Genomic DNA, 268,214 nt, shown 5'->3' on the forward strand with positions numbered 1-268,214 from the left:
GGCTGAAACAAGGACATTCACTGCTACAAGTCTGAGCATGTCTTGAGCTTTTGCTATCTTCGAAACAGCATGAGCAGAAGCACTCAAGGTCTCCAGCTCAGCAATGATTAATAAAAACGAGACAGCAAGACAGTTCAGTCAATGTGCACAACGTACCACACAAATGACCATTCACACTTGCAGTACGAGAGAAAGTTAGACAAAAAGAAGCACAGCAATGATCACATGCATCAGCTCGCTAAACACCTCGACACAGAGACAATAAACTGCAGAAATCGGTTGGCGTTCACAACATAAACGATCTTTGCACCGCCCTTGGCCACACTTGCACACATCCATGACCTTAAGCCTGCCGCGTGCAAGACAAGCTCCTCAAATAGCATAGCTGCTGCATTGCAAGCAAGCAGTGCCAGACAATCCCGCTTCAGCCCCATTCAAGAACATCCTGCCAAAGCAGTGCATGGAAAGACATAAGCCAAGACACCTGTGATGAAGCTGCGATGCCATCAACAGATCTACGGCTCCCTTGCACCCGCAAGTACAGTGCAGTCTGATCGAAGACAGCCCGCGGAAAGCATTTGTACAGACACATACTTATATTATCCTAAGCTACCGATGCGAATCTAAAAAGCAGTTCAGCAAGCATTACAGGGTGCCGGGAAAGTGACTACGGTAAATTTCTGGTGACAAACAGTGGCACCAGAATGGAACAAGTGCCATGCACTGGAACACTGTCAGTAGCAGTTTGCCGTTTAGTTCGTTGAACAGTTTTGCACCAGTAACGCTAACGCAGCGACCTACTAGTGCGCAACCTCTACAAAATGGCGAGCAAAGACGTAGTGCTTGTTGCGAAGCAGATTCCGTGGGCAAGAAGGAAAGCAGGGAGAGAAAAGGGGCAAAAAATCACAGCACGGGGTACTGCCACAAACACTACGGTCGCTGTTGGTTCCCGGAAGCTTTGAGCTCTCAGGAAACGAGGGTTTTGCAAAACAAAGAAGAGCTCTGCCCGTGCACCCGCAGCACTCCTGTGGTATACACCGCCTCACAAGCAGTCAGGTCGAGGGGCACATTGAGAAAAAAAAAAAGAGAGGGCGCCATGCAGAATGCCCAAGGTTTTACACAATCGAGACGAACAAAATAATATACATATCATAGGCAGCCATCAAGTCGAGGTGAAAAACAAATTCACGGTGATTACGAGTCGGTTCCTCGCAATGGAAACGAAGTACTTCCCCTTTTTTTTCACCCTCCAGAAAAGAGCTTACACACATGCACACAGCACAACACCACTGCCCACAGGTGCACTAGTCTATCGCTTTGGAGATGAAGTCGAGAAAGCGCTTGGCGTACTGCTCCGGATGCACCGTCGAGATTTCTGCCCCTGCGCCGTGCTTCATTGTCTTTGCTGCTTGCGCAGTGCGTTTCTTCACACCGTAATGTGTGAGCACGTCCACTAGAGCCATGAAGTACACTTCTTTCTTTCCAGCACCTGAAGACAAACATGCAATGGAAGACAAAGAAAAAAAATTATTATTTCAGTACTATTTCGTACCAGAGCATTCGCTGTGAAGTGCAATGCATGAGCAGCTGTTGCAAGCATGGCTAGAGGAAGTTTCTAGCCAGAGGCATCAGTGCTTTCTAGTCAATGCCATAGTACGCTGCCCCGCAAACCGTAAAACAGCGCGGACTTTGGCAACTCGAAGCATGGTGTGCTTTATCATGGTGTACTGCTGCCTCAGTTTCATTCAATTTCCCCCTTTTTTATGGCTATGGGCTGCTTGCTGGGAATGCGCAATGAACACATGATAGACCGCACAGGTATGAACCATCGCTATGTAGCAGAATTGTGAGAAACGCGTGATATCTTACTAGACAGTGCCATTCTGCCACAGCCTGTGCTTTCCAACACATATTTGTAGTAAGATGTCCGAGTGTACTGCACAATCTAGGATATGTTTGAAATATGTCCTGCATGAAATTACAATGAAATTTCTAAAGTCTTCGAAAATTCCGACACTTATGAATATGCGTGAGGAAATATTGGTCGCAAGTCTATGAGCCCAAGATTTATTAAGCAAAATCAAAGGTTCTGTAGCATAACCATATTTCTTTTTGATGCGTACTGTTTTAAAACACACAACTAATATAGCTTTAAAGTGGTTTTTGCTATTGTATGCACAAACATATAAATTACATGTCAAAACACTAGCACAGTGGAAGACCGTGCATGATTACCTTCTCTTACCACAGCAAAATGCAAGCGTATCCAAATAGTACATAATTTCTCTTGAAAAAGTATGATAAGGCACAGCTGATCAGAAGTTACATTTTCTCCTGCTGCCCAAAACTACAGGCTTTTCCGCTCACTTTAATCCAAGTTCCAGCTTAAATAATCCGCACGCCATTGAAATAATCTGAGCGCCAAGCTATTTAATCCATGTACGACAAAGTTAATCCACACGCTAACATATTTAATCCAAGCACCAACTTAATCAGGCCACGTGCCAGTGAGCTTAGTCCAAGTGCCAACATGTTTAATCCAATTGCATTTGGCTTTAATTCAAGTGCCAGTCAGTTTAATCCATTCACAAAAAGCCGAACACGGGGTGTAAAAACGGCAGTACAATTTAAATGCTGTTCTTACAATATAAAACACAATAGCCAGAAGGTAGAAGAAATTATTATTATTAGGATTCGCCGCTAGTATATGTGAAAAAAAATATTTGGGCCGCAGTTCGCTTGAGTCGTGCTTGGAGCGCTTATACTTTGCTATGTACAAGTTTGTAGATGAGTGCTTGGCCTGGGTGAAGTCATTTTAATGGCAATGAAAGAAAAAGCAGGAACATGTTAATGAATATTTTGTGTTCCTCAATAAAGCACATAATTGGATTTCTATAGCATTACTTGACTCTGCCAGGTCATGTAATGCAAAGGACAGAATATGATTATTGGAGTGCCAGAATGCATACCAAGATATGGAAAACCTGGGCGTGGGCAGCGATGGGTCAAAAGCAGGTACATGCTCAAAAAATTAGGAGGGCCTCACAGGGCAGAGCGAATCAGAGATAATTCGAAGAGGTTTTCATCCTGCACTGCGTATAAGATGTAAACTTGTGATCCTGATATGGACAACGGAAGTCATATTTTCCATTCACATTAGCTGTTATCTTTTTATTCAAACAATTATGTGTATGCAATGAAATATGCATGTTTTAAGCAAACATGCTTCAGCAACATTAGTATCATCTGTTACATAAAAACAAGAGTATCTCCTTTCATGCTTTTATAGAAAACTTAATTCCACACGAACTTAAACAAATGCAAGTTCAGTTTTTTAAATGGTTATTTATGATGTCAAGAACAGATGAACATCATCTGTCGGTTATCATTGTTCTCACCGAGCTGAGCAGACGACTGTGAACACCTCAGCGAATAAGCAGCCAAATGCCATCTGCTGAGCAGATGACATAAGTCTCTGCATATGTGATGATGCAGATGATTAGCCGGAATAATTCAGTAGCGATGAAGCATAGACTAACATGAACTTTATGAGCAAATACATTGAATACGCATAAATGCAATTAATATGAACTGTTTTTTTTTTTACTTGAAGCTATGACACCAAAATGTTGGGGATAAATAGCACTGCACCTCATTTCATAAGCACGTATAGGCGAGCGAAAAGTTCTTCCTGTTGCTCCATGTTTACATGATTCCGACATTTAGACTGTATAAAGTGGCAAATCATGTATTCCTGGTGCATAGGTTAAAGTGACTGGCACCTGAATCAAAGCCGTTGGCAATTGGATTAAATATGTTGGCACCTCGGCTAAATGTTTGGCACATGAATTAAATAGCTTGGCACTCAGATATTTCAGCGGCGTGTGGATTATTTAGGCTGGAACTTGAATTAAATGAGCGAAAAAACCTGTACTTTTCCTATATCTAGCACGAAATTCCTTCAGTTTGACTGCATGTCATGTAAATGTATTGAAGCCACTTTTGCACATGTAACTGAGCCACACGGTCGAAAGGTCAAAAATGTGGTCATTGCTGACGACATAGCAGTGAGAACAGAGTGCTCGGTCATCCTTCTTCAGGTATGACCTATGTAGAACATCACTCCACTTTTTGCCATAAAGTTCAGCTAAAAGAATGCACTTGTGTAGGCAGATTCTAGTCCTTGTTTTCCTAGGTTGTGTACAAACAGCTTTTATCATGTGTTCTTTCCAACTCTTCCGCACCATTAAAATACTCGAAAATTCGTACTCGAGGGATCTTCAGAACTTTGCTTGAATCATTAAAAGTTTCCATAAATATGACTCGGGGCAACATACCACCTGGCATTATGATGGGTACTGTTTTTCAGAACTGCAGCAACGTCATAAGCAGCTCTGCATTATTGTCAGTATTGTTTTTTTGACATCGGGGATTAGTCCGAAACTCATTATACAGTGTTTTCAAACGCGTAATTAAGGGACAAAAATGTGTCGAGTCCTGCAACAACTAGTAGCCCCTTCTGAATATTGAGATGCTTTCCTGCATGGCACAAGCATTGTGACCTTCAAAGCATATTGAACACAATAGATTATGACCAGACCGTCTTCTTTTTTTCCCCTTCCGCATTCAGCATCCGATTGTTAACCCTTTTGTTACTGTGGGAAAATGGTTGTTTTTTATGTGTCTCGGGAAGAGAGCTTTTGCCAGTTTGAAAAATACACCAGCACGCATTGCCGTATGCCAAACTATGCATAATGAAATGCTCTGTCCAAAAACATAAGTTGTAAATGCAACATAACTATTGTGCAATGTATAAAAATGTGAAAAGTGTGTAATTTTTTTAGGTTGCCAGTTGATAACTAGAGCAAAAAAAATACTGTATGTGCAGAAAGATTTAAAACAAAGAAAATTCAGAATATACATTTTAAAGATAACGGACCCAGAAATAGTATCAAAAATAATTGTTCCACACAATGTTTCTATTGGCATAAAAAAAAAGTCTATATCAAGGTACTCCTTCACTGCTTGTACCATGCGGAGAAGCATTTCCTAGTTATTAATGAAACACGGGTGCACTCGTGCAGTTTTCACAGAAAGCTTTTGTCTGTTTTTTTTACGATAAGAGCCTGCTGGTGTTCCAATATAGATAGGTGCCCGCGATGCGGACAATGCCTACATAAATCAGATGTCCAATGAACTTCACCAGTTCGTCTGGCATCATCTCTTGCCATGAGCCAGCTTTATCTGCATAGATTGCGTTCCAAAATATGCATCTGAGCATATTGTCGCGGTTCAACGTAAGCAGTTCACCGAGACGTTGAGTCCGAGAACCGACGGCGTGTGTTTTTATACAGGAGCCAAGAGCACGAGAGCTAAACAAAAGCACGTCGTCTTCTTCAGTGTCCCTTTTCACGAGGCCGTTGGTGCGCACATCGTCTTCGTTCGTTGTTATGGGCGCGGCATTTGTCTCCCCTTCAAGGAGCATCGCCCCGATGCTATAGCTGAGCCAGTGACTTGCGCATAAAGTCAGTTTGTAGAAGCGACGGTGCCTCGCAGAGTCACTCGCTGACGTATGGCTTAATGCGCACTACGTGCACAAGTTCAGGTCGGTGCTGGCGACGCCTTGTACAGTTTGGGCTATCCGGGACGACTTCATAGGTAACGTCAATTAGTCGTCGCAGCACTCGATAAGGTCCGAAGTACCTTCTGAGCAACTTTTCGGATAATCCCCATCTTTGTACAGGCGTCCACACACATACCCTGTCCCCAGTTTCGTATGTTACAGGTGTATGACGTACGTTATAGCGGCCTGCGTCGTACTCTTGCTGTTGGTATATTTGCAGACGTGCGAGCTGCCTGGCTTCCTCTGCACATTGAGTAAACGCGTCAGCACTCGTTTCGTTGTCATCGCATTCATGTGGCAGCATCGCGTCCAACATCGTTCGTACTTCTCGTCCGTGAATAAGGCTGAATGGGGTCATCCGTGTGGTTTCTTGTTTCGCAGTATTGTACGCGAACGTTATGTAAGGGAGAATCTCGTCCCAGTTTTTGTGTTCGATGTCCACATACATTGAAAGAATGTCTTCCGAAAGAATTCATTGAAAGAATGTCTTGTTCAGTCGCTCGGTCAACCCGTTGGTTTGTGGATGGTAAGCTGTCGACTTGCGATGAATAGTACCGCGGAGCACCAACACATGATCTAAAAGCGCGGTGGTGAATGCGGTTCCGGGATCTGTTATAACGATCGATGGGGCACCGTGCCTGAGCACAATGTTCTCTATGAAGAACCGGGCCACCTCCTCTGCTGTGCCTTTCTGGATGAATTTTGTCTCGGCGTAGCGAGTAAGGTAGTCTGTCGCCACTATAACCCAGCGGTTACCAACACTAGAGGTAAGAAGTGGGCCCAAAAGGTCCATTCCAATCTGGTCAAATGGCGTTGCCGGGATCTGGACAGGGCAAACTGGCTCGTTTCGTTGGAGGTGACTTGCGCCGCTGGCAATCGAGGCAGGTCCGAATATGATGCTTCACGGCAGTGGCGAGTCTAGGCCAGTAATACCTCCCTCAAACTCTGCTCAGTGTGCGCGTGTAGCCTAAATGTCCAGATGTTACCTCGTTGTGGCACGCTTGTAATACCGTATTTACTCGATTCTACCGCGCCCTCGATTGTAACGCGCACCCGATTTCCACCGCGAAAAAAAAAAAAACGTAAGACATCGATTGCAACGCGCACCCATTTTTTCTCGCTGGCCCGCATGATCACACCACTCGAAAAAACGACTCCTTTCGGGAGCGTCTTCCATTTAAATATGAGATACGGGCGAAGCTTGTGCCCATCTGACGTGTAACAGAGCATTGCCGTCACTGTAGTTTTACCGTGGACCGATGTCAGCACGCGAACTTGCTTCGCCCCCTTCTTCTCGACGGTTGTGGTGCCAGGCATGTCGAAGTAAAGAGGCGTCTGATCGGCATTCCCGATTTGCCCAAGCAGGTAGTCGTTGTTGCGCCGCAAGTTTAGGACGAACCTCTGAAAACTGTGAAGCTTTTCATCGTACTCCTCCGCAAAACTTTTCGCATATGCATGTTCCCCTGCGGAGGGAAAAGCCTTTCCTCTTCATAAAGTTAGTTAGCCAGCACCTGCTCGCTTTAAACTGGCTCCGCATTAGACCTTTTTCTAAGACTAATTGCATAGCCCGCACTTGGAGCAGTTCTGCCGTCACGGGCCGCTGTGCTGCTCGCTGCTAAAGCACATACTCGCCGAGCAGCTCTTTAATTTGCGGAAACCGACCCTGCTGTGGTCCACTGAAGCCTTTGCGTAAAGCTTTGCTGTCGAAAATCTTCTGCTTTTGTTTCCGCCGGTCCCGCACGCACGTTTCGGGAACTCCGAACGACCGCGATGCGGCCCGATTTCCGTCCGTTTCTGCACACGCGATGACTTTTCTTTTAAAAGCGGCATCGTGGTGCACTCGAGTTTTTGGAGTCGGCCCTTCCACGCCGTCGATACTAATGCACTACTAGATGACGAACTCCTCAGCACACGTACGAAGTGCCGCACATGAGAAACACATAGGCAGAAATGGACGACGCGCCATGCCGACGCACGTAGGGGGCGGCCATTTTAGATTTGCCGATGGCAATAGATGGGCCGTAATTTTTTTGTTCGTACTCGATTCTAACGCGCATGCGATTTATGAACTCGCTTAACCGGAAAAAAGGTGCGCGTTAGATTCGAGTAATTACGGTACCTCAGAACGAAGAGTGGTAGGGACGACAAGCAGGTAGGTGGACCCGTCTGACGAGAAGTTCATTTTGTAAAGGACATTGTTTCGCAGAAAGAACGACGATAGTCCTCTTGCAAAGGCTTTGGGCGCATTCTGGCTTCGTCCTTCTAAATAATTAATCAAGCCAAGTAGCTCAGGATCCTCATGCCGGTGATCTGCGATGGTTGACGTTTCGAGGATTCCGAGGAACGCTGTCTCTTCATTAAAAGAAGCAGCCGACTCTATTGGTGATCGAGATAGGCAGTCGGCGTCCGTGTGTCGCTTTCCCGACTTATACACCATCGTTATATCAAACTCAATCACCCGGAAAGATCTTTCAGACTTGTTAACCAACACAACGAGTAATGGTCGCTGATAATCTTGAATGGGCGGCCGTACAAGTATGGGCGAAATTTCATAACTGCCCACACCACGGCGAGGCATTCCTTTTCAGTGGTTGAGTGATTTGCTTCTGTGCGTGACAGAGTTCTGCTTGCGTAAGCAATCACTCTTTCCTCGTCGTCCTGGCGCTGCACAAGCACAGCTCCGAGGCCAACATTGCTGGCGTCAGTATGGAGCACTGTAGGGGCTGTCTCATCAAAATGGGCAAGCACGGGGGTCGTGTGTAGACGTTGCCGCAAGTCATTGAAAGCAGCTTCCTGTTCGTCGCCCCAAACAAATGCAATGTCATCCCTCGTGAGATGAGTTAAAGGTGACGCAATGCGTGCAAAATCTGGAATAAACCACCGATAATATGCACAGAGACCTAGAAAACGCCTCACTGGCTTTTTATCTGATGGTGTTGGAAACTGTGTGACGGTGGCAACTTTCTCGTGATCTGGACGAACTCCTGCGTAACTGACGACATAGCCACGAAACTGCAGTTCCTCAAAGCAGAAGTGACATTCCTCTGTATGGCCTGCAAGACCATTTGCAATGATTCAAAGTGTTCGTCAAACGTTGTAGAATACACAATGACGTCGTCAAGGTAGACTAGGCAGGTTCCCCATTTAAGCCCAGAGAGAACGGTATCCATGAGACGTTGGAAAGTAGCAGGCACGGAGCACAAGCCAAATTGTAAAACCTTAAATTCATACAGTCTGTCAGGCGTCATGAAGGCGTTTTTTCCACGATCCCTGGTGTCTACTTCAATTCGCCAATATCCGCTCTTTAAGTCCATGGAAGAGAAGTAACGTACGTTTCGAAGCCTGTCGATGGAATCATCTATGCGGGGAAGTGGGTACACGTCTTTTTTTGTAACCTGATTTAGCTTTCGATAGTCCACACAGAAACACAGGCTGCCGTCCTTCTTCTTCACTAGCACAATAGGTGATGCCCAAGGGCTTTTCGACGGTTGAATGACGTCGTCTTCAAGCATTTTTGTTACCTGCTGTTCTATCGCTTCTCATTCTTTCGAAGCCACACGGTATGGATTTTTGATGGATTGGTCTAGCCGTGTCCTCTGTGATGATTCGGTGCTTGGTCAAGGACGTCCGGCCAACTTTCAAGGTTGACGCAAAACAGTCGTGGTACCCGGCTAGCAGCACAAGCAGGCGTTCCCGCTGTTGCTGAGTTAAAGTAGGGGTGACGTCAAGGTTAGGTGCTAGGTCATGTGGGTTTTATGCAGGTGTTGCTTCGAGTGCTGAAAAGCAGTCACAAACATCTGCGATCTCGTCGAAACGTGCCAAAGTTGTGCCTTTTGGAAGGTGCCGTCGCTCGGAGGTGAAATTGGTGAACAGCAAGTTCGTTCGGCTGTCGGTGACATTGACTATTCCTCGTGCTACGGAAATCCCGTGAGTGAAAAGCAGCGAGGTTAGTTGGTCGGCGACTCCTTCACCGTCGAACGGAACGTCACATGCTACTGAAACGAGGATACATGATTGAGGCGGCACGACTATATTGTGGTCTTTAAGACGAAAGGATTTGTGCTCTGGTGATGTAGGATCAGTCAGACGAGCACTCTCGTGAAATGAAACCACATGGTCCGGGATGTTGATTATTGCGCCATGCTCCCCGAGAAAGTCCATTCCTATAATTAAATCTTTGCAGCACTCTGGGAGAACGATGAAAGTCGCGACGAAAAAAGAATCTCCTATGCTGATTCTTGCTGTGCATCTTTCAGTAGGGAGCAGCAATTGATCACCTGCTGTTCTTATATGTGGTCCTGTCCATGGCATTTTTACTTTTTTAAGATGATCAGCCAGCTTGTGACTTATTATGGAAAAATCAGCACTTGTATCGACTAAGGCTGTCACTTGCTCTCCATTAATAATTACATTGAGGTCGACGCTCACCAGTTCGTCGTTGTTAATATTCGTCGGCGTCGAGTCGTTCTGTAGTGGCAGTACTGGAGACTTTTAATAGTCTTGTGGTCGGGCTGCGACTTTACCCTGAGAGGTCGCCGCCTTTAGTTTCCCCAGTAAGGGCTGGGTGACCTTGTTCCCCGAAGGTCAGCAAAAGTATGTCGATTCAGTGACGATGTCTGAGCAGGGGATGGAGAGCGTGACCTGTGGGCGGAATTGGGCTGGCGATTAGGAAGTGACTCGTGATAGGTAGACCACGTTGTTGAAGGTCCTCGAAAACCAGGGTCATCATGGCGAACAATGTAGTCGGCGTTAGCACGGTGACCGTCGTACCCTGGCCGAGACGGGGGATGCGATGTGTCGCGGTACCAACAATAGCAGGCTATATGGCCGGCACCACCACAGTTGAAGCAAAGAGGGTGCCGATCGACAGTGCGCCAAGCATCCATTCTGCGAAATTGTGGGCGTCCCATGTCCTCTCGTGGTGGTGAGTAAGGCGTGGCAAGTGGTGGCTGGTGGCACGGAGACATCGGAGACATGGGCCGACGTCTGAAAGCCTCCTGCAATGGTTGTGACGAAGGTGCGGCTGTAGGTGGCTGGTAGTATGATGTAATAGGCGGGACGGGTGGTGGACGGCGGACAGCGTCGGCGTAACTCAGTTGACGCTGCTCGCGACCGAGATCAGCTGCTGAAAAAGTGTGCCCAAGTTTGTCAAGAATGACTGCGGCAACGGCGGTCACTGATGTATCCACTGGAGGAGTCCAAAGCTTCTGAATTTCTTCTCGGACAATATCTCTGATCAGGTCATGTAGGGAGCCCTGATTGTCCAGAATCACTCAAGCGGCGTTGATTGGGGTGGTAGTGGACGAGCGATCATAGTGCCCCGATCTTTGGTGCAGAGCACGTTCAATAGCAGTGGCTTCTCTTATAAAATCGGCCACGGTAGTTGGGGCATTGCGCACAAGTCCAGCGAACAGTTGTTCTTTCACGCCGCGCATAAGGTAGTGCAACTTCTTTTTCTCGGACATATTGGGATCAGCCTGACGACATCGCCACGTCACGTCTTCAGCAAACATTGCCACAGTTTCGTTAGGTTTTGGAAGTCTTAACTCGAGCAACTGCTGAGCCCGCTCTCGACGGTCGACGCTAGCAAAGGTGTCAATCAGCTGCTGACGAAACTCATCCCATGTCGATATACGGCCTTCTCGATTCTTATGCCACGTGTGAGCGCTGTCATCGAGAGTGAAGTACTTGTGGGCGAGCTTCTGTTGAGCATTCCACTGGTTGATGTCAGCAACACGTTCAAAATGCTCAAGCCAATCTTCAACATCTTCATGTGGGGCACCACTGAAGCGATCACGTACAAGTGGCTGAAGAAGTGTTACCTGGGCTGGATTGGAAACGGGGCTGTCTTGTATCCTTTGGACCAACTGTGGCTGGCTGGCGGAGGCCATTGGCAGAGGTACGTAATGCCTGGTAGAAAGTTTGTCGAAGGAGGTCAGCTCAGGAGAGAGGCCTAGCAACCGCCGACTGAAGCGGTGCACTGGTGTTGTAACAGGTGGCTGCGTGTCAGGACTTGATGAACGACTCCCAGATGGGGTGTCGAGCATTGGCAGGCTTGCAATCCAGCGCCTCCACCAGTGTCGCGGTTCAAGGTAAGCAGTTCACCGAGACGTTGAGTTCGAGAACCGACGGCGTGTTTTATGCAGGAGCCGAGAGCAGGAGAGCTAAACAAAAGCACGTCGTCTTCTTCAGTGTCCCTTTTCACGAGGCTATTAGCGCGCACATCGTCTTCGTTCTTTGTTTCGGGCAGGCAATATTTATCTATGTTTTGAAAATATTATAGAGGAAAAAAAATGAAACCACGTGCAGACCTAAAATTCCTCATGCCGCTCTGTAGTGCGGGCCCGACATGTGCTCCAGCGGCCTCCCTGTCGTGAGGTGAAGCTCTGCAGCCACCACAAGCATATCCCCAGTGACGTGCGGACCTCACACGTCACCAGAGTAGATCCGAGATTTTGCACAAAGGTTCGCAGCTACACACATGAGGCGGAGGAGCTTACTTGAGGCCGTAAACGAAACCATTTCCAGAACGGCCGCGGATGTCCCAGGCTGATTCAAAACATCATTTCCATCAGTGCTTGAAGTTGAAGTGCTGTCATCTTAGGACTCAAAGCTCGTCGTCACTCAATTTAGGTGTGGTTGCAAGATAGTCTCTTGCAGTGCACACTGCTTGTGGCGCAGGTGTGTACCCATGTGCGTGTGACGACGACGCCATAGCAGCAACTAGCGACACTTAATGCACCTCTTTCTGATGCAACAATAGAAGCGAGATCGAAGTTGCTGGAAACACAGCTGCACATCACGCCGCAGACACCAGGGGCGTACGAAGGCATTACCTCGCTGATCTGTGCGAGCTGGTCGCCGTCTGGCCGATCCATGTCTGATTCCTCCTTGACGCAGGCTGCCTCCTGGTGATCCGCACGGCATTCAGATGGTCTCGAAGTCATATTGCATTGCCCGTGATCCCAAGTAGGGCTGTACGCCGGGAGGCCGGAGGTGCTGATGCTGACTTCAGCTGCTTGCGGCGCATGGCTACCGTCGGCCAAGGCGTGGTGGGCAGATACGGATAAAACAGGTGTATAGTCCATTAATCTGTCTTCAGCAGACACGGATTGATTCGAGTGAAGCACTCGCACACTCGGTCAATGACTGCCGTGTAGCAGGCAAATCCCCCACCAGCTGATCACTGAGTGTGCTCTCCTCGCCGGTATCACTGGAAACTGCTGGTATCGTAGACCCGTAGGGTGTGTCATGTCGTGACCCATCCGGCAGGACAGGGGTGGACGACTCCACATGCCCAGGAGGCGTCGGCTTTGAAGGCCGCAATGCCAATTGCTGAGGCTCGAGGGTGGTCTTGTTGGCTGTTGTCGGGCTGGAGGACTGCGATGAGACATCGTGCTGCCTCACCACTTGAGCTCGGTATATGGTACTGGGCACGTTGGCAAAGGGTCGAGCTACCCTGTGCCCCTCTGTATCTCGCCCCACGAGAGAGGATGGAGTGGCCGATTGCTGACATGAATTTGGGTCTGGTACCAGCGACGAGTCTGGAAGCTCATGTAGAGAACCGGAGCGCTCAGCTTAAGCCTCGAGATGAAACACTTCTTGAACTCCATCCTCGATACCGGTGAGATTGGTCTCGGTGCTGGCAAAGAGGTGGGACGGAGTCCGGCCAAAAGCAGCAATCAGCTTGCAGCTCCATTCCACCTACGATTGCTGCTGCACGCCTTCATACCTGTGCCACGCCGTGGCAGGATTTTGAAGGCGGTCTATGGCTACGCACCACTTCCGATTTTCGCTCCATCCCTTGCGAGCTCCGAGAGCGCTGATGATAGCCACTCAATCGACGACGCCGTCCTGGGACCCGTCGAATTCCGGTGGTTCCCTGACGGCTGGTGATGGTGGGTCCGCACGTGAAAATGCAGAGATTACCGAGTCGAAGCAACTGATCTGGTTTGAGAGCTGCAGGAGGGCGCACCTCAGCTCTCCTCATTGCTCAGATGAGCAGGCCCCAAGGTCATGTGAGGCGACTGCATCCAACATGCGTTCGCTTGCACTCAGAACTGGTAAGATGGCAGGGAACAGCACAAAGCTCATCGCTGTAACAGCGTTGACCGTGACGTGAAGTCGCGCGATGGTACACCGCAGCTCCATGGCACTGTTGCATGAGGCCTCTGAGCCGCTTTGGTTCGCGTCCGCGGAGTACATGGTTCTAGCAGAATTCACGGTGGCGACATGCACTTCCAAGAAAGCCTGATCAGCGTCCCTTGGATGTTCACCCGTTGTAAGAGGACCAGGCACGAGATGCAGGCCACGGAAAGCGTGCGCGACGTTCTCAGATGAGAGCAGCTCATGCGCATTCTGAGACGTAGATGGTAGCCTGTCGTCTGTCAAGTGGTACCTTGGAACCACCGAGGAGGCATGGACGCCGTCCGCGGTTAATTCCGCGGGTAGGTGCAGCAGCGGTCGGGTCGTGAACCCTATGTATGAGAAAGTGTGAACCGCATTTATATGATGAGAGAACCATGCTGCCGATGATGCACGAGGGTATCGACAGGTGGCTTGAGCTGCAGGGAATTCGTGGCCAAGGACGTGTGGACAACAGCCCTTTTCGTGAAATCGTACCGGTAAAGTATACTGGAGCAGCCGATGAGGCCTTGACGCCATCCCCGAACAGTGGTGGCAATGGCGGCCGGTGAACAGCTGCCGAGGTGGCATAGAAGCCGTCCTCAAGAGACGCTTACCGTGGCTGAATATTCACGGCTGTCCTGAATGACGAAATGGGGACGCAAGACTTCTTCTTCGACTGCGCCATTGTAAAAGACGAGACAGAGATAACGCCAGTTCGCAGGGCCGGTGTTCTTTATCTGAACTCGTTCTCTTTTTTCTCTAGTCGGGTATGCCCCCGTGCCTGAGCACTGCTTTTGTCATCATTACAATACTAAAATCGACGATTCAAAGCATCGATCACCAGTGATCGATTTAAATAGATGTGGTAACGAAAGAGTTGATGCGCGCTGTTCATCAAGCCTGGCCATTTCACAGACAGGCAATGAGCTTTATTAGTGACATTTAGTGACATAAGAACGCAAATGTTCAGCTACAAGCAGCAAAGGCAGCAGATGTTTCCAGGTATGGACAGGCAGAAAGTTTGAATTAACCGAACTTGTTTAATGAGGCAGTTTGAATTAAGCAGTTTTAAAATGCCCTAAGACATTGCAGGAAAAGTTAAAATTCACAATTTCTTTGAATAAGCCAAAAGTTTGAATTATCGGAGTTGGAATCGTTGAGAGCCTAATCTCCTGCATGATGACTTGGCAGTTATAAAACAACAAGTCTTCTGCTGACCCTGAAGAGCATTATAATAGAGGTGCTGGTCACATTCACTGCGTACCGTCAAGACTGCAAATGGCATAGATGTCCCTCGCCGAGTTGAAAAGCCCATTCGAAATGCCCAGCTCATTGCGAAAGCGTCCTCCTGGCGAGTCAGGTGGAGTAGGTACAGCGTCGGCCAGCCCCGATCCTGCGGAGTCCTCGTCCTCCTCGGACTGGGGCAGGGCATCGCTGCCACCTGTGCCATTGTCAGCTTCCTCCATGAGCGCTTCGACCCGCTCCCGTTCGAGGGCTTCCTGCTCCGCCCGCTCCACGTCATGGATGCCAAGGCAGAGCGAGTAGTCCATCACGTTCATCTGGGCCAGGAACTGAGAAAACAGAACATTTAGGTTCTCCCATCAAATTTCATCATCATGTATTCTGCTATAACCAGACAAAAAAATGCCAGCTCCACCAAAAGCCACCACAGTTCCTCGCACTGCACTAATTGCTCAGAGGCTCCTTCAATAGCACTGAGTTATTTTCTTTACATCAAAAGCTTCTCGATCATTCCAGGTCTTTGACTTTCCCACAGAGATGCACGTTTGTTCCGATGGTCTCAGGTCAGAAACTTGAACGTCCTCACAAATTTTATCAAGGAGTTGGATGCTGTTGCTCGTCAAAACTTGATGTTATGGGTTGTAACAACAAACTGTTAGATCTTACACCAGTGAATGACAGTCAAGCTTGCTGGTTTTTGCTAGAACCACAAGTACTTTTTCTCAGGTAATGCAATTATTATGCAAATTAAGTTGCTGTACCTACAAAGATAGACGGTCGAAATTTCCAGAGCCCTCCTTTACTATGTTTTTCATAATCATATAGTGGTTTGGGATGTTAAACCACACATATCAATCAACCTACAAAGATATGTCTGCCCCCTAAAATGAGCAGCACTAAACAAGATGATGCTTAAAGTCGGTACTTATGAAATGAAACTTAAATCAAGTTGAATTTAGAGTGCAAATAAACAATGTGGGGCCAAGAAAAAAAACATGCACCACAAGTGCTCTGGTGTGCGTTTTTCTTCTTCAACCCATGTCGTTTATTTGCGCTCAATGTTCTACTTAATCATGACATACCAACTAGCCCACCTAGCTATCCTGTCAAATTAAGTGTTAAAACTGCATGGATACCTTTTCTTCAACCATCCCAAGTTGTTTTCTTATATTTTTTTACACTTATAAATGGGTCACGGCGGCTGCCACGTTTTATCAATGACATGTGTACCAATGTGACATCGCATGCACTACTAATTTCACTTATTCAATGTTTCACTTTATTATTAATTTCTCTGTTCGTTACAGCAATGCTACCGAGAATGAACACTTCATTGCAGCAACATGTCACAAAGCTTTTCCACCGGCCGGCCTCTGAGTGACATGAACACTAATGTACACACACAAAGTGTGACAATAAACCTGTACGTGTTGATGGGTATAAATGTATTCAAAACGTAACGTTGCGATCTGAAGGTGCTGCGCTAAAGCACAAAGTGTGTTCCAATGAATGCCCACATTTTCAAGATATCTTGGTGTAATTTTTGGTGACATACACAAACACGTGCTTCCGAACCAGTCAGCACTAAAATTCAGGAAACTACCTTGGCAAAGCAGTTCTTATAAAAGAAAGGTTGGAGGGAGGAGCCTTTACATTTTATCTTACTTTATGTCTCCTGGAAATGCAAAATTTTGTGTGAAGCCAACTAGAAATCTAGGGACCAAAAAAAAACAGCAGCAGTTTAGATTACAGTGCACTTCTCATGTAAGAAACACTGCTTCCATTATTTTAACTTGCTAAGACAGCCCCACTGGTCCAGTATTTCTTTTACAAAGCCATTGACTCATTGTAGTTTGAGTATACTCATGCGAATGTGTCACAGAAATAAGATTTTGAAGAACAGCAAAGCAAAAGTAATCAATTATATTTATGTAATTGCTCAATTACTTTTTGTGGCAGTACTTCGACTAATCTAATCAATTACACTTGAAAAAAAAGTAATGGTAATTGTTATCAATTACTTATCTTTTGTAATGTGTATACAAGTGCAGCGTCAACACAGTCTGATTCCGGTTAAAGTCATGTAAGACAGTAACACGTGACATACTAGCAGCAGCTCTCTCACCAGCAGTCAGTTGCATAAATGCACGTAAAATACGACTGAATGGCCATCTACTGACTCTGACAGATATTTCGGCAGAATAGAGGGCAAAAAATTCCCAACCCAGTGATTTGCATTCACCCCGCATGATCATGTCCATTTTGGCAGGGCTGGCTTGCAGACTCAGAGTAAAAAAATAATTTAAATCGGGCCGAGATATTTTATATCCCTTTTCTCACACTTGTCAGCTAAGAGCCTTAATAGTGCATGCCAAGGAAAAAAAAGACGTCCACTTTGCGATGCCTCAAACTCCTTCTACATATCAGCAGCACTAGGCTATCAACCTACAGAGGCAGCAGCAGGTGGCAATCACAATGAGCTAAAACGTCAAAATCATCCCCATTGCACAAATTTTCCCCACCTAGTTACTTATATACCCAGGGAATTACTCCAGGGGAATTAACTTTCACAAAATATGTAAGTTTTCCCTAAATTACTAATCTGCTAAAAGTTGAAAAGCTGGCCAAAAATATTTTAGACTCATTTAAAGCAGATCACTTTGTAAAAAAAACGTCAGTGTTAACAACATGCATGGAGCACAATGGTGATGCCATGCTGTTTGCCTGTGCAATATAAAAAAAAGTGTTTCATGCATGGGACTTACATTGACGTCAGCTGTAAGAAGCTCCAAGAACCGTTCCTTGGCGTCGACACCAATATGTACTTTGGTGCCATCTTTGACGAGGTCATTGTCTTTCAATGTGGGAATGTCCTTTTCCTAGAATATAGAGAACAAATAAAGTATGAAAATGTTAAAACATGAGTTGTGTCTATTAACACTGGCTACAAGCAGCAGACACTGGTATATTTTGTGCCCTAGACATTGGTTGTATAATTTGCTTCTCATTTCGACGGCCGTTACAGCAAGCCAACAGCAAAAGCAACAGTAATTATCTGCGTTATGAAGCTCTACCGCGATACTCAAGCCATAGGTGCACTCACCAGGATAGGGGGAGTGCAGCCCGATTCAGTATTTTGGGAGTAGAACATAGAAGCCCACGAATGTCAGATGAAATGAGAATGAAAATGAATGACAATGATCATAAGAACTCACCCTTAGTTAATAGTGTTTCTAGCTGCAGTGGTTAATCCGAAATCCTGCAGTAGTTAATCCCAAAGCATGCAGCTATATTTTAAAAGCAGTATTTTTCCACCTGAAAGACTCTACATAAAGATGTACCTTTCATCCAGCAATGCTGAGAATAAACAGCAAAGCTACCAGGCCTTCTTGCATTTTGTGAAAGCTGCCACCACTCTGCTTTTACAGGAGTTCCTGTGACTATGCTTAATCACCTTTATTTCGAGCTTTCGATCTATTTTTGAAAATAGCAAGCTGTCACAATGAGATGGTGTGGCATTTCTATATTTGTACCCTGTCGTGTGCGCCTGCACCCAAGGTTGCCTGCACATGTGTCAAGGGTGGCTCGTACCGAAGTCATTACTTTCTCGATAAACAAGCCAAGCCAAATCATTTAAAAGGTCACTACGCATATGCACGGCAACGCCGAGTAGCACTGCGCGTCATTTCTGAGATGAAGTGTACGTAGCAAAACTGCGGCGCTCCAAAATTTTAGCGGCCTAGAAACTGTGCGCATGGCTGCATGAGCATGCTGAAAAGTTGCTCAAAAGACTCTGATGAGCATAGCATCATTACATCATGCCAAGGTAGTGCCACTTTGATGCATACTACAGACGCAAGCCTACATGTACATTTTTGTGGAGTAATATCTTTTCATAGAAAGAAATTAACAACATTTCAATACTAATATCAGACTGCACACAGCAACCGACGGTCACATGGCCGGGTGCATCAGATCGTTCATGTTGCGAACTGAACTCTCCCACATCTACGTCCCCCCTTTCCCCCTGTTGCGAACTGAACTCTCCCACTTCTACGTCCCCCTTTCCCCCTTCGTGTTTCTGTCGATGGCTGAAGCGCTAGCCGTTCCCGCTCCCCTTTTCCCCCTTTCCTGCGCTTCGTAGGTGAAGCTACAAAAGAAGCTAGCGCGAGACAATAAACGGTCATCTCGTTGCCCTAGTCTGCGGTTGTCTGCGTATGCTTGTTGTGGCTGAGCGGCTAGCTATGTAACAGTTCATGTTTTTGCCACCAGAGGTGCCACATAAAATGTTTCACGACTTTCCGTGACAAACAAAAATACAGATTTATCTCTAACAAAAAAAACGGGGGGGGGGGGGGTTTGTTTGAATCAATGCGATGGACAATCTTTCCTTTAGTGGGTTCATCTCATTTCGTGTCCTGGGCAGTTTTTCTTCCCTTCATTGATTGTTTATAAATGAAAAAATCAATAACAATATATAGACTAACTGTCCCTCTGTGTTCTTTGTTATCATCTCCAGTTCTCTTCAGCTAGGAATTTCATGTTTACTTCACTTGGCACCATTAAAATGCAGTGATTAACAGTGAGAAACTCAAACAGGCGGTGGGTTCTGGAGCTGACGTTTCAACGAGTGGAATCGTCTTTTTTCTTTTTCGAGGCTGCAATTTCTTCATTCTTCAAAGTGCCACCAAAATGAAGCCCAGTTGTCAAAACTTTGGCTCCAGCACCCACCCCATTTTCGAATTTCTCATCACAAGCTTCCACCTTCCCCTTCTTTCCGTTTTTTTTTTTTTTTTTGTGTAACTAGCAGTATAACACAACTCCGAAATCTCTTAAAATGATTTCAACGTGGCCTCGCAATGCTTTCCAGTTATGCATTGCCAGAATGTGTGGGAATTGCGTGCATCGCCACTCGATAACTACGCGTTCTGTGCGGTAGGAGAGCACGTGTTTCCCAGATGCCCTATAAAAGCGCCAGCCGACACCATGCGCAGGGACTTGGTAACAAACTGGCAGGGCGTGTGCACGTGTGTGTTGGAAAGCTGGTGTGGCGAGAGCTGAAAGATTTGTGGCATATGAAGTGTCCATGAGGACTTTGAGTTGAAAGTTGAAGTGCTAATCATTCTTTGTACTAACAAATATTTGGCAAATTTTAAGTGAATGCAGAATTCCATCATTGTGCCAGATGATGAGAACCCCAGAAGTGGTGCCCAATGTGCAAGTGGCTACGTTGACCAACAAAAGGAATGCAGTGTTGAATGGGCTCCTTGAGATAATGGAGTGGCTCGACATAGCCACTACAGCGTACAGTGTGGTGAGAGAACACGCCAAATCCACAGCCTATTGTGCGGTGAGGGGCGTTGTGTCCCAACAATGGCCTATGGACGATGGTCACCGCCCATGGTTGGGCGGGAATACAGAATGGCGCAAAAGGATGAGACCGCTCATGCAAGTAATGTCGACACAAGTGCTCCAGTTGGGGATCTGCCCCTGGATCAGGCCCCGTGGTGGCTGCAGACGAGTACAACAAGAACTCCGCGGTAACTTAAATTAGCAGGATGGACAAGGAAGACGCCTAGCATGCGCTTTTGCGACTTCATGACACACAGGATGCACGAATTTGATAGAACTCTGCGAAAATCCAATGGGGGCCCTGGAGCTCCCGTAGCAATTGCTACGGTACAACGGCTAGTAAGACGGTCAAGACCACACCGACAGCAGCAAGTGTGTTGCCATCTTCAAGGGCAACATCCCCACAGAGGCCAGTGATGAAGGCCGAGAATGACACCCCGGATGGAGGTGCAGATAACCACGGACCACAAATTTTTTTGATCGGGTAGGCGGCGAGTGTGTGGAAATCACGTGCATCGCCACCCAATAACTACATGTGCTGCATGTGCACGCTTCCCCCAGATCCCCTACAAAAGTGGCAGCCAACACGATGTGCATGGAGTTGGCAACAGACTGGCGGGGCGTGTGTGCACGTGTTGGATGGCTGGCATGGCGAGGCTGAACGGTGAATGGCATGTTCGGTGGCCGTGAGGACTTCGAGTAATCGTTCTTTGTACTAATAAATGTTTTCAAAATTGTGAGGCCACGCAGCCTTCCATCATTGAACCAGATGGCGGGAACCCCACACACGAAAAGCACTAGTTCTGCCACGTGAACACAAACCCAACGACATCCATGTTGGTTTGCTCTAGACAAATTACTTTACTCTGTGTGCTGGTGCGGCATGTACCAGTTTTTTTTTAAATATACGCACATTCGTCAGCTTGACTATAGTTGATGTGTATAGCCCTGTAACTGCAATAAAATATGCAAGTTGAAATCTCTAGTTTCTGTGAAAACAAATCTCACAGCTTGCACAAGTAAGCCTTTTGTTATCTTATTTTGCAACTGTCACCAAAGATTGAGTGGGAGAGAGCATGAGGAGTAGGGGATTTTCTTGTCATGGTGCTCCCCGTAATGCAGGACACTCATCAGAGGTAATATGATAGCAGGCTTTTATAAAAGTCAAATTGCACACCCCGTGAAAGAGAGACTATGATGAACAATACATATTGCATTTTTCAGTAATTCGCAATGCACTTTCAAACAGAAAATATTATACCAGTAAGATACAGAGAAGCGGCATCCACAGGTGCATCTATTATCAAATGAGAAGACAGGCGTGCAGACAAACTTTCATCGTAGAGGCAGCAGTACTTTTTCTCGTATACAGTTGCAACATCCTTCAAATAAAAGGTCAAAACAACGGTAAATCATGCACTCACAGGTGTGCTCATCGACCTCAACTTAGCGTAAAAAAAAAACGAAGATGTGTTCTGCCGAAAGTAAGGCCATCCAGTGCAGTCGGGAAGAATTAGTTGACCAGGTTGCGTATTCTAGCTCTCACATCAAGTAAAAGAAGGTTATGATTAAACATGCAGTCTATGCTTCAAATGCAGACTCAAGCCAAATGCAACCAACTCCTTCAGCCATTTATTGGAACAGCCATTTCTTGGAACAAAATAAACTCACCCTTTCTTTTTCACTTGCTTCCCTGTCCACTGTAGAACCCTGTGAACATTGCAGAAAGAAGTATTAGCCCAGTAGTTATGTGGGCACGTGCTCTAACAACGAACATCACACATGTCATGACAGACAGGGTGTTGCGGATGAGTGATGCACAACGGAATGACTGCTGACAATGCGTATGCAACTTATAATCATTCGAGCAACTCAAGTGAAATGAGACTACACTCCTAAAATGGCACCCTGGAGTGAAAATAACTAAAAGGGCTCTTTCAGTTCTAAGAAACTATTTGCACATGCTTCTTTTTCCCTGTAATTGAAAGTACAACTGAAAAAATAAATACAAAAGAAAAAAATCAAGAAAAAGAAAGGACATGCCACCAGCGGGGAACGGAGCTTACTACATATGTCTAATGCCACGTGCAGTGTGCTCATTTGCCCTGTTTATCTAATAATGAGAGCATATATAAAGCTATGCATCCGTGCAGTATCAATAAAGTTGTTTCCTTCCATCCGTACAATGGTAGTGTCACCTACAGATATTTTTGGGAACGTAAAAAAATTAAACGAAGATTCAACCACAGAGTGCTTATTCATTTTTAATCTTATGAAGGGGAATCACATGCAGAAGGTGCAAGTACGTTCTTCATCTGAATGCCAAAAAGTTATCTCAATGACACCAAACATTGCATCCTACCAAGATAATAGACAACAGAAAAATAAAGAGCTCATGCATCTGCACAGACATGTGTCTAACTTCCAAGAAGCTAAATACAGGACAATATCACACGCACACATGCACTTACGCATTTATTTATTTCAAGTATTTCAAGTTGCATCTTAGTTCTCTGTACACAAAGTCACAAGCAAGAACAAAAAATAAAATAAAGCTTCCTACTACAACAAACTTGAACAGAAACATCAGCCATAAAGCCTTTAACTGTGACATCTTCCACTAAACGCGCAAAGTGCGGTAAAGTATTTTCAAGGCTCTATTCTGATCTTCAAATACACTCTTACAGTACTTCGTAGTTCATATTTAGAGCATAAAGCCATGCATCTTTTCCACATCTCGGGAAACGATTTCAGCGTGGCCAAAAACTAGGTAGGAATTCGTGTAAGTAGGACAGAACGAGCACTCAACACAACATGCAGGGAGTATACTTTAAGGCAGAAAAAAAATTCAGTGTAGTCCAAATGGAATGAATAACGCATTCTAAACAAGCAGTGACGTTGCGTGATAATGGTGCTCACACAGACAATACGTTCACAATAGCACAGGTGCAGATATTTCATAGCAGCTAGGATAAAAAGAAGCACGTAATGATCTATCTACCTGATACCATGATGTGACGTTTGTCCCCATGGCTTATGTTTACTGTGACGTTTAAAAGCTTCACGGTAAATATAAGCCATAGGGACATTTTTTTATGCCATTTTCAATGCAGGTGGTGCCACACGAAGTAGCTGTAACACTAGCTACACGTAGCAGCAGCAAAAAACCACCAATAATTCAGTTAAAGAAGATATTTAAAGAGTCAGAATTGTTCTCACAATGTTGGCGTATGGTCACGGTGTCAGTGTGTACACCAGCTTACTCAATAATCTACTTTTGTAATTAACAATGCAGTCAAAATGCTGAATGGTTTTGTGTGCTTGGCAATGTCCATGCATGTCCATAAGTAGATTCAGATGGCATCGCAGTAGAGAATGGGTTAAAATAAGTTATATCGGTAATACACCAGAGAACATACCTAGGAGCATAATTAACACACCTTGTGAAACACTATTAGCTTGATAAAACTGGTAAACACAAAAATTTTTCTGGGAGCACTGAAATATTTAACTGTCAGTGCACATTCAATGCAAGCTAGAAACAACGATTGCCGCTGCATCTACATATCTGATCAAACCCCTATTCCTCAAGTTCTAGCATGTCCAGCAGGCTGTTCATACGCACTTAAGCCTACAGCGTGCTGCTGTGAATGCATGCAACTCAATCTAGTACATCCTAGGGGTGCCACTATACTACAGCAATGAAGCCACTCAGTAAAGCCAGCTACGTTAGTGAAATTTCTCCGATATCATCATGGCAGTAACCAAAAAGCTCATTCCAAAAGTCACACCTGAAGCAATGAGTATTCCAACACTGTGCAGGGTTATGAACATCTAAGTTAATGATGAAAGCAGTACAGGACTGAAAGCTGATGATGTGGCGATGAGCCTCCACACGTACTGTGCAAGAAATATGCGTAATGCCTCACGTACCTGGATAAGGCCAGATGACGACCTGTGCTTTAACAACGGGCGAGGCTTAGCACTCAGGTATCCCTTCATATTGAAAACGTTTCCTAATCAAAAAACTACTAGAAAAGCACCATGACCTCTGCTCACTAATGCTGTACAAATAAAAAAAAAAGCCTGATGCTCACATTGCAAAGGCCTAGACTTAAAAGCAAAGCACACAGATAAAAAGCGAGTGCTGTCTCACATGCAATGCTGCCTGTCAAAGCAACGACAGTAGCACTGCACCTTACAGGGGTACTAAAGGCAAATATTACGTAACGCATATTTTGTAATTAGAACTGATAAAGTCACTATCCCAGCAAATACATAGGAATAAAGCACGAGCTCCCATAGGTGCAAGATGTAGTGCTTGTAAGTGGCAAACTGTAATAAACTCTTTAAAATTAAAGTTAGTATATCATTTGCTGTTGCATCTAAATTTGAGGAAAATGTCAGCCCTGCAGATTTCACTGGCATTTATAAAAAAAAAACTTTACTGGTGCTGCTTGGCAAGAGCTCACTTAACCACGATCACAGCAGTATGGTGCTCTATCATAAGCAGACTGATTTGATTTGATTGATATGTGGGTTTAAAGTCCCAAAACCACCATATGATTATGAGAGACGCCGTAGTGGAGAGCTCCGGAAATTTCGACCACCTGGGATTCTTTAACGTGCACCCAAATCTGAGCACACGCGCCTACAACATTTCCGCCTCCCTGCTGGTCAGCAGGCGAGTACCTTAGCCACTAGACCACCGCGGCAGGGCGCTCTATCATAAGCAGTTGGTCACTACCAAAAGAGCATGGCTGTTTGTAGCACCAGCAAAACACTACCCTCCCGGCTACTTATACACAGAAGCATTTTCCCCTTTAGGTTGATTCTTTTTTTTTTTTTCAGCTATGTCACCTATTGGTGCAAAAAAACAATAGCAGGGTTTGTAAAAAAGTAATCCCTTTTGTAAAATGATACAATGCTTGTCTTTGGTGCCCCTTTGACTGATGCAAATGTTGATAGAAAAAACATCTGCCCCATTTTTCTTCTTTCTTCAACAGTAAAATTTAATCTGCCTGCTGCTAAATAATAAATAGTGAGCCTTTTTCTATTCACCTGTTTTACTCCTTACTCATTTACAAGAGAATGCTTGTTTCTATAATAAATTAAAAGTGATATGCTTGACATTACATTCAACCTTTTCACAAGCTAGGACTGCCTGCAAAACATTATTACATAAATCATTCCTCAAAACCTCAACATTCGCCCCAAGCTGATAATAATGATACACCACTAAAACCTCATTCCTTCGGCACATGTAGTATGAATACTTTTTACTTTTCTTGTACATAAATGAATACACAAAGAACTCTTAACTTTCCTCTTTTCTGCTTTTTGATGACAGCTAGCTGTTACATTCGTCATATGAGGCCTCGCTTCATTCGGCGAGCCAAGAAACTTTTCTCCCTCCAATTCATTATTTAAAAAAGACCGGGCTTCGTGTCATAGGACATCAAGGTAATGTGATTTGTTGCACGATAAAACAATTGAAATAGCATGAATTAGTTTCGTCCAACATGTAGAGGCGAGAGTATTACCACTACAACTAAAGGTAAATGCTGTTAATAATGAAATACGAAGGGTAATTGTAAATGGATAAACAGAACAGGGGTGTCCAATGTAGCCACAAAAAGAGAGATCAGAACTTAGGAGTTTTTGCTGGAACTGACACTTTTGAATTGGCTGGTATTAAGGATTAGACCTCGTTTTTTGTTCCGAATAAACATAGGCCACATACCATAATGACTATGTTAAAAAAAGTAAAACAAGAAAAAAATGTTGAAAAAAAAAAGTTTATTATTCCTTCATAGATGCGACTACTATGCTTAAACCTGATAGCCCGGGCATATGTACAAATCTGTCGGCAAAACTCCAAAGGCTAAGATAAAATTTACCATTGAGGACAAGAAATTATAAAATCAAAATACTAGGTTCCCATCAGCAGGTATAAGGTTTTAGTCCCAAGATTACAAGGTATTAAGGAGAACTAACAGACAACACTGCAGAGGAAAGCGTAGGTGATATTATTAGTTAATGTACTGTAAATGTAAAGAAATATAAGTGAAAGAAAATGCTCGGACACGCTGTTCAAAGATCGCAGGTTTGGTCTCTTCCCATGGCACGCTATATTCTCGTCCACTTTTGTTTCTTAACATTTACATAAAATTTACTACTAATAACATCCCCTATACTGTCCTTGGCCGGCAGTGTTGTCTGTTAGTTTTCATTATTATTGTGTCTGACAAAGTAAAACAAGCCCTTAGAAAATAGCCACTTCTTTCCATCAAGATTTTAAGGTGGTTAGCCATCTACACTGTCCTAGATAAAGCAGCACACGTACACAACTACAGTCATAATGTATTTACGTTGAGCCTAATTACTATAACAAAAAAAAACACTTGACATATCGAGCTACAACAATAAATGTTTTAGCACTTTGTCCATGTTAATGGCCAATAAAAATATAAGCGAGATTACTGATGCAGTCATCAGCTAAATTTAATCTTTTCATGACACCAACTATTACGTGGCACTAACCTTACAACCTAATCACAGCTCTATTCCCTGCATCGTATGGAGACCCTACTTTAGCACTGAAGATCCATCGTGCTTTTGACCACAGTGAGTGAAGACAAATTAACAAGCTAAAGATTTGTGAACTTAATAAATAATGGACACTATGCCATACACACACACACAAATAAAAAGCTCAGTGGGAAGACAACACAGCGACATTAAATCATAAGCATGGGAACTATAGCTGATACAGGAACAAATATACAATACGCAAGTACAAGCTTTTTGCTTGCAACAGGCAAGATCACAAACAGATGTTATAAACACCTAAACACACACATACACACGTAAACACATATTGTGCCATTCATGTGAGCACCTTCCAAGAAAAGGCAATCTACAGCTAACAGGCACAATCAGACAGATAACTAGGTCGACACACAGTGCAAATAAATTTTTTAATATATATAGAACACTAACATCTACAAGCAGTGGACATGGAACATCAACCATCAGCAACTTACAAAGCCTCGTCATATTTAAATTAGCAGGATTTTCCCTTGGCAGATAAAGGTCTTAAATTGTAGCCTTTTAGCCGTTTTATCAGTAAACACGGCTCTTCTGTGCCAACCAAATGCCTTCTGCAGGCAACTGAGGAACAGGAGGCTCCCTATCTTCATTTCTTGTTTCAATTCAAAACTTCTCAAATTAATAAAGAATACACTTAGTTTCCCAAATAGCCACTGCCTTTCTCAGCAGATTACACAAAGTAAAGTCTGTTTCCGAGGCACTACAAGTCAACAGACAAAAGGTGTTGCAATGTAACCATCATGAGCGCTGCTTTCGGTCATCATACTTTTAAAATGGAAAAGAACTAGAAGTGGATCATTTCGATTGTCGTATACTCTGTCACAATACATGGATGTATTCTGTCCTAAAGTTATGAGTCAGGTTACATATGCATCACTGCTGCCACAAATTTACAAATACGATCTGGTGTCACCTCAGAGATACGAAAATATTCGCAGACAGCTGGCTCAAATATGGTGATCTTTGTTGCCATGTCCACCGACTTTTTTTTTTAAGAGTTTAACCAACCAGCTGAGAGGATGAAGTGAGGAAGTTACAGGAAAGCCACACACCTTAAGGTCATACTTGACGTGGACGTTCAAGTGGCTGCTGAAGATGTTGCGAATTACAACGAGGTAGGTCTCCGCTCCTTCAACAGTGAGCCGGTACATTCCCAGATACTGCGGTAGCAGCGTCTTCCCGTGCCTCTCCACCACATACTGAAAGTATAAAAACAGGGGTGATGATATGTCGGTCACAATCCTCACCACTTATGTTCAAGATTGTTTCAATCCATTGATCCAACTGAAAAGCAGTACCATCCCTTCTACATTTTATTTCCACTCTCTCAACTCTTCATGTAATGAATGGCTGCTTGGGAATTTCTGGAATAGCCAGAGGAAAGATATAGGAGTCGGGAGGGGATGGGTTCAAACTCCACCTGAAACTTTTACATGTTGTAGATATATACACAGGCACACATACAAACACATGTATTAACAAAGCTAAGGCTATGCCAAGAGAACTTGATTAGCACTTAGTAAAAGTGCTCCTTGAATTGATTATGTCGCATTAAAAAATAAGCAAATCCATAAACTTGCAACTCTTTGATACTATCTACATGCACAGCTTACATAATGCAAACATGAAAGCCGTAATATTGACATCACATAGAAGTATGCCATTGGTATAGCAATCTGGGCATACAATTCAGAACATTTATTTGCAATTTCTCTGCCAATAACAAATGTTCAGTATTTTGTCAAATAAGACAAGCAGAGTTTTAAAAGAATAGTATAGTCAAGCAGTGTAAGTGCTTCATAATTTATTCCCACTCAAAACTGAGAAAACCTTTCAACACACACCATCGGTATAGCAATCTGGGCATATAATTCAGAACATTTATTTGCAATTTTTCTGCCAATAAGAAATGTTCAGTATTTTGTCAAATAAGACAAACAGAGTTTTCAAAGAATAGTATAGTCAAGCAGTCTAAGTACTTCATGATTTATTCCCACTCAAAACTGAGAAAACCTTTGAGCACACAAGATAATTATTAATATAAAAAAAAAAGAACGACAAAGAAAGACATGGTCCCCCTGCTAAATGTTTGCACTATAGCCCCTAATTGTCGCTAAATCTTGAATGGCAGAATTGCCAGCTCGTAATAAGAATGCCCGCTCGTAATAAGATAACGCGCTACGTGATGCCAACAGGCAAAAAAGGAGTGTCCCACACTCGCAGCAATGGCAGCAGGCGGTGCTGACTGATGCTCCCATATTTAAATGCACATAACCCCATAAAGTGGATGGAGGGATAGCCGCCGTGGTAGCTCAGTTGGTAGAACATCGACCGTGTTATTCGAAGGTCGCAGGTTCGGTCCCTACCCAAGGCAAGTTATCTTTTCGTTCACTTTCTCTTTCCTCCCAATTACATTGCAATATTTTCTAATACCATCCTCTATACTTTCCTTGGCATATTTATCAGTCAGGTCTTATTATTTTGTATCTAACAAAAAAAAAAAAAACTAGCCCTTAAGTTTACCCTTCTTTCCTTCATTCATAGTGAGGGTCTCATTCTCGAAGACTTAAAAAGGCCGTGCAACACGTTTTGAGCATGGTCAGAAAACATTGCCGATCCGTAGTAGAGGCTCCCGACAACACACGAGCCAAATATTATAGCTAAACACGTGGCCTGGAATTCACAATAAATGATCAAAGTGAGCTAAAAATTGCTTTCTCTTCTTTCGACAAATCACGGAAGACGTTCAAAAAACACCCACAAAAAGCCCATCTATCAGCCATTGGCAGGTTTGAACATGGCGCGCTCGGCCGTTACAGAGATCACCGCGGGAGAACGCGACTTGTGCACACGTGCGGACACCATCACATTGAAGAAGGCCCCGCATTCGAAGAAAAAAAAAAGTGCCCAAAGTCACGAAGCGCGCGTGACGTTTTTCTTTTACCCTGCCATCCCTCCCTGCTTGGCTTTCAGCGCTTTTGTTGGGACTAGAGATCAGAGAATGCAGTTGCAGCATGCGACAAATCTTTGTAACTCCACTCGCACTGGATGGATTCTCATAATTTTTGCGGCATTGAATTCCTGAGGCAATAAGCTCTTCCAGCGAATTCATTCCATAGTTACTTGAAAAAGTGTTTCAGGGCCCCTTTAGTGCGCTCAGGTAGTATACGAGGATATTATTGGTCAGCTGCCAGCTCGTTATAAGATCACGTGCTACGTAACGCCACAGGCAAAAAATGAGTGTACCACAGTCGTCGCAACGGCAACAGGCGGCGCTAACCGAGACTACCACGTTTAAATGCACACACATACCCCATAAAGTGGCCAAAGGGATAGCCACCGTGGTAGCTCAGTTCGTAGAGCATTGGACGCGTTATTCAAAGGTCGCAGGTTCAATCCCTGCCCATGGAAAGTTGTCTTTTCGTCCATTTTTATTTTTTTCCCAATTACATTACAATAACTTTTATTACCATCTTCTATACATTCCTTGGCATAATTGTCTGTCAGTTGTCATTAATATTGTGTCCAACAACAACAAAAAATGCACCCTTACTTAAGTTTACCCTTCTTTCCCAAAATATTGCTATGTTGCACTAATAAAAAACTGAGATTAGGTGCAGCACATCAGCTAACTTTACAATTGGCTAGTAGCACTGTGCTATATCACAAGTAACCTAATAGGTTTTCTAGGTGAAGGCCTTGTTTGTAAACAAATATTTTTTTATATATAGTAAAATGCCTATAAAATATCGCCAATCAATTCAGAAATGGCCTACATCACCGCCACGTGAGATCCATGGTCTTCAAATGCTTTCTTATTGTCATTCCTAAATGCTACATAAGAACTAACTATAATATGAAAACATAAGTTTTGTTCTTAAAAACACAGCATCTTAACTGTTATTGTGCATGTAGCCTTTTTTATTTGTCTCTTCAAAAATATTTCCATTACTATTTGAGATTGCTAAATCCTGTTTTTCTATTGTATTGCTTTGTTTATTTTTTTTCAATGTTGCTACAAGTGCATACGCATCAGGCATTCTTGCCATGCTTTTTGTGTTTCACAGGGACATGGGACTAATTATACGGTCATTATGCATCCTTTATCCAAACATTCTCTTTGTTTATATATGTTGTGTAATAGTGGTAATAGTAAATTGAATCGAATTATTCACTCTCAAATACCTGTCTGAACAAAATCTAATGAGAAAGTTACTCATCATATAATCTCAGTTGAGCAGAATTTAACATTCAATTATTTTAAAACTATGACATTGTAACCTGAATAATCCTAAAATTTCAGAGTTCCACGGCATCCCCATATTCACTATAACATGCTAATTTAAGCACAGATTAAATTGAGAGAATGAAGTTTTCCCAAACCAAACCAATTGAACTGACAGCACCTAAAGCAAACTATGCTAAAAAAATTTGTATATCTTTATCTGCTACTTTAAAAACATCATTTTATAAAAGAAACCACGGCACTAATTCAGGTGCTACTGAGTAAACTAATGAAAACAAGAAGCGAGCTCTACAATATGCAGTCTTCCAAGCTCACCGGGTGGTATTCCTTGAGAAGGACGTGCATCTGTTCCACTTCCTCACTGAGCAGGGTCTTGATGATGAAAAGGCGATCGTACGACTGATAGAACTTGGAGCCACTGCGTCCAGTCGACTCCACTGCTATTGGCTGTGACTTGGTAATGGAGTTCTGAGAGAAAATGATGACAGCAGCGCTGAACAAAGCAGCAGAACTGGAAGTTGGGCGAGTTTGGCAGCTATTCAATTCATACAGAAATCATAATGTGGATGAATGACACTGTGAAGCTAACACAAGGATGCGTTTCTATTTTTAAACCTTACTTTGCCCCTCTCCTTTTCCATCCCAGAAGTGTGTTTCATTGGGATAGTTGGTCACGCATTGTAACATGTAAAAACAGGGCAAAACTTACAAAATGAAGGAAGAAACACACAGGACGAGAACTCATGTTGTGTGTTTCTTTTGCTCTACCCATAAACATAGCTTCAATGAGCTAGATGCTAAAAAAGTTTATAGATAGGCAAAGCAAACGAAATGACAGAGAGAGAAGTAATAGAGGCGTATTAAACAAGACACTGAGAAGACCCCCTGTGTGAGCATGGCTTTCCGGTCACTTCAAGATAGAGATTAGTTTTCTCAACAACACGTCGCAGTTCTTTGGTTATTAAGGAAAAACTGAGATGCAAACGCATATCAGCATATGGTTTGGCTGTGCTATAAGGTCTTCTTTCCATTATGTAATAAAAAAAAAGTCTGAACTTGGTGCCAGTCTTAGTCCTTTGAGTTATGTATCCTTGAATGTGTGCCAAAAGGTTTCGTAAGTATCAGCCAGTACTAACTAGCTCCAACCAGGGTTTTGCTAGAGCAAATGAGTGGTATGTGGCCAGTACACAAGAATTTGGCACAGAAAAATAAACGAGAAGCTTACCATGAAAACAGAATCATCGATGCCAAACCTTTCTCTTAAGTTTCGGAAGACCAATGGGCAGTACTCCTTAACCTTGAAATGGCTTGGCATGTTCTCCCTGGGTCAAGGACAAGCATGTAAGCATGTGAAATGGTGCATTCGCAGCACCATACGACAGAATGAAGGTAACATGGCTCAAGATGCACTTCGCACCAGGCACACTTACTTGTTGAAGTGGTGGTTGTCCACCTTAATTTTGGTGAAGGCCTTGAAGTCGTCAGGCATAAGCATGACTGGAACGTTGACATGCGTGAGGCCATTAATCTGTGATGCAAAGAAGAAGCCAACATCAAGAAAGGTGTGAGGTTTATCTAAAGTACACATTAGAAGCCGGTTCCTCCTTAGGTGGTGAGTACTCCACAGCAATAAATTTGGCTGCACATGGCAAACCCTCTGCCAATTTTTGAAAATTAATATGCATTAATTGACTACCATAGATGCCCATATTGAGCCATATATCCCAATGAATTGCATTCACTACATATTTTGAAGTAAACTATGTTCAACTGACAGCATGTCAATTAACATTTCTAAGCAACACTATTCATTTACTTCAATATTAAAAACATTATAGAGTCATGTGACTGCAGAGAATGACGCCCACACTGTGATGTAATATGAGGTTAAAGCTTGAAGACCTCTGGCCAATACAGGCAGCCCTTTTTTTTATTTCTATAGCAATTATATGGACACTCTCGGCTGGATTTTGCCGCCGGCGTGGACGTCGGCGTGTCGCCATCACTCACCGTGCATATTATGAAGTCTATATATATGTGTGTGTATGTGTGTGTGTGAAAATGCAAGAAATAAAAAACACACAAAAACACTCCAGCGCGCGGAATCTAACATGGGACCTCTGCATCGTGCAAGCGAGGTGTTAACTACTGAGCCAGCCCGGAACACGTCCTTCACCCTTTCAACGGCATGGTATTTATATCTACCACTTACCGCTCCTCAGGAGCATCTCGGAGAGGAATTGTGTTTTCAGCAATACCAGCAAGATTGCACAATGAGCGCGCGCGTTACCTGATAATGTTCTGTAAGGGGCTTGATGGAGCAGAGTTTTTCAGAGCACTGGGGTTAGGGGACAGCGAGTGCAAAATAGACTTTTAAGCAGGTAGAATTAACTAGAAGGAGTTTTCTGATTGGTGGCTAAAATCAAGGTACGAGTGAAAATTAAATCCTTCACTGCAAAGTACCAGTCCTCAACTTCACTATTTAAAAAAAAGATAAATCTAGTTGTTGGTTCACTAAGTATTACGGCTAGGTGGCGTTAGCCGCCGCCCTGTCTCAAGGGTAGAGCTATGGTGGCTAGAAGGAGCCACCATAGTACAACAATATCAATCCATTCATTCATTCATCCATGCATCCATCTATCCAGCCACATCGCGCGGCGGCGGCCGCTCTGATCTCGTACACAATAAAAAAATTTCGAGTAAAAAGGGTGTCTTTTTGTCCCACAACAATAATCGTCATCAGGCTTGCGTGCGCTTGCTTTCTTGAAAACTCGGCGCTGGCCACTTTCCTATCGAGAATGCAATGTAACCCTGATAATGGGCATGTCGATCGTCACCGGAATGTACCGGGTGCGGGGCAATAGCGCAAGGATGGAACGCAATATAAATGACGATTATTGTTGTGGGACAAAAAGACACCCTTTTTACTCGCTCTTTTTTTAGAGTGTACACGTACTTTGCCCGTCTTAGAGAAGGGGAGCGACGCTCCCTCGCGCGCCCTTATCTCGCGGTGGCGGGGAGGGGAGGATCGTACGTCTTGGCTGCCCTCGGGCTTTACCTGGAACGATTCTGCTGTAGTTACCAGGCGCACAAAGGTCACTACATTCATTGCAGTCTCCGTTTGCGAAAAACGCGCGCTTTTCAGACACAGCGAAGTAACAAATGAGACGATTATTCGCGTGCATCAGCACCTGTGAGTACGTGTCGTGCGTCATTTGTGCATGAAAAACGCGGAGCACATTTCGATCTGCTTTTCAGTCTTTGCGTGACCTTTCAATTTGTTGCTATCGCGTTCATTGCTTCGCCATTGTGGCAAAGCTGTGACTTTTTCATGTAAAACAACCTGGAGCGCATGCTTGTTCTCATTTTTATCAGGTATTAAATCTAGTCTGGACAACCTTAAAAAGCGATAGTAATTAACACTGGTTTGTAGTAAAATGTAGCTAAGTGAGCATTCTTTAGCACTATGAAAAAAGCAAAAGAGCAAGACTAAGAAGTCTGCGTTACAAGTGAAATACAGAGCCGCTTTCTGACAAGTCAGGTAGACGATACAGGCAAAATGCTCTAAGTAAAGAGAAAGAAAACTCAAGCAGAGGTTCTCAGAGACTGGTTACATAGGGACTGCATCACACTTTCGTGCCCTCTTTATATGTCCAGGTGCAATCATGTGCAATTTTGTTCAATCATGCGTAATCTTTTGTTTTTAGACTTGTGAAGCAGCGTCAACAAACAGATTTCGTAGCACTGGCATAATCTGCGATGAAAGATGATGCAGGAGACGTCAACTAGCAATGAAATAAACTTCAAGAATTCTACACTTGGAACATATCTAATAGTTTATAATTTGCACCATACCATGTGATTCAGACGTGAAGACGAAACGCTGTGAAGTCTGGTTTTTCTGCACAATACTTGAAATGTGAAGTCTGGTTTTTCTGCACAAGACTTGGAATGCAGTGACCTGCTTTCTCATTTGCGTCAGTGGATGAATTTTCTGATACTTTTATCTTTAGCAGTATCCCTTGAGCCCCTACATAACTGCGCCCATCGTAGTGTTAGCTGGCAGTTACCATACAGGCCCTCCAACCCCTTCCTCATTTTTAATCATTTTTTTTCTCTTTGTGACATCTTCCACCAGCAGAATACCCCCCAAGAAACGATGGCTAAATTAAATACGACTACTTCCCGCGATAGAACCCCCCGTCAGACATCAGACACGTAATAGGGCGAATGAAAGAAATGCAAGCAGTGTGGCAACTACACTCTCTGCTGTTTCGCATTTCTCTTCAAGTGGTTGCAGCCTGGACGGTAATAAAAAGCCACTAAGTCTCCCACTGTACAATCAAGAACTACTCTAGTATCATTTTATTGCCACCAAAGTCATAGCACGACGAAAACGGCGCGCCGTGCTATTTGCGTTTCTTTAGATCTCCCCTGTACATTATGAACAATGTTGGTTGGCTTAGTATAGGCGACTCGAAACCATCCTGCCATAACTTATATTGTTAGCCTCTCGTAACCCACTTCCTCATGCAACGTCTCAACAAGATACCTTTAGGGCAATAAAATGAATGAATGAATGGGTGCCCGATGTAAACTTCAGGAGTGCGTAATTTCACTGTACAGTGTCCCCACTAAGGACGCTGCTACGTCGACGCATAAGAACCAACACGAGTTAATTCTCGGAAAGATCACACGCCGGATCCGCCCGCGCTGCTCGCTGTGCTCTTCGTCGTCGGCGCAGCCGTGCCACCACACATCCGTCTTCAACGTCGAAAGATGGGGAGGGCAGTCAACGCTCACCTATACACGCATCACGCTCCACCTAGAATAATCAGCGCACGCGTGAGCACAATCCACCACCGCAGCCCTCCGCTGGAGTATATACGCGCCTATACAGGGGGCACCGCCGTTGTACGTCATCCACACGGCATCGTACAGAAATGGAGGCGTGAGTTTACCGGTCCGCGTCGACAATGTGCGTGACACGCGATCGCACGTGCAGCGACCGGAGCGGTCTCTGCCGGCAAGTAATGCGCCTCACGCGCGCGCGTATTACGCACATTGGTAAACACGCCGCGGCGAATCTCGGGGACGAGTTGATCCACCTTTCCTCTCCACCAGGCTCGCCGAGGAGACGACGTTCTTTTTATGGAAGCTGCGCGTCAGCAACCTGTTCGCTCCTGCGTCAAAACGACGCAATCGGGTACGAGGTAAGAATATAAACGAAAGGGCAACGCCGAGGAAGAACCCACCGCGGCAGGAAGAAGGAGGAAAGCAAAGAGAGAAAAAAAACTGACTCGAATGACTTTTCCGTGTAACGGCCACTCGACGACGACGCTTCGTGCATAAGCGCAGAAGAGCTCGGAAAACATTCCCTCGCACGGGTCTTCGTTTGATGCACTCAATAAGGTTTATCCGGGCTCATTCTATCACTCACTTTTCCTTTTGCGGATCATCGAAGGACGGCACCAGAGACAACGGGAGGAAAGATGTTCGCGATGACGTCGCGCCAAACGGCGAGGCCGCAAGGCAAACACTCGGCGCAGCTCGCGTCAACGTTTACACAAATATGCAAGTGGCAACGGACGGTTATTGCGGGACAGTCGTCATCCACACACCCGGCCGCCTCGCCTTCACCATCACCGTCAGTCGCACTGAGGAGCGATCGCACAATACCGAATGTATGCGCACTCACGACACCGACAAGACGGAAACCGAAACGAAAGTGCACACCGACTTTTTCGTCACTCTTGGTCAGCGAGAGTAGCGAATCCGAGACAGCCACGCATGAGTGGTGCGCAGGATATTATCGCTAGTTTCACACGAAAAGCCAGCTATGAAACAGCGAACGCAAACTAAAGAAAAAAAGAGGGGGCGAAACGAAAAAAAAAAAAAAAAAGCTCGGCAAGCTCGGCAATGTTCACTTACTTAGTAAAATTGGGGTAACGAAAAAAGCTCCGACAGCTTTACCGCGGAAAGTAATTTAAACAAAATATCAAGGCCTCGAGAACTACAGTTTTCCCACTAGAGACATAGTGGCAACAAAACAGAGCAGTTGGACGGCTCTAACAACCCGTCGAAAGAGTGGTTTACAATGCGGCAGTAATATACCTGGCAGTCAACACATGGTCTTTCTTTCTTTCATTCTTTCTTTCTTTCTTTCTTTCTTTCTTTCTTTCTTTCTTTCTTTCTTTCTTTCTTTCTTTCTTTTTTTCTTTCTTTCTTTCTTTCTTTCTTTCTCGCACAAGTACTCAGACATTCGTTCCACGTCTCATTTGCAGCACCGTACAGCGCAGAGGCCCTGCGTGTACGTCAAACGATGCATACGCTTAACTTGATAACGGAGGCACGCTGATGCAAACCTTTTAAAAGCTACACTGCTTCGCGCTTACGGGTTAAACGGCGCAGAAGAGTAAAGGGACAGCGAATTCATTCCTACATGCCTGCAACACCTACAGCGTAGTTGTTACTGCACAGCTGTGTGGGATTCCCCTCTCTTCCTCCCCTCACGTTGCACCGAAAAGTGGCGAAAACAAGGCGGAAAGCAAAGCACTGGCGGCTAGCCCACCCGTCGCCGACCTGAAACCCATTACAGTTGCTCTTTACAGCCGGCCCATGTAAAGTATTTTCCATTCCAGTACACTGTACATTCCAGGCAACTACTTGGTCGTTGCGCCAACCGGCGTTAATTTATTGACTGCGCGGCAAACCGCAATCCCCGCGAGAAAAGTGACGCAGCTGAAAACCACACAGGCGCAAAGCCGGAGTATACGGCACAAATTCTTGTTTTCCTTATACTTATATTAAAAGCCTATGCGGGGTGCATGTTAATTTTCGAAGTATACGCGGTAATTAATGTCTTAGGCGTGTTAAATCCTTTCTTTTCGTCATTTTTTTTTCTTTTCGTGTGCATAAATCACGAAAAAAAAAGAAACTACGGAATAATACTGCTTGTCTTTTTTTTTTTTCCGCGGAAAAAAGGGCCCCGCTGAGCTAGACCTAACGTCTTCAGAGGTGGCAGTGCGACAGTCGAGATATATAAGAGAGGGGGAAAAGAGGGAAAGGCTCTATTGGCCGAAAGATCGAGCAGAGTCGCCGGCTGGTGGCAACTGGCTGAAGCGCGCAAGTGTAGACCACGACCAGGCTAGCTGCACCTTCCGTGCGTCGTCTGCTAGCCACGTCGTATTTCTATGGGCGCGTACGCCATGCATGCACGTTCTCAAAGGGTGGTTTGTACGGTTATCTCAGCGCCAGTGCAGCTGCTGGTATACGTATGTCTGAAACGACGTACGAAAGCATTTGTTCTTGCAGGGCTGATAACACACTGCAATAAGATCGGCGAGGGCAATATAGCAGAGTGCTGCTTATTGCCGTCGTGCCCTCCATTCACCAGAATAATTTGAGCGGGTAGCGCTTTCTGCTTCAAGCACATCGTAAAATGTTCTTGGCATCCAGCCAATCATGAGGACTATATTATGACGTGTGAATACAACGTTGTAGCGACTCGGTTGTAAAAAAAAAAAAAAAAAAGAGCTCTAGGCCACGTATACTTGCGCGCTGTTGGTACGGCACCGTAGTTTATCTATTATGCGAGGAGTCTTAGTTCTGTTTATCTGGCCGTGGTACCACTACATAGAAGTATTACAATCGCATTAACTGACACTGCGGTACTTAAACTGCACTTAAAATAAAGTTGCCGTGCACAACCATGTGCTTAAAATTAAGAATGCTTTGAAGAGCCCAGACATTCAAAATTAATTCAGAAGACTTACCTTACAATTAATGTCGTATAATTTCACTGAAAATTATCTTTTTAACATTGTCTTGAGCGTTTGTGTGGTATTATTATTGAGCGACGGAAGGCAGCGGTCATTTACACACACAGACAAAAAAAAGGAAAACATGCTTGTTTCATAAAATAACTAGACCACTGTTTCAGCACAGCCATGCACGTAATCCATCGACGAAATCTTTCTGCTGAACTCTTTCAAGGTTTTTACATGAGCATGTACGTGCTAAACGCAATGTAGCGCAAAGCGCTGTAAGCCACTAAGCTTTCCTGACTAGACGTATCGACTGTCCCACATTTCGTGACGAACAGAATGATAAAAAAGAAATACATATGTGTATACGTTCTAACTATAGTACTGAACTCATCGCACACATATGCAGGCTTTCTACGACTTTTCTTGCTCTTTTTTGTTGTATGCAGATGAGAGAAAAGTAAATAAGACTTACTTCACTGTATTGTGATTGAACCACTCAGTCGCACTACAGCAGTGCCTACGCACTGCTGTAGTGCGACGCACTAGTAGGCGGAACACAAGCTAAACACGTACAAACAACACAACGAAAGCGTGATTTAGTGCGAAAGCGCGCCGACAGTCACCCAGGGACCTTTGACAGGCAGAATTCGCTTTAGTCGCTGGTAACGAAGGTTAGGTGGGCAGATGAGATTAAGAAGTTTGCGGGTATAAATTGGCAGCAGCAAGCACAGGACCGGGTTAACTGGCGGAACATGGGAGAGGCCTTTGTCCTGCAGTGGACGTAGTCAGGCTGGTGATGATGATGATGAACGTTGCATAGGCTTCGTGCACCAATTCAGTATAGGAAGGAGCGTAGATATTACTACTAGTAAAGCGCAGTCGATGCGTTTTATTCTCCCGCAATCGGCTCAGACCACACGCAAAGGAGCGCCGCTGCATGTATACTTGTGTACGCGCTGCCAACCGCCTATCCACACTTCCGCGGAGACGGTGTCGCCACCAATAGGCCAATCTCGCCGCGAATAGCTGAATTCGACAGCGGGAAACGAAAACCGCCAGACACTTTTCAACGCCCCTCTGCTAGGATCCGCTTACCTTTGCCTGTCATCGTGGGCACAGCGCAACGATTCTACGTACACGGTAGACCGCACCGTTCGTAGAACTTTCTCAGACGCCGAGCGGGACCTCCGAACAATACAGTCGGGTCGATCAGTAGTCCATTTATAACGTGCCATTCCGTTCTTCAACGCAGTGTACAAAAAGACAAAAAGTGTTCGAACTACACGCCCAAGGAAAGTGAGCACCATGAGGGCAAGCCTAAGATTCCTACGCCCCATCCCGTCCTGGGAAGCACAGCCACACTGTGTGTGTGTGTGTGTGTGTGTGTGTGTGTGTGTGTGTGTGTGTGTGTGTGTGTGTGTGTGTGTGTGTGTGTGTGTGTGTGTGTGTGTGTGTGTGTGTGTGTGTGTGTGTGTGTGTGTGTGTGTGTGTGTGTGTGTGTGTGTGTGTGTGTGTGTGTGTGTGTGTGTGTGTGTGTGTGTGTGTGTGTGTGTGTGTGTGTGTGTGTGTGTGTGTGTGTGTGTGTGTGTGTGTGTGTGTGTGTGTGTGTGTGTGTGTGTGTGTGTGTGTGTGTGTGTGTGTGTGTGTGTGTGTGTGTGTGTGTGTGTGTGTGTGTGTGTGTGTGTGTGTGTGTGTGTGTGTGTGTGTGTGTGTGTGTGTGTGCACTTGTGTGTGCGTGTTAATACAGACATCAGAGCATAAGGAAAGGGGGAACCTGACAGGCTGCATTTTTTGTTGTTATATCCAACCAGATGAAGCCGACATAACGAAGTCGTAAGTATCACATGCAGGGTGTAAATTCCGAGAGCTCGATTTATTTGAAATGTAGATACGCTGCGGTGAAGGTACAAACGGCGATTGATTGATATCAACGTTGCAAGCTTCTAAATGATCCTACGGGTACACTGTACACGTCACACCGTGCGGTTGGAAGGATGCCCCACATGGCTGCCAGCGGCACAGACCAGCACTCTGCGGTTAACTACCGAGGACGCTGTATGAAATTACTCGGCTTTTAATAAGAAAACGCACGCACATACAAAGCGAGAGCGTGGAAACTCCGAGAAGTGTATGGGAGGCCAGCCGTCAGAAGGCGCCGAGGTGCTCTTTCACATGCGCTCCCGTGGTCCGCAAAATTTTGACCACCACTGTACACAAGAACAAATGTAGAATTGAAAATGGCGCTCTTTTCCTGTTTCTGCATTCCTTCCTATACATTCGTTGCGTTGCACCTGCGACATTTTGACCGCATAGCGACGCAATCTATCGGCACGCCACATGCGTCATGCGCACACATGTTTTATTTTACAGGGCACGCCGTTTTGGCCTGTCTCACGAGAACGAAACAAAAATATACATATCATTGTAGCGCATGTACTTGAACGACAAGAGATGTGTAGGTGAAGCGCAGTGGCTTAGGGAGGCGCAACCTTGGCATGCGTCCAGGAGGAACGACTGCTACCACGTATACGTTTCGGCGAGATATTAAGAAGGACGGTAAACGAAAAGAAAAGAAAGAAAAACTCTTTTACCACCACTTAAATGGCGCAGTACAAGGCTCCCGACATTTGGAGCAGTATTCCATAACACACGACCAAGAGTAGTGAACATATGAGACAAACTAACACAGAAAACTGAGAAGTGGAGGACGAGATACCTTAATTTCACGTACCGATCGAGGATATTGTGGAAACGTGAAAACATGTGCTGCTAAAGATTCTAATAAGTTTAATTACGATGTGCTCAAGGACAACACAACGATATTAAAAAAAAAACATTGGCCGGATATCTGAGAGATTCGCTGCAAATGTCGTCGAAAGACGAAAATCTTCTGCCGGCCATCTTTTTCGTGCATAGCGTCGCATTTTCAGCTCAGTGTAAGAAACACTTGGGTCTTTAGAATTATGTATCTACGTATATTCTAGTAAAGGAACACAGCCACCTAATGCGTAAGTATTGATGCTGCGCCTCAGATATGCGTAATATTTGCGTTTTGATCGAGCAGTGTTCACAAGTATACGAACGCAGCCACCAGTTAAAAATGGCTGGGCGTTCATCAAGTGCTTACACTTGAGCCAAGTGGGTTAGTCGTTTGACGGATAGACACAGACAGAAATTACCGCGTTCAAATATCCCAAGAAAGACTATCGTTTTTGAAAAATAAATTTAACAGCATAGGTGCCACACATTATTAATTAAAAGCGAAAAGAAACATAGGGGGTATTATACCCTTGATTTATATAAAAAAAACTATATAATTGTTGGGGTCCTAGGGGCCACAATGAAGAGCTCAAGCAATTTCCACAGCTGCGCCTCCTTCGCATGCTTACCCGAATTTAAGTACACGGGCCTATGGCATTTCCCATGCACCGAAATGCGGCCACCGCGGCTGGAACTCGGTCCCGCATTATCCGTGTCAACAGTCGAGCTTCATAACCACTAGTGTATACATACCACCCCGGCTACCCTTTGTTAAATGTTCTGCGGAGAAGAAGAATGCGCAGTCACGCAATGACGTATGATTTGATTGATTGGCTAACGGGGTGACTATAGATGATCGATTATTGGTTCATCTCAACACCATAACGGATGTCGAAGGAAAAAAAGAAAAGAAAGAAGGACGGCTTTAGGAACTCGCTGGCTCAAGTACTAACAAAGGCAACCGCGCCAGAAGCAGAATATTTTTTTTTGTTTCACGTTGCCACGCGTGGGCTTTGACGGAAACAACAAATCAAACACAGCATCAAACACTTAATCAAACATTTAAAGGGATACTTCGAAGAAGTTTTCCGCCGCCTTTAGACGGCTTTCGATTCCGCAGATCTCATGCCAGGTGTGGCGAGTTCAGGCAGCGCCGCAGCCGCAGCATTTTTTTTTTTTTCGTTTTCCGTTTTTTTTTTCGTTTCCTTCTTTATTTAATCAAGCACACGCATGTTATACACAATACTTATTCGCCGGCCTCAATAGCTGCTAACCCCTTTTAATGTGAGGGACCAACTGCCACTAGGCGACAAACTTAGCTAATGATATCCACAAGACGGGGGACGGTCGTATGTTTAGATGACATGAAACGCGCCTACTATTAGGGTGTGTATTGAAAAAGAAAGCAAAAGCTGGCGCGCTCGCGAGTCCACCCCTCGTCTCAGCTGTCCACACGCCAAAGGATAACGCGGTCCAGAGAGTTGGCTAGCGCGCGCTATAAAAGCTGCGCCCTTATCGCGTTGTTTCGCGCGAAGAATGAAGCGCCATTCATTCATTTCAGCGGGCGTCCGACGGCAGTCGTGAGGTCACGCGACAGAGAGCCCGAGGGAGGACAGCGGCGCATAGCCAAACAAAAAAGGGACATCGCAGCAGGCCAATGTCCAGCTGACCGCCATAACGCGGAGAACAGCGTTCGCCACTAACTGATCTCGCAATATGATACTCCCGACCGACATTTTTTTCACTCGCTTATATACGCACGCCGCAAGCCGCAGCCCGGAACACAAAGTGTCCCATAGCGCGCCGCCCGGACAGCGACGAGAGAGAGCTCCACGTCGTTTTTGACTATAAAAAAAGGAAGAAAAAAGCGCGCCGTTCGCTGGCGGGACGCCAGCGACAGTCGCTGCTTGAGCGCCGGCTCATCTCCGATATATCATCCCCTGTCGGGCGCAAACGTTGGCTCAGCTGAGCCGCTGGGCGTTTTAGAAAACTCCGCAGTTGTCCCATGAAAGGAAGGAAAGACGGGCAGCGGAAGAATGTGCGTGTCTCGGAGGAGCTGCCGCTGCACGTGTACAGGCGCGAGCAACAAAATGGAACATGACGAAATCGGAAGACAGCCGGTCTGTTAAGTATAGAACAAAAGGCTCGGAGGAAGCAGTGCGGAAGAAAACAAAACAAGGCCCGGACGAAACGAGCCGAGACGAGCCAATAGTGGGCGGGGCCGAAAGAAAGATCGGCTGCCCCCCCCCCCCACCCCTGCTCTCTCTCCAGATGTGCTTCTATGAGTTCACTTTTCTTGTTTCTTTTCTCCGTGCAGGCCTGTATAACACACGGTCAAGGTTTCAACGTTCCCTCTACGCCACCCATCACGGACTCCGGCGTGTCACGGCATGTGTCACGCCAGGATAACGGATGCGGAGAATATATATGCGATGAGACGCAGCTACATAAGTTGCTGACATAGAAAGTATAGCGGTATAACATCGGTCTTAATAGCGGTGCGTGCGGTGGGGCGTTGTTCAGTCGGTGCACGGGCTTCAGCGTTTACCTCGCAAGGTCCTACCGCGGTCGCGCACGCCATCAGACCGCGAGAGACAGTCCCCTCTTAAACACAGGCCAGATATTGGCGGCGATATATAGATGATTATGACGAATGGGCCACGTAAAGGAGGCGGGCTGTCTCCAATGTGCCGAAAGCAACGCAAAGACAACACCCTCTAAACGACGACGTCGTGAAGAACGCCCGCCCGGACCATTTCTTTTCGAAGATCAATGTCAAGAGGCAATGGTATACGCAGTCTCGAAGGTGAGAGGCACAGGAAACACAAAGAGAGAAGTCGAAATGGAGGAGCATATACGTTCCGTTTCCATAAACTACCTACTAGTTAAACTTCCGTTTCCATAAACTATCTACTTGTTAAACTCACGGCGAGAACAACTTGGTAACAAACGTGCGTACGTGCGAACCGAAACTGCACGAACGCAATCTAAGCACCGACATGCACACCGTGCAGCGATATATGTACGCAAAACTGTCGAACGACCACGCAAGAGATCAATTGCGAAAGGAGATACGCCAACACTACAAACCGAGTTGAATTGGCCAATCGGAAGAGAGCTGGAAGCAGAACTTATCTCCGCTGTCGGCTGTCGGAGGCAGCGCATATACGAGAGCTACACAAATAGCGAGGAATTCGGCAAGCCGGAATGATTTGCCACATTCGATAACTACTTGCCTATTCATTCGCCCTCGCGCTGTCAATATCTAGAATCCTGGCTAGCTCATTTGAGTCATTTGTTAGAGTGGCACCCATGGACGTATAAGGGCAGATGGTTTCGAACTACGGATCAAAACGAGTTTTTAGACAATCGAGAAGATTTTCTTTCTGCGAAATCCTTGCAGAAGTACTCGTAACCTTGACCTACAAACGGGTTAACGGAAAATTTGCCTCGGTAGCGGATTTATAAGATTTTTTTAATCTTCAGTGATATACGCCACCGACTGTCACTGGTGATTGGCCAAAAGCTTTCGCCGCACATCCCGAAAATGGTCAGACACATTAATAACTATATAACGGGAAAACATTAAAAGATCAAAACAAAAAAAAATTGCCCGCAGCTTCCCTCGGGGGAACACTGAGGAGGATGCGGAGCATATAATTGGTTAACGGGGTGTTAAAGTGCGACTTACTTGGGTCGATGGCTAAATTGGTTAACGTGGTTGTGAAATGGGGTGTTAAATTGCGACTTACTTGGGTCGATGGCTAAATTGGTTAACGTGGTTGTAGGAGGGGGTGTTAAATGAGTGAACACGTACACACGTATGCGAAAGGACGGCGCTGGTCGAAGGGACGTCAATCATTGTCTTTGTGGATTCGTTGGAATTTATTTCACCGCGACCTTGGACGTCGACGCGCCGTACAAACCAACCGACGAGCGGCAACTGAGCGAGCGAGCGCCGACCTTGAGTATATATACAGCGCGACGGCGCATGCACTGTCAGCTGTTGAATGTTCCCGAAGGAGAAGCGCGCGCGCGGCACAGATGGCGACGGAGCATGCGCTGTCAGCTGTCGAATGTTCTCGAAGGAGAAGCGCGCGCGGCACAGATGGTGGGCGACGGCGCGACGGCGCATGCGCGCGCGTCAGCTGTCGAATGTTCGAGAAGCGGTGCGGACGGCGCGGACGGCGCACTACAAGGCGCGAGTATAACCCCTTCAGGCGCAACGTCCACATTTGTGGACGCCAAGTTCACACCTAGGTGTTTCGAAAATCGGTCTTGAATCTCGCGCGCAAACAATGCTCCCGCAACCTCTGCATCTTGCTGCAAGGACGCGTGGCGCCATCTCTTGCATTTTGTTCAAAATAACATCGTAAACAAAATTCAAACTGGACGCCTCCACTTTCTATGGCGGGACGCGTAAGTGGCTCTGATGTTTTTATCGTTTACTTCGTACCTTTTTAGCTGGCGTGAAATTTTGCATTTGTCAGTAATAACTAAGATATCCCACATGCCTTTTAACAATATTTTGGCAATAGGAAATCATTTGTAATGACAGAAAGGTTCAGCTAAATTTCGCGTCCACGAACGTGGACACTGCGCTTCAGTGCCTCCTTTGTTGAAGGGCTGCTATTTCTCTGTGTTTCACTTCCGGCAGCATCAAATGATGTTTACGTTAATATTTTTTGTCACCAGGAATTCAGGATCATGCATCGAGACGACAAAAAGTCGACGGTGAAACAGTGGAAGACGTCCTTAAAAAATAGCCAATGGAGATGTTTCCGATGGAGACATTTCGGACGACGAAAAGGAGGAAGAGAACGAAGAGAACACAAAATTACGTTTTGTTTGAAAAACCATTAGCCTTTTAGTTAAGATCCTGCCGCCCGGTTCTTGGCCGATCCCTCTTTGTGGGTGTGCGCCAGACTATCAAGGATCATCATCATCATCATCATCATCATCATCATCATCATCATCAGCTGAGCGTCAACAAGCCCCAGAAAAAGCGTGGGCGACCAAGCAGTGAGAACCCCCAGGTGATGAAAAGGAAGGCACCCAATGCGTCACCCCTGCCAGTGAGCACTCTTCGCTATGACGGCATACAGCACTGGCCACAGCAAATGAACATACCCAACGCACAACGCTGCAGGAGGGATGGATGCTCATCCAAGAGCCGCGTCCGCTGCAGGAAGTGTGACATTTTTCTTTGCCTGACATCGCAGAATGACTGCTTCGACCTCTTTCACACTGAATAGACTTTTTCTGGTAACTTCTCTCAACATTACTTTGAAAGAAGTTATTTTGAATTTAAATGGAAAGCGTGTTTTCTTCTTTGTCGCTTTTCACTAATATTACTGCTTTGAGGCGCAATGTCCACAAATGTGGACGCTGAGCAAAAATTGAACCAATAAGCATATTTTGCATTTGTTTCGAGTTTCTTACTTTAAAAGGCTTAAATATTGAAATTATGAACAAAAAAACATTTTCACGTTGCCAGATTTAATTCGCGCCTGAAGGGGATAAGATGCTTCCGCATCTAAAAGAGTACTGTCAGTTTTGACAAAACGCGCACGGAAAGCACGCAGCCACGCGCGCGAGCTCCTTCCTATATCCTCCCCGTCTGGCGGCACTGCTTTCTCGTCTCAACATCGTCCATATATACACACGGACACACTGATGTCAGAGCCAATCTTCGCAGTACACACAATTCGGCGACTATGGCCGACAATTCGGGCCCCGAAGACCGTGGGCGGTGCAGGCACGGTCCGACAACCAGAAAGAAAGAACCACAAGAGTGGGTGTAAAAGATGATTTATCGTCATTTGTTAATACTCCTCGCGAGCGACTTCGAGCTTAATGGAGCAATCACGGAACGCTTAGCCTCGCGCAGTGGACAAAGTCCACGCAGGCGGAATCCGATTCCCCACTGGCTGAGCTGCGTCGTTTATACACTAATCTTGTGTGGCGACGATGTATGCAGTAAAATCTTGAGCAAGCCGGCGGTCCTTACGTTTTTTTGTGGGGATCACAACAGTGATTTTAAGTTTTCGGCCTCTTTTACCCTCCCACCATTTTCACTGTTTTAATTCGCCCAACAAGCACAAATGAAAGCACAAACGCATGCGTACTCAATAAAGCGTTCTATTAAAAGCACGGGTGTGCATTATTTATTCTTAGCGGATATTGCGCCTCATCGAGCCATCTGATCGAGCCAATGTTGCGAAAGTACAAAAAAAAAAAAAAAACGTGACGCCGCACGCGGAGATTTCAGCGAAAAACTTGACAATGAAACTGTAACCTTGATTTCATCCTCTAATAATTAACTTACGACAACGAAACATATTTCATAAGAGTTCTCAAGAGTGGAGGTTGCCACTCTAGCCCAAGTCATTGTTTAACTTTATTGTGCTTTTAAGGAGAGTCACATAGCAGTCATATACGCTGGAACTCGGGACTCACAAAAGAAGTCAAATGACCTTTCCTTTTCCTTTAGAGTGCATACATAACTCAAACGCAATGCCGGTGCAACGGGAGAAAGTTTCGGCGTTAGCTGCTTTTAGGATTTTCTTCACTTCGCGACTTCCACTACCGCTCTTTTTCTTTTTTTTTCCGCCACCATCCTAAGCCTCAGAGTAAGCTGCTTTGTTCCTTCAGCACTTCGCAACCATCGTCCATTTTCCATTCTTTTCTATCTTTCGTTTTTTTTTTTTTTTTTTTTGTGGAAATGTCCAGTGAGGTGTCCCATTTCCTGAACAACCGCCCCGCAATTCCAGCCTGAAAGCAGACAGCCTTTATAAGCCGCCGTGGCTTGGCGCAGCCATCGGACAGTATTGCCAAGTTCATACACTCAACTGCTTCCCGGCAACGTCTAACGGTACTTTCAATAAAGTTCGAAATTCTAAAAGAGCACTCAATACATTTTTTTTTTTGAAGGTCGTTTATCGTCCGCAACGATGATGACATTGACGAGTATTGTGTTTAAGAAAACTCGAGTCTATAAATACATTTACGTATGTATAGGTTAGGACGTTCACTGGGTGTCGAGGTAAGAAGCGTTCAAGTCAGAAATACCACGCGAGCCAGTCCCCGTACAACTAGGTATAAGAGCGTCTAGAGCTTCCTTATGTAACTGGCTGATGGGTTTCACATACGGGTCCTCTTCCGCATGGCCCTATACAGCATTCGGAACGACCACGCGCAGTGAAACTAATATATCGGCCTACAACACTGTTTGTTATTATTATTATTATTATTATTATTATTATTATTATTATTATTATTATTATTATTATTATTATTATTATTATTAGAAAGACGCCAAAAAAACACGACAACTGATCACCAGCGCAGTGCTTCTAGATATATCTGCACGAAAGTGTAAACCTATCGATTTTCCCACGGTTGAAACGGCTTCCCCCCTCTCCATTTATAGTTTTCTTTGTTGCTATAGTTAAAAGTATACGCCACAGCCCCCAAAAAGTGCCTTTTGATTCACCGGACGCGCTGACAGCCGGCGGCGCGTGACGCGACCGCGCGCGACTCACCAGAGCGGCTCGCGTTTCGCGCCCATTTATTCTTTTATTCTTCTTAAATATATCTTTCTTCTTGGCCTTGGAGAAAGCGTGCGGCAGAAGCGAGCACGCAAAGAAGACGACGACGCTTCGCACTTGGCGAGCATCCCGCGCTTGGCTCCGACGAGGAGGAGGAGGCGCGGACGGCTGGCTGGTGCCGCATGCATGGTCGACGAAATGCCCGCCCGGCCGTGTGAATCACGGCGCAAGCAGCAGGCCCCGTGCAGCGGGCACGTATTTCCGATGCCGTAAACCCGTTGCGCATGCACCCAGAAATATATGCGGCACGCAGAGAGCAGCTATATACCGCACTTCCAACTTGGATGGCGAAACGATGCGCAACGAGAAAGCGTTACAATACATTCATGGGCGGCGCCAAAAAAATATATATATAGGATGCCCCGCGCGTGGGGGGGAGGGGAGTGAGGGCTGCACCACAAGTGGATCATCCCCTGAGAGGTGAAAGTGGGTGGAGAAGGTAGTGCAGGGAGGCAAGTAACTTGCGTCTTGTATTTTGACTATGTTATTTTCTTTCTCTTTTTTTTCGAGGGGATAGGAAGGGAGGAGAGACATGTGATGATATGGAGAGAAAAGGGAGGGGAGATAGCCCCCCCCATGGCCAGCACAGGCGCCGTCCCTCATTAAACTTCTATTCGCGTCGTTCGTGATCAGCTGTTCCCATATTTCTCGGCTATCCACTACTTCGTCCCCGTCCTGCCCCTTTGCCCGACCCTCTCCCATGCGCACACTATGTTGTTTGTTAGTGGTTCATGAGGAAAAGGAAGAAGGCACCTAATTTCTGTCTGCCTACAGGCGACACGGCGCAGTGCCTACGCACACTATGGGAGTGTGCACAGAAGCACACATGCAGAGGGCGAGAGACGTTCGCGTGTGACGAGCGAAAATGTGGCATTTTCCCGATAGAGCAGAGAGAGTTGGTATGCGGAGACGTGGACAGCTTTCATTGCCTGTCTCGGCAGCGTTGTGAAGTCTTGAACTCAACCACGCCAACAAAGAAAGGAATTAAAGCAAGAAAAAAAGATTGGATAGAAAAATGGGTGGGGGGGGGGGCTGAAACAATCTTGTTCCAAAATTGAAGCGGAAACAGCAGCAGTAGCAACTGAAACACTGCGAACACTTTTTTTTTTCCTGTCTCGCTTTTTTTTTTTTTTTTGAAGCCACACTTTTTTTTACCGATCGCAGTACCAGAAGCTCGTCACCTGCGAATAATTAAGATGTACCACATTCTTCGAATCACGGGGTCTTCCTCAAACAAACACGACAGACTGACACTTTTAAGCGTAGAGAACATTTCGAATTAAAAGACGCATGGCGGTGATAAATTTTTTCACAGTGCTGGACCTCGAAGTATGCATAGTGTGGGTTGCGATTCAAGGTCGCAACGTAGAACCTGCACACTCTTCAACATCTTACGTTCGCTCAAACGCAGATGCACGAAGAACTCCATTACAAAGGTTTATTAGCAGCACCGTTGAGTTCAGGATATATGCATGGACGAAAGACTCGGAGAAAGAGACCGGTGTCAGCGACAATGGTGCGACAAGTGAGCATCGTGGGGCAATATCTCACCCATGGCTACTGCATAGGCACGAGTGCTGCATCGCGCTCAGGCCGGCGAGAACGCCCACGTCCCGCGTGTTGCCAAAATAAGCGTTGTTCGCCCGAGAAAGCAAGGATGTAATTTCCTCCGACTCCGCCAGCCTTCACAGAAATGAGATATTGCGTCACACTGAGATGACGACAGCGCCACAGTGCTCATACACGACGATCCCATGAGAACAACGTCCGCGTTCATGTGAAGTCCACTTGATATGTGTTCGAAACGTCCACACCAATGGTGACGGTGCTTATATAGGCTGCTGACCCGAAGGTCGCAGGTTCGATTCCAGTGGAGGCAGACGCATTTCGTATAGGAGGCCAAATGCTACAGAAACGCGTCCTGTGCGGTGTCGGTGCACGTTAAAGAACACTGACGGTGATAATATCCGGACTACGCCGTGGCGCATAATCATATAGTGGTTTTGGCAGGTAATGTCCTGGATATCATTATTACGTGCGACGCGCATGCATCGTTCTATACTTGTGCACACTCGGTCACGTTACCGGCGATTATTATTTTTTTCCGACCATCATACACCCGATACTGCGCGTTTCACTCGTAGGCAACGGCGCATTTTTAACACGGTACATATGCACTGCATTCCAATCAGTTAGCAGATTCTTTTTAAGGCTTATTACTTAGATCGTTACACGAAGTTGCTATAACAAGAACTCATACATAAGAACCCATATAGGGCGAATTTCCATCAGATACTGCAAACGCCAGACGCACGAGGCGAGAGGCGGCGTCAGGTGCTACCGCAATATATACAAAACGAGCCCTTTCGAAACCGAACAACTTCCATCAATGCTGTAGTGTCGTTAGGCCATAAATATCCGTAAATGAGAGTATATATGCTCACCGAAGCAGCGCAAACTCAAACGTCTCAGTAAGACCGAGTTGATTTATAGATATGTGGGGTTTAACGTCCCGAAAACCACCATATGATTACGAGAGATGCCGTAGTGGAAGGCTCCGGAAATTTCGACCACCAGCGGTTCTTTAACGTGCACCCGTGTTTAACAACTCGCACTATCCAGAGGTTGCGTGAAGTTAGAGGCATAGGTGAGCGGAAACTGACAGGCGTGTATGTGTTGTTACGACCGGCCCTGGGGAGCCAAGCAGGGAGAGTTTGGGGGAGAACCGGTTCTTGACCTGACGGTGTCGTCCACCCCCACCTCCCCATTCGGGTTCCTCCTCGCCGGGAGAGCTACGGGGTCTGCTGTGCGTTCGTGACCATATTTGGTAACATTTTGGGGCGCCGGTACCATATATGGTGTTGGGTTGTGCCACTCCTTGTGTTGTGAGAGGTGTTTTCCCCTCCCTCGTGGCCGAGGTTCCGGCGACACCGTATTGGCTGACGGTGCGGACAAGGCGCCCAGTGTCAACAACGTGGCGCTATAAAATGCCGAAGACGTTTTGTATCACACGCACTCTTCTCTCTTTGGGTCAGTTGACCACTTCTCCACATGTAAATAAATCTCTGTTGTTCGTTCGGGCGCTTCTTCTCGCTGAATTGTTGGACGATGGATCCTGCGACGGGGCCAGCTACCGAAAACGAGACCGGCAGGACCCGGAGTCACAACAACTGGATGGCAGCGGCGGGATGCTGATAACCCCGAAAGCGACCACTGGACGGAGTGAGCCCGAAGTTCAACAACGGGACGACAGGAGAAGGATTACAAGAGCTCATCGACTTCCAGAGGGAATCGAACGGCACTTCTGAGAGAAGCACGACGCCGGAGACATGACTGCGAACTGGGTGAGTGCCGGCTTTCTCTGTTAAATTTTACCAGGCATTTACTCTATGTGTTAAGTAAAAGCTGGTAGAGAGGGGCTGTCTTGGTCATTGGGTTAACAGGTAACTTGCGTCAGGCAGAAATTGTGTGATAGCTTGGTTAAGCTCTTTCTGTCAGTGGCGTCAAGGTTAACAGTGACAGGGCAGGATTCCGTGTAAGAGCTTTGGAAGCTTTATTTGTAGACTAAGTTAACGGAAAACTTGAGGCAAGGCAGGTATCTAGAGCTGTCGTTGCCGTCAAGGTTAATTAGTTGCAGGACAGGAATCTTTGTGGAACAGAGACAGCGGTACTGGAGGCAGCCATGAATCTGAAATCCCTGCGAAAGTCCATGTTGTTGCTTCTTGCAAGGGAGTTGAATCTGGAGGTGTCGGACTCTCAAAGAAAGCCAGAGCTGATAGAGGCGATTCTCGCATTGGGGGCGGAGGATGACGAGCTGTCAGAATGTGTCGAGGAGATTCAGGAGAGGCAAGCGGCAGAGGCCGAAAGAAAGGCGGCCGCGGCCGAGGCCGAAAGAAAGGCGACCGCGGCCGAGGCCGAAAGGAAAGCGGCAGAAGCCGAGGCAGATAAGATGCGAAAGCACGAGCTTGAAATGAAGCGCCTCGAGCTAGAGATTAGCCATAATAGTAGAACAGGAGGCAGCGAGGCATCCGGTACCGCAGAGCGGGTCAGGTTCAAAATGACGGACCTAATGAGATCGTACAAGCTAGGGGAGGACATTGGGCTGTTTCTCGTCAACTTTGAGAGAACTTGTGAAAGGCAAGGTTTCAGCCAGGATACGTGGCCTCAACGCTTGTTGTCCCTACTTCCGGGGGAGGCCTCAGAAGTAATCGCGCGCCTCACGAAAGAAGAGGCTGACGAGTACAGTGAGGTAAAGTCGAGCCTTCTCAAGAAATACAGGTTGTCAGCGGAAGGTTTCAGACAAAAATTTCGCAACGCCGTAAAAGAGAACAATGATTCATACCCGGAGTTTGCTTACAAGTTAATGGCCAACATGGGGGAGTGGCTCAAAGAGGCAAAGGCGTATAGGAATCATGACAAGGTGCTCGAGTGTATCGGTCTGGAACAATTCTATCAAAGGTTACCAGAAAAGGTGAGGTTCTGGGTGCAGGATAGACCGGACGTGAACACAGTAACGAAAGCCGCAGAGCTCGCTGAAGAATTCGTTACGCGCCGCGCCCTCGGGGCAAACAGCGAGCCTAAAAGGGAAAAATTCCTACTACCGAATAAGGCGCCGTTTAGAAAACAACCGACAAGTCTCGCACAAAAGGGTGAGGAAAACAATTCATCTAACCATGGGGCGTCGGCAGAGGCAAGCAAAAGGAAATTTGAGGCGAGAAAACCGGCTGCTTGTTTCAATTGTCACGAAACAGGGCACTTCGCGAAAGACTGCCCGAAAGAAAAGGTGGCCTTTTTATCTATAAATGAAGCCGACGAGAACATGAAGTTGTTAGAGCCCTATATGTACGACCTTACCGTGAACGGCAAGCAGTGTCGGGTTCTTAGAGACTCCGCAGCCACTATGGACGTAGTTCATCCGTCTTTTGTTCAGTCCGGACAGTATTCAGGAGACTGTGCCTGGATTAGACAAGCCGTAGAAGCAAACAGTCAGTGCCTTCCCGTAGCTAAAGTTGTCCTTAAAGGCGCATTTGGAACATTGGAAACAGAAGCCGCGGTATCGCCATATCTACCCCCTCAGTATCCTTACTTATTTTCAAATAAGTCAGATCAAATGCTGAAGGAGAAAGGTCTAACGTTGGGAGAAGGCATAGTGCAGGCACTGACTAGATCAAAGGCACGTGCGCTGGCTGCGAGAGCAACATTCACTGAGGCAAACAAGCCTCAAATCGACAACGGGCCTGGTTGCGAGTTGGACACCACGGAAACAAATCGACTTGTGCGAGAACAGGCTGCAGAAGCCGTAGTCGCGGAGGCAACCATTCCTAAAGGCGACGTTGAACCTCCTCCCGAATTGGAAGGGGTCAATTACGCCTCGTTGACCGAGCAAATAGAAAATGCCGTTGCTCCCAAGCCGATTCCTGGTAGTACAGAGGATAGCACAGAGGGTGACACATTCCAGGTACTAGGAAATACAAAAGAGTTGTGTGTCATGCCAACTTCGGATAATTTCAGTCGGCTGCTGCAGGTGAGTCCCGCTTCATTAATAACCGAACAAAAGGGGGACCCGACGCTTAAGAAATTCCAGGACAGTTCGAAAGAGGGAATCGCCAAACGAAATGTGAGATTCCAAGAGACGAGCGGCATACTCTATCGAAAATATCTAGATAGGCGAGGAGTAGAATTTGACCAGGTAGTCGTACCTCAGGCGTATCGTCAGGATTTGCTTAGTTTGGTGCATGGATAATTATGGTCAGGCCACTTAGGCGTAAAGAAGACGAAAAATCGTCTTTTACAGGAATACTACTGGCCTGGATGCTTTAAAGATGTAGAGAGGTTTGTAAAATCTTGCGAGGTGTGTCAGCGAGTGGGTAAGCCGGGAGATAAGGCGAAATTTCCAATGAAGCTGGTACCCGTAATCACTGAGCCCTTTCGTCGGTTGGTAAATGACACAGTAGGTCCTTTGCCCAAGACAACTTCAGGCTACCGTCACATCCTGACCTTAATCTGCCCAGCTACTAAATTTCCAGAGGCGGTCCCGCTAAAAGAGCTAAGTTCCGTCGAAGTAGTGAACGCACTTCTGTCTGTGTTTGTCCGGGTAGGCTTTCCTGCCGAGATACAATCAGACCAGGGCACCATTTTCACGAGTGCCTTAACGACAACCTTTCTAGAGCGGTGTGGCGTGAAATTATCGCATAGTTCCGTCTACCATCCGCAGTCTAACTCGATAGAAAAGCTTCACTCCGTGATGGAGCGAGTGTTAAGAGCCAACCTGTGCTTAGTTCACCGGACTACTCGAGGCCTTTCATAGTCCAATGCGACGCTAGTGATAGAGGCATGGGGGCAGTTCTTAGTCAAAGGGATGAGGGGGATCAAGAGCATCCCGTCCTCTATGTTGGCCGGAAACTCACCCTTCGCGAGCAGGTTTACAGCGCTAGCGAAAAGGAATGTGCGTGCTTGGTTTGGGCAGTCCAGAAACTGGCTTGTTATAATGCCGGAAGCAAGTTCATTGTGGAAGTGGACCACTGTCCTCTCACCTGGCTACAGACCATGTCCTCTAAGAACGGCCGCCTGCTGCGTTGGAGCCTCGTTTTGCAACAATATACGTTTGAAATACGCTACAAAAAGGGTGTACTCCATGGCAACGCTGATGGCTTAAGTCGATGCCCCTGACGCGAGAGGATGTCTCGAGAACTCTGGCATTTTTTTTTCCTGACCTAGACAAGAGCTAGTGATTGTTTTTTTTACTCTTTTAGGTGTACTTGTTTGAAAACGTTGAAGACACGGCTATCCAGGGTTTCGGGTTCGGTGTGCTTCCAGTGTTGTTGTTTTGTGTCACCTTAAAGTGTGAGTAACATTTTGAATAAATTGTGTATTTCCTTTAATATCAGTTAAAGGGGAAAATTGCCTGGTGGAGTTTGGCGGAATTGTCCGGCGCTCACCGGCTGAGTAGTTGTGTTTTCATGTGCGTATGTGACGTCTGTTGAGCCCTCAATGAAGCAGGTGTTGCCCTCTACTTCATCAAAGACGGTCGTCACCAAACCGACTGCCGGCGCTGATCTCTCCGGACAGTGGCTGCAAACCTCAGCCCATCGAGATCTTCACCCCCCCGCGCGAGAGACTGTTACGACCGGCCCTGGGGAGCCAAGCAGGGAGAGTTTGGGGGAGAACCGGTTCTTGACCTAACGGTGTCGTCCACCCCCACCTCCCCATTCGGGTTCCTCCTCGCCGGGAGAGCTACGGGGTCTGCTGTGCGTTCGTGACCATATTTGGTAACATTTTGGGGCGCCGGGACCATATATGGACCTCGTGTTGGGTTGTGCCACTCCTTGTGTTGTGAGAGGTGTTTTCCCCTCCCTCGTGGCCGAGGTTCCGGCGACACCGTATTGGCTGACGGTGCGGACAAGGCGCCCAGTGTCAACAACGTGGCGCTATAAAATGCCGAAGACGTTTTGTATCTCTCTCTCTTCTCTCTTTGGATCAGTTGATCACTTCTCCACATGTAAATAAATCTCTGTCGTTTGTTCGGGCGCTTCTTTCTCGCTGAATTGTTGGACGATGGATCCTGCGACGGGGCCAGCTACCGAAAACGAGACCGGCAGGACCCGGAGTCACAACAGTGTACAGCCGCGAGTATAGCTGACGTTACAATGTCGAAGTTACAAAAAGATGCAAGTTTAGTCGGGATACAGAGAACCTTATAACCGGTGCATTTTCCCAGCGGGTATAGTTTCGACACGCACAGAGGGGAAAAAAAAAAAAACTGCACCACGACAGCTAGATTTCACAGCAAGGCAGTGCATGGTCTATTACATCATTATCGTTAATAATAGTAATGGTTCGAGGTTTGATGTCCCAAACACACGATACGATTATGGCGGACGCTGTATAGTGAAGGACTACGAAACATTCGCCTATATCTCGCGTTTAAACGTGCACCTAAATCAAGGATGCACTCGGGCCTCAAGCATATTCGTCTCCATCGAAAATTCGGGCGCATCACGGTTGGGATTTTATTCCGCGACATTGAGTGAGCAGTGGAGCACAACAAGCACAAGACTGCCGTGGCGTGTGAACACGATTAGTAGATTTACACAAGGGTGTGTTATTGCGTATGTGGAGGGGGCCTAGTTAGTGAGTGATTGAGTGAGTGTGCGTGCGTGCTTGTGTGTGTGCGTGTTAAGTTGACGCAGCAGATGGGCATGCGAAAATCGCCAAGAAATGGCGAGTTCCACGTCCTTTCCAGGCGATTTTGAGTTTATCAGCCGACAAAGAACGACGAAGGACGACTATAGTATCCCGAACACGCGCACACACGCACGGACAACGGCCTTTCAGTCAGCAAGGCGCAGGTACAGACTGGAGATGAAAGAGAAAGACGAGGTCGGGAAGAACACGAAAAAGTAAGGATGACGAAAAGAAAAGAAGTTCTATCAGAAGAATCGAGGATCGGGAGGAATGGATATGAAGTTTTCCCTTTCTCGAAAGCCCGCAGCGAAGATGGAGCTACATAACGGCACACCAAAATCGGACGAACCTCGAGACTGGAATGACCGGTGTCGATGAGAAGGCGAGGCACGACGAAGGGCGAAATGCACAGAAACGGCAGGACAGATTCAAATAAAAAAGAATGGGCGCCGCGGGAGAAAAAACGCAGGACAAAAAACCGCAAAATATTTCTTTGCTCGATTCCTCCACGGTCGTTGCGATGGCGCCATTACGAAGACTGATGGTCCGGTCTGAGCCACCGTGCAATAGGTAATAGAGGCGAAGTGCCGCGCCAGCACTGCACAAGTAAACGTGTGCTATACGAGCCACGATCACTGTACACAGTGGTGGCCGTGTGTCGTTACGCAGTAGTAGCACAGACCTACAATGGAAGCGCAGCGCTGTTCCAAAGCTTTCCCGTGCGATAGCCAGCGAATATAGTAATGCACAAATGAGAAAAGAAGCGCAGAACAATTTAATAGCGCAGCGAGCTAGATTATTGCACCTCCGTTACAGAAATGGTGGAAGTATTTCATTTAAGCCAACAGAGAATCAATCCATGCAAGGCATAGAGAACATTATCGTTGTTGTTTAATTGTGTAGTGAATAATGATTGTGGATTAAAAGGGAACTCAAACTCAAGGTCCTCACTCTAATATATTTCACTGTAGTGTAATAATTATGATGTACTTATATGCCACTATGCTGCGCATATACAAGTCCCATTATAGCGAAGCTGATGTCGAGGTCACGCTGTGAGAACGGGTAACCATAATTTTTTATTTGTTTGAAAAACGCACCATCCACTATTTCCATCGAAAACGGTAAATTTAATCTCACAAATGTGCCACATGGCAGCCAGGCATACTCTTACATTAATGAACAGTACAGCCTGCAAGCTAATTAATAGTGGTCGGGATCATTAATAAGCCGCGTCAATAGCAAGAAACGTCCCAGAGAACAGGGTGTATCGGACTTGTGCACACACGGGCAATTAATTACACTAAAGCGACCGTGGGTCACATCAAGGTAACGGCAAAATCTTCGCAGGACCAACGCACATTATATGTATCAGGGAAAACATTCCTGAAGCAGTTAAGTAACTGAAAACTCACTTGCGCACCGAACTTCGCGCGTATATATGCCTGCTTGGAAAGGCACGGAACACGCGTATATATGCCTGCTTGGAAAGGCGCGGAACACGGTGTTACCCTATACATACGCACCTTGTCATGTGCGAACACATCTGTGTGTCGCGTGTTGCGAGAGTGATGCAGTGTTATGCGACAGTGTTGAGAACTTCACCTGTAGTCATCGTAAAACCACCATGGCGCAAAGGTTGATTGATATGTGGGGTTTAACGTCCCAAAACCACCATATGATTATGAGAGACGCCGTAGTGGAGGCGGACTCCAGAAATTTCGACCACCTGGGGTTCTTTAACGTGCACCCAAATCTGAGCACACGGGCCTACAACATTTCCGCCTCCATCGGAAATGCAGCCGCAGCAGCCGGGATTCGAACCCGTGACCTGCGGGTCAGCAGCCTAGTACCTTAGCCACTTGACCACCGCGACGGGGCCATGGCGCAAAGGTTGACACTCGAGAAAAGATATCAGGCGCCACACCATGTGGAAGAATTGAGGGTATACAGAACGCTTCAAGCAGAAACATATGGCCTTGACTATTTCATATGCCGTGAATATACCAAGGTGTCGTTAATTGTTCAGAAAAATGAGACTGGCGCACACTGGTTATAGATATAGCAAGCAGATTCGTTATACCGAATGATGTCCAGTACGTGAGCTATATATAAGGTGGACAAAGTATCTACACAGCCATCACGATTAGCGAGGGTTTACCATGAAAAAAAATAAAGAAAAGAATAAAGCAATCACTTATGAATATGTCAAAAAAAATGTCACCACTCACCCCCCCCCCCCCCAATCCGTGGACTCAAGTTACAATATTCCAGAATGCCTTCTGTCAGTTACCATTAGAAATGCGGTATATAGACTACGTTATAATTGTATTATTAAACAAAAATTGCCTATTTTCGTTTGCTTCGTCTTTTTGAAAGCTTGTATACGTATGCTTTCTTTTACGTTAAGGTGTTACCGGATACCGGTTTGCGTTTACCGTCTTACCGGAACGCCCGTCTTTTACATGCGTTCCGGCAACAACGGCTGCCGTTCCACAGAACTACTCACGAAAGGATTAGTATGCAGCTATGGAAAAGGCATGACGCTCAAGGTGCTGCAGGTATGAAAACGCAGAAGAAAAAAAAAACAAAGAAATTAGTAACTTACGTAAGCGCTAAAGGCATTTACGTAAAACGAGCGAAGGACACAGGACAAGCAGTTGTCCTGTGTCTTTCGCTCCTCTTACGTGTCTTTAGCGCTTAGAAAAGTTATGGATCAGTATATCAAGTATAGCCCGAACCCAGTGCCTTCAGAGAAATCAGCGCGAATAGCAACAGCTCCGGGAGACCCAAGAGTTTAAATTGATTGCGATCAGTGTTTCAGCAGCTATATACACAGCCACGCTCGTCTCGTCTCGACGCGCGCAAACAGCAAACTCTCGAGCCGTGCAAGGGGGCGCCACACTACGCCTTCATCCCTAGTGCCGCGTGTACGTGCCCGCAATTTAATCTATCGGGCGAAGCTAAAACAAAGCTCTGAATGCGATAAAGTCATCCGCAGCACGCCGATAAACAGATAAGAAATGCAAGCTTTACACTTTCGCGACGAGAGACGTGGTTCGTGTGTGCAACGCGCAAACACGAGGAGGTCCGCTCCGACGCGTACGTAATTACACAGGATCAACGCGAATGATTGAAATTCGAGATCCTCGTCAGGCAGCGCGCGGCTTATAATCGGAAACCCGCTGCTAACGATCACGTCAAAGCGACGCAAGCGCGGGACAGCCGCCGGGCGATTCAGCGAAGGTTAGCACTATATATTCGCATTCAGCTATCAACAATGAGCCCGAGTACAGATAAGATATATGTGCACCTTGCGCTGGTTCTTTCCAAGATTAGGCTCCCTACACCCGCTGTTCCAGTGTTGACGGCAGCACCAAAACACACGCCTAACGAGAGGGAGGTGCGAGCAATTAGGAAGGGGCACGATAAGCGTTCGCCGTGGTACTTCTGATCCGGCTTATCGCGAGCTAAGAGTGCCCTAGATCCGAAAGCTTTTTTTTTTTTTCATATATATATGTACCAGTAGCTTGTGCGCTTTTGCGTGTGTCAGGATGTGTTCGCGTCTGAGATGAAAAGCACGAGCACTTGTGAGCTTAATTCATCATCAGTCACGTCCGCGCAAAGCTCGGTGGGTATATCACTCACACGTGATTGATGAAGCACAGGTCGTGCTCGGCTGAAGTGGCGTTCGCATCTTTCCATGCGGCCTCGCGGTGTCGCTGCTGTTAGTGTGATAGGCGAAGGCGGTTCGTGCAAAGTAGCCATGTATCGCGTGCTGCACGCAACTAAACACGACGCGTCAGGAGTGGGGAGCCCGGGCTTTCTCGCTGGACGTGAGAGCCGCGGCGAGACCACAGCTGTAGGCGTATAGCCACCTATAGAGTCGAGCACGGCGGCACCCACGCAACACACGATCCGATGGACGCGGAAGAGAATGAGAGAGCGAGGAAATAACGGACGTGCCGAGGCAGCAAGATGACCGAGCTGGCGATACGTGCACACGGCCAGTACTTAAGACTGCTGCGTGCGCATAACACGGCCACTCGACGTATAGCTATAGAGTGGTCGTGTTCGCTGCAGGGAACTACTTGTGATAAGTCACAAGTAGTTCCTCGCAGAGCGTTCTGTGGAGCACGCTATTTGCGCGTAAGAGGCCTGCTACGTAACAGTCATTTGCACCGTTCAACCCGGCGAGATATTCACGAATATTACAAAACACTGGCGATGCGACACTACCGGCACACACGGGAACGAGGGCCGATAAACAAGGGTTGGTAAGCGCGGCTTCAAACGCTCTTGCAACTTTCTTCACTGAGGCTTACTCCGGGGTTGCGTTCATTACACCGAGCAATTTCACGTATACAGCCACGTTCAGTGTGACTCAGGAGCGCGCGACCCCACGAGTTCAAACATTGCGCACGGCTCCCAATAGCTCTTATTTCCGCAAACATTAACGCTGTTCCACCTGTTGGACGTAATTCGAAATATGAAAATAATATCTTGAAACGGAAACGAGGGTGAGTCGAAGCCGTGCGCAATCTTTGAACTCGCGAGTCCGCGCGTTTTCGGGGTGCAAGTCATGCTGAGCATGACTGCACATCTAATCGCGCAAAGATGAAAGCAAGAATGACCGAACCCACAAGACTCAATCGCTGCAGCGTCCAACGCAGTCATGTCTCAGTTAGAAACGAACGAGTGGACAAGTCAAAAAGCCGTTTGAAACCATCATACTATATGCGAGGAAGCTTTAACAGAAATACATGAACCAATTCATTACCACACAGGCTCAACCACCCGGCCTGCAGGTCGGACTGTTTCGTCGGGGGACCCTCTATAGTAATTTTAGAGTATATAGGAAACTGACAGAACCGGACCCGATTCCATACATCCCTCGTTAAGTATGACACGAATAATTTAAAAGTATCACGTATTTCGCAATGAGAGATAACGTTGTGGCAGTCTGGTGTGTATAGCCCACCGTATATGCTACATCCGGCGTCCATGGAGAGCTCAACGGAAACCGTTGTCACGGCAACGCCGACGTCTGAATCGGGAGTCACATGGGTGCATGCGAACGGCGAGTACGGTTACGTAATCGCACAAACAATCGGTCAGTCAAAAACAAGCAAAAAAGAAGCCGTCGGCAAAGATTGCAGCACCGATCGTTAGTGTTTCGCAGCGCCGGCTTAATTATCAGCGGACGATATGAAAAAAAAAAAGCAACAGGTCCGTCGAAATCAATTTATTTTTTCGATGGCAAAAGCGCACACAAGACCCGGTACGGAAAAAAGTTTATCGTGTGTGATAGCCGCGGCAAGCGCGTCAGCCGACCCGAGCGTGTGGAATGTTCTTCTCATCGCGGCGGCGCATGCTCGCTGTGTGCATTCACCTTTCCTGTGCACTCCGCCCTTTCCCAATGTGTGGCATAAAACTGTCCGCCGAATAAACCGAGGGGTTCTTCTCGTCAGGGCTTCGCTTCACTATCAGCGGCGGTCGCGCAAACACGAAACAATCAGCATACTATTTTAAAAAAAAGCCACTTCTAAAAATAAAGAATAATGAAAACAAGACGTGCTAAGGAAAGCGCAGTTAAAATAAAGCGTTGAGTTAATCTTGCACATTACGCTACATTTTATTCTACAGTACGATGCGTGCGTGTTGAATGCACGTGTGACTAAATATAACAGTACGCCATTAGAGAGAGAGGGAGAATACACACACACACACACACACACACACACACACACACACACACACACACACACACACACACACACACACACACACACACACACACACACACACACACACACACACACACACAAGCTGCTATAGATTGGCGTAATAACGCTTTTCTTGTCAAGACCGGACTTCATGACCTTCCCCGCGTTTCTAGACGCGAGTCAAGAGCACTCTACCACTCCCACTCTACCATGTCAGCCATGTGATCACCATCGCACACGAGTATTCATGCGTGTATTCCGTTAAGACAAATTGATCACTATAAAGGTCAGCGTGACATCTTTCGTATACAACGTTACTCACTTCGCAATGATCACCGCCACACTAGCCATAAAAAACATACATCCTTCCCGCCCTACGCATGCATCAATGTCAGCAGCCACCTTAATATTGAACCAAAACTTCATTTGCGGTTTAGTGCTTCCCATCAGTGTTCCATTTACTATAGCAGCGGCACAAAAGATGCACACAAGGAAAAAAACGGACGAATTCACAACAGCACCTCGCTGCACTTTTGACGCGTATAACTGTGCAGCTGAGTAGTTCACCCACAGGTCGCGGGTTCAACCCCGACCGCGACTGTCACATTTTGGTGGAAGCGAAATAGTAGAGGTCCGTGTACTGTGTGGTGGCAGTGCAGGTTAAAAGGGCCCTGCAACACTTTCCAACGTAACCATCGAATGGCTTCAATAAAAGAGCTTATTGACTCGCGAATCGACCGCAGCAAAAATATATTTAGCATCTGTCCAGTATACGAGCGGAGTCAATAAATTTGTCGCTAGTTGCAACTGCTTTCTCTCTTCAGTCGCCCCTAAAACGCGTTGGTAGCTTGATTCATTGATATGTGGGGTTTAACGTGCCCAAACACCGTATGACGATTATGAGATGCGCCGTAGGACTCGCTCACTGGATTCCGTGCCGACCGGTTGTGCCTCGCGATCTCCGACGTCAGCGTAGCTCTGGCCGACTGGGCTGGCCCTACCCCACCTCCTGACGCCGACAAGAACTCTCGCAAGCGGTGCCCCGTCCTCGGACTCCTGTGACCGTGTTTCCATCTTTCCTATCTCTCCTATCCCCTCGATATGTCCTCGCTCGCTGGCTTAGCGCATCTCTCTTTCTCTCTCTCTACACCTTTATTTCTATCCTTTTAATCTCTCCTCACCCCCATTCCTTGTGAGCTACTGTTGAGGTGTCACACCTTGATGCAGACAGTTACGGGGCTCACTTTTCTCTTCTTTTCCCTCTCTTAGAACCACTTCAGTGGAGGGCTCCAGAAATTTCAACCACGTTGTGAACTTTAACGTGCACCCAAATCTGAGCACACGGGCCTACAGCATTTCCTCCTCCATCGAAAATGCAGCCGCCTCCGGGATTCGATTCCATGACCTGCGGGTCAGCAGCCGAATACCTTAGTCACTAGACCACCGCGGCGGGGCGCGCTGGAAGCTGTAGGCAGGGAGCAATGGCACGGAGGAAAGAAGTTACGTCATGCACGCGACGTGACCTTGAGTTCACACTTCAAACGAGCGAGCGGGTGGACACGTGGCGGCCTCTCGCGGCGGCCGCAGTGACTATGAAGCTCACAATGCTCATAAGCCAATGGCCGTGAATTTGGGTGAATGGCACGGCCGATCAGGTGTATGACATCATTAGAAGAAGGAAAAAGGAACGATTCATGGTGACTTTAAGAATTAATTGCTGATTCCAGGACGCGTGCTGCGAGTTCCTTGAAGCCTTGACTGCCAATCGGCACCGTTTTTTAACGAAAAAGTGTTGCGGTCCCTTTAAATTAAAGAACACCAAACGGTCAAAATTTCTAAAGATCTCCACTACAGTATGGCTCATAATCATATCGGTGTTTTAGCAAATAAGATCAAATATTAATAACGCAACTGAACACAGGAATGAGAAGAAGCATATCAACGGTGGCCTTTTCATATTCTTGCACTATGATCATATTAAAGGTTGTATACACAACAAAGCCATTCTATATATACAGCTGATTTTTTGTTTGTTTGAAACCCGCACATTTTTGTAGCCGTGATGGGCGAAGTTTTTCTCCCGAACCTGTCATTTTTATCTATCACTCCTCGCCCACCCCTCCCGTAGCACACACGCAGCACAAACTCATACGGAGCACCCATAACGAGCTTAAAAGCGCACCGCTTAACAGCATGACCCTGAACGTTCCCCACGGATGAGCGACCGAGAAAGAAAGAAAGAAAAAAAAAGGATGAGAGCTCGAGGGTGGTATTACTACATCCTGCGTCGGCGCCAGCTATACGACGCGACGCGAATCCTCCAACCTCATCCTCCGCACCAGAGCGACACGGGCTGTCCAATCAAGCATTTACGCTGCCTCGATGCTTAGCACCCATCGAGCATCGTGCCGCGGGCTCGTCAGCGAGTGTACCGCTGTTCGCCACTCGGGATGATCACATCAGCGTTATGTCAGGTCGTATATATGGGCGGACGCTCCACGAACGACCGACCACGTCCGGAGGGCCGCAATAAAGGACAGACCGGAAAAGACGCACCAGGTGTCGCGTCAGCGGGAAGAGAGAGAGAGAGAGACCGGGCAGGACTGACGTCACAGTGGCACATATGTAAACAACCGAAGAATCCTTTCTTACACAAAGAAGGGGGACGATAAAGCTTCTTTATGAAAGTTGAGGGTGCAGCTATGTCTGTGTCCGCGTATCACAATCACGTATTATTAAAACTGTCCAGAACGGAGAGAAAAGAAAGCACTTCTTTAATACATTCCTTAAAGAGACACTAAAGAGTGAACAAAAAAAAAGACAATTTTTCGAGTATTAGTAAAGTACATTCTCACAGTCCCGAAAACAACACTTGGTAGGCGAGAAAACGCACGAAACTAAAATGCGGGTGGAAATGCCAGTCTTGAGATTCGCGCAGCGAACAACGTGACGTCATAGATTTTGAAGGCTGGATCCTATGCAGCTTCTAATCGGTAAAAATGCCATAGACCTAACATACTTCAGTTTCCGAAAATTTCATCAAGCCCTCGTCGCAAAAATAACGAAACAAAACGGAGTTAAGGACACCTTAGTCGAAATCAGGAAATGGACATGGGCATTACATGTAGCGAAAAGGCAATAATAACAACTGTTCATTAAGTGACTGCATTTCAAGAGAAGGCGAACGCGCAAGGGGGAGCACAGGACAGGGTTAATTGGCAAAACACGGGACAGGCATATGCTCTGCGGTGAGTTTAGTCAGATTGATGATAGCGATGATGACGGTGGTGCTATAGAGCGCATGCATCAACGCCGTCGTCTACATCTTTCGCTATATATACTAGACCAATAAGCCCGCAAATGAGAGCTCGGAACAAAGTTGTATGACTGTATAAAAGGCACCCCCCCCCCCCAAAAAAAAAAATATACATCACATAGCTTGTTTACCTCCCCACAGGGACGACCCGTGAGTTTCGTCAATGCACGACCCTCTTAAGTTTGCTTGTAGGTCGCAATAGATATATCTACAAGGTGGAACGTTCTGTTGAAGACCAGGTATGCCCTCAATACGGTGCAATAGAGGATGTCCTCGCACTTTCGCACGTGTCGAACTGCACGCAGCTGGTGGAAAGCATATTGAATAAACAGAAGCGAACAAACGATGGGCATACAGAGCGAAGCGCAGCAAACTATCAACACGCGAATAACGGCTTCTCCGCATTCTCAATTACTTAGATATATCTCATGAACCTGCAGCTATATACACTTTGTAAAAGTGGGGTTTCGACTGCGCATCGGTTATCAAGGAGGCACGGAGGAGAAGCTTACAAGCATGGAGGGTATGGAAAAGAGCGAGCTATCAGTGGAATGAAATAACTCGCAACACGCCGCTTCTCCGAAGTGACCTTTCAATCTACGTCGTCCCAGACACGGCGATTTATTCCAAGCAGTACACAAAGACACCCGTCAGTGCGGGAACCAAAGGATACATAGGGCACGTGACAACGGTAGAAGAAGATACGAAACCAAAAGGGATGCAACGCGCTTTTATTGCGAACAATAACTCGTGGCCTCCTACGGCTTTGGCGCCGAGAAGAGGCGACGCGTGCTCCGATCCTCCGACGTGACGCGAGCGAAAAAAGACGAAGCGCGCGGCTTCATTCAGCCGGCTGGCGGAAGAGCACCACTCGTTTCCCCATCACTACCCTCTCCCGTCTTCTCCGCTTCACCAAGACGTTTCACGCGCGCACGTCTGTCCTTTGAAGGCAATGGAGGTCACGGAAAAATAAGAAAAGAAACTCTAAGAAGAAGGAGAAGTATATAGAGAGCAACAGACGCAACGCTGCAACGGTCAGCCGACAAGCACATTCGTTTTTCCTACATCGACGAAGAACGAACCCTTACGTACGTGCGTCAGTAGTATTACATGAAGTCAGCGCGAAAACAAAAAAGAACAAAGTAAAAACAGAAGGGCCCCGTATGAAAAGGGCAATGCGAAAAAAAAGCTGGGCCACGAATTCTCTTCGAGGCCACGATTCGGAACAATGGTAGCGCTGCTCGAGTGCGCCACACGGGGAAGATGACAGAAGGTGAGTGCCTCTTCGCGGGACAAGCGTTCGTCAGAAAAAGAACAGCGCAGACATCCGGGCGGCAGATTCACGTACACATGGCAGTCGCCCCGACACACGCCCGACGTCGATGCTTTTCGCGAAAGGGTCCGGAGCTGCCCGGACTCATTTCCGCGGCTGACGGGCAAAGTATAATAAAGAAACAGTGTCCTTTCTCTGCCTGTCTGCTTTCCTGGCTGCAGCGGCGCGTCTGCACACACGACCACCGGTTCGCTAAAACCGTTCAGTGTTGTGAAACGCTCATGTCTGGCGCGCTGGGGCGGCGACGAGAGAATCGCGCCCGAAAACAACAACGCAAGGAGAGAGAGGAGAAAAAAAAAAGCACGGCGCGCCGCACGCCAGTCTGTGCGTGCGCGCGTTCGAAGAGCGTAGCAGCGGGGTGCAAGGTCACCTGCAGGGAAACCAACACAGAACGGAGCCACAATTTGCACAACCGATGTACGGTTTTTAGCGAGACGGCGTACTGTGCATGTGTGTGTACGCGACACGGCGTACTCTCTCTCTCTCTCTCTCTCGCAGTGCACCCCAGCGCACGGCACTTTATACCTCTATAACGCATGTCCTGGAAGCAAAGGACCAAAGGATGCATCAGCGGAAGTGGAGCATGAAACGTCGAAGGAAAAAAAAAAGAAGAAACGCACAGGTATAGTACATAGGCAATCTCGCTCATCTGCCGCGATCACGCGCGCGCAAAATTGCGGGCACAAAGCGTTCCGCAATCGGCAGTCTTCGTATTATTGTTCGGGCCCACGAGCCCAATCAGCCTCGACTCTGCCATTGCAATCGAATTGCAGGAGTTATATATAAAGAAGGTATCTGCGTGCTGGCTTGCGGCGTTGCCTTTGCTGTGGCAGAAGGCGTCTTCAGATGCGTACAAACAATAATTATGGCAGTAATTATAGAAATTAACTCAACTCTTTAACCAGTGCTGCTAGCCGGCCGAGTCAAATGGGCGTATTTAAGCCCTTCCTACGAATAGTCCATAGCCACTTTTAAATCTCCGAAAAGCGGCCACTGGTCATCACCGCGGAGCGATGTAATCTCGCCGATTCAGCGGGCGAAACCGAAACCGGCGCACCGAAGAGCGCATCTACCATTTACTTCAACAAAACGCCCTCAGTGACGACACTGTTTACCTCGCCGTTATCAACCGTCAATTTCGGTACTTCGCTTCCAGGCCGCTTATCGACGCTCGCTTATTGTTCTCCCCCGACGCGAGGGGAACAGTGTCGTCGTTGAGGGTGTTGTCGACGTGAATGGTAGATGCGCTGTTTGGTGCGTCGGTTTCGGTTTCGCCAGCTGAATTGATTGATTCATATGTGGTGTTTAACGTCCCAAAACCACCATATGATTATGAGAGACGCCGTAGTGGAGGGCTCCGGAAATTTCGACCACCTGGGGTTCTCTAACGTGCACCTCGCCAGCTAAATTGGCCAGATTACATCGCTCCGTGGTGACTACCAATGGAGGACCACAAGAAAAAAAGAAAAAAAATGTTTTCATTGTGAACCTCATTACACGAGAAGATGCCACCTTCCGTGCATGGTATAGCTTCGGAGGTTATAAGGTCGAGGAAGTGGGTTCGACTCCAGGACATGGCGGCCTCATTTCTATGTATGGTGGGTAATGGAAAGAAGAGCCACCTATTTAGATACGTTAGGGAAACCCCACGTGGTCGAAATAAGTCAAACCCCCCTCCCCTCTCTCCTCCGGCATTGCCTATAATCGTATGGTTGTTTCGAAACGCACAACCCCAGAAATTAATTCAGTAGATGCCTATACTGTAATCGGGATGTGTCCTGCTGACGTCTGTGAATTGATGAGCAGGAAGCGATATTGCGCGGCACGAAACATTCCGCGGCTATTCGCCGGTGTTACCTATAGCCTTCATTCCAAAACGTTTACGTTCCACTTTTACGCGCACCTCCACATATTTCCGCAGTCGACCATATCGCCCTTGGTAAAGGCGCACATGTGAACGCGAAAGGTATGCCGTACGTAACGCACATTTATACAAAAACAAGGGCATCGCACGCGCGTCACAAAAGGGGAGGCTGCAGAAATGACATTCGCCGCGCAATCGTCTAAAAATTTTCCGTGATGCGCGTTCACACACACATGTACGCTCGTTCTGGAGGCCACTGCGCGCCACGCTTTGATGCGCCCGCGGCGTGCACGCTCAACAACGAACGCATGATCGATCATCCCTTTCTCCTCCGAAGCCTCGCCTACGAGCAGTCTAACAAGAGACAAAGAAAAAAAAACAATGGAGACGTCGTGACGCAATCAAACTTTGTCCTGTGGCGGTGCGATGCCTTTAAATGTGGCACGCATGCGACAATCTTTTCGCCAGCGAGCCACGTATTAAAAAAGAAAGAAAAGAAAACTGCAGCTACACTTTGTCGCGGCTCAATCAAACTTCCTATCAAAATCAGACTAATGGGTATTCCGCAAGTACAATGCACTGCTCTATAGAACAGCTGCACGTTACACTGTGACACGTCAGGTTACACAACAGTCGTTGCTTACACAGACGAACATATAACGTTTATAGTCCCGCCTAATACTGCCCATGATTGTACGCATGAACTTCCCGAATAACCATGCTAGTGATGTAAATGCAGGTTAAATCAATTTTCCACGATGTCTCAAGACATATAGTAAGTCCGGCCTAGATCCTCGTATAGCCACGCTTTCGACCCTCGAGCAGCACTCCGTCGGTCCCGTCGACTAAAGAAAAGCGCCGCCTCCTGCGGAGCAATGCAGCGCCCTGCGCAGCTTCACTATCGGTGTTCCGGAATGGAAGGCCTGACCACACACCTAGGCGTTGCAGCACGACAGCGCGTGGCTTTTTGGCGCGGCGCCGCGCCCTCTCCCTATGGAGGTGCGCAGCTTCACCATAGCCGCGTCACCTCTCTCTCAAAGGAAGAGGGCACCGCGTCAGAAAGTCATGCACTGACGCACTGCAACGCGTACTTGTGGTCAGGCCTTAATGTTTTCGCTCAGGAATCCGGGAGAAGCGCAGCGACAACTTGACATGCGTGACGGGCTCAGTGCAATAAATCTAAGCGAAGCACCGAGTGGAGGAACATTCCACTATAACTACGCGCGGCAATAAAAAAAAAGAACATATTGAAAAAAATGTACCGGACGTTGTATATGCTAAGGCACTACGCCACCTCGGCACTGGACGAATCACAAATCGATGCAAAGTGGTCTCTAGCTTCTCCATCTCTTCCACATTATTTTTGATGTGTTCCTAACACACTAAACCACCTACAATGCACTACATATGCACTGAGCATAAAAGTAGTCAACTGGGCAAGCTGATGTGCTTCCATTTTTGTTTTCCTTGTTCTTTTCAGATGTTATTTGTTCTGCTTCATTTCAAAATAAAATTTTAGTTACGAGTCGGCACTGTTGTCGGTCGATTTTCTTCTCGTCCTCGTTTCTGTCTCGCTGTTTATTCGTTTCATATGCAATGAGTCGTGGTAGACCACCCTGCTCAGTTCCGAACCGAATATCCAAATCTATGTCGTCGCATTAGCCCAGCAGGCAGCCACTGTACACCGAGACTGATGGCCACAAGCCAACCGCAACAAAACTTATACCAATAAATGTTGCTCCTCCTACGCAGAATATCTATTTGCCAGATGAGCAAGGGACTTAACTCCAAGAAAGGTAGAGGTATTAAGCTCTACGGATAAAAAGAAGGAGAGGAGGGGGGGCAGTCACTGACGGGGAAATTACCCTGAATGCCAATCTAGCAATCGAAGAAAGCAAGCGGCAAGCCCCATCAGTACCATATGGTGGGGTATCAGGAAAACCCGCCACATATCATATCGTGGGCGCTTTTAATTGCATCCTCAAAGGAATAACTGTCGTTAGCCAGCATACCCTCATTCATCGCATCCTTTGACACGCGTGTTCTTAATTACCCTTAATTTTACTTCCTAACCCAGGGCCCGTGAAACCCTAATTTATTGGCCCCCAGTTGAAGCACCTTATGCACAAACCACGCGAACACGTCAAGGCCTGACCAGACGTACGCGTTGCAGACCGTCAGCGCATGGCTAAATGACACGGCGTCGCACCCTCTCTCTATAGAGAGCGAGGGCGCACCGCTACGTGAAGCTGCACATCCTCTCTCTCCGTAGGGAGAGGGCGCAGCGCCGCGTCAAAAAGCCACGCACTGAAACGCTGCAACGCGTGCGTGTGGTCAGCCCTTTACAACGCGCCTACGAGTAAACTCGGCGCCGCACCCTCTCACCTCCATAGGAATAGGGTGCGCAAAGAGAGAGGGCATGCCACGCGCTGACACGCTCTAACGCGTGTGTGTGGTTAGGGCTTCGTACCTGCAGCTATCAGGTATACATAGTTTACACGAGGGCGCAATCGTACTCTCGTTGGTTCCAGAACGACGACACACCCCTCCACGCTGGTCTTTCCTGCCGACCAACGTTTTTGTGCCGACGCACTCTTTCACGTCGCCTTTAATCCTCGTTCCGGGAGCAAAGGGGCCGACCAGCCACCGCCCCATTCTTCTCGATGTGTCCGCGGCACGAGAGCGCAGCCACCAGTTATCCCCTATTCAATCGATGAGCGCGAACCTTTTCGGGGGTGATCCGCCATTCGCGACAGACCAGTCGGCGCGCATCCGCGGGCCCTGTCGAGCTTGCACACCGTTTCAAGACCACCTTTCTCCCTAGTATATGGCCGCCTTAGTGATCGAGAAGGAGAGAGCCAATGAGAGAGGGAGGGGGTCACGAATGGTCGAAGGACACCGTGCCCTGTCGCGGCTGTCGAAGTCGTCCACGCGTTCGTCGCTTGAACGCCACCGATACGCCAAGGAAAGCGTCGCAACGCTCATTTCGCTCTGGGAAGGTCAGAGCCAGAAACGAAGATATACAGTTAAAAATATACAAGAGCGCCACGGCGAGGAAAACGGAACTAAACAAAGCTTCACTGAGTCTGCACTCTGCAGACTCCGGAATGACTTGGCAAGTGTCCAAGATGCGCAAGAAAATAGACATACCGTCACGGGAACGATAAAAAAGGACAACACAAAAGCGCTACACCTATGGCGTTTGTTTGCGTTGGTCATGAAAAAATTTTCTTTTTGTTTGCATCCGAGCTATTCGTTACCCTTCTCTTTACAATACAGCGTTTCAAATGGCAAAGATACGGGAATGCGAATAGGAACGTGAATAATATGTTACGTTTGTCAGCTGCAATGGAACAGCTGCATGGGCACGGTAGGCGACCTTTTCGCAGCGCACCACAGGCTCGTTATAGGTGGCTTTGCGCTACCTCGTCGCGGAGTACATACCTGTATAATGAAAACGTTCATTTTAAAATCGCCAGAGGAAACTATGGCACTGGGATCCCTCAACCAACGTGTCAAAGGCTCGTGGTACTCTAACTAGCTCTATGGCTAACCTTTGACGTTTTTTTTTTACATGTTATCTTAATTCTTCGTGGAAACGCGACTTCCTGTGAGGAGTAATGTGAAAAAAAAAACTATGAGTATGTGGGAGATTCATCTTCTAAAGCAGAACGCGACAGCGTAATCGGGTCCCTTACGCGAGCGCACTGCAGCTCTGCCTTTTATATATTTCCCTGTGCCGACCACGGCATTTTTGGAAAAGGAGCTTCGACTCTCGGTGCATTCCTCAATAATATCCATTATTAATTCTTGCATCAATTTTGTCGATATGGCAAAGAAGGAGATTCGTTTACGTGAAGCAGAAAGAGAGACAACAACCAACGTAGCCTCATGCAACTGCAGAACACACTCGACGCCTACAACTACAACTACAGGGATCACCACTTACGTCAATTACCCAAGCAGCGCTGCCCGCTTCTCTTAAACAATAAGTCACAATACAAAGTCACAAAGTACCTCAAAAAAAATGATCGAATCCGCGATGCCAGAGTTTTCTCGATGCATTCGAAGATATACGCCAGAGCACGTGCCAGGCGTCCTCACGACCACTCGCATAAGGATTCAGTTCACGCGCGTCTATATATATATATATATATATATATATATATATATATATATATATATATATATATATATATATATATATATATATATATATATATATATATATATATAGTTGACGAGATGCCGAGCGCCTTTGTTATTACCTGAACATTCTGTTCCGGTTTCTTGCGGCGGATGACAACACTTTCCTTTGTTTTTTTTTATTTAAATACAAGGTACTTTTCTACTCGCCAAGCACGCAATGCACTTGCACAAATGCAAGCCGAATTTCACATCGCGCTCTGGCCCTCGTTGCCGCACTATTTCAATCCGGCTCACGTCTGTCGAGCAGGAACTCCTACTTGTTCACACGGACTGCTATAGTGTGTTTTGAATTCCATTCACACGTTCTTCGTTTGTCTAATTCTTTTTGTTGTTGTTCCTTTGCATTGATTTCGCATTCACCCTCGTCTTTACGCGTGCACAGTTCGTTCTTCACGGATTGAATCAATCTCCTGCCGCCTGTATTTTCGTTTCTTCTCCATGCGACTTCGCGCGATGCGCAGCGTGGTGCAAGACATCGCCAACGCCGCCCAAGAGTCTCCCCCAGCATGCATCGCATGCAAGCACATCGGCCGCGTGCACGTCGAAACGCGTGTCTTGCATATGCCACAGCTCTGTTCCTTTTTTTTTTTATTATTCCTTCGTAAGTGGATTTGGCGATATGCGCTGTTTACTGCCGCCCATGGGAGGCCTGGTGCGGATTGACTCAGAGCTTCGGACTGATTTGCATTTTTACGCGGTTCAAAATAAAGCGGATTAAAATTAAAAAAAAAAACTCCCTAGCATTTCCCCGAGGGTGAACATGGTTAAGTGCGAATACACGGGGTGATGCTATGAGGGGTATTTATTAATTCGCACTATTATATTTATTAATCACACTATGGTGCCTTTATGGTGTAATGGTTCCTGGGAATCGCAATTTGATCACACGGGGGAGTTTACGTTAACTCGCTAGCGAATGCCAACGGATTTTAACTTTACTCTCCCTCACGACCCGCTCTCGACGGGAGACTGAGAGAGAAGGCGGGCGCGCGAGAGAGAGGGGTGCGCGCGCAGCTGCAGCGAGCGAGGAGAGCGAAGAGCGAGCGAAGGGGGAGGGGGTATAAGGCGCGTTACTGACACCGATATCAGCGTCGCGTCCGTGGCTTATTCGGTAGAGCGTCGCGCTGCGGCCCGCCAAGTCCTCTTTCTTTTAAAGATAGAGAGAAGACTGCGGACGCCGCCGACGGCGGTGGATGGTTTGGGGTCGCTTATAAAGTGTATTCACACTTAAAAAAACAGATTGTTCAGGTCATTTTTTATACTGCACCATTGGACTTTGAAGCTGGAATGTTGTATACCCTAGTGTCGGGTGTCTTGCCCTGCCGGACTTTTCACCTATCTCTTTGCATCTGGACACAATCTTTTGGAATTCTTTGATACGCTGTCCTATGGTGAGACTGTGCTTTAGCACTTGCAAATGCTCCGAGCTTGGCTTTAGTTTGGAAACAGCCATATTTTACTACTGTTCAAATCTTGGAAGCTACCTTTACAGCTTGCACTCTATACCAATGGCCTTCTTAAATATTTTGGACTGAAGTATAGCGTATGGCACTGATTGGTACTGTGTGTACTCAAGAAGGAATGCAATGGTAGTAGCTGAGCCTACTTCCTTTACAGTGGACATCTAGCCATACGGCAAAACCTGACCCTGAAATGGTACATGCCCAGTTTTTGCTGATGGCTTCCTTTAAGCCTGTTTGCTTGGTCCCCATCCAGAATGCTCACTCATGAGTTAGTGACTTGTCTGAATGTTGCTGATTCAATTTGTGAATGGGAACTCCTGAATCTGAGGTTTCAAAGACTTTGCAACAAGTAAGTGCACCATAACCATCATGAGGTAGGTTTTCGGATTCAACGTGATCTTCATGTTTGTTGGTCTTTTTATTTATATGAAACATGCAGTAGGTTACAAATGTGGGATTCTGAGTATTCTGAGTGAGCTCTGAAGTATGTCCGAAAATAAATTTAAAAAATGTTTATATACAGTATTTACATGGTAGCGTGGTACAACATGAAAAGAGAATCACACACGAGCGCCTCTGCGCTAGCGTTTTTATACATCGTCCGCCTTCCCAAGATCCCTTGCAAAGAAAATTTATGCGCAGGATACTCCAATGAGATCGTCGTCTTCCTCTCCGTCCCCGAAGAGGGAAAGCCAAACACCGCCTCCCTCTGAACCTAGGAAAGGGGCAAGACATGCCCAGTTCGCTGTTTGGTGAGGGAGACCCCACGCGCCAGCGTGGCACCACAGTGAGATGACGTGGAATCCCATGCGCAAAGTCGCTCCCTGATGCAGCCAGGTTGACTCAAGCAAGGCAGAATACCCCGTACAGCTGCTGGGTCGACGCTGCTTCGGAGTGTTGCTCTCGGCGGCTGACAAAAGCTTGGCCAACGACTTTTGTGTCAAGAGGAGCCGGCGACGTGGTTTTTCCAGATTGTCCGCGTCCGTCGCCGTCCCGGTGCAGGGTTGACTCATCAACAGCTGCCAGGTGCCAGCAGGCCGCGAAGACCACGTGGAACTTGGGCGAGGCACAACAGCACCCCCGCCGCCAGATGATACATCGGGAGGTCGAGTTGTTCCATGCAGCTCGGCCGGGTCGATGTCGGCGACGTTCCGGCAAGGCTCTTGCTTTCTCGAAGGGCCTGGTCAAACTGGAATGCTCCAAGAGCTGGCCTCTGCGCCCCGCTTCGGTGAAAAGTGGGTGACAAGCTCCAAGAAACGACCTTTGTCAGCCACACACAATGCGACAAGCACCGCGTGCACGCCACTCTCATCGCCAGGCCTCCGATTTTACAAAGCAAACATCTTATCTTAATAACTTAAGCTCAAGGAAACAATGTGCATACCAATCGGGACAAGTGTCCAGTAACTCTTTCATACGTAACTCCATTTGGAATCGAGATAACATTATAATCAAGCTAAACAAGCAAACTGTAGAGCTCGGGACAACGAGGGAGTCAGTGAAAAATTTCTCTACGCCCTCACTGTAACACATTGAAAAAAAAAGTACACATAAACTAGGTAAAGGTAAACAAAAAAAATCAAACAAACCTTCCGCGTCTTTTGACGAGTCAAAACGCTCGACTTAGGGCGTCTGCATTTGTATGAAGGCCACCTCTCTTGTAGCGCACCTCGAAATTGTGCTGCTGCAGTGCTATGCTCCATCTGAGCAAACGACCATTCTTAGGTGACATTTGGTGTAACCAGGTTAGTGGAGAGTGATCAGTTTCTATAATAAACTTAGAGCCAGCAACATAGCAGCCTAGTTTTCGTACGGCCCAAACAATGCAAGCACATTCTTTTTCCGAAGTGCTATAAGCCTCTTCCCTGCTGCTCAATTTGCGACTCAAATACAAAACCGGCCGCTCCTCTCCACTCTGGTCCGTCTGACATAGCACTGCTCCTAAACCGCGTTCGCTTGCATCACACTGAATAGTGAAAGGTTTTGCAAAATCCGGTGCCCTCAAGACGGGTTTCTCACTCAATGCGTGCTTCAGCTTCTGAAAAGCGTCTTCCTTTTTAGAGTCCCATTGAATGTTCACAGGTTCGGTCTTGCGTAAACTATCTGTCAAAGGGCTGGCAATCTCGGAGTAATTCGGGACGTAATGCTGATAGTAACCTGTGAGGCCGAGGAATGCTCTCATCTCGGTCTTAGTGCTGGGACGACGATAACCGACCACCGCGGCTACCTTGAGTTCGGACGGTCGACGACGCCCATTTCCTACAATGTGCCCTAAATAGCTTACTTCAGCACAGCCCAAATGACATTTCTCTCTCTTTACCGTAAGACCTGCATTTTTGACCCGTTCCAAAACCATCCGAAGGTGTTCAACATGGTCTTCCCATTTGTCCGAAAATATCGCCACATCGTCTAGGTAAGGCAGCGCAAATTTCTCGAGCCCGTGGAGAACCTTATCCATCAGGCGGCTGAAACAATACGGCGCGTTCTTGAGCCCAAAGCTCATCATCAAAGGACGAAAAGTGCCCAGGGGTGAGATAAAAGCAGCGTATCGACTCGCGCGCTCTGTCAAAGGGACCTGCCAATACCCCCTAACAAGGTCTAACGTAGAAATGTATTTCGCCTTAGACACTGTCTCTACCCTCTCTTCAATGTTAGGAATAGGGTAAGTCTGGTCGACTGTTACAGAGTTCAGGCGGCGATAGTCCACGCATGGCCTTGGATCACGGCCCGGAATCTCAACCAAAATCAAAGGCGAGGTGAAATCACTGTCTGCTTCGATGATAACACCTAGGTCGATCATGCGGCGAATTTCGGCCTCTAGTATCTCTCTCTGTCTAGGTGACACCCGATACGGCTTACAGCTGATCGGCTTGTTAACCGTCAGCTCAATGTCGTGCTTAATCACATCCGTTTTGCCTGGCTTCTCGGAGAAAACGGTAGCGAATTCCTGTACTAAAAGCTCTAAATCTTCCTCTTGAGCCTTACTTAGGGTGTTCCCTGTGTCTACCCTATCGGACAATGTGCTGCTGACCGTGCCATCGGAAAGACAAAGGATTTCCGCGCCCTCATCCTCAGGAACATTGAGTGCAAGGTTTACTACTGCTTTTCGTCGCATGTAGGGTTTCATTAGGTTACTGTGATACACTTTGGGGCATTTCCGGCCCCACTTTACCTCGTAGTTGGTGTCTGAAAGCACTGACAACACTGTCGCTGGTCCCTCCCATTGTACGTCCAGCTTGTTTTTTCTTGAAGGGCACAACAGCATCACCTCATCGCCCACTCTAAAGACTCGCTTTCGAGCTGACTTATCGTAACGGGCCTTGGAAAGCGCCTGTGCTGCGCGCATGTTGCTCTCCACCACTTCGCGTGTAGTCCCCAGTCGCCCCAATAAATCCAGTACATAGGAAACTACATTAGGGTCCTCCCCATATCCAGTCCATGACTCTCGTATTAAGTGCAGCGGACCTCTCAAGTTCCTGCCGTAGACAAGTTCAGCCGGACTAAAACCCGTACTCTCGTGTGGGGCCGACCTCAGAGAAAACATCGCAGCTGGTATACACCCCTCCCAGTCACTTTTATGCTCAAAGCACAAAGCTCGCAAAACGCGTTTCATGACCGAGTGCATGCGTTCCACAGGGTTCGACTGTGGATGGTGAATAGAGCTATGCGCGATTTTTATCCCGCAGCGTTCTAGGAATGTAGTCGTAAGGCAGCTTGTGAACACACTTCCGTTGTCACACTGTATCTCCGAGGGAAAACCCACCCGAGAAAAAATAGACAACAATGCGTCCACCACGCATACTGAACTCAACTCTTTCAGTGCGATTGCCTCCGGGAACTTGGTGGCAACGCACAGCGCGGTCAGGACGTACCGATATCCTGATTTAGATGGAGGCAGAGGCCCCACGATGTCAATCACGAGCCGACGGAAGGGTTCTGTGACTATTGGCACTAGTTTCATTGGTGCCTTCCATTTGTCTGTTGATTTTCCTATCCGCTGACAAGTGTCGCATCCACGGACAAACATCTCTACATCCTTCCAGCACCCGGGCCAGTAGAACTCCTGAGCCAGCTTAGCTTTCGTTTTCTTTATACCTAAGTGGCCCGCCCAGGCGTTGCTGTGGGCCAGGTCGAGAATGTTCCGCCGGTATTTTAGTGGAACTACCACTTGGTTGTAGACCCGCCCTTTAGCGTTCTCATACCTGCGATGCAACACCTCGTTTTGGGTGTAGAACGAAACGTTCTTCCTAGAGTTACCTTCCTTAGGTATGGCATCTAGCAGCATAGAGAGTGCGAGATCCGCCTTTTGATCGACCACTAGCGTTGCACGGTCGGTTCTGGCTAGCTGACACCAACTGGTGGACGCGGGTGTTAACACCGAGCCTGTCACCAAGTCCTCGTTTTCGGGCGTTAGAGATATTTCCTCGCTGTTGTCGACCATAGCCCCAGTTTCCGTCTCGACAACTCGCATGGCAGACTCATTTTCCGTCGCAACTACCTCAGGTTTTCCTACACTGCCCTCGGACGTCTGTTCCCCAGAGGGTGAGCTGCTCAGCTGTTGCGTCAGCTCGCGCGCCTTCGAACGGGTAAGGGCCATGCAAGCTATTTCGGTGGCAAATGATTCTCCACGTGTTTTTAACATTTCCTCAGACTTATTTGAAAATAGGTAAGGGAAGTGCTCCGGGAGGTTGGCTGAAATTGCTGCTTCCGTACACAATTGGCCGAAAGGGCCCTCGATTACAACCCTCGCTATCGGTAGGCAGACGCTTTGCTTTTCTGCCACTTGCCGAATCCAGGCACACTCTCCTATATAGTCTTCGGAAGATACGCAACTTGGATGCGCTACATCCATTGTGGCCGCCGAGTCCCTCAATACCCTACACATTCGGCCGTTCACTGAGAGTGTCCTCATGTAAGGCTTCAACAGCTTTAAGCTATCCTCTGACTCCTGAATTGTGGCAAATGCCATGTGCCTCTTACAGCTCCTGGCCATGTGGCCCTTTTCTCCGCAGCTGTAGCAAACAACTGGCTTCCGCGCTTCTAACGCATGCGCTATGTCACCAGGCGCCTTTGAACCTGATGAAGGTGCCGCCTTAGTCCCCTCACTGTCCTTTCCCTGCTGATTGTCTAATAACTTGGAATTTTCGGGTTTCCAGTTATTTCTTGCAAACCTCTTGCGTCCCTGGTTTCCCGACCAGCTTTCTACCTTTTCATTTTTTTCCGAAGTTCGTGGTGTATTGCGGAGACTACGGCGTGAGCAGTAATCTTCGGCGAGTTCTGCTGCCCTGTTCATGTCTACGTCTTTCATCCTATCCTGCACCCAAAGCCTTACCTCCTCGGGAATTCCCCGGTAAAACTGCTCAAGTACCATCAACTCAATGACCTTGTCATGGTTGCCATAGACTTGCGCGCTTTTGAGCCACTCTTCAAAGTTGGCTCTAATTTGGTAGGCATAGTCTGAATGAGATTCGTTGCCCCTCTTAGAGTGCCTGAACCGCAGGCGGAAAGCCTCTGTCGATAGGCGACATTTTCGTAGCAATGCAGCCTTTACCCTGTCATACACCTCGGAGTCCTCTTTATTCATTCTTGCGATAACATCGGACACTTCGCCTGGTAGTACGCATATCAGTTTTTGTGGCCAAGTCTCCCTACTAAACCCTGCATTTTCGCATGCTCGCTCAAAATGCACGAGGTATAATGCAATGTCGTCACCCGCCTTGAAGGTGTGGATTAGATCCTTTATCTTTGATTCTCCACCCCCTGAATTTTGATTTCCCACGGACATACGAAGCTCCAGTTCTTTCAGACGGATTTCATGTTCTTTATCCTCGCGATCCCTCCTTATTTCCTCCTCTCTTTGTTCACGGGCTAAGCGCTCACGCTCCTCTTTCTTTGCCAAAATGGTTTCTCTGGCCTCAATGGCCTCTTCTAAACTCACTTCCTCTTTTCCCAAGTGCTCCAAAATTTGTTGTTTTCTTTTAACCGAGCCGACCGAAATATTCAGCTCCTGACAAATTTCGAGGAGTTCTTGGACCTTAAACTTCTCCATCTTAGATATGCACACCGTTTCTCTTCTAAGGTAATTTTGCCCACGAGCCACCCAATTCTTGGTCTGCGAATCAAAATTTACCAAAATCACCCTACCACGTTACCGACCATCTGCGCTAACGAGTCTGGCGAAAAGAAGAGCAAACACGCGGCACTCACCACTTCGATGCAGCCGACGCAGGCGAATCCCATAAGCTGCCAGCCACTGTTGCGCCTTTGGGTAGCGTGGTGCGGACTCGGGCCATCCGAGTCCCCGGAGAGGACGAGTAGAGAAGCCGGAGAAGGAGAAAAAAATGTTTATATACAGTATTTACATGGTAGCGTGGTACAACATGAAAAGAGAATCACACACGAGCGCCTCTGCGCTAGCGTTTTTATACATCGTCCGCCTTCCCAAGATCCCTTGCAAAGAAAATTTATGCGCAGGATACTCCAATGAGATCGTCGTCTTCCTCTCCGTCCCCGAAGAGGGAAAGCCAAACACCGCCTCCCTCTGAACCTAGGAAAGGGGCAAGACATGCCCAGTTCGCTGTTTGGTGAGGGAGACCCCACGCGCCAGCGTGGCACCACAGTGAGATGACGTGGAATCCCATGCGCAAAGTCGCTCCCTGATGCAGCCAGGTTGACTCAAGCAAGGCAGAATACCCCGTACAGCTGCTGGGTCGACGCTGCTTCGGAGTGTTGCTCTCGGCGGCTGACAAAAGCTTGGCCAACGACTTTTGTGTCAAGAGGAGCCGGCGACGTGGTTTTTCCAGATTGTCCGCGTCCGTCGCCGTCCCGGTGCAGGGTTGACTCATCAACAGCTGCCAGGTGCCAGCAGGCCGCGAAGACCACGTGGAACTTGGGCGAGGCACAACACCGGCAGCAATAGTTTCCAGCCCGCGAAATCTTCGACCAATGAATATTCAAACTTTTTTTGGGGACACAATCTTTAAAAAAAAAAGCTATCCGGTTTTTAGTATTGCACCCTATAGAGCAGGATTGCCACTAACTTTCGAGTGAAATTCGCCAAACGGCGACCGAAAATTCGGCAATAGTCGCCATTTTTCTTCAAACGTCGCCAAAAATGTCGCAATCGTACACAAAGTGTAGCATGCCTAGTAATAAAAATCACTTAGTATGTATAGCCCCGTAGAGTAGAGTACCATCCGTAACCCCTAACTTACATTAAAAGTTTCTCAATGCTAGTCGAGTCACCCGCTACACCACGCGGGAGCATTGAGAAGGGACATGCATGCACCAGCAGCATCCCTGAATGCTCATAACACAAGTTTGGGATGGTTCCAGCTGCACTGTACAGGGCGAACAAGTTGTTACAATAATAGTGGGACCGCGTGCGCAGCTTTCCTGCAAACTTAAACAAGTCGTGACACGTTTTCCAAGAATTTTCAACTACGTCTGTATTGAGAACCCTGGCCGTCCATTCAATACTATACCTATAGACATATGGGATTAGATTTTTCCGTGCGCAGTTTGTCAATCCATACCCGAGTCATTGCTGCTCTTTCTTTTAAGCAATGATAACAGTAAATCATGCCTCGCACTACAAGGACCGACGCCGACCGAAAGCACGCGTGCGTCATTCGGCTCATTCACGCATGGCATGCAAAGTACGAGACCGCTGCGTAGACGCGCGCCATTGATGATTGCACGCGGAATGATGCGTAGTCGTGTCATCCAGGTGATACGTGCGCCAAAGGTGGGCATGCTATTCATCGAGCAACACATACGACATAGCGACGGAGCAGAACGAATCTATTTACACACTATGTGTTGCCTTGGCGAGACTAAAGTGAAACGTGAATATGGAAAAAAAATGGCTATACCGCGGCTCCCATAACCTCAATAAAAAGACATCGTGAGCGCACGAGCACATATTTTGCAGCAGAATGCACTATATACGAGACATGCGCATTCGTTTTTAAGACACATTCGGTGCTTCGTTTGTTGCAATAAGATGGAGCACCGTGTAGACAATAGTGCTAGATGGTAGCGCCACTCAACGACGACTTCACCTTAAACGGACAAATAAGTCACAGCAAACGACGGGCTATATATACAGTACACGACTAAGCTATGGGCGCACAGATATGTCTGTATCGGCGTATAATTATGACACTATAACGGCCGCCCTATAGTATGCCTTGGTCGGCAAAGCCTGAAACACAATGTTTGTATCTAAGGTTTAGCGCCCCCCCCCCCCAAAAAAAAAATGTGATTATGAGAGACGCCATGTTGCGGAGGGCTCCGGAAATTTCAGCCAGAAGGGGTTCTTCGACATGCAATTGAATCAAAGTACAAGGGCATCAAACATTTTCGCTTCCATCGAAAGGCAGCCGCCGCGGCCGGGATTCGATCCCGCGACCTTCACGTTAGCAATCGAGCGTCGTACCGTGGCAGAGCCGCAGACCACAATCGAATGAGCTCATATTGTATTTGTGTGTGTGGCGTCCTTGTGTGTCCACTTGCCATACCTCCACACGTCCCTGTGTCGTTTCGCACTACGTCAAAGTTGTCCCGATAATTAGAGAACAAGCCTCCATTGCAACCCTTTTTAACAGCCCGAGCAAGCGCCGAAGCTGTCGCGGGCATGCAGTACAACATGCTGGCGCGTCTTTGTCGTTGTCACGCTCCGTCGTAAGTGGGTATATGCGCCACAGAAATTGTGGTAAATCCCACAACTCGCAAACCGGTCCATAATATGCATATTATAAGTTAAAAAGCCCCGCCGCAGTGGTCTAGTGGCTAAGGTACTCGGCTGCTGACCCGCAGGTCGCCGGATCGAATCCCGGCTGCGGCGGCTGCATTTCCGATGGAGGCGGAAGTGTTGTAGGCCCGTGTGCTCAGATTTGGGGTGCACGTTAAAGAACCCCAGGTGGTCGAAATTCCCGGAGCCCTCCACTACGGCGTCTCTCATAATTATATGGTGGTTTCGGGACATTAAACCCCACATATCAACCAATTATAAGTTAAAAGGTTCATCGTTACTGCCCAACACATGTTCGGCTTTGCAGCGGTGTCAAAATCCCCGACGAAATTTTACCGAGACGCCCGAGTTTATTACCTAAAACCGGGGACACAGACGCAGATCTCTGCGGTAAAGTAATGTATTTGAAACACCATGAACTTCCTGAAACATATCTGCAAAATGATGGTGCTTACGTGGATCGGTGGCGAGTAAAGCAGTAATGAAAGATTTTAACGTGCGAAGCACCGGCGCACGCTTCATTTTTCCCTCCCTCCTCGGGCTTTGCGTTATCGTGGAAGTGAAACAACCTTCCCTAATTGCTCCGTCGCCGCATTTTTTATTTTTTGTAAATTTCACACCCACATACGAATCTACGCAAAAGACGTTAGAAAGAAGAAAAAAAATGGCACGAAAAACAAGGAAAAGAAGAAAGATGGCTGCGCCCGTTATCAAGAGTAGCAGTGAGTCTTCGAGCTTCGACGTCTCTTTCAAAGCTGTGGGAGGAATGCGATAAACACACGATCTATCAAGTAAATGGGTAAGGATGCCGAGCCGTGCGCCTATACACGCATGCATGCATGCACCCGACCACAACGGAAAGAGAAAACAGAGCGAGAAGAACAAAACGTATCATTCAAGGCAGAGCACGATAAAAACGAGAAATGACGGAAATGTGCAGATAGAAGCCGCGGCGGGCGAGGGAAGCCGTCAAACTGCATCGAACTTGCGAGGCGTGGGCGCGCCAGTGTTGGCTCACGTTGGATAACAGCCTACATACACTTCGACTATTTCGCGATTGTTTTTTACTTTCTCCCTCTCAGTTCCTTTCGTTCCTCATACGCGGCGGTATTCACGGGATCGACACGGTAATGATCGGTGGAGCTTTTTCATGAAAAAAAAAAGAAAAATAAACTCAGGCATCCCAGGCAGCGCAAGAGGTTTGTTTACGAGAAGCGCGCCTTCGCAAATCGAGTCATATATACAGAAGCCCGGGCTATATCCTTCGCAAACGCGGTTCCCGCAGCCCTTCTCAAACCATTGGTTCTGACCCGAAGAGTTCGCCGAGTTCCGAAGAACCGATCGAAGCGAAGAAGACGGCGATGGCCGCCACTCACTCAGCGGCGGAACATCGAAAAAAAAAAACATAAGAGAAACTACGAGAAAAACCAACAAGCGCTCACGAGGAGGATAGGATGAAGTCGGGATGGCAAGAGGAAGGAGACGAACCGAGACGAAAAGGCGCGTTTCATAAACGGCGCCCGCGGGACGGCACGAAAATAGAAGGCAACACCGCAGCAGATACAGGACGGTAGGCGCCAAATCCCCGACGAAAAAAAAAAAAAAACAGAGTGGCTCTAGTTTGAGGGAGGAAACAATGCGAACACACAGCTGCCAAAGAACACAAGATTACGTTGCCATTTTCGCTACGGTCCGGTCCCCTAGTGCATCACTCAGGTTAGGAAATCCGCAGCGGTCAGGAGAGAGAAACAAAAACAAAGGAAATAATCTATAGCTTCGAAGCAATGGCTCCACTTTTCCTAACCTCTATAGGCAACACTTCTCTCTTGGTTTTCTTCACGGTCAATACCATGCGCAACAAGCAAATAACATGCACCGAAAGACGGAGACAGGAACGCGACAAGCTCGTGCGCTCCATTTGTTTTAGTACGCTGCGGGGTTGCTGCAACCTGCAAGTGCGTCGATGAAGCGCCGAGAAATGGCGGCTGTGTGTGTGTGTGTGTGTGTGTGTGTGTGTGTGTGTGTGTGTGTGTGTGTGTGTGTGTGTGTGTGTGTGTGTGTGTGTGTGTGTGTGTGTGTGTGTGTGTGTGTGTGTGTGTGTGTGTGTGTGTGTGTGTGTGTGTGTGTGTGTGTGTGTGTGTGTGTGTGTGTGTGTGTGTGTGTGTGTGTGTGTGTGTGTGTGTGTGTGTGTGTGTGTGTGTGTGTGTGTGTGTGTGTGTGTGTGTGTGTGTGTGTGTGTGTGTGTGTGTGTGTGTGTGTGTGTGTGTGTGTGTGTGTGTGTGTGTGTGTGTGTGTGTGTGTGTGTGTGTGTGTGTGTGTGTGTGTGTGTGTGTGTGTGTGTGTGTGTGTGTGTGTGTGTGTGTGTGTGTGTGTGTGTGTGTGTGTGTGTGTGTGTGTGTGTGGCGCAGTTTCTTCCATGCATGTCTCAAGAACGCTCCGAGATCGTCGAAGAAGACGTACCGTACAGCACTACGGCGCCGTTTCGCCGCGGTGGCGTCTGCAATGTTTGGAAAGTTTGAAGGTATAATCGTGTGTGTATACACTCACGCCGTTCCGTTTCTTATCTCTCTCTCTCTCGACTTTACGTAAGTGCAGTAGTGCCTAGAATATAGCATAGCGCTGGCCACGCCGGCGGCCTATGTATGTGATTGATTTGATTGATATGTGGAGCTTAACGTCCCAAAACCACCATAGGATTATGAGAGACGCCGTAGTGGAAGACTGCGGAAATTTCGACCACCTGGGGTTCATTAGCGTGCACCCAAATTTGAGCACACGGGCCTACAACATTTCCGCCTCCATCGAAAATGCAGCCGGGATTTGATCCCGCGAACTGCGGGTCAGCAGCCGAGTACCTTAGCCATTAGACCACCGCGGCGGGGCGCGAAATCAGCCCTCGGGCGCACACGCACACTGGATCAGAAAATGCGAGAACAATGGTTATAATAAGAACAACCGGCCTAGCGAACAGGCGTTGTCCCCTCTCCATTGCAATGGCGCAGCCGACGAAGTCTCCCGTCATGGCTTCCTCGTCCGCGAGATCCGCCAACGTGCAGCCATGGTAAGCGTAGCTGGAGGAATACTCAGCGGCCACTGTGCCCGTACCTCTTTACGACAACGGACGCTTCCGCGCATCCTCAGCCATGAATCCCTTTAGCCATCAATTCCGGGACCGCCGCGTACTCTGCGAACCATATACACCAATGGTTCACAACGGCGGGGAAGTGTTACGTGTCCTAACGGCGCTATAGTTGTCACGTCGACCAGCTGTCGCCAAGGAACTCCGGACTTTCGCATACCGCTTGACAACCGTCGCCTGTTTGGGCAGTGCCGTTGTTCCACGGCTTTCAGGACAACGTATTCGAGTGTATTTCGACCATCAACTCGCTCGGCACCTGCCACGCCGGGCCGGAAAATCACAAATGGCTGGTGGCCATCGACCTCCTTCGAGATGCTGCCAAGGCGTGGCATGCTTACGAAGGGGTTACGCAAGGATCCTGCAAAGAGTGGTGTGCGAGACTCCCCGAGTATTTTTCGACCACTTTTCTATGCTTGTGACACTTTTCCTCCAGACCAAGACCCTCGAGTAAGTTGCGAGGAACAAAACATTGATGTTGCAACTCGGGTGTCTACGACTCTGCCCTCCGTTGGAGATCAAGCTCTCGCGGCGCACCCTCTAGATAGCCCGTCGGTGTCCTCGAGCCCCACAACGGAAAGCTTCTGTAGCTGCGCTGCAGAAGACGTCGAAAGCATGCGCTGAGCTCCACTGCTCCTCTCCGTGTTTGCACCTTTAGGTGACGCTATAACATCGCTAGGAGAGGCCGAGACAACTCCTCATGTAGCGCTGTTGGAGGAGCCGGCCCCCGATCCCCCATCGCTAGAGCACAGATACCAGCTATTGCTTGATGTACCAGCAGTGAAGGCACCAGGAGAGCCCAGGACCTTCGTCGTTGAGCTCGGCGATGAACTTCATGAAAGAGACAACATCGCCGCTGAGCATACTTGTAGCAGCCACCACAACGAGACCAACGCAGGAGGTCGCGGGACAGACAGTGACCCCGGCCGCGAGCAAGGTACTCCGCCAAAGATGTCGAATTCGGCGATGTTTCCAGAGAACCCCACCGCTCTCGCGCAGGTGCCAGCACCCCTCCTGCCCAGCCTACCTTTCGAGAAGGTACCGGAGGAGTCCATGGCACACACCACTGTACTCGCAAACCTATCTGAGCCGCTTCGATCTGCTAATCCGAGGGCATGACTTGACGAAATGCGCACCCGATAACCGGTCGATCGGCAAGTTCCTCAGGCATCAGGGTATACGAAGTTACCCTGCCCCTCATTCAGAAGTCTGCTGGCGGGACAGCTACTATCCCCAAGAAGCCAGAGCTAGAACGCTCACCCTAGGCACCCGGCGTGACTTCCCGTAGGCCGTTAGTTACGTCAACCTTCTTCAAGCGTGCTATGTCCACCGCTGACTCTGCACCACCGCCAAAGCCCACAAAAGCTGCCCACGAAAGCTCCCCGTCTTTCCGATACCGACAATAGCGCTGCAGCCAGACTCGACCTTCAGATCTACTGAAAGATTCTCGACTACAGCGATGCAGCCAGTGTCGCCCCACTAGACTTTTCCGCAACTCGGCGAGAGAAGTAGCGGCTTACAGAAGACCGACCAGGGCGGCAAAGTTAATGCCGACCGCAAGAGACAATTTCACGAATCGCTAGCGATGTCGCTTCAGGGTGCCAGGGCCTGTGGGCCTGCGACAACCAACGCTAAGCAGCCGGTGTCGTCCACCCCAGAACATTTCGGCAGATCCCCTAGCAACGTCGCAGCCTGGCCGAGTGTAAGGACGAAAAGCAAAACCAGCTCTCGGACGCACGCGCGCGCCCGATCGCAGAAGACGAGGAGAACGAAGTTAGAACGACCGGTCTATCGAACGGGCGTTGTCTCTTCTTGTCTTCATTACAACACATCCAGGCAAAGCAGTGCGCAGATCCATCGTCGGATACACCTTCAAAACGTAAAAATCGCGCTTCTATTGCGATTTTAGTGAAACAAATTATGAATGAAGTAACTACATCCACGTTCACATGTACCCAGATTCGCACAACATATCACATCGGAGCCACTACAGGTAAAGAACGGCGCATTTTGAACTGATCGCCATATACACAGCCACCTCAATCTTCGCCCGCCTAACTTTCCCAGTGACGTAACTGGAAGTGCTGCGGTCACCCTGACCGATCAACGATATACATACAAGGTGAAGCGACAGGTCTACCTTGGGAACGCCAGTGGCATGCAGTCAAGGGCTCTTTGCGCAACATCTTGTTATTTATAAACTCGTTCATATCAACTGATCAGCCAGAGGAAGGACATAAAACGGCGCTCAAGGTTAGTTCAGCGCTTACTATAAGCCTTGTATAGAGTTTCCTAAAAATAACTAGAGGAGTTTATTAAAGCGCTGCGACCTTTCAAACATCATGGGAATGACGAGTTGCATATAGTATTCGTGTTATATAGTATTCGTGTTTCCGGGCTTCGAACGGCTTTGTTTACTGTTGTGTTTTGATTTTGTTGCAAATAAAAGAATGAACCGTTGTGAACTATACACAAAACCCGATTTGAATTGAAGAGCCTAAAAGGTTAAGGTGGTGAAGTGCAACTGCCGAACATTTGGTGATTGTCGTCTCGTCACAAAGCAGCTCCAAGCCACGCGAAACTAACGGAGCCCAAATAACGAAGTCTAATGTCTAGACAAATCTGTAAATCCGCGTAATATATATATATATATATATATATATATATATATATATATATATATATATATATATATATATAAGGGAAAGAAGTGCATACCTAAGGGCTCGTTTTTCCGTGTTTTGACGCAATATTAATGAGATCTAAACAGACAACAATGCCAAGGAAAGTATAGGGGCAGTTATTCGGCCAATTGTAATGTAAATGTGAAGAAAGAAACGTGGGTGAAAAGATAAACTTGCCATGGGCAGGAACAGAACCTGCGACCTCCGAATAACGCGTTCGATGCTCTATACCACTCAGCTACCATGGCGGTAGCATATATATTCTTCCCATGCAGATGCTGGCTGAAGCGCCGTGCGTTGCAGCTCCCATAGACACTAGCGCCAGAGTTCCCTATAGTAAATATTGTATAGAAAACTCTATGGTTGTACGTGTCCTAACCGGCGCCCTAACACGGTCAGCATTTTCGTCTCTTCTGTGTCCTTCGGTAGCCACGGTGCATGATATACGGTGCTCGATCGGCTGCTGCAGGCCCCGATAGTCGCGTGTTCAAACGCGGCCGCGTCATTTCGATGCAGGCGAAATGCTGCAGGCCCGCGAGATTAAATTCAGGTGCAAGCTAAAGAACTGCAGGTATAGTGACCAAATTTCCCGATTCCCAAACTACGACGTGCGATAACGCATATTGAGATAATGCGTAAAGTGTGGTTTAGATACAGTAAAGCACCGAGGTTAGCGTAATAACAGAGCGGAGACGACAGGGCACCGCCTTATACAGTCTCACCGGCAACAAGGCAGAGCCCCATCAATTGAAGCAAAGGAGCGACGATTCCGACGCGAACATTCTGCTCTATCAAATCGAAAACGACCTAATGATCAGCGATGGCGCAAGGTCTTTGCCGCAGCTCATTATACTATGCTCCCGAAAGTGGTTTATACTCCCAGTTTTATGGCAGCGAAACGCTTGCCCGTTAGCCTTCGGGGACATGCATAAGCGATCCTTATCGGCGGAGCAGCCGCGAACGACGACTGCGTATACTTGGAGTATAGCAGCCACAACCGGTCTTAGCTGGCCGAGACCACGCGATCTACAGAGAGCCGGTGCTATTAATTAGATCGTTGATAACGGCAAATGTTTGCTCTATACGGTGCGAGAGACGTATGATGACATCCTCTGTTTTCATTTGTATCTATATATGCGGCAGCGGAGAAGGACGTCAGACGGTTGCACCTCGCAAGCAGCTATACGCACGACACGGAATTAACAGAAGTCAACGATATGTCTCAGCCCGAATAATAGGGTTATCGACAGCGATTACAGAACACGATAATAACCTGTACAGGCTGACTCCGTGTAGGCCCGTGCGCTCAGATTTGGGTGCACGTTAAAGAACCCCAGTTTGTCGAAATTCCCGGAGCCCTCCACTATACGGCGTCTCTCATAATCATACGGTGCTTTTGGGACGTTGAATCCCACATATCAATCAATTACATGCCGATTCCGTCCACTTTCGTCGACTTGATGCAACGAACGCGATAAAGTGTTCTGCACCGACAAACGGAACAACCGGCACATCGGGTACCCTATAACGCCCGCCCCGTCGATCCATAGCCAGCGACGAAATCGCGCGCAGGTTTCGCGCGCTCTGCCAGACGTGCAAGCCGACGTCGTCCAACTTGGCGAGCTCTGCAAGTGCCGCGGTGTTTTTTTGTTAGGAGAGATGAAAGACTGCGGTACAGGGCGCCAACGCAACAACGCACGACGGCACAGCGTCTTGTGGGGCGCAGGTGCGTCGGCCGAGCTTCAGTGGCGTGACCAAAAGCGTTGAATCGAGCACTGCCGAAAGGGGGGCATAACCGTCGGCGCCTCGAGACAGCTGCTACCGCGAAGGCATAGCCAGGCGTGAGCTCGCCACGGCGCGGGGGTCAAGCACCTGCGCCTGGACCGTTCAACGCGCCAGACAGCTCCGCCGCCGAGCGTCGGACGGACGGGTTCCTCAAGCACGCCGCACACTATAGCGGCACCGCGCGGGCTCTCGTCTGACGAGCACGCCCGCTCTCTTTGCAACAATGGGAACTTCACACAGAACGACCAAGTTGGGCGCTGCGTGTATACGACTGGAGGCACCTTATACGGCACACTTAATGACGCTCCATAGAGATCCCTCGGAGCGCATACTGCAGAGATGTTCTCACTCCGTCTGTGGAGAGCCCGTCGAAGCATTTGCACTGCACGCGGGAGAGACCAGCAGGCTGTTGAGCGATCCCCGCAGTACTTCCTCGTTAGTTCTAAGGTGCTAATCAACATGCGAACCATGAGATAACGCAAGCAATTGCGAACGTATGTAGTTATGTGAACTGGTAAGGCAAACATCACTTCCTGACTAATCTTGTTAGTTCGATGTATTTGCGGCTCTGAAGCCACGCATTACGGGCGCCGCACCCCTTGAAAGGGACTTGTCGATGCCATTTGTATACACTTCGCGGAAGAGAGAGAGAGAGAGAAAACATTTATTGAAAGAAGCTTGTGAGTGAAGGTGGGAGGGCCCCTGAGTGAAGGTGGGAGGGTCCCTCCTGTGAGTGAAGCGTGGGAGGCTGCGATCTCCCAGCCGGACCGCAGCCTCCCACGCTTCACTGAGGAGGTCTTGGTCCGCATCTGGTGCTGCTGCTCGTAGTCTTGGGACGCTTAGTTTGCACTGCAGTAGGAGGTGCGCCAGAGTGTCTGCCACATTGCAGTGAGGGCAGATGTAGCTGTGCAACGTTGGCCTCATATGGTGCAATAGTACGCCTTGTGTGAACGTGTTGCTTTGAATACGCCTATAGTCAGTCCCTTCGTCTCTTGAGAGTTTTGGATGTGGCGGGGGGTATAACCTGCGCTCGAGCCGATAATGTTGCAGTAATGCATGGTACGTTAGTTGTATGGCTTCTCTTGTCTCTGATTCTGTTGTTGAGTGGGAGGTGCCTCGGATCTTGTATGGGAATGCCCGGTTGACGCATTCGCGGGCTGCGGTGTGTGCCGCTTCATTTCCCTCGAGACCTTCATGACCCGGAATCCACACGATGCATGTGTAGGGAGGATTGTCCATGCGCTTTAGTAGCCTAATCGCCACCGTGGAGACCCTGCCTTTCAGGTAGTTCCGCGCCGCTGTTTGTGAGTCGGTAAAGACCACGATGGGATCCTCACTCGTCTGGGTGGCGAGTGCTATAGCAGCCTCTTCAGCTGTTTCCGCACGTTTGGCGAGGATAGTCGCCGATGCCAGTACCGCGCCCTTGTAATCTGCGACGGTAATCGCGAAGGCATTACGTCTCGGATATTTGGCTGCGTCCACGTATCGCGCCTGCGGGTCATTGCCATGTTTTTTCCGGATCATGTTAACCCTGGCGAGCCGCCTTTCTCGGTGATGTTGAGGATGCATGTTCCGAGGGATCTGCTGAATTTCAAGGCTTTCTCGCAGCTGTGACGGTATTTTGCCTTTGCGTTCTTCGTTGGGTTCTAGAGTGGTCTGGTATCCTGTGCGTCGAAGGACGGCTTGCCCTGTGAGTGACAGCTTGAGTCTCTCGACCTGGTTGATGAGGTGTGCTTCGGTGAGTTCTTCCCACGTATTATGAACTCCCATGCGAAGCAGTCGGTCAGTGGAGGCGGCTGGCGGCAGTCCTAGGGCAAGCTTTGTAGCCTTTCGTATCAGCAGATTAAGTTTTTGTTTCTCCGCTGTCTTCAGGTTGACGTAGGGAGTTCCGTACGTTATGCGGCTGTAAAGGAGAGCTTGTATCATTTTTAGGGTGTCGTGCTCTTTGAAGCCACTGCCGCGATTAGCCACCCTTCGGATTAGGTGGGTGAGCTGTGTCACAGTGTTCTGCAGCCGGGTAGGCCAGCGGAGCCAGACCCATCTTTATGTATGTGTAGTCCAAGGACTCGAAGCGTGTCAATTTGTGGTATTTGGACTCCCTGTAGAAAGACTTGTGGGTCAGGAGTGTCGTAGCTTGGTGGTCTACCCCGGGTGCGTGCCGCAAGTACTAACAGTTCCGACTTTTCCGGAGCACATTGGAGGCCGCAGGTCTTGAGATATCCTTCAGTGATGTTAACCGCCTCTTGAAGTCGGTCCTCCTGTTCACCCGTGCTTAAACCTCTTGTCCACATAGCGATATCATCGGCGTATAACACGTGATGTAACCCAGGGACAGCGGCCAAGAGACGTGGGAGCTTAAGGAGGGCCAAGTTGAAAAGCACTGGTATCACTGAGCCCTGCGGCGTGCCTTTGTTAGGGAGTTGAAAAAAGCTCGCTCCTGATATTGGCAATCCCTACAGTGGCAGTGCGGTTGGTGAGGAAAGCCAGCATATAGGCGTATGTCTTGGCACCGCAGCCGACATCTTCGAGGCCACGCAGAATGGCTTCGTGGCTCACATTGTCAAATGCGCTCTTTACGTCCAAAGCTAGAACAGATGACTTACTGTGCTTGCTCAAGCGGAGAAGAATATCTTCCTTTATCTGCAAGAGGACGTCTTGTGTGCTGAGCATTTGGCGGAAGCCGAACATGGTGTTCGGATAGTGACCATTGTGTTCGAGATGCGTGGTGAGCCGCTCGTTTACCCGGTGCTCAAAGAGTTTCCCAGCGCGAGATGTAAGGGAAATGGGACGAAGATTCGCAATGGAGATTGCCTTGTTTGGCTTGGGTACCATGATCACCTCTGAGTGCTTCCAGGCTTGTGGTAGCTCGCCCTTCCTCCAGCAGTCGTTATAGTGCCGAAGGAGCGCCGTCAACGCCCGGGGCGGTAGCTGTCGTAGGTGCTTATTGGTCACTCCGTCTTTTCCCGGGCTCGTGTTGCGCGTAAGCTTAGCAAGGACCGCGTGTAGCTCTGCCAGCGTGAAAGGCTGGTCTAGTGCTTCGTTTGGTGCTCCTCGGTACTCCCTGGGCGTGGAATTGTTGATGGAGGTAGCTTGCTGGTTAACCGAGCCACAAAGTTTTGCTTGAAGTTCTTGGAGTAACTGGTGCTCTGTGCCCTCATAGTAGTGTATGAGCCGCTGAATTGTATTTCTTTGATTAGTTTTGGTGTGGGTGTCGTCAATCAGGGCTCGAAGAATGCGCCAAGTCTTCTTTGTGCTCAATGTCCCTTGAAGTTTGTCGCAGAAGGACCGCCAGTTCTGGCTCGCAAGGTTTTCGGCGTACTCCTGTGCCTGTCTAGTGAGTACGGCGATGCGGCGCTTCAGCTTGCGGTTGAGCTTTTGTTGTTGCCATCATTTAATAAGCGATCTTCGAGCTTCCCATAGGTGAAGGAGATGATTATCGACCGCCGGATTGTCCTCGTTCAAGTGTATCGTTTTGGTATGTCCGTCAGCAACACTTACAATACTGTTTAACCAGGCTTCAATGTCTTCGATAGTCGAATCATCATCAAGCTCATTCCTGTAGGCGGTCCAGTCCGTGAGCCGAGCTTTTCCTGTCTTGAGCGAGCGGTGAGCCTGTTCAACCTGGGATGTAAAAAATGTGGCTTACAAAACGTATGTTTTTCGCGTCAATGTCAGGTGGAAGCGAGCGATGCGGTAGTTGGACCACGCTAACAGGCGCGACTCCTTGCCACGCTTTTCGAAGCCACGTAAATGAGGACAATCCGAATAAGCGCCTCGTCAGGACTCTATATAGATATCCCTTTGTATCCTCTTTCTGGCATAGATAGAGAGAGAGAGAGAGAGAGAGAGAGAGAGAGAGACGACTTCCTACGCTCCACCAGTCAGTCAGTCTCATAACACTCATTCACACGCTCTACAGCATTGCCTACGTTCTTGATTACAGTATACAATTATATTTATATATATATATGAGACGCGACTAAGGCGTCGTCCAAAGCACGCAACTGCGTGGGAGCGCACATTTAGGTGAGCGCTCTTCCGCCGCTGCGCGAGCTTTAGCCGAGCACGGGGCGAGGCGCACAGTCGGGAGGAGCCGCCGGCGCCAAGACGGAACAACAAACAGCCACTCAGCCGGGCGTGTATCCTGCCCCGCAGAGAGCGCTAGAGCGCGGCTCCTCCGCCGCCCGGCATGACCAACGCCGCCGCCACACCGCCGCACGATGACAGGCTTCGCCGCCCGGAACGAAGATGCACGCATCACGGCTACGTAACGCTCACCTCATCGCCACGTTCAGACCAAATTAGCCATTCAGACGTCGCGGCCTTTCTCTTAACGTTCGGCGTTCGAAGAGGCCGCTCACGCGCGCGAGTGCGTAATGAACGAATGAGCATAAAGCGTTGAATGAATGGTTCCTCGATCTGGAGAGAGGAGGAATAAGGGCGGGCGGGTGAAAACAGCAGCGGCCTTGAGGTCGGGCTTCCTTCATCAGCGCGTAGGAAGCCCGGGTGCTCTTCGCGCTAGCAGTGACATCAACGTGCGCCGAACGGACGGAATGCGCGCTGCGCTCCCTTTAAGTGCAAGCATTACATCTACAACACACTCGCTCGCGCTTTCGGAACTTGAAGGTAGAGAGTTAAGAGAGCGAGAAGAAAGGTGCAGAAAATCTACAAGACACGCGTCGGGTTTGAGTCCCTATACGGGCGCAGATCAATGAGACAGGAATAAATGAACAATAAAAAGCTGAGATGCCTATATATATCACGCACTAAATGGGAGAGAATGTTCGACAAACTAACGCATTAGCACTCGGAACGTTAGCTGCTTTTGTGGTGAGGGAAGGTATGGAGTAAATATATGTGCATACGAAAACACGGGCAATGAGAGAGCTATAGCCCAATGTGGCTGCCTTAAAGCGACAATAAATACGGGTGTTATTGCACTCGTTCGGCTTTATATAACAAAAAACAATGTCATGGAATCAATGTGTTAACAGTTAGGCTGACCCGCAGGTCGCGTGATTGAATCCCGGCTGCGGCGGCTGCATTTCCGATGGAGGCGGAAATGTTGTAGGCCCGTGTGCTCAGATTTGGGTGCACGTTAACGAACCCCAGGTGGTCAAAATTTCCGAAGCCCTCCACAACAGCGTCTCTCATAATCATAAGGTGGTTTTGAGACGTTAAACACCACATATCAATCAATGTGTTAACAATTAGGATTAATAATAATTGTTGGGGATTAAGGTCCGAACAACCACCATATGATTACGAGAGACGCCGTATAGTGGAGGGTTCCGGAAATTTCGACGACCTGTGGTTCTTTAAAGTGCACTTAAATGTATACGCATACGGGCCTCCATTGAAAATGCAGCCGCCGCGGTCTTAATGACAGCTAAGATTAACATTGGCGCAGCCACGGTTGAGAGGCCGACCCCCCTTTCCTTACAAACATAAATTTTATATGTATATAAAATATCATATTGAGGCCAGACAGACGCACGAACACTCAAAAAGGTAGAGCACCCTTTGCCAAGGTATAGCTTCTGACTAGACCCATGTGAATCAATACCTTATACTCACTCGTGAAAAAGCCTACAAAAAGTCGGCGTTTACCAGAGGTTATTTGGTATATGCGGGACAGATGTTTACCGCAATTTGTAGAATAGTATACATTATACGCACGCGTAGCGATGTCCCGCCATACTGTTGCCTCTCCACGGTGGGCCACAACACCAATGTGTGCGTAAGCGATTCACTGTTCGTCATAGGAAAACGGTGCCGGCAAATCGGGGCACGCGAATACCGCGACAATTGTAACCGTCTTTTAGCATCCCACCGTTGCCACCTCCACATGTTTGGTCAAGCTTCTTAAATTCATTGTCAGCAGCGTAGTGTCGGAAGCAGCGGCGGCAGATGTTCAGGCCGTTTTGTGGTGATTGGCAAAAACCCGCCAGTAGCGGGAGCCAGGTCCACACTTCCTGGGCTGGGAATAGCAGACGTCTTCGTGACCCATAGTCGAACAGCGCCTACACAAGCAGTAAAACTCAACCTTCTGCCCACTGTTCCCTTGAGCAGAGCTCTCTCAGCTGAGTAGCGGCTGTTGCTACAGAAGGGAGTGGAAGGTTGGTTGCTTCTCGGTGTCTGACTTGTGTTGTCGTAGCTGCTTGATTGATTGATTGATTGATTGATTGATTTGTGGGGTTTAACGTCCCAAAACCACCATATGATTATGAGAGACGCCGTAGTGGAGGGCTCCGGATATTTTGACCACCTGGGGTTCTTTAACGTGCACCCAAATCTGAGTACACGGGCCTACAACATTTCCGCCTCCATCGGAAATGCTGCCGCCACAGCCGGGATTCGAACCCGCGACCTGCGGGTCAGCAGCCGAGTACCTTAGCCACTGGACCACCATGGCGGGGCAGCTGTCGTAGCTGCTGTCGTAGCTGCTGCTGCAGACCACCTGTCGTAGCTGCTGCTGCTTGTGAAAGATGGAGACCTGCGCCTTTCGATACATTGCAACAACTCGAATTCATGTACAGGAACTTATGCACAAATTGACAAGACTCTTCACCGTTGGGACCGTCGCATGTTGCCTCGGCAGAGCCGATAGTGCAGAGCACTCTTTGCTGCGACCAGAACGTCCGTGAGCAATCGGGAGCCCGATTTTAACCCCTCGGTCGCCCCTCCCAATTCTCCTCACGGCCAACCAAAACAATTCAGTCAGTTTATTGGACAGGCTAAACACATTTGTTGCCGTCCTCTCCTCTCGCTCTCTTATTCAAGCACTGGACCTCTCGGTCGGAGAGAGACGAAAGGACGTACCGGCCTGCACACTGCATTCCACGAACTGTGCGAACGCACACAATGGTGGCGCCGTTCGGCTGCGGGTCTCCTGCCATTACTGCGAGATGACTACGCTGTCCAGCGTGACAGCCATCCCGCGGACTCTTATCCAGATGGATGGGTGCCGATACACCAGATGTCCTCACGTCGCCCGCCGGCACTCCGATGGTCGGGGACCACCTAGCTGGTTGTCAAAAGCGGCGACCTACCACGATCTTCTTACCAGAACGGACGTCCTTACACCGGGATTATCGTCTCCCGAGAATCGGCTCTTTGGGAAGCGCACCCTTCTGCGACAAAGAAGACTCACCCCCCTGGCCTGCGACGCCAGACCTTACACAAGCTCGCTTGCTATTATAGCTATAGGACGCTGAAGAGATTGATGAATTGTACTCTCAGAATTCCAGTTTCGTTATACTTGCACAAATAACAGGTTGATTAATGCAGGAGAAAATGAATTTCAAGGATTCGTTCTTGAATATTGCGTCGCAAACATACAGACACGCTCGAAATCACCAATTTCGAAGTGTATTGTGCGCGTCATTCACTCAGCGAAATGTCCTGAAACTTGGTGTGTGTGTTAAGTCTATATGGTCCCCTCGGCCTACTATCTTTTTTTACAAATTAGGCACTACGAGGGCCCTAGCAGGCACCGTCAAAACATGTGACATCACGGCGATTGGCGCGGAAACTTTAAGGTGGTTGTCGGCATCACTTTGTTTTTTCTCAAGCGTATTCTATAGCCGCGAGCGTGGTGTTTCGTAAACCCCGAAAGGGTATTTTACTACTACGAGAAATCTCGTCTTGCTCTTTAGTGTCCCTTTCATGACGTAAGCAGCGGTTGTGGGCACCGACAGTGCCGCGCAACCACCGCCGCGAGCTGTTTGTTGCCCTTGTCCCTCTGCTGAATTGCTCCCGCTTTTTCTCGAGCTCCTACATAACAAGTCAGCCTCGGGGCCCGTTCGCATCGACTGCAGCCAAACACACTTCTCTACCCCACCGCTTTCGATACAGCCGCGGCGACCGCTAGTCAACTCCCCCCCTCCCCTTATTCGTCCACCTCGCATCAGAACGATCGGCCGCACCTGTTTCTTCCTGCTTCACCAGGCAGCGTGTTTGCTTAGTGACGCCGGTCAATTAACGCACGCTGGTGCGGCCGCTAAACTCCTTACACCACTGCAGCAAAGCGGCTGATTGCTTTTAACATCTTAAAACGGTTATGATGAGAGGCGCCGTAATAGAGGGCTCCGGAAATTTTGACCACCTGGGGTTCCTTACAATGCATCCAAATCTGATCACACAGGCCTACAGCATTGCCACCTCCATCGAAAATGCAGCCGCCGCAGCCGGGATCTGATCCCGCGACCTGCGGTTCAGCAGCCAAGTATCTTAGACCATAGACCACCGCGGCGGAGCCTGCAGAAGGGAGCCAGACATGGTTGAGACATATGATCCAGATCAGACTCGATGGCGATCAGCAGTACGACGTGTGACTGGTATTGAATCAACTTCATTTCGCTTTTTTTTTTTGCGAAAATTAGCTGCAGTATGCTTCAGGCACCTCCATACACACACGGTTCAATATAGGGTACGATTGTATTCCCGCAGCTCCTGCATACAGTATATTTCATGCGACGAAACCAGGAAGCTCCGTGCACTGCAAATGCACGCGCAATGGTATCCAGACGAATTACGCGCGATGTATGCGGTCAAAAAAACGAGAAACAACACTACAAAAAGAAAGGGGGGGGGGGGGCGACGAACTGAAGTGAAAGCTCACGAGAGTAGGCGGGTAAACGCACGAACGGCCTTGCGCACACCTTCCTTTCTATTTTCCTCGGGCCACGCAAACGGAGCGACGCACTTTGCCCTCGCTTGCGTATAGCCGACGGGTTTTGCTTGCCTCCGAGCGCGTTGGCGTCCAGGCGATGCCGCCGTACATACATACACGCGTCGCGATCGCGGAAGTACACGACTCTCGGCGGAATGTGGAGGGAAGAAAGCGAAGCTGAAGACGAAACGAAGCGTCGTCGCGGGCTTCGCGAAACGCCAACGCTTGTTGAGCCACGGCGAAACGCTGGCTTACGGCCCTCTCGTGCTCGTAGAGTAGCGATTTTTTTTTAGATGCGGAGCATCTAATACTCGAGGCTTGTAGTGCGGCGCCGTCCGCAAGCTTCCTCCTCCTTCTTCCACCATCTGTGCATCCCTTCCTCCTCTACACACCGCGCGCGCTTCACTCCTCCACCATCTGTGCACCACTCCTCCTCTACACACCGCGTGCGCTTCTCCTCTTCACGAACATTCGCTAGCTGTATAATGTAGCGCGCATGCGCCGTCACGCTTCGAGAACATCGGCAGCTGACGCGCGCGCATGCGCCGTCGCGCTTCGAGAACATCAGCAGCTGACGCGCGCGCATGCGCCGTTGCGCTTCTCCCCCTTCTCGAACATTCGACAGCTGACAGTGCATGCGCCGTCGCGCTGTATATATACTCAAGGTCGGCGCTCGCTCGCTCAGTTGCCGCTCGTCGGTTGGTTTGTACGGCGCGTCGACGTCCAAGGTCGCGGTGAAATGAATTCCAACGAATCCACAAACACAATGATCGACGTCCCTTAGACCAGCGCCGCCCTTTCGCATACGTGTGTACGTGTTCACTCATTTAACACCCCCTCCTACAACCACGTTAACCAATTTAGCCATCGACCCAAGTAAGTCGCAATTTAACACCCCGTTAACCAATTATATGCTCCGCATCCTCCTCAGTGTTCCCCCGAGGGAAGCTGCGGGCAATTTTTTTAGGGGTGAAGCTCTTTATAGGGCGTGGGTCATTCCATTCTCTGTAGTAGTAGTAGTAGTAGTAGTAGTAGTAGTAGTAGTAGTAGTAGTAGTAGTAGTAGTAGTAGTAGTAGTTGTTGTTGTTGTTGTTGTTGTAGCCACTTCTAGCTAGTTTTAAGAATAGCTCACTAGATGGCGCTTGTGCTTTTCGCATGGTTGCCGGACAGAATATATATATATATATATATATATATATATATATATATATATATATATATGAGATCTAACAGACAATAATGCCAAGGAAAGTATAGGGGAAGATATTAGACCAAATTGTAATGTAAATATGAAGAGAAGTGGGTGAAAAGATAGCTTGCCGTGGGCAGGATCCGAACCTGCGACCTTCGAATGACGCGTTCGATGCTCTACCACTGAGCTACCACGACAGCTATCCCCCCAGCCACTTTTTAGGATTTATATGTGAAATAAACGTGGGAGTGTCAGTCAGCGCCACCAGTAGCCATGGCGGCGAGTGTGGCACACTCTTTTTGAGCCTGTTTGGCGTCACGTAACACGTGAACTTGTTACGAGTGGGCAGCTGACCAATAGTCCCTCGGCAAGTTATCTTTTCACCCACTTCTCTTCATATTTACATTACAATTTGGTCTAATATCTTCCCCTATACTTTTCTTGGCATTATTGTCGGTTAGATCTCATTAATATTGTGTAAAAACACTGAAAAACGAGCTATTAGGTATACACTTCTTTCCCTTATATATATATATATATATATATATATATATATATATATATATATATATATAGAGAGAGAGAGAGAGAGAGAGAGAGAGAGAGAAAAACCAGAACGCCGAGGATCTGGAAAGCGGCGGAAAGTGGATCTGGAAAGCGGCGGGTTGTTGTCGGCATCTCTATCATCTGATACGCTACGCTAAGGCTGCAGCTCTACCTGCAGCGACAGCTGGCGAAGTTGCACTCATCATTCACCGCTTCATTCTGCGCCATGGTGTTCCGTGGGAACTATACTCAGTGATAGGGGACACGTGTTCCTGTCGGAAGTAATCAAAGCCCTCCTCATGAATGCAACATCGTTCACCCATCATCCACAGCCCGTCATCCACAGAAATGGTCTAACCGAGCGGTCCAACGGCGCACTCGGCGACATGTTGAGGACGCATGCCTTGTTATGATCGGCCTCCCTGGCTTGGCACCGCTATGACGCGCGAGGCATTGCGTCTGAGCCTACCCCGATTTCTTGCGAGTCAGCACTCCCAGGGATGCGCCAAATGCGGCGACGACAACAGTACATAAAATTATCCAGCACAGTCGGCTCCCTCGTCAAAAACACTTCGAACACGCCCGACCGACTGAGGTCCTAGGAAGAGCTGTTGGCAGTCGAGGCTGCCTTGCCTTGTTCGACGCCCTACGAGACGCACCGAACAATTAGCCGAGAGCATCAGACCCGTCGTCGTCGGGTACCTTTCTCGCGCCCTCGGGGGTGCCTTCACGGCGACCGTTTTTCACAAGCCGTGGCCCGCCCGGCGCCGCAGGCTCTATCGATGAGTCACCACTGCACCTATGCACACAGCTTATCTGCACGTATGACGTCTTTACGCTTTGCTGTGTCACGCGTACTGTTTCTCCCTCGCCATGGGATGAACTGGGCACGCCTCTTCACTCTTCCCTGGATCGAAAAGAACACGGTGTTTCACCTTCCCCTTTTGGGGACGGAGGTGAAAGTGACAATTTCATTGGACTGTCCTGGCCTCCATTGTTTTGCCTGCAGGTAATCCTGGGAAGATCATGGCATAGAACGCAGCACCGAGACGTTCAGAACAATCTACCATAAGCTCCCATCAAGATTTCATTGATAGATTTATTTATTTATTTATTTATTTATTTATATGTGGGGTTTAACATCCCAAAACCACCATATGTATATAAGAGACGCCGTAGCAGAGGGCTTCGGAAAGTCCGACCACCTGGGGTTCTTTAACGTGCACCCAAAGAGCTTCCACCGAGAGCTTCCATGATGTTACTATCAGTCATGTAATCACGCTACCTAGAACTTGTAAATATTGTAAATAAACGTTCTGAATATCAGCTACTGCTACTCTCCTTGACAACTCCTCGCGATTTTGGCTGGCTGCGGTCCTATGGGCAGACCCCCCGACTACATCAACCTGCTCCGACCACACACACTAACTTGGACACTGTACTACTCTTTGTTACGCTCGCTTACAACACCGCGACGCAAGCGACTACCGACTTTTCTCCATTCTTTCTTTTGTACGGTCGCGAACCTTCCCACCCACTGGACACCATGCTCCCGTATAGCCCTGATGCTTCCGAGTGCACTCCACTCTTTGAAGTCGCCAGATACGCCGTCAGTTGCCAGTTGGCTCGTTTCCCGACAGGTGAAGCCCAAGGTCGACAAAAGACGCGACATGACGACGTTCATCAACCAGTTCCTACGTTTACTGCCGGCTCCCTTGTCTGGCATCAATGGGTACCCCACCCTCTCCATGTTCCTGGCCTTCCCTCAAACTTCTGGCGTGGTACCATGGTCCGTACCGTGTCATTGATCCACCTCACCGGTGACCCACATCGTAGAGCTCCTCACAGAATCGCCACTTTTGCGCCGTCGAGGACGTGAGACGTCGACCGTCTGAAGCCCTACTGCGGCCCCCTGACTTTGCCTACTCCCCAAGTCACCAGGATGGCTACGCTTCCGACCCGGGGCATTGTAGTGGAGCAGATGCACAAACGTGTATGCGCCTTTGAAATGGGACGAAAATCCCCGCGTTCTGATTGCGCGAGAGCCTGTTCCGCCTTTGCCAGCCTTGCCGTACAGTCCTTTTCCATTGCGACTTCGCCACTTGAATAAATGTTAGCTACATACACAGCGCTGATTGAGGCACCAACGGCTTCTAGGACAACGTATTTAATGCTGCAATTTTAGGCGCCAACTGGGACACTTCCCTAATTCTGAAAAATACCAGGCATCACTTATACCCAAAACACGCGGAAAGGGTAAATTAAAGAGTTCGCTGCATGTGTGCGCGTCGCCATTCGCTCGTTTCCGGCGCTGTAAACCGCCTGCTGAAAGCAGCCATCAGTGCGACCACGAGAGCGCAGGCAAAAGAGACACGTGCACAAGCAGGCGTCATTGAAAAAAAAAAAAAAAAGAACCGCACGTACAAACGGCCAGGTTTTTCCCGAACACGCACCTCGCACGCGCTACACACAACACACCTCCCCCTTCTTCCATCCGAAATAAACACATCGCAACGACTAGAGCAACTAAAACAAAGATAAGAGAGCTAGAATAGAGGTGCACTCAGCGCTAACACGCTGCACCATCGTGAGTGCGCCACGCTTATCGCCTCGAGAGCGAATTCCCCAGCGAAGAAGAATCTCGCCCACCTGCTCGGCAGGTCCGCGCGGCGGGCCTCTCCGAACTGCGGCACACTGGTTTGTCAACGCCTCCGCGTCACGTGACCGCGCGCGCTCGGTTACGCACAGATGAAAAAAGTTCGTGAGCACGGTGTGCCAACGGAGCCGACACTTCCACACGTCGGGTGTAGTGAAAAGCGATACGCGCTTGAAGGACACGAGGAACATGCATAGTGCAGGAGGCCTCATATATACGCGCATCTTTCATTTTTGTTAGCGTAGGACACCGACAGCGAATCCCCCCGGTGGAAAGAGTAACTGACCACGCATATCGTCGTGACCACCATCGACAAGCGAATGGCTCTTCAAGGCTGCAACTGTTGCGCCAGTGGTGTTGCATTGTGTAGACGACTTGCTTTCCAAGTTCGCCCTCCGAAAGCCCTGGACCCAAAAGCATTCTGTCGAAAGAAACACGCCATCGTTCGTCGCATCATTTTCATTCATGCATCCGTTGCGATCCTCGATCTGCCCAGCCACGGTGGTCTAGCAGCACTCGGCCGCTGACCCGCAGGTCGCGGGATCAAACCCCGGCTGCGGCGGCTGCATTTTCGATGGAGGCGAAAATGCTGTAGACCCGTGTGCTCAGATTTGGGGGCGCGGTAAGAAACCGCAGGTGAACGAAATTTCCAGAGCCCTCCAGTACGGCGCCTCTCACAATCATATGGCAGTTTTAGGACGTTAAACCCCACATATGCGATCCTCGATTTCTTTCGCACCAGACCAATTAATGTTTCAAGTCCGCCTCCGTGCAACAGTGACTACGGTGCCTTGCTGGTGACCCAAAGGTCACGGTTTCGATCCCTGCCGCGGAACACGCATTCCGATAGAGGCTAAATAGTAGGGGCCCGTGTGTACTGTCCGTTGTAAGAGTACGATAAACGAGCAGCAGATTGTCTAAATTTCCGCAGCCCTTCACTACGGCATTTTTCAAAACCATATCGTAGTTTTGGGACGTAAATCCCGATTTGCTACTATAATTATCATTAATCATTGTTTCAACCCCCCTCCCAAATATTTGGGTGGGTGGAGAGACGGAGCGGCATTAAATTTTCGCCTCCACCACTCCCGCCCCCCTTACAGGGGAGCGACACTGCAAACGCTAATGTCTGTCCACCTTTATTATTCGCATGAAACATTTCTCAACAACTCAAAACAAGACAAATCACGCGTTACCGAAAAAAAACGCACACACAGTGCGCTCTCCTTCAGCGCACTGAGGGACAAACAACACTTTCCTTTCGCCAAACTAGCACCTCACGAGTCGAGATGGCTGCTGCGGGTGCACAAGCAACCCCGCCGTTGCAGTTTCCGGGGCGTGCAGGTACACAACGGCGTTGACCGGTGCGACCCCCCACCCCTCTTCCTGCAATCCGCGACATGCACGTGCCCTAAACCTATATCTCTAGCAAGTGCGCATACATGGCTATACCAACATTGGGCTACATAGCGTAGATGTATCGTCGAGGCGAGCATCGTGCGAGCCAGCTGCTAGCCAGCACGTTCAAAGTTGGGGGAGCAAAACAAGCACAGCGGAATCTCGTTGACACGTACTCCGCGGCAACACGAAAAAAATAAAAGAATAATAACCAAGCGTACCACAAAACAAAAAACGTACTATACGAAGCAAGCTCCGAAAAAATGGGCAAATAGGCATACTCGACGAATATCTCAATTGTAAAAAGCTCCGTTGCGGCGTGCTGATACATCTCCGCATAGCACATGAAACGAAGTGTATCATACCACACAGCCAATACATTTCCCAATGAGAAGCATTGAACTGCATCTTCGAGTCAATATGCGCCGTTTTTTTCCCTTTCTTTCTTTGTCGGTAGAGCGTCCGCAAAAAACAAAAAAAAAGACCGTGAAAAAAAAAACGTTTTTCACAACACCGGGCATTTCGAATGAGGTCCAGAAAAGTGTCCATCTTTGAGAGTCCGACGACAGCTCCTTCTGGTGCATCTGTCTAGCTCGTATCCGATTTTATCCGATCGCGAGTGAAAAACAAGCACGCATAAACCGAATGAAATGTGTCGCTCCTTCACGACCTTACCCACAAAGAGCAAACATAAACCTATCATATACTATAACCACCCTTCCACCCCCACCCTACCCCCCTGAAAACTGCGTATTAAGTAGAATCGTATAAACAAGATTCGCGTACTGAGGGAACTTCTAAACGTGTAAAAACCCCACAAGGTTTTTTACACGCCTAGAAGTTTCCTTGATATGACGAACCAACTGGCCCAGCAACAAGTACTTCTAAGATTCGCGTACACGAAGAATCGAGATAGCAATACCAGCAACATTCCCCGATAATGTACCCTGCCAGCAGGTATAACAAATGTTCAGGAGGTATAACACCAACTGCGATGATAAGGCCGGCACCCTGTGTACATAATATAGCATATATGCTATAGATACACGCACAACTTCCGTCTGCGTACCGCAGCGTGACGCCCCACTGCATGGTGCCCCACGGAGAGAGGAAAGGCTGAGGACAATGGCGGCGACGCCCCGGGGGCTTATCATCTGCGACTGTACCGGCGGAAGCTCACCATGTGAACCCGCTAGAGTAATACAAATAGGCGAGAAAGCGCAACAAATAATAAAAATAGGCAGGCACGTCTTCTTCGTATCTTGTTATACCAGGATCCCCCCGACGCAGTTACCCTCCACAAACACACGACGACTCCGAGCGATGAGCAAGTGCCGCGAAGAACAGTAGGCGATATAATAGAGCCGAAAGAAGCATTTTTTATCTATAGTAAGCGACAGCGAAATGTCTTCTTTTTGCGATGATACATTTGTGTGTGCATTATATATATATATATATATATATATATATATATATATATATATATATATATATATATATATATATATATATATATATATATATATGCTCACAGCAGGTTATTTTTTCACCCACTTTTCTTTCTTCTTATTTACATTACATTTGTTCTAATAACTTCCCCTATACATTCCTTGGCATTATTGTCTGTTAAATCTCATTAATATTGTGTCAGAACACGGAAAAACGAGCCCTTAGGTATACACTTCTTACCTTAATATATATATATATATATATATATATATATATATATATATATATATGTGTGTGTGTGTGTGTGTGTTTATTATATTTATATATTTAACATATTTTGTTGTGTATTTTCCTACACGTAAATGCTAATTACGTGTCACCCTTGCATGATTAATTATGTAGCTTCATTTCTTTTATGTACTTTACAGTGTTAATGTGTTGTCACCATTCTGTATTTCCCTTCGTTTTGTTTATTGTTCCAAAATGTTTTCTATATGTATCATATTATATTACTTTTTTTTTCTATATGTATTATACATGTTATCTTCCCCCCCCCCCTAATGCCCCACGTGGGCGCAGTATATACAATAAATAAATAAATAAATAAATAAATAAATAAATAAACCTGAAGTGAAATCGGCTGCAAGCTGCCGGACTATAGTAAAGCAAATGTGCGGAAGCCCCGTCTCCGTAGCCTTGGCTCAAATGCCAAGAAAAGCGCCGCTAAACCAACCCGCGCGTCGACGAGCCCCGCGCCCGAAATAAGAGTCAGCGAATCAATCGCGCATGCAATTCTCCCAACTCTTTTTTTTTTTTCCTTCTTTTTGTTCTTTTTTCCTCGATCAGTCTCGTTCACTTTACAATCTTTTCCTCGGCAACAAATATACGGCGGCAGCGAGATTCCGGTATACAGCCCTAAAGAAGATTGTGCCGACGTTTCTCCATTACACGCGGCCAGTTACGATGATGAGCTTTGGACGAATTGGAGAAGGCAACCCTTCAAGAAGAAAAGAAAGAAGAGTCTTGATTTGAATGAGGAAAGGAAAGTGGTCGCAATCAGGGACGCGTTCATGTTGAAATTATACCAACGAAAGAGTGGCAGTACTCACTGCAGAGGCACATATAGATAAATATGTGGAAAGAGAGATAAATTCTGCTCTCTCTATTATCCGTCGTAGTAAGCTATAGACCGATTGAGGAGGCAGGCTCAAGCTATATAGAGGCTCATAAAGATGATCCTCCCCATCTGCCGTCGCCAGCCCTGTTGCACGTCTCCCATCTCCCCCCCCCCCCCCCCCGCTTTTGGCGATCAGCGCTATATATCTATGCATCTACGATATATGTGACTAGCTCGAGCAGGCAACGCAGGGGAAGCCCGGGGTTAAACGGGTATATCGAAACCAGTGATCTGCCCACCTGAAGCGACACACGGGCTTGAAGAAAGAGGAAATAACTATACACGGGACGAACGAGGCGCGTTTCGCAAGTTACGGAGGCACCTCCACTTATACGTTGCGTCACGCTTATGAATGAGAAGAGACAGGCCAAGTCGATCTCTTTCACGAACGGAAACGACAATGTCGTGACGCGACGGAGGCCGCTGAGCCTCAGCACGCGAGCCTACACGAAAGATCAAGCGGAATGACGCAAGAGCGCGTAGTTTCTAAGACTACACTAAGGCGCAATTTTGAGGGCGAGCTTCTGAAAAAAAAAAAAAAAAGGCGTTCCTGGGCAGCCTTTTGCACACCTCTTCTGCAAGTCAGGCCGATCACCACCACAAGTTTGTAGACCGCGTGATAACGCTCCCTAATTACGGCTTTGCTACGTGTGGTATGGCGTGTTGTGCCGAATGCTTTGTACACCATGCTTTCGATATTTAGTACGCTTGATTACCATGCACGGCGCAGTTTGCTGGTTTTGCTTTAGAGGTTTGGAGTTTTTGACAGGCTAAGATTTCAAACGTTTTGTCACATGCCAGTACATTTCCCGTTAACTTTACTTGAGCGAAAACACTATGCACCATAGGTCACAAAAGGGCTCCGAAAGTACTTCATTGGACGAATAAATAATTTAGTTTATATCACGCGGTTGTACGTGTCGCAACCACGATACAATTATGGGGCGTTGCCATAGTGAGGGACTGATCATTAATTAATCTAAGACGCCCATCTAGCCTAAGTACACGGGTATTTTCGCTTCTCTCCTTCAATGCAATGAAGCCGCCATGGAAGCGAATAGAACGCGTGTCCTCGTGCTGAGACCATGGTGCGTTATGAATTAATTCATCAATTGATTAATAATTAAGTGAGTGAGTCAAAGTGATTGATTGATTGATTTGTGGGGCTTAACGTCCCAAAAGAACGATATGATTATGAGAGACGCCGTATATAATGGAGGGCTCCGGAAATTTCGACCACCTGGGGTTGTTTAACGTGCACTCGAATTCGAGGGCCTACAACATTTCCACCTCCAAGTGAGTCAAAGTGAGTGAGTGAGTGAGTGAGCGAGCGAGCGAGCGAGCGAGCGAGTGAGTAAGTGAGCGAGCGAGTGAGTAAGTGAGTGAGTGAGCGAGTGAGTAAGTGAGCAAGCGAGCGAGCGAGCGAGCGATGAACGCGACGCAAGCGCCCACCGTACCTGCGCTGCTTGTTGAGACACAAACTACATACCATAGAGTTTCCCACAATACTTGCTAGAGGGAACTCTGGCGCTAGTGTCTATGGGAGCTGCGACGCACGGCGCTTCAGCGAGCATGGGAATGATGGGTAGTATACACACATTTGTCTAATATTCGTACTTCTGGCCTGCCTTTGGCTCCGTGTGTGTTCGTGTGGCTTGGAGCTGTTTTCTTACGAAACAAGTATTAGCAAATGTTCAGCGGTTGCACTTCCCCATTTTATTATTTTTTTTTACTTTACAAATTGGCTCACGAAGTTCAAAAGCATTCAATCTTTATTTCAAAACAAAACCGAAACACAGCAATAAACGAAGCCGCAAGTACAATTCGCCGCCCGCAAGTACGAAGACAAGGCAAATGTGTGTACTACCCATCATTCCCATGGTCGCTGAACGATCGCAGCGCCAGAGTGCCCTCTAGTTAATTTTGAGAAACTCTATGCTACATACCACCAGGACTGGCTGCTCGCTCGGATGCGCAAGCCAGAGTGCACATGGCCGTAAGCGATAGGATTCGCCTCCCACGCAGGTTTATATTACACCGTATAACGTTGGCGGCTGACGTGAACCGCGGGCCGAAAAGGGCAACACTGTGGCGTTGGGCAACACGCGATCATGGCTGCACGCCTTCTTTTATCGGCGTGCCACCGGAGCTATACGCAGATTGCAACGGCGAAGCGCGTGTTTTAACAACGCAAGGGTGGGATCAAGCACCTCGCAGAACGTTTAGAGACGCAGAAGAGCGTTACTTAAGCATCGCCCGCAGCCTTTCAGGACTCTTTTGTAGAGCTCGCTTCGTCATACAGTATATCCTTTAACACGTATACCTGGATATGACCACACTGCCATTTTCCACCTCACCGGCGGTTTACGGTGTACGATACTTACATAACAATGGCAAAAAAAGAACAATAAAGTGGGGCGTAGGGAAAATTGAGCACGACACATGCACCTCTCGACCTAACTTATTGGCGCACGCAACAGCTAAAGTTGACGGGGCGTTGGTTTCACTCCAGCTACATGGTGACTACAGGTCGCAATACTTACTGGCTGGAACATTTATTTAGACGTCACGTTCTAAAACAATGAGAAAATATTGATTTTCCAAAGATGTTACGTCCCGCAAACTTTTGTTGTTGGATGTACACACTATATAGATCTCCGTCGACTATGGTGAAAGTGTAGCGTGAGTCTACAAGCGTTTACAAGTGAACAAGCTTTCTTCCTTTTGTCAGAAAGCGACATAACCCCAATAAAAAAAGGTAAGGCAGGGATCGAGAAACAATCTCTCCAATGCTATTCACCGCGTGTTTACACAAGGTTTTCGGGGTTCTAGATTGGCAAAAGTGAGGGATAATAGATAATGAAGTGTATATCTTAGCAACCTGCGATTCACTGATGACATTACCTTTATGAGTAACTCAGGGGACGAATGATAGCTCATGATTACTGAACGAAACACGGAAAGTAGAAGAGTAGGTCTGAAAATTAATATGCATAAAACTAAAGTAATATGCCACAGTCTTGGCAGAAAACAACGCTTTGCGATAGGTGGAGAGACGCTGGAAGTTGCGAAGGAATATGTCTACTTCGGACAGGTAGTAACCGCGGAGCCGAACCATGAGAGTGAAATAACTAAAAGAACAAGGATGGGGTGGATTACATTCAGCAAGCATTCTGAAATGATGAATGGTAATCTGCCACTAACCCTCAACAGGAAGGTATATAACAGCTGCATCTTGCCAGTACTTACCCATACGGAGCAGAAGTATGGAGGCTTACAAAGAGGGTTCAGCTTAAATTGAGGACGACGCAACGAGCGATAGAAAGTAAAATAATATATAGGTGTAATTTTAAAAGGTGAAAAGAGAGCAGAGTGGGTCAGCGAACAAACCGGGGTTAAGGATATCACAGTTGAAATCGAGAAGAAAAAGCGAACATGGAGCCGGGCACGTAGCACGCAAGTAGGCAAGATAACCACTGGTCCATTGAGGGGAACTGACTGGATTCCCAGAGAACGCAAACGTACGAAGGGGAGACCGAAAGTTAGGTGGGCCGATGAGATTTAAAAAAGGTTTGCTGGTATAACGTGGCAGCAGAAAGCACAACACCGGGTTGATTGGCGAATCATGGGAGAGACTTTTTTTTTCCTGCAGTGGGCGTGTACTCAGGCTGATGATGATGATTATCGACCAAAGTATAAACGCGGTTGTTGGCTGTTGTGTACAGTAAAACTTGAAAAAGCGACACCCCGTTATATAAGCAGAGTAACCAACCACTCGTGCGCTGACACTACCTACAAGTTCACGGTGCTACACACCAGGCGATCGATCATACGTCTATCGGCAATCACGGAGAACGAGCAAAAGCGCACGCACGACCTCTCCTGGAAAGAAAATGAATCCGCGTTATCTTATATGCTGCGTAGGAGACTTAAAACATCGACGATGAAGCAAAGTGCACCAGAAAAGCGTCACTCCCGTCCTGTCTTCCCAATCGCGTTCCTTGTCTAGAGCTATACTTTCGAAACGTCTCAAAGTTTGACGCATCAAGCACGTGCCAAACCGTAAGCGCCGTCAAACTCAGCCGGCGGTGAAAATACATTTACGTTGGCGTTTAGGCTCACCACAGACTCGGCACAACAGCGCCAGATAATTGCACGTGCACTGAAGGCCGCAGCAACCACATACCAGAGTTCTCTGCCGACCTCTCCTATAGGCAGCGCCATCGTCCTCAGAATCGCTTCCCCTGTTCTGGACGTAACAAACTTTTAATCAAATACACTCCACTGTTGTTGATGCCAATGACTTTCTACGCGAACTGGAAAACTTGTATTGTGTGCCGTTATTGTAATCGATGTTTTTTTTGCGTTTCCTTTTTCTTATTGCCCTTATTTTTGCTTGTTCGCTGTGTTTGCGATGTTTTTTTTAATTATTTTGTAATCATTGTATAACGCCTCCTGCATGGACCACACGGTGGTCTGCAGTATTGCTAAATAAATAAATACATAAATAAATAAATAAATAAATAAATCGGTCACCACGAGAGCCTTGCTGACAATGAATATTCATTGTTCATAATGAATAAATGAAATGAAGATTCATTGCGGACAAGGATCCTGAGGCGAAGCCGAGACACCAAAGTAAACATATAGTTTCACCAGGGTCTGCACCTTCCAAAGTTCTCACCAATGTTTCATGCCAGCCGGATCGGATTTCGTAAGAGTGTACACTGCACGCAGTAACAGACGTACAGAGCCTATGCACCACTGCATATACCCTTTCTGCCGTTGACATCCTCTGCGGGAGGGAGCTGGTCAAACTCAACGCATGCAGGTTGAACTATATGCCGTGGTGTATACGGAGGGGTAGGGGTGGGGGTAAGGGCGGTCACCTCCCCCTCCTTTCCTCGAGACTATGTCAGCACCCTCACACCCCTACCATCAGTGTCTGCCGTACACCTACACTCACCATTTAGGACCAATAAGTGGGACCATGGCGAACACAAATTAACAGTACTTATGCTGCAACGTGGTTCCTAGGATGATGGTAACTACTACAAAAACAAAAAAAAAACCAGGACCCCCCCCCCCCCCGTAAAATGAGTGGCTGGATCCGCCCGTGACTAAATGCATATCGGAGACAAACAATCCAGAACCGTCGATTTTTCGTTTGCCCGGCCAACTCTCTTACGAGAAAATCAACAAGCTCGCACACGACAATAGGCGAACTAATTAGGGAAGAAGTCGTCTCTACGCCGCTGCGGATGGGCCAATTACGATGCTTACTATATACACACCAAGACAGTACGCAGCAACGAATCCCCTGGCTTGCTTTTTACCGCTTTCGTTTCCGCCTCCCACTTCGCTCGTGTTCCTACAGCACATCTACACGATCGCGTGTCCCCTCTCCCGGAGTGAATCGCAGTCGAGAGCACATCATCAAAGAGAGTGCCGGCGCTCGCCGGCAAACTGCGCGTATATGCACGGACACACAAAGCCGCCGCAATGCAAACGGCAGTGAGCACCAATAAAAAGCGCGCTTCGCGAGCTTCGGTCGCTTTTTGTCGCGAGGAGCCTGCGAATGCCTGCCCCGCTCAGGACGACACACGCTAATTACGCCTGTACCAACCACCCACTCTATACGCTCTCGACAAGGGTGCAAACAAAGAAAGAAGCCAAAGAGCCACGCGGAGAAGCTAATTTGTCGAAGTCGCTTTCGATCGCGTGCCCAAAATGGGGATCCCATCTATACCCTTCTTCTGCGGCTCGTTCTGCCGGGACCGACATTCGTGCAGAGTTATACGAAGCGACCTGCTCACGTATGCGGGAAATTTACGACGCGCTTCCGTTCGTTTTCACCTTGCCATTAATTGTTAAGCTCACGCGACAATTGTAACAACGCGGCAACACGGTCGACAGATGCCGCGTATTCGCTGGCACGAGAGGTTTCTGCCATCAATTATACAGAGAACGGGAAAGCGCACACAAAACGGCCTCGCTTCTAACGCTGCACAAATGCTCAATAGCCGTAATATACGGGGTTTCGTGCGCCGGAACGACGATAAAATTATGAGACATGCCGCAGTGGAGGAGGAAATCTCGACCATTCGGTGCGGCCGGAATCGAACCCGCGACCGTTTCTATAGTCCGCGGCCGATCATTTGATTAATGCTCATGTGTTCACATTTCATACGAGTCGGTTCGAAAGGTTCTAGCCCATTGCTGACGACGACTTCCCTACAGGCTTCAACACAGTTCTTCCGCATTGGACTTCGGAAGTCAGTTGGCGACCCGGCGAGCCGCCATATTCAGTGGGACCCGGACGAGAAGTTCTGCCCACAGGAATCACGAATCCTATTGTTATTTAAGTTCCTTTAAGATATTTAAGCTATTTAGGATAGAGAAGCAACTTAAATAACAATAGGATTCATGATTACTGTGGGCAGAACTTCTCGTCCGGGTCCCACAGAATATGGCGGCTTGCCGGGTCGTCAACTGACTTCCGATGTCCGATACGGAAGAACTGTATTGAAGCCTCTCTTCACAGCGAGCCACTGAATAAAAAAGTGCCGCCACATCCACGAAGTGAATGATGATGAGTGGGCGAAGCTCCGGAGGTAAACCTGGTAAACCATGAATCCTCCGTACATTTTGCCCACTCGATTTTATTGCAACGCTCCCCCTAGCGTACGTCGCCGCACTATATCGAACGATGACACGCGCCATATGTGGCATCATTTCTATTTTATAACACCTCGCATCTTTCATAATCAACTACACGTACCGCCGTCTAGTTTATAACATCTTGCATCTTTTGGACGGACGGACGGACGGACGGATAGATGGATGGATGGACGGACGGATGGACGGATGGATATGGCTGTACCCTTTAGATCGGGCGGTGGCTAGCGTAATACTTAGAACTGAACGAGAGGTGGCTACATACAGGGGACGCACAGCCCACGCCTTAAGGAGCTTCGCTCCTAATAGTATGCGACTTAGGCACCAAACGCTTCCCTGTAACGTGCTACGCCGTTTCATAAGTGAACAAGGGTTGCGGCGAGAAGATGGCACGCATAACGGAGGGCGCGCACGCAGCCATTCGCAGACGCGGGGAAGAAGCGGCGGCAGCGACCTTGAGCCGTCGTCAACCTCGCGACAGGCGCAGCAGCGTGCGACAGTTTCCGACAGCGCTCGCATCGCCCCGTGACCCACCCAACCGGGTCCTCTCAATGCGCGTCCACGACGTGCGCCATTTTGCAGGCCCGTAGCCGGAAAACGCAGCGTGAGATGGGCGTCACGCGCCAATCACGCGCTGAACGCGTTCACAACACGGCGCCGGCGGTGTGCACAGCAAGCGCGACACAATTCGGTAACGGACGCGGAGTGTACGGCCTCCGGGAAGAAAACAATATGGAACAGTTTCGGCGAGCGACAGCGGTGGTTAAAAGTGGGCGCCTGTACGGGATACGATTAGTCGACACGGGTTTAGTGACTCGTCATCAGCGCGAGCAAGGTATACAGCTAGAACGGCACGCCGTGCTACTTTTACACACACACACACACACACACACACACACACACACACACACACACACACACACACACACACACACACACACACACACACACGCACGCACACACACACACACACACGCACGCACGCACACACACACACACACACACACACACACACGCACGCACGCACACACACACACACGCACGCACACACGCACACACACAACAACAACAACAACAACAACAAAACAACAAAACAACAACAATGGGTACCGCGTAGTAGTAGTTTAATTCTCCTCCTGAATGAAACAAAATTTTTACGCTGAATAGAATTTTTTTCTTACTATCAACTTTTTACTGTCTTCGACGGCACGTTGGTGCGTGTTTGGGAAACACACCGACCTGCCCAATTCAATTGTATATCATTGCCATCCCGCTTTCGTCCGCAGAGACAAGTTCTCTTAACATTATGTACAAGACGTGCCCCGTGCAGAAGCTTGCCTTCATCAGTGTTTTGCCCCCTCTGAAAAATTCATCCAGACCTTCCACAGCCTGAAGAAACAGGCAGCAGTTGCATAGGAATGCAAGCTGACGACAACCTCGCACAAGTACCCGCGCGTGCGGTGTGGGAGGGAGCGCAAACACCCCAGCGACGCGAAAACGGTCGCGCTGGCGCTGAACGAAGCCGCGTTGGTTGAAGCTGAGACCGATATGTGGAAAACTGGCATGATTAAGAAGTCCGCACTAGAGATCTATCGAACTTTTAACCAGGAAATTGCCAAGGAAAGGATCTATGATAATACTCGGGGTAGTTCTCTACTGTTTGAGGCCAGGACAGGAGTACTGCGAACCAAGACATATCGGGCCAAATACGAAGGGGTAGACACAGTATGCAGTGCGTGTGGAGAGGAAGAAGAAACTGCCGAACACTTGATAGTGTTCTGTAAAGGGCTTCACCCTATAGTTCAGGATGACGGCGCAGAGTTTTTCAAAGCACTGGGGTTTAGGGACAGGGAGGGCAAAATAGACTTTAAGTGTGTAGAATTAACTAAAAGGAGGTTATACGATTGGTGGCTAAAGTCAAGGCACGAGTGAAAATTAAACCCTTCACTGCAGAGTGCGAGTGCTCAACCTCACTATTTAAAGGAGAAAAAAAATAAATTTAGTTTTTGGTTCACTAAGTATTACGGCTTGGTGCCGTTAGCCACCGCCCCATCTAAAGGGTACAGCCATATCAATCCATCCATCCATACATGGTTGCGCCGCCTGTGCAAGCGCAGTTTGCCAATATCCCAGCGTGCGGCAGAAGCGAATAACAATCGAACACGCTTCCGTTGATCAGTGAGAATTAATATTTCATTGGCATGTAGTGAAACCGGTGAACAAATGAAGAACTACTTGCCACCCTGCGTATTCGTTTTCAGATAAGAGACAAGAAGTCTCCTACAATATGTCTATCCACCGAAGTGGACTTCCATCCAGTCTTCGGAAATCGAAAGCGAACCGACATTCAATCGATGCAACGAAGGCCCACAGCGAGTCTTTACAGACATTGGCGTAAATTATAGGAGGCGTAAAATGGGTCCGCCCCCCCCCCCCCCCCCCCCATTGAAGACAATGCTTTAGAACATGTGTTTGAGGTAGTTGACAGGTAAGTATAGCGCATGCACTTTTTTTAAAGGCTGAAAAGCTACTTCACCTGTTCAAAGAAGATTGAATAGAACATTGCAATTGCTCGAGTTTTATTTCAAAGCAAGTGCTAATTCTTATGTAAATAACGATGAAACACCAATTTAAAAAAAAAGAAATGGCCACCCTAGTCCGATTTGTGCCCCCCCCCCCCCCCCCTCTAGTGATCTTGGACTTATGCCACTGCTTGCAGAGGTTTCGCGGTCACAGTCGCTTCGCGCTTTCTTCCGGCAGCAACGCGCAAGGACGAGGCGGCAGCGCGGTTGCCCGGCGGTAAAGAAAGCGAGTAGGCGAGGAAGAAGACCCGTTTCGCCACGGCCCTGCAACGACACTGCACACGCACTCAGACACGCACTGACAAACTGTCGTCGTAAGTCCTTGACATAAATCACGCCGAACGAAATAAAACTCGCGTAAGACATCGAGGCCTTGCCAAGGTGTGCAACACTTTCGTTGCGCTATTCGGCTGTAGTGGGGAAATTTAGACCACTTCACCTCCCCCTAAATGAGACCGCCGCGGCCGTGATACAACAGCGGCGGACCACCACAATCATTGAAGAAGCTCTGAAACGCTGTCGCGTTTCTGCTAAGTGAAAGAAGTCCAGAACTCCGTTGAAAACGAAACATACTGTATACTGCTGGTATTTATTGCACTCATCTTCTTCATCTGTGTATTATCATCACCATAATACGTTAGTTGTACAGCCTCATCGTTATCGTGCATGATCATCACCATTTCGGGTTCACTGTAAGCTGTTGGCCGTCGGGTTCTCGGGACAAATAAAGGTCGTCCGAACCAGGGCCTCATATGTGGTGGAGGTGCGGGGCATGCAAAGTCCGAAATGTCCTATTTGCCATGGAACTTTATTATTTGATTAATTGATATGCGGGGTTTAACGTCCCGAAATCACCGCGTGATTATGAGAGACGGCGTAGTGAACGGCTCCGGAAGTTCCACCCACCTGGGGTTCTTTAACGTGCACCCGGGCCTACAACATTTTCGCCTCCATGGAAAATGCAGCCGCCGCATCCGGGACTCGATACCGAAACCTGCGGGTCAGCAGCCGACTACCTTTGCCACTATAGACCACCGCGGCGGAGCAGCCATTGAACTAACCGAATACGATTCTAAGGATAACATACACGAGTAATACCAAGCTATGGTTAAGCCACATTTCAGATAACCACAAACAGATTTCGTGCAAGTTGCTGTCAAACGAAAGCAAGCACCCTTCGTTCTTCTGTACCGATGTGAACGGTAACCGCAAGGCCCTTCCCCGAATTCCACAGGTTCAAATGAAGGGCACCTGGACGCCAAACGCGTCAAAAATCTACGTTTCACGAAGTTTACTGCATGGTTCGTCCAGATCATCACAACTTGAGTCTATACATAGTGCTTGCTGCTTGACATCTCGACCGCTAACAAAAGACCATGACAGTCATGGTCATCGGCAGGACTTTCTCTTGGGTGGTGCGAACTACTCTTGCATCGTGCTGGGTGGGGTGGGGGGGAGAGGTTAGAGCACTGGTGCAGCTTGGGTGAGGGGTACAGCGCTGGTGAGGCTTGAGGGCGGCAAGTGTCCCTTTCGCACCCCCACGCCGACGCCCATTACGACAGTGTGCTAGCTCTTGCGCTGTATTCGCCTTTTGTTCGCGCCGAGGATACCAAGCATACTACAGATACTTTCACGTGCCAAAATGGGAATAAGCGAGTATTTTTAAAACAATGCACCGGGACAAGCCCCGGTTGTACTCTGCGTTGGAAGCTTCCTCATTCCAGAAACCTTACGACCTTCGCTGCCGACGTTTTTTTTTTTTTTCTTTCCGTTTGTCTTTTCAGCGTTTTGTAGAGCAAGCCCACGAGGGGCTATTAAAAAAAAAAAAACCAGCCGACCACGACAGGCGAAAGTAATATGTTATGTTAAGCTTGTGCTTAAGGCCGCTTTCTTGATGCACTCATTATTTTATTGCGAGAGATATTCGGTCTGTGATGGATAATGAATGGAGCCGCTTATCTGGGGCGGCTTTGGACGTACCATCAGTCCTGGTCTTTGGTTCTTTAGTCTTCCTCAGTTATTTTGAGTTGCCTCGTTAATATCAAACTTAGCATGCGACGTGAACCATTAATGCTTTAATATCTAATAAACAGAAAATCTTGTACTTAAAGTTTTATAAATGAGAAAAGTAACCCGGCGACGAAAGTGAGATCGTTACATGAAAACTTCATTAACAAGTGTAAAGAAGGTGGAAAAATAACTTCAATTAATCTTCTTCCTAGGATATAACGCGAAATATACCTCACTTGTGATTTCTCTTGCTCAAGTGCGAATGATGTGTTTGTAGACAAATAGCACCTTCGTTCCGCGGCCTCTTTCACTCGACGCTACATTAATTAGTGAAACACACACGGAGGCAACAAACATTCCGAGGTGGCCTTGAAATAGCACAATTAGGGATGCAAATTGGGCAGCCCTAATTAGGCATGCTGCGCCCAACATTTTGATTAGAGAGTGCAACTGAACAGAAATAATCGCTTCCCGAGTTCTTGCGATTAATAACATAAATATCTTTCTCTCTTTCTTTTTCTTTGTGTGTGTAGATGCGAATTTTCAAGTGCCCGCAAAAACCGAGCGCCCCTACCCATAGTCGATTAGAATATCGTGCTCATCCCAGTGTGAAAAGAAAATACTTCAAACTTGAAAAAAAAAAAAAGACGCAATCAGCAGTCATAATAAATATGTCTCGCAAAGGGTGTGCCAATACCAAAATTTCCGAAACGAGAAGGGATGTCCGAGAAAAACGACCTGGAAATACGCAACCGAATACTTTGAATCTCGAGAACAATGAATGGTAACTGTTCAGGGAAGTGTGGGTCAAATAATTACAGTATTCGATATATTTGTTGCCAACAGCAAATGTATGTTAGTGCAAATGAGAAACGAAAAGAATGGCGATCATCGTGACTTAATAGAAAGGGGTACAATGTTATCGAATCCACGTCGGAGGAATGAAGTGAAGTCTGAACCACCACGTATCATTTACACAGAATCTAAGATATGTAGGGGTTATCAAAAATTGTGAGTTTTCTGGTATCAGCCTAGACAAGATCGTTGAATAACTCGAAACCATGATTACAGGCGGTGATTTCCGTGCATTCGTCGAAACTACTGCAGTTTTTCTTCAACAAAATTATTCACTTATACGACAATCTATAAGAAATCACTTATACGACAATCTTTCTCTACCTGCGAACAACTATATGGTGCTGGCTGGGGCTTTTTTTTTTCTTGTTATTTTCACAGCCCCGCCACAATTACTGCATCTGAACTAAACTGCTCTAGTACATACATCATTCAAAAGTGATAAGATACTCGGAGCTCGATCAGGTAGTTCACAATTAAAATGCTAATCAAACTGCAAATTCAATTCGATTTCCATTGGAAATCTGGGTTTCCCACTCATTCAACCATAACGAAAATAAGAACTTCATAACGCAGCTAAATCCTACAGACAGGAAGAGGAGGTGTGGGGGAGGGGGTATAGAGCGTGGTTCATTGCGAGGGAAATAATCATTGCTAATAAAACTTGAAACTTATGTACGCAAGGGTCTGTCAAGCAGTGTACTACATGTCTGGAATAAATTGAGCTGTAATAGGGGATGTTTAGGATTTCGGCAAAGAGGTACGAGAATGTGGGGAAGCGGCAGGGGGGGGGGGGGGGGGCGTGCCCCGGTTTCTGGACACAGCTGCATATTTCTTTAGACGCACTGCCCATGGCGAGCCCGACACAATAACCACTACGCCACACTGAAAGTCAGAGCTTCATATTATTTAAGCCCCGCGTGGTACCTCAGGGCAATCACTAAAATGAGGTCTATATAGAGACGTGCCTGAGCAAGCATTCACATTAGAAACCCGTAAAGCCACACACAAGCGAAATGAACAACCAGGAAATAATTGCCAATCAGGTCTGCAGCGTCTCCAAAATAACACCCGCAGTGTAGAGGAGGTGGGGGTGGTGGAACATTGTAATATAACAGTAGTATTGGGCCGGTGCACCACGCATATAAGCAAAAAGACGGGATCGCGATTATTGCAAAAGTCTAAAGCACGTGCTTTCGGAAACCAACGGAAATCGAACCCACGACCGCCTACTATACAACGAACATCAACAAATTTGATCAATTTGTTTTAATTTAACCACTAATAACAAATGAACCACTTCCTGCGGCATAGGCGGAGCGCCTGCTTCGTTCGAATGCTTGCATCGTTCAGCAGAGGTAAGAGAGTCATAAGCGAAAACTTCACGCAACACTGCTCCCCGACTTTCCTACGCATGATATCGGAGGACGCGCGACACACGTACACAAAGACGGTCTGCTGTGGAGGCCATCAAATGGGCCACATCAGACGGGAAAGAAAATTGGATCGTGCGCAAAATTTCGCTGAAACAAATGGACCGAGAAACCTGGCAGGTGCTTTGGGCACCGCTTCGCCCGACTTCGCACAAGCGCGACCGATGTGCCGCCAGATAGTCACACTCGAGCGATCAATAGCAGCGATAGGCGATAGTTGATCTGTACAGCACGACGACCTGACGAGATCTGATGAGTGGCGTCTTCTTCAATGCTAAGTAATCGCCCTTTCACCTTACATGCGCATCGCCTTCAAGCGAAGCAGCGGCGACTCGAAAACCGGGTCCGCTACACAACAGCATCGCAGGGAACTGCGATCGCAGGGGTGCCTGCAGCAAGGGCGTACTACGTCAGGACTGGCGAGCGGGCGGTGCACTTCGGGGTGTGCTACCACTCGTTTAGCGGCACCGCGGTCAAGGGAAAACGTAATGAGGGGTGTGCCTGGCTCAGAACTGTCCCTAATCCGCACGCAAGTGCTGTTTCGGTAAAAAATCTAAGCCTAAAGACGCAGGTTGTCTTCGCTGAGGAAAAAAAAAAGTCGATCCGAAGCTGCCTGACGCCCCGGAAAAGTAAAATACTACATACAAAATATGAACCGGCATCGAGGAGAGCGTTACGGCGAGAACACAGCAAGTCTGTACGACGGAAGGAACCGGCTTCGTAGAAAGCGACGCGAAATCAAAAGGAGGCGCGGCAGAACTGCGACGGTACTCACGGTGTGGTTGACACCCCACATAAAAACACTGAGCAGCGGCTCGTTGGCTCGGAAGAGTTTTGCCTTCTGATGTTTAGGCTTGAAGTGCTTCTTTTTCAGTCGGCTGCTGCCCTTTGTCGTGAGTCCCGACGCTATCCCAGACATCTTGGCTTCGCTAAAGCGGCTCCGCACCAAAACACACAGGAAATCGCGCGGACACAGGGGCAAAAGATCGACCGATACTACCGAGACATCCTGCTAGGAGCTGCCGATGCGGTCTCTAATGGCTCCTGGCAATGACATTTCCCAGAGAGCCCCGCTAGAGCACGTGACACAATTGCTTTTATTGATTGTTACGAGATGGCGCCACAAATCAACGCTGCAAGAGCAGTTTCGCTTTTGGTTTTCAGCGTGCTTGCCGCAATGGCTGGGCGGGAGATTTGGTTTGCTTTACCATCCGGTTGACGTGCGCATTTCAAATATAGAAGAAGCAATTGCTTTAATTATGAATATAACACATTCTTTATTCTGGAACTAACATAAGTATCATCCAAACGTAATTCAGCTTTGGTGTGGGGTGTACGTGATGGTTTCGAAATGGCCAGCCGCACGTTTTGCTACATTTGAATTTGTGTATGCGGGTGCGGGTATTTTTGAATGAGCGTTCACGTGTGTGAGCGTTTGTATGAGTAGCAATTTAGATAGCCAGCAGTCAGGGCTGTAACTAGGAGAAACTTCAGGGGGTTCTGACAATCAAATAGAAATTAGCTGTGCGACACCCCTCCCCCCCCCCCCCCCCCCCGCGAAAGAAAGTTTGGGTAGGGCATTATTTCTGAAATTGCAAAATAATTATCGTGATATCGCTCAAATATTCATTTTGTGCCTTTACAATAAAACCAACTTGGATATTTAGAACCAACATTAAAATTTATGCACACTGAAAAGCATTCGTACAAAAATACGATAACGATGGACGCTTAAATAGTCACTTAATGCATTTCATTCCGACAGTACTTTCAATCTCGAATTTCGGGTGGACCTGTCAGAGATGTTCTCTCTTCATCGTGCCACACCCCCTAGCACAATTACGTCTACAGTAGGATTGTCTTATTGCGCATCTCACTTGTTGAAATTATCTCATGTGAGAAAAAAAAAAGAGGGAGGATTGTGCATTACTAGTTAATTGGCGCGTTCATTTTTCACGTCTTGACTGTCATCGAAAACTGTCACCAATACGTTGCTATAGAAGCCAGGATAGCTGGCTTTTGGGATGGATGGTGACGAAAACATCGTGTAAAGCCACACAGAAAAAAAAGATACTAATTTCGTATATATACTTGGGTGTAAGGTAAATATAGTTAAAAGCTGCCTTTGTCCTTGGTTTATTTCTTTTTTCCTAAATTCACTCTAATGTGCCTTGTCCAGACATCAACTAATGAGTCACTTAATTCATAGATAACTGCTGATCTGTGCGAAAAAAAAAATTGTTTCGGCTGTCCCGCATGGCTCGAACGCTATCAATGCACAACGTGGTTGACGACATTCAGAATGCGCTGAAAAAGTCGATGCTTTTGTGTGTGCAAAATAAATAATAGGTAACTAAGGGGGAAATATGAACCTAGTAATACTTTGTTCACACTTTATTTGTGCTTTTAATATTCCTAACCCCGATGAAGTAGGAACAACCGTGACTTTCCGTAGCCGTTGTAGGAAGCTTCGCCACTAGACTCTACAGCAATGCGGTGCAGTTACAGCAAAACAGAAGATGTTTAAGAAGGTTCCGGAAGGTGGCTCCGTGTCGCACGTCTGCCCACAACATCATATGTTCGTCCAAATACGATATCAAACACGCAGTGAACTTAAGGAAAGTAGAAAGTCTATCGCTATTTCTCCGCGAACTAGAACTCAACCAGAAATTGGGAACGTTACCAGAATAGAGGTAAAAAAAAAGCTTTATTTTAGGTTAGAACTTAATTTCCTTAGTCTGAATGTTTCCTTTTATAAATGATGAGACCGAGGTGAAGAGACAAAAGAAAAATAAACCTTGAACAGTTTTTTGTTAAATCATAATAAAAGTTGAAACATAACAAATGTTTCTGCTCAGCATCGTCTCTTATTTTTTTTATTTAACATTATTTTTCATCTATGTTTTTGAATTCATCATCTTTAACTAACTCACTAACTACGGAGAGCTATATACAGGTCACCCAGCGTAACTTGAATCAAGGCTTTCACTATGACAATCGTTGAAAGCAAATTTAACCTAACATACGCTTTTACGTTCCCAAAACTACGGTATGATTATGAGAGATAGGTGTAGTCGGGGGCTCTGGAAATCCAGAACATCTGGGGTTCTTAAACGTGCGCTGGCAATCACCCAGCACACGGTACTCCAGCATTTCGCCTCCTTCGAAATGCATCCGCCGCGGTCGGAATCGAACCTGCGACCTTCGGGTCCGCAGCCGAACACCCTAGGCACTGACTGCTCCTCCGCAGCGGACGAACGTGTACTTTTCGCACTGAGTGAGTGAGTGGGTGAGTGAGTGGGCGAGCGAGTGATCGGGGGAGTGAATCGGTGAGTGAGTAAGCGAGTGAGTAAATAAGTGGGTGAGTGAATGACTGAGTGAGTGAATAAGTGGGTGAGTGAGTGAATAAGTAGGTGAGTGAATGAGTGAGTGAGTGAGCGAGTGAGTGAGTGTGCGTGTGTTCGTTAGAGCGAACAAAGAAACATCAGGACAGGAGTGTTAGAACTTTACCTGCTCTGTGTTGCACCATGTTCATCTTTTATTGTGGATTATTGACTGATGTCTATTACGGGCTATTAAGCGAAATTTCAGACCTTTCCGTCGTCTCTGATTTTCCAAATGACGTTACAGGAGTAAATCATTCGTTTCTAAAGCCCCAGGATACTGGCCGAATTTTTCAAAAAAAAAAAACTGTTGCACTGGAGAAACGGATGGCTTTTATTGAGTACAGGTAGTATTATGAAGTACATAAGAATTTCAGAATTCTGCTCTAGCAGTTCTCAATATTCTGTCTTTTTTCCTTTCTTTCTTTTTTTTCTAGCAGTTAATTTGTTTAAGCTATCTGTCTTTTGTACTATAATATATATATATATATATATATATATATATATATATATATATATATATATATATATATATATATATATATATATATATATATATATACGCCGCAAAAATAAACCACCAGTCCTGTCCCACAGTCACAGCGAAAGTTAGAAGAGCAGCCTTTCCGAGCCTTTTCTAAAGACTCTTTGGGTAACTGCTAGAAGCACAATTTCTGGGTTCCGACTACGCCATAAATAATCATAATTTTGGTGTAGCAGGCCGGCAATCACTATGCTATCCTTCATGATTCTTCGAAGAAGCGTGGTATCCGCTACACACTTGCAAGGAATCATGTGCAAATTTTTCGTGCAGTGGCTGACGACGATGGAGAATCATGCTTGAAGTGAGTGTGCGCCACAGTTAATAGGTGAACAAGAACAAGCTTTTCTAATGCACTGGAGAGATCTGGAAAGTTGTCTGGATAGTGCATATATTAAAGCCCAGAAAAAATGCTACTGATTCGGCCTCGTATCGCCCAGTTTGCCTAACATCCTGCGTATCGAAGGTCAGTGGATAAACTTGTTCATAGCCGTCCGAATTGGTATTTGGCACAGAAAAAGAAGCTGCCCAGATGCATGACTGGTTTTAGACAGTGACTGTGCGCTCAGGATAGTATATTAGACCTTCTAAGTTACATTGATCATCACCGAGAAGACGACTTCTCCCTAGCTGTACTCATGGACATCTCCAAGGTTTATGACTAGGTTTCACAAAGGTATATTATCGGACAACTGAGATGCATGGGCATAACGGGGAATACTCTGCTTTTCATACGTGTCTTCCTCAGCGACCAAAGTATTTGTATTCTCCTCGGAGTCACTCTTGGTGAGGGGAGGATCATTTATCGTGGTGTACCGCACGGTTACGTATTTTCTCCTTCATTATTGAATGTTGCTCTGGCAGGTCTTCCAGGTGCAGTTTGGTGTCGGCGTGTACAACTCAGAATGTCCATTTGTGCCGACGACTTCTGCATTTGGGTCTCGGAATATAGCTACAAACGGCTAGAGTCGGTAGCCCAAAGAACCACATCATCCGTTCAAAACTACGTGTCAACACTCGGTCTGTCAATATGTGCTAAGAAATAATCTTTTGGTCTCTTTCCTGGGCGACAACGAAAAGCAACGTGATTGAATCTGAACTTGGAAAGCCAGCCGATACAAAAGACTATAAGCGCCCGTTTCCTGGGAGTGATTTTGGACAACAGACTGTCATGGAGGAAAGCATTGGACTACCTCTCAGAAGCATCAGTACAGCGACTTCAGGCCGTCAGGCCATTTGGTGTATGCTGGGGCAATCACCCGAAGTCTATGCTTGCATTGCATGGTGCCCTATAGTAACCAGCCGATCAAATTCCGCTTATATGTCTACCTGAGACCAATGATTGAAGCGTCTACACCGGAAGGGTCTCCGCTTGTCTTTGGCAATTGCGATCGCAGCGTCAAATAAAGTAGTGCACAAGGCCCAGTCTCTCCCACTACGCCTTCTGGAACACCAAGCTCTGCTGACCCAACTCCTACGACTGAGTGAGTCCTTCAGTCGAAAAACGCTCATCAGAATACTCAAAACGAGGCACCAATCTCATCTATCTGTGGCGTTAAATACCTTCGATACCCTAGATGTTAAAAGCCACCAAAACAAGCCCACAAAGTGACCCTCCTTGGACGCTTCACGGTGTTATTTGCGACCTCAGTATACCAGGGCTGCAATCCAAGCAAACAACACTTTCTATGGAAGCGCGCTGCCTGTACTCGAGCCCTTAGATGGGAAGTATTCCGACTGTCTTCACGTGTGTACGGATGGTTTCGTCAGTATTGACGATAATAGCTGTGCGGCTACATATTGAATGCCATCTATGGGAGCTGCATGGTCTGGTCACTTGGAAAACCTAGTATCTTGGACATCTGCAGAGAGTGCAGCAGTGCAGCTATTGTTGGTGCTCTTCAAAATTGAAGAATGGACCCACCCAATAAACTGCAATTCTCCCGGACTGTATTGCACAACTTTCTCGAGAGACTACCACAAACAAGTTCTGCCGCCAGCTGTTGGTATCACTGAAAGACACCACTATAATAAAGAACTGAGGCAGTCAGAACTGTTATTCGAGACCAGGTAGGAGCGTAGGCCTAGCCAGCGAAATCATGGTGCATTAAGACGACGGACCGAATCCGGATGTGGCGGGACGGACGGCGTGTCACGTGACCTCGCAGCAGCGATTCCCCTCGTCCGCGACTCGTCCGCGCGGCTCGCGGACGGATGACCCCAACCTGTTTCTCACATCGGGATTCTGGCGGGGGAGAGCCGGTACTTCAGCGGAATAGCTTGGGGTTGGTGGCAACCAGTACACTTTTCGTCTGCTCGCGGCATGTACTCCATGGCTCGCGGACATCTATAGCTGCATGACTGGTCGGCATCATCTATGCTTGAGCATGGTTTACTTAGTTTCCGGGAGCTTTGTTCTCAGGTGATTAAATACGCAGAAATCACTTTTGGTGGTTCGGGAAATGTCGCCGCCGTTGTTTTGACACACGAGATTCTTAGCCGTCATGGTGGGAAAATATTCTAACTTCTGCAACCGGCGACGTGCCGCTTCTAAGAACGGATGGGAGACGCGTTCAGAAGTTCTACAAGTGGGGAACAATGGTGTTGAAAGAACATTCTGCCAGCAACTACCTTTTCTCCTGAAAGAATAACACTCCTCGTTCATTTGTCACAACGGGACAGACATCCCAGCCAAGCGTCGCTCCTTGCGGGCATCCATGTTGAATACTGTCAAACCGGTCTGCTGCCAGCGGGCGCAGGTGAGCGCTGAATCTGCTGTCGAAGGTAATCTGGCTGTTTTCTCCTAGGACACCGTCCGTCGTGTGGATGCGCCTGCAGGCGGATCATCCGCGGATTAGCCGTCCGCGTCCATGACAAATCCGGATCGGGTCCATCGTCTGAATGCACCATCAGCGACAACGTCCGGGTCGAGCGTCTCGTGCTCAGCACTGATAATGTGTTTTGCGAGCTTTGCATGACCCACTACATTCATCATTACATATTTCTCCCTCACTGAAGATGGTGCCAAATAAGTGTTCTAAGGTGTCGTGAGAACAAGTGGTTCGTGATACGGTTTGAGGCGATCCACATGTATGATTTCGCGGCCTCGACGACGCAGGTCCACAGTGGCCATGAGGGGTTTGATGAGGTATAGTTAACAGCGGAAGTTTGTTCTATCCTGATAAGGTCCATGGTACCTGCTGACAAACTTTGTAGAGGTACCAGGAGCAGCACTGGGGGGCACCCACAGCCAAACAAGAGAGTTGGGCGAAAACTAGTAGTTGGACCATCCATCGTCGTGACGAAACTTCTATAGCCCTTTTCTTGTGTTGTGAGGGTGCGAGCTAATTGCCGACATTCTTCCGCATACCGAGCGGCTTCGGAAACTGGTGTGTCTTCGGATGAGTCGAATCGGTAGGGGAGAATGGTGTCGATTGGAGATGATGGTTCTCGACCATGAAGTAAAAAGAAAGGAGAAAAGCCTGTTGTCGCTTGAGGTACCGTGTTGTAAGCGTACGTTACGTAAGGAAGGATAATATCCCAGTTGGTGTGGTCGGAGGCAACATACATAGAAAGCATGTCGCCAAGAGTATGGTTGGAACGCTCAGTCAAGCCATTTGTTTGTGGGCGATATGCGGTAGTACAGCGGTGAATCACATGGCATTCAACAAGAAGTTCTTGAATAACATCCGCGAGACGCGGCCTCGGTCGCTCAAAAGTTCACGTGGAGCGCCGTGACGCAGAACAAAACGTTGCAGCAGGGAAGACGCAACATCACGTGCCGTCGCGGCTGGTAGAGCGGCCGTTTCTGCATATCTGCTGAGATGGTCAATCGCTACAATAATCTTGCGATTCCCAGCTGATGTATATGCTAGAGGAGCATAAAGGTCTATTCCAACCGGTCGAATGGTCGCACTGGGCACGGTAACGGCTGCATTGGTGCAGTAGGGCGGCTATGATCGTACTCGCGGCGTTGGCACTCTGTGCAAGATCGAATGTACTTTTGAACAAATGTGTACATGCCGCGCCAATAAAACCGAAAACGTAGCCTGGCGTAGGTTTTAAACAAACCGGCATGCGCACACTGCGGATTGGCATGGAAAGCAGCACATATGCTGGCATGGAGATGCCTGCGTATGACAAGTAGCCATTTGCGGCCGTCAGGGTGGTAGTTGCGGCAACAAAGTATTCCATCACGGATGGCTAAGGGAGAGGCCTGTCGGTGTAGCACTCGAGATGGCGGGTTTATGGGCGAGTGTTTCAGATAGGTAATCCATCAGAGACGCAATCCACAAATCTTTTCGCTGCTTCGCAGCCATGTTGATTGGTCCTGATAGTGGAGGAAGTCGTCTTGGACGGAGACACTCGCAATATCAGTAAAAACAGGCGAACGCGAAAGAGCGTCGGCATCGGCGTGCTTCTGGCCTGAGCGATAAATGACAAGGATGTCGTACTCTTGGAGCTGTAAAGCCCATCGTGCCAAGCGTCCGGAGGGACCTTTGAGGGAGGATAACCAGCTTAGCGCGTGATGGTCGGTAACAACATCGAAAGGGCGGCCGTACAGATAAGGCCGAAATTCGGTAATGGCCCAGATAATCACTAGGCATTCTTTCTCAGTTACCGAATAATTTGCTTCTGTTCTTGTAAGAGTGCGGCTCGCGTACGCAACAACATATTCTTGGTAACCAAGCTTTCGTTGGGCGAGTACAGCGCCAAGACCGACACCGCTAGCATCTGTGTGGATATCTGTGGAAGCGCTTGAATCGAAGTGACGCAGTATGGGTGGTGTTGTAAGCAGTTCACGGAGCTTCGCAAAGGCACTGTCACAGGCTGGAGACCACGCAGATAGATTGCGGTCTCCCTGAAGTAGGTCTGTCGAAGGTGCCATGATCGAGGCGAAATCGCGGATCGAGGCGAATCGCGGGGAAATGCGAGGGGTACGGGGATCGATGCCCCGAACCTCCACCAATTATAATAAAGAACTGAGACAGTCAGAACTGTTATTCGAGACCAGGTTGGAGCGTAGGCCTAGCCAGCGAAATCAGCGACAACGTCCGGGCCGAGCGTCTCGTGCTTAGCACCGAGAATGTGTTTGCCGAGCTTTGCATGACCCACTACATTCATCATTACACTAACAAAAAAGGCATCTATATATGAATTTTCATTGGATACCTTCACATATTGGTATCAGCGGCAAAGAAAAAGCAGATGCTTTGGCCAGCCAAGCACTTTTCAGACAACCGACAATCAGAGCTCCTGTGAACCAACAACTACCAAAACAAACGATTCGATCTCATTTCCGCTCTCTATGGGATTCGCCCCATCAGTCTTGTTTCACAAGCTCTACTTCACAGAATACGAACAGGATAGGCATACACTCCTGCATGGTTAATTAAAGTCAGGGGCGATCCTTCCCCGCTGGGCACTGAGTGCAATGAAGTCACGGATATTCAGCGCTATATGTCTTGTCGTGAAAGCGTTTTTGCTGTGAAAGAGAGACATTATGGACAGCATAAAGAAAGAAGAATTCCCCCACGAATACTGTGAAGACATTATGTATTCGGCAGGTGCGCAGTTGATGCGAAAGCAATTGACTAGCGTACTATTGTGTTTTCTCCGCGACACAGGGTTAAGCGATGTTTGGGGGGCCGGACTTTCACATGGAAAGATTCGCTCAGGCGGAGCAATTGCCGGCCAGGTCTGCCCCGCCTGTGGCCACCACCACCAACACCCACTCGTTATGCAATTCACATCGCGTGTAGCCTGGTTTTTTTTTTTTTGCTGTTGTAAAACGCTTTATTACTCATACTAATGTGATTTCTTTCCCGACATTAAGCCTGCCTTAAAAGCAAGTTTGCAGTGCAGTTTCAAGCATCGACGTGGCTCTGCGTTAGGACACTGGGCTGGCGCGCAGGGATCCCGCTGTGTCCTTGGTATCTACCAAGAATTTTTTCCTTAATTCGTGCGATAGTGGTTACGGACACTGGTGGTGGCGGACAACTATGACGCAGCAGGTGACCTTTGTTGTGATCTCTTGACAGCCTTCACTGTGAAACTGTAATCATCGTTTTCATTGAAGTGCAGCGTCTGAGGAGGGTACCCCCTGGACAAGCCCCACTACCATATACCGCAGTTGTGACTGTCCAAAGAAAATGAACTCGTGGAAAAAAAATGAAAGAAGGAAAAAAAGAAGGAAATAAACAAGCAAACAAACAAACAAACAAATTAGAGGAAGAGCGACCGAAAAAATGAGGAAGAGAAAATACAGAAATGAAAATAATAAAGACGTAAAAAGATACAGAGAGAGAAAATATACGGAGAGAAAGAAAGAGATAAAGAGAGAGAGAGAGAAACGTGAAAGAAAGAAATGACAATTAGAGAGAAATAACGGAATGCATAAATAACAAGATAGAAAAACAAGAACATAGAAAGCGAGATAATTGTGTAGAAAGAAAAGACGTGAAAGAGAGAGAAATAAAAAGAAATAGGTAGAAAGAAGCCGTTAAAGAGAGAGAGGAAAAGACACTAGAAAGAAAGATATAAATACACAGAAAGAGAGAAAACTATATGTAAGAAACATGTAGGGGCAGCAAAAGAAACAGAGATTTAAAGAGAAACAAAGAAAAAGAGGGAAAGAAGCAGAGAGAAAGAAAGGTAAAAAGAAAATGAAGATAGAAAAACGAGAAACAGATAGACAAAAAACGAACGAAATACAATGAAAAAAATAGAGGGAAAGTGACATGACAAAAGAGATATACGAAAGAAAAATAAAGAAAAGGAAAGGTAAACTAATGAGATAAAGGAATGGCTCCCCAGCTGCGCACTTCCTTCAGGCCTGGCCCCGCTATAGCTGCCATAACTTTCTTTTTAGCAGCTTACTCGACAAGATTCTTATGCTCGCGCCCCGTCCGCCGGTGGAGGCATCCTGCGTGTACCCGGTGTTGCCAGTGTACACTTCTCCGATCGCCGCTCGAGGCGTCCTCTATGGTGATTCCAAAAATGCTAACTAGATGGCATGCACGCTGCCACCTAAAACATTAGTTTTCGATTGCCCGCGCGCTCGCCTCCTCGCGAGTACGTCCACTTCGTTCTTGTCGTTTCGTAGAGATGGCACCACGTGACAAGTTCGTATACGATGAGTGTTACGGTTACTTATATCCTCCCAAGCCCCCTCACCTGTCTGCTCTCAACCCCGTTGAAGAACGACTGATATCTCCACGTCTGCCATTTATGAGCGTTGGGCATTCGACTCACGGCAGCGGCCAGATGGCTGACGTGCTGATCGACGTGGCCAACAATGGGCAGTGCCGGCCGTGGCTTCGACGTACACATCACGCGCCGGCTCGTTAACGAACTCTCTTACAAAAATGTTCTAGCCAAGAAACGCCCCATGCACCTCCTAGCAAGCTCCTCTAGCATCATTCATTTGTGAATATCAATAATTTATTTCCTTCTTTTTTTTTTCTTTGCAAGCGAGTGTTAGCAGTTGAAGAAGCAAGTTTACAAATGTGTTACTGCGACGAAACAGTCATTGCAGTTTCGTGAACTCCATCTGTTGGAGTTTTGCGCGCTGCGTATGGGCTAGCGACATGGTCACAACACTTTACAAAGATTTGAAAGCTGTCTTGCAATTCACACGTATACTTGCTAATTATACAATTGCTAGCGTAATTTCCTTAGATTTCGTTAATGCTGCGACGTCCATATAAGTTGCCTATATACACTCTCCAACATTTTTTCTTGCGGGTAAGTTGTTGGCCTATGCAAGATTGGTAAAACTTACAGATAGAAAGCTTTAGTGCCAAAAGAATGGCGTGGGAAATATTGGTGCTGAAACATCACGACGCCTAGATTTCAGCATCATTCAGGCCATCTATATTGCAGCGCCAAAACCACGCACTTTGGTGCCATATTTCAAAACGTGGATATTTAGTTTTGAACGAGAGGCCCTAACCGTTATGACCTGTACGTTAACCTGTTTTTATTCAATAAGACACCGTCGTATTAAAATTATAATTGGTTTATGAAGTGTTCCTTGGTTGTCAATATGTATATTGCGCATAATGAAACTGTATAACGCGCCTAAAATACTTATGAACATTCTCCTCATCTTTCAATTGATCATCAACATTATCACCAAACATTTATTTATTTATTTATTTATTTATTTATTTGCCTACACGGATACACAAGAAAGAGAGAAAATATAGTTGGCAACTGCCACCTGGAGAGGCACAGCGCCTGCTTACTCTTCCGGGAGGACAGAAGAGATACATGGAAGAAGAGGACACCCTCCCAGTGTCTTTCTCCCTCTGAATTACAGATTTCACACCTATCTTTATCACAGAATTTTTAGCTGTAGTACTGGCCCTTCGAAAACTGCCAGCAACAATAGGTTCCACCGTAATAATAACGGACTCCTTGTCGGTCTGCAGTGCCCTCACGGCATCCGATAATTCGAAATTATTAAGTGAATTCAACTCATTAGTACCGAATCACTTAACTCTGGTGCGATTAGTGTGGGTGCCGGGGCATAGAGGCATAAATTAAACAGCTGATGCACTAGCGGAATCGGCGTTAGACGGACCAGCTATCACTATGACCCCTACAACAGCCTTTATAGATAGCGTCTTGATTTCGGAGGCAAATGATGATGCAAGAATTATCTACACCATCTTTGCCAAATTTCCGGACTTCAACCATCTAATGAAAACCTGGAAAACTTCCTCATGTCATAACCGATACATGGAAGTTTTAATCACTTGATTACGCTGCAGAATTCCTTCGTTTAATTTCTATTTGTTTAGAGCAGGCTTGTCTCTCACCCCACTCTGTTCTTTTTTGTGGAGAAGAGGAAACAGTGGAATACTTTTTGATCTCTTGTAGAAAGTTTTGATCTTTAAGAAAGGTATCACTAGAAATTCCGTTACGATTCCTTGGATTAGCTTTGACAGCGTCAAATTTACTATCCCTAGGTGCAAATACCCTAGCGCACAGCAACGGGAAAGTGTGCGAGGCCGTGGAAGATTTCGGTGTACAGTCAAGGACATTTACTCCATAACCTCAATTCCAAAAGATTCTCTGTTAACCTATATAAACGACTGAAAAATTTTCTTTGATATCAATCATTTATTGCTCCTACAGTAGGAACTAACGCATCTAAATTTTTTGTCAGGAATAATTTACAAAAATCAAGTTTCTGTTAATATTATTTTCGCTAGTACTTAAGTATATATACCCCTTTCTGTTACGCTACCCGATTTTTGGTCAATCCCCAACGGTGGGTGTGAGTCACAAGTTTAGGATCTACATCTGCATCTACCCAGCCCCGGCGAATAACCTCTATCTGCGTCTGCATAATGTCATGGGGGCCTTCACTGCATTGTGTGTTCTCGTGCAGTGAAAACAAAGTACAAGGCAATGCTGGAAGCGAAGCTGTGGGTGGGCTTGTATGCGAAAATACTACGCGTAGCAGGGGTGTTACCGCTGAAAAACAACTCATCTCGGACCGCTGATTGAATTTCGAGTATGATCTGATTCAAAAGCACCACACGAAGAGCCTAGACAGGTACACAGGTTGACCACTCGTATCATTTGAGTTGTTCGCCTGGTGTCTTTCAATCGTAGGTTCCTCATAACCACAGTGAACCATCACTTCAGAATGTAATTATTTCGTTGTTCTGGGCGGTTGTTGCTAACGAAATAAAAGCCGCGAGCACACCATATTCCAGCAAGCTTTTTGTACTTTTCGGGCACATTTAATTATTCAAGAACAATAAGATTACGTCGCGTGCATGCGCCAGTATGTATGTATGTATGTATGTATGTATGTATGTATGTATGTATGTATGTATGTATGTATGTATGTATGTATGTATGTAGGTATGTATGTATGTATGTATGTATGTATGTATGTATGTATGTATGTATGTATGTATGTATGTATGTATGTATGTATGTATGTATGTATGTATGTATGTATGTATGTATGTATGTATGTATGTATGTATGTATGTATGTATGTATGTATGTGTGTGTGTGTGTGTGTGTGTGTGTGTGTGTGCGTGTGTGTGTGTGTGTGTGTGTGTGTGTGTGTGTGTGCGCGCGCTCTCCCTCTGTTCATCATCCTCGTCACTCCTTACTATTCAAATATGCTAAACCAACACGCCCAGTCAACCATTCTTACTTTATTTGTGCTGAGACATCACTTTGGAATGAAAACTCTCATGTTGTAGATTACGCGTCAAGGTTGCAGTCATTGTAAAAATCAATATCGCTATGTTTTCCGAAACCTGACGTCGGGTCCCTTTGAGAAAAGACCTATATGTGAGGTATGGGAAGGACGTTCGTTCTAACGGCAATGTTAGCTGACACAAAGAAAAAATTAGGGATATATATTCCGCTTGAATTTAACAAGCCATTTTAGTGGCTCTCTTGGTCCCCCGTGCATTGAAGCACCCGCCCTCGCAAGTTTGCGGAGATAGTGGTCTTTAGATGGTGGTATCCGGTGTCCTTCGATATGGTAGTACGAAAGGGGCAGCACGCACACACAAACTTGTACATACATACATACATACATACATACATGCATACATACATACATACATACATACATACATACATACATACATACATACATACATACATACATACACACACACATACATACATACATACATACATACATACACACATACATACATACATACATACATACATACATACACAACGCACGGATGGACATTCCCACCGAAGGACGGACACAGGGACATACATACGCACACATTCAGGATTGGGGTACCAGGGGCGTATCACATCGGCCCGCCACTGCAACGCGGAGTAATGGTGAACGTAATTCCTGCGCCGTGTTGAGGGGAGGGGGGGGGGGCTGTTTACAACAGGCGAGGCTGAGCCCCGCCGAGCTGCAGCAGCGCTCATCAGCGGTGTCTGCAAGCCGTAAACGGCCGGGCTCCGCGCCACGCACGTTCTCGGCGACGCAGTCCAGACCACTTCACGCCGTAGGACGGTTCCTGCTCCGGCCACATTAAGCGTGCGTACAAGAGCCGCTTCTGCTCGTCGTCTTCGCGTTGTCGAACGTACACAGACGCCCCCGGCATCGCCACCCATCACCACCGCACCAGTGGAACGAGCACGGCAAACGCCCTGCGCGTGGCCATGTATACACACCACGCTGCACCTCGCACAGCGCGGGCGCGCGCTACGCTGTACAGGGTCGCCACGCAATAAACGTTTCGTAATGCCGGACGAGGTGTCAGAGGCATGGGCCATACGCCACGGACCACACACACACACGCACACATACCGTAAAGCGCCTGAGCCAGTGTGCTGTATGGTGATGCGCAACATTAAAAGTGAGCCGAGGTGCTGACCCACACGAACCCGAGCCACGGTGTGCGGGAAGACAGTCTACGGAGACGCGAGCCTCTCCCGTATAGACTCGCTTCTCGCGTTTACGAGCACGTTCAGCGAGGAACAGGCAGCGCAAGTTCTAAAGTTTCCTCTCCGAATAAATGTGGTCGCGTCAGTTCGGGAACTATTGGCCTCGAGATCTTGGAGCGGCACTCTCTCATATGTGACGCCAGTTTGTGGACTCCGCTCTCAATCGGGATGCAGCCGCCGCTGTTCCTGTGCGCCTCCCGTCTGCCTCTGGTGGGAACATTGTGGAACGAACAGCCTTCCGAGGGTCAACTAACAGCCACGAAGAATGTTTTCAAGTGAAATTATTAGTTTTTTTTTTTCAGTTGCGGAACTAACAACAGGGCCAAGAAACTTCCCAAATGGCCGATGAGCACGCCGATGCCACCGACCGTATTGTTGGCAAGAAAGTGAAACTATGTGCGAGTGTTCTCGCTCGTCATCTGCAGTTTCCGCCTTGCGATACTAATTAGTTCGGGTGTTTCGAAATTTTAATAAGCGTGCCTTTCTCTAGCATCTATACAAGCATGTAGATACAGTTAGGGAAAGTCGCGGTGGCTCATCGACATCGCGGTGGTGTATGGACATGTTGGTGAATGTGCGCAGACGATGCCGTCAATGTAGATCGAATCACCATTGCAGCTCGGTTTCTGCAAACACGTGAACTTGTGAACCCACCACACAACGTCCCCGTGGACCGAGTGCTGCGCAAGGGTAAAGTATACTGCTCTGTGCCTCAGTGTGCTTCGTCCGCTCGTGAAATGGGTGCTAGCTTTCACAACAATACTAAAAAGAAAGGCACGCCTGCCCTTTTCCTTATATTTTTCTGCAGTGCAACGATGGTGACAGAACACTATAAGATATGTGTAATAATCACTAATTTCTGCCACTCTGTCATTCGCAAACAACACATTAAGATAATTACTACAGAGCAAATATTTAAATTGCGGCTTCGGCAGTCAATCAACCGTTCATGACATGCACTAGAAATGCAGAGCAGCGTCAAACTACCGAATTTGAGATAATAATGCTTGCATTGCAGTTATGGGCGTCGACAGGGCGCTAGTCTGTGTTGCATCGCCGTAAGAGTGGAACGTGCTCTTGTGACTCGGGTAGGAAGCAAGTTCCGCCTTAATGCACCCCATGGCCGATAAAAATTAGAGCCCCCAAAACTTTAGTGCAAATCACTGTGCAGTTTGACCCAAAATCTTCGATCAATGAGATGGACATCAAAGTAGTTCTTATTAATGTCACACAAGGCCATCGCTCAGGTATCAGAAATCGAATACAACAAAGTAGCTATCGCTGATTGTATATATCACGCACAGGGTCGCAAAGATTATGTGACAACCTCCTTTAGTGAATGTGCATTAAACAGCGACAGCAGGTTTCGCTTAATATTTAGGGTAAGCCGCGTGCTAGGTGCGCGCTTGTTCTGATCGCTAAACTACGTGAATCTATATATAAAGCTATAGTCTCAGATGTCTTACGCCTCTCAGCTGCTCTCACGAGGCATTGTTATCCGAGGTGATTCGGAGTCCGCGTCGTCGGCTCCCTCTCCAGGAGATTCGAGGTAGGTTTTGGGACGGCCCCTCACCTGGTGTAAGTCGCCTATACGCCTGTAGTCTGTGTGCAATGAATGACTTAAGTACTTACTGGTGAGGCGCTGAAACACGGTTGCAAGCTTAAAAGTGGAGCGTATATAGGACGGTGTATCAAAAGTCACTGTCAGCGAAGCGATTGCCGCCACACGGTCGATCAAGACGTGGGGCGCTTTCCCTCTCTGAGTTTGACTATCCTCTTCTTTCTCAGCTTCGGGTCCTTATGTAGAATAGTTGTGATAGCAAACACCCTTTTCACGGGTGATTGATCATATAGAGGCAAAGAGCAGTCCTCCACCATTGCGCAGCACACTCGCCATGAAGACAAGTGCCGAAGTTTTAAGAAACAAAGCAAGGTGCTTTTAAAATAAGCGTTAAAAGTGGACATCCGCAGTTAGAACAGCGTCAGCATCCAAGATAACCAATCAAACTGCTTCTTTGCCGAGTTTAACTACGATGGTGGTTTCTATACGGCGCCGCACTTCGAAAGTGCGCGAATCCTCGAACTGACGGCATACAAGCGTGATTCGCAGTGCCGCCATCAGTCACACACCAGGCCAATAGAGTTGGCATATATACATATACTATATGTAGTTACCTACTGCACGGCCGGGCTAGACTGCACCTGCGCGCGCTTCTCGCAGGTGCAGTCTAGCCCGGCCGTGCCAACCTTCGCACTTAGGTCAGGACACCCCCACGGGCGCCCGTGCACTATAGCTGGGCCCTTATTCACAAAAAAAAAAAAAAAAAATCTTGCTCTAAAATTTTTCTTAGGAGAACATTTCAGCCAATCTCAATGTGGGACACAACGTATTTACTTAATTGCAACGCGAGGGGTGTCTTTTTATTACTTCTAGGTGGCGTAGAATTGAGGTATTTGATTGTAACGCGAATTTCGACAACAGGTTGCAACAAATAACTTAAAAAAGACCTCGCATTACATTCCGTTAAATACGGCATCTTTAACGAAGACCGCTAACAATTGTGCAAATGCACTTACAAAAGAGAAGTTTCGTGAATTCGGCTGCTGTTCTGCAATACGTGCTCTTGGCAGCTTCGACATACAAGCCATTGTCGGCATCTTGGCGCACAGTCTTTTAGCAATCAAGAGCGGTGTTGCGACAGAGCGGCGCCACTACAGAATTTTTTTTTTTCGCCCAGTCTCCCAAAATGCGTGGCTAATCTTCCCCATTCATTCTAGTTGGACGACCAGCTAAACGACCCCACAGCCTAACGAGGTGCCGCATTTGCGAAGGAAGCTCTAGTAGCTATAGCAGAGCGATGGCCGGTCACGAGAAAAAACAGTGAAGAAATTTCGGCTGGGCGTCTACTTGACGAGAGCGACAACGGCGCCACCCTCGTCACCATCGGAGGTTAAGGACCACCCGGAAAGTCATAAACAGAGTCGTTTCACGATTGTCCTAAATGAATTATAGTGCCATTTATGGCCTGCAAGCACTGGTTTTCAAGGACGGGCTTCAAGGAATCAAGAGCATGCAGTGCGCTTGGTCTCAAGAGAAAGAGCGCTCGTATATGTCTTTCTCACTGCGAACATCGCTGGAATGCGTCGAGTTTTGAGGGAAACCTTGCGATGGCTCTCTGTGAGTACACAATGGTGAATGGTGCATGGTAATGGCGGCCATGCGCTGTCCGCCATGACTTTCACATCGCCTCTCCGTTTCTTTCGGCTCTCTCATCGTAGAGGCCTCACTACACGGGTGGTGGTGGTGGTAGTGGTTAGAAGATGAGAAAAGGCACCTAATTTCTGCAACCCGGTCGGGAGCACGGCGCAGTGCCTACACGGGTGCGTTACAGCGCGTCATTCATATACACTCAGTACCACCCGCTCTTCCAATTGAGTGAGAGTGCGTGTAGCTTCGTGTAGCCGCTCGGCTTCTCCCTTCGTAGGGAGAGAGCGTGGCGGGGCGCGGTCGACTTGCCGCGCGCTGCCGCGCATGCTGCAATGCGCATTCGTTTGGTCAGGCCGTAGCGCGTTGGCTGGTGGTGGCGGTAGGGTGGGTATGGAGCTGTCAGGGAAGAGAAGTACGCTAGAGTAAGAAACTTCATTGTGCTAAAGGCCTCGATTAGGGAGCATGAATAGACTACAAGGCAATCTTGAGGTATATACAGGCCAACTGAGGCCAAACACGATGCTCGGTTTTCAGCCCAGTTTCTCAACGCTTTATGTGTTCCTACAGGTTCAAGAGGAAATAATGTCAGCAATGAACAACCGAACAGTGTCAAGAACTGCTACGAAGGCTGTTTTAGACTTTATCAAAAGCACTGGACTAGTTACTAGACTGTAGGGTGCTATGTTAAGGGGCTACTGTACATACGCACCACTTCTTCTTCTCCCCACCATCATCCTTCATCCCTCTTTCCTTCCTCCTTCCTTTATTCCGTGTGTAGAGTAGCAGGCTAGAGCGAACTAGCTCAGGCCGACCTCTCTGCCTTGTAATAAATTCTCACTCATACTCACAAGTATTCAATGCTTCCCCGTGTGAAACCAATGCGGCGTGGTACTAGACCTGAACGGATACACTCTATAAGAAAAAAATAGAGTATTCGGGAGTTCAGCTACACAACAATAATCATCGCCTGCCTTGCTCGCGTTTGCTTTCTTGAAAACCCGGCGCTGGTTATACTTTTCTGTCAGGAATGCAAATATCACACCGATAATGCGCACGCCGTTCGCACCCGTGAACTACTGGAATCGAGGTGATAGTGAGAGGAAAGTTTTCGAAGTAGATGACGATTATTGTTGTATAGCAGGAACGCTCCCCAAATACTCATTTTTTTTAGAGTGTATTTTGATTGATATGTGGGGTTTAACGTACCAAAAGTGCCATATGATTAAAAGACACGCCGCAGTGGAGAGCTCCGGATATTTCGACCATATGGAGTTCGTTAACGTGCACCCAAATCTGAACACACGGGCCTACATAGTGCGTTCTGACATCTTTTGGGGTGAAGCCACGTTACACAATTCCAGAGCGACACCAATTGCCGCCCCCGTACCCCTGTGCATTCAGGTGGAAGTGCGTACATGGTGCGCGCGTTCAATGGAATACGAATATTTGTTTTCTGTTGCTGGTTCAATGTGCGCAAACGATGCTACGACGTATGGGCGTCGCCATTGCAGTGGCTGGAAAATCTGAACCCTCGAAAAGGAGCCAGCTGTTGCCGATTTCTCGCAATAAAAAAACATAAACAATGGCCGTAAGAAGGCTTCGTGATCTTTTTCAACGGCCTGCGAAACACCGGACTCAAGTCCTGTACTGTTTTCCTTTTATTTTTGCGGACACCAAGTCCGTTGTGTCAACGGTGCGCCTCGTAAACATGAACGACAACGGAATTATGTTGCTGCAGAAATAGATCAGCCAGACAACACATCGTCGTTTGGAGGCTCTGCGACGATTAACCATTGCACAGTATAAGTACGGCCTATACCTGACAGAGTGCAACCCAGATTACCATGCAACAGCCGCTTCCAGTGAATACAGCTTTCTTTCTTTCTTTCTTTCTTTCTTTCTTTCTTTCTTTCTTTCTTTCTTTCTTTCTTTCTTTCTTTCTTTCTTTCTTTCTTTCTTTCTTTCTTTCTTTCTTTCTTTCTTTCTTTCTTTCTTTCTTTCTTTCTTTCTTTCTTTGAACAAACCCGGGCATGCGATTATATTTGGTCAACGACGAAATGAGCAACGTGAAATAACAAGTGTGCTCTCGATGTATCAGAAGCGAATGATCGCCGACAAGCCCACGACCGAGAGAGTATAAAATATTGGAAAGCTGCGCGTACCGAGAGAGAAAGAGAGAGCAACTTTATCAGAAGGCTGTGAGGACGGCCTCAGATTGTGCGCTCTGGTCTGCTACTCTTCTCAGGGGAAAACGGAGAAATAATGGAATGAAGATGACGCTGGGGCCAGGAAGACGTGATGTGTAGGAATAATAAGCACGTCACACAGTGTTCTTCCTAAGGTCTAGTACGGTACTCGAGAAAATCCTCGTAGCAGTCGTTCATGCTGCGGGGTCAAACATTGTGGACGATGGGTATATAGTTTCATTCAGAATGTTCACACCGAGGCCGGCCAATTTAGAAGTCACAGCATCTCCCGTCAGGACACGTATACAGAGAGCAGTCGCGCAACAGTTGTGTTAGAGTCTCCACCACTTGGCAACGCTCACACTTCGGCCTGTCTGGGCTGTCAGCACGGCCGGTAAGGTGCGCGTATCCCGAGTGGGGGTGGCGTATACCTTCGATGTCCGCATTGCCTGTCGCTCTAGGGCACCTCCTTTTCTGTATACGTGTGACTCCATCAGAACTCTTCATGTGCGCTATGACTATGGGTCCTCGTGTTTTGGGAGTTTATTATTTTCTTGAAACTCGGAGGGTGCTACTCGGAGTATAGCTTCTTGGAGGAAATTCGGAGTTTGTCGGAGCTCATTTCTCGTAAGTCTGCAATTCTCCGAAATAAATTTGGTGTTTAAGATGGCGTTATGGGGTGTTGCGATGCCCCCTCATGAAATGCAGTGCATTGTTGCTCGTAATCCCGTTTTCTCCTATCGCTTCCGGTTCATTTGTGCTGTTCAGAAGTATGTTTATGTGCACAGCAGTTGACTCAGCAAAATGTACTTTTGTGGCGTAAAGTAGAAGCTAGTCAAGCTGCTGCTACTTCGACACTTTTTCCCAGCCTCGCTCATCTTCTTGATGAAAAATCAATCGCCCATTATCCACATTATTCTAAATACTTCAAATTTTAGCTGCAATAATATCCGAACTCGAAAACCCCTGAACACACTAAGCGTATCTTATATGTCTGGAAGCTTTGAACGCGCAATCACATACAAGCACAAATATATTAATACAAGACACCCACGTTTTCTTGTATTACGACATTATATAGTCTATAACAAACGCGAGCACACACTACGAGGCCACTGCTGCTGATGAAGGTGCAGTGTTTTTGATTAATGATTGTCAGTTTTGAAGATGTACTATTAAAATCACAGCTTATCGAGTAAATCCAAATTGTCAAAAAATTACCGGTAAGTGCTAATCAGACTTTTTTTATTTATCAGAAAACATGAAATCCTAGTTACAATGAACCTCGCTTCAAAAAACCATGTTGCTACAACGCGGAATCATTAAGTCATCACTAAAACGCGTCCGTTCCGCAAAATTCGAGCAAGGGAGAGAAGAGGCCGGCGCCAAGACCCCTGCTTGTCGGTGAGATCAAAGGTGCAATCACTCTCGTCAGCGGAGAGTTTGGAAGCGTAGTGCGCCCATATACAGTAGTGGCGAGTGTAGGCCGTCGCGCGACTGATTGATGGCATGACTCGTTAAAGCGCTGGGCTAGCCACGTCCCCGATAAGGGAGACAGAATCATGCGCCTCCTCTTTTCCTTCCTCTATAATAAATAGCCATTTATATAAGCGCGGGGCTACTCGGCTATACCCATACACGCCGCCGACATGTTCGCCTTGTTTCCCCGACGCGTGGCGCCGTCTTGCTTTCTCTGTCTTTTAACCTTTTCATTTGTCAATGATGTTTCACTGCAGCGGCGGCGGCTTTTGTTGCTCCCTACACGCGGCAGACAGAAAGCAAAGCGTAGGCACCTTGGGCGCCAACCCCTTTCCGCCTTTTCCTTTCAGTGTGGCTCGTTGCAAAGCGAGGTTGTCTCTCTGCGGCTTTCGATATTGCGTCCCCCTTCTCTGTGCGAGCCCCTCTTCTGGCGACGGGCTTTTCTTGCTAAGAGAGCACTCCTCTTACCCCCTTCCTATTAAGTGAGTGTATGGGGCAGACTTTTCGAACCCCCTTCCCCCTCGTTGTGATTAAGGCGGCAGCCCGCACCCCCTTTCCCACGCGGACGCCTACGTCTCAAAGGCCACCCACGACAAGCGGTGAAAACGGTTTCTTATGTCCTTCCTTTCTACCCAGCCGATCGTTGGAGCGGCGAGCTTGAAGCATGTTGCAATCCCAAGTGCAGCTTAAAAGTGCGGCAGCTTGGGCTAGTTGGTATGGCATGACGTCCGTCGGGGTCCTTCGTCTCCTTCTTGTCTCTGTGTCGTCGTTTTGTTCTCGCGCTATAAACTATCCCCAAGTGCAGCCTTGAGGTGGTCCAGGCCGACTCGGGTATGGTGGCTACTGCAGTACTGTAACCGCAGCAGTGCGAGAGTGGCGCGGAGTATAGGAGCGACGACGCCCTCTTTAACTTTCTGTGGGCAGTGCTGACGACCGCCGACGACAGGTCACTGGATGCGGTTGGCGAGGTCGCGGCCACTTCCATCGCTCGTCCTCCTCGGTATTGAACCTTTGTTCCGCGGAACCAAAGATCGGCGTCGTTGTCGGCGGCCCGGAAAATAGTCTCGTTTCTTCAACTGACCGCGAAGAGACGCTAAAAAAAAACAAGACAAAAAAACATGGTATATCCACAAAATGAATAATGATGAGCGGGCAAAGCAGTGAGATTGTTCGGTCTTACCGTAAATCACCCGTGTGATTGACCCCTGACACATGTAAATGAGTGACAAAGCGGTGTACTGTTATATACATAGCTTGAACGGGACGTCACTGTTTCTGCGGTCTCATTGCGGCGGCCATCTTTATGAACCGCCGCTCGTACAGGCCGTGTGCGCGATTGATTGATTGATTGATTTGTGGGGTTTAACGTCCCAAAACCACCATATGATTATGAGAGACGCCGTAGTGGAGGGCTCCGGAAATTTCGACCACCTGGGGTTCTTTAACCGTGGGCGCGAGCCGTACGATTGCAGTTTTCAGTACGACGGAGCCGCACTGCCATTGTTGTTATCGTTCTCGCGATCGTTTTTTTTTTTTGTGTGTGTGTGTGCATCATTCCACCTGTTGGAACTAGGCAGCCGTTGAATGCAGCGTACTACTCAGAGTTGTTAGGAGAAGCGTGTTCTCGATACGAGGAGAAGGTGCACTTGTGCGACGGAGTAAACCCGTACACACTTCAACCCGGAGCGGATAATACTTAATACATCTCTGCGATCGCAGCTAGAGGCACCGCACGGTGACATCGTGAACTATTTGGTTTTAGTACCAATTCTGTAACTTAGGCGAATTGGAGGCTTTCAAATCAGTGGAAGCGCACAACTATACTTCCCCAGGCTGAAAAAAAAAACCTGTCTGCTAAACAGCTTCGTGACCGTAGAGTGATCGTCGTTGCAGAGGTAAGTTCAATGGTTCATCAAATCCATTGATACACCAGCCCCGAGTATATCAAGTAGCGATGCATGAACTCTGCCTAATCAACGAATGACGATGTTTGCGCTCAGATCTCACGCGAGCACAGCGAGGTGCTCACGCGGTGGCGCGTTTTTCGATTGCGCCTCCCCGTTTGCGTATTGCTGTTTCTTTTGTCGTAAGTACAGCCGCATGTACAGTACGTGTGAGTGAAGGTAATACTGAAAATTTAGTCACTGCGTGTGGACTGTCATCGAGAGGGAGCCGCATTCGGATTCATCTACACGAACGGGTGCCTTGATCTTGTTCAGCAGCCGATATGCGCGATGACATTTCAAAGTGACAGAGGGGAAAATCGAGGACGAAAGTGCAATGTACTCATTCGCACAGGTCACGGAGGATTTCCTCGGGGCAGAAGGGTTCGTAATGCAGCATTGTTTGCTTTTTCGTTAAGAGGTGAATGGGCAGTGGTAGCGCCAGCACACGTCTGCGACGTCGGCTCAGCTACTGCGTCCACGATCGCCGCGTCGGAATGTCGTCGGCGCTGTTTGAACTGTGACGCCACTTTTCCTCGCGCTCATACCACGCAACGCCTGTATGCTTGCAATGGAGCCGTAGCCGAGTTGCAGAGATGGCGCACCTAATCTGGGTTCGTCTCGTCGAACAACGCGGACGGCTTTCCTTCGAGCACAAGAGCATCCACGTTAATTGTTGTCTTTACGCTTCCTCTCTAAGTCGCTTATACCTTCTGCGAAGTAAGCTCCACACACCCGAACATTGTCGTTTTGTTCGTCGGAAGGCGCACGCTTTATGCGTGTCAGCCAGGTGATCCGACGGTTTGCGCTGAGCATTTTCGTACGCTCGCACTGGTCTTCAATAACATTCGTCAATATTCGAAAGAAGCTCGTACTAGTGGGCTGCTTCTTTCTTCCGCAACTGTCGCTACGATTAGTAGAGCAGCCTACAATTGCGCGTATAACCATTGCGGGGGAAGAAGCTCGTAAGTCCAACGAGACGCGGCTGAACAAGGCCTGACCGCGGTTCATAAAAATGGCCGACTCGCTCTGAGCAGTGACGTCGAGTGACGTAGGAGCAAGCTGTGTATGCAAGGTTTATTAGTCCTAAATGGTATGTTGTGTTCAGTCGTGTTTTTTGTTTTGACTTCATTATTACTGCTTTGCGGTATCAGGTCTATAGCTTGAAGTTAGCAAAGACGAGCTCTGTGCACGTTCTCTTGGTGGTTGTTGGATGTTTCCAGCCGTACGAAGTTCATCGCAGAGCATATCGAGACGTCATATGCTGCACAAGCCAGTCGTTGTCTGTGATCATCATCATCATCTTCATCGTCATCGTCCTCACAGTATAAGGCGGATGCCAACGCCGCCAACGGACAAGCCTGCTTACTTGAATTTCTAACATTTCGTGCAGCTCACTAAACGATATCAGCCAAGCATTCGGTTACTATATTCACACTTGAAACCAACGGAAACAAGTTTTGATGCGTCATGCATTCCTTGTTCTGAGTACTCATTTAGCGAGAGTCGATTGGTCGTTCTCCTGGTTTCGTTTTATTTGCAGCGAAGCTTTTTAAGCTGCCGCAATATGCGCGCCATATCACAATTCATAAAAGGGTATGTGCCGCGCACTACTCCCACAGTTGGCCCAACACTACAGCACATGGAAGGCAACCGCAGGTGATGCAATAATTCGGACTGATAGAGAGACGCCAACGACGGGCGCGTATATATCTATAGATTCGTGAGAGGTACGAACGCTTCTCTTCAGCTCGATCCTGTCTCTGATTAGACATCCACGTCGTGTCTGTGCCTGTATGAGGGGTGCGAACACTTGGTTTCAGCGACTTTCTTTCTCGCTAGTTTGGACATCCATGTCGTGTCGGTCACGGTGTGTGGTTCAACTCGAAACTCTGCAGTGCTCAGGGAATCAACGTGGAAATAACCTGTGTGTGTTTGAAAAAAGTGCTTAACGATTTAGAGTATTCGGTACCCAGCATCCCCTATATGCAAAGCCTATCAATGACCCAGATGCAACCTATACCAACAGACCTTATCACCTACAGCTGAGGCCCATAGAAAGAGCCAAGTTATTGTGCTCATAATCGTCAGGTCTTGCTGTTTCAAGGCTTGCGCGGCTTGGTGCCTAATGTAAGAAAGCTTCGCCAATCTTTTTTGTGCATTTATGTTAATATTATTATATAACTGGGATGTATTCGTACGATGCGCCGCGTATCGCGTATGTTCTTACGGTGAGATGTTAAGCCCCGGAAAATGTTCACTATATATATATATATATATATATATATATATATATATATATATATATATATATATATATATATATATATATATATATATATATATATATATATATATATATATATATATACCCAAAGCACTGCAGAGTTTCGAGTTGAACCACACACCGTGACTGACATGACACAAATGTCCGAACAAATGTCCGAAAAAGCAAAAAAAAAGTATTTGCATTTAAATCGACAACCGAACAAGTATGAACGCAGAAACCTGAGCAATATTATTGGTGGGCCTTGTGGATGTGGTCATATTTGAGCCGTTTCCGTTGACAGACGGACAGACAGACAGACAGACAGACAGACAGACAGACAGACAGACAGACAGACAGCTGGATAGATAGATAGATAGATAGATAGATAGATAGATAGATAGATAGATAGATAGATAGATAGATAGATAGATTATCGATGCCTCTAAATTCATTTCAGTTACAACACCAGACATTTAGTTTACTGTAGAAAGAAGACATTTGCAGAGAAACCACTGATACAACTTCATGACACTAATCTCGAGGCACGTTTTCCGTATCTCGATCTCTTTATCTGCCATTTACTTTTCGATGTTTTCTCTACGCGCACTCGCCCACACGTCCATAACTACGGGGTATATAGCTCCCCGAGCCAAATTAAGAAAAAAAAATAGTATTCGCGCTTGTTTTCAGAGCAGTGTCTTAGCGGTGAAGTTCAGGAACAAGCAGTACCTACAGTACCTCACAGGACTGCGCATGGCATGTTGAAAGGCAGGAGCGCAACCTCAACAAAACATCGAGCAAACACAAACTAGCGGTAGCTCTCGTGGCATGCCTCGCCTGGCCCAAAGAAGAGGAGGATGAGTGGAACACGGCCAAGGAGAGAGTGGGCAAGGGAGAGAGAGAGTTCTTTCGTGAGTGGAGTTTGGCTTTGAGGTGCCGCGCCCCGCGTTTTCTCATTGGTCTTGGACCACCCCCTGCTAAGCCCGGCCCTCCCTTCAGATGCACTCGCTTCTGCTCGTCAGAAGAGGGTTCTTAAAGTCGCGCGACTCCGGGACGTGGTAGACGTGCGTGAATGCTTCATTGGTGAGAGACCGGTAGCCACGATAGGTCCGCTTTTTCAATGAAAGTCGCCTCCTTTCCCCCCGACATGCCTCACATGCCCAGTGTGTTCCATTCTGCTGCGCCGGACGGTACCTGCCTACCTGCACCCACGGCTGACAGCCACTACGCCGTCCTCCAGGCATCGTATCAGCAGTGTGTATCCCGCCAACAGCAGCAGCAGCAACAGCGTCATCGGAGTCAGCACATGCCCCACGTCCTCGTCCAGCACCCGGTTCCCCAACTACTTCCTAACCATGACGCCTGTCACACACGCATCCACCAACAGCACAAGCAGCAGCCGCAGCACCGAACACAATCATCGAACACTGCTGAACAACATCCGTGCATCGGAGAAAACCTGCAGGTGATCGCCAAGCGCCAACGCAAGCAGCAGCAGCACCACCAGAACTTCAAGAGGAGCGACTCGGACTGCGAGTCCTCGTCCTCGGAAGGTTCGCGGTCGCGCAAGCGTCCCTGCCACAGCTTCGAGGAACTGCAGAACCAGCGCATGATGGCCAACGTGCGAGAACGCGCGCGAACGCAGTCGCTGAACGAGGCGTTCGCCTCGCTGCGCAAGATCATCCCGACCATGCCGTCGGACAAGCTGAGCAAGATCCAGACCCTCAAGTTGGCCTCTATGTACATCTCCTTCCTGTTCGAGGTGCTCAAGAGCGACGAGACCGAGAGCAAACTGAGCAGCCAGTGCAGCTTCATCGCCAACGAGCACCTCAGCTACGCCTTCTCCGTTTGGAGGATGGAGGGCGAGTGGTCCTCGCTCTGATTCGCCCCTGCGTCAATTGAGAGGTGAGTGTGCGTGGCCTTACTTAATCGTTCGGTATCGCTCTTCGTACAGCTTTCTTCTCCTGATTTGCACCTTTGATAGGTTTCTTAAGCTGACTGTCGCGTGTGAAAAGTACATTCGTCACCATTATGTTAAATCATTGTGTTTCGTCCATGATTACTTGTAATAATATGAATGTGACGTATTCAACTACGAGAGATACCTTTCCGCTTGAGCATTTAGTGTTACGAAAACTTTCGCACTCGTCAGCAGCGTTTAGCCACTATGAAATTGAAAAGGTAATTGCAGCAGTCTCTTTAAAGATCACGACTGTACAGTCAGCGTCGGAAGTTTAGAGACATTCAGTTCTGAGACAACCATGAATTTCGCAGCAGTTTGAGATGGCATTCGATCGAACCATACATGTTGTTAGGGCGATTTGAAACACGCCGGCTGCCAGAATTCAAGAGAACATGCCTATAAGCATCCGAATCGTTCAGCTGCATTTTGTGTGATGCGCGGTACATAAACTTCTGACGCCGATTGAACGTACTCGGGCCACTTGTAAGTATTTTTAAAACTAGTAGACTTTGTAGCGAGCTTTCGACTCTACTTTTATTTAATATGTAAGACGTGTTGCTTCATACAGGACGTTCGGGGTTCATCGTTTGTGCAAATAACTTGTTGACATTACACTATATCATAGACCCACTGAGAAGAATTAGGACGGTAATCACCACAGTGGTGCACGTACTCAGTAACTACAACTCTATTTTAGGAAGGGAAACATTCGTTTAAAAAATGAGTATAGAAGTTGAAAGAGAATATGATATATGCACAAGGATAGTAAGTTACACTATACGACTGAAGAGAGCAAAATAGCGCAAGAAGTGTCAATTTTATATATCCATATAAAGTAAGTGTGCAATAAAACGTTCATTATCTATACTATGATGTACTGTGGACGCTTGTGCGCGTACTATACTCACACGAGTTTTAATTGTGATTGTGACGGAGACCAGTATGGGAGGTATGGGTATACAGCGTATGCCTTAAGCATTGAATTGATTGATCCTGGTAATGTCATCACATTGCAGACAAGCTGGCGTAGCATCAGAAGCCGTGGATTTCTCTATGTATACAGGCTATAATATTGACGGACGATGAAACTTCCACGCTTCGAATTTCCATCGAGATATCATAAAATGCATGGTCTGAATATACTCCTCCTCCGCTGTCGTCTCATACCGTAGCGATCTTGTCGACTCACCTGCATATATAGGAAGGGATCGGGGCGAATGTCATCTGAAGCTGTTGTTTACCAATGTATGGATATCAAACTCAATTTTATACAATTTCCTCAGTTTCAAGTGTGGATTACTAAAAAGCCTGATACAATATTTTGTGCGGAGAACTTCACAGCGGCCCGGGATGTCCTACACGCTGTTATTGTCGCATCGCGTAACGCAGAAAAAAACACGTATACAAACTGCAAGAAAAAAAAGGGGGGGGGGATAGTCAGAAATAGAAAGAGAGAGAAAGAAAGGCAAAACTTTGTAACGATTAATATAAAGATGAAGCGAAGCAAAAAAAAAGAACACAAATAATTGGAAAAGACGAACAGAAAACAAGAGAAAATCGAAGAGAAACAAAGAAGGCTTGCCCAGCTGCGCACTTTGTTCACGCTTGGCACCTCTGTTGCGGAGCAGCCTTAATTTTTTATACGTGTTTCTCTTGGGTGAATTTCCCAGCGCCACTTAGTGCTGATGCGGTGCACAGTTCCTTAAACTCAAGTTTTTTTTTCTTTTACGGGTTGAAGCGATTATGTATAGGCCTCTATATAGAAGCTGTGCGCGACTCTACTTATACAATAGATATGCACATGACAATTATGGCCAGCTCGCGCACGCGAAACTTCATTGACGTCGTTGACGTTTGTTTTTCACAGCAAGACATTTGGAAAACATGAATGTCATACTATTTTTTAGGCAACACTGTTCTGTCAACTTCATATTTTACTACTACACTGTATAAACCGTCTTTGGATTTTTTCGCACGCGCTACTATTGCACATGTGCAGTCAATTGTCGTAATCGCTGCTATATACGGAATTAACTGCTGTTAAAGTGTATCAACAGTATGCCATTGTTTGACAATGCCAGGTGAACTAAGGATGCTTAACCGATATAGTACGTCGTCAGTACACTTTGAGCATGATGGCATCATGTCTTAATGACTTCTGTTTATTTTTTTTCTGTAATAAAATGCATGATATATCTGACTAAGTCATAGATATTGTGTAGTTTATGAGGTCACGTAATTTTCTTCTACTTCATGACCAAGCAGCGACTCGATAAGTGCTGATATCCTCCCTAAACAGAACGACCTAGTAATAATGACAATATATGAAAGTAACAACAAAGGGGCTGCAATATTCTGCATGCAGATTTATCACTTACTCATATGTCCTGGTTTCAGTTGAATGTAAACATTCGACAAAAGTCTGTCTGGTTGGATATGAAACTGGTAGATGATTTATACTCCAACCAAATGTTTTGGAAAAACCCGACGTTTCGAAACTGACTTGGTTCCTTTCTCAGGAGTGACTGCGAGGCTACGTAGCTGAAGACGCCACTGCTACAGAGCCCCGCAGTCACCCCTGAGGAAGGAACTAAGTCAGTTTCAAAACGTAGCGTTTCTTCAAAAATTTTGGTTGGAGTCTAAATCATCTCCCATTCCTGGTTTCAGGTTTCCTAGTACTAGCTGGTTCAATGATTTGACTGAGTTTAAGCATTGTCGGGGTTCTGTCTGAAAATACTTCTCAGAACACGTCACATGTTCAAAAGCTATCGGTAATAATTGAAATAATTTTCACTTATCTAAAGCCTTTTTTTTTCTGTATCAGTCATTATCGTACCGTTGTCTTAGAAACCTATGGGACACAGTAAATGCAAACATTGAGAATTAGTGGTAAGAGAATTGAGAGAATTGAGAATTAAGAGCTTGTCCTCTCTTCATGTCTGTTTTTCGTGCGCTTTAATTGATAGTTATACCATGCATATCCGACTAGCCCAACTTTCGATTCTGTTGCAATTCATTTCTATAGTACCCAGGGCACTAAATCTTTAAAGCGCTTGTCCTCTCTTCATGTCTGTTTTTCGTGCGCTTTAATTGATAGTTATACCAGGTAAAGTTACTCTTAAGCAACAGCTTTTTCTATATTTTATAAGAAACATTCTAGCAAGCCTTGCTCTTGAGCTAATTGGTTCATTACGGGAGAAAAATAGGTACGTCACAAAATGGACGTGGGCGAAGTGAGGACAGGACCTGACATACTGGATCTCCTACTTCCAACGGTACCACCCTTCGCTCGATACAATACGAGAGCAGCATTGATCAGCATAAACAAATAGTGATGAAGTTCACACAGCAGTAAACATCATTTTGCATTGTTTGACCACACAAAACAGAGCTTCCCGCAGAAAAAAAAGCTCAAATCAGTGTATTCGCCTCATCATGTCGCATTTGCTCGTACTGCATCGAGGACATGATCTCCACGTTCAAGGGAATTTTATGATCTACCGCACAGCCACGCATCTGCTTGAATTTCATGGTCTATTGTTTCTCTAGCGGATCTCGTGTTTGCTATTTTGCTTGAGTACGTACTTGCCTGTTTCTGGATTCGACGTGCTACCACGATCCCAACGTTAACGCTGAGCTTGAAGCTATTGCCGAAAACAGATTAATGCATATCATCAATGTGTCCACAAATTGCGAAGCTGCACTCAAAAAAATATCTAGTGAAAAGGGTGTCTTTTTGTCCCACAACAATAATCGTCATCAGGCTTGCGTGCGCTTCCTTTCTTGAAAACTCGGCGCTGGCCACTTTCCTATCGAGAATGCAATGTAACCCTGATAATGGGCATGTCGATCGGGACCGGAATGTACCGGGCGCGGGGCGATAGCGCAAGGATGGAGCGCAATATGGATGACGATTATTGTTGTGGGACAAAAAGACACCCTTTTTACTCGCTCTTTTTTAGAGTGTAGCTTTACTGCTACGCATTGAACATTTCTGTTAACAGCGTGTAGGGAAGGAGAAGTTTGCTTGCACCATGGGGCACATTATGTCGACTCTGTCACTCTTGTTAAAACATGCATTAGAAGACAATACCCAGCTTCGTCTTCTTTAAGCCACGCTGGGAATCAGCCGTTTGTCAGGCGAAGGTTCAATGCAAAGAAGCATGCTTGTCAGTCAGGAAAAGGGTCAATTCCTTCACAAAGCTGCTAGAAAGTAGCAGGTTGAACGCGGATGAACAGCATTGAAGTAGAACGTAAATGCCAGCGCTTTGGTTCCAGGTAATTAGCACAACGGCAGGGCAATGAATATATGGCAACAAAAAATAACAACTTTTAAGGACGTTTAAGTTTCGCCTGAACGCGAGAGCGTCATTGGGCCCCAAGCGCATAAGCTTCTCGATTGATAGCCAGCCCAGCTTTTGTTCTTAGTAGATGCTTCAAGCACGCCCCAGGGAAATGAACGTCATTGAATGTAACATTGACTATACCCCTGAACCAAATTTTAGCAGTATACCTACTTCACAATAACTCTTCCTTTTTTTTCGCAATCCAGTGAGGAGGATACTAACCGTTCACATATATAAGGCAACACACGAACCTACACAACTGCTCCCTGTGTTGATGCTTTTGCTGCTCATGATGATTGAATATGCCTGAGTGTTTCGTAATGGTTGGGCCTTTAATACACCCACTCGAAGCGCAATTCACATGTTTTGACGGCTGGCGCATTTTCATGATTCCGCCAGGATATTATACGCCTTAAGGAGACTCTTTGCACAACACTGAATGGTATTCATATAGGGTTCTTTTTCCGAAGTAACATTAAGCAGAGGAAAGCTCAGTGGTGAAACACCATTTTACCACGGAGAAGGCTTGGGTTCGATATTTACTCAAACCACCATTTTGGTCGATTTTTTTATTACGAACAGCACCGATGTTGCGATATGACACCAATGATGCCGTGACTGGAATTCCTGCGAAACGAGTTCCTTATCGCCACTGTGTTATTTCAAGAAATAATGCACAGTTTTTATTATATGTTCTTTTTGCGGATAACTCTGTATACGCCTTGCAGTTCCGCCATTATTTATTTATTTTATTTTTATTTATTACATACTGCAGTCCGTAGACCAAGCAGGAGGGGCACAAACAGGGAGCATAGCGAAAAAAAAAACGAACAAGTTATACAGCAAGTTAGAATACACAAGGCTACTGAAAAACAAGTCATACTAAATAGAATGCTTAGTTATACATATCTAGAAAAAAAATGGAAAAAACTTCTAGAAGTAGTTTCAAGCACAAAAAAGTAAAGCTACACAGTTGAAATAATAAGATGAGGTAATCTAGCATTGAAATATCAACAGTGTTGATTATACAAAAGATGCATGTAGTTTTCAGTCGGGAATGCCACGTTCAGGAAAAACACTTGAAGGCAGTGCATTCCATTCGCTAATGGTTCTCGGAAAGAAAGAATGTTTGAAAAGGTTAGTGCGTGCAAAGTAAGGTGTCAGATCATGATTGTGAGCATGCCTGGTTTTCCTGGAAGAAGAGGGAGAGATGTATTTACTGGGATCGATATTAAACTGATGATTACGAAGCAGGAAAAGAAACTTGAGTCTGGCGATAGTTCTACGCTGTTTCAAGAGCGGAATGTTGTTGATAGCCATAAGTGACGAAGGTGAATCAAGATTGTGATAGGCATTATAGATGAATCTTACCACTCTCCTCTAGACCATTTCAAGTCTATAAACATCCTTTTTAAAATACGGGTCCCAGGCTACGCATGCGTACTCTAGACGGGGTCGAATAAATGTATTATATGCAAAAAGTTTGATCTGAATTACCAAAAGTGCAGATCACTCTAGCTAACAGATAGGGGAGAAGTACACTTTAAACCATGAAGCTAAATGTTAAAGGTATCGTATGTCGAATGAACCGCGTTGCTCTTAAAGACTGATGTATAATCGCGAAAACTGCGTATATGTAACGAGGTGCACGCGGGTAAACCGCGGCTGACTGCACACGGTATCGAAAAACTAATTAGATATGCACTAGGAAGTATGGATTGGTGCGATTAACTGAGGAAGGACTTGAGCGAGTAGATATGCACTAATTCATATTGCACATTTATTCATATTGGCAGCAGGTTGTAGCAAGGGCTAATATACACGTAGGTTAACAGCTTAGTTTATGCGTTATTAAGAGGAGCATAAGAATTACGTCTGCTAAACGACGATGGCGTCACTCATCCAATTTCTGCATCCTCCCTCGTCTCCGATTTCTCGTACTTCCTTCCCACACTGTTTACTCAGCGCGACACGAATCGAGCATAGAAAGACGTGTCGACAACTGTTCCAAGACACGTTCTTCCTGCTCAACAGGCGTTACGGGCTCGTTGAGAACTCAGCAGAGAGCCCCTACGATACCCAATCCCGAACATCTCCACAATACACGCTTGGTGCCCGTGCGACGCAACAGAAACGACCCTCTTAAGTCGGTACCAAAGCCGTCAACGCGGCAGTTTCAGTTGTCTCTACCACCGGCGCGGCCCGTCCGGCGGAAGATACATGTTCCCGCGATAAGAGAGACCCCGCGGTTCCCGCCACTGCGCAGCGGGCAACTGATAGAAAGACGCACGGTACCGCTGCAGAGGCACGGGAAACGCGGGGTCCCGTGTGCGGAACGCGCAGTGAACAACAATTGACAAGCCCGCCCTGGCCAACGCGGCCCGAGCTGCTCATGCACTCCTGCTGCAGGCATCACTCCGGAGAGACTCCCGAGGTTCCACGTTTTTCGTGTAGTAGCCCGAGAAAGTGCGAAACCCAACGGAGGAGGACTGTTGTCGCTCGTGGTATCTTCGGTTCCTGCGCGCGATGCCTGTGGGAGGAAGGAGGTTGAGGAGAGAGGGGGAGGGAGCAGCTCTAGGACCAGCGCCCACGGTGTCGACCCCTGCGGTTCACATGTCAGCAGCGCCGTAACCTCAACTAGGACGGCCGCAATGCCGAGGCCGTTCGGGAAGGTCCATAAACTACACGCTTCCCTGACCGTGTGACGCGCGGCAGCGCGTGCTCGGACACATTTATGTGGGCCTGCTTGTCCGAACTGGGCGGAGTGCTCGGTGCAAGACGCATGCTTGTTCCGATGCAGAAAAGAACAAAAAGTGAGGGGGGACGCAGAGTGAGTACCCTTCGCTGAGGGTTCACGCCCTTTGGTTTACGTCGGCTTCAAACGAATATACGAGGAGAGATAACAGTACACGAATAAAACATAGACAAAAAATCGGGAGACCGTGGACTCGGTCTTCAGCCCTCCAGCGTTTTCGAATGGCGGACTGCGTACGTATACAGCTGTCGCGCGGACGCTCAGCTAAATCGGTCCATTGATTACTGTATACTGTTTGACCTATATATACTCGTTGAACTCTGCTTAATGGTGTAATGGGAGGAAGGGAAGTTGAGGTGTCACTGTAGCACAAAAGTTAGATTCACAACAACGACATTTCGATAAGCCTAGGTGCCAGGTGACATACACGCAGACGGGCACTGCAAATGTGCTGCACTATATTGACAGTGACTGTCGGTGTTGTCCGAAAACTGTATACATACTTTGCAAGGATGACGGTGAGATTCTGGTCCCTTCCGCGTAACACAGGCAACCTATATACTTCGTCATACCATCCAAGAAATTGTGCTACTCAAATATAGGGTGCGCATACGGATACATTCTCCTAGACTCTAGAAGGCGCATTTACGATGTACAAATTTCACGGCTGTTCACGAAAAATATGGAAACTTTACTAAATTAATAATGCTTAAGGCCTCAACAAGCCAGTGGATGTAAAGGATAAAGTTAGGCACTTTTCATCGGCTAGTGCCGAATACAATGCGGCGCGGTGCCTAGGGGCTGCTCCTAAGCCACACATTTGGTGCAGGACGAAACGTCACAGCCCCACATAATACTTTTTAACGAAATAGGCTTTATTTGCGCGCAGGAAACGTTTCTGAAAAAAAAAAGACAGATAGGACAGATTTGAATATCTGAAACGTTCCCTGTGCACAAAAAAAAGTATATTTCTTTCAAAAATGCAATACCGACCAGCCCAAGTAGCCACTGTTTCCTACATAAGAATTGTCGGCTGAACTGCCACATGAACCATACGTAAAGAACAAGCCATCTTGTTTACACAGTACAGTCTGGGCGTCTTCCGTAAAGGACGACGTTTTACTCGGAATAAGATATACACAGAGCTCGGAACGCTTTTCCTGGGCTAACACGACTTCTATACGAGAAAAAAAAATGTCTCGAAATTTGTGCATACATAGCGCTGCCGCAACGGCGCTGGATCTCGCAAATTTCAAAACAGGGAACTGCGCCCATCATCTTTCGCACCAGTTATTACCTATTTTTAGACAAATTGAGTGTAAGCGTAGTTCTAACGCCTTACTAATCCAAATTAGTAATCCCCCCCTAACGGAACAATAGAGATCGAAAAATGACCACTTTAGGGGGTGCCCCCCCCCCCTTCCAAAAAATGTTTTTGGCTACGTCCCTGCTATAACGAAGTCGCGAGCGTTCATAAGTAAAACATCGTATCAATTACATTCACGAGAGCGCATTTTAAAGCACATTGTATACTTGTATTACTTATGAAACTGTTTCGGGAAAAACCGGGCTGATTCGAGTCAACCGAAAGGCCCGAGCAAGCCCCCTCCCATGTCGCCCCGCACCTCTACACGCGCATTTAGCCTTGGCATCGTGCCACGAAGAACAATGGCGCTGCGCACAGCGGCGGGACAGTTTCTCACGTATTACGCAAACATAAAATACGACGAAAGCGCCCTCTCCCTCGATAATCCTTCATTATCGACTCCTTAACAACACCACGTGTGCCTCTCAGACAAAGAAAACGAAAACAGAGCATGGAGGGCGCTGTCACTGGCACATCTTCCTCCTAAATCTCTTCGCAAAGTGCATTTCGAAGCAGCAGTAGGGAAGAGCTCCCGGGCCCGCTGACCAAAAAAGCAAATCGAAGAAAAAAGAAAAGAAAGAGAGATCGAAGATTGCGAATTCTGCGGACGTTCTCCGGGCTCTGGCTTCTTGGAAAACTTCCGAGGAGACCGTCGCCTTTCTCGAACCGTTTGACAGCGCCTCCTAGTCCGCGCCAACTTTGCCCCATTAGTGTTCCTTAGGGCATACGCAGAACGGAGACAAAACGCCAGCGCGTCACCGTTGTCTCCGCCAGGTCCACGATCGCGTCAAAACAAACATCTTCGCGGGACCAGGGAAGAAATTTCGAAAGGGAATACGGAGCCCCAGAAAAATTTCCGCCTGTTGACAACAAGCCAGGTCAGCCTCTATAGTCTGAACCAAGCTATTTTCAAATGATGTTGACTTTTCCTCGTACTTTTCTTCATCGTCTTCCCGCTTATTTATTTGTTTATTCATCAAATTGTTTGCCTATTTATTTATTTATTTATTTATTTATTTATTTATTTATTTATTTATTTATTTATTCAACAATGTCTTACAGACGCAAAAGCATTGAGTAAAAAGGCGTACAACGAAATCAGTAGTAAGCTTATAAAGAACAAGGTTACAGGGGCAAGGTAATAAAATTAATAACAAAATACAGTACAACAGGATAAAATACAGCAGCACGGCAGCGTAATTCAACAATACATGCAACAGCTGAGATTACAGTGCGTGAAGTAAAAGAAAGCTGAACATTCATTAAAAATAAAAAAAGCTTGCAAGTTGAACGATAAGATCTCACGGTGATCTTCTCTTTATTATTATTATTATTATTATTATTATTATTATTATTATTATTATTATTATTATTATTATTATTTGCTTCACTCAACATTTTCTCTAATACAGTTGAAACTCGATGTGACGACTGCACTCAAATTATCTCGTTCGTGAGCTCGGGAACTCGGGAAAAGTACCTTTTTGTGATTTAAGACCTAAAATTGCGAGGTGGCATCCGAAATCTGCTGGAGCATTCTACACGCCACTAGCTCACGCCTCCGCGCCTGTAAAGCCCGCGAAGGAGGCCCTGACGTTAGAGACCGAACCCCATAACCGCGAAAATGCACGCGACAAGCGACGCGACGTAGATCGCCTTCGCGCTAACAGGCGCTCGCGCATGCAAACCTCATTCGCGCGACGGCTACGGCGAGTGAACTCCACAGTTGCTGGCCTGAGCCGTGTATGCTTGCACCAAAAATGGAGCGTAGTTAGCGCTATGCGACGTAAAAATAAAATGCGTTCTTGCCTAATGGAACAGAAGGTGTTTCTTATTGCATTGCAACCGCCCCCCCCCCTTTTTTTTTATATGCACGCGCATAAAAATTACGTCGTTTCTTCGTTGTGCTCACGTGAGTCGGGCGGAAGGGAGGTCTTAGTTGCGCGGCACATGGAGAGAACAGACGGTATACGCCAGTCACGTGCACCCTGTTCCGGCGCTTTGAGTACAGCGGACAATTGGCGACAGTTTCCAAATCTGAAAAACCGAGGGATCGTGCGAAAACGACCTGGTGACACGTCGCGCGAACGTCCTGTTTCGTCGCTCATAGCGTTTCTCGTTGCTGTCGTGTGCCTTCTCGCTCTTATGGGGCTTTGCCTTAACCATCTTTTGTCTGGTCAATAAGTAAGACAGACGGTCAGGTGGAGCTATACGATAAGCAACCGATGCGCACGAACAGGAAAACGATCGCAGTATAGTGCGAGCAGTATAGCAAGGAAGTTTCTATATGTGACGATCAGTCTTATTTATTTATTGATATGATATATAAGATGTAAGCGCAAGAAAGATTGCTTAGACCCTTAAATAACGAGTTGGTGCATCCGAGGTTTTACGTCCCGAGCCACCATATGATTGAGGAACGCAGTAGGGGAGGACCCCGGAAATTAGGACTGCAAGGTGTCCGTTAACTTGCACTGACATTGCACAGTATGCGCACAATCTACCTCTATATAGAAATGCATGTGACTATACTGCTGCCTGCAGGATCGAACCCACAACCTTAGGGTCAACATCCAAGCGTCTGCCACGGCGGATCAGGGGACAAGGTGCTCGACTGCTTAAGCGAAGGTCGTGGGTTCGATATCGGCCGCGGTGGTCGTAGTTCGGTGTAAGTGAAATAGGTAGAGGTCATATTGTGGTTTCGGGACGTAAGAACCATGATATTATTATTAATATAGAGCCGAACATCATAATAACCTGCTCCACCGTGGCGGAATTAAATAACGAAGCCAACCATCATGTTCCTGTGGGACCCTTCACAGTGTTGGCAAGCCATTAGCGCCCATAAAACCATTTCGTGTTGCAAGAGGCGGGCCGCTGCTCCAGATTACGCAGCGACTGGGTGCTGCAGCGTATTCTGCGCAGGCCGGCTTTTTTGTTTTGTTTGCCGAGTCCCGTATTGTTCGCTTGCCATAGCTGCACAGTTATCAGCACCGCACTCATGCCTCAGCATTATGGCGGGCGAGGGGGCCAAGGAAAACAAACCATTCGTGGCGACGCGTGTTTTCCGAGCGACGTCCGTCCAGGCAGCGCCGACAGGGATTACCCTGTGCCTGGCGCACCCGCCCAATATAGGTGGGGAGGCTTAAGCGCCGACCCACGACAGAATAAATAAGGTGGATCCCTGGACGGCCGTGACGTCGGCCTGCTGTGGCCGTTCGATCACTGCCGAGCTCCAACAGGACTCTGTCCTGTAAAGAGTGATAGGGAAATGTGTGCGTGCATTTTGCAGGGATGCGTATACGTGGTAAACGTTGTGATGTGGAGCTCATTGGGGCGCTATCAACACAGGAGTCCGCCTCGGTAGTAAGTGGCTACGGTATACCCTGCTGCAAAACTGAAGGTTGCGGGTTCGATCCCGGTCATGGCGGTCGCATTTCGGTGTATTAGGAGTGGTATATATGGGCCCGTGTACTGTGCGATGGCAGTGCAGTTTAAGAAACACCAGATTGTCGAAATTCGATCTATTCTCCCTGCTGTCGCAGGGAGGTGGTTCATTGACTGACACGTGAAGTTTAACGTCCCAAAAGCACCATATGATTATGAGAGACGCCGTAGTGGAGTGCTCCGGAAATTTCGACCTCCGGGGGTTCTTCAACGTGCACCCAAATCTGAGCACACGAGACTACAGTATTTTCGCCTCCATCGAATACCGCGACCTGCCGGTCAGCTGCCGAGTATCTTAGCGACTAGACCACCACAGCGGGGGAATATGTAGTGGATCTAACGAAATTGAATGGAAAGGTAGAGCTGTCTCGAAAGTACATCATCATCATCATCATCATCATCATCATCATCATCATGAGCCTGACCACGTCCACTGCAGGACAAAGGCCTCTCCCATGTTCCACAAGTAAAACCCGGTCCTGTGCTTGCTGCTGCCAATTTATACCCGCAAACTTCTTAATCGCATCTGCCCACATAACCTTCTGTCTCCCCCTAACCCACTTGCCTTCTCTGGGAATCCATTCAGTTACCCTTAATGACCAGCGGTTATCCTGTCTACGCGCTACATGCCCGGCCCATGTCCATTTCTTCTTCTTGATTTCAGCTCTGATATCCTTAACCCCCGTTTGTTCCCTAATCCACTCTGCTCTCTTCTTGTATCTTAAGGTTACACCTACCATTTTCCTTTCCATTGCTCGCTGCGTCGTCCTCAATTTAAGCTGAACCCTCTTTGTAAGTCTCCGGGTTTCTGCTCCGTAGCTTAGTACCGGCAAGATACAGCTGTTACATACCTTCCTCGTAAAAGATAGTGGCAATCTACCTGTCATAATTTGAGAGTGCTTGCCAAATGTGCTCCATCCCATTCGTATTCTTCTACTTACTTCTATCTCGTGGTTCGGCTCCGCGGTTATTACCTGCCCTAAGTAGACATAGTCTTTTACAACTTGAAGTGCACCATTACCTATCTTGAAGCGCTGCTCTTTTCCGAGGTTGTTGTACATTACTTTCGTTTTCTGCAGATTCATTTTAAGACCCACCTTTCTGCTCTCCTTGTCAAATCCGTAATCATGAGATGCAATTCGTCCCCTGAGTTACTCAGCAATGCAATGTCATCGGCGAAGCGCAGGTTACTAAGGTACTGTCCATTAACTCTTATCCCTAACTGTTCCCATTCTGGGCTTCTGAAAACCTCCTGTAAGCACGCGGTAAATAGCATTGAGGAGATTGTGTCCCCCTGTCTTACACCTTTCTTGATTGGTATTCTGTTGCTTTCTTTATGAAGCACTATGGTGGCAGTTGATCCCCTGCAGATTTCGAAAGTATATGCGCACGCTTAATTATGAGTAACTTTTTAGCGGAGTGCATTTGATTCAGGGCAACTGACCGCTCTTGCATTACACCCTTATTTGAATGTTTAGCCGGAATCAAACCCCCAGCCTTACGCTGAGCTATAAAATGACATATCCACATCGCAGTGAATTCATTGATGCTATTACATCATTACTGCCTACAGATATTCTTTATATCTGCACTTTTGCTCTTCTAAATGCCTTCATTTGATATTTCAATTCCATCTATTCTCGAGTGCTACTTGAGCTTGAGCATTTTTTTTCTTTATTTGCTCTGTGATGACTCGACTCGTATTAATTATTGTGGCATATTGCGACAGGCACTATTCAACACTTTTGCCTGTTTTTTACATACGCGAAGTTTTGTGCCATGTTCATTCTTTACACATTGTGCCCAAACTGAGTTTGCATTGAGGCTAAAAAAGGTCAAATGACATCGCGGCGCCCCACCGTGAACTGATAGGATATTACGACAAATCAACTCGTTTGTTTAGCTTCTCAAGTCTCGACACGAATCTTGGCTAAACATACAATGGTCGATATTAGGACCAGTCTTTACACAGCTTCACTGCGCCCACAGTCGCAAAAAGGCGCTCCTTCATTGCTCGTTTAATGAACATATAATTAATCAAAATGACTGATAAAAACGCAAAGCCACGCTTCGCGAGACACCCTAAAAGGTAAGTCTAGCTAGTGCACCTTCGAAAACACACTTAAAACTTGCACGACACTCTATAACGTAACTGCCCACTTGGCATTGCAAGGCAGGCTTCATGCGTAAGGCTATGCAGATACATATCTCATTTGGCAAGCGTGTTTAGCCAAATTTCATTCAGTTTGCCCATTATGGGTGAAGTTTTCATCGAAGGGTGCACGACCAACTATATAGCAGTATTCATCAACCTTTCAGCGTCTAAAGTGTCGTACGTATCTATTGCTCATTGTGATTAAGAAACCTTCGAAATAATGCCGAAACCACTCGAAGTGTCCGCGGATAGCGTGTGTCCGATCTTTCAATCAGAGTTTTCCAAGGTTAACTAGAGGGGACTGAGGTATTGCGAGCGTTCAGCGAATATATGGTTCGCGGATTTGCGCAGTATTCGTGCTTGCGGGCTTTAAACGTATACTTGTTGCTTTGTTGATTTCTGTGTTATAGTTTTGCCTCGAATGAAACAACAGATCATCGTGAACTTCATGACCCGATTTGAATTCGTGAGCTTCAGCTAAGGTGGGGAAGCGCAACTGCTGAACATTTTGCTGATTGTTGTCTCGTGGCAAAGCGGCTCCAGGTCATGCGAAGCCAAACGGAGTCGAAGTTACGAAGATTAGACAAATTTGTGCACTGCCCATCATTTCCATGGTGGCTAAAGCGCCACGCGTTGAAACTCCCATAAAAACTAAAGCCAAAGTTCCCAATGGTGCATATATAGGGAACTCTATGCGTTCAAGTTCCCAACAATCTTTAGTTTCGTGTGCCATTTCGGTTAAAGCGGATGTAGCCGACGTATACGCGCAAACGGAGCGTACATACGAGATGCGTCGCCGTGGCTCCGGCACTCCGGGCAGACGAAACTGTATCCGTACGATGACGAATCATGACGCAGACTGTGTGTGGTGATCGAATCAGCGCTGCCACACCCAGTTTTCTCGCAGGAAGGAGAAGATAGAAAACCAAGTAAAGAGTTATGAAGTGTGTGTAGTTTACTCGGCAGCCGTACGGGGAGGTGCCGAAAGAGAAGGGGAGAAGGCGCAGCCTAGCGCAGCGCGCAATCGCAGCTTGACTGAAGCAGCCACATAACGGTGGTCTTATCGCCGCCTACTTCGTAAAGCTACCAAATACAAGCACTCAGCAAAACAACTGAGACGGCTGCCGCTCTCATCGCTTCTCTCGTGAGCCGTGACGTTGAGGCGCGCAAAGAGTCGTCAGTTCGCGTACAGTGGTGGTAATATGCAGTAAAGAAAGAAAGAAAGAAAGAAAGAAAGAAAGGAAGAGAGAAAGAAAAAAAGGAAGAAAGAAAGAGAGAAAGAAAGAAAGCTGCAATCAGCGAACGAATGCGAAGACGTCTTGTGATGACGAGGGGCGTTAAGTCGACGAGTGTCTGCTGCCACCGCACAACGCAGCTTAGTGTCGAACTTAGCCCGAATTGAAAGAAACAAAAAAGAAGAGAAAATGTAAGACAGACAAAGAAAGACGGAGCTGACTAAGGTTTAAGGAGGGCCGAAGGCACTCACTGCAGAAGTGGCCCGCAAGGAATAAAAAAAAAACTAAAACAAAGCGAAAAGATCACGAACAAAAAGAGGATGCTTTCTTGTCCCAAGAAACCCGAAGACAGTCGCGCACGGAAGTCTCTCCGAACAGCGCAGGCACGAAAGCTAGGCTCTCCCCGACGGTTGCGGCCCACGGTTCTAATGGGAGTGAGGCTTCCAGAGTACGCCGTCACGTATCGGGTGTCGTCACCCGTCCTCCCGGCGACGATGATCTCGGCGCCCAACGGCCTCCCCCTAATGACAGCGCACTGTTGAGCCCGAGCAAGGAAGACGCATTTGCGGGAGACCGCTTTGTGTGTGGCCTTCGCTTACAATGGGAGACCCTCGCATGTCGGCTCCCGCGGAGACTCCAGTTGGTGCATTACTCCCGTTTCCCGTATAGTGAAATCTTGTGTACGCCACGTCTTTCGAAACTCGGTTATAAACCGCGCATGTGCACTCCGCACTTACCGCTATAGGTATAGCACGTTGTAAGGATTCTTCCATTGGTGAGGCTACTGTAAGTAGCCGACTCAGTCATTCATTGATTGCAATATATATATATATATATATATATATATATATATATATATATATATATATATATATATATATATATATATATATATATATATATATATATATATATATATATATATATATATATATGCTACGCCTGCGCGAGAGTTGCACGAACTGTATACTTGTGTATAGCAGAGTTCAATCCCTCTACCTTCTAGGAAATACAATTTCTCTGCACTCGCAGTACTTCCCTAACTGATAGGAGGGGGTTCTTCCGAGACTCCATGGTTGCAGACTGGTTTACATCCCTGCCTTTCCTATCTCGCCCATTCCTTCTCTCTATATATGCGAGTCTTGAACAACACAAGGGCGTTTTTCGCAACGTATACATCGCAGAAGGACACTGAATGTGGGAGCTCTAGACTGTGAGAACGGTGACTAGCGATTTTGCATCCCATTCGTCATTCGAAATGACCGTCTCGGCTGATAGTATACGTCGTCAAAGCTAACACCTTGCCACATCAAGCCAATGTGTACTACATGTGCCTCAAACTCGTAAGTAGGGACAGCTAACACGATTACTCTGCTCTACTTTTTAAACGAAGCCATGGAGGGGGCACGGAAGACAGAACAGATATACTCAAGACCCAAAGCTGGTTCCATCTACTCAATACATATAAGCTATATGTGATCACTTTCCGTTTCCGAACAGGGTACTTTGGCGATATGGTTTTCACGCCCAATACTTATTACACTGCTTAACCGAAGTCATCAAATCAACGGAAATAAACACACCATTACAGTAAAGTATCGCACAGCGCGAAGTCTTTAGGGCCGCGAAGAGCTATGATGCCACGTTTGTCGCCGGCCGTCCACCCTATCGGCGCCAACCCGCTGGGACGTCATGGGGAGTGTGCGCAATAAAAAACAAAAACAAAATAAAATACAAAACAACAACTGAATCGTGAAAGAGTATATAGGTCGCGGTGACTTCGCAGGATGAGCTTCCGAAGAAGCTTGCCTCGACCTCCTCTTCATCCTCGACGCTGTCCTCGAAGCCGCAAACGGGGCCCATTCATCTTAGTCGCGGCGCCTCGGGGGGCGCTGCCGGAGTTGGCTGAGCACGTCTGATACGCCGTACGCATCCCTCGCATCAATCCCGTTCGCTCGGAAAGATGGAGTGCGTTGATAGCGAGGGCGCCGTTATATACGGTTTTGCAACCACGCTCCTGTATGTATACGTTGTGTGATGGTGCGGTCTGTTGCGCGCCGAATAGGCGTGTTCATCCCGCGGGTATCTATAACGCCCCACCGGCGAGGCCTCGCATGCGTACATCGGACGTACGAAGGGTGAGGGCCCTTTTATTGTCGCGGACTCGCGGGTGAGAAATGTATCGCTCTCGCACGCTGATGTCGACTCGAGGAGTGCCTTAATCGTTTTCGCGCTCGCATCTGCCGTTGTGTCTTGCTTTGCCCCATTTACGAGCTCTTAAGGAGTCAGTAATGGTGCCCCACTGATTTTTATTGGTGACACTCTACGCGTCCACAAAGGTGAAATCAGGGTGCGTATGATAGAGCGTACGCGAGAACTTGCTTGTTTTCCTACTCGCACGCTGTTATCAGTTGTTTTACGACCGCCTTGTACATAGATGGTATAGATAACGGAACCAACATTATAATTTATATGGACGGTCATTAAAGCACATGTTACTATCAGTTGTTTTACGACCGCCTTGTACATAGATGGGATAGATGACGGAACCAACATTATAATTCATATGGACGGTCATTAAAGCACATGTTACAAATTTATAGCAAAATTATTACATTGAAGTCAGTTAATATTAATAGTGATCCTGTGACATGTATTCCATACATCAGCTTATATATATCCCGTTTTAATATTGCCGGCCATAGATCTCACCGGTTTCTTGTTTGTGTACTTGCAGGCGCTTTCTTCCATGGCCGGACCACACATCCTTCACACTGTGGTGCGAAGAGCTCGCGGGGACTCGTCGATATGAATGGAGCCACATGCACCTGGTGAAGGCAACGATGGAACACGGAACTTCTGCCTTGCAGAACATACGACGCGGACTGCAGCGCTATGTGTTACAGCCAATCGTGTAATACAATGAGAAAGGTTTCACGGATGATACGGTGCTGTAACATGAACGAGCAAAAGAACTCTATAGCGATTCAAGTGAAGTGATTCAAGCATGTATCTTCGGTTCGCGCATACGAGTTCTGTTGCGTGCAAAGCGAACGGGAAAGTTCAGCGCCTTTATAAGTGCCTTAGGTTCCACAAACTTTCGCGGCCGACTGTGCATATTGTGCCTTGCCGACATGTGACTTGACAGATTCTCAATGTTTCGTTGTTTGTGAGAACTGCTTAGTATTGACCAAGTACATGCTCTGGATCCCACCATAGGCATTATGACTTGTTGTGTACCCTGCTTAAGCCCACAGGTTTCAATACGACGTTTTGAGTTAAGTTGAATGAACTTTATTTGTCCAACTGTTTTTGCTGCGCCCTGAACTAGAGCTGCCACGAACACCCGAAATGTTCTGTGGTTACAGACACCACACTGCACGCTTTACTTCGATTCAGACATGGTGGCTACTCAGACAGTATTACTTGCAGCCTGGGTAGCTTGTTCTGCATGATTTCTCCGGTTATACCAAAGAAACAACAAGAATTTCAAGCTCTTATTTCTTATTCAGAAACGCTCCTTGACTTGAATTTACCTTGTCACCGCATTTATTGCAGTGCAAACAGGTTTCCAACACACTGTCCTAAGGCGTGGTGCCAAGGCGGCACAAACACCCTTCAGATCCGCTGTCTTGAGGCGGTTGCAAGTCAAGTCAAGGAGCTTGTCTGAGTACGAGGGTCAAAGCCAGAAGGCATCACATCCAAACGCGTCTTGAACGCGGTTCATCCGCACTATAAACCGAATGGTCAGTTTCAGTCCGTTTACCAGGTGTTTTGTGACTCAACGGCATGTAGGCGATGTTCCCCAGCCCCCCATCCCCCCACGCCGCTCTGATGGAGTGGGGTGTTTTATAGAATATATGAAGAATAAAATAGATTTCTTTCTGAAATAGCCAAAGTCCTCAGCAAATGCGTGACCCCCCCCCCCCCCCCCCCCCGCCTCTTTTGCCCCGAACTAAATTCCTGGCTACAGGCCTGCTCTGGTGTGCCGTATGAGGCCAGCAGTTGATCTGACACCCGAATCTGTGATGTCAGCACAAACTGAAGTTGAGCTTTGTCATCTTGCTGGTCACGCATAGCTCACAGAAACAAAGACAAACGAAGAAACGCACGTGACCGTGTGAACGCTTCACTTCCGCAGTCCTACAACGGTTGCTGCGTCTGTGAGCGCATTCGCGATCAACAAGATGATCTTGCATTGTTCTGCTAACGGACTAAATGGCGATTAGGTGCGTGCCGTGGAAGGACGGTCAGGAAGGAAACTTAATGGGCAAGCGTAAAGCTGCATCGAACAAGAGAAAAAGTGTACTTTATTTCAAAATATCCCTGGCTCGAAGATCAACACGTGTGAAACGATCGAGAGTGTTGACTTCCGTGTACCGAAGAAATTACTTGTACGATGCGGGTTTCAGAGAAAAGTAACACCGCACAAAATGTAAATCAAATAATGGAAGACTTGTGTACAAAATTAAACAACGTAAGATTTCAAGGCGGCGAAGTGATATTGCTCTTTAAAAAAGCAAATGAACTGTATAGTAGGCATATACACTTAGTTCATATGGTAAATGTCTTTGACGAGTAAGCGTTCAAGGCGATCGGTTTACGCTGAGTTTCTTCATACACCTACGGAAAACTGTTGCAATATAGAGCAAGAGCAATAGAAAACAACAAAATTGACAAAATCTTAGAAAATACAGAAAGGACAGCACGCAACCTCTCCGATAGAGATAGAAATTAATTAGCAAATCACTTTAGGGTCATTTGCAAACTAGTTACGATTAACTATTTTCGAAATCTCGCATCAAAAGATGAACGCGGCAAAGTCAAGGCCACGACGCACAATTCCAGCTACGTTTTTTTTTGTATTTCGGTCATGTTATCCGATGAAATGCCCCACGTAAGTTGTTAGGTATGTGTCACTCTCGGGACTTACAAAGTGCAATAAATTATTGATGGTAAATGATAATATATGGCCCCATGTCCATGACAGGTGCCATCAAAATCTATGACATCATGGCATCGACATCATTTTTTTTTTTGGCTCATCGAAGTGTCCTTGTAGCAATAATGATGCTTCTTGGTATTTGAGAAGAGTAATCTATTGATAGAACAGTAGTCATTTTTTTTTGTAATCTGGTGTCGTTTTAGAGTGTGAACTACAACCAAATAAAGTGCAATATATAAAAACACTTTTTACAGCAGTCAGCATACATTATTTTTCAGTTCTCTACAACTTGAGAGAGACGCGATTTCGTACGAGACCGCATGTTTCACCGTCTTGGTGGCAAGATCAGGGGAATTCATTGCATTTCAGTGTGCCAAAATATGTGTACTCCAAAGAGCGGCCTTTAACCGCACCCTTACGACCTTGTGATATGGATCGTCGTTTCTGAAGCCCGCATATTTATGTATTTCCCTTCCAACTCAGTGACGACACATCTACGAGTGGCATATTCACCCAAGTGCAATGAACTACGTCTCGGTGACAAATTTGTGCGCAGGTGTACGTTGTACCGTTGACACCCGCGAGTTGCTACACGCGTTCACGTGCTTTTATACACGAAAGCATAATCCAGCCAGAATCTTGTCACTGCAGTAATGCGGGCATTGCTTTGTGTTGGAGCGTGGAATTGTGTTTTACTTTATTTTTGTTTTTGCTATTGCTGCAGTAAGCTCGTATTTTCGCGTTTTTTTTTCTGATAGCTATCTTTTGTCTGTGTGCTCAATATGTATACCAATCTGTCCTCGCATTTTTTTCTCCTCCCTGCTTTACACTGGCCGATTGTACATTCACAACATAACAAGATGTATAGGCAACATGCAGATCACCTTCGCTCCCTTTCGCTTACGCTTTCGTTACGTCATAATTTTTTTTGCTAAAACATAACCGACAAGCGGTACATTGTTATGTGTCTTTGTGAGCTGTCAGGTGTTTCGCTTTACGTTTTTCAAGTGTCATATGAAATGTCCGGGACATATCGCAATATTTTTATGTAAATACAGCCCAATGCTGGTCAGATGTGAATAATTTTGTGAATAGTGGGAGTACTCGCAATAAGGCCAATAAAGGTGGACTATTTTTATACCTGCTAATGATGCCTCCAAGAGTGTTTTTTGAGTGTGTGTGTGTGTGTGTGTGTGTGTGTGTTATATCCGCACGTATTTGCGCATGCACGTGTGCCACGCCATGTCAAACTATACACTGGGGCAGTTATCTTCTCACTGGATCAAAAAGTAAAATAAACACAAGGTAGACGCAAAGACAGCATGCAGGGCCATCACATAGAATAAAAAAAACGAATACTTGATTTTATTTTAACAATTTCTGTTGCGAAATAAATTCAATCCTCAAAAAATGTTTCTTAATATATTGTGGCTTAAGCTACCTAGAAGTGTGGCAGCTTGAGCTAGTTGGTATGGCATGACGATAGTTATAGCGCGAGAAAAAAACGACGACACAGAGACAAGAAGGACACGAAGCGCTCGTGTCTTTCGTGTCCTTCTTGTCTCTGTGTCGTCGTTTTGTTCTCGCGCTACAACTATCGTCATGCTTAAGCTACCATTTCAAAGTGGTCTTCGCACTTTCAGAAACGGGACAAATTGACACAAGACCAATTTCCGCCGTGCATATAGCTATCGTTGCTCTATATACACGGACGCCTAAAATCTTGACCAACAAGGTCCATAAACGGAAAAGTGCCGTCAACCAAGCCGATAACTCGAAAGCTCATCTGATTTAAATATTTAGGCTCCACATATAATCTGTTTCTATGGACTGCTCGTTTCCTTTTGGTTATAAACATGACAACAAAAAGCTAGAGCGTAAAGCTAAGTTTCCAATATCACATGTATATCATGGCATGTATATAGCATAGTGGTGCTAACATTTAAAGCGACGCTAAAGAGCAAAATCAACTTTGGCGTCTTAGTAAAGTACAATCTCGCAATTATGAAAACAACACTCTTTCTGCGACATGACACTTAGTATTCGAGATGTGTCAGAAAACGCTCAAAAAGAAAAGGCAGGTGAGGTCACCTTGATACTACCACATCATGACGTAAGAAATTTCGCAGGTGTTTTCTAGGTCCTACACGGCTTCCAATCGAGAAAAATTAAGTAAATTTTCATACACGAAGTTGCAGGAAATTTCTTTGAGCCAATGCCGTGAAAATACCAAAAATACATATTGAAATTTCTGACGTTACGCTTGGAGATTTCGGCGCGAGATTTAAAAATGAAACTTCATTTTCGCTGCTAATAATGGACTTTTGATTGTGAAACGTATAGCATCGGTGTCTGTCAATATAAACCAAGGCATTGTTATTCTTTAGTGCCCCTTTGAAGCAAGAACTATAGGACAACTTTCTCCAAATTGTGTGCGTGACCTACAGAATGATGTGCTGCGGCCTAGTAATTTTTGTTTTTACCACACAGAGAAAGCACCTATGGTAGCTTTTTAACGGCGAAGTTGTTCTTGGTCGAGACCATCATTTTTGGGTGACACAGGTGGGCATCATAAACAAGTAGGCATTACCGACATTGGGTAGATACCACCATAGGTGCGCGCAGGGTTCCCTTTCAGGGTGGGTGGTGGGAAAAGAAGGTTTGTCGCAGCGCCCCCTCCCTATTATCGTCAATGCATATCTCGGAGGTCATAGTCAATGTATGGGGCTGATTTTGCGGCACCCTCGTGCGCACGCCACCAGATGCTACCGTGCTACTTACGGCTGGTGCACTAAAAAGGAAAGCAGGTATGCACCGCAGGAGCTGGGTAAACACCACTTCACGCAACTTTCACTAAAAATGCTGTCGCATGGTGACCTGGTGCGATAAAAGGTGGTGTATGATAAAAGGTGGGGTGGTGTAAAAGGTTCTCTGTGCGATAAAAGTTGGTGTATATACTACCACTTGAATGCTTAAATTGTGTTTAACAACACATCGAAGCGTATTAACCCTTCGGTCCGCCGCAGTGATCTACTGGCAAAGGTACTCGGCTGCTGACCCTCAGATCGCGGTGTCAAATCCCGGCAGTGACGGCTGCACTTTCGATGGAGTCGAAAATGCTGTAGGCGCGCGTGCTCATATTTGAGTGCCCGCTAAAAATCCCAGGTTGTCGAAATCTCTGGAGCCCTCCACTACGGAGCCACTATAAACATACGTGGTTTTGGGACGTTAACCCTGCATATCAATCAATCAATCAATCAATCAATCAATCAATCAATCAATCAATCAATCAATCAATCAATCATATTAACCCTTTGATGCATTAATTATTAAACCGCCGAGCAAAAAAATTATTTTCCAGCTTTAAATAGCAACCTTTAATGTATTTCGCAGTGAACTTATCTAAAATTCAACTTTACTGCCTACTTTTAGCCAGGTTGCAAGTTCTCCATAGGTCACAGAAGCGAGGACCTTGAAACAAAAAGCATATTTCAGTAGTTTGTAACATGTCGTGTAGTACATCTTGGGAACGTACACGCCAAATAAACAAAATTATTGAAGACAAAGCTTGGTTTAGCCAGGCGAAAGAGAACGAAGAAGTCAGAGCTGTTGCACGGGCTTCACTCACGCTCTCCACCATCAGCTACAAAACAATTGATTCTAGCTTTGAATACTTTAGGCAAGATATATATATATATATATATATATATATATATATATATATATATATATATATATATATATATATATATATATATATATATATATATATATATATATATATATGTATATATATATATATGGGATATGGCACAACGGGAGCGTTGTCAACAAGGATAAATATATTTATTTCCCAACAGTTTCGGGAGGGGACCTCCCTTCATCAGGGGATGAGTTGTTATACTGACATGATGTCAGTATAACTCATCCCCTGATGAAGGGAGGTCCCCTCCCGAAACTGTTGGGAAATAAATATATTTATCCTTGTTGACAACGCTCCCGTTGTGCCATATCCCATACCTTCACGAAGACTAACTGGCCCATTGAATTATTACTCCCACTATATATATATATATATATATATATATATATATATATATATATATATATATATATATATATATACATATATATATATATATACGCATACATAACATATGCAAATTAACACACATATAGAATGATTGAGCCCAACCATTCCGAAAAATATTCCTGGTTACGCCTAGATTAAATGCCATCGATCAATGATCCTAGTCGATCTTAAAAACAGCAAGGATGCCTTTTTCGACCTGCCCACCTATGCCGATCATGGTGGCCGTGGTGATAAGATACTATACTCTGAATATTGTTGCGGGTTATAAATTATAGGGGGTTTATTTAAAAACGCGGACAGTGGAACTTGTAGAGACGCTCTCAGAGAAGGCCGCTAAGGTTGTCGTCTTCTTCACTCGCCTGCGCTGCGCCTCTCGAGCAAATCCGCGTTCTTCGTTGTCGTTGCTATCTCGCCGCTAAATGCAGCTTAGATATGCACGCGGCAATATATATGAATAGATAGTGTATAGCTTTCCAGACAGAGTCCGAAAAGCGTCGCGTTGGACAGCCTTAAATGTATTGTCACTCGCCGAAGACGCAATCTCGAAGACACTTTTTATGAAACCACAATACACCCCTCCTATTAATAACCTTTAACGGTCAAAGATATAATACTCGAGTAAAAGTTACCTTGCATTAGAACCGACTCCATGTACGCCTTTGCTTGGTCATCCATAACAGGGCGATGTATATTTCCCCGCTCTGTGTCTTGTGCGGTGGCATTCAAAATTTATTTAAGATATCGTGAGACGCTGTTGATTTTTTTTACTGGGGCGTCTACCACCATGGTGGACCTGCGCCTCCCGAATTACCAGTAAAAGGTTTTCAATTGATCAATCACTTGGCTATGCTCACAATTCGGCACTGAAAGAAAAAGTGAAGGCCTACCGCGAAAGAAATGGTGGCCTCACACAAATCGGTGACTCATTCTCCAGGGCCAGTGGCAATCAGGAAGGAAATTCAATAACTGCCTTTCTTCGATACCAACACACGGTGGTACCGCATCTCTGATATTGCCTTATGAGAGGCTTCCGTTGAATGTTTTCAGGCTATACATGCACCAGGGCCGTAGAGTCAGCTGTAAAGGTTGAAGCTAGCTTCCCCCCCCCCCCCCTTATTTCTGAATGAAGCCAGTGTTCACCGAAAATAATAGGCGTTTTTTCGAAATATTCAGGGTCTGCAAAATGTGCCCGCTCCCCGAAAAAGAAAGTTAAAAAAATGTTCAGGGCTATATGCCTGATATACATCACAATAACCGCGCTGGTAGTATACCACCACGACCACGCGTATGCCAGAAGGTTTACCACCAGAGGGGTGAACTATGGCACCTAGAGTGCTTTGTTACCACGAGAGTAACAGTTATAATAAATTTAGTTGTTTAATCATGGTGTTTATTCATGAATTCTTGAAGCATTCCACCTTGCCTTCTGCAAATTTCAGTGCCATCATATTTCTCCAAAAACTCGTGGAAAAGAACTCTGTGCACGTACACGCTGGTATTTATAACGCAATATTTTGTAGAAAGTGATGCGGTTCAAAAGCAACAACGCCGTTTCCAGAAGTCTATAGGCAAATGCACACCCTTCATTTCTATGGGGGCTGAAGTATCGTTGTGCAGCTTTCATCGACCTACGAGCACACTTCCCGCAAAAAGTTTATTTTTTCCTATTTATTTATTTATTTATTTATTTATTTATTTATTTATTTATTTTTGAAAGCTCTAAGCCTCCCTTCTGTACTAACGCTTGCAGAGCACCTTCAAGAAGCGTAATAATCACAGCATAACTGCAAAATACAAAGCACGCAAAAAGTCTTCACCGTATACAGTTGAAAGGAAGGAAGGAAGGAAGAACGAGAGAGAAGGCAGGGAGGTTAATCAGGCACATGCCCGGTTTGCTACCCTACGCCGGGGGAATGGGAAGGGGAGTGTAAAGATGAGAGAAAAAAAGAAGAAAAGAGAGAAAGAGGCAAAACAACTGTCAGTCAGTGGGCTGACGCGTATGCAGTGGTGGCACTGCACAAAAGTTAAAGGTGTTCACATAGTCTCGCAGTCCTCAAAAAGCGCAAGACGCCTTTGACTGCCTCTTGAACTGATTGAAGACGAGGACGGTGCTCAAGCAGCATCTGCACAGAGAAGGGCGGATCGTCCAGTATTAGTTGTCGCAACGCGTTAAACAGTTTTTGTCTCTCATAGGCAAATCGGGCTGACGCGTATGCAGTGGTGGCACTGCACAAAAGTTAAAGGTGTTCACATAGTCTCGCAGTCCTCAAAAAGCGCAAGACGCCTTTGACTGCCTCTTGAACTGATTGAAGACGAGGACGGTGCTCAAGCAGCATCTGCACAGAGAAGGGCGGATCGTCCAGTATTAGTTGTCGCAACGCGTTAAACAGTTTTTGTCTCTCAGAGGCAAATCGAGAAACACGGCATATAACAGATGGTCGATGTCTGGAAAAGCAAGTGATAAACCAGACTAACATATTTGAAAAAAAAAAAATCAACATTATTATCTCTCTCTCTCTCTCTCATTTCCATTTAAAGAATTTTAATCCATGTGCTCTCAAACGTCTAAGGTGAATCACTACAGCGATGGGGCTTGATATATAAAGTAGGCGGTATGACGTTGCGCATGCTGCTGCTTATTGAATGTAATTTTCCGTGAAGCTGTTACCACGTGTTTGTGTTGTCGGATTATCCCAGCACAGCTCCATCGAGCCTAGCGTTACACATCCCTGACTTCCAGTGCAAGCGCACGGGAAAAGCAGTAAAGTAATCCATGTCCTAACCACTGGTTTCTAAAGAGCACCGAGTTACCGAGAAAATGAAAGGAACTGTTATCTTTACTCTTTTTCTTCTTTCTTTCTTTTTCTCGGTACCAAGAGAAGCGGTCACCAGAGGAAACCGTTGCTAATGACAAAAGAAAGTGTCCTAAGCTGTCCGACGAACGACGCAGTCCGTTTTTCCCGCCGCGCGTGATCAGTGTGGGACGTCTCCAAGAGGGAAGACGGCGAAGACGCCGACTGCCCGGCGTGTTTCGCGCGCTGTCCCGGGGGGGGGGGGGGGGGGGTGGCGAGGAGGGGAGGCTGGATTAAGGCAGGCCCGCATCACGGTCCTTCGCGCGGCGGCCGGAGGAAATCCGATCCTCTCTGCGGGGGAAGTCATCATCGCCGCCGGAGCTACGAGAGAGAGAGAGGGAGGAGCAAAGGCTTTCAGCTGTCGGCGTTACTCGATACGCGATTACGGACCGGAGGAGAGCAACGAGCGAGGGAGCCGCCGACGGTGCGAGTGCTAGCTGCTTTCGAAGAAAGCAAACACTAGGAAACCTTCAAGATGAGCGGTGGCAAAAGTGTTGCCCAAAATAGGAAGATAAGTCGACGGTTAGCTAGATGTCACGTGGGGGATTGAGGGAAGAGAGTTTCGAAACGCACAAAGAAGAGGAGAGATGAGATAAGGCTCGAAAATAAGATGCGAATCAACAGTGGCGAATCGAAATGACGGAAGGCGCGCCGACGTGTTTTTTGAACTTGACAGACTAGCTTATCTGGATGAAGTTGGTGATTGAAGGTATTGTAAAAAAAAAAAAAATTGAGCTCGTAGCTTCACAAATATTGCATTTTTTGTCTCTTTTATTTTTTTCTTTTCCCTGTCTTTTCATCGTCACCCGTCTAAGCTATGCGCTCAATTTTCTATGATGCATACTCTCTTGTTCTCCCTCTCACAAGACAAATACGCACGCGCACACGCAAACACAAGCAGATGGACACACGTACATCGACACCTACGTTCGTGCAAACGTACACATTTCTAACGTGTTGTTAGAAATGACTGTGTTGGCGTCGTTGGTTTGGTGGCGGATCCAAAGGGGGTAGTATAGGGGTATCTCCCGCATCCTCGGCCTTGCGCCGCGTTTGCCACAAGACACTATGCGTAACACACTTTTTCAATAGCCTATCACAGTTTTATAAAATAAAAGCACGTCCGATCCATAGTCGCGTGGGGTAATGAGTGACGACCGTTGCAGCTATGTCGTGACAGATTGAGGCTGAATGTCGAAAGATGCACCTACATTAAACACACACACAAATAAATAAATAAATGAATGAAAGAATGAATAAATAAATAAAGAAATAAATAGGTAAACAACTAAATAAATCAATATTAAGTTTAGACTCAGTGTAATCGGGACGTCTAAAGATGAGTAAGATGTTGAAGCCAAAAACAACGATGTCTTACACATCCTGGTAACACTATAAGGGTCAAAGAAGGAGTATTGCCGGATCCGTATACCTGTGTTTCAACATGGATATACACACTAAAATGGACTATTTGGGGAGTGTTTCTGCTACACAACAATAATCGCCATCTACTTCGAGTACTTTCATCGTGCATATCACAACGGTTCCGGTAGTTCGCCGTCGCGAACGGCGCATTCCCGACAGGAAAGTAGCCAGCGCTGGGTTTTCAAGAAAGGAAGTGCGAGCAAGTCGGATGACGATTATTGCTGTGTAGCAGAACTACTCCCCGAACGCTCCAATTTTTCTTAGAGTGTATATCCTTCGTGATACCAATAACGTGTGACGCGCCTCTCGTGCCATTATGCACTTGTGTTGTCATAAGATAAAAGGGAAAAATGCAAACGCGATGGACATCGTTATAAAGAACACTGATAAAGCAAATCACCAACTACAAAAATTCAAATAAGAAGTTCTGTCGCTAACATTCCATAATTTTATTAATTATTTTTATAACGAAACCAAAAAAAAACGCGAGAGTTGCCGAGATATCGGCTGTAATGAAGAATATTTAATTCGCGCGACACTCAAATTTAAAATGGTATAATGAAGAGCAAAATAAGTATTGAAAAAAATTCACCATATTCTTTTTCAAAATATGCTTGTGACATTGAGTATCTAGAAATCATGACTTCAAAAGCTGCTTGGAGAAACTCGCAATGGCCCTGCTGAACGATAAAAAAAGAGAAGCCTGCCAGTGCTTGGACATTGTTGAAGACTTAATTATGCGCAGTGCAGCGAAAAGCCTCCAAACGAAGGGCGCATCTTTCGTCAAATGTGAAGGCAAGCCTAATTTGTCAATATAAGGTTGTTCCGTTGAAATTTCGCGTTCTCGTGTTCCACTTTATTTACTTCGATATTTCACAAGGAGACAAATAAATTTTATCTTGCTTATAGTCGGTTTGGCCTCTATAAAGGAATGACCGACGTACGTGCGCCAAGCCATCCTTATTAAGGCGAAAGCCCTTAGATGCCTCATCAAACACTAAAACCAAGTGTCGGCGTCGTCAGTGTCAACACGAGTGATGCAAAAGATAATCTTCTAGTGACGATGTCACAGATCGCCAAAATTTGTTTCGTCACATGATGACATCATCATTGCTTGGTCAAAGGTAGGCAGGATAGAGGCTATGCAAAACTAGGTGAAGCACAAAGAGCTTTCAATGCCTTCGATCACGGAGGCCATGCCAAACCAGGTGATGTACAGAAAGCTTTCGGAGGGAGTCAGGCAGGGACCAATAGATCGACTAAGAAGGAATATGAGATGGCGCTCGCTTTCGGGCCGGGGCGTAGCCAGGGGGTGGCACAGCGGGCCCGTGCCCACCACTCCGAAATTTTCTTTTTCACCATGGCATACAGAGCGAAAAATGACCATTTTAAGGGGGTGCCCCCGAAAAAAAAAATTCTGGCTATGCCTCTGCCCTCGGGTATTCATAGGTGAATGCTTAATAAAACACGGTTAATTCTCTTCACTGGATTAGCTTTACATGAATGTATTCAGCTAGTACTTGACCTCAGTAACAATCTTATTTTGTTCGACGGACCCAACCAAAGTTTTTCCATACTATTCACCTTTTCATAAACGCCTCCCTGGACGCCGCCATAGCCCTCCTTGGGCTGTGCGAATTGGCACGTCCCCTCGAAAATGCACTGGCAACGCTGCGCGCTTAGCCTTTGTACTCCCGCGCACAGCCCATCATGGTGGTGTTTTTTTTCCTTCCTGTGAAAAGGTGTATACAGTGGCTTCAGGAAGGGTCAACTAAGCGCAAGTACTCTCGAAATTCTTTTGTTCTTCTCTCTTTTTTTAGATGCGAAGCATCTCATGAGCGAGCTTGGTCCGTTGGCGTCCGCGCTCCACTGCGCGTAAGCGTTCCTTCCCTTTCTCTTCTCCTACGCTCCTCTCTCTCACCAACGCCGACACAGGGAGTGTCGGCTAGACTACGCTCGCTCCTCCCTGTCTCTTCTCTATAGGCATCTCTCCCTGCGGTGTTTACACCCCCACTGCGCATTCACGCCCCCCCTCTCTCCTCTGCTACGCTCTCCCCTTTTAAGTGTGAATACACTTTATAAGCGACTCCAAACCATCCACCGCCGTCGGCGGCGTCCGCAGTCTTCTCTCTATCTTTAAAAGAAAGAGGACTTGGCGGGCCGCAGCGCGACGCTCTACCGAATAAGCCACGGACGCGACGCTGATATAGGTGTCAGTAACGCGCCTTATATCTTTAACGCCGCTGCGCGTTAAAGATATAACGATTACGACAAATATAACGAAAAATATAACGGTAAAGATTGGCGTTCAGTAGGAACTGTACGGTCCACTCCGTCTTGCCGGATCCGCTCACCGTACATTTCTCGGATCACAAAGCGCTGGTACTAACCGTGAGCTACAACGATAACACGAATAGGTGCTAATCTGTAGTGTAGTTTGTGTGTGTGTGTGGGTGACGCGCTCGCGATGTGTGCATTGAATGCATCGTACGAAAATCGTGAAGTGTAAATAAATAATACTTCGTATATAATGTATCTGTGCACAAATTCTTCATGACAAACAACACTTAAATTCATTAATGACACTTTAATCATCATCATCAGTAATAAAACTCCCAAGCATTTCCCCGAAGGTGAATGGTTAAGTGCGAATGCACGGGGTGATGCTATGAGGGGGAGTAAAGTTAAAATCCGTTGGCATTCGCCAGTGAGTTAACGTAAACTCCCCCGTGTGATCAAATTGCGATTCCCAGGAACCATTACACCATAAAGGCACCATAGTGTGATTAATAAATATAATAGTGCGAATTAATAAATACCCCTCATAGCATCACCCCGTGCATTCGCACTTAACCATGTTCACCCTCGGGGAAATGCTTGGGAGTTTTTTTTCGCCCCGCAATGCCGACGCTGGCAGCGTCTGTTACCCAGTTTCTTGATATGAAGCACCGACTGCTCGTGCTGCACATCCATTCACTGGATCTTGACCTCGAAGGAGGAGTTCAGCGTAATCTCGTCCTGAATATAACACCGTCGCCATCTTAGGGACAGCACAGAGCTCTCCCATAGCAGAGCACCTAGTGCTCTAAATCGTTAACTATTTTTTCTAAACACAGTGAGAGATTTCTACCGTGTCTTATTGAACAAACACAAAAAAACTTCACAGGATGCGCGTTAACTAAGAGCAGACTGCAAGCATCTATGTCCAATCGGAGACATCCATCTCTCACTGCCCATTAGTAGCGACTAACATAATCTGGTAAGAAACATCGGTCCATCACTGCGTGCTTGCGCATCCCCAGGTTTCTCGTCTGCGCAACGCTGCGATGAGCGCCAGCGTCAACACCATGTGCACCACCACTGTAAGCGTTAGCGCTCACTGCTCCGCATCCACATGGACCTCTTTGGCGAGAGTTGGTGTTTTTTCTGTTTTAAAGACGATAGTCTTTCTTAGGAACCTTCGACGCAAAAATTTTGGTCTGTCTGTCTATACAATAGTCTGTTTGTCCCTTAACGGCCCTTAACGCAACCCTAAACGGCCCCAAAGTGGCCAAACGCTACTGCAAACGGCGGACCCCATCCGCAGAGCCTACCAATATTGCCCAAGATTCAGCATTCATACTTGTGCGATTGTGAATAAAAAGCAATTATTGCGCATACCTAACAACACGTCGATATTCTGTTTGTGTGTATTTTACTAGAAAAGGCATACATAAGTAATACAAAGGACCGTAGCGTTTATCACGTTGCGCTGACCCTGCAACGCTTGCACGAAAAGGCAAGCGTTTCCAACGCTTTGCCAAAACGACACGGTAGTGGCACCTACCTGTCGCTTTGCGTTCTACACCTTATCACCTCGGAGACAGGCGCGCTGGGCGCGCAAGCTTCGTTTTCTAAGATAACTGCCAGATAGCGCTCATGTCTCACGTGTGAGGTGACTTGATGTGTTCGTTCGCCTCCGCTGCACGCTCGAGGCACTCTAACGCAGCGCCTCCAGAATACCATTCACCGATTTTCTTGCGCAGAACATCGAATAAATGTTTTATTCACTCTCTCCACACGCAAGACTATCGTTCTTCGACGACATTTGAAGATAACATGCAGATACTGGGCCAATTTTTTAAGTAGGTAAATTTCTTTCTTGCGCAGAACACCAAATAAACGGTTTGTTCCCTCTCTTCAGATGCAAGACTATAGTCTTTCAACGCCATTTCCGGTGTAACATGCAGACACTGGGCCAATTTTTTTAAAGCTTTCCATGGGCGCAGGCTATGTAAGTAATATACCTTCCTTCTGGGGACCTCGTATAGGTACACCACCAACGTCAGTCACTGGACACGTCCCTCGCCTCCAAAACTGACAAGTCGCGGAAGATTGTATTGCCTTGCCTGTTGTCGCATCCGTCGTCCCGAAATCCGGAAGGGACTCGCGGAAGCTGTTCATTAGTTGTCCGAGCAAGAAAAGGGAGACCGGGAACACAAGCAGCGTGCAGCGCGGCGCCACACGTCTGCTGGAGGCAGGAGGGTTGGAAAAAGCGTGCGAATCCGTGCACGCAGGACGAACTGGCAGAGGTCGAGTTCACGCGCGGGTCCGAATCTGGCACCACTCGAACCTCGAACGGGGCTCCCGAGTAGGAAGGAGAGTTATACTGGCCTGTCTCGCCCCACGGTCGGGCTCATTAAAGCGCATTAGCGGCGCACTCTCTTTCCACGGCGATGTAATGGTCATGGGCCACGAGCTAGAGACGGGCGGGCACTCTTGGCCGGCGTGGAGCCCCACTCGGAAATAATTGGCGGACACTTAAGCTTTGCCTTTAAATGTTGAACGCGATAGTAATGTTATGTTCCTAGTGCGTAGTTCAAAACATTCAGTGTGCGAAATCATTTCGAAGTTGCTGTGCACCCCCTACAAGGCCATAAGGGTGCAGTAACGTGTGTGCCTTTTGTAGTGAGTGACTGGCTTTAAACAGTGAAGGAATTAGTATATTCCCATTTTCTGACGCCCGATGGCAACGTGTGCTTGTACTACGCGTTATTACGGCAGTATTTCATGTATTGTGAAGCAGGGCGTGCGTGTTTGTAAAGCGTCAAAGTTACTTTCACTACATTTACAAAGAGTGGAAGCTATTGTCATTTTCTTCACAAGCATAAGCGTGGTTGTGTGGTAGAACATCCGCTTGCCATGCAAACGACCCAGTTTGTATCCCCACTCAGACCCTGGATTTTCGTATCTATCTATCTATCTATCTATCTATCTATCTATCTATCTATCTATCTATCTATCTATCTATCTATCTATCTATCTATCTATCTATCTATCTATCTATCTATCTATCTATCTATCTATCTATCTATCTATCTATCTATCTATCTATCTATCTATCTATCTATCTATCTATCTATCTATCTATCTATCTATCTATCTATCTATCTATCTATCTAGCCGCCTACGACTTTTAACTCTCCTGACTGTTTCGATAATGATATCAATATCAAACTTAGTATGGCATAGCCTGGCTGTATGAAGAACATTTCTGACTAATCATACTATAAAAATCATGATATGGATGTCATGAATATCATGAATATCATGATTTACATTTCATGGTGCTGCAGATTTTGCGGTGGTTTAGTTCACATGGCATGTTGCGGAACATGTATGGTATGACATGATTGCATGGCGAATACAAGCGACAGAACCTGACATGAAAATCATGACATGCGTGTCATGTTACAACATGACTACATGCCAAGCTTATGATGCGCTCGCCGGCGTTTTCCTAGCGTCACACATGCCACATTTAGTATTACTGTACGTAAATTGGTGGCGAAGGTATGATACTGTTGCAAACATGCTAAACATGAATTGCGGGTGATGTAAAACATGACTACATGCTACGCTCATGATGCGCTGGCAGCCGTTTCGCTAGCTTCACTTATACCAAATTTGGTATTGCGGGACGTGAATGGATGACGAAGGTATGATACTGGTGAAAAAATGACAAACATGAGATGCGTGTCATGTAACAACATGACAACATGCTACGCTCTTGATGGGCTCCCGGCCGATTCGTTAGCTTTACTTGTGCCAAATTTGGTAATACGTGAGGCCAATGGATGACGAAGGTATTTGACTGGTGCAAACATGATAATCATAATATGCGTGTCAGGTGAGAACATGACTACATGCCACAGTCAAGGCGCCAATACATTTCGACATGACGCGATGCGCTTGTTCGCCGGCGTTCATTTTGTCGCGTCACGCCGGTGTTCTCACGCCAGGCGCCGGTCCTGCCATATACTCGCAGGCACGCGCCTCGATGCGGTGCTTTGACGCATGTGCGTTTCAGCCCGCCCGGTGTCCCTCCGTAACGAAAAGAGGGAGACGCAGTGCTGTGGGGGTAATGCATCGGCGGGAAATGCAGCATGTCGCACTTTGCAACGGTTACCGTTAGGCCGCGCCGACGGACGCTGGTCGCGCCTGGCGTCGGACTAAAGAGTACTCGCGTTTTGCTAACGTAGCATCACTGTTCCCAGCGCAGGCCGCGTCAACGCTACATATTGGGCCCTTCATGATGCACTCGCGACCGTTTTGCTAGCTCCACATATACCGAAATTGGTAATTACCTGACGTCAATGGATGACGAAATATATGACCGGTACAAACATGATAATCCTGACACGCGTGTCATGCAAGAACATGACAGCATACCGCACTCGTAGCGTGCTCGTGGCCATTTCGCTAGCTCCACATATACTAAATTTGGTATCACGTGACGGGAATAGCTGAACGTAAACGACGCATCCAAACATGATGATCATGACACGGAAGTGATGTACGGCATCATTTACCTCCACCTCGTAACGTCGTGCTGATTGTAAAGTAACATATCAACATTCCTCTTTCGTGCTTCGCATTGCATCGATTTTCACTGTACGTGGAATCTACCAATTTGTTATATTTATTTTATTTGAATTTCCCGATATTTCAGTCACGCAAAAATGATGACTGTTCGCTTACGTTCAACGATGCTGACACTGACGCCGTGCTTTCAACGAAACGACCTCTTTAACGCTAACGCGCTAGTAAACAAATCGCATCATAATGAAAAAGTAACAAAGTCCCTTATGCACTAACCTTGAATTGTGATGATGGTGGTGACATCTTCTCGATGGCACTCCCCCTCCCCAAGGGAAAAGGGGAAAAGAAGATAGTTACATAATGTATATATGCTTACAGTAAAGTGCTATGAAGCTATACATAGCTGGAAATTCAGTTTACAAGTAAGGCGTCGAATAAATTAAAATGCTTGTTAGGCCAGCCCTCAGAGTGTCTGAGCTTTTTGACGAAAGTAACGACAGATTTCAGACCGGGCCACGAATGAGGATAGATATAAAAAAGAGACAAACACAGTAATATTTTATTGCGATAGCAATTATATGCACGCTCTCGGCTGGATTTTGCCGCCGGTGTCGACGTCACTCACCGTATATGTATACGTATCTATATAAATGAAAAAATAAAAAAAAAACAACCAGGAAATGACTCTCGCGCGGAATTGAACTTGGGTCCTCTCAATCGTGAGTACGAAGCGTTAACCACTGAGCCACCGAAGAGCACGGTCAGTACAATTTAAATGGCAAGCTATCTATATCTACCGCTTACCGCTGCTCAAAGGCATCTCGGAAAGAACTATCATGTTTTCAGCATTACCAGCAAGATGGCGCAATGAGCGCGCGTTGCCACATCACGCGGCGGCACGAACTCTAATCTCCCACGCGTACTTTGCCCCGCTTAGAGGAGGGGAGTGACGCTCCCTCACGCGCCCTTATCTCGCAGTGGGGAGGAGGGGAGGATTGTACGTCTTGGCTGGACTCTTGCTTTAACTGAAACGATTCTACATGTTGTATTACCAGATGCACAAAGGTCACTGCAATCGTTGCACAGTCTTCGTTTGAGAAAAAAGCGCTCTTTCAAGATACAGCGAACTAACAACTGTCACACTTATTCGTGTGCATTTGTACCTGTGAGTACGTTTTGTGCGTCATTTGTGCGCGAGAAACGCGGGACACGTTTCGATCTGCTTTACATTCTGCGCGTGAACTTCCAATTTGTTGCTATCACGTTCATTGCTTCGCCTTTGCGGCAAAGCTATGGCTTTTCATCTAGCTGATGTAATAGAGAACAGTAGATACAACATCCCTTTGGACGTAACCCAACTAAGTGCCACTAAATTATAAATTTTATGTTCAATGCATGCTCTCTAAAACATCACTTGTAGAGATCCTTGTCTGACGGATGGTAACTTCTCCCACATCACAGAGTATGGCATAAACGACGCCACATATCACCTCATGACGATTATCATTTGCATCGCTCATCCATGACGCCAAGGAACGCCGACAGCAACAACACAGCCGACAGAATCTAAAGCTTTCGCCTCAATAATTATAGTGGTTAACGCCCCCAAACAACGATATTGTCACGAACAAAACAAGACCTGCAGCCAGGAGCTCACTTGAACCAGAGCAACGAAGATGTTCTCTTCTTCTTCGTGCCCAAAAACGCGTATGAGCCACAATGGCTCGTTCATCAATGGTGACACTACCCCCTCTCCCAAGAAGCATCGTCTCGATGCTGTACATGAAGGTAAAAAAAGAAAAGAAAATCAGAAGAAAATTAGCATGCGAGCAAAATGAATGGCGTAAGGCGGATAACGTAGTTGGTTGTGGGGACAAAAGTTAAATGAGAAATAAGAAAAATAGGAAAAATGTAAGGAAAAGACGAAGCAAAAAGAAAGACGCGAAGTTACCAATAAAGTCAGTCACTCACTGGCGATTCACAGCGCGAAAAGTATGGTTTGAGACGTGAAACGTGAATGACTTCAGTTTGCGGGGTGAAACGGGAACGTCTCGAATTGCCTTGTGGTAGAACCTCGTAAGTGACGTCGCTGAGACGTCGCACAACCTTGTAAGGGCCGAAGTAGCGGCGAAGAAGCTTTTCGGAACGTCCACACTGTCGGATAGGGGTCCACACCCAGACTTCATCACCTGGCTTAAAAATAACTTCAAGGTGGCGAAGATTGTAGCGGCGCGCGTCTGCGGTTTGGTGACGTTGAATACGGTGACGAGCAAGTTGACGGGCCTCTTCTGCGGACTGCGCGAATTTGGCGGCATCCGTGTGGTATATTCCTAAGTGTCGGGCAGGAGCATGGCGTCGAGCATCGTCGTGACGTCGCGACCGTGGACTAAGCGAAAAGGTGTGAAACCGGTACTTTCTTGAACAGTAGTGTTATAAGCAAAAGTTACGTAGGGAAGTATGGTGTCCCAGTTCTTGTGATCGATGTCCACATACATTGACAGCATGTCTGCAATTGTCTTATTGAGTCGTTTAGTCAGCCCATTTGTTTGCGGGTGGTAAGCCGTTGTTTTACGATGTTCCGTGCCACTTAATCGCAAGACTTCCTGCAGCATCTCTGCGGTGAAAGCTGTCCCACGATCAGTTATGACGACAGCTGGAGCACCGTGACGTAAGACGATGCTGTTAACAAAACATTGGGTGACATCTGCTGCGGTGGCTTTTGGAAGTGCCTTGGTTTCACAGTAGCGTGTTAAGTAGTCTGTAGCGACGACAATCCACCGGTTTCCAGACGAAGACGTGGGGAATGACCCCAGCAAGTTCATGCCAATCTGATGAAAGGGCGTCTTTGGTGGGCCAATTGGGTGCAGTAGTCCCGCTGGTCGTAAAGGTGGAATCTTACGTCGCTGATAGTCAAGACATGTGCGAACGTAGTGCTTCACAGTCTTCGCGAGACGTGGCCAGTAGTAGGAGCGTTGAATCCGTTGCAGCGTGCGCGTATAGCCGAGGTGTCCGGATGATGGCTCATCGTGACATGCACGTAAAATGTCACCACGAAGCGTAGTTGGCACAACAAGCAGATACATAGCTTGTGTAGAATGAAAGTTCTTTTTATAAAGCACTCTATCACGGAAACAAAAGGAAGATAGTGAGCGCGCAAAGCTTCGAGGAAGGTGGGAATTGCGTCCTTCCAGGTAGTCAATGAGCGGGATGAGCTCCGAGTCGTGACGCTGTTGCTCAGCTAAGCTGGTCGCTGATACGGCAGAAAGAAAAGTGTCGTTGTCTTCAAGGTCAGTGTTGGCATTTTCGACCGGTGCACGTGAGAGACAGTCGGCGTCGGTGTGTTTCCGCCCAGATTTGTGGACGATGGTGACATCGAAATCTTGTAGCCGAAGGCTCCATCGTGCTAGACGACCTGAGGGATCTTTGAGATTCGCGAGCCAACAAAGGGAATGGTGGTCGCTAACTACCCTGAATGGGCGGCCGTACAAGTATGGGCGGAACTTTGTTATGGCCCAGACAACAGCGAGGCATTCCTTTTCGGTTGCAGAATAGTTTTTCTCCGCTGGGGATAACGTTCTGCTCGCATAAGCGATCACGCGCTCGACGCCATTTTGCCACTGAACTAATACCGCTCCTAGTCCAACGTTGCTGGCGTCAGTGTGTAATTCCGTGTCAGCGCTTTCGTCAAAATGACCTAGTACAGGCGGAGCCTGGAGGAGGTTTCGGAGGGTGTCGAACGCATGGCACTGATCGGGACCCCAAACAAACGAGACACCGTCTTTTGTAAGCTTGTTGAGGGGTTCAGCAATCTTCGAGAAGTTTTTGACAAAGCGCCTGTAATACGCACAGAGCCCCAGAAATCGGCGTAGGTCGCGCTTATTTGTGGGCACGGGAAAGGTGGCAACGGCGCGGGTTTTCTCGGGATCTGGGCGGATGCCAGCATGGCTCACAACGTGACCAAGGAACTTCAGTTCTTCATATCCAAAATGACATTTGTCGGGTTTGAGAGACAACCCCGCTGTTCGAATTGCCTGAAGAACTGCACGAAGGCGTTGGACGTGTTGTTCAAACGTGTCTGCAAAGACCACGACGTCATCAAGGTAAACAAGACAAGATTGCCATTTGAGCCCCGTGAGAACCGTATCCATCATTCTTTGAAAAGTAGCTGGCGCTGAGCATAGACCGAAAGGCAACACTTTAAACTCGTACAGACCGTCGGGAGTAATAAACGCCGTCTTTTCGCGGTCGCGCTCGTCCACTGCGATTTGCCAGTAGCCGCTACGCAAATCCATGGAGGAAAAATATTTAGCGTTGCGTATACGGTCCAACGAGTCATCTATCCGGGGTAGAGGATAAACGTCCTTTTTGGTGACCTTGTTCAGTTTACGGTAATCAACGCAAAAACGCAACGTACCATCCTTCTTCTTTACTAGCACAACTGGCGAAGCCCAGGGACTGGTCGATGGCTGAATGACGTCGTCCTGAAGCATCTGCTGGACTTGGTCACGTATAGCATCTTGCTCTTTTTGCGACACCCTATAGGCATGTTGTCGGATGGGTCTCTCAGTAGGTTCCGTGATGATACGATGTTGAGCAAGTGGTGTCTGTTTAACCTTTGACGTAGTGGCAAAGCAGTCTTGAAATGAGCCGAGCATACGCAAAAGGCTTTCTCGTTGAGCCGAAGGTAGTCACTCGTTTACGTCGAGAGTGCTCACGAAGGCCTCGTCAGGGTGCCCATTCGATGAAAATGAAGCTAACGTAGATGGACCATCGGCATCGGCAAATTCTTCACAATATGCAAGGGCAGTGTCTCTCGTTAGGTGGCGATATTCGTCGCTGAAGTTCGTGACCAGCAGGTGAGCATGCCTATTGCTAGGCTGAATGATTCCTCGGGCAACACAGATTTGTTGTGAAATAAGGAGAGACAAATTAGCCTCTGCAATTACCGCGTCGGACAGGTCCTGTCCCAATTCTACCTTGACAAAGAGGCTGCTTCGAGGTGGGAGAGTCAGAGAATCGTCGGTAACACGGAGCGCTCTTTTCCGGAATTGCGTACTGTCAGTTGCAGCGCAAAAAGGATCCTCGAACGACACAAGTAATTCACGGAGGTCGATAACGGCGCCGTATTCACGAAGGAAGTCCATTCCTAGAATGACTGGCCGAGAGCACATGCGCAATACGAGGAAAGAGCCCGCAAATGTTGACGTACGTATTCGAATGCGTGCCGTGCACATACCAGTAGGCGTCACCAGATGGCCACCTGCCGTGCGCAACTGAGGTCCTTGCCAAGGCGTTGTAACCTTCCTCAGTTCAGATGCCAGTGTTGCGCTCATTACGGAATAGTTGGCACCGGTGTCGACGAGGGCGTTAACAGCATGATTGTCGACGAAGACGGCAATTTTGGCAGAAACAATCTTTTTGCTGTCGGAGAACACTGCAAAACCGGAATCGCCCTCGTCTGGTCGTTGCGTCGAAGGAGGGTCTTTTACAGTTCGCCGGGCTGCGACTTCACCCCCAGAAGTCGCCGTTCCTAGTTTCCCCTGCGGGGACTTGGTGACCGGCTCCTGAAAGGAGCAGAAGACGATGAGGGCAAACTGGGTGACGTAGACCGGCGAGGCGATGGTGATCTCGACTGGTGGTGCCGAATAGTCGAAGGAGTACGTTGGCCCGTGAGATAGGCTTCAATTTCGCGGGGGCGCTCACCGTAGCGCGGGCATCGAGCATCAGGGTGGAAGCCGCGGAGACCTAGTTGCCGGTATTGACAGTTCCGGTATACGTGACCCGCTCTCGCCACAGTGATAGCAGAGCGGACGGTTATCCGAGGTGCGCCACGTGCTTGCCTTGCTACCACTTTGTCTTGAGATAGACGGCGAATAGGTGGGTGGGCTCGAAAACCTTGAGCCGAGAGGTGGGCTTGAAGCAGTGTCGTGAAATGGCTGCATAGCCTGGTACATTGGCCGCATAGCAGTATCTGTAGCCGGTGGCGCAGGGGATCGCAATGCCGCTGCGTATGTCAGGACTGGGGCCTCGGGAATCGGCGGTGCGATTGGGGCTAGGGGTGTGACGGCCTGCCGGACTTCTTGCCTGATTACATCCGCGAGGGCTGACACAGGTGGATGGGATCCCACTGCCTGCAGCTGTCGCAATTCGTCCCGAACGATACTTCGAATGAAGTGTTCGAGGGTCTGTCTCTCGCTGTCAGAGCCGATAGAGCATGTGGTGGCCGGGATCTGGCGTTCGTATTGTGACGACCGCTGCTGCAGCGTACGTTCCATCGTAGCTGCCTCACTGATGAACTGGGCGACTGTCGTCGGTGGATTTCGCACGAGCCCAGCGAAAAGCTGTTCTTTTACTCCGCGCATCAAATGGCGCACCTTCTTTTCCTCAGGCATGGCAGGGTCCGCGCGCTTGAAGAGTCGAAGCATGTCCTCGACAAACATGGATACACGTTCGTTCGGCCGTTGGTTTCTGCTGGATATGGCTTGTTCGGCCCTCTCCTTCCTTTCGGTGTTGCGATAGGCGTCACGGAGCTGTCGGCTAAACTCTTGCCATGTTGTAAAGGAGCCCTCGTGGTTCTCGTACCACGTCTTCGCAGAATCCTCCAAGTAGAAATAAACTCGGCGCAGCTTGCGAACATCGTCCCATTCGTTGATACTGGCAACCCGATCAAAGTGGTCTAGCCAGTCATCGACATCCTCGAAGATGTCTCCATGGAACGGCTTTGGTGTCTGTGGCACGTGAAAAACATGGGCGAGAAGAGAATCATGGCCATCGCTGGTTTGGACCGCCTGGCTTGTCATCGCAGTTGCCATCTTTCTGGGTGTCGATGCCAAGGGACCAAAATCAGGGGGTAATCCACGCAGGCGGCGGCTGATTCTTGCTCTGGGAGATGTAGCTGTCTCCACGATGGCCGACACAGCCGAAGTACACGTACCCAGCGTCTCCACCAGTAATGTCACGAACAAAACAAGACCTGCAGCCAAGAGCTCACTTGAACCAGAGCTTGTTGTTGTTGTTGTTGTTGCCCCTTCGCACTGGCACATACCCACTATGGGGGATTGGCCATGAAATCTAGAAGTATCCTATATGAGATATATTAAAAGGTTTATCCTTAATGAAAAAACTAATGATGTAATAGAAAATAATAATTAACTAAAAAGGAATATTAAACTAAACAAATAATTGAAGATTGAATCAAGAAGAGAAAAGGTGAGGTAATACTACAGTGGAAGACAGAAATTTTGAGTAGACCAGACAATCGAGCTTATCTCACCCGGTCACAATCAAATGAATATGCAAATTTCATTCAAAATTAGACAAGTGTCTTCAGAAATATATTTAAGCAGGCATTATTATGACATGCGCTTTGATTCTCGAATGAAATTGCATACAGCATCGAATACGCTCCTGTGGCAATGTCCCAAGCTAAAGGCACCGAAACTTAGAACATTATCTGCAGTTAAATTTAAACCTACTGCTTGAAACGGAACAATTAAAAGTCTTTTCCTAATTAATGAATAGTTTTTACATGTTATAAAGTAATGCTCTATTGTTTCCGTTTCTTCACAGAATGGACACAGGGTTGGTTGGTTTACGGAGGTTGGTTGGTTTACGGAGGTTGGTTTACGGAGCAGCGCGCTCGCACGCTTGCTTGCTCTGGGGGTTTGGCTGAAATCTGAGTAGCCTCTACTGAATTTCTTCTTGGATAGGCGTATCTAAAGCCTTAGCATTGATTAGCTAGTACCCTTCTGGCTAGTCAATCCAGACAGATGCCGCTTTCTTCGCCTGGACCAGGGACTTATCTCTGGTCTGCTTCTCTTTCACCGCAGGAGCTACCAGTGGACCAGTTCCTACGCAATGGCGTCGCTTCCGTTCCTGTGGCCCTAGTCCCAAGCAACGACGGAGTCATTAAGATGAAAAACCCTAAAGTGATCCAGTCGGAACTCAAAGCAGCGACAACTCACTATCACACCATCACAGAGGTCCGGCAGTTTGGCAAGGGAGGCATTGTCTGCTTTTCTCCTGACCAGCTCTGTGTCAAAGACTTACTTAAATGCTCGATGTTCGCTACCAATCCGGTGAGCGCCTTCATTCCTCCTCACCTAGCATGCGTCAGAGGTATTGTCCGAGGCGTAGACATCAACATGACTCCAGCTGAGGTCCTAGAGATGTTCTCTGAGGCAGGTGCTATTGCAGTTTATAGATGCTCACGAGTTGTAGAACAGACAAAGATCCCTACTGAGTCTGTAATTGTCACATTTGCCGGGTCGATTCGCCCCACTGAAATCAAGGCGTGGCCTTTAATATTCAGAGTCGAACAACTGTCACCTCGTCCCCTCCAGTGTCAGAAATGTTGGCGCTATGGACACACTTTAAAAGGATGTAGGTCAGCTCCCAGATGCCGAAAATGTGGTGAGGCACATACTGCAAATGAATGCAATTGTACTGAAGAAAAGTGTTGTCTTTGTCATGAGCAGCACTGCGCAGATAACGCTAATTGCTCAGCCAAAGCGCGGGAGACTCAAATTATGGAAATTGTTGATCGCAGACGCTGTTCACGAAAAGACGCCATCGCTGAAATTCAGGCAAGAACCCAGGGATATGCTGGTGTTGCAGCCCGACATAATGCAACTTTAGAAGCTTCTCTTTCAGTGTCCATTGCAGACATGATTGAAAAAGCGATGGAGAAAGCTATAGATCGCCTGGCCACCACCCTTTGTGACTCCTTATCTCATATTGTAGCCACTCAGTTGACGCAAATATATGGGACACCAAGAGATATGAAGGATACTTCCCAAGACAACGTAACTCTCCCACCAAGTGAAGTAGACGCAGAGTCATCTCCTTCAGGGGTACAGGCTGCAGGGCCCTCTTGTACAGACAACCAGAGGATAGGTGAAGACATACTAGAGGATGATCAGGATTATGATGATATGGACATGGACATCAAATCCCTAAAGCGCACTCGATCCCCTGTCTCCAAAAATACTGGCTCTTCAAAACATTCAAAAAACAAAAAATACCAGAAGGAGAACCTATCGAAGAGCGATTTTCTTAAAGACAGCATTTTAGATAAGGTAGTTGCCGAAACAATTCTGTCAAAATGATAGGTTCTATCAAAATTCTTCATTGGAACTGCCGATCTATTCATTCAGCTAGTACAGATTTATTGTATTTATCTTGTAAATTCAATCCAGACATTATTGCACTGCAAGAAACGTGGCTGTCAGCACATAATTCGTTTTATCTACCTAATTTCCGGTCTTTTCGCCTGGATCGCCCATCCAAAGGTGGAGGTTTAGCGTTCTTTGTCAATAATAAAATTAGTTCAAAGATCAAAACTTCGTACAAAAGTATATCCCCCGAATGTGAAATTTTCGCTTTAGACATCACCTTGCCTGGATGCTCTCCCTTCTCTCTGGTAAATCTTTACTTTCCTCTGGGTGTACAAGACACGCGATGTTTAGACATGGCTGTTAGTTCGTGGTGCACAGAAAAAATTATGGTTGGAGATTTTAATTCTCACCACACTAGTTGGGGTTTTAGGACTGATCAATGTGGACAACGCTTGCGGGACTGGTCTATAGACCATAATTTATCATGCCTCAACGCTAGAACTCCCACATTTATCCGAGACCGATCCCGCTCTGCCTTAGATTTGAGTTTTATAAGCTCGGGTATTTCTAGCGTATCTTGGACTACTCTAGACTGCGCCACCAACAGTGACCACTTACCAGTACTGTTTGAAATTTCTTGCCCCATTATTCCATCTTACTCCCAAGCTCGAACCTTTATCAATTATTCCAAATTTAAAAATGACCTAGAAGTTGCTTTGACTACCCCCACTGAAGACAACGATGAAAATAAAGCCATGAAATTAAGTGCGGTAATTAAAAGAACGTTCAAAAAAGCAGAATTTTCTATTGAGTCTGATACGAGAAAGCCTTGTAGCCAGTGGTGGAATTCTGAGTGCTCTCGTGATCATAGACGACGACAAGCGGCTTGGAAGCAGCTAATTCATAATCAGTCCCCCAAAAATTGGGCAGATTACAAGTTTATTGCTGCTACATTTAAGCGCACCGTGGCTAAAGCTAAAGAAGACTATGACAAAAAACATTTCGACTTTCTTTCCAAACCTAGAAATAAGAAAGCGTTATTCCGATATATGAGATCGCGCAAAATTCTGCCGTCTCTAGCTAACTCTGATTATGACAGGTTATCGACGGAAGAAATGACTAATTCGTTAGAGGCAATCGGAAGAGGTTTAGCTAACAGATTTTCGTCGACTTTGACAATCAACTGGCAAAAGTCCTCTATAAAGACTGACTACGAAAAAGTGACATTGTCCGAAATGTCAAGCGTAATTAGAAACTTACCCTCTTCGGCTCCTGGTCCTGACGGTATAACAGTTCCTATGATTAAAATTTTATTCCATATATCACCCGGCGACGTCCTCAACCTTATAAACTATTCCTTAAGCAATGCCTGGATACCACATGACTGGAAAATAGCTAGAGTGATTCCCATATTAAAAAAACAAGGGTCAGGTTTTAACATTGACAACATCAGACCAATCTCTCTAACATCTCACCTGATCAAAATTATAGAGAGAGTTCTCAATAATAGAATAAAAGTTTGGATGGCTGACAAGCTAATATTGAAACCATTTCAAATAGGTTTTCGTAGCGAATGCTCAATTTGGTGTGCTCATGCCGACTTAGAGAGCCGAATACAGCTTGCCCGAAAAAGACGACAATACGCGGTACTAGTAACACTAGACATAGCTAAAGCTTATGATAGCGTTGAGCACTCAATTTTATTGAATTCTTTACACGAATGTGACTTTCCGCGTTATATTGTTGATTGGGTAGCAGAGTTTCTAAAATCGAGAGAATTTTATTGTGCAAAGGATGGATGTCACTCATCTAAATTCAAACAGCAACGTGGAGTACCTCAAGGGGCGGTCCTATCTCCGCTGTTATTCAATGTGTTGATGAGCTCAATTCCCATTGAACGAGATATCACTGTCTACATTTATGCAGACGACATTGCATTTTTCGTTGCAGATAGTGACATTTATTCTTTGCATCAAAAATTGCAAAAGTACATGTATTCTCTTGAAGTTTGGCTGCATTCAATTTCATTGTCTCTAAACATCAGTAAAAGTGCGCTCCTGGTGTTCCCTATAGCAGATTCTATTCAAATTTCAGTACTTTATAATCAGGAACCGATTCCACAAGTAGAGTCTATCAAATATTTGGGCATTATTTATAACGAGAAACTTAACTGGAGCCCTCACATAGACTATAACGTGGCAAAGGCACAACGAGCTTCAGGCTTATTGCGAAGGTTGAGCAACAGAAAATATGGGTTACGTAGACACACCTTATTAATGATATATAAAATGTACATGCGCCCAATACTCGAATTTGGGTGTATATTATTTTCGGGTGGCCCTACGTACAAAATTAAACCGTTAGTTCTATTAGAGCGAGAAGCGTTACGGTTGTGTTTGCGACTCCCCAGGTATGTCGCTATTAATGTACTATATCAGGAAGCTCGCATACCAACTATTCTTTGCCGATTCCGTATCTTAACAGTACAAACATACTTGAAATTTTACGGCTTATCAGCGAGACGGTCTGCATATGCCTTTATTAGTGACCCCGACGCCTTCTTCCTCGCTCACTGGCCACGCTTTCGTACTCCCCAGATTATTTTTGTACAAAAGAAACTTGAAAGCATAAAGGTGGATATCAGATCGGTAATTGGAACCAAAGCATTAAATCACAATATTACGATAGAATGTGATGAAATTTTTCCCCCACTATCTAAGTTTCAATCTTCGAGTTACTTAAATGACAGGTTAGAAGACTACATAGCTCATGCGGAAATAAAGAACATAATAGCCACAGACGCTTCTGTGAATAAAGAAAAGGCAGCAGTAGGAATCGTCTCAGATTACCTCGGTTGGTCATTCTCGGTAAGACTACCAGACTTCACTCCGGTTTTCGAAGCTGAGCTCCTGGCTATTATTTTAGCGCTACGAAAACTTCCTTCAAACGAAGAGAGTGCAATGATAATTACTGATTCTCTTTCGCTGTGTACTACTCTCACAGCTTCAGAACAATCAAGAGCTCTAGCGACATTACAAACATTAGTTCCACCTCATGTGAAGTTCCTGAAGTTAGTCTGGGTCCCGGGACACTGTGGCATACGGTTGAATGAAATAGCCGATTCACTATCTCGAGCCACACTTGATGGCCCTGTCATCTCGGTACTACCAGAATCGGAACACATAGTGTCGATCAGATATAGAAAATGGGCTATTTATACGGATATTATGGAAAATATTACTAAATATACGGACTATCAGCACCTAACATACCCCTGGAAACCTCAGTGGAGTCAATCTAAAAAGTTAGAAGTTATTTTAACCAAATTTCGATGTCGTGTCCCTCCATTAAACTTTTACTTGCACAGAGCTGGTCTGGCGATATCCCCCCTGTGTCCATTCTGTGAACCAGAGCAACGAAGATGTTCTCTTCTTCTTCGTGCCCACAAACGCGTATGAGCCACAATGGCTCGTTCATCAATGGTGACAATATGATTGCGACAGAAACCACAGTGAAGAGCCCGAAAACTTTGGTCACATGGGGTTCTTTACCGCACACTTATATTGAACTACACAAGAGAGAAAAAGAGAGACAGACAAGAGACTTTATTGAATTATCCGGTGCACGCCTATCCACTCTCTTGATATGCGCCTCCATCGAAACCGGGTCAACGCAGGCCGGATTTGAGATCACGACCTTCGATAGTATCAGCAGTTCCGTTATCTATTACGCACAAGGCCAAGCCTTTAGAAAAAAAGAAGGGCGGGAACATCCACCTCTCATGAGCCCTTTTCAGGGCCCAGTGCGCACGTCTATTGTTTGGTATCGAAGTCAAGTATACGATGGGATAATTAACGGTAACGTTAATCATGCACTGGCGAATATGCCTTAACCGAATGGAGACTGCCAATTCCTCGTAGCGCCACTGGTGTAGTGGTATAATGAAAGATTCCCATTCTTGCGACCAGGGTTCGATTCCCGGGTGGCACACTGCACCTTGTCTTTTTCACTACGTAACTTTAAATTCATTGTGAGACGTCCCCCGCGAAATTCTTCGTAGCCAACGCTTCTTCGTCATTCACCGCCGCGGGCGGCCATCCGCGCAGAACGCAGTAATGAGCCCTGGAGCCACGGAGGCTGACGGAAAGTCAAACTGGTCCCGGCACAAGCGCTGCGGCGGCGTCGCATTCCCCGAACCAACAAAAGGTGCTCTGCTGCTCTCCCATGCCACATATCTGAAGGGTGCGCGCCGATTATCTTCACCGTACACCGTCACACGGTCTGTAGGCGACAAGGCACCGCCCGGTCCTCGTGTTTGCGCGGGGGAGCCCGTGAGAATAGTAGAAATAATACTTCTGGTACTTCACTCCGGAATGCCCTTTCGTTAACCGAAGGTTTTCTGTTCCTTTTTTTTATGCGTGGGTTTGAGAAACGAACGAAAACATCTTGAAAGGAGCGGGGTTCAGTCCGTGTTTGCGGGGACGTCAAAATTGCATTGGGCTTAACGAAGGCGTTCCCGTTATCTATTACGAACAAGGCCAAGCTTTTAGGTAAGTTGAGGGGCAGGAACATCCAGCTGTCATTAGCCTTCTCCCGGGCCCAGTGCGCACGTCTAAGAATCAGTATCGAGGTCAAGCATACGTTGGGATAATAAACGGTAACAATAATCATGCACTGACAAATGTGCCTTAACTGAATGGAGACTGCTACTTCCTCGTGGCACCGCTGGTGTAGCGGTATCATTGAACATGTGTTTATTGATTGTAAGAACGCAATTTTCTTTTGGGACATTTTACAGAGGACTTTAAAACATTGATTGATTGATTGATTTGTGGGGTTTAACGTCGCAAAACCACCATATGATTATGAGAGACGCCGTAGTGGAGGGCTCCGGAAAATTCGACCACCTGGGGTTCTTTAACGAGCACCCAAATCTGAGCAGACGGGCCCACAACATTTCCGCCTCCATCGGAAAGAGTACTTTAAAACAAGATTGTCCTCTTACTTCCTACGGAATTCGTTTTTTGCCTTGTGATAGTTCTGAGCGAAATTTGGATGTTATATTTTTACTTGGTCTTCATTCGGTTTGGCGTAGTATGCTATCGTACAGACACTGTGATGTGAGAGTTCTATCTGTTAATGAGTGTTTCGTGGAAGCTGTTATAAAAGTGCGAGATGTGTATAAGACTGCCGACTGTGCTGAAGATGTAATATCTTTGTTTGACGCGTTAGCACGCATGAAACACGTGTGATAGTGATTGTCGTATTAGCTTGACCTGTAGTCAAGAAGGCAACAAAGAAAAAAAAATCATGCAAGATTCCCATTTTTGCGACCCAGGTTCGATTCCCGGGCGGCGCACTGCTCCTTTTTCTCAAGGTGATTTTTTATTTTTATTGCTAAGGTTAATGAGGACGCTCCCGTTATCTATTACGCACAAGGCCAAGCTTTTAGGAAAGTTGAGAGTGGGAACATTCATCTATCATGAACCTTCTCCCGGCCACAGTGCACAGGTCTATGGGTCAGTATTGAGGTCAAGCATGCGTTGGGTTAATTAACTGTAACGATAATCTTGCACTGGCAAATGTGCCTTAATTAAAGGGAGATTGCCACCTCATCGTGGCGCCGCTGGTGTGGTGGTATCATGCAAGATTCCCATTCTTGCGACCCGGTTTCGATTCCCGGGCGGCGCACTGCTCTTTTTTCTCACGGTGATTTTTATTTTTATTGCTAAGGTTAACGAAGACGTTCCCGTTATCTATTACGCACAAGGCCAAGCTTTTAGGAAAGTTGAGAGTTGGAACATCCATCTATCATGAACCATCTCCCGGCCACAGTGCGCAGGTCTATGGTTCAGTATTGAGGTCAAGCATGCGTTGGGTTAATTAACTGTAACGATAATCTTGCACTGGCGAATGTGCCTTAATCGAATGGAGATTGCCACCTCCTCATGGCGCCGCTGGTGTAGTGGTATCATGCAAGATTCCCATTCTTGCGATCCGGGTTCGATTCCCGGGCGGCGCACTGCTCCTTTTTCTCACGGTGATTTTTATTTTTATTGCTAAGGTTAACGAAGATGTTCCCCGTTATCTATTACGCATAAGGCCAAGCTTTTAGGAAAGTTGAAGGGTGGAAACATCCAGCTCTCATGAGCCTTTTCCCGGGCCCATTGCGCACGTCTCTGGTTCAGTAAAGAGGTCAAGCATACGTTGGAATAATTAACGGTAACGATAATCAAGCGCTGGCAAATGTGTCTTAACCGAATGGAGACTGCCACTTCCTCGTGGCGCCGCTGGTGTTGTGGTATCACGCAAGATTTGCAATCTTGCGACCCGGGTTCGATTCCCTGGTGGCGCACTGATCCTTTTTCTCAAGACCTATTGTTATTTTTATTGCATTAAGGTTAACGAAGACGGTCCCATTATCTATTACGGATAAGGCCAAGCTTCTAGGGAAGTTGAGGAGTGAGAACATCTAGCTCTCATGAGCCTTCTCCCGGGCCATGTGCGCACGTCTCTGGTTCAGTAAAGAGGTCAAGCATACGTTGGGATAATTAACGGTAACGATAATCAAGCGCTGGCAAATGGGCCTTAACCGAATGGAGACTGCCACTTCCTCGTGGCGCCGCTGGTGTAGTGGTATCATGCAAGACTCTCAGTCTTGCGACCCTGGTTCGATTCCCGGGTTTCGCACTCATCCTTTTTCTCTCGGCATAATTCTATTTTTATTGCACAAAGGTTAACGAAGACCTTCCTGTTATCTATTACGCACAAGGCCAAGCTTTTAAGGAAGTTGAGGGGTGGGAACATCCAGCTCTGATGAGTCTTCTCCCGGCCCCAGTGCTCACGTCTGTGGTTCAGTATCGAGGTCAAGCATACGTTGGGATAATTAACAGTAACTATAATCAAGCGCTGGCAAATGTGCCTTAACCGAATGGAGACTGCTACTTCCTCGTGGCACCGCTGGTGTAGTGGTATTATTGAACATGTGTTTATTGATTGTGAGAACGCTATTTTCTTTTGGGACATTTTAAAGAGGACTTTAAAAAAAGATTGACCTCTTACTTCATATGGAATTCGTTTTTTGCCTTGTGATAGTTCTGTGCAAAATTTGGATGTTATATTTTTACTTGTCTTCATTCGGTTTGGCGTAGTATCCTATCGTACAGACACTGTGATGTGAGAGTTCTATCTGTTAATGAGTGTTTCGTGGAAGCTGTTATAAAAGTGCGAGATGTGTATAAGACTACCGACTGTGCTGAAGATGTAATATCTTTGTTTGACGCATTAGCACGCATGAAACACGTGTGATAGTGATTGTCGTATTAGCTTGACCTGTAGTCAAGAAGGGAACAAAGAAAAAAAATCATGCAAGATTTCCATTCTTGCGACCCGGGTTCGATTCCCGGGCGGCGCACTGCTCCTTTTTCTCACGGTGATTTTTATTTTTATTGCTAAGGCTAAGGAGGACGTTCCCGTTATCCATTACGCACAAGGCTAAGCTTTTAGAAAAGTTGAGAGTGGGAACATTCATCTATCATGAACCTTCTACCGGCCACAGTGCGCAGGTCTATGGTTCAGTATTGAGGTCAAGCATGCATTGGGTTAATTAACTGTAACAATAATCTTGCACTGGCAAATGTGCCTTAATCAAATGGAGATTGCCACCTCCTCGTGGCGCCGCTGGTGTAGTGGTATCATGTAAGATTCCCATTCTTGCGTCCCGGGTTCGATTGCCGGGCGGCGCACTGCTCCTTTTTCTCACTGTGATTTTTATTTTTATTGCTATGGTTAACGAAGACGTTTTCGTTATCTATTACGCACAAGGCCAAGCTTTTAGGAAAGTTGAGAGTGGGAACATCCATCTATCATGAACCTTCTCCCGGCCACAGTGCGCAGGTCTATGGTTCAGTATTGAGGTCAAGCATGCGTTGGGTTAATTAACTGTAACGATATTCTTGCACTGGCAAATGTGCCTTAATCGAATGGAGATCGCCACTTCCTCGTGGCGCCGCTGGTGTAGTGGTGATTCTTTCGTCGGCACTCACGCGCGTCGGACGCAGGAATCATGTGCTCCGTAGGAGCGGCGTTTGCGGCAGATACTAGCCGCGGAAACAGGTCTTTTGATGACGATAAGGAATATCAAGTTGTGTTGCCAACCCTTCCTACAGGACGAATTGTTTTAAATACGGTTTTTCTGCACGCTGACGTACGAGCCCGACCTTATCGAGTGGAAGATTTCCGTGACACCTTGGCCAGCCTGCGACTGCTCCCCGAAGTGGTTGCTTTGGGGGCATATAGGATGAGCCACGTGTGGGCTGTAACGTTCAAGAACATGGACGCTGTCAAGACGATTCTATCGCAAGGCGATATCAAGGTAAAAAATTGTCGCTGTCTTGTCATTCATCCGGCAAATCAGGATGTGCGTATGAAAGTGCACTGGCTGCTGCACAATGTTCTCGATGAGGATGTGCGACGTGCTTTCGAGCCGTACGGCCAAGTGGTTGACGTCAACAGAGAGCGGTGGCGTGTAAACGGCATCAGCGAAAAAGGCTCCACTACCCGTATTGTGACACTTCGGTTGAAAGTGGGCGTCAAAATTGAAGACCTGCCTCACCAAGTGAACGTAAGCGGTGAGCAAGCTTTGGTGGTTGTTCCGGGCAGAGCGCCAGTGTGCTTACGCTGTCGAGCAAACGGGCACATACGGCGAGATTGCCGTGTGCCACGCTGTGGTGCCTGCCGAAGATTTGGCCACGAGGAGAACGACTGCACGTTGGCTTATGCCAGCGTCACCGGACCTCCGAGTGGCAACGACCACGCAGAGCTGTTAATGGATGAGCGTGAAGCTGAAGAGGCAGCGAGCGCGACTGCGAGGAAGGAAGAGGCGACCCCAGAAATGGTGAAACTGAGCAGGCCTAGTAGGATGGACAATGAAAAGGTCGAGAACAAGGCATCCGAACCACAGCCAGAAAAACCGATAACGACAGACAAGCCAGAACAGCACTTGCCGACTGTGAAGGCTCCCAGCGACGCAGACACACTGCAAGACGACATGGAAATCAGCGACAACGCAGGCAGTGGACTAGCTGGAAAGCGACCAAGAGACATTGTTGGGGAAGACTTCACTACCTCCGGAGACGTTGGTCGAGAAGAACCACCAGCAAAAACCATAGGAATGAGGCGACCAACGTTGAAGCCACGGCCGAACTTGCAGACTAATCCACGGGCGGAGGCCAAGCAGCCTTCGCAAAAGCTTCCTGGGACTTGAGTTTTTTGTGCCTTTTTTCCGGATGGAGAGTAACCCGTAAGTGAACGGAGTTTACGCACACCATGCCTCTGTAAAATCTGGACCGATTGCCGCAAAATTTTCAGTAAAACTAAAGCCGTTTTTTTAGAAACGTTCACCTAAAGTAAACACTGTGTTTTGTACTCCCTTCCCTAAAAAAAAAATCATGGCTTTCAATATAGAGTCAGCCTTACGCGTCGCAACTTTTAACGTTAGAGGTTTACGCTCGAAGAGGAGACAGTATCAGTTACGTCGTTTGTTTCTTGAAAATGACGTTGATATCGCCGCTGTGCAGGAAACGAAAATTGAATCTGAAGAGCAGATGGACACCATATTTTTGAACTTCCGCTCCAGATACAATATATGTGTGAGTCATTCTGTAGGTACTTCAGGCGGATGTCTTCTCTTTTTAAGGAACACAATTGGCATTGTCGAAAAAAGTGTACACAGTGATAATGAAGGGCGATTAATTGCATGTGATTTTCTTCTTTCCGGCATTAGTTGGCGCGTTGTGTGCGTATATGCGCCAAATAGACAACAAGATAGGAAAATATTCTTCGAAAGTCTTGATACGTATCTATCATGCGAGAAGGCAGTTATACTTCTAGGCGATTTCAACTGTGTGTGTAATGCCGAAGACAGGGCATGTAAAAACTTTGTACGTGACTCTAGTGCCTTGGTATTGGATTCAATGACGCGTGAGCGGAACTTGTATGACGTGGGATATGTACTGGCGCAGGGTACGCACTATACGCATTACCAGCTCAACAGTAAAGCTAGACTTGACAGAGCATACGTGTCTACGTCCCTGCTTCCTATGTGCCAGGGCTACGCAGTGAAGAATGTTTCATTTAGTGACCATAGTCTAGTAATGTTCACCGTTAATAAAAAAGAAAAGCCCAAATTCAATTGGGGACTCTGGAAGTTAAATGAAAAGCTACTCGAGGATGAGAAGTTTGTAGAAAATGCTGAAAAGGAATTAAAAGAAGTGGCGAAAGGTGACGCAAGTAGTTCAATTTACACATGGGAGTGCTTCAAGGAAAAAGTAAAAATAGAAGCAATTGGAAGATCAGTTTCAATAAAACGCACTAACCTGAAAAAAGAAAGACAACTGCAATGTGAGCTTGATTTTTTGCTATGTCAAGAATGCGCGCAACCAGGAGAACGCAGTAAAGAAATAAGAAGAGTGAAGCAAAAATTAGAAGCCGTATATACGGAAAGGTACAGAGGAGCGGTGGTACGCGCACGCGCAGAAAGATTATGGTGTGGCGAGGTTCCCACAAAACGTGCCGTCACAGATGAAAAGAGCTACGCGACAAGAAACGAGATAAGGGCGATAGAACACAAAAATGAAGTCACCACAGATAAAATCGAGATTGAGCGCGCGTTTGTGGAATATTTCCAAGAACTGTTGGGAGGCGTCAGAGCGGACACGAGTACGTATAGTCGGCGTTTCTTGTCACTTATGCCGAAGCTTGAGGATGACGTAAAAGCGAGATTAGAAGCACCCATCTCGGTCAGAGAAATTGAAATCACCATTGAAAAAATGAAAAACGGTAAAACACCTGGTCCAGATGGACTAGGTGTAGCATTCTATAAGAAATTTAAAAATCTTGTGGCAGAAGCTTTGTGGAATGTGTTCGATGAGGCATACGAGAGGAAAGAGTTGCCAATATCTTTTCGGAGAACACACATCGTGTTAATCCCAAAAACTGAAGATCCCAGGAAACAGCTGTCCGTCACATCCTACAGACCCATAACCCTAGCGAATGTTGACTACAAAATATTCATGGGTGTTTTGGCCAGGCGAATTCAAACAGTGATTAAAAAAATAGCCGGACCACATCAGACTTGTGGCATAAAAGGCAGAACAATTATGACGAACATTCATATAGCCCGAAATATGTTAGAATGCTGCGATGAGTTTGACGGTAAAGTAGCTATGCTACAAATCGATCTCGAGAAGGCATTTGACCGCGTGAACCATGACATACTTTTCAGCATTCTTGACTATGTCAATATAGGGTCTGTGGTGTTGGAAGGGGTCCGAATGGCGTACACGGGATGCACTACAAAAATTGTAATAAACAAACAGCTTAGTGATAATATACAAGTCTTATCGAGTGTAAAACAAGGATGCCCTGCATCAGCACTGCTTTTTGCTATCTATTTAGAACCTCTATGCCAGAAAGTGATACAGAATGATCAGGTGCGGGGGTTTCATTTGATGTCTGCAGAGGTCAAAATACTTAGTTACGCCGACGATATTGCTGTGTTCTGCGAAGATCGGGAGAGTATTAGAGAAGCACTAAACGATGTGAAATTCTTCTGTGATTGCACTGATAGTAGTCAACTGGAGTAAATGTCTTGGAATATGGCACGGAAATTGGCAGAACACACCATCAATATTTGAAAGCATTACATGGAAGGTTATACCTGACAAGTACTTAGGGGTACCTCTCCAACACTACAGAGACACAACAGAATATTGGAAACAAGAGACAGAACAACTAAGAGACAAGACAAAAACGTGGGGTGGGCGCGATTTCTCAATGTTTACGAGGTCAACAGTGAGCAACATATTTCTTATTTCACGAGCATGGTATGTTTTACAAGCGCTATTCATGTCACGAGTTGCTGTACAAAAGCTACACAGAGTGATCGCAGTGTTTATCTGGGCGTCCACGTGGGAAAGGACAAGCCGAACGAATCTGTTCCGTTCTGTGAAAAGTGGGGGGCTTGGTCTTGTACACTTGTTCCTGAGACAGATAGTATCTAGGTTTGTTTTTTTTACGAGATCAAGATGATCGTTTTTTGAGAACGTTGATACATGTGCGGCTGTCCCATTTTTTGCCTGATTTCATTGTAACCACTGTCAATGGGGTGACAAAAAGACCTAAGGGGTACATGAAAGAAGTGATTGCTGCTGTGGAAATATTGAGAGTGCGATTTTCGATGGAGTATCTCTCTAGGGTTTCGCGAAAGAGACTGTACAAGGACCTTGTAGAAACCATGTTGCCAGAGCCTCTGTATAGAACATTGTACCCTAATGGGCCCGGGGATGACGTCTTGAAAAGAGTGAAGAAGATGCCAATTAGACCATCAATGAAGACATTCTTTTTCAAACTTCACAGCGGCACACTCCCTACCAATCCATGGCTCCGAGAAAAAGGAATATTCGTCCCGTCAGTTGATTGCATTATCTGCAGAAAACTCGAGACAGTTGACCACATCTTTCTAGACTGTACTGATGCAGTCTTTCTCTGGGACATCCTTCAAAGGACCCTGAAGAAAGACCTGCCAGTTACACAGTATGGCATCCGTTTTTTGCCAGTCATAAATGTAGGCGGTGTGCCCTACGATATGTTCATGGTATTGGTTCTTCACAGTGTGTGGCGAACACGGATGGCAGTGCGAAACGTAGACGTGAATCCCCGGCCCGCTCGAGAGTACTTCATAGAAAGTGTACAGTATTTGATGACTGCATACGAGGCACAAGATAAGCCAGAGTGGTTGCCATGTTTAGATAAGATGGTGGGCATAAAGCGTCTGCCTTTTTAACCCCCATGTGCTGGAAGATGTGACAGCACTTTTACACGTGACACTGCACTGTATTCTTATATTGATTTGTACCGTTTGCGAAGCAGGCAATAAAGAAAAAAAAAGCCGCTGGTGTAGTGGTATCACGCAAGATTCCCATTCTTGCGACCCGGGTTCGATTCCCGGGCGGCGCACTGCTCCTTCTTCTCACGGTGATTTTTATTTTATTGCTTATGTTAACGAAGACGTTCCCGTTATCTGTTACGCACAAGGCCAAGCTTTTAGGAAAGTTGAGAGTGGGAAAAACCATCTATCATGAACCTTTTCCCGGCCAGAGTGCGCAGGTCTATGGTTCAGTATTGAGGTCAAGCATGCGTTGGGTTAATTAACTGTAACGATAATCTTGCACTGGCAAATGTGCCTTAATCGAATGGAGATTGCCACCTCCTCGTGGCTCCGCTGGTGTAGTGGTATCACGCAAGACTTCAATTCTTGCGACCCGGGTTCGATTCCCTGGCGGCGCACTGCTCCTTTTTCTCACGGTGATTTTTATTTTTATTGCTAAGGCTAACGAAAACGTTCCCGTTCTCTATTACGCATAAGGCCAAGCTTTTAGGAAAGTTGAAAGTTGGTACATCCATCTATCATGAACCTTCTCCCGGCCACAGTGCGCAGGTCTATGGTTAAGTATTGAGGTCAAGCATGCGTTGGGTTAATTAACTGTAACGATAATCTTGCACTGGCAAATGTGCCTTAATCGAATGGAGATTGCCACCTCCAGTGGCGTCGCTGGTGTAGTGGTATCATGCAAGTTTCCCATTCTTGCGACCTGGGTTCGATTCCCGGGCGGAGCACTGCTCCTTTTTCTAACGGTGATTTTATTTTTATTGCTAAGGTTAACGGAGACGTTCCCGTTATCTATTACGCACAAGGCCAAGCTTTCAGGAAAGTTGAGAGTTGGAACATCCATCTATCATGAACCTTCTCCCGGCCAGAGTGCGCAGGTCTATGGTTCAGTATTGAGGTCAAGAATGCGTTGGGTTAATTAACTGTAACGATAATCTTGCACTGGCAAATGTGCCTTAATCGAATGGAGATTGCCACCTCCTCGTGGCGCCGCTGGTGTAGTGGTATCATGCAAGATTCCCATTCTTGCGACCCGGGTTCGATTCCTGGGCGGCGCACTGCTCCTTTTTCTCACGATGTTTTTATTTTTATTGCTAAGGTTAACGAAGACGTTCCCTTTATCTATTACGCACAAGGCCAAGCTTTTAGGAAAGTTGGGAGTTGGAACATCCATCTATCATGAACCTTCTCCCGGCCACAGTGCGCAGGTCTATGCTTAAGTATTGCGGTCAAGCATGCGTTGGGTTAATTAACTGTAACGATAATCTTGCACTGGCAAATGTGCCTTAATCGAATGGAGATTGCCACCTCCTCGTGGCGCCGCTGGCGTAGTGGTATCACGCAAGATTTCAATTCTTGCGACCCGGGTTCGATTCTCTGGCGGCGCACTGCTCCTTTTTCTCACGGTGATTTCTATTTTTATTGCTAAGGCTAACGAAGACGTTCCCGTTATCTATTACGCATAAGGCCAAGCTTTTAGGAAAGTTGAAAGTTGGTACATCCATCTATCATGAACCTTTTCCCGGCCACAGTGCGCAGGTCTATGGTTAAGTATTGCGGTCAAGCATGCGTTGGGTTAATTAACTGTAACGATAATCTTGCACTGGCAAATGTGCCTTAATCGAATGGAGATTGCCACCTCCTCGTGGCTCCGCTGGTGTAGTGGTATCACGCAAGATTTCAATTCTTGCGACCCGGGTTCGATTCCCTGGCGGCGCACTGCTCCTTTTTCTCACGGTGATTTTTATTTTTATTGCTAAGGCTAACGAAGACGTTCCCGTTATCTATTACGCATAAGGCCAAGCTTTTAGGAAAGTTGAAAGTTGGTACATCCATCTATCATGAACCTTCTCCCGGCCACAGTGCGCAGGTCTATGGTTAAGTATTGAGGTCAAGCATGCGTTGGGTTAATTAACTGTAACGATAATCTTGCACTGGCAAATGTGCCTTAATCGAATGGAGATTGCCACCTCCTCGTGGCGCCGCTGGTGTAGTGGTATCATGCAAGATTCCCATTCTTGCGACCCGGGTTCGATTCCTGGGCGGCGCACTGCTCCTTTTTCTCACGATGTTTTTATTTTTATTGCTAAGGTTAACGAAGACGTTCCCTTTATCTATTACGCACAAGGCCAAGCTTTTAGGAAAGTTGGGAGTTGGAACATCCATCTATCATGAACCTTCTCCCGGCCACCCACAGTGCGCAGGTCTATGGTTCAGTATTGAGGTCAAGCATGCGTTGGGTTAATTAACTGTAACGATAATCTTGCACTGGCAAATGTGCCTTAATCGAATGGAGATTGCCACCTCCTCGTGGCGCCGCTGGTGTAGTGGTATCACGCAAGATTTCAATTCTTGCGACCCGGGTTCGATTCTCTGGCGGCGCACTGCTCCTTTTTCTCACGGTGATTTTTATTTTTATTGCTAAGGCTAACGAAGACGTTCCCGTTATCTATTACGCATAAGGCCAAGCTTTTAGGAAAGTTGAAAGTTGGTACATCCATCTATCATGAACCTTTTCCCGGCCACAGTGCGCAGGTCTATGGTTAAGTATTGCGGTCAAGCATGCGTTGGGTTAATTAACTGTAACGATAATCTTGCACTGGCAAATGTGCCTTAATCGAATGGAGATTGCCACCTCCTCGTAGCGTCGCTGGTGTAGTGGTATCATGCAAGTTTCCCATTCTTGCGACCCGGGTTCGATTCCCGGGCGGAGCTCTGCTCCTTTTTCTAACGGTGATTTTATTTTTATTGCTAAGGTTAACGGAGACGTTCCCGTTATCTATTACGCACAAGGCCAAGCTTTCAGGAAAGTTGAGAGTTGGAACATCCATCTATCATGAACCTTCTCCCGGCCACAGTGCGCAGGTCTATGGTTCAGTATTGAGGTCAAGTATGCGTTGGGTTGATTAACTGTAACGATAATCTTGCACTGGCAAATGTGCCTTAATCGAATGGAGATTGCCACCTCCTCGCGGCGCCGCTGGTGTAGTGGTATCATGCAAGATTCCCATTCTTGCGACCCGGGTTCAATTCCCGGTCGGCGCACTGCTCCTTTTTCTCACGGTGTTTTTATTTTTATTGCTAAGGTTAACGAAGACGTTCCCTTTATCTATTACGCACAAGGCCAAGCTTTTAGGAAAGTTGGGAGTTGGAACATCCATCTATCATGAACCTTCTCCCGGCCACCCACAGTGCGCAGGTCTATGGTTCAGTATTGAGGTCAAGCATGCGTTGGGTTAATTAACTGTAACGATAATCTTGCACTGGCAAATGTGCCTTAATTGAATGGAGATTGCCACCTGCTCGTGGCGCCGCTGGTGTAGTGGTATCACGCAAGATTCCCATTCTTGCGACCCGGGTTCGATTCCCGGGCGGCGCACTGCTCCTTTTTCTCACTGTGATTTTAATTTTTATTTCTAAGGTTAACGAAGACGTTTTCGTTATCTATTACGCACAAGGCCAAGCTTTTAGGAAACTTGAGAGTGGGAACATCCATCTATCATGGACCTTCTCCCGGCCACAGTGCGCAGGTCTATGGTTACGTATTGAGGTCAAGCATGCGTTGGGTGAATTAACTGTAACGATAATCTTGCACAGGCAAATGTGCCTTAATCGAATGGAGATTGCCACCTCCTCGTGGCGCCACTGGTGTAGTGGTATCATGCAAGATTCCCATTCTTGCGACCCGGGTTCGATTCCCGGGCGGTGCACTGCTCCTTTTTCTCACGGTGATTTTTATTTTCATTGCTAAGGTTAACGAAGACGTTTTCGTTATCTATTACGGACAAGTCCAAGCTATTACGAAAGTTGAGAGTGGGAACATCCGTCTATCATGAACCTTCCCCCGGCCACAGTGCGCAGGTGTATGGTTCAGTATTGAGGTCAAGCATGCGTTGGGTTAATTAACTGTAACGATAATCTTGCACTGGCAAATGTGCCTTAATCAAATATAGATTGCCACCTCCTCGTGGCGCCGCTGGTGTAGTGGTCTCATGTAAGATTCCCATTCTTGCGTCCCGGGTTCGATTCCCGGGCGGCGCACTGCTCCTTTTTCTCACGGTGATTTTTATTTTTATTGCTAAGGCTAACGAAGACGTTCCCGTTATCTATTACGCATAAGGCCAAGCTTTTAGGAAAGTTGAAAGTTGGTACATCCATCTATCATGAACCTTCTCCCGGCCACAGTGCGTCGGTCTATGGTTCAGTATTGAGGTCAAGCATGCGTTGGGTTAACTGTAACGATAATCTTGCACTGGCAAATGTGCCTTAATCGAATGGAGATTGCCACCTCCTCGTAGCGTCGCTGGTGTAGTGGTATCATGCAAGTTTCCCACTCTTGCGACCCGGGTTCGATTCCCGGGCGGAGCACTGCTACTTTTTCTCACGGTGATTTTTATTTTTATTGCCAAGGTTAACGAAGACGTTCCCGTTATCTATTACGCACAACGCCAAGCTTTCAGAAAAGTTGAGAGTTGGAACATCCATCTATCATGAACCTTCTCCCGGCCACAGTGCGCAGGTCTATGGTTCAGTATTGAGGTCAAGTATGCGTTGGGTTGATTAAATGTAACGATAATCTTGCACTGGCAAATGTGCCTTAATCGAATGGAGATTGCCACCTCCTCGTGGCGCCGCTGGTGTAGTGGTATCATGCAAGATTCCCATTCTTGCGACCCGGGTTCGACTCCCGGGCGGCGCACTGCTCCTTTTTCTCACGGTGTTTTTATTTTTATCGCTAAGGTTAACGAAGACGTTCCCGTTATCTATTACGCACAAGGCCAAGCTTTTAGGAAAATTGGGAGTTGGAACATCCATCTATCATGAACCTTCTCCCGGCCACCCACAGTGCGCAGGTCTATGGTTCAGTATTGAGGTCAAGCATGCGTTGGGTTAATTAACTGTAACGATAATCTTGCACTGGCAAATGTGCCTTAATCGAATGGAGATTGCCACCTCCTCGTGGCGCCGCTGGTGTAGTGGTATCACGCAAGATTCCCATTCTTGCGACCCGGGTTGGATTCCCGAGCGGCGCACTGCTCCTTTTTCTCACTGTGATTTTAATTTTTATTCCTAAGGTTAACGAAGACGTTTTCGTTATCTATTACGCACAAGGCCAAGCTTTTAGGAAACTTGAGAGTGGGAACATCCATCTATCATGGACCTTCTCCGGGCCACAGTGCGCAGGTCTATGGTTCCGTATTGAGATCAAGCATGCGTTGGGTTAATTAACTGTAACGATAATCTTGCACTTGCAAATGTGCCTTAATCGAATGAAGATTGTCACCTCCACGTGGCGCCGCTGGTGTAGTGGTATCATGTAAGATTCCCATTCTTGCGACCCGGGTTCGATTCCCGGGCGGCGCACTGCTCGTTTTTCTCACTGTGATTTTAATTTTTATTCCTAAGGTGAACGAAGACGTTTTCGTAATCTATTACGCACAAGGCCAAGCTTTAGGGAAAGTTGAGAGTTGGAACATCCATCTATCATGAACCTTCTCCCGGCCACAGTGCGCAGGACTATGGTTCAGTATTGAGGTCAAGCATGCGTTGGGTTAATTAACTGTAACGATAATCTTGCACTGGCAAATGTGCCTTAATTGAATGGAAATATCCACCTCCTCATGGCGCCGCTGGTGTAATGGTATCATGCAAGATTCCCATTCTTGCGACCCGGGTTCGATTCCCGGGCGGCGCACTGCTTCCTTTTCTCACGGTGATTTTTATTTTTATTGCTAAGGTTAACGAAGACGTTCCCGTTATCTATTACGCACAAGGCCAAGCTTTTAGGAAAGTTGAGAGTGGGAACATCCATCTATCATGAACCTTCTCCCGGCCACAGTGCGGAGGTCTATGGTTCCGTATTGAGATCAAGCATGCGTTGGGTTAATTAACTGTAACGATAATCTTGCACTTGCAAATGTGCCTTAATCGAATGGAGATAGCCACCTCCTCTTGGCGCCGCTGGTGTAGTGGTATCATGCAAGATTCCCATTCTTGCGGCCCGGGTTCGATTCCCGGGCGGCGCACTGCTCCCTTTTCTCACGGTAATTTTTATTTTTATTGCTAAGGTTAACGAAGACGTTCCCGTTATCTATTACGCATAAGGCCAAGCTTTTAGGAAAGTTGAGAGTTGGAACATCCATCTATCATGAACCTTTTCCCGGCCACAGTGCGCAGGTCTATGGTTCAGTTTTCTATTACGCACAAGGCCAAGCTTTTAGGAAAGTTGAGAGTGGGAACATCCATCTATCATGAACCTTCTCCCGGCCACAGTGCGGAGGTCTATGGTTCCGTATTGAGATCAAGCATGCGTTGGGTTAATTAACTGTAACGATAATCTTGCACTTGCAAATGTGCCTTAATCGAATGGAGATAGCCACCTCCTCTTGGCGCCGCTGGTGTAGTGGTATCATGCAAGATTCCCATTCTTGCGGCCCGGGTTCGATTCCCGGGCGGCGCACTGCTCCTTTTTCTAACGGTGATTTTTATTTTTATTGCTAAGGTTAACGAAGACGTTCCCGTTATCTGTTACGCATAAGGCCAAGCTTTTAGGAAAGTTGAGAGTTGAACATTCATCTATCATGAACCTTCTCCCGGCCACCCACAGTGCGCAGGTCTATGGTTCAGTATTGAGGTCAAGCATGCGTTGGGTTAATTAACTGTAACAATAATCTTGCACTGGCAAATGTGCCTTAATCGAATGGAGATTGCCACCTCCTCGTGGCGCCGCTGGTGTAGTGGTATCATGCAAGATTTCCATTCTTGCGACCCGGGTTCGATTCCCGGGCGGCGCACCGCTCCTTTTTCTCACGGTGATTTTTATTTTTATTGCTAAGGTTAACGAAGACGTTTTCGTTATCTATTACGCACAAAGCCAAGCTTTTAGGAAAGTTGAGAGTGGGAACATCCATCTATCGGGAACCTTCTCCGTGCCACAGTGCGCAGGACTATGGTTCAGTATTGAGGTCAAGGATGCGTTGGGTTAATTAACTTTAACGATAATCTTGCACTGGCAAATGTGCCTTATTCGAATGGAGATTGCCACCTCCTCGTGGCACCGCGAGTGTAGTGGTGTCATGCTAGATTCCCATTCTTGCGACCCGGGTTCGATTGCCGGGCGGCGCACTGCTCCTTTTTCTCACGGTGATTTTTATTTTTATTGCTAAGGTTAACGAAGACGTTCCCGTTATCTATTACGCACAAGGCCAAGCTTTTAGGAAAGTTGGGCGTTGGAACATCCATCCATCATGAACCTTCTCCCGGCCACCCACAGTGCGCAGGTCTATGGTTCAGTATTGAGGTCAAGCATGCGTTGGGTTAATTAACTGTAAAGATAATCTTGCACTGGCAAATGTGCCTTAATTGAATGGAGATTGCCACCTCCTCGCGGCGCCACTGGTGTAGTGGTATCACGCAAGATTCCCATTCTTGCGACCCGGGTTCGATTCCCGGGCGGCGCACTGCTCCTTTTTCTCATGGTGATTTTTAATTTTATTGCTAAGTTTAACGAAGACGTTCCCGTTATCTATTACGCAGAAGGCCAAGCTTTTAGGAAAGTTGAGAGTGGGAACATCCATCTATCATGAACCTTCTCCCGGCCACAGTGCGTCGGTCTATGGTTCAGTATTGAGGTCAAGCATGCGTTGGGTTAACTGTAACGATAATCTTGCACTGGCAAATGTGCCTTAATCGAATGGAGATTGCCACCTCCTCGTGGCGTCGCTGGTGTAGTGGTATCATGCAAGTTTCCCATTCTTGCGACCCGGGTTCGATTCCCGGGCGGAGCACTGCTACTTTTTCTCACGGTGATTTTTATTTTTATTGCCAAGGTTAACGAAGACGTTCCCGTTATCTATTACGCACAACGCCAAGCTTTCAGAAAAGTTGAGAGTTGGAACATCCATCTATCATGAACCTTCTCCCGGCCACCCACAGTGCGCAGGTCTATGGTTCAGTATTGAGGTCAAGCATGCGTTGGGTTAATTAACTGTAACGATAATCTTGCACTGGCAAATGTGCCTTAATCGAATGGAGATTGCCACCTCCTCGTGGCGCCGCTGGTGTAGTGGTATCACGCAAGATTCCCATTCTTGCGACCCGGGTTCGATTCCCGAGCGGCGCACTGCTCCTTTTTCTCACTGTGATTTTAATTTTTATTCCTAAGGTTAACGAAGACGTTTTCGTTATCTATTACGCACAAGGCCAAGCTTTTAGGAAACTTGAGAGTGGGAACATCCATCTATCATGGACCTTCTCCCGGCCACAGTGCGCAGGTCTATGGTTCCGTATTGAGATCAAGCATGCGTTGGGTTAATTAACTGTAACGATAATCTTGCACTTGCAAATGTGCCTTAATCGAATGGAGATTGTCACCTCCACGTGGCGCCGCTGGTGTAGTGGTATCATGTAAGATTCCCATTCTTGCGACCCGGGTTCGATTCCCGGGCGGCGCACTGCTCCTTTTTCTCACTGTGATTTTAATTTTTATTCCTAAGGTTAACGAAGACGTTTTCGTAATCTATTACGCACAAGGCCAAGCTTTAGGGAAAGTTGAGAGTTGGAACATCCATCTATCATGAACCTTCTCCCGGCCACAGTGCGCAGGACTATGGTTCAGTATTGAGGTCAAGCATGCGTTGGGTTAATTAACTGTAACGATAATCTTGCACTGGCAAATGTGCCTTAATTGAATGGAAATATCCACCTCCTCATGGCGCCGCTGGTGTAATGGTATCATGCAAGATTCCCATTCTTGCGACCCGGGTTCGATTCCCGGGCGGCGCACTGCTTCCTTTTCTCACGGTGATTTTTATTTTTATTGCTAAGGTTAACGAAGACGTTCCCGTTATCTATTACGCACAAGGCCAAGCTTTTAGGAAAGTTGAGAGTGGGAACATCCATCTATCATGAACCTTCTCCCGGCCACAGTGCGGAGGTCTATGGTTCCGTATTGAGATCAAGCATGCGTTGGGTTAATTAACTGTAACGATAATCTTGCACTTGCAAATGTGCCTTAATCGAATGGAGATAGCCACCTCCTCTTGGCGCCGCTGGTGTAGTGGTATCATGCAAGATTCCCATTCTTGCGGCCCGGGTTCGATTCCCGGGCGGCGCACTGCTCCCTTTTCTCACGGTGATTTTTATTTTTATTGCTAAGGTTAACGAAGACGTTCCCGTTATCTATTACGCATAAGGCCAAGCTTTTAGGAAAGTTGAGAGTTGGAACATCCATCTATCATGAACCTTCTCCCGGCCATAGTGCGCAGGTCTATGGTTCAGTTTTCTATTGCGCATAAGGCGAAGCTTTTAGGAAAGTTGAGAGTTGGAACATCCATCTATCATGAACCTTCTCCCGGCCACAGTGCGCAGGTCTATGGTTCAGTATTCAGGTCAAGCATGCGTTGGGTTAATTAACTTTAACGATAATCTTGCACTGGCAAATGTGCCTTAATTGAATGGAGATTGCCACCCCCTCGTGGCGCCACTGGTGTAGTGGTATCATGCAAGATTCCCATTCTTGCGACCCGGGTTCGATTCCCGGGCGGCGCACTGCTCCTTTTTCTCACGGTGATTTTTATTTTTATTGCTAAGGTTAACGAAGACGTTCCCGTTATCTATTACGCAGAAGGCCAAGCTTTTAGGAAAGTTGGGAGTTGGAACATCCATCTATCATGAACCTTCTCTCGGCCACCCACAGTGCGCAGGTCTATGGTTCAGTATTGAGGTCAAGCATGCGTTGGGTTAATTAACTGTAACGATAATCTTGCACTGGCAAATGTGCCTTAATCGAATGGAGATTGCCACCTCCTCGTGGCGCCGCTGGTGTAGTGGTATCACGCAAGATTCCCATTCTTGCGACCCGGGTTCCATTCCCGGGCGGCGCACTGCTCCTTTTTCTCACGGTGATTTTTATTTTTATCGCTAAGGTTAACGAAGACGTTCCCGTTATCTATTACGCACAAGGCCAAGCTTTTAGGAAAGTTGAGAGTGGGAACATCCATCTATCATGAACCTTCTCCCGGCCACAGTGCGGAGGTCTATGGTTCCGTATTGAGATCAAGCATGCGTTGGGTTAATTAACTGTAACGATAATCTTGCACTTGCAAATGTGCCTTAATCGAATGGAGATAGCCACCTCCTCTTGGCGCCGCTGGTGTAGTGGTATCATGCAAGATTCCCATTCTTGCGGCCCGGGTTCGATTCCCGGGCGGCGCACTGCTCCTTTTTCTAACGGTGATTTTTATTTTTATTGCTAAGGTTAACGAAGACGTTCCCGTTATCTGTTACGCATAAGGCCAAGCTTTTAGGAAAGTTGAGAGTTGAACATTCATCTATCATGAACCTTCTCCCGGCCACCCACAGTGCGCAGGTCTATGGTTCAGTATTGAGGTCAAGCATGCGTTGGGTTAATTAACTGTAACAATAATCTTGCACTGGCAAATGTGCCTTAATCGAATGGAGATTGCCACCTCCTCGTGGCGCCGCTGGTGTAGTGGTATCATGCAAGATTTCCATTCTTGCGACCCGGGTTCGATTCCCGGGCGGCGCACCGCTCCTTTTTCTCACGGTGATTTTTATTTTTATTGCTAAGGTTAACGAAGACGTTTTCGTTATCTATTACGCACAAAGCCAAGCTTTTAGGAAAGTTGAGAGTGGGAACATCCATCTATCAGGAACCTTCTCCGTGCCACAGTGCGCAGGACTATGGTTCAGTATTGAGGTCAAGGATGCGTTGGGTTAATTAACTTTAACGATAATCTTGCACTGGCAAATGTGCCTTAATCGAATGGAGATTGCCACCTCCTCGTGGCACCGCGAGTGTAGTGGTGTCATGCTAGATTCCCATTCTTGCGACCCGGGTTCGATTGCCGGGCGGCGCACTGCTCCTTTTTCTCACGGTGATTTTTATTTTTATTGCTAAGGTTAACGAAGACGTTCCCGTTATCTATTACGCACAAGGCCAAGCTTTTAGGAAAGTTGGGCGTTGGAACATCCATCCATCATGAACCTTCTCCCGGCCACCCACAGTGCGCAGGTCTATGGTTCAGTATTGAGGTCAAGCATGCGTTGGGTTAATTAACTGTAAAGATAATCTTGCACTGGCAAATGTGCCTTAATTGAATGGAGATTGCCACCTCCTCGCGGCGCCACTGGTGTAGTGGTATCACGCAAGATTCCCATTCTTGCGACCCGGGTTCGATTCCCGGGCGGCGCACTGCTCCTTTTTCTCATGGTGATTTTTAATTTTATTGCTAAGTTTAACGAAGACGTTCCCGTTATCTATTACGCAGAAGGCCAAGCTTTTAGGAAAGTTGAGAGTGGGAACATCCATCTATCATGAACCTTCTCCCGGCCACAGTGCGCAGGTCTATGGTTCAGTATTGAGGTCAAGCATGCGTTGAGTTAATTAACTGTAACAATAATCTTGCACTGGCAAATGTGCCTTCATCGAATGAAGATTGCCACCTCCTCGTGGCGCCGCTGGTGTAGTGGTATCATGCAAGATTCCTTGCGACCCGGGTTCGATTCCCGGGCGGCGCACTGCTCCTTTTTCTCACGGTGATTTTTTTTATTGCTAAGGTTAACGAAGACGTTTCCGTTATCTTTTACGCATAAGGCCAAGCTTTTAGGAAAGTTGAGAGTTGAAAATTCATCTATCATGAACCTTCTCCCGGCCAACCACAGTGCGCAGGTCTATGGTTCAGTATTGAGGTCAAGCATGCGTTGGGTTAATTAACTGTAACGATAATCTTGCACTGGCAGATGTGCCTTAATAGAATGGAGATTGCCACCTCCTCGTGGCGCCGCTGGTGTAGTGGTATCATGCAAGATTCCCATTCTTGCGACCCGGGTTCGATTCCCGGGCGGCGCACTGCTCCTTTTCCTCACGGTGAATTTTATTTTTATTGCTAATATTAACGAAGACGTTCCCGTTATCTGTTACACATAAGGCCAAGCTTTTAGGAAAGTTGAGAGTTAACATTCATCTATCATGAACCTTCTCCCGGCCACCCACAGTGCGCAGGTCTATGGTTCAGTATTGAGTTCAAGCATGCGTTGGGTTTATTACTTGTAACAATAATCTTGCACTGGCAAATGTGCCTTAATCGAATGGAGATTGCCACTTCCTCGTGGCGCCGCTGGTGTAGTGGTATCATGCAAGATTCCCATTCTTGCGGCCGGGGTTCGATTCCCGGGCGGCGCACTGCTCCTTTTTCTCACGGTGATTTTTATTTTTATTGCTAAGGTTAACGAAGACGTCCCCGTTATCTATTACGCACAAGGCCAAGCTTTTAGGAAAGTTGGGCGTTGGAACATCCATCCATCATGAACCTTTTCCCGGCCACCCACAGTGCGCAGGTCTATGGTTCAGTATTGAGGTAAAGCATGCGTTGGGTAATTAACTGTAACGATAATCTTGCACAGGCAAATGTGCCTTAATCGAATGGAAATTTCCACCTCCTCATGGCGCCGCTGTTGTAATGGTATCATGCAAGTTTCCCATTCTTGCGACTCGGGTTCGATTCCCGGGCGGCGCACTGCTCCTTTTTCTCACGGTGATTTTTATTTTTATTGCTAAGGTTAACGAAGACGTTTTCCTTAACTATTACGCACAAAGCCAAGCTTTTAGGAAAGTTGAGAGAGGGAACATCCATCTATCAGGAGCCTTCTCCGTGCCACAATGCGCAGCTCTATGTTCAGTTATCTATTACGCATAAGGCCATGCTTTTAGGAAAGTTGAGAGCTGGAACATCCATCTATCATGAACCTTCTCTCGGCCACAGTGCGCAGGTCTATGGTTCAGTATTGAGGTGAAGCATGCGTTGGGTTAATTAACTTTAACGATAATCTTGCACTGGCAAATGTGCCTTAATCGAATGGAGATTGCCACCTCCTCGTTGCACCGCTGGTGTAGTGGTATCATGCAAGATTCCCATTCTTGCGACCCGGGTTCGATTCCCGGGCGGCGCACTGCTCCTTTTTCTCATGGTGATTTTTATTTTTATTGCTAAGGTTAACGAAGACGTTCCCGTTATCTATTACGAACAAGGCCAAGCTTTTAGGAAAGTTGGGGGTTGGAACATCCATCCATCATGAACCTTCTCCCGGCCACCCACAGTGCGCAGGTCTATGGTTCAGTATTGAGGTCAAGCATGCGTTGGGTTAATTAACTGTAACGATAATCTTGCACCGGCAATTGTGCCTTAATTGAATGGAGATTGCCACCCCCTCGTGGCGCCGCTGGTGTAGTGGTATCATGCAAGATTCCCATTCTTGCGGCCCGGGTTCGATTCCCGGGCGGCGCACGGCTCCTTTTTCTCACGGTGGTTTTTATTTTTATTGCTAAGGTTAACGAAGACGTTCCCGTTATCTGTTGCGCATAAGGCCAAGCTTTTAGGAAAGTTGAGAGTTGAACATTCATCTATCATGAACCTTCTCCCGGCCACCCACAGTGCGCAGGCCCATGGTTCAGTATTGAGGTCAAGCATGCGTTGGGTTAATTAACTGTAACAATAATCTTGCACTGGCAAGTGTGCCTTAATCGAATGGAGATTGCCACCTCCTCATGGCGCCGCTGGTGTAATGGTATCATGCAAGATTCCCATTCTTGCGACCCGGGTTCGATTCCCGGGCTGCGCACTGCTCCTTTTTCTCACGGTGATTTTTATTTTTATTGCTAAGGTTAACGAAGACGTTCCCGTTATCTATTACGCACAAGGCCAAGCTTTTAAGAAAGTTGAGAGTTGGAACATACATCCATCATGAACCTTCTCCCGGCCACCCACAGTGCGCAGGTCTATGGTTCAGCATTGAGGTCAAGCATGCGTTGGGTTAATTAACTGTAACGATAATCTTGCACTGGCAAATGTGCCTTAATAGAATGGAGATTGCCATCTCCTCGTGGCGCCGCTGGTGTAGTGGTATCATGCAAGATTCCCATTCTTGCGACCCGGATTCGATTCCCGGGCGGCGCACTGCTCCTTTTTCTCACGGTGAATTTTATTTTTATTGCTAAGATTAACGAAGACGTTCCCGTTATCTGTTACGCATAAGGCCAAACTTTTAGGAAAGTTGAGAGTTGAACATCCATCTATCAGGAACCTTCGCCGTGCCACAGTGCGCAGGACCATGGTTCAGTTATCTATTACGCATAAGGCCAAGCTTTTAGGATAGTTGAGAGTTGGAACATCCATCTATCATGAACCTTCTCCCGGCCACAGTGCGCAGGTCTATGGTTCAGTATTGAGGTCAAGCATGCGTTGGGTTAATTAACTTTAACGATAATCTTGCACTGGCAAATGTGCCTTAATCGAATGGAGATTGCCACCTCCTCGTTGCACCGCTGGTGTAGTGGTATCATGCAAGATTACCATTCTTGCGACCCGGGTTCGATTGCCGGGCGGCGCACTGCTCCTTTTTCTCACGGTGATTTTTATTTTTATTGCTAAGGTTAACGAAGACGTCCCCGTTATCTATTACGCACAAGGCCAAGCTTTTAGGAAAGTTGGGCGTTGGAACATCCATCCATCATGAACCTTCTCCCGGCCACCCACAGTGCGCAGGTCTATGGTTCAGTATTGAGGTAAAGCATGCATTGGGTAATTAACTGTAACGATAATCTTGCACAGGCAAATGTGCCTTAATCGAATGGAAATTTCCACCTCCTCATGGCGCCGCTGTTATAATGGTATCATGCAAGTTTCCCATTCTTGCGACTCGGGTTCGATTCCCGGGCGGCGCACTGCTCCTTTTTCTCACGGTGATTTTTATTTTTATTGCTAAGGTTAACGAAGACGTTTTCCTTATCTATTACGCACAAAGCCAAGCTTTTAGGAAAGTTGAGAGTGGGAACATCCATCTATCAGGAGCCTTCTCCGTGCCACAGTGCGCAGCTCTATGTTCAGTTATCTCTTACGCATAAGGCCATGCTTTTAGGAAAGTTGGGAGCTGGAACATCCATCTATCATGAACCTTCTCTCGGCCACAGTGCGCAGGTCTATGGTTCAGTATTGAGGTGAAGCATGCGTTGGGTTAATTAACTTTAACGATAATCTTGCACTGGCAAATGTGCCTTAATCGAATGGAGATTGCCACCTCCTCGTTGCACCGCTGGTGTAGTGGTATCATGCAAGATTCCCATTCTTGCGACCCGGGTTCGATTCCCGGGCGGCGCACTGCTCCTTTTTCTCATGGTGATTTTTATTTTTATTGCTAAGGTTAACGAAGACGTTCCCGTTATCTATTACGAACAAGGCCAAGCTTTTAGGAAAGTTGGGGGTTGGAACATCCATCCATCATGAACCTTCTCCCGGCCACCCACAGTGCGCAGGTCTATGGTTCAGTATTGAGGTCAAGCATGCGTTGGGTTAATTAACTGTAACGATAATCTTGCACCGGCAATTGTGCCTTAATTGAATGGAGATTGCCAACCCCTCGTGGCGCCGCTGGTGTAGTGGTATCATGCAAGATTCCCATTCTTGCGGCCCGGGTTCGATTCCCGGGCGGCGCACTGCTCCTTTTTCTCACGGTGGTTTTTATTTTTATTGCTAAGGTTAACGAAGACGTTCCCGTTATCTGTTGCGCATAAGGCCAAGCTTTTAGGAAAGTTGAGAGTTGAACATTCATCTATCATGAACCTTCTCCCGGCCACCCACAGTGCGCAGTTCCATGGTTCAGTATTGAGGTCAAGCATGCGTTGGGTTAATTAACTGTAACAATAATCTTGCACTGGCAAGTGTGCCTTAATCGAATGGAGATTGCCACCTCCTCATGGCGCCGCTGGTGTAATGGTATCATGCAAGATTCCCATTCTTGCGACCAGGGTTCGATTCCCGGGCTGCGCACTGCTCCTTTTTCTCACGGTGATTTTTATTTTTATTGCTAAGGTTAACGAAGACGTTCCCGTTATCTATTACGCACAAGGCCAAGCTTTTAAGAAAGTTGAGAGTTGGAACATACATCCATCATGAACCTTCTCCCGGCCACCCACAGTGCGCAGGTCTATGGTTCAGTATTGAGGTCAAGCATGCGTTGGGTTAATTAACTGTAACGATAATCTTGCACTGGCAAATGTGCCTTAATAGAATGGAGATTGCCATCTCCTCGTGGCGCTGCTGGTGTAGTGGTATCATGCAAGATTCCCATTCTTGCGACCCGGGTTCGATTCCCGGGCGGCGCACTGCTCCTTTTTCTCACGGTGAATTTTATTTTTATTGCTAAGATTAACGAAGACGTTCCCGTTATCTGTTACGCATAAGGCATAACTTTTAGGAAAGTTGAGAGTTGAACATCCATCTATCAGGAACCTTCGCCGTGCCACAGTGCGCAGGACCATGGTTCAGTTATCTATTACGCATAAGGCCAAGCTTTTAGGAAAGTTGAGAGTTGGAACATCCATCTATCATGAACCTTCTCCCGGCCACAGTGCGCAGGTCTATGGTTCAGTATTGAGGTCAAGCATGCGTTGGGTTAATTAACTTTAACGATAATCTTGCACTGGCAAATGTGCCTTAATCGAATGGAGATTGCCACCTCCTCGTTGCACCGCTGGTGTAGTGGTATCATGCAAGATTCCCATTCTTGCGACCCGGGTTCGATTGCCGGGCGGCGCACTGCTCCTTTTTCTCACGGTGATTTTTATTTTTATTGCTAAGGTTAACGAAGACGTTCCCGTTATCTATTACGAACAAGGCCAAGCTTTTAGGAAAGTTGGGGGTTGGAACATCCATCCATCATGAACCTTCTCCCGGCCACCCACAGTGCGCAGGTCTATGGTTCAGTATTGAGGTCAAGCATGCGTTGGGTTAATTAACTGTAACGATAATCTTGCACTGGCAAATGTGCCTTAATTGAATGGAGATTGCCACCTCCTCGTGGCGCCGCTGGTGTAGTGGTATCACGCAAGATTCCCATTCTTGCGACCCGGGTTCGATTCCCGGGCGGCGCACGGCTCCTTTTTCTCATGGTGATTTTTATTTTTATTGCTAAGTTTAACGAAGACGTTCCCGTTATCTATTACGCAGAAGGCCAAGCTTTTAGGAAAGTGGAGAGTGGGAACATCCATCTATCAGGAACCTTCGCCGTGCCACAGTGCGCAGGACTATGGTTCAGTATTGAGGTCAAGGATGCGTTGGGTTAATTATATTTAACGATAATCTTGCACTGGCGAATGTGCCTTAATTGAATGGAAATATCCACCTCCTCATGGCGCCGCTGGTGTAATGGTAACATGCAAGATTCCCATTCTTGCGACCCGGGTTCGATTCCCGGGTGGCGCACTGCTCCTTTTTCTCACGGTGATTTTTATTTTTATTGCTAAGGTTAACGAAGACGTTTTCCTTATCTATTACGCACAAGGCCAAGCTTTTAGGAAAGTTGAGAGTGGGAACATCCATCTATCATGAACCTTCTCCCGGCCACAGTGCGCAGGTCTATGGTTCAGTATTGAGGTCAAGCATGCGTTGAGTTAATTAACTGTAACAATAATCTTGCACTGGCAAATGTGCCTTCATCGAATGAAGATTGCCACCTCCTCGTGGCGCCGCTGGTGTAGTGGTATCATGCAAGATTCCTTGCGACCCGGGTTCGATTCCCGGGCGGCGCACTGCTCCTTTTTCTCACGGTGATTTTTTTTATTGCTAAGGTTAACGAAGACGTTTCCGTTATCTTTTACGCATAAGGCCAAGCTTTTAGGAAAGTTGAGAGTTGAAAATTCATCTATCATGAACCTTCTCCCGGCCAACCACAGTGCGCAGGTCTATGGTTCAGTATTGAGGTCAAGCATGCGTTGGGTTAATTAACTGTAACGATAATCTTGCACTGGCAAATGTGCCTTAATAGAATGGAGATTGCCACCTCCTCGTGGCGCCGCTGGTGTAGTGGTATCATGCAAGATTCCCATTCTTGCGACCCGGGTTCGATTCCCGGGCGGCGCACTGCTCCTTTTCCTCACGGTGAATTTTATTTTTATTGCTAATATTAACGAAGACGTTCCCGTTATCTGTTACACATAAGGCCAAGCTTTTAGGAAAGTTGAGAGTTGAACATTCATCTATCATGAACCTTCTCCCGGCCACCCACAGTGCGCAGGTCTATGGTTCAGTATTGAGTTCAAGCATGCGTTGGGTTTCTTACTTGTAACAATAATCTTGCACTGGCAAATGTGCCTTAATCGAATGGAGATTGCCACTTCCTCGTGGCGCCGCTGGTGTAGTGGTATCATGCAAGATTCCCATTCTTGCGGCCCGGGTTCGATTCCCGGGCGGCGCACTGCTCCTTTTTCTCACGGTGATTTTTATTTTTATTGCTAAGGTTAACGAAGACGTCCCCGTTATCTATTACGCACAAGGCCAAGCTTTTAGGAAAGTTGGGCGTTGGAACATCCATCCATCATGAACCTTCTCCCGGCCACCCACAGTGCGCAGGTCTATGGTTCAGTATTGAGGTAAAGCATGCGTTGGGTAATTAACTGTAACGATAATCTTGCACAGGCAAATGTGCCTTAATCGAATGGAAATTTCCACCTCCTCATGGCGCCGCTGTTGTAATGGTATCATGCAAGTTTCCCATTCTTGCGACTCGGGTTCGATTCCCGGGCGGCGCACTGCTCCTTTTTCTCACGGTGATTTTTATTTTTATTGCTAAGGTTAACGAAGACGTTTTCCTTATCTATTACGCACAAAGCCAAGCTTTTAGGAAAGTTGAGAGAGGGAACATCCATCTATCAGGAGCCTTCTCCGTGCCACAATGCGCAGCTCTATGTTCAGTTATCTATTACGCATAAGGCCATGCTTTTAGGAAAGTTGAGAGCTGGAACATCCATCTATCATGAACCTTCTCTCGGCCACAGTGCGCAGGTCTATGGTTCAGTATTGAGGTGAAGCATGCGTTGGGTTAATTAACTTTAACGATAATCTTGCACTGGCAAATGTGCCTTAATCGAATGGAGATTGCCACCTCCTCGTTGCACCGCTGGTGTAGTGGTATCATGCAAGATTCCCATTCTTGCGACCCGGGTTCGATTCTCGGGCGGCGCACTGCTCCTTTTTCTCATGGTGATTTTTATTTTTATTGCTAAGGTTAACGAAGACGTTCCCGTTATCTATTACGAACAAGGCCAAGCTTTTAGGAAAGTTGGGGGTTGGAACATCCATCCATCATGAACCTTCTCCCGGCCACCCACAGTGCGCAGGTCTATGGTTCAGTATTGAGGTCAAGCATGCGTTGGGTTAATTAACTGTAACGATAATCTTGCACCGGCAATTGTGCCTTAATTGAATGGAGATTGCCACCCCCTCGTGGCGCCGCTGGTGTAGTGGTATCATGCAAGATTCCCATTCTTGCGGCCCGGGTTCGATTCCCGTGCGGCGCACGGCTCCTTTTTCTCACGGTGGTTTTTATTTTTATTGCTAAGGTTAACGAAGACGTTCCCGTTATCTGTTGCGCATAAGGCCAAGCTTTTAGGAAAGTTGAGAGTTGAACATTCATCTATCATGAACCTTCTCCCGGCCACCCACAGTGCGCAGGCCCATGGTTCAGTATTGAGGTCAAGCATGCGTTGGGTTAATTAACTGTAACAATAATCTTGCACTGGCAAGTGTGCCTTAATCGAATGGAGATTGCCACCTCCTCATGGCGCCGCTGGTGTAATGGTATCATGCAAGATTCCCATTCTTGCGACCCGGGTTCGATTCCCGGGCTGCGCACTGCTCCTTTTTCTCACGGTGATTTTTATTTTTATTGCTAAGGTTAACGAAGACGTCCCCGTTATCTATTACGCACAAGGCCAAGCTTTTAGGAAAGTTGGGCGTTGGAACATCCATCCATCATGAACCTTCTCCCGGCCACCCACAGTGCGCAGGTCTATGGTTCAGTATTGAGGTAAAGCATGCGTTGGGTAATTAACTGTAACGATAATCTTGCACAGGCAAATGTGCCTTAATCGAATGGAAATTTCCACCTCCTCATGGCGCCGCTGTTGTAATGGTATCATGCAAGTTTCCCATTCTTGCGACTCGGGTTCGATTCCCGGGCGGCGCACTGCTCCTTTTTCTCACGGTGATTTTTATTTTTATTGCTAAGGTTAACGAAGACGTTTTCCTTATCTATTACGCACAAAGCCAAGCTTTTAGGAAAGTTGAGAGAGGGAACATCCATCTATCAGGAGCCTTCTCCGTGCCACAATGCGCAGCTCTATGTTCAGTTATCTATTACGCATAAGGCCATGCTTTTAGGAAAGTTGAGAGCTGGAACATCCATCTATCATGAACCTTCTCTCGGCCACAGTGCGCAGGTCTATGGTTCAGTATTGAGGTGAAGCATGCGTTGGGTTAATTAACTTTAACGATAATCTTGCACTGGCAAATGTGCCTTAATCGAATGGAGATTGCCACCTCCTCGTTGCACCGCTGGTGTAGTGGTATCATGCAAGATTCCCATTCTTGCGACCCGGGTTCGATTCCCGGGCGGCGCACTGCTCCTTTTTCTCATGGTGATTTTTATTTTTATTGCTAAGGTTAACGAAGACGTTCCCGTTATCTATTACGAACAAGGCCAAGCTTTTAGGAAAGTTGGGGGTTGGAACATCCATCCATCATGAACCTTCTCCCGGCCACCCACAGTGCGCAGGTCTATGGTTCAGTATTGAGGTCAAGCATGCGTTGGGTTAATTAACTGTAACGATAATCTTGCACCGGCAATTGTGCCTTAATTGAATGGAGATTGCCACCCCCTCGTGGCGCCGCTGGTGTAGTGGTATCATGCAAGATTCCCATTCTTGCGGCCCGGGTTCGATTCCCGGGCGGCGCACGGCTCCTTTTTCTCACGGTGGTTTTTATTTTTATTGCTAAGGTTAACGAAGACGTTCCCGTTATCTGTTGCGCATAAGGCCAAGCTTTTAGGAAAGTTGAGAGTTGAACATTCATCTATCATGAGCCTTCTCCCGGCCACCCACAGTGCGCAGGCCCATGGTTCAGTATTGAGGTCAAGCATGCGTTGGGTTAATTAACTGTAACAATAATCTTGCACTGGCAAGTGTGCCTTAATCGAATGGAGATTGCCACCTCCTCATGGCGCCGCTGGTGTAATGGTATCATGCAAGATTCCCATTCTTGTGACCCGGGTTCGATTCCCGGGCTGCGCACTGCTCCTTTTTCTCACGGTGATTTTTATTTTTATTGCTAAGGTTAACGAAGACGTTCCCGTTATCTATTACGCACAAGGCCAAGCTTTTAAGAAAGTTGAGAGTTGGAACATACATCCATCATGAACCTTCTCCCGGCCACCCACAGTGCGCAGGTCTATGGTTCAGTATTGAGGTCAAGCATGCGTTGGGTTAATTAACTGTAACGATAATCTTGCACTGGCAAATGTGCCTTAATAGAATGGAGATTGCCATCTCCTCGTGGCGCCGCTGGTGTAGTGGTATCATGCAAGATTCCCATTCTTGCGACCCGGATTCGATTCCCGGGCGGCGCACTGCTCCTTTTTCTCACGGTGATTTTTATTTTTATTGCTAAGGTTAACGAAGACGTTTTCCTTATCTATTACGCACAAAGCCAAGCTTTTAGGAAAGTTGAGAGTGGGAACATCCATCTATCAGGAGCCTTCTCCGTGCCACAGTGCGCAGCTCTATGTTCAGTTATCTATTACGCATAAGGCCATGCTTTTAGGAAAGTTGAGAGCTGGAACATCCATCTATCATGAACCTTCTCTCGGCCACAGTGCGCAGGTCTATGGTTCAGTATTGAGGTGAAGCATGCGTTGGGTTAATTAACTTTAACGATAATCTTGCACTGGCAAATGTGCCTTAATCGAATGGAGATTGCCACCTCCTCGTTGCACCGCTGGTGTAGTGGTATCATGCAAGATTCCCATTCTTGCGACCCGGGTTCGATTCCCGGGCGGCGCACTGCTCCTTTTTCTCATGGTGATTTTTATTTTTATTGCTAAGGTTAACGAAGACGTTCCCGTTATCTATTACGAACAAGGCCAAGCTTTTAGGAAAGTTGGGGGTTGGAACATCCATCCATCATGAACCTTCTCCCGGCCACCCACAGTGCGCAGGTCTATGGTTCAGTATTGAGGTCAAGCATGCGTTGGGTTAATTAACTGTAACGATAATCTTGCACCGGCAATTGTGCCTTAATTGAATGGAGATTGCCAACCCCTCGTGGCGCCGCTGGTGTAGTGGTATCATGCAAGATTCCCATTCTTGCGGCCCGGGTTCGATTCCCGGGCGGCGCACTGCTCCTTTTTCTCACGGTGGTTTTTATTTTTATTGCTAAGGTTAACGAAGACGTTCCCGTTATCTGTTGCGCATAAGGCCAAGCTTTTAGGAAAGTTGAGAGTTTAACATTCATCTATCATGAACCTTCTCCCGGCCACCCACAGTGCGCAGTTCCATGGTTCAGTATTGAGGTCAAGCATGCGTTGGGTTAATTAACTGTAACAATAATCTTGCACTGGCAAGTGTGCCTTAATCGAATGGAGATTGCCACCTCCTCATGGCGCCGCTGGTGTAATGGTATCATGCAAGATTCCCATTCTTGCGACCAGGGTTCGATTCCCGGGCTGCGCACTGCTCCTTTTTCTCACGGTGATTTTTATTTTTATTGCTAAAGTTAACGAAGACGTTCCCGTTATCTATTACGCACAAGGCCAAGCTTTTAAGAAAGTTGAGAGTTGGAACATACATCCATCATGAACCTTCTCCCGGCCACCCACAGTGCGCAGGTCTATGGTTCAGTATTGAGGTCAAGCATGCGTTGGGTTAATTAACTGTAACGATAATCTTGCACTGGCAAATGTGCCTTAATAGAATGGAGATTGCCATCTCCTCGTGGCGCCGCTGGTGTAGTGGTATCATGCAAGATTCCCATTCTTGCGACCCGGGTTCGATTCCCGGGCGGCGCACTGCTCCTTTTTCTCACGGTGAATTTTATTTTTATTGCTAAGATTAACGAAGACGTTCCCGTTATCTGTTACGCATAAGGCATAACTTTTAGGAAAGTTGAGAGTTGAACATCCATCTATCAGGAACCTTCGCCGTGCCACAGTGCGCAGGACCATGGTTCAGTTATCTATTACGCATAAGGCCAAGCTTTTAGGAAAGTTGAGAGTTGGAACATCCATCTATCATGAACCTTCTCCCGGCCACAGTGCGCAGGTCTATGGTTCAGTATTGAGGTCAAGCATGCGTTGGGTTAATTAACTTTAACGATAATCTTGCACTGGCAAATGTGCCTTAATCGAATGGAGATTGCCACCTCCTCGTTGCACCGCTGGTGTAGTGGTATCATGCAAGATTCCCATTCTTGCGACCCGGGTTCGATTGCCGGGCGGCGCACTGCTCCTTTTTCTCACGGTGATTTTTATTTTTATTGCTAAGGTTAACGAAGACGTTCCCGTTATCTATTACGAACAAGGCCAAGCTTTTAGGAAAGTTGGGGGTTGGAACATCCATCCATCATGAACCTTCTCCCGGCCACCCACAGTGCGCAGGTCTATGGTTCAGTATTGAGGTCAAGCATGCGTTGGGTTAATTAACTGTAACGATAATCTTGCACTGGCAAATGTGCCTTAAGTGAATGGAGATTGCCACCTCCTCGTGGCGCCACTGGTGTAGTGGTATCACGCAAGATTCCCATTCTTGCGACCCGGGTTCGATTCCCGGGCGGCGCACGGCTCCTTTTTATCATGGTGATTTTTATTTTTATTGCTAAGTTTAACGAAGACCTTCCCGTTATCTATTACGCAGAAGGCCAAGCTTTTAGGAAAGTGGAGAGTGGGAACATCCATCTATCAGGAACCTTCGCCGTGCCACAGTGCGCAGGACTATGGTTCAGTATTGAGGTCAAGGATGCGTTGGGTTAATTATATTTAACGATAATCTTGCACTGGCGAATGTGCCTTAATTGAATGGAAATATCCACCTCCTCATGGCGCCGCTGGTGTAATGGTAACATGCAAGATTCCCATTCTTGCGACCCGGGTTCGATTCCCGGGTGGCGCACTGCTCCTTTTTCTCACGGTGATTTTTATTTTTATTGCTAAGGTTAACGAAGACGTTTTCCTTATCTATTACGCACAAGGCCAAGCTTTTAGGAAAGTTGAGAGTGGGAACATCCATCTATCAGGAACCTTCGCCGTGCCACAGTGCGCAGGTCTATGGTTCAGTATTGAGGTCAAGCATGCGTTGGGTTAATTAACTGTAACGATAATCTTGCACTGGCAAATGTGCCTTAATCGAATGGAAATTGCCACCTCCTCATGGCGCCGCTGTTGTAATGGTATCATGCAAGATTCCCATTCTTGCGGCCCGGGTTCGATTCCCGGGCGGCGCACTGCTCCTTTTTCTCACGGTGACTTTTATTGTTATTGCTAAGGTTAATGAGGACGTTCCCTTTATCTATTACGCACAAGGCCAAGCTTTTAGGAAAGTTGAGAGTGGGAACATTCATCTATCATGAACCTTCTCCCGGCCACAGTGCGCAGGTCTATTGTTCAGTATTGAGGTCAAGCATGCGTTGGGTTAATTAACTGTAACGATAATCTTGCACTGGCAAATATGCCTTAATCGAATGGAAATTTCCACCTCCTCATGGCGCCGCTGTTGTAATGGTATCATGCAAGATTCCCATTCTTGCGACCCGGGTTCGATTCCCGGGCGGCGCACTGCTCCTTTTTCTCACGGTGATTTTTATTGTTATTACTAAGGTTAATGAGGACGTTCCCGTTATCTATTACGCACAAGGCCAAGCTTTTAGGAAAGTTGAGAGTAGGAACATTCATCTATCATGAACCTTCTCCCGGCCACAATGCGCAGGTCTATGGTTCAGTATTGAGGGCAAGCATGCGTTGGGTTATTTAACTGTAACGTTAATCTTGCACTGGCAAATGTGCCTTATTCGAATGGAGATTGCCACCTCCCCATGGCGCCGCTGGTGTAGTGGTATCATGCAAGATTCCCATTCTTGCGACCCTGGTTCGATTCCCGGGCGGCGCACTGCTCCTTTTTCTCACGGTGATTTTTATTTTTATTGCTAAGGTTAACGAAGACGTTCCCGTTATCTTTTACGCATAAGGCCAAGCTTTTAGGAAAGTTGAGAGTTGAACATTCATCTATCATGAACCTTCTGCCGGCCACCCACAGTGTGCAGGTCTATGGTTCAGTATTGAGGTCAAGCATGCGTTGGGTTAATTGACTGTAACAATAATCTTGCACTGGCAAATGTGCTTTAATCGAATGGAGATTGCCACCTCCTCGTGGCGCCGCTGGTGTAGTGGTATCATGCAAGATTCCCATTCTTGCGACCCGGGCTCGATTCCCGGGCGGCGCACTGCTCCTTTTTCTCACGGAGGTTTTTATTTTTATTGCTAAGGTTAACGAAGACGTTCCCGTTATCTGTTACGCATAAGGCCAAGCTTTTAGGAAAGTTGAGAGTTGAACATTCATCTATCATGAACCTTCTCCCGGCCACCCACAGTGCGCAGGTCCATGGTTCAGTATTGAGGTCAAGCATGCGTTGGGTTAATTAACTGTAACAATAATCTTGCACTGGCAAATGTGCCTTAATCGAATGGAGATTGCCACCTCTTCGTGGCGCCGCTGGTGTAGTGGTATCATGCAAGATTCCCATTCTTGCGACCCAGGTTCGAGTCCCGGGCGGCGCACTGCTCCTTTTTCTCACGGTGATTTTTATTTTTATTGCTAAGGTTAACGAGGACGTTTTCCTTCTCTATTACGCACAAAGGCAAGCTTTTAGGAAAGTTGAGAGTGGGAACATCCATCTATCAGGAACCTTCTCCGTGCCACAGTGCGCAGGATTATGGTTCAGTATTGAGGTCAAGGATGCGTTGGGTTAATTAACTGCAACGATAATCTTGCACTGGCGAATGTGCCTTAAGTGAATGGAAATATCCACCTCCTCATGGCGCCGCTGGTGTAATGGTATCATGCAAGATTCCCATTCTTGCGACCCGGGTTCGATTCCCGGGCGGCGCACTGCTCCCTTTTCTCACGGTGATTTTTATTTTTATTGCTAAGGTTAACGAAGACGTTTCCGTTATTTATTACGCATAAGGCCAAGCTTTTAGGAAAGTTGAGAGTTGGAACATCCATCTATCATGAAACTTCTCCCGAGCACAGTGCGCAGGTCTATGGTTCAGTTATCTATTACGCACAAGGCCAAGCTTTTAGGAAAGTTGAGAGTTGAACATTCATCTATCATCAACCTTCTCCCGGCCACCCACAGTGCGCAGGTCCATGGTTCAGTATTGAGGTCAAGCATGCGTTGGGTTAATTAACTGTAACAATAATCTTGCACTGGCAAATGTGCCTTAATCGAATGGAGATTGCCACCTCTTCGTGGCGCCGCTGGTGTAATGGTATCATGCAAGATTCCCATTCTTGCGGCCCGGGTTCGATTCCCGGGCGGCGCACTGCTCCTTTTTCTCACGGTGATTTTTATTTTTATTGCTAAGGTTAACGAAGACGTCCCCGTTATCTATTACGCACAAGGCCAAGCTTTTAGGAAAGTTGGGCGTTGGAACATCCATCCATCATGAACCTTCTCCCGGCCACCCACAGTGCGCAGGTCTATGGTTCAGTATTGAGGTAAAGCATGCGTTGGGTAATTAACTGTAACGATAATCTTGCACAGGCAAATGTGCCTTAATCGAATGGAAATTTCCACCTCCTCATGGCGCCGCTGTTGTAATGGTATCATGCAAGTTTCCCATTCTTGCGACTCGGGTTCGATTCCCGGGCGGCGCACCGCTCCTTTTTCTCACGGTGATTTTTATTTTTATTGCTAAGGTTAACGAAGACGTTTTCCTTATCTATTACGCACAAAGCCAAGCTTTTAGGAAAGTTGAGAGAGGGAACATCCATCTATCAGGAGCCTTCTCCGTGCCACAATGCGCAGCTCTATGTTCAGTTATCTATTACGCATAAGGCCATGCTTTTAGGAAAGTTGAGAGCTGGAACATCCATCTATCATGAACCTTCTCTCGGCCACAGTGCGCAGGTCTATGGTTCAGTATTGAGGTGAAGCATGCGTTGGGTTAATTAACTTTAACGATAATCTTGCACTGGCAAATGTGCCTTAATCGAATGGAGATTGCCACCTCCTCGTTGCACCGCTGGTGTAGTGGTATCATGCAAGATTCCCATTCTTGCGACCCGGGTTCGATTCCCGGGCGGCGCACTGCTCCTTTTTCTCACGGTGGTTTTTATTTTTATTGCTAAGGTTAACGAAGACGTTCCCGTTATCTGTTGCGCATAAGGCCAAGCTTTTAGGAAAGTTGAGAGTTGAACATTCATCTATCATGAACCTTCTCCCGGCCACCCACAGTGCGCAGTTCCATGGTTCAGTATTGAGGTCAAGCATGCGTTGGGTTAATTAACTGTAACAATAATCTTGCACTGGCAAGTGTGCCTTAATCGAATGGAGATTGCCACCTCCTCATGGCGCCGCTGGTGTAATGGTATCATGCAAGATTCCCATTCTTGCGACCAGGGTTCGATTCCCGGGCTGCGCACTGCTCCTTTTTCTCACGGTGATTTTTATTTTTATTGCTAAGGTTAACGAAGACGTTCCCGTTATCTATTACGCACAAGGCCAAGCTTTTAAGAAAGTTGAGAGTTGGAACATACATCCATCATGAACCTTCTCCCGGCCACCCACAGTGCGCAGGTCTATGGTTCAGTATTGAGGTCAAGCATGCGTTGGGTTAATTAACTGTAACGATAATCTTGCACTGGCAAATGTGCCTTAATAGAATGGAGATTGCCATCTCCTCGTGGCGCCGCTGGTGTAGTGTATCATGCAAGATTCCCATTCTTGCGACCCGGGTTCGATTCCCGGGCGGCGCACTGCTGCTTTTTCTCACGGTGAATTTTATTTTTATTGCTAAGATTAACGAAGACGTTCCCGTTATCTGTTACGCATAAGGCATAACTTTTAGGAAAGTTGAGAGTTGAACATCCATCTATCAGGAACCTTCGCCGTGCCACAGTGCGCAGGACCATGGTTCAGTTATCTATTACGCATAAGGCCAAGCTTTTAGGAAAGTTGAGAGTTGGAACATCCATCTATCATGAACCTTCTCCCGGCCACAGTGCGCAGGTCTATGGTTCAGTATTGAGGTCAAGCATGCGTTGGGTTAATTAACTTTAACGATAATCTTGCACTGGCAAATGTGCCTTAATCGAATGGAGATTGCCACCTCCTCGTTGCACCGCTGGTGTAGTGGTATCATGCAAGATTCCCATTCTTGCGACCCGGGTTCGATTGCCGGGCGGCGCACTGCTCCCTTTTCTCACGGTGATTTTTATTTTTATTGCTAAGGTTAACGAAGACGTTCCCGTTATCTATTACGAACAAGGCCAAGCTTTTAGGAAAGTTGGGGGTTGGAACATCCATCCATCATGAACCTTCTCCCGGCCACCCACAGTGCGCAGGTCTATGGTTCAGTATTGAGGTCAAGCATGCGTTGGGTTAATTAACTGTAACGATAATCTTGCACTGGCAAATGTGCCTTAATTGAATGGAGATTGCCACCTCCTCGTGGCGCCGCTGGTGTAGTGGTATCACGCAAGATTCCCATTCTTGCGACCCGGGTTCGATTCCCGGGCGGCGCACGGCTCCTTTTTCTCATGGTGATTTTTATTTTTATTGCTAAGTTTAACGAAGACGTTCCCGTTATCTATTACGCAGAAGGCCAAGCTTTTAGGAAAGTGGAGAGTGGGAACATCCATCTATCAGGAACCTTCGCCGTGCCACAGTGCGCAGGACTATGGTTCAGTATTGAGGTCAAGGATGCGTTGGGTTAATTATCTTTAACGATAATCTTGCACTGGCGAATGTGCCTTAATTGAATGGAAATATCCACCTCCTCATGGCGCCGCTGGTGTAATGGTAACATGCAAGATTCCCATTCTTGCGACCTGGGTTCGATTCCCGGGTGGCGCACTGCTCCTTTTTCTCACGGTGATTTTTATTTTTATTGCTAAGGTTAACGAAGACGTTTTCCTTATCTATTACGCACAAGGCCAAGCTTTTAGGAAAGTTGAGAGTGGGAACATTCATCTATCATGAACCTTCTCCCGGCCACAGTGCGCAGGTCTATGGTTCAGTATTGAGGGCAAGCATGCGTTGGGTTATTTAACTGTAACGTTAATCTTGCACTGGCAAATGTGCCTTATTCGAATGGAGATTGCCACCTCCCCATGGCGCCGCTGGTGTAGTGGTATCATGCAAGATTCCCATTCTTGCGACCCTGGTTCGATTCCCGGGCGGCGCACTGCTCCTTTTTCTCACGGTGATTTTTATTTTTATTGCTAAGGTTAACGAAGACGTTCCCGTTATCTTTTACGCATAAGGCCAAGCTTTTAGGAAAGTTGAGAGTTGAACATTCATCTATCATGAACCTTCTGCCGGCCACCCACAGTGTGCAGGTCTATGGTTCAGTATTGAGGTCAAGCATGCGTTGGGTTAATTGACTGTAACAATAATCTTGCACTGGCAAATGTGCTTTAATCGAATGGAGATTGCCACCTCCTCGTGGCGCCGCTGGTGTAGTGGTATCATGCAAGATTCCCATTCTTGCGACTCGGGCTCGATTCCCGGGCGGCGCACTGCTCCTTTTTCTCACGGAGGTTTTTATTTTTATTGCTAAGGTTAACGAAGACGTTCCTGTTATATGTTACGCATAAGGCCAAGCTTTTAGGAAAGTCGAGAGTTGAACATTCATCTATCATGAACCTTCTCCCGGCCACCCACAGTGCGCAGGTCCATGGTTCAGTATTGAGGTCAAGCATGCGTTGGGTTAATTAACCGGTAACAATAATCTTGCACTGGCAAATGTGCCTTAATCGAATGGAGATTGCCACCTCTTCGTGGCGCCGCTGGTGTAGTGGTATCATGCAAGATTCCCATTCTTGCGACCCAGGTTCGAGTCCCGGGCGGCGCACTGCTCCTTTTTCTCACGGTGATTTTTATTTTTATTGCTAAGGTTAACGAGGACGTTTTCCTTCTCTATTACGCACAAAGGCAAGCTTTTAGGAAAGTTGAGAGTGGGAACATCCATCTATCAGGAACCTTCTCCGTGCCACAGTGCGCAGGATTATGGTTCAGTATTGAGGTCAAGGATGCGTTGGGTTAATTAACTGCAACGATAATCTTGCACTGGCGAATGTGCCTTAAGTGAATGGAAATATCCACCTCCTCATGGCGCCGCTGGTGTAATGGTATCATGCAAGATTCCCATTCTTGCGACCCGGGTTCGATTCCCGGGCGGCGCACTGCTCCCTTTTCTCACGGTGATTTTTATTTTTATTGCTAAGGTTAACGAAGACGTTTCCGTTATTTATTACGCATAAGGCCAAGCTTTTAGGAAAGTTGAGAGTTGGAACATCCATCTATCATGAAACTTCTCCCGAGCACAGTGCGCAGGTCTATGGTTCAGTTATCTATTACGCACAAGGCCAAGCTTTTAGGAAAGTTGGGAGTTGGAACATCCATCTATCATGAACCGTCTCCCGGCCACCCACAGTGCGCAGGTCTATGGTTCAGTATTGAGGTCAAGCATGCGTTGGGGTGATTAACTGTAACGATAATCTTGCACTGGCAAATGTGCCTTAATCGAATGGAAATTGCCACCTCCTCATGGCGCCGCTGGTGTAATGGTATCATGCAAGATTCCCATTCTTGCGACCCTGGTTCGATTCCCGGGCGGCGCACTGCTCCTTTTTCTCACGGTGATTTTTATTTTTATTGCTAAGGTTAACGAAGACGTTCCCGTTATCTTTCGCACAAGGCCAAGCTTTTAGGAAAGTTGAGAGTTGGAACATCCATCCATCATGAACCTTCTCCCGGCCACCCACAGTGCGCAGGTCTATGGTTCAGTATTGAGGTCAAGCATGCGTACAGTTAATTAACTGTAACGATATTCTTGCACTGGCAAATGTGCCTTAATCGAATGGAAATTTCCACCTCCTCATGGCGCCGCTGTTGTAATGGTATCATGCAAGATTCCCATTCTTGCGACCCTGGTTCGATTCCCGGGCGGCGCACTGCTCCTTTTTCTCACGGTGATTTTTATTTTTATTGCTAAGGTTAACGAAGACGTTCCCGTTATCTTTTACGCATAAGGCCAAGCTATTAGGAAAGTTGAGAGTTGAACATTCATCTATCATGAACCTTCTGCCGGCCACCCACAGTGTGCAGGTCTATGGTTCAGTATTGAGGTCAAGCATGCGTTGGGTTAATTAACTGTAACAATAATCTTGCACTGGCAAATGTGCTTTAATCGAATGGAGATTGCCACCTCCGCGTGGCGCCGCTGGTGTAGTGGTATCATGCAAGATTCCCATTCTTGCGACCCGGGCTCGATTCCCGGGCGGCGCATTGCTCCTTTTTCTCACGGAGGTTTTTATTTTTATTGCTAAGTTTAACGAAGACGTTCCCGTTATCTATTACGCAGAAGGCCAAGCTTTTAGGAAAGTTGAGAGTGGGAACATCCATCTATCATAAACCTTCTCCCGGCCAAAGTGCGGAGATCTATGGCTCAGTATTGAGGTCAAGCATGCGTTGGGTTAATTAACTGTAACGATAATCTTGCACTGGCAAATGTGCCTTAATCAAATGGAGATTGCCACCTCCTCGTGGCGCCGCTGGTGTAGTGGTATCATGCAAGATTCCTTGCGACCCGGGTTCTATTCCCGGGCGGCACACTGCTCCTTTTTCTCACGGTGATTTTTATTTTTATTGCTAAGGTTAACGAAGACGTTTTCCTTATCTATTACGCACAAAGCCAAGCTTTTAGGAAAGTTGAGAGTGGGAACATCCATCTATCAGGAGCCTTCTCCGTGCCACAGTGCGCAGCTCTATGTTCAGTTATCTATTACGCATAAGGCCATGCATTTAGGAAAGTTGAGAGCTGGAACATCCATCTATCATGAACCTTCTCTCGGCCACAGTGCGCAGGTCTATGGTTCAGTATTGAGGTGAAGCATGCTTTGGGTTAATTAACTTTAACGATAATCTTGCACTGGCAAATGTGCCTTAATCGAATGGAGATTGCCACCTCCTCGTTGCACCGCTGGTGTAGTGGTATCATGCAAGATTCCCATTCTTGCGACCCGGGTTCGATTCCCGGGCGGCGCACTGCTCCTTTTTGTCATGGTGATTTTTATTTTTATTGCTAAGGTTAACGAAGACGTTCCCGTTATCTATTACGAACAAGGCCAAGCTTTTAGGAAAGTTGGGGGTTGGAACATCCATCCATCATGAACCTTCTCCCGGCCACCCACAGTGCGCAGGTCTATGGTTCAGTATTGAGGTCAAGCATGCGTTGGGTTAATTAACTGTAACAATAATCTTGCACCGGCAATTGTGCCTTAATTGAATGGAGATTGCCACCCCCTCGTGGCGCCGCTGGTGTAGTGGTATCATGCAAGATTCCCATTCTTGCGGCCCGGGTTCGATTCCCGGGCGGCGCACTGCTCCTTTTTCTCACGGTGGTTTTTATTTTTATTGCTAAGGTTAACGAAGACGTTCCCGTTATCTGTTGCGCATAAGGCCAAGCTTTTAGGAAAGTTGAGAGTTGAACATTCATCTATCATGAACATTCTCCCGGCCACCCACAGTGCGCAGTTCCATGGTTCAGTATTGAGGTCAAGCATGCGTTGGGTTAATTAACTGTAACAATAACCTTGCACTGGCAAGTGTGCCTTAATCGAATGGAGATTGCCACCTCCTCATGGCGCCGCTGGTGTAATGGTATCATGCAAGATTCCCATTCTTGCGACCCGGGTTCGATTCCCGGGCTGCGCACTGCTCCTTTTTCTCACGGTGATTTTTATTTTTATTGCTAAGGTTAACGAAGACGTTTTCCTTATCTATTACGCACAAGGCCAAGCTTTTAGGAAAGTTGAGAGTGGGAACATCCATCTGTCAGGAACCTTCGCCGTGCCACAGTGCGCAGGTCTATGGTTCAGTATTGAGGTCAAGCATGCGTTGGGTTAATTAACTGTAACGATAATCTTGCACTGGCAAATGTGCCTTAATCGAATGGAAATTGCCACCTCCTCATGGCGCCGCTGTTGTAATGGTATCATGCAAGATTCCCATTCTTGCGGCCCGGGTTCGATTCCCGGGCGGCGCACTGCTCCTTTTTCTCACGGTGACTTTTATTGTTATTGCTAAGGTTAATGAGGACGTTCCCTTTATCTATTACGCACAAGGCCAAGCTTTTAGGAAAGTTGAGAGTGGGAACATTCATCTATCATGAACCTTCTCCCGGCCACAGTGCGCAGGTCTATTGTTCAGTATTGAGGTCAAGCATGCGTTGGGTTAATTAACTGTAACGATAATCTTGCACTGGCAAATATGCCTTAATCGAATGGAAATTTCCACCTCCTCATGGCGCCGCTGTTGTAATGGTATCATGCAAGATTCCCATTCTTGCGACCCGGGTTCGATTCCCGGGCGGCGCACTGCTCCTTTTTCTCACGGTGATTTTTATTGTTATTACTAAGGTTAATGAGGACGTTCCCGTTATCTATTACGCACAAGGCCAAGCTTTTAGGAAAGTTGAGAGTAGGAACATTCATCTATCATGAACCTTCTCCCGGCCACAATGCGCAGGTCTATGGTTCAGTATTGAGGGCAAGCATGCGTTGGGTTATTTAACTGTAACGTTAATCTTGCACTGGCAAATGTGCCTTATTCGAATGGAGATTGCCACCTCCCCATGGCGCCGCTGGTGTAGTGGTATCATGCAAGATTCCCATTCTTGCGACCCTGGTTCGATTCCCGGGCGGCGCACTGCTCCTTTTTCTCACGGTGATTTTTATTTTTATTGCTAAGGTTAACGAAGACGTTCCCGTTATCTTTTACGCATAAGGCCAAGCTTTTAGGAAAGTTGAGAGTTGAACATTCATCTATCATGAACCTTCTGCCGGCCACCCACAGTGTGCAGGTCTATGGTTCAGTATTGAGGTCAAGCATGCGTTGGGTTAATTGACTGTAACAATAATCTTGCACTGGCAAATGTGCTTTAATCGAATGGAGATTGCCACCTCCTCGTGGCGCCGCTGGTGTAGTGGTATCATGCAAGATTCCCATTCTTGCGACTCGGGCTCGATTCCCGGGCGGCGCACTGCTCCTTTTTCTCACGGAGGTTTTTATTTTTATTGCTAAGGTTAACGAAGACGTTCCCGTTATATGTTACGCATAAGGCCAAGCTTTTAGGAAAGTTGAGAGTTGAACATTCATCTATCATGAACCTTCTCCCGGCCACCCACAGTGCGCAGGTCCATGGTTCAGTATTGAGGTCAAGCATGCGTTGGGTTAATTAACTGTAACAATAATCTTGCACTGGCAAATGTGCCTTAATCGAATGGAGATTGCCACCTCTTCGTGGCGCCGCTGGTGTAGTGGTATCATGCAAGATTCCCATTCTTGCGACCCAGGTTCGAGTCCCGGGCGGCGCACTGCTCCTTTTTCTCACGGTGATTTTTATTTTTATTGCTAAGGTTAACGAGGACGTTTTCCTTCTCTATTACGCACAAAGGCAAGCTTTTAGGAAAGTTGAGAGTGGGAACATCCATCTATCAGGAACCTTCTCCGTGCCACAGTGCGCAGGATTATGGTTCAGTATTGAGGTCAAGGATGCGTTGGGTTAATTAACTGCAACGATAATCTTGCACTGGCGAATGTGCCTTAAGTGAATGGAAATATCCACCTCCTCATGGCGCCGCTGGTGTAATGGTATCATGCAAGATTCCCATTCTTGCGACCCGGGTTCGATTCCCGGGCGGCGCACTGCTCCCTTTTCTCACGGTGATTTTTATTTTTATTGCTAAGGTTAACGAAGACGTTTCCGTTATTTATTACGCATAAGGCCAAGCTTTTAGGAAAGTTGAGAGTTGGAACATCCATCTATCATGAAACTTCTCCCGAGCACAGTGCGCAGGTCTATGGTTCAGTTATCTATTACGCACAAGGCCAAGCTTTTAGGAAAGTTGGGAGTTGGAACATCCATCTATCATGAACCGTCTCCCGGCCACCCACAGTGCGCAGGTCTATGGTTCAGTATTGAGGTCAAGCATGCGTTGGGGTGATTAACTGTAACGATAATCTTGCACTGGCAAATGTGCCTTAATCGAATGGAAATTGCCACCTCCTCATGGCGCCGCTGGTGTAATGGTATCATGCAAGATTCCCATTCTTGCGACCCTGGTTCGATTCCCGGGCGGCGCACTGCTCCTTTTTCTCACGGTGATTTTTATTTTTATTGCTAAGGTTAACGAAGACGTTCCCGTTATCTTTCGCACAAGGCCAAGCTTTTAGGAAAGTTGAGAGTTGGAACATCCATCCATCATGAACCTTCTCCCGGCCACCCACAGTGCGCAGGTCTATGGTTCAGTATTGAGGTCAAGCATGCGTAGAGTTAATTAACTGTAACGATATTCTTGCACTGGCAAATGTGCCTTAATCGAATGGAAATTTCCACCTCCTCATGGCGCCGCTGTTGTAATGGTATCATGCAAGATTCCCATTCTTGCGACCCTGGTTCGATTCCCGGGCGGCGCACTGCTCCTTTTTCTCACGGTGATTTTTATTTTTATTGCTAAGGTTAACGAAGACGTTCCCGTTATCTTTTACGCATAAGGCCAAGCTTTTAGGAAAGTTGAGAGTTGAACATTCATCTATCATGAACCTTCTGCCGGCCACCCACAGTGTGCAGGTCTATGGTTCAGTATTGAGGTCAAGCATGCGTTGGGTTAATTAACTGTAACAATAATCTTGCACTGGCAAATGTGCTTTAATCGAATGGAGATTGCCACCTCCTCGTGGCGCCGCTGGTGTAGTGGTATCATGCAAGATTCCCATTCTTGCGACCCGGGCTCGATTCCCGGGCGGCGCACTGCTCCTTTTTCTCACGGAGGTTTTTATTTTTATTGCTAAGTTTAACGAAGACGTTCCCGTTATCTATTACGAAGAAGGCCAAGCTTTTAGGAAAGTTGAGAGTGGGAACATCCATCTATCATAAACCTTCTGCCGGCCAAAGTGCGGAGGTCTATGGCTCAGTATTGAGGTCAAGCATGCGTTGGGTTAATTAACTGTAACGATAATCTTGCACTGGCAAATGTGCCTTAATCAAATGGAGATTGCCACCTCCTCGTGGCGCCGCTGGTGTAGTGGTATCATGCAAGATTCCTTGCGACCCGGGTTCTATTCCCGGGCGGCACACTGCTCCTTTTTCTCACGGTGATTTTTATTTTTATTGCTAAGGTTAACGAAGACGTTTTCCTTATCTATTACGCACAAAGCCAAGCTTTTAGGAAAGTTGAGAGTGGGAACATCCATCTATCAGGAGCCTTCTCCGTGCCACAGTGCGCAGCTCTATGTTCAGTTATCTATTACGCATAAGGCCATGCATTTAGGAAAGTTGAGAGCTGGAACATCCATCTATCATGAACCTTCTCTCGGCCACAGTGCGCAGGTCTATGGTTCAGTATTGAGGTGAAGCATGCTTTGGGTTAATTAACTTTAACGATAATCTTGCACTGGCAAATGTGCCTTAATCGAATGGAGATTGCCACCTCCTCGTTGCACCGCTGGTGTAGTGGTATCATGCAAGATTCCCATTCTTGCGACCCGGGTTCGATTCCCGGGCGGCGCACTGCTCCTTTTTGTCATGGTGATTTTTATTTTTATTGCTAAGGTTAACGAAGACGTTCCCGTTATCTATTACGAACAAGGCCAAGCTTTTAGGAAAGTTGGGGGTTGGAACATCCATCCATCATGAACCTTCTCCCGGCCACCCACAGTGCGCAGGTCTATGGTTCAGTATTGAGGTCAAGCATGCGTTGGGTTAATTAACTGTAACAATAATCTTGCACCGGCAATTGTGCCTTAATTGAATGGAGATTGCCACCCCCTCGTGGCGCCGCTGGTGTAGTGGTATCATGCAAGATTCCCATTCTTGCGGCCCGGGTTCGATTCCCGGGCGGCGCACTGCTCCTTTTTCTCACGGTGGTTTTTATTTTTATTGCTAAGGTTAACGAAGACGTTCCCGTTATCTGTTGCGCATAAGGCCAAGCTTTTAGGAAAGTTGAGAGTTGAACATTCATCTATCATGAACATTCTCCCGGCCACCCACAGTGCGCAGTTCCATGGTTCAGTATTGAGGTCAAGCATGCGTTGGGTTAATTAACTGTAACAATAACCTTGCACTGGCAAGTGTGCCTTAATCGAATGGAGATTGCCACCTCCTCATGGCGCCGCTGGTGTAATGGTATCATGCAAGATTCCCATTCTTGCGACCCGGGTTCGATTCCCGGGCTGCGCACTGCTCCTTTTTCTCACGGTAATTTTTATTTTTATTGCTAAGGTTAACGAAGACGTTCCCGTTATCTATTACGCACAAGGCCAAGCTTTTAAGAAAGTTGAGAGTTGGAACATACATCCATCATGAACCTTCTCCCGGCCACCCACAGTGCGCAGGTCTATGGTTACGTATTGAGGTCAAGCATGCGTTGGGTTAATTAACTGTAACGATAATCTTGCACTGGCAAATGTGCCTTAATAGAATGGAGATTGCCATCTCCTCGTGGCGCCGCTGGTGTAGTGGTATCATGCAAGATTCCCATTCTTGCGACCCGGGTTCGATTCCCGGGCGGCGCACTGCTCCTTTTTCTCACGGTGAATTTTATTTTTATTGCTAAGATTAACGAAGACGTTCCCGTTATCTGTTACGCATAAGGCATAACTTTTAGGAAAGTTGAGAGTTGAACATCCATCTATCAGGAACCTTCGCCGTGCCACAGTGCGCAGGACCATGGTTCAGTTATCTATTACGCATAAGGCCAAGCTTTTAGGAAAGTTGAGAGTTGGAACATCCATCTATCATGAACCTTCTCCCGGCCACAGTCCGCAGGTCTATGGTTCAGTATTGAGGTCAAGCATGCGTTGGGTTAATTAACTTTAACGATAATCTTGCACTGGCAAATGTGCCTTAATCGAATGGAGATTGCCACCTCCTCGTTGCACCGCTGGTGTAGTGGTATCATGCAAGATTCCCATTCTTGCGACCCGGGTTCGATTGCCGGGCGGCGCACTGCTCCTTTTTCTCACGGTGATTTTTATTTTTATTGCTAAGGTTAACGAAGACGTTCCCGTTATCTATTACGAACAAGGCCAAGCTTTTAGGAAAGTTGGGGGTTGGAACATCCATTCATCATGAACCTTCTCCCGGCCACCCACAGTGCGCAGGTCTATGGTTCAGTATTGAGGTCAAGCATGCGTTGGGTTAATTAACTGTAACGATAATCTTGCACTGGCAAATGTGCCTTAATTGAATGGAGATTGCCACCTCCTCGTGGCGCCGCTGGTGTAGTGGTATCACGCAAGATTCCCATTCTTGCGACCCGGGTTCGATTCCCGGGCGGCGCACGGCTCCTTTTTCTCATGGTGATTTTTATTTTTATTGCTAAGTTTAACGAAGACGTTCCCGTTATCTATTACGCAGAAGGCCAAGCTTTCAGGAAAGTTGAGAGTGGGAACATCCATCTATCAGCAACCTTCGCCGTGCCACAGTGCGCAGGACTATGGTTCAGTATTGAGGTCAAGGATGCGTTGGGTTAATTATCTTTAACGATAATCTTGCACTGGCGAATGTGCCTTAATTGAATGGAAATATCCACCTCCTCATGGCGCCGCTGGTGTAATGGTAACATGCAAGATTCCCATTCTTGCAACCCGGGTTCGATTCACGGGTGGCGCACTGCTCCTTTTTCTCACGGTGACTTTTATTGTTATTGCTAAGGTTAACGAAGACGTTTTCCTTATCTATTACGCACAAGGCCAAGCTTTTAGGAAAGTTGAGAGTGGGAACATCCATCTTTCAGGAACCTTCGCCGTGCCACAGTGCGCAGGTCTATGGTTCAGTATTGAGGTCAAGCATGCGTTGGGTTAATTAACTGTAACGATAATCTTGCACTGGCAAATGTGCCTTAATCGAATGGAAATTGCCACCTCCTCATGGCGCCGCTGTTGTAATGGTATCATGCAAGATTCCCATTCTTGCGGCCCGGGTTCGATTCCCGGGCGGCGCACTGCTCCTTTTTCTCACGGTGACTTTTATTGTTATTACTAAGGTTAATGAGGACGTTCCCGTTATCTATTACGCACGAGGCCAAGCTTTTAGGAAAGTTGAGAGTAGGAACATTCATCTATCATGAACCTTCTCCCGGCCACAATGCGCAGGTCTATGGTTCAGTATTGAGGGCAAGCATGCGTTGGGTTATTTAACTGTAACGTTAATCTTGCACTGGCAAATGTGCCTTATTCGAATGGAGATTGCCACCTCCCCATGGCGCCGCTGGTGTAGTGGTATCATGCAAGATTCCCATTCTTGCGACCCTGGTTCGATTCCCGGGCGGCGCACTGCTCCTTTTTCTCGAGGTGATTTTTATTTTTATTGCTAAGGTTAACGAAGACGTTCCCGTTATCTTTTACGCATAAGGCCAAGCTTTTAGGAAAGTTGAGAGTTGAACATTCATCTATCATGAACCTTCTGCCGGCCACCCACAGTGTGCAGGTCTATGGTTCAGTATTGTGATCAAGCATGCGTTGGGTTAATTGACTGTAACAATAATCTTGCACTGGCAAATGTGCTTTAATCGAATGGAGATTGCCACCTCCGCGTGGCGCCGCTGGTGTAGTGGTATCATGCAAGATTCCCATTCTTGCGACCCGGGCTCGATTCCCGGGCGGCGCACTGCTCCTTTTTCTCACGGAGGTTTTTATTTTTATTGCTAAGGTTAACGAAGACGTTCCCGTTATCTGTTACGCATAAGGCCAAGCTTTTAGGAAAGTTGAGAGTTGAACATTCATCTATCATGAACCTTCTCCCGGCCACCCACAGTGCGCAGGTCCATGGTTCAGTATTGAGGTCAAGCATGCGTTGGGTTAATTAACTGTAACAATAATCTTGCACTGGCAAATGTGCCTTAATCGAATGGAGATTGCCACCTCTTCGTGGCGCCGCTGGTGTAGTGGTATCATGCAAGATTCCCATTCTTGCGACCCAGGTTCGAGTCCCGGGCGGCGCACTGCTCCTTTTTCTCACGGTGATTTTTATTTTTATTGCTAAGGTTAACGAGGACGTTTTCCTTCTCTATTACGCACAAAGGCAAGCTTTTAGGAAAGTTTGAGTGGGAACATCCATCTATCAGGAACCTTCTCCGTGCCACAGTGCGCAGGATTATGGTTCAGTATTGAGGTCAAGGATGCGTTGGGTTAATTAACTGCAACGATAATCTTGCACTGGCGAATGTGCCTTAATTGAATGGAAATATCCACCTCCTCATGGCGCCGCTGGTGTAATGGTATCATGCAAGATTCCCATTCTTGCGACCCGGGTTCGATTCCCGGGCGGCGCACTGCTCCCTTTTCTCACGGTGATTTTTATTTTTATTGCTAAGGTTAACGAAGACGTTTCCGTTATTTATTACGCATAAGGCCAAGCTTTTAGGAAAGTTGAGAGTTGGAACATCCATCTATCATGAAACTTCTCCCGAGCACAGTGCGCAGGTCTATGGTTCAGTTATCTATTACGCACAAGGCCAAGCTTTTAGGAATGTTGGGAGTTGGAACATCCATCTATCATGAACCTTCTCCCGGCCACAGTGCGCAGGTCTATGGTTCAGTATTGAGGTCAAGCATGCGTTGGGTTAATTAACTGTAACGATATTCTTGCACTGGCAAATGTGCCTTAATCGAATGGAAATTTCCACCTCCTCATGGTGCCGCTGTTGTAATGGTATCATGCAAGATTCCCATTCCTGCAACCCGGGTTCGATTCCCGGGCGGCGCACTGCTCCTTTTTCTCACGGTGAATTTTATTTTTATTGCTAAGATTAACGAAGACGTTCCCGTTATCTGTTACGCATAAGGCCAAGCTTTTAGGAAAGTTGAGAGTTGAACATTCATCTATCATGAACCTTCTCCCGGCCACCCACAGTGCGCAGGTCTATGGTTCAGTATTGAGGTCAAGCATGCGTAGAGTTAATTAACTGTAACGATATTCTTGCACTGGCAAATGTGCCTTAATCGAATGGAAATTGCCACCTCCTCGTGGCGCCGCTGGTGTAGTGGTATCACGCAAGATTCCCATTCTTGCGACCCTGGTTCGATTCCCGGGCGGCGCACTGCTCCTTTTTCTCACGGTGATTTTTATTTTTATTGCTAAGGTTAACGAAGACGTTCCCGTTATCTTTTACGCATAAGGCCAAGCTTTTAGGAAAGTTGAGAGTTGAACATTCATCTATCATGAACCTTCTGCCGGCCACCCACAGTGTGCAGGTCTATGGTTCAGTATTGAGGTCAAGCATGCGTTGGGTTAATTAACTGTAACAATAATCTTGCACTGGCAAATGTGCTTTAATCGAATGGAGATTGCCACCTCCTCGTGGCGCCGCTGGTGTAGTGGTATCATGCGAGATTCCCATTCTTGCGACCCGGGCTCGATTCCCGGGCGGCGCACTGCTCCTTTTTCTCACGGAGGTTTTTATTTTTATTGCTAAGTTTAACCAAGACGTTCCCGTTATCTATTACGCAGAAGGCCAAGCTTTTAGGAAAGTTGAGAGTGGGAACATCCATCTATCATGAACCTTCTCCCGGCCAAAGTGCGGAGGTCTATGGTTCAGTATTGAGGTCAAGCATGCGTTGGGTTAATTAACTGTAACGATATTCTTGCACTGGCAAATGTGCCTTAATCGAATGGAAATTTCCACCTCCTCATGGTGCCGCTGTTGTAATAGTATCATGCAAGATTCCCATTCCTGCAACCCGGGTTCGATTCCCGGGCGGCGCACTGCTCCTTTTTTTCACGGTGATTTTTATTGTTATTGCTAAGGTTAATGAGGACGTTCCCGTTATCTATAACGCACAAGGCCAAGCTTTTAGGAAAGTTGAGAGTGGGAACATTCATCTATCATGAACCTTCTCCCGGCCACAATGCGCAGGTCTATGGTTCAGTATTGAGGGCAAGCATGCGTTGGGTTAATTAACTGTAACGTTAATCTTGCACTGGCAAATGTGCCTTATTCGAATGGAGATTGCCACCTCCCCATGGCGCCGCTGGTGTAGTGGTATCATGCAAGATTCCCATTCTTGTGACCCGGGTTCGATTCCCGGGCGGCGCACTGCTCCTTTTTCTCACGGTGATTTTTATTTTTATTGCTAAGGTTAACGAAGACGTTCCCGTTATCTGTTGCGCATAAGGCCAAGCTTTTAGGAAAGTTGAGAGTTGAACATCTATCCATCATGAACCTTCTCCCGGCAACCCACAGTGCGCAGGTCTATGGTTCAGTATTGAGGTCAAGCATGCGTTGAGTTAATTAACTGTAACGATAATCTTGCACTGGCAAATGTGCCTTAATTGAATGGAAATTGCCACCTCCTCGTGGCGCCGCTGGTGTAGTGGTATCACGCAAGATTCCCATTCTTGCGTCCCGGGTTCGATTCCCGGGCGGCGCACGGCTCCTTTTTCTCATGGTGATTTTTATTTTTATTGCTAAGTTTAACGAAGACGTTCCCGTTATCTATTACGCAGAAGGCCAAGCTTTTAGGAAAGTTGAGAGTAGGAACATCCACCTATCATGAACCTTCTCCCGGCCAAAGTGCGGAGGTCTATGGCTCAGTATTGAGGTCAAGCATGCGTTGGGTTAATTAACTGTAACGATAATCTTGCACTGGCAAATGTGCCTTAATCAAATGGAGATTGCCACCTCCTCGTGGCGCCGATGGTGTAGTGGTATCATGCAAGATTCCTTGCGACCCGGGTTCTATTCCCGGGCGGCACACTGCTCCTTTTTCTCACGGTGATTTTTATTTTTATTGCTAAGGTTAACGAAGACGCTTTCGTTATCTATTACGCACAAGGCCAAGCTTTTAGGAAAGTTGAGAGTGGGAACATCCATCTATCATGAACCTTCTCCCGGCCACAGTGCGCAGGTCTATGGTTCAGTATTGAGGTCAAGCATGCGTTGGGTTAATTAACCGTAACGATAATCTTGCACTGGCAAATGTGCCTTAATCGAATGAAAATTGCCACCTCCTCATGGCGCCGCTGTTGTAATGGTATCATGCAAGATTCCCATTCTTGCGGCCCGGGTTCGATTCCCGGGCGGCGCACTGCTCCTTTTTCTCACGGTGATTTTTATTGTTATTGCTAAGGTTAATGAGGACGTTCCCGTTATCTATTACGCACAAGGCCAAGCTTTTAGGAAAGTTGAGAGTGGGAACATTCATCTATCATGAACCTTCTCCCGGCCACAGTGCGCAGGTCTATGGTTCAGTATTGAGGTCAAGCATGCGTTGGGTTAATTAACTGTAACGATATTCTTGCACTGGCAAATGTGCCTTAATCGAATGGAAATTTCCACCTCCTCATGGCGCCGCTGTTGTAATGGTATCATGCAAGATTCCCATTCCTGCAACCCGGGTTCGATTCCCGGGCGGCGCACTGCTCCTTTTTCTCACGGTGAATTTTATTTTTATTGCTAAGATTAACGAAGACGTTCCCGTTATCTGTTACGCATAAGGCCAAGCTTTTAGGAAAGTTGAGAGTTGAACATTCATCTATCATGAACCTTCTCCCGGCCACCCACAGTGCGCAGGTCTATGGTTCAGTATTGAGGTGAAGCATGCGTTGGGTTAATTAACTGTAACAATATTCTTGCACTGGCAAGTGTGCCTTAATCGAATGAAGATTGCCACCTCCTCATGGCGCCGCTGGTGTAATGGTATCATGCAAGATTCCCATTCTTGCGACCCTGGTTCGATTCCCGGGCGGCGCACTGCTCCTTTTTCTCACGATGATTTTTATTTTTATTGCTAAGGTTAACGAAGACGTTCCCGTTATCTATTACGCACAAGGCCAAGCTTTTAGGAAAGTTGAGAGTTGGAACATCCTTCCATCATGAACCTTCTCCCGGCCACCCACAATGCGCAGGTCTATGGTTCAGTATTGAGGTCAAGCATGCGTTGGGGTGATTAACTGTAACGATAATCTTGCACTGGCAAATGTGCCTTAATCAAATGGAAATTGCCACCTCCTCATGGCGCCGCTGGTGTAATGGTATCATGCAAGATTCCCATTCTTGCGACCCTGGTTCGATTCCCGGGCGGCGCACTGCTCCTTTTTCTCACAGTGATTTTTATTTTTATTGCTAAGGTTAACGAAGACGTTCCCGTTATCTTTCGCACAAGGCCAAGCTTTTAGGAAAGTTGAGAGTTGGAACATCCATCCATCATGAACCTTCTACCGGCCACCCACAGTGCGCAGGTCTATGGTTCAGTATTGAGGTCAAGCATGCGTTGAGTTAATTAACTGTAACGATAATCTTGCACTGGCAAATGTGCCTTAATTGAACGGAAATTGCCACCTCCTCGTGGCGCCGCTGGTGTAGTGGTATCACGCAAGATTCCCATTCTTGCGACCCGGGTTCGATTCCCGGGCGGCGCACGGCTCCTTTTTCTCATGGGGATTTTTATTTTTATTGCTAAGTTTAACGAAGACGTTCCCGTTATCTATTACGCAGAAGGCCAAGCTTTTAGGAAAGTTGAGAGTGGGAACATCCATCTATCATGAACCTTCTCCCGGCCACAGTGCGGAGGTCTATGGTTCAGTATTGAGGTCAAGCATGCGTTGGGTTAATTAACTGTAACGATAATCTTGCACTGGCAAATGTGCCTTAATTGAATGGAAATATCCACCTCCTCATGGCGCCGCTGGTGTAATGGTAACATGCAAGATTCCCATTCTTGCGACCCGGGTTCGATTCCCGGGCGGCGCACTGCTCCCTTTTCTCACGGTGATTTTTATTTTAATTGCTAAGGGTAACGAAGACGTTTCCGTATTTTATTACGCATAAGGCCAAGCTTTTAGGAAAGTTGAGAGTTGGAAAATCCATCTATCATGAACCTTCTCCCGGCCACAGTGTGCAGGTCTATGGTTCAGTATTGAGGTCAAGCATGCGTTGGGTTAATTAACTTTAACGATAATCTTGCACTGGCAAATGTGCCTTAATCGAATGGAGATTGCCACCTCCTCGTTGCACCGCTGGTGTAGTGGTATCATGCAAGATTCCCATTCTTGTGACCCGGGTTCGATTGCCGGGCGGCGCACTGCTCCTTTTTCTCACGGTGATTTTTATTTTTATTGCTAAGGTTAACGAAGACGTTCCCGTTATCTATTACGAACAAGGCCAAGCTTTTAGGAAAGTTGGGGGTTGGAACATCCATCCATCATGAACCTTCTCCCGGCCACCCACAGTGCGCAGGTCTATGGTTCAGTATTGAGGTCAAGCATGCGTTGGGTTAATTAACTTTAACGATAATCTTGCACTGGCAAATGTGCCTTAATCGAGTGGAGATTGCCACCTCCTCGTTGCACCGCTGGTGTAGTGGTATCATGCAAGATTCCCATTCTTGCGACCCGGGTTCGATTGCCGGGCGGCGCACTGCTCCTTTTTCTCACGGTGATTTTTATTTTTATTGCTAAGGTTAACGAAGACGTTCCCGTTATCTATTACGAACAAGGCCAAGCTTTTAGGAAAGTTGGGGGTTGGAACATCCATTCATCATGAACCTTCTCCCGGCCACCCACAGTGCGCAGGTCTATGGTTCAGTATTGAGGTCAAGAATGCGTTGGGTTAATTAACTGTAACGATAATCTTGCACTGGCAAATGTGCCTTAATTGAATGGAGATTGCCACCTCCTCGTGGCGCCGCTGGTGTAGTGGTATCACGCAAGATTCCCATTCTTGCGACCCGGGTTCGATTGCCGGGCGGCGCACTGCTCCTTTTTCTCACGGTGATTTTTATTTTTATTGCTAAGTTTAACGAAGACGTTCCCGTTATCTATTACGCAGAAGGCCAAGCTTTCAGGAAAGTTGAGAGTGGGAACATCCATCTATCAGGAACCTTCGCCGTGCCACAGTGCGCAGGACTATGGTTCAGTATTGAGGTCAAGGATGCGTTGGGTTAATTATCTTTAACGATAATCTTGCACTGGCGAATGTGCCTTAATTGAATGGAAATATCCACCTCCTCATGGCGCCGCTGGTGTAATGGTAACATGCAAGATTCCCATTCTTGCGACCCGGGTTCGATTCCCGGGTGGCGCACTGCTCCTTTTTCTCACGGTGACTTTTATTGTTATTGCTAAGGTTAACGAAGACGTTTTCCTTATCTATTACGCACAAGGCCAAGCTTTTAGGAAAGTTGAGAGTGGGAACATCCATCTTTCAGGAACCTTCGCCGTGCCACAGTGCGCAGGTCTATGGTTCAGTATTGAGGTCAAGCATGCGTTGGGTTAATTAACTGTAACGATAATCTTGCACTGGCAAATGTGCCTTAATCGAATGGAAATTGCCACCTCCTCATGGCGCCGCTGTTGTAATGGTATCATGCAAGATTCCCATTCTTGCGGCCCGGGTTCGATTCCCGGGCGGCGCACTGCTCCTTTTTCTCACGGTGACTTTTATTGTTATTGCTAAGGTTAATGAGGACGTTCCCGTTATCTATTACGCACAAGGCCAAGTTTTAGGAAAGTTGAGAGTGGGAACATTCATCTATCATGAACCTTCTCCCGGCCACAGTGCGCAGGTCTATTGTTCAGTATTGAGGTCAAGCATGCGTTGGGTTAATTAACTGTAACGATAATCTTGCACTGGCAAATATGCCTTAATCGAATGGAAATTTCCACCTCCTCATGGCGCCGCTGTTGTAATGGTATCATGCAAGATTCCCATTCTTGCGACCCGGGTTCGATTCCCGGGCGGCGCACTGCTCCTTTTTCTCACGGTGATTTTTATTGTTATTGCTAAGGTTAATGAGGACGTTCCCGTTATCTATTACGCACAAGGCCAAGCTTTTAGGAAAGTTGAGAGTAGGAACATTCATCTATCATGAACCTTCTCCCGGCCACAATGCGCAGGTCTATGGTTCAGTATTGAGGGCAAGCATGCGTTGGGTTATTTAACTGTAACGTTAATCTTGCACTGGCAAATGTGCCTTATTCGAATGGAGATTGCCACCTCCCCATGGCGCCGCTGGTGTAGTGGTATCATGCAAGATTCCCATTCTTGCGACCCTGGTTCGATTCCCGGGCGGCGCACTGCTCCTTTTTCTCACGGTGATTTTTATTTTTATTGCTAAGGTTAACGAAGACGTTCCCGTTATCTTTTACGCATAAGGCCAAGCTTTTAGGAAAGTTGAGAGTTGAACATTCATCTATCATGAACCTTCTGCCGGCCACCCACAGTGTGCAGGTCTATGGTTCAGTATTGTGATCAAGCATGCGTTGGGTTAATTGACTGTAACAATAATCTTGCACTGGCAAATGTGCTTTAATCGAATGGAGATTGCCACCTCCTCGTGGCGCCGCTGGTGTAGTGGTATCATGCAAGATTCCCATTCTTGCGACCCGGGCTCGATTCCCGGGCGGCGCACTGCTCCTTTTTCTCACGGAGGTTTTTATTTTTATTGCTAAGGTTAACGAAGACGTTCCCGTTATCTGTTACGCATAAGGCCAAGCTTTTAGGAAAGTTGAGAGTTGAACATTCATCTATCATGAACCTTCTCCCGGCCACCCACAGTGCGCAGGTCCATGGTTCAGTATTGAGGTCAAGCATGCGTTGGGTTAATTAACTGTAACAATAATCTTGCACTGGCAAATGTGCCTTAATCGAATGGAGATTGCCACCTCTTCGTGGCGCCGCTGGTGTAGTGGTATCATGCAAGATTCCCATTCTTGCGACCCAGGTTCGAGTCCCGGGCGGCGCACTGCTCCTTTTTCTCACGGTGATTTTTATTTTTATTGCTAAGGTTAACGAGGACGTTTTCCTTCTCTATTACGCACAAAGGCAAGCTTTTAGGAAAGTTGAGAGTGGGAACATCCATCTATCAGGAACCTTCTCCGTGCCACAGTGCGCAGGATTATGGTTCAGTATTGAGGTCAAGGATGCGTTGGGTTAATTAACTGCAACGATAATCTTGCACTGGCGAATGTGCCTTAATTGAATGGAAATATCCACCTCCTCATGGCGCCGCTGGTGTAATGGTATCATGCAAGATTCCCATTCTTGCGACCCGGGTTCGATTCCCGGGCGGCGCACTGCTCCCTTTTCTCACGGTGATTTTTATTTTTATTGCTAAGGTTAACGAAGACGTTTCCGTTATTTATTACGCATAAGGCCAAGCTTTTAGGAAAGTTGAGAGTTGGAACATCCATCTATCATGAAACTTCTCCCGAGCACAGTGCGCAGGTCTATGGTTCAGTTATCTATTACGCACAAGGCCAAGCTTTTAGGAATGTTGGGAGTTGGAACATCCATCTATCATGAACCTTCTCCCGGCCACAGTGCGCAGGTCTATGGTTCAGTATTGAGGTCAAGCATGCGTTGGGTTAATTAACTGTAACGATATCCTTGCACTGGCAAATGTGCCTTAATCGAATGGAAATTTCCACCTCCTCATGGTGCCGCTGTTGTAATGGTATCATGCAAGATTCCCATTCCTGCAACCCGGGTTCGATTCCCGGGCGGCGCACTGCTCCTTTTTCTCACGGTGAATTTTATTTTTATTGCTAAGATTAACGAAGACGTTCCCGTTATCTGTTACGCATAAGGCCAAGCTTTTAGGAAAGTTGAGAGTTGAACATTCATCTATCATGAACCTTCTCCCGGCCACCCACAGTGCGCAGGTCTATGGTTCAGTATTGAGGTCAAGCATGCGTTGGGTTAATTAACTGTAACAATAATCTTGCACTGGCAAATGTGCCTTGATCGAATGGAGATTGCCACCTCTTCGTGGCGCCGCTGGTGTAGTGGTATCATGCAAGATTCCCATTCTTGCGACCCAGGTTCGATTCCCGGGCGGCGCACTGCTCCTTTTTCTCACGGTGATTTTTATTTTTATTGCTAAGGTTAACGAAGACGTTCCCGTTATCTCTCGCACAAGACCAAGCTTTTAGGAAAGTTGAGAGTTGGAACATCCATCCATCATGAACCTTCTCCAGGCCACAGTGCGCAGGTCTATGGTTCAGTTATCTATTACGCACAAGGCCAAGCTTTTAGGAAAGTTGGGAGTTGGAACATCCATCTATCATGAACCTTCTCCCGGCCACCCACAGTGCGCAGGTCTATGGTTCAGTATTGAGGTCAGGCATGCGTTGGGGTGATTAACTGTAACGATAATCTTGCACTGGCAAATGTGCCTTTATCGAATGGAAATTGCCACCTCCTCATGGCGCCGCTGGTGTAATGGTATCATGCAAGATTCCCATTCTTGCGACCCTGGTTCGATTCCCGGGCGGCGCACTGCTCCTTTTTCTCACGGTGATTTTTATTTTTATTGCTAAGGTTAACGAAGACGTTTTCGTTATCTATTACGCACAAGGCCAAGCTTTTAGAAAAGTTGAGAGTGGGAACATCCATCTATCATGAACCTTCTCCCGGCCACAGTGCGCAGGTCAATGGTTCAGTATTGAGGTCAAGCATGCGTTGGGTTAATTAACTGTAACGATAATCTTGCACTGGCAAATGTGCCTTAATCGAATGGAGATTGCCACCTCCTCGTGGCGCCGCTGGTGTAGTGGTATCATGCAAGATTCCCATTCTTGCGACCCGGGTTCGATTCCCGGGCGGCGCACTGCTCCTTTTTCTCACGGTGATATTTATTTTTATTGCTAAGGTTAACGAAGACGTTTTCGTTATCTATTACGCACAAGGCCAAGCTTTTAGGAAAGTTGAGAGTGGGAACATGCATCTATCATGAACCTTCTCCGTGCCACAGTGCGCAGGTCTATGGTTCAGTATTGAGGTCAAGCATGCGTTGGGTTAATTAACTGTAACGATAATCTTGCACTGGCAAATGTGCCTTAATCAAATGGAAATTGCCACCTCCTCATGGCGCCGCTGTTGTAATGGTATCATGCAAGATTCCCATTCTTGCGGCCCGGGTTCGATTCCCGGGCGGCGCACTGCTCCTTTTTCTCACGGTGATTTTTATTGTTATTGCTAACGTTAATGAGGACGTTCCCGTTATCTATTACGCACAAGGCCAAGCTTTTAGGAAAGTTGAGAGTGGGAACATTCATCTATCATGAACCTTCTCCCGGCCACAGTGCGCAGGTCTATGGTTCAGTATTGAGGTCAAGCATGCGTTGGGTTAATTAACTGTAACGATAATCTTGCACTGGCAAATGTGCCTTAATCGAATGGAAATTTCCACCTCCTCATGGCGCCGCTGTTGTAATGGTATCATGCAAGATTCTCATTCCTGCGACCCGGGTTCGATTCCCGGGCGGCGCACTGCTCCTTTTTCTCACGGTGATTTTTATTGTTATTGCTAAGGTTAATGAGGACGTTCCCGTTATCTATTACGCACAACGCCAAGCTTTTAGGAAAGTTGAGAGTGGGAACATTCATCTATCATGAACCTTCTCCCGGCCCCAATGCGCAGGTCTATGGTTCAGTATTGAGGTCAAGCATGCGTTGGGTTAATTAACTGTAACGTTAATCTTGCACTGGCAAATGTGCCTTAATCGAATGGAGATTGCCACCTCCCCAAGGCGCCGCTGGTGTAGTGGTATCATGCAAGATTCCCATTCTTGCGACCCGGGTTCGATTCCCGGGCGGCGCACTGCTCCTTTTTCTCACGGTGATTTTTATTTTTATTGCTAAGGTTAACGAAGACGTTCCCGTTATCTTTTACGCATAAGGCCAAGCTTTTAGGAAAGTTGAGAGTTGAACATTCATCTATCATGAACCTTCTCCCAGCCACCCACAGTGCGCAGGTCTATGGTTCAGTATTGAGGTCAAGCATGCGTTGGGTTAATTAACTGTAACAATAATCTTGCACTGGCAAATGTGCCTTAATCGAATGGAGATTGCCACCTCCTCGTGGCGCCGCTGGTGTAGTGGTATCATGCAAGATTCCCATTCTTGCGTCCCGGGCTCGATTCCCGGGCGGCGCACTGCTCCTTTTTCTCACGGTGGTTTTTATTTTTATTGCTAAGGTTAACGAAGACGTTCCCGTTATCTGTTACGCATAAGGCCAAGCTTTTAGGAAAGTTGAGAGTTGGAACATCCATCTATCATGAACCTTCTCCCGGCCACAGTGCACAGGTCTATGGTTCAGTTATCTATTACGCATAAGGCCATGCTTTTAGGAAAGTTGAGAGTTGGAACATCCATCTATCATGAACCTTCTCCCGGCCACAGTGCGCAGGTCTATGGTTCAGTATTGAGGTCAAGCATGCGTTAGGTTAATTAACTTTAACGATAATCTTGCACTGGCAAATGTGCCTTAATCGAATGGAGATTGCCACCTCCTCGTGGCGCCGCTGGTGTAGTGGTATTATGCAAGATTCCCATTCTTGCGACCCGGGTTCGATTGCCGGGCGGCGCACTGCTCCTTTTTCTCACGGTGATTTTTATTTTTATTGCTAAGGTTAACGAAGACGTTCCCGTTATCTATTACGCACAAGGCCAAGCTTTTAGGAAAGTTGGGAGTTGGAACATCCATCTATCATGAACCTTCTCCCGGCCACCCACAGTGCGCAGGTCTATGGTTCAGTGTTGAGGTCAAGCATGCGTTGGGTTAATTAACTGTAATGATAATCTTGCACTGGCAAATGTGCCTTAATCGAATGGAAATTGCCACCTCCTCATGGCGCCGCTGGTGTAATGGTATCATGCAAGATTCCCATTCTTGCGACCCGGGTTCGATTCCTGGGCGGCGCACTGCTCCTTTTTCTCACGGTGATTTTTATTTTTATTGCTAAGGTTAACGAAGACGTTCCCGTTATCTATTACGCACAAGGCCAAGCTTTTAGGAAAGTTGAGAGTTGGAACATCCATCTATCATGAACCTTCTACCTGCCACCCACAGTGCGCAGGTCTATGGTTCAGTATTGAGGTCAAGCATGCGTTGGGCTAATTAACTGTGACGATAATCTTGCACTGGCAAATGTGCCTTAATCGAATATAAATTGCCACCTCCTCATGGCGCCGCTGTTGTAATGGTATCATGCAAGATTCCCATTCTTGCGGCCCGGGTTCGATTCCCGGGCGGCGCACTGCTCCTTTTTCTCACGGTGATTTTTATTGTTATTGCTAAGGTTAATGAGGACGTTCCCGTTATCTATTACGCACAAGGCCAAGCTTTTAGGAAAGTTGAGATTGGGAACATTCATCTATCATGAACCTTCTCCCGGCCACAGTGCGCAGGTCTTTGGTTCAGTATTGAGGTCAAGCATGCGTTGGGTTAATTAACTGTAACGATAATCTTGCACTGGCAAATATGCCTTAATCGAATGGAAATTTCCACCTCCTCATGGCGCCGCTGTTGTAATGGTATCATGCAAGATTCCCATTCTTGCGACCCGGGTTCGATTCCCGGGCGGCGCACTGCTCCTTTTTCTCACGGTGATTTTTATTGTTATTACTAAGGTTGATGAGGACGTTCCCGTTATCTATTACGCACAAGGCCAAGCTTTTAGGAAAGTTGAGAGTGGGAACATTCATTTATCATGAACTTTCTCCCGGCCACAATACGCAGGTCTATGGTTCAGTTTTGAGGGCAAGCATGCGTTGGGTTAATTAACTGTAACGTTAATCTTGCACTGGCAAATGTGCGTTATTCGAATGGAGATTGCCACCTCCCCATGGCGCCGCTGGTGTAGTGGTATCATGCAAGATTCCCATTCTGGCGACCCGGGTTCGATTCCCGGGCGGCGCACTGCTCCTTTTTCTCACGGTGGTTTTTATTTTTATTGCTAAGGTTAACGAAGACGTTCCCGTTATCTGTTACGCATAAGGCCAAGCTTTTAGGAAAGTTGAGAGTTGAACATTCATCTATCATGAACCTTCTCCCGGCCACCCACAGTGCGCAGGTCCATGGTTCAGTATTGAGGTCAAGCATGCGTTGGGTTAATTAACTGTAACAATAATCTTGCACTGGCAAATGTGCCTTGATCGAATGGAGATTGCCACCTCTTCGTGGCGCCGCTGGTGTAGTGGTATCATGCAAGATTCCCATTCTTGCGACCCAGGTTCGATTCCCGGGCGGCGCAATGCTCCTTTTTCTCACGGTGATTTTTATTTTTATTGCTAAGGTTAACGAAGACGTTCCCGTTATCTTTCGCACAAGGCCAAGCTTTTAGGAAAGTTGAGAGTTGGAACATCCATCCATCATGAACCTTCTCCCGGCCACAGTGCGCAGGTCTATGGTTCAGTTATCTATTACGCACAAGGCCAAGCTTTTAGGAAAGTTGGGAGTTGGAACATCCATCTATCATGAACCTTCTCCCGGCCACCCACAGTGCGCAGGTCTATGGTTCAGTATTGAGGTCAAGCATGCGTTGGGGTGATTAACTGTAACGATAATCTTGCACTGGCAAATGTGCCTTAATCGAATGGAAATTGCCACCTCCTCATGGCGCCGCTGGTGTAATGGTATCATGCAAGATTCCCATTCTTGCGACCCTGGTTCGATTCCCGGGCGGCGCACTGCTCCTTTTTCTCACGGTGATTTTTATTATTATTGCTAAGGTTAACGAAGACGTTCCCGTTATCTTTCGCACAAGGCCAAGCTTTTAGGAAAGTTGAGAGTTGGAACATCCATCCATCATGAACCTTTCCCGGCCACCCACAGTGCGCAGGTCTATGGTTCAGTATTGAGGTCAAGCATGCGTTGAGTTAATTAACTGTAACGATAATATTGCACTGGCAAATGTGCCTTAATTGAATGGAAATTGCCACCTCCTCGTGGCGCCGCTGGTGTAGTGGTATCACGCAAGATTCCCATTCTTGCGACCCGGGTTCGATTCCCGGGCGGCGCACGGCTCCTTTTTCTCATGGTGATTTTTATTTTTATTGCTAAGTTTAACGAAGACGTTCCCGTTATCTATTACGCAGAAGGCCAAGCTTTTAGGAAAGTTGAGAGTGGGAACATCCTTCTATCATGAACCTTCTCCGGGCCACAGTGCGCAGGTCTATGGTTCAGTATTGAGGTCAAGCATGCGTTGGGTTAATAAACTGTAACGATAATCTTGCACTGGCAAATGTGCCTTAATCGAATGGAGATTTCCACCTCCTCGTGGCGCCGCTGGTGTAGTGGTATCATGGAAGATTCCTTGCGACCCGGGTTCGATTCCCGGGCGGCGCACTGCTCCTTTTTCTCACGGTGATTTTTATTTTTATTGCTAAGGTTAACGAAGACGTTTTCGTTATCTATTACGCACAAGGCCAAGCTTTTAGAAAAGTTGAGAGTGGGAACATCCATCTATCATGAACCTTCTCCCGGCCACAGTGCGCAGGTCTATGGTTCAGTATTGAGGTCAAGCATGCGTTGGGTTAATTAACTGTAACGATAATCTTGCACTGGCAAATGTGCCTTAATCGAATGGAGATTGCCACCTCCTCGTGGCGCCGCTGGTGTAGTGGTATCATGCAAGATTCCCATTCTTGCGACCCGGGTTCGACTCCCGGGCGGCGCACTGCTCCTTTTTCTCACGGTGATTTTTATTTTTATTGCTAAGGTTAACGAAGACGTTTTCGTTATCTATTACGCACAAGGCCAAGCTTTTAGGAAAGTTGAGAGTGGGAACATGCATCTATCATGAACCTTCTCCGTGCCACAGTGCGCAGGTCTATGGTTCAGTATTGAGGTCAAGCATGCGTTGGGTAATTAACTGTAACGATAATCTTGCACTGGCAAATGTGCCTTAATCGAATGGAAATTGCCACCTCCTCATGGCGCCGCTGTTGTAATGGTAACATGCAAGATTCCCATTCTTGCGGCCCGGGTTCGATTCCCGGGCGGCGCACTGCTCCTTTTTCTCACGGTGATTTTTATTGTTATTGCTAACGTTAATGAGGACGTTCCCGTTATCTATTACGCACAAGGCCAAGCTTTTAGAAAAGTTGAGAGTGGGAACATTCGTCTATCATGAACCTTCTCCTGGCCACAGTGCGCAGGTCTATGGTTCAGTATTGAGGTCAAGCATGCGTTGGGTTAATTAACTGTAACGATAATCTTGCACTGGCAAATGTGCCTTAATCGAATGGAAATTTCCACCTCCTCATGGCGCCGCTGTTGTAATGGTATCATGCAAGATTCCCATTCCTGCGACCCGGGTTCGATTCCCGGGCAGCGCACTGCTCCTTTTTCTCACGGTGACTTTTATTGTTATTGCTAAGGTTAATGAGGACGTTCCCGTTATCTATTACGCACAAGGCCAAGCTTTTAGGAAAGTTGAGAGTGGGAACATTCATCTATCATGAACCTTCTCCCGGCCACAATGCGCAGGTCTATGGTTCAGTATTGAGGTCAAGCATGCGTTGGGTTAATTAACTGTAACGTTAATCTTGCACTGGCAAATGTGCCTTAATCGAATGGAGATTGCCACCTCCCCATGGCGCCGCTGGTGTAGTGGTATCATGCAAGATTCCCATTCTTGCGACCCGGGTTCGATTCCCGGGCGGCGCACAGCTCCTTTTTCTCACGGTGATTTTTATTTTTATTGCTAAGGTTAACGAAGACGTTCCCGTTATCTTTTACGCATAAGGCCAAGCTTTTAGGAAAGTTGAGAGTTGAACATTCATCTATCATGAACCTTCTCCCAGCCACCCACAGTGCGCAGGTCTATGGTTCAGTATTGAGGTCAAGCATGCGTTGGGTTAATTAACTGTAACAATAATCTTGCACTGGCAAATGTGCCTTAATCGAATGGAGATTGCCACCTCCTCGTGGCGCCGCTGGTGTGGTGGTATCATGCAAGATTCCCATTATTGCGACCCGGGCTCGATTCCCGGGCGGCGCACTGCTCCTTTTTCTCACGGTGGTTTTTATTTTTATTGCTAAGGTTAACGAAGACGTTCCCGTTATCTGTTACGCATAAGGCCAAGCTTTTAGGAAAGTTGAGAGTTGAACATTCATCTATCATGAACCTTCTCCCGCCACCCACAGTGCGCAGGTCCATGGTTTAGTATTGAGGTCAAGCATGCGTTGGGTTAATTAACTGTAACAATAATCTTGCACTGGCAAATGTGCCTTAATCGAATGGAGATTGCCACCTCCTCGTGGCGCCGCTGGTGTAGTGGTATCATGCAAGATTCCCATTCTTGCGACCCGGGTTCGATTCCCGGGCGGCGCAATGCTCCTTTTTCTCACGGTGATTTTTATTTTTATTGCTAAGGTTAACGAAGACGTTTTCCTTATCTATTATGCACAAAGCCAAGCTTTTAGGAAAGTTGAGAGTGGGAACATCCATCTATCAGGAACCTTCTCCGTGCCACAGTGCGCAGGACTATGGTTCAGTATTGAGGTCAAGGATGCGTTGGGTTAATTAACTGTAACGATAATCTTGCACTGGCGAATGTGCCTTAATTGAATGGAAATATCCACCTCGTCATGGCGCCGCTGGTGTAATGGTATCATGCAAGATTCCCATTCTTGCGACCCGGGTTCGATTCCCGGGCGGCGCACTGCTCCCTTTTCTCACGGTGATTTTTATTTTTATTGCTAAGGTTAACGAAGACGTTTCCGTTATTTATTACGCATAAAGCCAAGCTTTTAGGAAAGTTGAGAGTTGGAACATCCATCTATCATGAACCTTCTCCCGGCCACAGTGCACAGGTCTATGGTTCAGTTATCTATTACGCATAAGGCCATGCTTTTAGGAAAGTTGAGAGTTGGAACATCCATCTATCATGAACCTTCTCCCGGCCACAGTGCGTAGGTCTATGGTTCAGTATTGAGGTCAAGCATGCGTTAGGTTAATTAACTTTAACGATAATCTTGCACTGGCAAATGTGCCTTAATCGAATGGAGATTGCCACCTCCTCGTGGCGCCGCTGGTGTAGTGGTATCATGCAAGATTCCCATTCTTGCGACCCGGGTTCGATTGCCGGGCGGCGCACTGCTCCTTTTTCTCACGGTGATTTTTATTTTTATTGCTAAGGTTAACGAAGACGTTCCCGTTATCTATTACGCACAAGGCCAAGCTTTTAGGAAAGTTGGAGTTGGAACATCCATCTATCATGAACCTTCTCCCGGCCACCCACAGTGCGCAGGTCTATGGTTCAGTGTTGAGGTCAAGCATGCGTTGTGTTAATTAACTGTAATGATAATCTTGCACTGGCAAATGTGCCTTAATCGAATGGAAATTGCCACCTCCTCATGGCGCCGCTGGTGTAATGGTATCATGCAAGATTCCCATTCTTGCGACCCGGGTTCGATTCCTGGGCGGCGCACTGCTCCTTTTTCTCACGGTGATTTTTATTTTTATTGCTAAGGTTAACGAAGACGTTCCCGTTATCTATTACGCACAAGGCCAAGCTTTTAGGAAAGTTGAGAGTTGGAACATCGATCTATCATGAACCTTCTACCGGCCACCCACAGTGCGCAGGTCTATGGTTCAGTATTGAGGTCAAGCATGCGTTGGGCTAATTAACTGTAACGATAATCTTGCACTGGCAAATGTGCCTTAATCGAATGGAAATTGCCACCTCCTCATGGCGCCGCTGTTGTAATGGTATCATGCAAGATTCCCATTCTTGCGGCCCGGGTTCGATTCCCGGGCGGCGCACTGCTCCTTTTTCTCACGGTGATTTTTATTGTTATTGCTAAGGTTAATGAGGACGTTCCCGTTATCTATTACGCACAAGGCCAAGCTTTTAGGAAAGTTGAGAGTGGGAACATTCATCTATCATGAACCTTCTCCCGGCCACCCACAGTGCGCAGGTCTATGGTTCAGTATTGAGGTCAAGCATGCGTTGAGTTAATTAACTGTAACGATAATCTTGCACTGGCAAATGTGCCTTAATTGAATGGAAATTGCCACCTCCTCGTGGCGCCGCTGGTGTAGTGGTATCATGCAAGATTCCCATTCTTGCGACCCGGGCTCGATTCCCGGGCGGCGCACTGCTCCTTTTTCTCACGGTGATTTTTATTTTTATTGCTAAGTTTAACGAAGACGTTCCCGTTATCTATTACGCAGAAGGCCAAGCTTTTAGGAAAGTTGAGAGTGGGAACATCCATCTATCATGAACCTTCTCCGGGCCACAGTGCGCAGGTCTATGGTTCAGTTATCTATTACGCATAAGGCCATGCTTTTAGGAAAGTTGAGAGTTGGAACATCCATCTATCATGAACCTTCTCCCGGCCACAGTGCGCAGGTCTATGGTTCAGTATTGAGGTCAAGCATGCGTTGGGTTAATAAACTGTAACGATAATCTTGCACTGGCAATTGTGCCTTAATCGAATGGAGATTTCCACCTCTTCGAGGCGCCGCTGGTGTAGTGGTATCATGGAAGATTCCTTGCGACCCGGGTTCGATTCCCGGGCGGCGCACTGCTCCTTTTTCTCACGGTGATTTTATTTTTATTGCTAAGGTTAACGAAGACGTTTTCGTTATCTATTACGCACAAGGCCAAGCTTTTAGAAAAGTTGAGAGTGGGAACATCCATCTATCATGAACCTTATCCCGGCCACAGTGCGCAGGTCAATGGTTCAGTATTGAGGTCAAGCATGCGTTGGGTTAATTAACTGTAACGATAATCTTGCACTGGCAAATGTGCCTTAATTGAATGGAAATTGCCACCTCCTCGTGGCGCCGCTGGTGTAGTGGTATCACGCAAGATTCCCATTCTTGCGACCCGGTTTCGATTCCCGGGCGGCGCACGGCTCCTTTTTCTCATGGTGATTTTTATTTTTATTGCTAAGTTTAACGAAGACGTTCCCGTTATCTATTACGCAGAAGGCCAAGCTTTTAGGAAAGTTGAGAGTGGGAACATCCATCTATCATGAACCTTCTCCGGGCCACAGTGCGCAGGTCTATGGTTCAGTATTGAGGTCAAGCATGCGTTGGGTTAATAAACTGTAACGATAATCTTGCACTGGCAAATGTGCCTTAATCGAATGGAAATTGCCACCTCCCCATGGCGCCGCTGGTGTAGTGGTATCATGGAAGATTCCTTGCGACCCGGGTTCGATTCCCGGGCGGCGCACTGCTCCTTTTTCTCACGGTGATTTTTGTTTTTATTGCTAAGGTTAACGAAGACGTTTTCGTTATCTATTACGCACAAGGCCAAGCTTTTAGAAAAGTTGAGAGTGGGAACATCCATCTATCATGAACCTTCTCCCGGCCACAGTGCGCAGGTCAATGGTTCAGTATTGAGGTCAAGCATGCGTTGGGTTAATTAACTGTAACGATAATCTTGCACTGGCAAATGTGCCTTAATCGAATGGAAATTTCCACCTCCTCATGGCGCCGCTGTTGTAATGGTATCATGCAAGATTCCCATTCTTGCGACCCGGGCTCGATTCCCGGGCGGCGCACTGCTCCTTTTTCTCACGGTGGTTTTTATTTTTATTGCTAAGGTTAACGAAGACGTTCCCGTTATCTGTTACGCATAAGGCCAAGCTTTTAGGAAAGTTGAGAGTTGAACATTCATCTATCATGAACCTTCTCCCGGCCACCCACAGTGCGCAGGTCCATGGTTTAGTATTGAGGTCAAGCATGCGTTGGGTTAATTAACTGTAACAATAATCTTGCACTGGCAAATGTGCCTTAATCGAATGGAGATTGCCACCTCCTCGTGGCGCCGCGGGTTTAGTGGTATCATGCAAGATTCCCATTCTTGCGACCCGGGTTCGATTCCCGGGCGGCGCAATGCTCCTTTTTCTCACGGTGATTT

The 268,214-nt window shown here is 47.0% G+C and overlaps 2 protein-coding genes, 150 non-coding genes and 1 pseudogene across 153 annotated transcripts; 152 read left to right on the forward strand and 1 right to left on the reverse strand.

Moving 5' to 3' along the window:
* Window positions 1-1,074: 1,074 nt before the first annotated feature.
* Window positions 1,075-123,495, reverse strand: PIP4K (phosphatidylinositol 5-phosphate 4-kinase). Of its 2 annotated transcripts, XM_037429649.2 has the most exons (10): window positions 123,222-123,495; window positions 32,633-32,730; window positions 32,428-32,524; window positions 31,518-31,670; window positions 28,009-28,155; window positions 24,278-24,340; window positions 22,016-22,054; window positions 17,758-17,871; window positions 15,015-15,321; window positions 1,075-1,489 (listed from the first exon to the last, which is right to left on the reverse strand). In XM_037429649.2, the coding sequence occupies exons 1-10, from the start codon at window positions 123,363-123,365 to the stop codon at window positions 1,305-1,307; spliced, it is 1,347 nt and encodes a 448-aa protein (XP_037285546.1). In that variant the 5' UTR covers window positions 123,366-123,495; the 3' UTR covers window positions 1,075-1,304. The 2 variants fall into 2 exon arrangements, with proteins under 2 accessions (XP_037285546.1, XP_037285547.1); XM_037429650.2 differs by lacking the exon at window positions 24,278-24,340.
* A 26,472-nt stretch (window positions 123,496-149,967) lies between these two features.
* On the forward strand, window positions 149,968-172,275 carry LOC119178565 (uncharacterized). The gene is made up of 2 exons (XM_037429771.2): window positions 149,968-150,820; window positions 168,920-172,275. The coding sequence occupies exon 1, from the start codon at window positions 150,036-150,038 to the stop codon at window positions 150,795-150,797; it is 762 nt and encodes a 253-aa protein (XP_037285668.2). The 5' UTR covers window positions 149,968-150,035; the 3' UTR covers window positions 150,798-150,820; window positions 168,920-172,275.
* Window positions 172,276-201,094: 28,819 nt separating this feature from the next.
* Window positions 201,095-201,165, forward strand: TRNAG-CCC (transfer RNA glycine (anticodon CCC)). The gene has a single exon. It is a non-coding gene; the product is annotated as a tRNA-Gly (tRNA).
* Window positions 201,166-201,425: 260 nt separating this feature from the next.
* On the forward strand, window positions 201,426-201,496 carry TRNAG-CCC (transfer RNA glycine (anticodon CCC)). The gene has a single exon. It is a non-coding gene; the product is annotated as a tRNA-Gly (tRNA).
* A 262-nt stretch (window positions 201,497-201,758) lies between these two features.
* TRNAA-UGC (transfer RNA glycine (anticodon CCC)) lies at window positions 201,759-201,829 on the forward strand. The gene has a single exon. It is a non-coding gene; the product is annotated as a tRNA-Ala (tRNA).
* Window positions 201,830-203,148: 1,319 nt separating this feature from the next.
* On the forward strand, window positions 203,149-203,219 carry TRNAG-CCC (transfer RNA glycine (anticodon CCC)). The gene has a single exon. It is a non-coding gene; the product is annotated as a tRNA-Gly (tRNA).
* A 2,926-nt stretch (window positions 203,220-206,145) lies between these two features.
* LOC142768987 (uncharacterized) lies at window positions 206,146-208,348 on the forward strand (annotated as a pseudogene).
* A 72-nt stretch (window positions 208,349-208,420) lies between these two features.
* On the forward strand, window positions 208,421-208,491 carry TRNAG-CCC (transfer RNA glycine (anticodon CCC)). Its single transcript has one exon. It is a non-coding gene; the product is annotated as a tRNA-Gly (tRNA).
* Window positions 208,492-209,080: 589 nt separating this feature from the next.
* Window positions 209,081-209,151, forward strand: TRNAG-CCC (transfer RNA glycine (anticodon CCC)). The gene has a single exon. It is a non-coding gene; the product is annotated as a tRNA-Gly (tRNA).
* Window positions 209,152-209,410: 259 nt separating this feature from the next.
* TRNAG-CCC (transfer RNA glycine (anticodon CCC)) lies at window positions 209,411-209,481 on the forward strand. The gene has a single exon. It is a non-coding gene; the product is annotated as a tRNA-Gly (tRNA).
* Window positions 209,482-210,402: 921 nt separating this feature from the next.
* On the forward strand, window positions 210,403-210,473 carry TRNAG-CCC (transfer RNA glycine (anticodon CCC)). Its single transcript has one exon. It is a non-coding gene; the product is annotated as a tRNA-Gly (tRNA).
* A 594-nt stretch (window positions 210,474-211,067) lies between these two features.
* Window positions 211,068-211,138, forward strand: TRNAG-CCC (transfer RNA glycine (anticodon CCC)). Its single transcript has one exon. It is a non-coding gene; the product is annotated as a tRNA-Gly (tRNA).
* Window positions 211,139-211,397: 259 nt separating this feature from the next.
* TRNAG-CCC (transfer RNA glycine (anticodon CCC)) lies at window positions 211,398-211,468 on the forward strand. The gene has a single exon. It is a non-coding gene; the product is annotated as a tRNA-Gly (tRNA).
* Window positions 211,469-211,731: 263 nt separating this feature from the next.
* TRNAG-CCC (transfer RNA glycine (anticodon CCC)) lies at window positions 211,732-211,802 on the forward strand. The gene has a single exon. It is a non-coding gene; the product is annotated as a tRNA-Gly (tRNA).
* Window positions 211,803-212,062: 260 nt separating this feature from the next.
* Window positions 212,063-212,133, forward strand: TRNAG-CCC (transfer RNA glycine (anticodon CCC)). Its single transcript has one exon. It is a non-coding gene; the product is annotated as a tRNA-Gly (tRNA).
* Window positions 212,134-212,393: 260 nt separating this feature from the next.
* Window positions 212,394-212,464, forward strand: TRNAG-CCC (transfer RNA glycine (anticodon CCC)). Its single transcript has one exon. It is a non-coding gene; the product is annotated as a tRNA-Gly (tRNA).
* Window positions 212,465-212,720: 256 nt separating this feature from the next.
* Window positions 212,721-212,791, forward strand: TRNAG-CCC (transfer RNA glycine (anticodon CCC)). Its single transcript has one exon. It is a non-coding gene; the product is annotated as a tRNA-Gly (tRNA).
* A 260-nt stretch (window positions 212,792-213,051) lies between these two features.
* On the forward strand, window positions 213,052-213,122 carry TRNAG-CCC (transfer RNA glycine (anticodon CCC)). The gene has a single exon. It is a non-coding gene; the product is annotated as a tRNA-Gly (tRNA).
* Window positions 213,123-213,385: 263 nt separating this feature from the next.
* TRNAG-CCC (transfer RNA glycine (anticodon CCC)) lies at window positions 213,386-213,456 on the forward strand. The gene has a single exon. It is a non-coding gene; the product is annotated as a tRNA-Gly (tRNA).
* A 260-nt stretch (window positions 213,457-213,716) lies between these two features.
* On the forward strand, window positions 213,717-213,787 carry TRNAG-CCC (transfer RNA glycine (anticodon CCC)). Its single transcript has one exon. It is a non-coding gene; the product is annotated as a tRNA-Gly (tRNA).
* A 260-nt stretch (window positions 213,788-214,047) lies between these two features.
* Window positions 214,048-214,118, forward strand: TRNAG-CCC (transfer RNA glycine (anticodon CCC)). Its single transcript has one exon. It is a non-coding gene; the product is annotated as a tRNA-Gly (tRNA).
* A 260-nt stretch (window positions 214,119-214,378) lies between these two features.
* TRNAG-CCC (transfer RNA glycine (anticodon CCC)) lies at window positions 214,379-214,449 on the forward strand. The gene has a single exon. It is a non-coding gene; the product is annotated as a tRNA-Gly (tRNA).
* Window positions 214,450-214,812: 363 nt separating this feature from the next.
* Window positions 214,813-214,883, forward strand: TRNAG-CCC (transfer RNA glycine (anticodon CCC)). The gene has a single exon. It is a non-coding gene; the product is annotated as a tRNA-Gly (tRNA).
* Window positions 214,884-215,146: 263 nt separating this feature from the next.
* Window positions 215,147-215,217, forward strand: TRNAG-UCC (transfer RNA glycine (anticodon UCC)). Its single transcript has one exon. It is a non-coding gene; the product is annotated as a tRNA-Gly (tRNA).
* A 595-nt stretch (window positions 215,218-215,812) lies between these two features.
* TRNAG-CCC (transfer RNA glycine (anticodon CCC)) lies at window positions 215,813-215,883 on the forward strand. The gene has a single exon. It is a non-coding gene; the product is annotated as a tRNA-Gly (tRNA).
* A 256-nt stretch (window positions 215,884-216,139) lies between these two features.
* On the forward strand, window positions 216,140-216,210 carry TRNAG-CCC (transfer RNA glycine (anticodon CCC)). Its single transcript has one exon. It is a non-coding gene; the product is annotated as a tRNA-Gly (tRNA).
* A 264-nt stretch (window positions 216,211-216,474) lies between these two features.
* On the forward strand, window positions 216,475-216,545 carry TRNAG-CCC (transfer RNA glycine (anticodon CCC)). The gene has a single exon. It is a non-coding gene; the product is annotated as a tRNA-Gly (tRNA).
* A 260-nt stretch (window positions 216,546-216,805) lies between these two features.
* Window positions 216,806-216,876, forward strand: TRNAG-CCC (transfer RNA glycine (anticodon CCC)). Its single transcript has one exon. It is a non-coding gene; the product is annotated as a tRNA-Gly (tRNA).
* A 260-nt stretch (window positions 216,877-217,136) lies between these two features.
* Window positions 217,137-217,207, forward strand: TRNAG-CCC (transfer RNA glycine (anticodon CCC)). The gene has a single exon. It is a non-coding gene; the product is annotated as a tRNA-Gly (tRNA).
* Window positions 217,208-217,467: 260 nt separating this feature from the next.
* TRNAG-CCC (transfer RNA glycine (anticodon CCC)) lies at window positions 217,468-217,538 on the forward strand. The gene has a single exon. It is a non-coding gene; the product is annotated as a tRNA-Gly (tRNA).
* Window positions 217,539-217,901: 363 nt separating this feature from the next.
* TRNAG-CCC (transfer RNA glycine (anticodon CCC)) lies at window positions 217,902-217,972 on the forward strand. Its single transcript has one exon. It is a non-coding gene; the product is annotated as a tRNA-Gly (tRNA).
* A 264-nt stretch (window positions 217,973-218,236) lies between these two features.
* On the forward strand, window positions 218,237-218,307 carry TRNAG-CCC (transfer RNA glycine (anticodon CCC)). The gene has a single exon. It is a non-coding gene; the product is annotated as a tRNA-Gly (tRNA).
* Window positions 218,308-218,567: 260 nt separating this feature from the next.
* Window positions 218,568-218,638, forward strand: TRNAG-CCC (transfer RNA glycine (anticodon CCC)). Its single transcript has one exon. It is a non-coding gene; the product is annotated as a tRNA-Gly (tRNA).
* A 263-nt stretch (window positions 218,639-218,901) lies between these two features.
* TRNAG-UCC (transfer RNA glycine (anticodon UCC)) lies at window positions 218,902-218,972 on the forward strand. Its single transcript has one exon. It is a non-coding gene; the product is annotated as a tRNA-Gly (tRNA).
* A 595-nt stretch (window positions 218,973-219,567) lies between these two features.
* Window positions 219,568-219,638, forward strand: TRNAG-CCC (transfer RNA glycine (anticodon CCC)). The gene has a single exon. It is a non-coding gene; the product is annotated as a tRNA-Gly (tRNA).
* A 586-nt stretch (window positions 219,639-220,224) lies between these two features.
* TRNAG-CCC (transfer RNA glycine (anticodon CCC)) lies at window positions 220,225-220,295 on the forward strand. Its single transcript has one exon. It is a non-coding gene; the product is annotated as a tRNA-Gly (tRNA).
* Window positions 220,296-220,557: 262 nt separating this feature from the next.
* TRNAG-CCC (transfer RNA glycine (anticodon CCC)) lies at window positions 220,558-220,628 on the forward strand. The gene has a single exon. It is a non-coding gene; the product is annotated as a tRNA-Gly (tRNA).
* A 696-nt stretch (window positions 220,629-221,324) lies between these two features.
* Window positions 221,325-221,395, forward strand: TRNAG-CCC (transfer RNA glycine (anticodon CCC)). The gene has a single exon. It is a non-coding gene; the product is annotated as a tRNA-Gly (tRNA).
* A 264-nt stretch (window positions 221,396-221,659) lies between these two features.
* Window positions 221,660-221,730, forward strand: TRNAG-CCC (transfer RNA glycine (anticodon CCC)). The gene has a single exon. It is a non-coding gene; the product is annotated as a tRNA-Gly (tRNA).
* Window positions 221,731-221,993: 263 nt separating this feature from the next.
* On the forward strand, window positions 221,994-222,064 carry TRNAG-CCC (transfer RNA glycine (anticodon CCC)). The gene has a single exon. It is a non-coding gene; the product is annotated as a tRNA-Gly (tRNA).
* A 264-nt stretch (window positions 222,065-222,328) lies between these two features.
* On the forward strand, window positions 222,329-222,399 carry TRNAG-CCC (transfer RNA glycine (anticodon CCC)). The gene has a single exon. It is a non-coding gene; the product is annotated as a tRNA-Gly (tRNA).
* Window positions 222,400-222,761: 362 nt separating this feature from the next.
* On the forward strand, window positions 222,762-222,832 carry TRNAG-ACC (transfer RNA glycine (anticodon ACC)). Its single transcript has one exon. It is a non-coding gene; the product is annotated as a tRNA-Gly (tRNA).
* A 696-nt stretch (window positions 222,833-223,528) lies between these two features.
* Window positions 223,529-223,599, forward strand: TRNAG-CCC (transfer RNA glycine (anticodon CCC)). Its single transcript has one exon. It is a non-coding gene; the product is annotated as a tRNA-Gly (tRNA).
* A 264-nt stretch (window positions 223,600-223,863) lies between these two features.
* Window positions 223,864-223,934, forward strand: TRNAG-CCC (transfer RNA glycine (anticodon CCC)). Its single transcript has one exon. It is a non-coding gene; the product is annotated as a tRNA-Gly (tRNA).
* A 263-nt stretch (window positions 223,935-224,197) lies between these two features.
* On the forward strand, window positions 224,198-224,268 carry TRNAG-CCC (transfer RNA glycine (anticodon CCC)). Its single transcript has one exon. It is a non-coding gene; the product is annotated as a tRNA-Gly (tRNA).
* Window positions 224,269-224,532: 264 nt separating this feature from the next.
* TRNAG-CCC (transfer RNA glycine (anticodon CCC)) lies at window positions 224,533-224,603 on the forward strand. Its single transcript has one exon. It is a non-coding gene; the product is annotated as a tRNA-Gly (tRNA).
* Window positions 224,604-224,965: 362 nt separating this feature from the next.
* On the forward strand, window positions 224,966-225,036 carry TRNAG-CCC (transfer RNA glycine (anticodon CCC)). Its single transcript has one exon. It is a non-coding gene; the product is annotated as a tRNA-Gly (tRNA).
* A 264-nt stretch (window positions 225,037-225,300) lies between these two features.
* Window positions 225,301-225,371, forward strand: TRNAG-CCC (transfer RNA glycine (anticodon CCC)). The gene has a single exon. It is a non-coding gene; the product is annotated as a tRNA-Gly (tRNA).
* A 260-nt stretch (window positions 225,372-225,631) lies between these two features.
* TRNAG-CCC (transfer RNA glycine (anticodon CCC)) lies at window positions 225,632-225,702 on the forward strand. The gene has a single exon. It is a non-coding gene; the product is annotated as a tRNA-Gly (tRNA).
* A 586-nt stretch (window positions 225,703-226,288) lies between these two features.
* On the forward strand, window positions 226,289-226,359 carry TRNAG-CCC (transfer RNA glycine (anticodon CCC)). The gene has a single exon. It is a non-coding gene; the product is annotated as a tRNA-Gly (tRNA).
* A 263-nt stretch (window positions 226,360-226,622) lies between these two features.
* On the forward strand, window positions 226,623-226,693 carry TRNAG-CCC (transfer RNA glycine (anticodon CCC)). The gene has a single exon. It is a non-coding gene; the product is annotated as a tRNA-Gly (tRNA).
* A 696-nt stretch (window positions 226,694-227,389) lies between these two features.
* On the forward strand, window positions 227,390-227,460 carry TRNAG-CCC (transfer RNA glycine (anticodon CCC)). The gene has a single exon. It is a non-coding gene; the product is annotated as a tRNA-Gly (tRNA).
* A 264-nt stretch (window positions 227,461-227,724) lies between these two features.
* On the forward strand, window positions 227,725-227,795 carry TRNAG-CCC (transfer RNA glycine (anticodon CCC)). Its single transcript has one exon. It is a non-coding gene; the product is annotated as a tRNA-Gly (tRNA).
* Window positions 227,796-228,058: 263 nt separating this feature from the next.
* Window positions 228,059-228,129, forward strand: TRNAG-CCC (transfer RNA glycine (anticodon CCC)). The gene has a single exon. It is a non-coding gene; the product is annotated as a tRNA-Gly (tRNA).
* Window positions 228,130-228,825: 696 nt separating this feature from the next.
* TRNAG-CCC (transfer RNA glycine (anticodon CCC)) lies at window positions 228,826-228,896 on the forward strand. Its single transcript has one exon. It is a non-coding gene; the product is annotated as a tRNA-Gly (tRNA).
* A 264-nt stretch (window positions 228,897-229,160) lies between these two features.
* Window positions 229,161-229,231, forward strand: TRNAG-CCC (transfer RNA glycine (anticodon CCC)). Its single transcript has one exon. It is a non-coding gene; the product is annotated as a tRNA-Gly (tRNA).
* A 263-nt stretch (window positions 229,232-229,494) lies between these two features.
* Window positions 229,495-229,565, forward strand: TRNAG-CCC (transfer RNA glycine (anticodon CCC)). Its single transcript has one exon. It is a non-coding gene; the product is annotated as a tRNA-Gly (tRNA).
* A 264-nt stretch (window positions 229,566-229,829) lies between these two features.
* TRNAG-CCC (transfer RNA glycine (anticodon CCC)) lies at window positions 229,830-229,900 on the forward strand. Its single transcript has one exon. It is a non-coding gene; the product is annotated as a tRNA-Gly (tRNA).
* A 362-nt stretch (window positions 229,901-230,262) lies between these two features.
* TRNAG-CCC (transfer RNA glycine (anticodon CCC)) lies at window positions 230,263-230,333 on the forward strand. Its single transcript has one exon. It is a non-coding gene; the product is annotated as a tRNA-Gly (tRNA).
* Window positions 230,334-230,597: 264 nt separating this feature from the next.
* Window positions 230,598-230,668, forward strand: TRNAG-CCC (transfer RNA glycine (anticodon CCC)). Its single transcript has one exon. It is a non-coding gene; the product is annotated as a tRNA-Gly (tRNA).
* Window positions 230,669-230,931: 263 nt separating this feature from the next.
* Window positions 230,932-231,002, forward strand: TRNAG-CCC (transfer RNA glycine (anticodon CCC)). The gene has a single exon. It is a non-coding gene; the product is annotated as a tRNA-Gly (tRNA).
* A 264-nt stretch (window positions 231,003-231,266) lies between these two features.
* Window positions 231,267-231,337, forward strand: TRNAG-CCC (transfer RNA glycine (anticodon CCC)). The gene has a single exon. It is a non-coding gene; the product is annotated as a tRNA-Gly (tRNA).
* Window positions 231,338-231,699: 362 nt separating this feature from the next.
* Window positions 231,700-231,770, forward strand: TRNAG-CCC (transfer RNA glycine (anticodon CCC)). Its single transcript has one exon. It is a non-coding gene; the product is annotated as a tRNA-Gly (tRNA).
* Window positions 231,771-232,034: 264 nt separating this feature from the next.
* Window positions 232,035-232,105, forward strand: TRNAG-CCC (transfer RNA glycine (anticodon CCC)). Its single transcript has one exon. It is a non-coding gene; the product is annotated as a tRNA-Gly (tRNA).
* A 260-nt stretch (window positions 232,106-232,365) lies between these two features.
* Window positions 232,366-232,436, forward strand: TRNAG-CCC (transfer RNA glycine (anticodon CCC)). Its single transcript has one exon. It is a non-coding gene; the product is annotated as a tRNA-Gly (tRNA).
* A 260-nt stretch (window positions 232,437-232,696) lies between these two features.
* On the forward strand, window positions 232,697-232,767 carry TRNAG-CCC (transfer RNA glycine (anticodon CCC)). The gene has a single exon. It is a non-coding gene; the product is annotated as a tRNA-Gly (tRNA).
* A 260-nt stretch (window positions 232,768-233,027) lies between these two features.
* Window positions 233,028-233,098, forward strand: TRNAG-CCC (transfer RNA glycine (anticodon CCC)). The gene has a single exon. It is a non-coding gene; the product is annotated as a tRNA-Gly (tRNA).
* Window positions 233,099-233,358: 260 nt separating this feature from the next.
* TRNAG-CCC (transfer RNA glycine (anticodon CCC)) lies at window positions 233,359-233,429 on the forward strand. The gene has a single exon. It is a non-coding gene; the product is annotated as a tRNA-Gly (tRNA).
* A 263-nt stretch (window positions 233,430-233,692) lies between these two features.
* TRNAG-CCC (transfer RNA glycine (anticodon CCC)) lies at window positions 233,693-233,763 on the forward strand. The gene has a single exon. It is a non-coding gene; the product is annotated as a tRNA-Gly (tRNA).
* A 263-nt stretch (window positions 233,764-234,026) lies between these two features.
* On the forward strand, window positions 234,027-234,097 carry TRNAG-CCC (transfer RNA glycine (anticodon CCC)). The gene has a single exon. It is a non-coding gene; the product is annotated as a tRNA-Gly (tRNA).
* A 260-nt stretch (window positions 234,098-234,357) lies between these two features.
* TRNAG-CCC (transfer RNA glycine (anticodon CCC)) lies at window positions 234,358-234,428 on the forward strand. Its single transcript has one exon. It is a non-coding gene; the product is annotated as a tRNA-Gly (tRNA).
* A 366-nt stretch (window positions 234,429-234,794) lies between these two features.
* Window positions 234,795-234,865, forward strand: TRNAG-CCC (transfer RNA glycine (anticodon CCC)). Its single transcript has one exon. It is a non-coding gene; the product is annotated as a tRNA-Gly (tRNA).
* Window positions 234,866-235,561: 696 nt separating this feature from the next.
* Window positions 235,562-235,632, forward strand: TRNAG-CCC (transfer RNA glycine (anticodon CCC)). The gene has a single exon. It is a non-coding gene; the product is annotated as a tRNA-Gly (tRNA).
* Window positions 235,633-235,895: 263 nt separating this feature from the next.
* TRNAG-CCC (transfer RNA glycine (anticodon CCC)) lies at window positions 235,896-235,966 on the forward strand. Its single transcript has one exon. It is a non-coding gene; the product is annotated as a tRNA-Gly (tRNA).
* Window positions 235,967-236,230: 264 nt separating this feature from the next.
* TRNAG-CCC (transfer RNA glycine (anticodon CCC)) lies at window positions 236,231-236,300 on the forward strand. Its single transcript has one exon. It is a non-coding gene; the product is annotated as a tRNA-Gly (tRNA).
* A 362-nt stretch (window positions 236,301-236,662) lies between these two features.
* Window positions 236,663-236,733, forward strand: TRNAG-CCC (transfer RNA glycine (anticodon CCC)). The gene has a single exon. It is a non-coding gene; the product is annotated as a tRNA-Gly (tRNA).
* Window positions 236,734-236,997: 264 nt separating this feature from the next.
* On the forward strand, window positions 236,998-237,068 carry TRNAG-CCC (transfer RNA glycine (anticodon CCC)). The gene has a single exon. It is a non-coding gene; the product is annotated as a tRNA-Gly (tRNA).
* Window positions 237,069-237,328: 260 nt separating this feature from the next.
* On the forward strand, window positions 237,329-237,399 carry TRNAG-CCC (transfer RNA glycine (anticodon CCC)). The gene has a single exon. It is a non-coding gene; the product is annotated as a tRNA-Gly (tRNA).
* Window positions 237,400-237,659: 260 nt separating this feature from the next.
* Window positions 237,660-237,730, forward strand: TRNAG-CCC (transfer RNA glycine (anticodon CCC)). The gene has a single exon. It is a non-coding gene; the product is annotated as a tRNA-Gly (tRNA).
* Window positions 237,731-237,993: 263 nt separating this feature from the next.
* Window positions 237,994-238,064, forward strand: TRNAG-CCC (transfer RNA glycine (anticodon CCC)). Its single transcript has one exon. It is a non-coding gene; the product is annotated as a tRNA-Gly (tRNA).
* A 264-nt stretch (window positions 238,065-238,328) lies between these two features.
* TRNAG-CCC (transfer RNA glycine (anticodon CCC)) lies at window positions 238,329-238,399 on the forward strand. The gene has a single exon. It is a non-coding gene; the product is annotated as a tRNA-Gly (tRNA).
* A 260-nt stretch (window positions 238,400-238,659) lies between these two features.
* Window positions 238,660-238,730, forward strand: TRNAG-CCC (transfer RNA glycine (anticodon CCC)). The gene has a single exon. It is a non-coding gene; the product is annotated as a tRNA-Gly (tRNA).
* A 367-nt stretch (window positions 238,731-239,097) lies between these two features.
* Window positions 239,098-239,168, forward strand: TRNAG-CCC (transfer RNA glycine (anticodon CCC)). The gene has a single exon. It is a non-coding gene; the product is annotated as a tRNA-Gly (tRNA).
* Window positions 239,169-239,764: 596 nt separating this feature from the next.
* Window positions 239,765-239,835, forward strand: TRNAG-CCC (transfer RNA glycine (anticodon CCC)). The gene has a single exon. It is a non-coding gene; the product is annotated as a tRNA-Gly (tRNA).
* A 688-nt stretch (window positions 239,836-240,523) lies between these two features.
* On the forward strand, window positions 240,524-240,594 carry TRNAG-CCC (transfer RNA glycine (anticodon CCC)). The gene has a single exon. It is a non-coding gene; the product is annotated as a tRNA-Gly (tRNA).
* Window positions 240,595-240,858: 264 nt separating this feature from the next.
* On the forward strand, window positions 240,859-240,929 carry TRNAG-CCC (transfer RNA glycine (anticodon CCC)). Its single transcript has one exon. It is a non-coding gene; the product is annotated as a tRNA-Gly (tRNA).
* Window positions 240,930-241,192: 263 nt separating this feature from the next.
* TRNAG-CCC (transfer RNA glycine (anticodon CCC)) lies at window positions 241,193-241,263 on the forward strand. The gene has a single exon. It is a non-coding gene; the product is annotated as a tRNA-Gly (tRNA).
* A 260-nt stretch (window positions 241,264-241,523) lies between these two features.
* Window positions 241,524-241,594, forward strand: TRNAG-CCC (transfer RNA glycine (anticodon CCC)). Its single transcript has one exon. It is a non-coding gene; the product is annotated as a tRNA-Gly (tRNA).
* Window positions 241,595-241,854: 260 nt separating this feature from the next.
* On the forward strand, window positions 241,855-241,925 carry TRNAG-CCC (transfer RNA glycine (anticodon CCC)). The gene has a single exon. It is a non-coding gene; the product is annotated as a tRNA-Gly (tRNA).
* Window positions 241,926-242,185: 260 nt separating this feature from the next.
* On the forward strand, window positions 242,186-242,256 carry TRNAG-CCC (transfer RNA glycine (anticodon CCC)). Its single transcript has one exon. It is a non-coding gene; the product is annotated as a tRNA-Gly (tRNA).
* A 263-nt stretch (window positions 242,257-242,519) lies between these two features.
* Window positions 242,520-242,590, forward strand: TRNAG-CCC (transfer RNA glycine (anticodon CCC)). The gene has a single exon. It is a non-coding gene; the product is annotated as a tRNA-Gly (tRNA).
* A 263-nt stretch (window positions 242,591-242,853) lies between these two features.
* TRNAG-CCC (transfer RNA glycine (anticodon CCC)) lies at window positions 242,854-242,924 on the forward strand. Its single transcript has one exon. It is a non-coding gene; the product is annotated as a tRNA-Gly (tRNA).
* Window positions 242,925-243,184: 260 nt separating this feature from the next.
* On the forward strand, window positions 243,185-243,255 carry TRNAG-CCC (transfer RNA glycine (anticodon CCC)). Its single transcript has one exon. It is a non-coding gene; the product is annotated as a tRNA-Gly (tRNA).
* A 367-nt stretch (window positions 243,256-243,622) lies between these two features.
* On the forward strand, window positions 243,623-243,693 carry TRNAG-CCC (transfer RNA glycine (anticodon CCC)). Its single transcript has one exon. It is a non-coding gene; the product is annotated as a tRNA-Gly (tRNA).
* A 596-nt stretch (window positions 243,694-244,289) lies between these two features.
* On the forward strand, window positions 244,290-244,360 carry TRNAG-CCC (transfer RNA glycine (anticodon CCC)). Its single transcript has one exon. It is a non-coding gene; the product is annotated as a tRNA-Gly (tRNA).
* Window positions 244,361-245,048: 688 nt separating this feature from the next.
* TRNAG-CCC (transfer RNA glycine (anticodon CCC)) lies at window positions 245,049-245,119 on the forward strand. The gene has a single exon. It is a non-coding gene; the product is annotated as a tRNA-Gly (tRNA).
* A 264-nt stretch (window positions 245,120-245,383) lies between these two features.
* On the forward strand, window positions 245,384-245,454 carry TRNAG-CCC (transfer RNA glycine (anticodon CCC)). Its single transcript has one exon. It is a non-coding gene; the product is annotated as a tRNA-Gly (tRNA).
* Window positions 245,455-245,717: 263 nt separating this feature from the next.
* Window positions 245,718-245,788, forward strand: TRNAG-CCC (transfer RNA glycine (anticodon CCC)). Its single transcript has one exon. It is a non-coding gene; the product is annotated as a tRNA-Gly (tRNA).
* Window positions 245,789-246,052: 264 nt separating this feature from the next.
* On the forward strand, window positions 246,053-246,123 carry TRNAG-CCC (transfer RNA glycine (anticodon CCC)). The gene has a single exon. It is a non-coding gene; the product is annotated as a tRNA-Gly (tRNA).
* A 362-nt stretch (window positions 246,124-246,485) lies between these two features.
* On the forward strand, window positions 246,486-246,556 carry TRNAG-CCC (transfer RNA glycine (anticodon CCC)). The gene has a single exon. It is a non-coding gene; the product is annotated as a tRNA-Gly (tRNA).
* A 264-nt stretch (window positions 246,557-246,820) lies between these two features.
* On the forward strand, window positions 246,821-246,891 carry TRNAG-CCC (transfer RNA glycine (anticodon CCC)). The gene has a single exon. It is a non-coding gene; the product is annotated as a tRNA-Gly (tRNA).
* Window positions 246,892-247,151: 260 nt separating this feature from the next.
* TRNAG-CCC (transfer RNA glycine (anticodon CCC)) lies at window positions 247,152-247,222 on the forward strand. Its single transcript has one exon. It is a non-coding gene; the product is annotated as a tRNA-Gly (tRNA).
* Window positions 247,223-247,482: 260 nt separating this feature from the next.
* TRNAG-CCC (transfer RNA glycine (anticodon CCC)) lies at window positions 247,483-247,553 on the forward strand. The gene has a single exon. It is a non-coding gene; the product is annotated as a tRNA-Gly (tRNA).
* Window positions 247,554-247,813: 260 nt separating this feature from the next.
* On the forward strand, window positions 247,814-247,884 carry TRNAG-CCC (transfer RNA glycine (anticodon CCC)). The gene has a single exon. It is a non-coding gene; the product is annotated as a tRNA-Gly (tRNA).
* A 263-nt stretch (window positions 247,885-248,147) lies between these two features.
* Window positions 248,148-248,218, forward strand: TRNAG-CCC (transfer RNA glycine (anticodon CCC)). The gene has a single exon. It is a non-coding gene; the product is annotated as a tRNA-Gly (tRNA).
* A 263-nt stretch (window positions 248,219-248,481) lies between these two features.
* TRNAG-CCC (transfer RNA glycine (anticodon CCC)) lies at window positions 248,482-248,552 on the forward strand. Its single transcript has one exon. It is a non-coding gene; the product is annotated as a tRNA-Gly (tRNA).
* A 259-nt stretch (window positions 248,553-248,811) lies between these two features.
* Window positions 248,812-248,882, forward strand: TRNAG-CCC (transfer RNA glycine (anticodon CCC)). The gene has a single exon. It is a non-coding gene; the product is annotated as a tRNA-Gly (tRNA).
* A 697-nt stretch (window positions 248,883-249,579) lies between these two features.
* On the forward strand, window positions 249,580-249,650 carry TRNAG-CCC (transfer RNA glycine (anticodon CCC)). The gene has a single exon. It is a non-coding gene; the product is annotated as a tRNA-Gly (tRNA).
* Window positions 249,651-249,913: 263 nt separating this feature from the next.
* TRNAG-CCC (transfer RNA glycine (anticodon CCC)) lies at window positions 249,914-249,984 on the forward strand. Its single transcript has one exon. It is a non-coding gene; the product is annotated as a tRNA-Gly (tRNA).
* A 591-nt stretch (window positions 249,985-250,575) lies between these two features.
* TRNAG-CCC (transfer RNA glycine (anticodon CCC)) lies at window positions 250,576-250,646 on the forward strand. Its single transcript has one exon. It is a non-coding gene; the product is annotated as a tRNA-Gly (tRNA).
* A 263-nt stretch (window positions 250,647-250,909) lies between these two features.
* Window positions 250,910-250,980, forward strand: TRNAG-CCC (transfer RNA glycine (anticodon CCC)). Its single transcript has one exon. It is a non-coding gene; the product is annotated as a tRNA-Gly (tRNA).
* Window positions 250,981-251,566: 586 nt separating this feature from the next.
* On the forward strand, window positions 251,567-251,637 carry TRNAG-CCC (transfer RNA glycine (anticodon CCC)). Its single transcript has one exon. It is a non-coding gene; the product is annotated as a tRNA-Gly (tRNA).
* A 594-nt stretch (window positions 251,638-252,231) lies between these two features.
* Window positions 252,232-252,302, forward strand: TRNAG-CCC (transfer RNA glycine (anticodon CCC)). The gene has a single exon. It is a non-coding gene; the product is annotated as a tRNA-Gly (tRNA).
* A 264-nt stretch (window positions 252,303-252,566) lies between these two features.
* Window positions 252,567-252,637, forward strand: TRNAG-CCC (transfer RNA glycine (anticodon CCC)). Its single transcript has one exon. It is a non-coding gene; the product is annotated as a tRNA-Gly (tRNA).
* A 262-nt stretch (window positions 252,638-252,899) lies between these two features.
* Window positions 252,900-252,970, forward strand: TRNAG-CCC (transfer RNA glycine (anticodon CCC)). Its single transcript has one exon. It is a non-coding gene; the product is annotated as a tRNA-Gly (tRNA).
* Window positions 252,971-253,230: 260 nt separating this feature from the next.
* TRNAG-CCC (transfer RNA glycine (anticodon CCC)) lies at window positions 253,231-253,301 on the forward strand. The gene has a single exon. It is a non-coding gene; the product is annotated as a tRNA-Gly (tRNA).
* A 260-nt stretch (window positions 253,302-253,561) lies between these two features.
* TRNAG-CCC (transfer RNA glycine (anticodon CCC)) lies at window positions 253,562-253,632 on the forward strand. Its single transcript has one exon. It is a non-coding gene; the product is annotated as a tRNA-Gly (tRNA).
* A 264-nt stretch (window positions 253,633-253,896) lies between these two features.
* On the forward strand, window positions 253,897-253,967 carry TRNAG-CCC (transfer RNA glycine (anticodon CCC)). The gene has a single exon. It is a non-coding gene; the product is annotated as a tRNA-Gly (tRNA).
* A 264-nt stretch (window positions 253,968-254,231) lies between these two features.
* Window positions 254,232-254,302, forward strand: TRNAG-CCC (transfer RNA glycine (anticodon CCC)). The gene has a single exon. It is a non-coding gene; the product is annotated as a tRNA-Gly (tRNA).
* Window positions 254,303-254,562: 260 nt separating this feature from the next.
* TRNAG-CCC (transfer RNA glycine (anticodon CCC)) lies at window positions 254,563-254,633 on the forward strand. The gene has a single exon. It is a non-coding gene; the product is annotated as a tRNA-Gly (tRNA).
* A 260-nt stretch (window positions 254,634-254,893) lies between these two features.
* Window positions 254,894-254,964, forward strand: TRNAG-CCC (transfer RNA glycine (anticodon CCC)). Its single transcript has one exon. It is a non-coding gene; the product is annotated as a tRNA-Gly (tRNA).
* Window positions 254,965-255,223: 259 nt separating this feature from the next.
* TRNAG-CCC (transfer RNA glycine (anticodon CCC)) lies at window positions 255,224-255,294 on the forward strand. The gene has a single exon. It is a non-coding gene; the product is annotated as a tRNA-Gly (tRNA).
* A 260-nt stretch (window positions 255,295-255,554) lies between these two features.
* TRNAG-CCC (transfer RNA glycine (anticodon CCC)) lies at window positions 255,555-255,625 on the forward strand. Its single transcript has one exon. It is a non-coding gene; the product is annotated as a tRNA-Gly (tRNA).
* A 263-nt stretch (window positions 255,626-255,888) lies between these two features.
* Window positions 255,889-255,959, forward strand: TRNAG-CCC (transfer RNA glycine (anticodon CCC)). The gene has a single exon. It is a non-coding gene; the product is annotated as a tRNA-Gly (tRNA).
* A 263-nt stretch (window positions 255,960-256,222) lies between these two features.
* TRNAG-CCC (transfer RNA glycine (anticodon CCC)) lies at window positions 256,223-256,293 on the forward strand. Its single transcript has one exon. It is a non-coding gene; the product is annotated as a tRNA-Gly (tRNA).
* Window positions 256,294-256,553: 260 nt separating this feature from the next.
* TRNAG-CCC (transfer RNA glycine (anticodon CCC)) lies at window positions 256,554-256,624 on the forward strand. The gene has a single exon. It is a non-coding gene; the product is annotated as a tRNA-Gly (tRNA).
* Window positions 256,625-257,321: 697 nt separating this feature from the next.
* Window positions 257,322-257,392, forward strand: TRNAG-CCC (transfer RNA glycine (anticodon CCC)). The gene has a single exon. It is a non-coding gene; the product is annotated as a tRNA-Gly (tRNA).
* Window positions 257,393-257,757: 365 nt separating this feature from the next.
* On the forward strand, window positions 257,758-257,828 carry TRNAG-CCC (transfer RNA glycine (anticodon CCC)). Its single transcript has one exon. It is a non-coding gene; the product is annotated as a tRNA-Gly (tRNA).
* A 260-nt stretch (window positions 257,829-258,088) lies between these two features.
* On the forward strand, window positions 258,089-258,159 carry TRNAG-CCC (transfer RNA glycine (anticodon CCC)). The gene has a single exon. It is a non-coding gene; the product is annotated as a tRNA-Gly (tRNA).
* A 260-nt stretch (window positions 258,160-258,419) lies between these two features.
* On the forward strand, window positions 258,420-258,490 carry TRNAG-CCC (transfer RNA glycine (anticodon CCC)). The gene has a single exon. It is a non-coding gene; the product is annotated as a tRNA-Gly (tRNA).
* Window positions 258,491-258,750: 260 nt separating this feature from the next.
* On the forward strand, window positions 258,751-258,821 carry TRNAE-CUC (transfer RNA glutamic acid (anticodon CUC)). Its single transcript has one exon. It is a non-coding gene; the product is annotated as a tRNA-Glu (tRNA).
* A 260-nt stretch (window positions 258,822-259,081) lies between these two features.
* Window positions 259,082-259,152, forward strand: TRNAG-CCC (transfer RNA glycine (anticodon CCC)). The gene has a single exon. It is a non-coding gene; the product is annotated as a tRNA-Gly (tRNA).
* A 263-nt stretch (window positions 259,153-259,415) lies between these two features.
* On the forward strand, window positions 259,416-259,486 carry TRNAG-CCC (transfer RNA glycine (anticodon CCC)). The gene has a single exon. It is a non-coding gene; the product is annotated as a tRNA-Gly (tRNA).
* Window positions 259,487-259,849: 363 nt separating this feature from the next.
* TRNAG-CCC (transfer RNA glycine (anticodon CCC)) lies at window positions 259,850-259,920 on the forward strand. The gene has a single exon. It is a non-coding gene; the product is annotated as a tRNA-Gly (tRNA).
* Window positions 259,921-260,184: 264 nt separating this feature from the next.
* TRNAG-CCC (transfer RNA glycine (anticodon CCC)) lies at window positions 260,185-260,255 on the forward strand. The gene has a single exon. It is a non-coding gene; the product is annotated as a tRNA-Gly (tRNA).
* Window positions 260,256-260,519: 264 nt separating this feature from the next.
* Window positions 260,520-260,590, forward strand: TRNAG-CCC (transfer RNA glycine (anticodon CCC)). Its single transcript has one exon. It is a non-coding gene; the product is annotated as a tRNA-Gly (tRNA).
* Window positions 260,591-260,850: 260 nt separating this feature from the next.
* Window positions 260,851-260,921, forward strand: TRNAG-CCC (transfer RNA glycine (anticodon CCC)). The gene has a single exon. It is a non-coding gene; the product is annotated as a tRNA-Gly (tRNA).
* Window positions 260,922-261,181: 260 nt separating this feature from the next.
* TRNAG-CCC (transfer RNA glycine (anticodon CCC)) lies at window positions 261,182-261,252 on the forward strand. Its single transcript has one exon. It is a non-coding gene; the product is annotated as a tRNA-Gly (tRNA).
* A 263-nt stretch (window positions 261,253-261,515) lies between these two features.
* TRNAG-CCC (transfer RNA glycine (anticodon CCC)) lies at window positions 261,516-261,586 on the forward strand. Its single transcript has one exon. It is a non-coding gene; the product is annotated as a tRNA-Gly (tRNA).
* A 365-nt stretch (window positions 261,587-261,951) lies between these two features.
* On the forward strand, window positions 261,952-262,022 carry TRNAG-CCC (transfer RNA glycine (anticodon CCC)). Its single transcript has one exon. It is a non-coding gene; the product is annotated as a tRNA-Gly (tRNA).
* A 261-nt stretch (window positions 262,023-262,283) lies between these two features.
* Window positions 262,284-262,354, forward strand: TRNAG-CCC (transfer RNA glycine (anticodon CCC)). The gene has a single exon. It is a non-coding gene; the product is annotated as a tRNA-Gly (tRNA).
* A 586-nt stretch (window positions 262,355-262,940) lies between these two features.
* TRNAG-CCC (transfer RNA glycine (anticodon CCC)) lies at window positions 262,941-263,011 on the forward strand. Its single transcript has one exon. It is a non-coding gene; the product is annotated as a tRNA-Gly (tRNA).
* A 259-nt stretch (window positions 263,012-263,270) lies between these two features.
* TRNAG-CCC (transfer RNA glycine (anticodon CCC)) lies at window positions 263,271-263,341 on the forward strand. The gene has a single exon. It is a non-coding gene; the product is annotated as a tRNA-Gly (tRNA).
* Window positions 263,342-263,932: 591 nt separating this feature from the next.
* Window positions 263,933-264,003, forward strand: TRNAG-CCC (transfer RNA glycine (anticodon CCC)). The gene has a single exon. It is a non-coding gene; the product is annotated as a tRNA-Gly (tRNA).
* A 596-nt stretch (window positions 264,004-264,599) lies between these two features.
* Window positions 264,600-264,670, forward strand: TRNAG-CCC (transfer RNA glycine (anticodon CCC)). Its single transcript has one exon. It is a non-coding gene; the product is annotated as a tRNA-Gly (tRNA).
* A 260-nt stretch (window positions 264,671-264,930) lies between these two features.
* TRNAG-CCC (transfer RNA glycine (anticodon CCC)) lies at window positions 264,931-265,001 on the forward strand. Its single transcript has one exon. It is a non-coding gene; the product is annotated as a tRNA-Gly (tRNA).
* Window positions 265,002-265,364: 363 nt separating this feature from the next.
* TRNAG-CCC (transfer RNA glycine (anticodon CCC)) lies at window positions 265,365-265,435 on the forward strand. The gene has a single exon. It is a non-coding gene; the product is annotated as a tRNA-Gly (tRNA).
* Window positions 265,436-265,698: 263 nt separating this feature from the next.
* On the forward strand, window positions 265,699-265,769 carry TRNAG-CCC (transfer RNA glycine (anticodon CCC)). The gene has a single exon. It is a non-coding gene; the product is annotated as a tRNA-Gly (tRNA).
* A 264-nt stretch (window positions 265,770-266,033) lies between these two features.
* TRNAG-CCC (transfer RNA glycine (anticodon CCC)) lies at window positions 266,034-266,104 on the forward strand. Its single transcript has one exon. It is a non-coding gene; the product is annotated as a tRNA-Gly (tRNA).
* Window positions 266,105-266,368: 264 nt separating this feature from the next.
* Window positions 266,369-266,439, forward strand: TRNAG-CCC (transfer RNA glycine (anticodon CCC)). Its single transcript has one exon. It is a non-coding gene; the product is annotated as a tRNA-Gly (tRNA).
* Window positions 266,440-267,127: 688 nt separating this feature from the next.
* TRNAG-CCC (transfer RNA glycine (anticodon CCC)) lies at window positions 267,128-267,198 on the forward strand. Its single transcript has one exon. It is a non-coding gene; the product is annotated as a tRNA-Gly (tRNA).
* A 586-nt stretch (window positions 267,199-267,784) lies between these two features.
* On the forward strand, window positions 267,785-267,855 carry TRNAG-CCC (transfer RNA glycine (anticodon CCC)). The gene has a single exon. It is a non-coding gene; the product is annotated as a tRNA-Gly (tRNA).
* A 263-nt stretch (window positions 267,856-268,118) lies between these two features.
* On the forward strand, window positions 268,119-268,189 carry TRNAG-CCC (transfer RNA glycine (anticodon CCC)). Its single transcript has one exon. It is a non-coding gene; the product is annotated as a tRNA-Gly (tRNA).
* The last annotated feature ends 25 nt before the right edge of the window (window positions 268,190-268,214 follow it).

The sequence above is a fragment of the Rhipicephalus microplus genome, chromosome 1 (genome assembly GCF_043290135.1).
Source record: "Rhipicephalus microplus isolate Deutch F79 chromosome 1, USDA_Rmic, whole genome shotgun sequence".
NCBI classification, from domain to species: Eukaryota; Metazoa; Arthropoda; class Arachnida; order Ixodida; family Ixodidae; genus Rhipicephalus; species Rhipicephalus microplus.

Coding starts and splice junctions, on each gene's coding strand:
- LOC119178565 (XM_037429771.2), top strand. CDS start 150,036: ATGAAAGTCGCCTCCTTTCCCCCCGACATGCCTCACATGCCCAGTGTG.
- PIP4K (XM_037429649.2), bottom strand. CDS start 123,365: ATGTCTGGGATAGCGTCGGGACTCACGACAAAGGGCAGCAGCCGACTG. Junction 32,731..123,221: donor TGTGGGGTGTCAACCACACC/GTGAGTACCGTC, acceptor TTTGCATCACAG/ATTAATGGCCTCACGCATGT. Junction 22,055..24,277: donor CGTCATCTGGCCTTATCCAG/GTACGTGAGGCA, acceptor CAATGTTCACAG/GGTTCTACAGTGGACAGGGA.